The following is a 279,971-nucleotide window of genomic DNA, read 5'->3' as shown; positions in this document are numbered from 1 at the left end:
GAGAAACCTGGGAATGGCACTGGATCCACGTGGAGAGCTCAGGGAATGAGAAACCTGGGAATGGCACTGGATCCACGTGGAGAACTCAGGGAATGAGAAACCTGGGAATGGCACTGGATCCACGTGGAGAACTCAGGGAATGAGAAACCTGGGAATGGCACTGGATCCACGTGGAGAGCTCAGGGAATGAGAAACCTGGGAATGGCACTGGATCCACGTGGAGAACTCAGGGAATGAGAAATCTGGGAATGGCACTGGATCCACGTGGAGAACTCAGGGAATGAGAAACCTGGGAATGGCACTGGATCCATGTGGAGAGCTCAGGGAATGAGAAACCTGGGAATGGCACTGGATCCACGTGGAGAGCTCAGGGAATGAGAAATCTGGGAATGGCACTGGATCCATGTGGAGAGCTCAGGGAATGAGAAACCTGGGAATGGCACTGGATCCACGTGGAGAACTCAGGGAATGAGAAACCTGGGAATGGCACTGGATCCACGTGGAGAACTCAGGGAATGAGAAACCTGGGAATGGCACTGGATCCACGTGGAGAACTCAGGGAATGAGAAACCTGGGAATGGCACTGGATCCACGTGGAGAGCTCAGGGAATGAGAAACCTGGGAATGGCACTGGATCCACGTGGAGAGCTCAGGGAATGAGAAACCTGGGAATGGCACTGGATCCACGTGGAGAGCTCAGGGAATGAGAAATCTGGGAATGGCACTGGATCCATGTGGAGAACTCAGGGCACGGGATCAGACAGCATGGATGGCATGGGGCTGATGGCTGGAGATGGGGATTATCCCTGCCCTGACATCCTTGGGAATTCACAGCTTGTCCTGGTGAATTCCCTCCCTTTCAGCATGGAATTCAATCCCGGCACCTCTGCAGCTCCCAACATCCGTTCCCAATCCAGGGAAAGCTCAGCTTTCCCTCCTGCTGGGCAGAAATCATCCTCCAAGGGTTTGTATTCCTTGGAATTCTGCTGATCTGCTGCTTGCTCCTCCTTTCCCAGATTTGAAGCGGCTCCTTTGACCTTTCCTCCCACAGATATCCCGGCCTGCTAAATCCAGCCCGAGGGAATGTGCTCCATGAGCAGATATCCATGGATCAGCCATCTCCTGGGAGCTCCAGTCCCCAGTTCAGGCCTCCTGTCAGGAGGGGTAGCTGAGGCCATGGACTTCCCAAACCCGGGATTTTCCTTTGGCTCATCCCTTTCCCTGTGACCTCTGGATGGCCTCACCACTCTGCAAGTTCCAAGGAAGTTTGCTCAGCCCTCCCCCTCTCCAACCAGATTTTCCTGGCTTGATCCCAGCGTTAGAATGAGCTGGAATTCTGGACATGAGCAGCAGGATCGGCTCTGGCACCACCACGTATTTGGGGTCAATCCGGGAACTTTATGTCCTGATTTGAGTATCTCCAAAAATTCATGTTCCTCCAGAGGTTCCTTAGGATCATCTTCCCAAATCCTTCTGAAATCCACTTCCCCTCTACTTTTTACAACCTCCCGTCCCGTTTTCCTTCTTTCCCTGTAGGAGATCTCCCAGAAAAAAAAGAGTTTCCCCCTGGCTGATCCTGGATTTTCCCTTGTCCAGCTGAGATCCAGAGACTTTTCCTTCTCCAACTGATCCCCCTCTTGGGAGCTGTTTGCTGAGTGTCCTACTGGGAACACCTCCCATAACAGGAGGTTTTAGGAAAAATTGGATATTAGGAAAAATCTCTCCCTCAGAAGCATTGGAAGGGGTTGCCCTGGGCAGATTTAAAAGCCGGATGTGGCACCTGGGGACACGGATCAGTGGTGGCCTTGGCAGGGTTGGGAATGGTGGGATTGGATCTTTGAGGGTTTTTCCAACATCAACAACTCCAGGATTCCACTTTCCCAACTCTTCCTTCCTGTTTTTCCCAGCCCAGGACATGGAGAATCATTTTAACCCTGGATTTGTTGGTGGCTGAACCACAGGATAACGGATCCGACCTAACCCTGCCCCAAAACTGGTGGGATTCTCCATGTTGGGAATGGGATGGATTGGCATCAGAGCAGGCTCATCCTTCCTCAACAAAACCTCTGGAATAAACTGGGCTGATGGAAGCACCCATGTGGTTCCTGGAGGTTTTGCCCCAGGATGCTGCAGATGAGGAATAGAAAATAACCCAAAACTGCAAAGATTCCACCTTTTCCTCTGGAAGCCACAAATGGAGGTTCCATGAGTTTGCAGGATGCAGCTCCACGCTCCTAAATTAATCCTCCTTGGCCTTAAACCTGGGAATTACATCCTGGTTTGGGGTGGGATCATTTCTTTCACTGTATCTAAAACACCTCAGTGAGCCAAGCTGGCTGCTACTGAGCAAACCCAGGTGCTGGATTGGATTTTAAATTCCCTTTGGGATCAAAGAACCTGGGAATGAGGATACAGAGGCTGCAGGATGCTCTCTAGGGCCTGATGGGATTTATTCAGATGGTTTTTAGGTGATGCAGGGAACTTCTGGCATCTTTTCAGGGCAGCAACTGCTCTGCAACCTCCAAAGAGCTGCACTCGAGCTCTGCCAAGTCGGATTTGATCTCCCAGCAATATCCAAAGGCATCCCATTGGATGGGCAGGGAATATTATCAGTTTCCTCACAGGAAGGGAAGTTTATGTTCCTGCATTATGTTAAAAGAAACCCCACCTCTTTGTGTCATCAAAAATTGCAGCAAAACTCGGAGTGTTTCAATCTCTGCCCCAAATTCCCACCCGCAGGTGGCTCCGGCAAAGGAATTGCAAAGGGAATGTTTAATCCCAGGAGGGAACAGCTGGAAAGATCCAGAGTCACAGAGATGGTGGAGCCTCTTTTCTGGCACTAGCAGATGGAAAAATTAAGGGAGAAAACCTCAAGTTGCACCTTGGGAGGTTCAGGCTGGATAAGAAGTTGGAATTTTCCCTCTGGAAAAGGACAGGTCCCCATCCCTGGCTGGACAAAGCTGCCCCACTCTGAAGCTGCTGAAAAATCTCCTCAGGGTAGGAATCCTCCACCTAAAATCCTTCCAAGTGCCATTTCTTGGATTTTCAGGGCTCCCTCCTGCTCCTTTCAGCTGCTCACAAAGCTGAGAATGTGGTTTTGACACATTTTCCTCATTAATTCATAAAGAGCAGCTCTGGCTGCCTTTTATCTCTGCAGTTTTTATCCCCCAAACCCCAATTCTGTCACCTCACGCAGGGCTAGCCCGTGCTGTGGGTTCACTCAGTGACACCTGACTCTGCCCAAGCCATCAGAACAGGAATTTTGGCACTTGGACAACCAAAAAGCAACATTTTTGTTTGCAAAATCACCCAATTCAGTGATTTTCCATGGAGCTGCAATGACCTGAGAGAGGCAGCCTTGGGAGAGCACCAGTGCTAGGAACAAGCTCCCTGAGGCAGAGCGATTCCCTTTGGGAAAAGGGGAAAAACCCAAACAAACCCCTGCCCCCACACACATTCCCTAGGAACCCTTCAGCTGTGGAAATCACACCCTTGAAATCCCCAATAAAAACAACCAAAGCACTCAAATCCAAACATTCCCTCAGAATTAGTGGGGGCTCGCCATCAAAAAAAAAACCCCTCCCAGATTAGGCAAAAGTAGAACTGGTCCCCAAAAAAATCAACATTTCACTTTCTGGTCTCTAAGGGATTCTAACTAAGAACAAGGAATTGGTCACTTTGGGAAGTGCCAGAGTGACCAACAGATATTTTACATAATAAAATCGTCCCATTTCATTTGGATCCCCCAAAAAGGTGGTGGCTACACAAATCCTCATCCCAAAACTCCTCCTCCTCCCCTCCTGGCACAGCCTGGGGCTGTAAGGAAGAAAATCAGCAAACTGCAGCAGAAAATAAAGGCAAAGAGGTTATTTTTAATCCAGGTAGGTTCAGCAATTCTTGCATGGGTTTGCAAGAGTTGTGCCAACACAGCTCCAAGGTGGGGTGTGGATTCTAGGGAGTACTGGGGGTGAAGATCTGAGTTCAGGGAATATTCAAACTGGCTCTGCTGCTGCCAAAAACTGCAGGTTTAAGAGGTACACTAAAAATAAATAAACCAAATTGGAACATAAAACCAGTTTCAGAGCCACGTAACAGCCTCTGGCCCAAGACAAGTTCTTACGATTCTTATCAGGGAAGAAAAGAGTTTCTGAAATTCTCTGACAACGATTTTTTGGCTGGAAAACAACAATTTCTGTGAAATCAGACATTTCCTTAACAACAGAACTCATATAAAAAACTCCTTCTAGAGCAGACCAGTGATTTCCAGATTCAACCACAGCAGAGCCTTTTCAGTACCTGTCACTTATGAACACCAAAACAAGTGTGGAGCTGCACTAAGAAATACCCATTTTTATCAAAGACTTGGGGTAAATCCATGAGCTTTATGTCCTGACTTTGAGCATCCCAAAAAAGCAGAGCTTCACCCAGCACCTCCTACATCCATGATGAGCACCAAACCATGGATCATTCTGGATCACCACAGGCTTTCTGGTATATTTATTAAAATTAACTTTGTTCCCATGGAGCAAGGACCATATTTTATAACTATTTTTGTGCCATCCAACCTCCTGCTTGTTTCATCTATCCCAGATTATCTCCCCTTAAAGAGTGCAGACCTAGAGCTGGGCAAGCTCTGCCCCAACCCAAATCTTTATGAGATAATCTAAGGACAATGTGGGATTAGAATTGTGCAAGACCAGAGCAGAAATGTATTTTTCTCCCCTTATAAGGCCAAACTTCAGCCGTGCAGCTGCTCCAAGTGGGGAGCAAAGAGGCCTCCAGCCCCTCCAGGAAGGGATCAGCACTGATCCATGCTGCTCGTATTCCCAAATCCCACTCCTGAAGGGCACCTACATCACCCAGCACGGCTCCCCAAGGTGTGTCCAAACAGCACCGTGGCTTTTCCCAGCTGCTCAGGCCTTGGGATCAGGCACCGGCGCGTGCGGGAGCTCGGAAAAGCCAACGTGTCCCTGGTGAGCCACAAAATTTCAAAACCAGCTGGTTCCTACGTGTCCCAGGCTTCCAGGAGCTCGCGGTCGAGGCCTCATCGACCTCCCCCTGGGAGTAATGGGCACAGGAGAGGGGCAAAGGCGGCGTGGCCTCTCCTCTCCTTCCCCAGGGAAAGGCGGGATGGAGCCGGGAACCCTTTGCTCCCCAGGGAAGGGCGGGATGAAGCCGGTAAATCGTCTTCTCCCCAGGGAAAGGTGGGAGGGAGCAGTAACCCTCTGCTTCCCAGGGAAGGGGGGGATGGGGCCAGTAAAGCACCCCCCCACACACATCTCCCAGGGCAGGGCGGGATGGAGCCGGGAACCCTCTTCTCCTTAAGGAAGGGCGGGATGGAGCCGGTCGCCTTCCCCTCTCCCAGGCAAGAGCGAGATGGAGCCAGTAATCCCCCCTCTCCCAGAGAAGGGCTGGATGGAGCCGGTCGCCTTCCCCTCTCCCAAGGAAAGGCGGGATGCAGCCGATAACCCCCTCCTCCCAAGAAAGGGCTGGATGAAGCCGGTCGCCTTCCCCCCTCCCAAGGAAGAGCGGCATGGAGCCGGTTACCACCTCCCCACTCCCAGCGAAGAGCACGATGGAGCCGCCCGCCCTCTCCCCCCGGCCCCCGCTCACCCGTGCCCGGCTCGCTGCTCTCCCGGCGCCGCCGCTCGCCCATGGCCGGGGCTCGCTCGGGGCCGTCCCTCAGGCCGCCCTCATGGCCGCCCCGCCCGGCCCCCGGCGCGGCCCCGCTACCGGGCCGGCGGCATGAGGCGGTGCGGGGCGGCCGCCGCCATCCGCCGGCCTCAGGAAGTGGAAGGACGGGGCGGGCGGGGGAGGGGAGAGGGAAGGAGGGGACGAGGGGCGGGAGCGGCGGGGAAAAAAACAGAAAGTGAAAACTGAACCGGAAAGAGAGCGAGGGGACGCCCGCGGGTTTTCCTCTTCCCGCGGTCACCGGCCTTGCTTGGTCATGGCCGGCTTTTCCTCTTCCCGCGGTCACCGGTCCTGGCTGCCCGTGCCCGGCTTTTCCTCTTCCGTGCCGTCCCTCAGACTGCTCGTTGTGAACTCCTGGCTCGGCCATCAGTGTTTGCTCTTGGTGTGGATCTTGCCCCAGTCCTGTCTCGACCTCCTCCTCGATCACCTCAGCCCTTCCATGCCTGACTTGAGCTCTTCCCACTGCCCCTTCCCTCATCCCCTCACATCATGGCGAGAGACCCTTTCTGACCTCAGTTCTTCCCTTTCAGCGTTTTCCCTCTTTTGGATCTTCCCTCAATCTCCCCCAATTCCCTCCCTGACCAACTCACCCTTGTTTTGGATCTTCCCTCAGTCCCACAAACCCATTTCCTCATTCCCTTCGTCCCTCACATCATTCCTTGAGGTCATTCCCTCACCTCAGTCCTTCCCCCTCAGTATTTTCCCTCAGCTCCTTGCTTTGGTCCTTCCCTCAGTCCCAAAATTCCTTTCCTTATCCCCTCACAGTTCCCACCATGGCCAGAGCCCCTTCCCTCACCTCAGTCCTTCCTCCTCAATCCTTTCCCTGATCCCCTCAGCCCTGCCATACCTGACTTCAGCTCTTCCCACAACTCCTCAAGGACAAACTGTCTCCTTGCTGGGCTGATCTGGGCAGATTCCAGGTGCTACAGAAAAACGGGATTATTTATATTCTTTTTGTGCTTAAACATCCATTTCCCTGTGGGTGTGTGGCCTGGAGCCACCCCGTGAGGGACTGCGGGGGTATCCCAACCCATGTCCATGGGGGACAAGGGGGTATGGGGAGCAGGGATGGGGCTGAGGGTTGAAGGGAAGCTCTGAGGTGAGTGACACAAAAATGGGGTGAGGAGATGAGGGAAGGGGCCAGAATGGATAAAGAAATCTGGGGAAAGGCCCTGAGGGAAGGGGCTGAGGGGGTCAGGGAAGGGGTTTTGGGGGGATTGAGGGAAGGCACTGAGGGGGAAGGACTGAGGTGAGGGAAGGGACTCGGGGAATGATGTGAGGGGTGAGAGAAGGAATGAGGGGAAAGGGACTGAGGGAAGGTGCAAAATGAGGAGCTAAGGAAAAATACTGGGCCAGAACAGATAAATGATGGGGAAAGGCCCTGGGGGAAGGGGCTGAATGAAGAGCCAAAGAAAGTGGCTGAGAAGGTCAGGGAAGGGGTTTTTGGGGAGACTGAGGGAAGGCACTGAGGGGGAAGGACTGAGGTGAGGGAAGGGACTCAGACGATGATGTGAGGGGGTGAGGAAAAGAAGGAATGAGGGAACAGGGACTGAGGGAAGATCCAAAATGAGGAGCTGAGGAAATACACTGAGGGGGAAGGACTGAGGTGAAGGAAGGGGTTTAAGGAATGATGTGAGGGAATGAGAAAAGATCCAAAACAGAGCTCTGGGGAAGGCCCTGAGGTGAGGGACAGGCTCAGCAGGAGAAGACTTGAGGGAATGAGGGTGAGTGCCACAGAAATGGGGTGAGGAGAGGAGGGAAGGGGCCAGAATGGATAAAGAAGTCTGGGGAGAGGCCCTGAGGGAAGGGACTGAGGGGATCAGGGAAGGGGCTTTGGGGGGGATTGAGGGAAGGCACTGAGGGGAGGGAAGGGACTCAGGGAATGATGTGAGGGATGAGGAAAAGAAGAAATGAGGGGAGAAGAACTGAGGGAAGATCCAAAATGAGGAGCTGAGGAAAAGCACTGGGCCAGAACAGATAAAAATGATGAGGAAAAGCCCCGAGGGGAGGGGCTGAGGGAAGAGCCAAAGGAAGCAGCTGAGGGGATCAGGGAAGGGGGTTTGGGGGGACTGAGGGGGAAGGCGTTTAAGGAATGATGTGAGGGGGTGAGGGAATGAGGAAAGATCCAAAACAAAGCTCTGGGGAAGGCACTGAAGTGAGGGATGTGTTTGGAACAGGAAGAGACTGAGGGAGTGAGGGTGAGGGACACAAAAATGGGGTGAGGAGATGAGGGAAGGGGCCAGAATGGATGAGGAAAAGATGGGGAGAGGCCCTGTGGGAAGGGGCTGAGGGGATCAGGGAAGGGGTTTTGGGGAGACTGAGGGACGGCACTGAGGGGGAAGGACTGAGGTGAGGGAAGGGACTCAGGGAATGATGTGAGGGGTGAGAGAAGGAATGAGGGAACAGGGACTGAGGGAAGATCCAAAATGAGGAGCTGAGGAAATACACTGAGGGGGAAGGACTGAGGTGAAGGAAGGGGTTTAAGGAATGATGTGAGGGAATGAGAAAAGATCCAAAACAGAGCTCTGGGGAAGGCCCTGAGGTGAGGGACAGGCTCAGCAGGAGAAGACTTGAGGGAATGAGGGTGAGTGCCACAGAAATGGGGTGAGGAGAGGAGGGAAGGGGCCAGAATGGATAAAGAAATCTGGGGGAAGGCCATGAGGGTCGGAGCCAAAGGAAGGGGCTGAGGGGATCATGAAAGTCCCTTTTGATGGTTCTGAGTTACCTCATCCCAGTATCAGTGAACCCTCCATGGAACAGCAGGAGCAGATGATCATTTTTAGGGTTCACCAGGCTGGGCTCAGAAACACCAAAAATGCATCAAATGGCGAATGTTGCAATCGACTTTGGAGCGGGGAACAGGGAGATCTGGACTTGCCCAACCTCTTACACAAGAGGCTGTAGGAACACCCCGTGCCGAACGCTGGGGCAAAGGTTGTGGTTGGCTGAGCAGTGAGTCTTGGAGGGGATTCCACTTGGGATTCCAGGTGCTTTTGGCAACGAGATCCACGGTGCTGCATCCGTAATAAATTTATGGAGAAGCTGCTTCCCGATCCTTGCCGGGATTTGAGGGTCTCAGTGCTCAGTGCCCAGGATCTGGTTTAGCTCTGCTGAGCCTTGCAGGAAAGATTGGCAAACGAGCTAAAAAAGGAGAAGGAACAACGATGGGACAACTCATTTATGAGTCACTTATTACCCAAATAAGTCAGGAACGTGCCCTCACGGATATTTCACCCATCCTAAGAATTTGCTACAGCAGCAATGGAAAGTGCAAAGTGCTGCTGCCTGGTGAAAAATGAAGGTGGGGGGAAGAAAAAGTGGCTTTTTTTGGGGCAGGGCACCATTTATGGCAAAAAATTTCCCAGCAGTGTGTCTCCAATTTGCCAGATCCATGGATTCTTCTAGCTCCTGCTGGCAGATAAAAACCTGGAATTCTCACTGAGACAGAAATATGTTCCCAGATGCCCTTTGAAGGGGGAAAATCAACAGCCCTGTGCCTTGACCTAAGAGATGTGAGGAGGTCTCTGAGGTTCTGGAGCAGATCCACAGTCAGAACATCCAAATTCTCACCTCCAGTGGGATCATTCAATCACTGTCCCAATGAAATCCAAGTATTTTAGTGTTGGGAATTACTTGTGGTGAGGAAACGTAGAATTCCACGTTTCCTTTTTCAGTGCTTAGAAAAGCAAAGAATTCGAAGGGATTTTGTCCTCATTGATCCCGATGTTTGGACTGGATCATCCTAAAGGTCTTTTCCACAATCCATGATTCTGTTAACTTTGCTGGGGAGGGGAACTGGAGCCTCTGGAGGTCGAAGCCCATTTCTAAGCGGAGTTTCTCTGCCCCTCTTTGGTGCCTCATGACTTTTTTGGGTGGTGACAAGGCAAGCCCATGATGTCACCGTGGTGGGCACCCGCTTCCTGGCAAGGCTCTATTTTGGCTTCTTTGAAACCTTGACTCACAAGGCTCTAGCCTACTTAAGTCGGAATTAAAGAAGTCATTTGGAGTTTTATTTCCTCTTTTATTCAGAAAACCAACAGAAAGAAAACGAGTGATCCCTGCAGATTCTGTCCGTGAAAGAAAAAAGAGTGGAGTGGGAGGCGGCAGCAGCGTTTCCTGAGGACAGCTGTCCTGCTGGATGATGTCAGGGTAAAGCAAATCGTGAAATCTGAGCTCGTTTTTGGCTGTGTGGGGCAGTGCCAGGAGCCCAGTGTGAAAACACAAACACCGCAGAGGATCCTTTTCCCTGCCCTGGGTGAATCCCAGGAATTCCTGGGAATGCTGAGTTTCTCTGCTTTTCTCCTATTTCCTTATGATCATGGAACGGTTTGGGTGGGAAGAGACCTTCAACATCTCCCAGTTCCGTGTTCCAGGAGTCCTTCCGTGGGCAGGGACACCTTCCACTATCCCAGGTTGCTCCAACCTGGCCTTGGACGCTTCCAGGGATGGAGCAGCCACAGCTTCTCTGGGAATCCTATCCCAAGGCCTCACCATCCTCACACATCATTTGTGACGTGAGAGGTTGGGTTGGTTTTTTTCCTTGATTTCCACAGGTTTGTGATCATATGATTTCGGTCTCTTCCATGAATTTTTGAAGCCATTATTCCAGTTTGGCAGCAAGGCTTTCCCAGACTGGCTTCTCCAACTTTCTCCAAAATCAGTGGTTTCCTGGAGGATCCTCTTCCTCTCCTGCTCATGAGCTCGAGTTTAGAGCCCCTTGGCTGGGAAAACTCTGCCTGAGGACCTTGGCTGAAAGGGAAAGTGAGCCCAGAGAACTTGGGGCTTCCTCTGATCTCCTTATCTTTGGCTGCTGCTGCTCCTGAGCCTGGAAAAGCTGTGGAGTTCTTGGCGGAATTGTCGCCTTCCCACTGTGAAAAAAATGGATGCAAAGATTTCTGGGTGCTCAAGAAGGGCTTTGGACCCTCCTGCTTTAACCCAGGTGGACAGAGAGAGGTTTGCTCCCCCCATTTATGCTCTGCTTGTCAAACCAAACTGCAGGAAAAAAAGCCTAAAATGCAAAATCTGGACTTTTGGACCCAAATTTCAGCTTCATTCCACACCACTCTCAAGGTGGGTGTCACCCCCTAAAGGTGTCTCACCCCATTTTTCCCTCAGCTCAAGAAAAACTCCCTTAATCTCTGAAATCTTGCAGCAAGACAAGCAAATTTTGATTGATTTTATTTTATTTCCCCTTGAATTTTGTCACATCTGTCAAAAAAAAAGTGAAAATCTTCCAAAAAAGAAGCAAAAATCTTTAAAAAAGGTGAAAATCTTCGAGAAAAAGGGAAAATCTTCCCAAAAAAGCGTGAAAACCTTTAAAAAAATTGAAAATCTTAAAAAAAATCAGAATCTTCCCAAAAAAAGTGAAAATCTTTTTTTTTAAAGTGAAAACCTTAAAATAAAATGAAAATCTTTTAAAAAATGTGAAAATCTTCCCCAAAAAAGGGAAAATCTTCCCCAAAAAGGGGAAAATATTCCAGAAAAAGTGAAACACCTTTAAAAAAATTGAATATCATAAAAAAAACCTAAAATCTTAAAAAAAAAGTGAAAATCTTCAATAAAAGTGTGAAAATCTTGGAAAAAAGTGACAACCTTAAAAAAAATCAACATCTTCCAAAAAGTGTGAAAATCTTCCCAAAAAGAGAAAATCTTTTTTAAAAAATTGAAAATCTTAAAAACCCTGAAAATCTTAAGAAAACTGAATTTTTTTTAAAAATGTGAAAATCTTCCAAAAAAAATGGAAAGCTTCAATAAAAGTGTGAAAATCTTTTTAAAAAGTGAACATCTTAAAAAAAATTAATATCTTTAAAAAAATATGAAAATCTTCCCCAAAAAGTGAAAAACCTTTAAAAAAATGGAAAATCTTTTAAAAATTAAGATCTTCTAAAAAAAAAAAAAGTGAAAACCTCTTTAAAAAAAAGGAAAATCTTCCCCCAAAAAGTGAAAAATCTTTAAAAAAATGCAAAAATCTTCAGTGGAGTGTGAAAATCTTCCCCAAAAAGTGAAAAATCTTCCCGAAAAAGTGAAAATCTTCAATAAAACTGTGAAAATCTTCAATGAAAGTGTGAAAATCTTAAAAAAAATGTGAAAATCTACCCACAAAAGCGAAATTCATTTTTTTAAAAGCCAAAATCTTCCCCCTAAAAAGTGAAAATCTTCCCAAAAAAGGGTGAAACTCCTCCAAAATGCCCCATGGAGGAGCATCTTTGGTGTTTCTCCCGCTGCCTTCCGGCACCGCTCTCATCCCAGTCAAACCCAGTTAAGATTTTTCCCTTCTGCTTCCATTTATTTTTGGGTTGGCTTTTCCTTTTTGGCCGTTTTGGCACCTTGCAGCTTCCTCGTGCTGCTCTGTGCCAGTGCCACACATCTTGAAACAGTTCTGGTGGCTTTTGAGTCAGGCCTAAAGTTCAACCACCCCCGCCCAAAGGCTCGGACTAAACCCAGCTTAGAGGAATGGTGTTTTCACAACGGGGAAAACCCCACCGAATCCTCAGGAAATGCCTCAAAGGTGACAAGAAAGTGAGGAAATGTCTGGATGTTTTCAGCAGGGGGCAGATTATTAATTTTTTCCCATTATTTTTGCCGTTTTCCCTCCCCCGTTTTTTTTACTAAATCGTTCTTCAAAATAATTTTCATTATTTTGTTATTTCGCGACGTGGATCTCCAAATATTGAGTGGAAATATGAATTCTTGCCAGGAATTCTTGCTCTTTACCAGGAACAGCTGGAGCCAGGAGATACGAGCTCTTTCCAAAAGGTTTGATCCCGGCAAAAATCCTGGAATCATGGAATGGTTTGGGCGGGAAGGGACCTTAAAGCTCATCCAGTTCCAAGGGCACGGACACCTTCCGCTATCCCAGGTTGCTCCAACCTCACCTTGGACAATTCCAGGCATGGAGCAGCCCCAATTCCTCTAGAAAATCTCCCTTGCTGAGAGATTTCATCCTGGAAAAATCCTCCAACTGTCTCACTTGACAGGGTGGGACAATTCGAAGTTTTTATGGAATGATTTCCACTGATTTTCCTATCCTGTCCATCCTTGTGCTGAGCTGGAGTTTCCTGCTGGATTTGGGTCATTTCATCCTCCTGCAGTGGGAAAAATTGGGTTGCTCCAAACTGGATATTTTTTTCCAAAATGGATATTTTTTTCCAGAATGGGTATTTTTCTCCAAAATGGGTATTTTCAGGAGAAAAATGCCCACTGCTGGAAAACATGGATTTTTCCATCCAAGCAGGGAACAAGGACAGGGTGGATTTCTGTGTTAGGAGTGAAGTCACTGCAGAATAGAAGCAACAGAATTTGACTTCTTATTTTCTCCCTAAAAACTGGAATTTCCTAAAAAATGTAAAAATGCAGGAATCCTGCAGGATCTCTTCTTGGAGGAGCAGCTCTCCTTGAAGAGAGAGGACCCCTGCACCCCATACCAGTACCCCCAGTACCCCCTGCACCCCATACCAGTACTCCCAGTGCCCTTATGGACACACACCAGTGTCCCCAGTACCTCCTCCCCACACCCACCAGTACCCCCTGCACCCCATACCAGTGTCCCCACTCCTCCTTCCCTGCATCCACCAGCGTCCCCATTACCCCCTAACCCTAACCCGCACCAACCAGTACCCCCAGTACCCCCTTCCTCCACATACCAGTGCCCCCAGTATCCCCTCCCCACACGCACCAGTACCTGCAGTACCCCCTGTACCTGAACAGCCCCCAGTACGGCCGTTCCCCATCCCAGTACCCCCAGTACCCCCTCCCCGTTCCCCCATCCCGGTGTCCCCGGCCCCGCACTACAACTCCCGGCGTGCCCCGCGGCGGGGGGGCCCTGGGAGGAGCTCCGTGAGGGCCCGCGCGCGGGAGGCGGAGCGGCACCAGGCCGGAGGCGGCGGCTGCGCGGGGCCGGGCCATGGAGAGCGCCGGCGGCGGCGGCTCCTGGCGGGGCGACATCGGTGTGTGGGGCCGGCCTGGGGCTGTGGGGTCGGGATGAGCCGGGGACACCTCGGGGGGAAATCCGGGAAAGGAGCTGGGCAGCGGAGCCGCGCCGGGAAGAGACGGGGGCTGTTCCTAGCGTCGGGTTCGGGGGGTTGCGGGGTGGGCTTGGGCGGCTTGCGGGATGGGTTTGGGGCTTGCAAGGTGGTCTTGGGGCTTTCAGGATGGTTTTGGGGGTTGCAAGGTGGTCTTGGAGATTTCAGGATGGGTTTGGGCGTTGCAAGGTGGGTTTGGGGCTTTCAGGATGTGTTTGGGGGTTGCGGGGTGGTTTTGGGGCTTGCAGGAGGGATTTGGGGGTTGCAGAGTAGGTTTGGGGCTTTCAGGGTGGTTCTGGGTGTTGCAGAGTGGCTTTGGGTGTTGCGGAATGGTTTTGGGGGTTGCGGGGTCGTTTTGGGGGTTGCAGAGTAGGTTTGGGGCTTTCAGGATGGTTCTGGGTGTTGCAGAGTGGTTTTGGGGCTTGCAGGAGGGATTTCGGGCTTGCAGAGGAGGTTTGGGGCTTTCAGGACGGGTTCGGGCGTTGCAGGGTGGATTTGGGGGTTGAAAGGTGGTTTTGGAGCTTTCAGGATGGTTTTAGCGCTTGCCGGAATGCTTTTGGGGGTTAGAGGGTGGGTTTTGGGGCTTTGCGGACGGTTTGGGGGCTTGCAGGGCGATTTAGGGGGCGAACGGGCTCTCGCAAGGACAGGAATAAGAGGATGCTCTTGGGACCGCCTCAGGGCGCGGGGAACGATCCCCGTTCCTCCCGCAATTCCCGCGGGCGCTGGTGTGGGGCTGGGGGAGAGGGGATGTGCCCACCTTGGGTGTCCCGATCCCGCCCGGGTGACCCCGGCAGGGCCGGAGCCGCTGCGGGCTCGTGTCCCCGAGCTGCGGCCGCTTCCCGGGGCGGGGCGGGGCCGGTCCCTGCCGGCGGCCGGAGCCATCCCTGATTCCCTGCCTGTCCTTCAGCGGAGCCGGAGCGGTGTCGCAGGATTAGGAATTCTGGCCCCGGCTGCAGCTTCCCTCCTCCTCCAAAAGCCCGGGATGTGGATGTCATTCCAAATCCCTGCCGTGTACAGGGACACCTCCCACTGTCCCAGCTTGCTCCAGCCTGGCCTTGGATACTCTCAGGGATGGAGCAGCCACAGCTACTCTGGCAATTCCAGCCCCTGCGCACCCTCCCAGCCAGCAATTCCCAATTCCCAATCTCCCATCCAGCCCTGCCGTCTGGCACTGGGAAGCCATTCCCTGGCTCCTGTCCCTCCATGCCTTGGCCCCAGTCCCTCTGCAGCTCTCCTGGAGCCCCTTTAGGCCCTGCAAGGGGCTCGGAGCTCTCCATCCTCAGTTGGATTTGCTTCTCCTGACATAAGCCCCGAGGAGCCCTTCCCATCCTTGGCCTGGACGTCAGCGCCGAGGGCCAGCAGGGTCTGGATGGTGTGTCCGTGTCCTTCCTGCAGAACAGGGAATTTGGGATCAGCTCTGCCCTCGGAGCCATCCCTGACCTGGACCTGCCCAGATTTGCTCTGTCCTGGTCACATCTGGGGGTGCCAGGAGCTCCAGAGGATCTTGGAGCAGATGGAAGTCAGGGGCAGCTGCCCGTGGCAGGGAAGTTCGGATCCGTGAGGCAGGGATTGCTCCAGCTGCTGTTATCCCATGGGAATGGGCCAGAAAGGTGCCACGAGGCAGCTTCCTGAAATCCCAGAATGGGTTGGGTTGGAAAAGACCTCAAATCCCATCCCAATCCCATCCAATTCCACGGGCAGGGAATCTTCCATTATCCCAGGGTGTTCCCAGCCCCAATGTCCAGCCTGGCCTTGGACATTCCAGGGATCCAGGGGCAGCCCCAGCTGCTCTGGGAATTCCATTCCAGCCCCTGCCCACCCTCCCAGCCAGCAATTCCCAATTGCCAATCTCCCATCCAGCCCTGCCCTCTGGCACTGGGAAGCCATTCCCTGTGTCCTGTTCCTCCATGCCTTGTTCCCAGTCCCTCTGCAGCTCTCCTGGAGCCCTTTCGGGTCCTGGAGGGGGCTCTGAACTCTCCATCCTTGTTTGGATTTGCTTCTCCTGCCATAAACCACGAGGAAATCCAGGCAAGGAGAACCCTCCTGCCCAGGAGATTGGCCAAGGAACGAGGATCCAACAAGCCAAGGAAAAACCCTGCACAGCCCGTGCTGTGAAAACGCTGGGACCCAGAATTCCCTTTATTTTTATGGAGAGGATTCCTGAACCCTCGGAGCTGGTTTTGCTCACCGCTGCCTCAGCAGCAAAACTCCCCTGAAGGGAGGTGACGTTGGCACCTAATGGTGACCAACCGGCCTCGGCCTGTGCCAGGTGTCCAGCAGAGGTGGGAACTCATTTTTCCAAGCTCCATGGACTTTTTGGGAAGGTGTTTTTGAGGTGGGATGCTCCTCAGTTCCCTCTCCCAGCCATTCCATGCTTCTCCATGAATCCAGAATTTGGGAAGGTATTTTTGAGGTGGGCTGGGATGATCCTTGATCCCAGTTCCCTCTCATTCCAGCTGTCCCATGCTGCTCCATGAACCCGGAATTTGGGAAGGTATTTTTGAGGTGGGATGCTCCTCAATCCCATCTCCCTCTCCTTCTATCCATCCCATGCTCTTCCAGGAATCCGGAGTTTGGGAAGGTATTTTTGGGGTGGGCTGGGATGATCCTTGATCCCAGTTCCCTCTCCTTCCAGCCATCCCACGCTCCTGCAGGAATCCAGAGCTCCACAGATTCATGGAATAATTTGGGTTGAAAGGGTTGGAAACCCATCTCATTCCAACACCTTCCCACTATCCCAGACTGCTCCAAGCCCCACCCAACCTGTCCTGCAACAATTCCAGGCATGGAGCAACCACATCTCCAGGAATTCCATTCCAACCCCTCCCAGCCAGAAATTCCTTCGCGTTACCCAACCCGCAGGATACCAAATCCCCATTTATCCATATCCTTGATTTTCTTTGTGAACTCCTGGATGTTTTTTTCCCCCCTCTTTTCCAGCTTTCTGGGCCGACCGCACGCCGGTGCACGAGGCCGCCCGCAGAGGGGAGCTCCTGCAGCTGCAGCAGCTCATCGAGAGCGGCGCCTGTGTCAACGCCGTCACCTACGACTCCATCACCCCCCTGCACGAGGCCAGCCTCAGGGGCCAGGCCCAGTGCGTCAAGCTGCTGCTGGATGCGGGGGCCCAGGTGTGCATCCGCCTCTGATCCAGCCGGGAATTCCTCTGGATTGGTGTTTGGAAGCTGTTGGTGGGGTCGGGGTTACGCCGCCAGCTGCAGAGCTAAAATCGGGGGGAGGCTCTGGGTAGATTTGCCCTGATGGCCAAGTTGTGGGTTGTCACTCCAGGAAATATCTGGAGGGGCTGGAGCACGTCCAGGGAAGGGAGAAAGGAGCTGGAGAATTCCTGAGGGAGCTGGGAAAGGGCTGGAGTGGCTGAGGGAGCTGGAAAGAGGCTCAGGCTGGAGCAAAGGAGGCTCAGGGGGGCCCTTGTGGCTCTGCACAAGTCCCTGACAGGAGGGGGCAGCCGGGGGGGTCGGGCTCTGCTGCCAGGGAACAGGGACAGGAGAGAGGGAACGGCCTCAGGCTGGGCCAGGGGAGAGGCAGGCTGGATTTTTGGGAAAATTCCTCCATGGAAAAGGTTGGAAAGCATTGAAATGGGCTGCCCAGGGCAGGGGTGGAGTCCCCATCCACGAAGGAATTCCAAATCCCTGTGCATGTGGCACCTGGCGACACGGGCCAATGCTGACTTCACCCGAACTCCACGATGACGTGCAGAAATCCCTTCCCGACCGTAACATTCCCACCATTCCACGATGCCGTGAATCCCAGGCGAGGTTTTCCCGGCCTTTCCCGCAGGTGGATGCCCGGAACATCGACGGCAGCACGCCGCTGTGCGACGCCTGCTCCTCGGGCAGCGCCGAGTGCGTGCGGGTGCTGCTGTCGCACGGCGCCCGCGTGAACCCCCCGCTGTTCACGGCCTCGCCCCTGCACGAGGCCTGCATGAACGGTAAATCCCAAATCCCAGCTTTTCCATGGATAGCCGCGCCTCGGAGCTCGGGGAGAAAGCCCCACGTGGCTTCCTTTGGGTGGGAATCGTGCGGGCGCTGCCGGCGTTCCCGGGGGGGTGGTAGGGAAAGAGGTGGAGGGGGGTTTGTGGGTATGTCAGAGGGTTTTGGGGAATTTCCAGAGGTTTTGTGGGAAATGGCAGAGGTTTTTTTCCCCTGGGTGAACTCAGATTTCCCCAGTTGAACTCGGATTTCCCAGTTTGAACTCAGATTTCCCAGTTTGAACTCAGATTTTCCTGTTTGAACTCAGATTTCCCAGTTTGAACTCAGATTTTCCTGTTTGAACTCAGATTTTCCTGTTTGAACTCAGATTTCCCAGTTTGAACTCAGATTTTCCTGTTTGAACTCAGATTTCCCAGTTTGAACTCAGATTTTCCTGTTTGAACTCAGATTTTCCCAGTTTGAACTCAGATTTTCCTGTTTGAACTTGGATTTTCCCGGTTTCAACTTGGAATTCCCTGTTTTAACTCGGATTTTCCCATTTTAACTCGGATTTCCCCCATTTCAACTTGGATTTTCCCTGTTTTAACTCAGATTTCCCATTTTAACTGGGATTTTCCCCATTTTAACTCCAATTTTCCCCATTTCCACCGGGATTCTCCTGCTCTAACCAGGATTTCCCTGCTCTAACTGGGATTTCCCCCATTTTAACTCCGATTTCCCCTGTTTCCACTGGGATTTTGCCCATTTTAACTGGAATTTCCCCCATTTTAATTGGGATTTTCCCCATTTCAACTCCGATTCCCCCGCTTTAACTGGGATTTTCCCCATTTTAATTCCGATTTCCCCCATTTTAACTCCCATTTTTCCCGTTTCCACTGAGATTCCCCCGCTCTAACCAGGATTTCCCTGCTCTAACTGGGATTTCCCCCATTTCCACTGGGATTTCCCCCATTTCAACTCCGATTTTCCCCATTTCAACTCCCGATTCTCCCGCTCCAACCAGGATTCCCCCTCTAACTCCGATTCCCCCACTTTAATTGGGATTTTCCCCATTTTAATTCTGATTTCCCCGGTTTCCACTGGGATTTCCCCCATTTCCACTGGGATTTTCCCCATTTTAACTCCGATTTTCCCGTTTCCACCGGGATTCCCCCGCTCTAACCAGGATTTCCCTGCTCTAACTGGGATTTTCCCCATTTTAATTCCGATTTCCCCCGTTTCCACTGGGATTTCTCCCATTTTAACTGGGATTTCGCCCATTTTAACTGGGATTTCCCCCATTTATCAGGGATTTCCCCCATTTCAACTCCGATTTTCCCCATTTCAACTCCCAATTCTCCCGCTCCAACCAGGATTCCCCCGCTTTAATTGGGATTTTCCCCATTTTAACTGGGTTTTTCCTGCTTTCAACTCCGATTTTCCCCATTTTAACTCTGATTTTCCCATTTCCACTGGGATTTCCCTGCTCTAACTGGGATTTTCCCCATTTTAACTCCAATTTTCCCGTTTTTAACTCGGATTTCCCCTGTTTCCGCTGGGATTTCCCCCATTTTAACTGGGATTTTCCCTGTTTTAACTCGGATTTTTCTGGTTTTAACTTGGATTTTCCCGCTTTAACCGGGATTTTCTCCGTTTTAACTGGGATTTTCCTGTTTTAACTCCGATTTTCCCCATTTCACCTCCAGTTTTCCTGTTTCCACTGGGATTTCCCATTTTAACTCTGATTTTCCCGTTTCCACCAGGATTTCCCCGCCCTAACCAGGATTTCCCTGCTCTAACTGGGATTTTCCCCATTTTAACTCCGATTTCCCCTGTTTCCACTGGGATTTTGCCCATTTCCACTGGGATTTCGCCCATTTTAACTGGGATTTTCCCCATTTCAACTCCGATTCCCCTGCTCTAATTGGGATTTTCCCCATTTTAATTCCGATTTCCCCCATTTTAACTCCGATTTTCCTGTTTCCACCGAGATTCCCCCGCTCTAACCAGGATTTCCCTGCTCTAACTGGGATTTCCCCCATTTTAATTCCGATTTCCCCCGTTTCCACTGGGATTTCTCCCGTTTTAACTGGGATTTCCCCCCATTTCAACTCCCGATTCTCCCGCTCCAACCAGGATTCCCCCTCTAACTCCGATTCCCCCGCTTTAACTGGGATTTCCCCCATTTCCACTGGGATTTCCCCCATTTTAACTCCGATTTTCCCGTTTCCACCGAGATTCCCCCGCTCTAACCAGGATTTCCCTGCTCTAACTGGGATTTTCCCCATTTTAATTCCGATTTCCCCCGTTTCCACTGGGATTTCCCCCGTTCCAACTCCGGTTTTCCCCGTTTTACCTCCGATCCCCCCTTTTCCACCGCGATTCCCGCTCCTCTCCGTGCCGCAGGCAGCTCCGAGTGCGTGCAGCTCCTCATCGACGTCGGTGCCAACCTGGAGGCTCACGACTGCCACTTTGGGACGCCGCTGCACGTGGCCTGTGCCCGGCAGCACCTGCACTGCGCCAAGCTGCTGCTCCAGGCGGGTACGGCCATCCCGCCGGGAATCCCTCGGGAATCACCCCGGGAATCCCTCGGGAATCACCCTGGGAAGCACCTCCCCCCTCCCCCTCCCTCCCACCCTGCAGAATTCCCTCGAAGCTGAAGGGGTGGGGGGGGGAAAAAAACCGGGTTTTCCAGCGAGGGGATTCCATGCTTGGATCTTGTCCTGGGGTTGTGGAATTCCAGCCTTGGAAGTGGCCTCAGAGCCAGCTGGGATAGCGGGAATTGTCCCTGCCCGTGGAGCTGGAAAACCGTGAAGGTCCCGGTCCAACCATTCCATGATTCCCATTCCCTTTCACAGACCAAAATCTGTGGAAATCCCCCCATTTCCTGCTGCGCTCGGTCGGATCCGGGTCTCACATCCCACTTTTCCTCTGGTTTTCCTGGGAATTTCACTTGTCCTTCCCTTGCCCTGGAGGAGACTCAGCCCAGGGCTGAGGATGGATTAATTGATTCATTATGGGAACATTAATTATGGAGAAATTCCATGTGAATTCCTGGCTCCACCTGCTGGGATTCCCAATCTGGGGCACCCAGGAATTGCCTAAAAATTCCACTTTCTCCTTCATTCCAATTAATTCATGGATCTAATTAAGCTCGGCTTGGCCACGCATCCCTAAAAAAATTTGAGTTCCGCCTCTCCCAGCTCTGCTGGAAAAGGCGGGTGATCAAATTTCAGCTTTTTTTTGGGAGCAGGGAAGGAGTTTTTTCCTTAAAACTTACAAAAAACTTGGAAAAATATCTGGAACTGAAACAGATCCCAGCTCTGGCTGAGCCGGAATATCCCACGGGAATTGCTGTGGGAATAATTCACCGTTCTCCCTGCCTGGAGTGGGAATATCCCATGGAGAGGGCTGGGAATGGCTTTGCAGGAAGCGATTCCCACCCAAAAACCGGGATTGAAATCCCTCCAGAAATGTCCAATCGGCCAAACAAATCCAGGAGTGCTCAGATCCCAGCCTTTTCCTGGGATTTTTGGGAGACTCCCTCGCATTTTCCCACTGTTTTCCCCTCCCATCAAACCATTCCTTAATTTCAAGATGAGCCGGCTTTTCCCAGATGGATTTTTCCCGGTGTTCCCATCAAACCATTCCTTCATTTTGGGCGAGCCGGCATTTTCCAGGATGGAATTTTCCTTTTCCCTGTTTTCCCATCAAACCATTCCTCAATTCCGGGCCGAGCCCAGCTGTTCCCGGATGGATTTTTCCCGGTGTTCCCATCAAAGCATTCCTTAATTTTAGGCCGAGCCCAGCTTTTTCCGGATGGATTTTTCCCTGTTTTCCCATCAAACCATTCCTTGATTCCAGGGCGAGCCAGGCTCTTCCCAGATGGATTTTTCCCTGTTTTCCCATCCAACCATCCCTCAATCCCAGGCTGAGCCCAGCTCTTCCCAGACAGATTTTTCCCTGTTTTCCCATCCAGCCATCCCTCAATCCCAGGCCAAGCCCGGCTCTTCCCGGATGGATTTTTCCCTGTTTTCCCATCCAACCATCCCTCAATCCCAGGCTGAGCCAGGCTCTTCCCAGACGGATTTTTCCCTGTTTTCCAGGTGCCAACGTGAACGCGGCCAAGCTCCACGAGACCGCTCTGCACCACGCGGCCAAGGTGAGGAACGCGGATCTGGTGGAGCTGCTGGTGGAATTTGGTGGGAATATCTACGCCCGGGATAACCGCGGGAAGAAGCCGTTGGATTACACCTGGAGCAGCAGCCCTGCCGCCAAGTGCTTGGAATATTACGAGCGTAAGTGGGATAAACCCCAAATCCCGGGAATTCCGGCGCCTCCCGCTGCGGGTGGGTTCTCCAATCTGTGTGATTGGAAGGATTTTAAGGATTAGCCCGGCCTTGGATATTCCAAGGTTTGTCCTTGTATTTTCCGGAGTTTCCTGCTCCCTCCACGCAGCTGCCGGGAATTCCCCTGGAGCTGCTTCCCGACACAAATTCCAGTTGGATTTTTAGTTTCCCTTTGGATCTGTATCCTTAAATTCCAGCAGCTCCAGGGCAGGTGTGGATTTGGGAAGCTGGGGATTAATCCGGCAGAAATCGGGAAGTTTGGGATAATCCTGGTGGATCCGAGTGGGTGATCTGGGGGTGCTGTTGGATTTTTGGGAATGGAGCGGCTGAGGGAGTTGGGAAAGGACCTGGAATGGAGAAAAGTGGGATCAGGGGGAACTTCTGGATCCCCAGAATTCCCTGAGAGGAGGGGGCAGCTGGGGGGATTTGGGATGTGATCCCAGGGAACGGGGACAGGAGGAGAGGGAACGGCCTCAGGCTGGGCCAGGGATTGGATTTTAGGGAAAATTTCTCCGTGGAAAAGGCGGTCAGGCCTTGGAAGTGCCCAGGGCAGGGGGGAGTCCCCATTCCCAGAGGGATTTCCCTCTGGATGTGGCACTCGGGGACGGCCGGGAATGCTCGGATTCCATCCCAGGGGATCTTTTCCAACCAAAACGATTCCCTGGCTCCAGTAATCCCATCCAGGCAGGGGAGGGAGCCGGGATGAACCCGTTCCCAGTGGGAATTGCATCCCACCCGGGCCTGGGGAGGTAGAACCAGGCTCGTTCCCATGGCTGGGGAGATGGCGGCTGGGAATTCCGTGCTCTGGCGCAGCTCCTCCCCCTCTGATCCCGTTCCTGATCCCATTTTCCCTGCACAGACCCCTCTGAGCCTGTCCCAGCTGGGAATTCTGTGCTCTGGAGCAGCCCAGCTGTTCAGGGATCCCTCTGATCCCATCTGATCCCATCCAATCCCATCTGATCCCGTCCAATCCCATTCCCATCCCATTTTATCCCATTTCTGATCCCATTCCAATCCCATCCGATCCCTTTCCCATTCTGATCCCATTCCCATCCCCTTTTTCCTCAGGAACGCTGCTCTGTGTGTCCCAGCTGGGGATTCCCTGCTCTGGAGCAGCTCAGCCCTCTCTGATCCCATTTCTGATCCCATTCCCATCCCACTCCCGATCCCATTTTCCCTCAGGGATGCTGCTGTGCCCATCCCAGCTGGGAATTCCCTGCTCTGGAGCAGCCCATCCCATCCCAATCCCATTCCCATCCCGTTTTCCCACAAGGACACCCCCAGCTGGGAATTCCCTGCTCTGGAGCAGCCCATCCCCTCCGATCCCATTCCCGTCCCGTTTTCCCACAAGGACACCCCCAGCTGGGAATTCCCTGCTCTGGAGCAGCCCATCCCATCCCAATCCCATTCCCATCCCGTTTCCCCACAAGGACACCCCCAGCTGGGAATTCCCTGCTCTGGAGCAGCCCGTCCCATCCGATCCCATTCCCATCCCGTTTCCCCACAAGGACACCCCCAGCTGGGAATTCCCTGCTCTGGAGCAGCCCGTCCCATCCGATCCCATTCCCATCCCGTTTTCCCACAAGGACGCCTCCAGCTGGGAATTCCTGCTCTGGAGCAGCCCATCCCATCCGATCCCATTCCCATCCCGTTTTCCCACAAGGACACCCCCAGCTGGGAATTCCCTGCTCTGGAGCAGCCCGTCCCATCCGATCCCATTCTGATCCCATTCCTGATCCCATTCCCATCCCGTTTTCCCACAAGGACGCCTCCAGCTGGGAATTCCCTGCTCTGGAGCAGCCCGTCCCATCCGATCCCATTCTGATCCCATCTGATCCCATTCCCATCCCGTTTTCCCACAAGGACACCCCCAGCTGGGAATTCCCTGCTCTGGAGCAGCCCATCCCCTCCGATCCCATTCTGATCCCATTCCTGATCCCATTCCCGTCCCGTTTTCCCACAAGGACGCCTCCAGCTGGGAATTCCCTGCTCTGGAGCAGCCCATCCCCTCCGATCCCATTCTGATCCCATTCCTGATCCCATTCCCGTCCTGTTTTCCCACAAGGACGCCCCCAGCTGGGAATTCCCTGCTCTGGAGCAGCCCATCCCCTCCGATCCCATTCTGATCCCATTCCTGATCCCATTCCCGTCCCGTTTCCCGCAGGAACGCCGCTGCGCCTGTCCCAGCTGTGCCGCCTCAGCGTGCGTCGCGCCGCGGGGCCGCGGGCGCTGGACAAGATTTCCCGGCTGGAAATTCCCGCGCGGCTCATCCGCTTCCTGTGCTACGAGTGACGGGAAGGAGCGGCCCCGGAACGTGCCGGGAATCCGGACGGATCCCTGCTCCCGCCCCACCTCCCACCCCGCCGATCCCTGGCCATCCCATCCCGCTGTCAACGGGATTTGGGGGGCAGCAATTCCGCTTTTCCGCACCTTGCTGGGAATCTCCTGGAATTTTTCGGCTCTCCCAGTGCTCCTTGGGATTCGCCTTCCTGAGTTTTCCCTGATTTGCTCGGTGGGATCCAGCCAGCGGGTGGGAACGGGATCGTTCTGGGGCGTGGATCATCCATCTCTTTTTGGAGGATCCAGTCTGGAATGGTCTGGGTTGGAATGAGATGGATGGGAATGATCCAACCTGGAATTATCCAGCCTAGAATGAACCAGCTGGGAATAATCCGGCCTGGAATGGTCTGGGTTGGAATGAGCCGGCCTGGAATGAGCTGGGTTGGAATGGTCTGGGTTGGAATGATGTGGGTTGGGAATGATCCAGCCTGAAAAGATCCGGCCTGGAATGATCCGGCTTGGAATGGCCCAGCTTGGAATGATCTGGCCTGGAATGAGCTGGCCTGGGATGAGCCAGGACAGCCAGTGTGGAATGATGCGGGTTGGAATGTGCGGCCTGGAATGGTCTGGCTTGGAATGATCCAGCCTGGAGTTGTCCAGCCTGGAATGACCCATCCCGGCAGGATCCGGGACATCCGGCCATGCCGGCTGGGATTGGGCTGGGAAATCCTTGGATCCAGTGACTCCGCGCCTCCCGAGGGATCCCGCTCCGGGCTGGCTCCGGCGGCTCCAGGGCCAATTAACTCCCCGCGTTAACGAGCTCGGGGCGCGCTGGCGGCGCTGCTTTCCCGGGAGCGGCCGGAGCCTTTGGCGTGAGGAGGAGCCGGGCATCCCCGTCCCATTCCCGCATCCCGGCGCTCTCCCGATCCCGGAGTTCCTCTCCCGCTGCCCTGGGATCCCCTGGGACGCCGGGAAGCCGCAGGAGCGGGCTCTGCCTCGGGATCTGGGAATTTCGGGCTGGGTTTTTCCCCTTTGGAGCCTCTCCCGAGGCCGGGATCGGGAGCCAGCCCCGAATCCCGGCTGGAATTCCGGGGGCGCCGCCAGAGCTTCGTCCTCGGATGTTCCGAGCCCGGCAGCGGAGCTGGAATTTCCCGCATTCCGGAGCTGGAATTCCCCACATTCCGGAGCTCGAATTTCCCGCATTCCGGAGCTGGAATTCCCCGCGTTCCAGAGCTGGAATTCCCCGCGTTCCGGAGCTGGAATTTCCCGCATTCCGGAGCTGGAATTCCCCGCGTTCCAGAGCTGGAATTCCCCGCATTCCGGAGCTGGAATTTCCCACGTTCCGGAGCTGGAATTCCCCGCGTTCCGGAGCTGGAATTCCCCGCGTTCCGGAGCTGGAATTTCCCGCATTCCGGAGCTGGAATTTCCCGCGTTCCAGAGCTGGAATTCCCCGCATTCCGGAGCTGGAATTTCCCACGTTCCGGAGCTGGAATTCCCCGCGTTCCAGAGCTGGAATTCCCCGCGTTCCGGAGCTGGAATTTCCCGCATTCCGGAGCTGGAATTCCCCGCGTTCCGGAGCTGGAATTTCCCACATTCCGGAGCTGGAATCCCCCACATTCCGGAGCTGGAATTCCCCGCGTTCCAGAGCTGGAATTCCCCGCATTCCGGAGCTGGAATTCCCCGCGTTCCGGAGCTGGAATTTCCCACATTCCGGAGCTGGAATTCCCCACGTTCCAGAGGAGCCGTTCCCGGGAATCCCGGGAATCCTGGAATTCCCCAATGGCCCCGGGGAGTGCGGAGAGGAGAAATTCCCCCAAAATCATGGAATGAAGGGAATCCAGGCTGGGAATGCTGAGCTGCTGCTGAAGGCGCACGGTGGGGCTTCCAGTCTGAGTCTGTAATTGATTTTTAATTGATTTTTTGTAATTAATTTTAATTGATTTTTCATTTATTTTAAATTGATTTTTAATTGATTTTTCATTGATTTTAAATTGATAATTGAGTTTGAATTGATTTTGAATTGATTTTTAATTACGTTTGAATTAATTTGAATGAATTTTTAATTAATTTAAAATTTTTAATTAATTTTAATTAATATTTAATTGATTTTGAATTGATTTTTAATTGATTTTGAATTAATTTTGAATTTTAAAATAATTGTGAATTAATTTTGAATTAAGTTTGAATTAAGTTTGAATTAATTTCTATTTATTTTGAATTCATTTTGAAATTTGGATTAATTTTTAATTGATTTTAATTGACTTAATTTTAAATTAATTTAAAATTAATTTTTAAGTTTGAATGAATTTTGAATTGATTTTAAATGGTTTTTAATTAATATTAAATTTTGAATTCGTTTTGAATTAATTTAAAATTAATTTTTAACTCATTTTTAATTTTGAATCAATTTTGAATTAATTTGGAATTGACTTTTAATAATTTAAATTTTTAAATGAATTTTAATTGATTTAAAATTATTTAAATTTTTGAATTAATTTGGAATTATTTTTTTATTTTAAATTAATTTTGAATTAATTTGGAATTAAATTTGAATTAATTTATATTTTTAAATTAATTTTGAATTAAATTTGAATTAATTTATAATTAATTTTTAAAATTAATTTTGAATTAATTTTGAATTGATTTTTAATCGATTTTTAATCGATTTTTAATTTTGACTTTAGAATTGATTTTTAATGAATTTTAATTCATTTCACTTTTAATTGCATCCCCCCCCCCCTTTATTGGGGTTTTTTGGTGCCCACTTTGGAGCTGGATGGAAAACCAAATTCCCGAACGCTGCTCCCGGAATTCCGGCGGCGTCCCGGGAATGCGGGAGGGCCCCGGAGCCGGGGCAGCCCCAGGGCTGGATTTTTATGGGATTTTTGGCCGGGAAAAAGCTGCAGCGGAGCCCTTTGGGGTCGGGAGGGACCTTTTGGGGTCATCCCAGGGCTCGGATCCGGCGGGAAGAGATTCCCAAAGGTCTGCTCCTTCCTGGTGAGGAGAGGCTGGGAAAAGTCTTGGGATCGTCTGGGAAACCTCCTGGTTTTAGGGATCCCAAATCCCCTTTTAAGGATCCCAAATCCCTTTTAGAGATCCCAAATTCCCTTTTTATGGATCCCAAATCCCTTTTAGGGATCCCAAATCCCCTTTTAAGGATCAAATTCCCTTTTCAGCAATCAAAATCCCTTTTCATGATCCAGATTCCCTTTTAAGGATCCCAAATCCCTTTTAGAGATCCCAAATTCCCTTTTTAGGGAACCAAATCTGGTTTTAGGGATCCCAGATCCCTTCTTAGACATCCCAAATCCCTTCTTAGACATCCCAAATCCCTTTTAGGGCTCCCAGGTACCCTTTTTAGGGATCCAAATTCTCTTCTTAGAGATCCCAAATCCCTTTTAGGGATCCCGAATTCCCTTTTAGGGATTCAAATTCCCTTTTTAAGGATCCCAAATCCCCCTTTAAGGATCACATTCCCCTTTAGGGCTCCCAGATCCCTCCTTAGAGATCCCAAATCCCTTTTTAAGGATCCCAATTTGCCTTTTTAGGGATCAAAATTCCCTTTACTAGGAATCCCAAATCCCATTTTTAGGGATCCCAGATTCCCTTTTAAATGATCCTGAATCCCTTCTTAGAGGTCCCAAATCCCTTTTTAGGGATCCAAATTCCATTTAATGATCCCAAATCCCTTTGAGGGATCCCAAATCCTTTCTGGAGATCCCAAATCCCTTTTTAAGGATCAAAATCCCTTTTTAGGGATCCCAAATCCTTTTCAGGGATCCAAATTCGGTTTTAGGGATCCCAAATCCCTTTTTAATGATCCCAAATTCCCTCTTTAGGGATCCCAAATCCCTTTTAGTGATCCCAAATCCTTTTTTAAGGATCCAGATTCCTTTTAGGAATCTCAAATCCCTTCGTAGAGATCCCAAATTCCCTTTTTAGGGGTCCCAAATCTGTTTTTAATGATCCCAAATCCCCTTTTAAGGATCAAATTCCCTTTTTAGGGATCCCAAATCACATTTTCAGGTTGTTTTTCCAACCCTGCCTATCCTGGTAAAAGTTGGGAATTCTGGAATCCAGGTTTCCGGTGGAGAAGCCCAGAGATTCCTTGGACAATCCATAACAAAATCCCCCAATTCCACGGGGGGCTCCTTTATTTTCCCTGGGTTTTGGGGGATTTCTGGGAGATCCCAAAGTTTGGGAATTTATTTCCCATCCATTCCGGGAATTCCGGCTCAATCCAGGCATCCAGAGGGATCCGGGCACCGTCCCTGCTGGAATTCCAGCTCGGCAAACTGGGAATAACGTTTCATTCACATCTGGCTTGTGGCCCCTCCTGATCCATGAATTTCCGGGAATAATTCCGGTCGTTCCATCCCGGAGGCCGCCTTGGAGCTGCTCCGTGTCCCGTCACCGTTCCCAGTTCATTCGATCCCCGCTGGAATTCTTAGGGATCTTCCCTGGATTTTCAGGATCATCTGGATCCAAGTTTTGGGATAAAAACCTTGGAGGATCCCAAATCACTCTGGGATCACAGGGATGGGGGTCGTTCCTGGCTGGAGCCGTAAAGGGTTTTGGGATTTCTGGGAATGCCGGAAGCAGCTGGAATAATGGGAATAATAAACTGGATTGGGCCGCGCCCATTTTTTGGGACAATTCCTTCGCTCGTTATTCCCAAATCCAGGTACGGATCCATCCCAGATCCCACGGGGCCATTCCTGCTTTTATCCCTCCCCTTCCCGAGCTTCCCGGAACTCCAAACCCAGCTGGAAAAACGGGACAATCCCTCTCTTCCTAAGGAATGCTCTCCAATCCTCTCCAACTCCTCCCCGAGTCCTTATCCCAGAAGCGCTTCCCGTGGCTTTTTTGGGTGGAATTGTGGAAAAAATTCCTCAGGAATCCGCAGGATTGGGATGCGGGAGCCTCTTTCTGCCGCGGCGCCGCTTGGCGGAGCTGCTTCCCCCGGGAAAAGCATCCAAAGCTCCCGGGGGAGCGGGAATTCTTCATCCTGCGGGGTCGGCAGCAGCGCCGCTCATCCCGGAGAAACAGAAATCCTGGAAAAGCTTGGAAAACTCTGCTCCCCAAAAGAAGCCCGGGCGGTTTCCCGCGGGCGGGAATCGCGAATCCCTGGGAGCCAAAATTCCCTTTGATCCCAGCAAAGCTCCTCAGTCCGCAAACTCCGGCCCCGCCAAACCTGGATTCGGGAATTCGGGAATTTTTTTTTCTTTGGGAACAACAAATCAATTCCAGAGGGTTCAATTCCCGCCTCCAGCCTTCAATCCTCCCCCGCGAAGAGACTTGGAATTGCCAGATCTCTCTGGGATAATGAAATTCCCTCTGATCTCGGCTCAGGGGAGGCGCATTTTTAAGGAGAAAAGCGGGAATTGCGGGAAAGGAGCGGGATAGCGGGAAGGGGAGCACAGGGCAGGCTGTGCTTCCATGGATGGGCTGAAAACTGGGAAAAACGGGGATGGACGGGATGCAGAATTGTTGTTTCCTCTTTTCAGCTCTGCCTGGGCTCTTTTTTTGGGGGGGATTTCTCCTTTCTGGAGCTGATTTGGGATCAGTTTGGACCAAAGCGGGAATTTCAGGAATCGAGAAAAAGCGGAAAGCGCCGGGATCCCAAACGGCGGAGCTGGGAATGCAGGGGAATTTTTCATTCTTTATCCCCGGGGGTGTCTCACGGAGCAGCAGCCGCATCCTCCCGCCCATCCCGGCGGAGAAAAGAGGGAAAACATTCCCAAATTCCCACCGGGATGCGGCTGGCAGCACGCGGATGCGCCGGGGCTGAGCTCGCGATCCCGTTAATTTCCCATTTGTCCCAATTCCTGACAGCTCCAGCTCCGGGAAAGCCGAGCGGCTCCGGTTGCACTTAACCCCTGCGGGGAATTCCCGACTTTTTGGGTTGGGGGAATTTTGGGATGGAGAGGCTTTTAGGGGGAATTCATTCCCTGCGGGCCCGTGCTCACCGCCCTATGGAAGCTGCGGGGTTCGGGATCCTTCCAGGTGTCCCCAAACCTCTCCCGGCATCTCCAAACTCCTTTTCCAGTTCAATCCCCTTCCGGCCGGGCTGGAGCCACCTCTGCCCATCCCGGGATGTTGGAAATCCCTGCTTGGATTGGAAATCCAGTCCCAGGTTGGATTTCACGCTCCGAATTCCCTCGGGATTGATCTCCTCGGGATTGATCCCCTCGGGATTGATTCCCTCGGGATTGATTCCCTCGGGATTGTGGTGAGCCGAGTTTGGGAAGGCCCTGGGCGGTGGAAGGGGAGAGGAGCCTTTTGGAATGTGGAGGCAGCTGGGGGTTCCCGGGAGGAGCCTCCGCCAAATCCCTTGGGATTCACCCTGAGCCTCGGGAATGCCGGGAAAAAGGGGATGGAGGGGCTGGGGAGGAGCCCCCTCCTCGCAGGGGCTCTGGGATCGTTTCAGCTCAAAGCCTTGTCCGTGTCCCCCGCTCCCTTCTCCTGCTCCCGCTTTTCCTTGTCCCACTGCTCCCTCCTCCCGATGCAGCTTTTCTCCATCTCCTGCTCCCGCTTTTCCTTGTCCTCCGCTCCCGCTGATCCCTGCTCCTGCTCACACTTGTTCCCATCTCTTGCTTTTTTCAGGTCCTCTTTTTTAGTCCCGTTTTTCTCCTGTTCCCATTTCGCCCCAGCTCGAAGTCTCGTCCTTATCCCTTTCTCCTGCTCCCCCTTTTCCTTGTCCCACTGCTCCATTCTCCCGATCCAGCTTTTTTCCCATCTCCTGCTCCCGTTTATTCCATGTTTTTCCCCCTCTCCCGGTTCTTCCTGTGCCCAATTCCTGCTCCCTCTTGTCCCTCCCTTGTCTCCATCTCCTGCTCTCCTTTATTGCCCTCTCCTTCTCCCGCCCACCCCCCTCTCCCTGTCCTGCTGTTCCCTCTCCTCATCCCCAGAATTCCATGTGGAACAGAGGGATTAAAGCCAAAACCAAATGAATTTGGGGACAAACCCAACCCCTCCAGTCCCAAAATCAGGGATTTTCCCCCACCGCTCTTCCCCATCAGCCTCAGCCTCGATGTTGGAGTTGAATTTTTCCGTTCTCCATCATTTTGGCCATCCCTGGACAGCGCTTCCCACATTTCCCCGTGCCCGGTTTTGGGGTGATTTGTGTGGGGTTTTAAATTTCTCCCGCGGGCAGGAATTCCTCCTTTCACAAAGAACCCGAAAGTGGAAAACCGGGGAGAAAAATCCCTTTAAAACAGGATCACACCCCCCCCACCACCCCCGGGAAACGGAACCTTTCTTTTTCCGAAGTAAACATTGGAAAAATGAGTTCGGGAATGAATTTTTGGGCTTTGTTTTTATTCCCCCCCCGTGCAGAACCTGCCTGGATTTCCCAACCCAGCTCCCCTCCACAGCCTCCCCAAGCCCTCCCGCCACCAACCTGGATCAATCCCGCTTCCAGAGCCGTTTTTCCAGACTTTTTTCTGGCAGCTGGATGTGGAGGGGCCTCCTCTTCCCGGAGACATTTCCCAGGCACGACGTCATGTTTGCTTAAGGGCAGAGGTATTGCCGGGAGGGGGCAGGGAGCCACGGATCCAGAGGGCCTGGAAGGGGGAAAAATGGGGAAACCGGGAAAAAATCCTTTGGGAAAACCTCGGGAGGTCTCGGCGTTGTTTCCCCCACGTTTAATTCGAGTGTTTGCAAAGCCTCGTTGTTGAAACAGGATGGAAACATCCCGGGCTGCTAAAATTAAAGGGAATGAGGAGAATTTGGGATGGATTCCACAGGACTGGAGCTGAAACATCTCCGATGGGGGCTGCTGGGGGGCTCCTGAGCTGCTTTTCTCCTTAAAAATTCCATTTTAGGGGAAAAACGGTGTCCAGGTGAGCAGGGAAAGGGGAGCAATGGGGGCAGAGTTGGACCCCTGGGTTTGGGTGGCGCTGGAGCCCTCGGTGGATTTGTTGTTGGAAAATCCATGGGAAAGCGGTGGGAGATTGGCAGGGGTGGAGGTGGGATCAGCTGCCACAGGCTGGATCCAGGAGATTTCCCCTCGAGTTGCATTCCAAGAGATCCCCCAGCTCACATCCCAATCCAGGTGATCCACACGTCCCACCCTACACCCACTCCAGGTCCCACCCCAGCTGATTCCCCATGCTCCATTCCAGGGGATCCCTCGTCTGCCATTCCACGTGGTCCCCTCCCAGATCCCATCCTGGATGATGTTCCAGATCCCATCCCAGGTGCTCCCTACCCCAGATCCCACACGGGGATGATCCCCCAGGACATCCCCACCCCTTTTCCACACCAGATGATCCATTCCAGGATCCATCCCAGGTGATTCCTATCCCAGTTCCCACATCGGATGATCCCAAGGTCCCATTCCAGGGGATCCCTATCCCAGATTCCACATCAGCCTCCCCCAGGACCCTTCCCAGGGGATCCCTATCCCACATCCCACCCTTCAATCCCCATCCCCAGGCGCAGGGAACATCCTGACCAGGTTTTAGGGTGGGAAATCGGGACACGGAGGGATAAGGGAGAGACCAGGGATTCTCTGAACTTCCCGGGCTCCGAGTGCATCCCCTGGGCCTCAATTAATCCAATTATTATCCAACACCAGATGGAAATCCATTGGTCATGGATCTGCTGGCCTGGATCCTGCAATTCCATCAGCTCCTTCCCCTCTAGAGGCACAATTTGGGCCCGAAAACCTGGATTTGGGAAACAAAATCCCAAACCACGTCCATCCATGTGTCCATCCCAACTTGTGCTGGTGGGAACCTTCCCACTGCTCTCCCGAGCACCAAATTCAGGGAAAAGTGGGAAAACATGGATAAACTTCCTGCTTTGTTGATGGAGCTGCCGGGCCAGGATCCAGCCTCCCGTTCGGGATCATCATTAGGAAAAACCATCCTGGGATAAGCAGAGCGGAAAAAACGCTCTGGAAATTAAACAACCCAAAAATAGAAGGAGAAAAAAAGGTCAGGCCTAAAAATACCAGGATTGGTTTGGAGCTGGAACCTGGCATTAAATAAATAAATAATCCTGGTTTTGGGAAGGACTAATTTTAGCCGCCCCATTACAACAGCCCAGCGTGACCCGCTCACTCTGGAATTTTTTCTGGCTGGATTTTGCTGGATTTGGGGATTGGACTTTGCAGAGCTCTCATCCTGGGAGCGTGAGGGAGAGGGAAGGTGCTGGGAGGGAGCGTGGGCGTGCTCGGCTCTGCCAGCACCTGCCCGGTTTTCCCGGGAAAACAAGTGGGACTGCCAAAGTTCCCAGCCCCAGGGATGGGCTGGAAGTGGGGGTGAAGTCGTGGCGGATCCGAAGTTCCTCACGGAGCAGCTCGGCCTCGTTTGCTCGTTAGTGACGGAGCATTGATTAATCCTTCAAATTCTGTTGTGGAGGGAACGATCCCATCCCAGGATTGCCCCTGTTTGTGGGGAAACTGAGTCCCGGGAGTTTGGGAGGGCCAGGAAAGGTGAATCCTGCTCTGCTCAGCTTTGGGATGGATTAGGGATAAATCCGGCTGCCAACTCTTAGCTTGGAGGAGGGAAAAGGGCCCTGAGACCCTGGGGGTGGAGACAGATCCCAAAATGATGGGATTTGGGATGGGGACAGCCACATCCTGGTGTCCAGCACCCACTGGGGCATCTTTCCAGCTTGTCAGGAAAAGGGGTGGAATGGGAAGAGGATGGAGATGAGGAAGGGCTTGAGCCTGACCGGGATGATTTGAGGGAATATTTTTCAGCAGGGATCCCAAGGAGAAGCCAAATGAGGCACTGGCAGCCACCAGGATGTGGGGGGACGTTTTTTATTGGACTCAGGGATGTCAGGGAATATTCACTGGAATCTCTATGGACACAAGACGTGCATCCCATGGGGACCCCAAATCCATCTGCAGCCCAGGCGGGATGCCCGCATCCAATGCAGGCGCTGCTTGGTGATGCTCCAACTGGGATAAAAGAGGATTTTTCCAGCTTGGAGAAGGTGGGAGGGGATGGAGGGGATGGGGGAGGACCACCACAACCTCTGTTGCCTACGGGAAAAAAAATGAAGGAAAAATTAAAAAAAAAAGCACCGCAAACATTGATTTTTCCAACCTCCAACACGAGGTGGCCGGGATGGGGGACACCCAAGATCTGGGGATTTTCCGTGGATACGACATCCCAGGGAGTTACCTGTGGAACAGAGCTGGAGGTGGGTGATGGAGGGCGTCACTTCTCCGTCATCATCCTCACGAACTCCTCGTAGTTGACCTGCCCGTCGTTGTTGCAGTCGGCCTCCTTGATCATCTCGTCCACCTCCTCGTCCGTCAGCTTCTCCCCCAGGTTGGTCATGACGTGCCGCAGCTCGGCCGCGCTGATGTAGCCGTTCCCATCCTTATCAAAAACCCGGAAAGCCTCCCGGATCTCCTCCTCGCTGTCCGTGTCCCTCATCTTCCTGGCCATCAGCGACAGGAACTCCGGGAAGTCGATGGTGCCGCTGCCGTCGGCGTCCACCTCGCCCACCATGTCCTGCAGCTCGGCCTCGGTGGGGTTCTGGCCCAGCGAGCGCATGACGGTGCCCAGCTCCTTGGTGGTGATGCAGCCGTCCCCGTCGCGGTCGAAGAGGGAAAACGCTTCCTTGAATTCCGCGATTTTCTCCTCCGACAGCCGCTCGGCCATGGCGCTTCCCGCGAGCACGCGGCTCTGTCCCGGCACGCCGAGGTGCCAGCGGGGAGGAGGAGACGGGGCCTCCTCCCTCCGGATGAGCAGCAGCAGCAGCAGCAGCAGCAGCAGGAGGAGGAGGAGGCAGGAGCTGGGAGATGTGGGAGAGGCTCAGCAGGAATGGGAATGGATCAGGAAGTTTTGGGAGCCAGCGGAGTGACCCAACCCCCGTGGCCACGCTGGCTCTCGTCCCGCTGCTCCCACGGTGCCGTTTCACGGGGCCAGCTCCCAACAGAGCCCTAATTAAGGGATTTGGGCTGTGGCTCCGTGGTTTCGGGGGGAGGCAGCAGTGGGGGTGACACCCGGGATTTCTCCCTGTTTTAGGGATATTTTGGAGGGGGTTGGAGCTGTGCAAAGGAGTTGGAGGGGTCCCCGCCAGCCTCCCCAGCCCCAGGTGGTGCTGGCGGCGCATCAAAGCCGCCGAGGGAGGATCCCCCGGTGCAGGTCCCGGCAGATCCCGGTTACTCAGAGCTGCCGGGACCCTGAGTCAGCTCTGGGGCCGCCTCCGGGGTCGGGCCCGGGGCAGGGCGGTGGGGCTGGATCGGGGAGGGGTGTGGGGTCCTGCCCTGTTAGTCAGGGGTGAGCTGAGAGTGCTCCCCATTGTAAGGCTGGTTTTACTCATCTCTTACTCAGGGAGTAAAAGGAGAGGACAGTGACAAATGAGGGGGAGTTTGTCCATCCATCCATCCATCCATCCATCCATCCATCCATCCATCCATCCATCCATCCCCCACATGGGATCTGGGGGATCATCTGGTGTGGAAAAGGGGTGGGGATGTCCTGGGGGATCATCCCCGTGTGGGATCTGGGGTAGGGAGCACCTGGGATGGGATCTGGAACATCATCCAGGATGGGATCTGGGAGGGGACCACGTGGAATGGCAGACGAGGGATCCCCTGGAATGGAGCATGGGGAATCAGCTGGGGTGGGACCTGGGGTGGGTGTAGGGTGGGACGTGTGGATCACCTGGAATGGGATGTGAGCTGGGGGATCTCTTGGAATGCAACTCGAGGGGAAATCTCCTGGATCCAGCCTGTGGCAGCTGATCCCACCTCCACCCCTGCCAATCTCCCACCGCTTTCCCATGGATTTTCCAACAACAAATCCACCGAGGGCTCCAGCGCCACCCAAACCCAGGGGTCCAACTCTGCCCCCATTGCTCCCCTTTCCCTGCTCACCTGGACACCGTTTTTCCCCTAAAATGGAATTTTTAAGGAGAAAAGCAGCTCAGGAGCCCCCCAGCAGCCCCCATCGGAGATGTTTCAGCTCCAGTCCTGTGGAATCCATCCCAAATTCTCCTCATTCCCTTTAATTTTAGCAGCCTGGGATGTTTCCATCCTGTTTCAACAACGAGGCTTTGCAAACACTCAAATTAAACGTGGGGGAAACATCCATCCATCCATTCATCCGTCACCCATCCATCCATCCCTCTCTCCGTCCATCCCTCATCCATCCATCCATCCCTCCATCCCTCCACCCATCCATCCCCACAACAGTCCAGTGACCTTCACCACCCAGATTAACGAGTCACTGGAGCAGGAAGTTCCACAGCAGAAGACAATTTGACTTTCTCATGCAAGGAAAATCGGCACCAGTTTATCCCAGTTTAACCCAGTGAGGAATTTGAGCTGTGGGATTTGGAGGGAAGGCCACAACCCAAAGCCCAGCCCATGGGACAACTGAGGGACACACGAGGAATGGGACCAGTCTGGGAGGGAATCACCTTCCTGGGGAAAGCCTCCCAGGGAAAAAGCTCTGGGTGTGTGGAATGCTGCAATTCCCGGGAGGAATTGTGGGAGCCGTGCTGGGAACCTGTCTGGTGAGAGGTTTCAGGGAGGGGAGGCCCTGGCAGCTCCTCTTGTGCAAGAGCTGCTCCCTAATTGTCTGATTGCCCACACTGCTGTTCTGCTCCAGCTTTAATTAGATTCAATCAAAACTGCCGTGGAAGAGCCAAGGGGAGGCAGAGCTGGCTTGGATCTGGCTGGGAAAAGCGAATCCTGACAGATCATCGGGGGTTTGGAGGCCTGGGAGGATTCAGGTGTTGGTTCAAACTATGGGGGAGGGGTTTGAGCTCGAATGAGGGGGGGATTTGGGGTCCCTGGGTCATCTGGCTGAGGGGGGAGGGGCTGGGACGTCCGGGGTGGCCCTTGGTGCTGAGCAAAGCTGGAATTGCTGCTTCCTTCTCCATGAAATTCCTGGGACCAGCACCCACTGCTGGCACCCATCATCTCCCATTTCATCCCATCCCCATGACCAGCACCCATCATCTGCCATCCCATTCCATCCCACAGATCCCATCCCATCCCATTCTATTCCATCCCCGTGACCGGCACCCATTGCTGACACCATCATCTCCCATTCCATGGATCCCATCCCACCCCATTACATCCCCGTGACCAGCACCCATGACCTCTCATCCCATTCCATCCCAATGACCAGCACCCATCATTTCCCCATGACCTCTCCATGACCACAACCCATTGCCAGCACCCATCCCATCCCATCCCATCCCATCCCATCCCATCCCATCCCATCCCATCCCATCCCATCCCCATGACCAGCACCCACTGTCATCACACGTCACCTCTGCATCACCTCTCCATCACCAGCACCCATCCTATTCCCACAACCAGCACCGTCCCATCCCATCCCATCCATCTTTGGGAGAAGGTCAGAGCCTGCCCTTGATTTTAGTTCTGTTTAACTGTGCCTCATTTATCAGGATAAATATCCCAACAAAACTTCCTGCTGGCCCATAAAATCCCGTAATTTATGGCCTAATCCTATTTACAGCATCTGAGGTGGGCTGTGGGGTAGGACAGGGAAAAGGAGACCACCCTGGTGGGATCAGGAGCACGCAGCCGCCGCTCCCGGCTTTTTGGCAGCTCGATTTCCCGGGATGTCTCCACCTGGAGCTGGAAAAGTTGGTGCTTTGATGAAGGAGGGCCCCGTTAAAGCCTCACACGGAGTTTTCCAGGCGCGGTGTCTGGCTTTGAGGGGCCTAATCCAGGAATGGGGGAAAAACTCTCCCAGTCCAGAAGGTGAAATCTTCCAGCTGGATTCTCCCGAGGCGGCGCGGCTGTGAAGGCCAGCCCAGATGTGCACAGATGTGTCTGGGGTTGCAGCTGCAGACAGGGCAGGGGGGTGTGGGAGGGGGATGAATTCATGGAAAAAGGGAAAGTTGGAGGCGGGGAAGGAAACGGCTCCGACAGGGAAAGCTCCGTGGGGCCCCCCGTCCCTGCACGAGCCCAGATTGATCCCAGGAGCGTCTGTGGGGATGGGCAGGAATCTCCACAAATCCCGGCATAAACTACGCTGAGGTTTAGCGTGGAAAATGGGATTTTGGAGAGGATGAGCTCAGGGTTGATCCCAGAACGGCTGCAAGGGGCTCCGGGGGCTGTTGGGAGTGAAATTTGGGAGTTGGTGGCTTGTGGTTTGCTTCACACTTTGCTTCCTTGGAGGTTCCCAAATCCAAGGGCAAACTGAAGGGCAGCTCCTAAAGCTGGAGCAAAGGGACCCTGATCCCAGATGTCCCCATGCTGGAGAAGAGGCTGGGACTGGGATGCTGGGAATTCTTGGAGAGGAATCTGCCCCACAGTGACCCTGCCTCTGATCCCGGCTCCGGGAAGGTGCCACCTGGAAACCCGGGAGGCGTCGGCTCCCAGGAGCTGGGTGGATCCCCGAAGGCAAACACGGATCCGGGGAGCTGCTTACCCAGGGCAGAGCTGCCACACATCCATGGGCACGGACACAGGGATGGCACCACGCAGGATGCAGGAGCTCCTCGGGGCTCAGGTTCCCCCTCTGCCCTTGGGAATTTTATCCTGCTGTATCCCAGGGTTCCACACCCACGGGATAGGGGGGTCTTGGCTTGGCAGAGCGATGGAGAGAGCCGGATGGGATCCCATGGAATTCAGCATGGGAGGAATCCAGGGGAAGCCTGGATTGTTTAGTCTGGAGAAGCGAGGGCTGAGACGGCTGCACATTCCTGCCGGAGGGATGGAGCAGGGACAGGAACCACCAGGAGTCAGGGAATTACTTCTAAGGGAAATTAAAGATTTTTGGCTGATTTGCCATTGGCTGCAGGATGAGGAGACAAAGATTCAGCCCAGCCTCACTCGGGGAGGGCAAGCAGACGATCCATGGGATTTCTTCTCCCTGTCACTGACACGTTTTTTGCAGGAGGAGCCGTTTTTCCAGCTTCCCCCTGCTCGGGAAGCGCTGAATTCCCTCTGGATCAAATCAGCTTCACAGGTCAGAGCTCAGCTGTAGATCCTATCCCTAAAAACCCGAGCTGCTCCTTCCCTCCCGGGGGCGCAGCGACAGCCTGGAGCCGGGATCGCTCTCCCCGGGAGCTGTGGTGCCTGGACACCCTTGGACCAGGTGAAGCCACAGGTTTTTGGGAAAGCTGGGAAGACTGGATGGGTTTATCCTGGTACAACAACCAGGTGCTCCCTGGAAACTTCCCGGGAATCAGCCCAGCAGGATCCCCCTTCCCAAGGATCCTCAAGGATTTAACATTTCCTAAATGAGGACCCTTCCACTGCTGGGGGCGGATCATTTTCCGTGGGGGAGGAGAATCCCACTGCTCCCTTTTCCCAAGAAACTGAGGAGAATCCATAAACTGTCAGCTGCTGGCTCGTGTCCTGCCTGGATACAGTGGAATAACGACAGGACACGGAACTGGACAATGCTGGCTTGTCCTGCCTGGACATGCAGGAATCACGGCAGGACAGGGGTTCCTCGGAGCAGATCCGCATTGATCCGGAGCCGACGGCAGCTCCCGAGCACGGACACGTCCCTCCCTCCCAGGCAGGACTCGGATGAGGAAGGAGAGAGGCCGTCAGGAATTTAATGGAACTTGGCACTGGAAACTGTACAACATTTACAGAGAACCACACGCTGCGTCTATGTACACCCTCTGCCCGTTCCCAAAGCTCCTCGCCGGACACGGGACAGGCACTGACAACCCCTGATGCGGAGTCATCGCTCCCCAGTCCTGGATGTCAGCTCACAGGGATTGCAGGATGCCACTCCCCAGTCCTGGATCTTAGGGATGGAAGGATCGCTGGCCAAGGATGGGGCCACCCCGTTGTGCTCAGAGCTGTCACCACTTTGTTTCCCAAGCTGGATCTTTCCCTGGATTTTTCCCTGGATCTTTGGACCACTAGGAGATGGCAGTGCTGCCCCTCTGAGTATTTACAACCACTCCCTCTCCCTCTCCTCTCCAACAATTCCTCTCCTCTACCTTTCTACCACATGCAAGAACCCCTTGGTTGCCTCCAAGTCCTGCTTCCCGTTGGGAAGCTTTTCATTTCCAAAAGGCAACAAAACCACGGAATCTACCTTCACTCCCTGCTATCCCCTCTACTCACTGCTCCCCAAACCCTTTTACAACGTGCCTACAACCTTCCTACACCCTGGAGTAAAGCAGTTCTCTTTCAGTAGTGTCTCCTTCCAGCCCATGGATTGCTCCAGGGTGACGTGAGGGACGGTTGGGATGTCACCCCTCGGAGCATGAAGGATCAAGTACTTGAAAGGAAATGCCAAGTCTGAGCAACAAAAATACAAAAATAAAAAACCAACCAACCGAAGGAAACAAAAAATAACCCCAAAAGCCCAATCCCAAACTCAAAACAAAACTAATAAAAAAATTAAATAGTTGGCAGGATAGAAGAGCGAGACTGAGGAATGTACAAAGGACACGCGGAGATCAAAGATTCCAGTAGGTGAATTGAGAACCTGTTGAACTTGGGGTCTGCTTTTTTTAGGATTTTTTCCTCTTTAATCATGCAAATTTGCAGGAATTCCCAGAACCACACACCAGTGTGACTTCAGGTGTTGAGTCCTTTAAAGGACTTTTGCAGTGTTGATCAAAACTGCCTGCTGCTGCCCAAAATTCCACTTTATTTTTTTTCCAGCCTCCACCACGGCTGTGTGAAACTTTCAGGACCCCCGACTTGCTCTTCAGATCTGGCACAAGGGTTTTGGAAATCCCTCATGGATTTGAAGTGTAAAAACAGACCCCAGTTCAACAGTAATCGAACACCAGTAGCTGCCATTCCAATATAAACCCAGGATCTGATCCGCGGAGCGGCTCCGAAGGCGCTCCCGGTACAAAAATGTACACGGAATTATTTATAAATTAACAGTTTTCCCCCAGGGTGCCACTGGGGCTCCTCTTTTTCCTTACACCAGTGTTTCTTTCCGCTTCCCACTGAGCTGCTTCTCCCTGGATTTTCTGTGCCCGGATGAGGTTCTGTGGGATTTCACCCCTTTGGCTTCCTCCGAGTCCAGGACGGAGCCGCACTCGGCCGCGCTCTCATCCAGCTCCATCTCAGATACTCCCGACCGGCGCTTCTGGGCTGGGATGTTGGGCACGGAGGGGTTGTTCTCCTCCGACTCCTCGCTCAGCTCCGGCAGCTCCTTGAGCTCGGAGGCGGGAATGTTCCTCTGGAATGGGGCGATGGCGGTGCGGATGCAGTTCACCCACTGCTGCTTGTGGAAGACGTCGTTGGCCTGCAGCGTGTGGGACTGGCCCAGGCTGGGATCTTGGAAACGGACTCGGAAAATGTTTTTGGCTGGAGATAAATGGAGGGAAGAGCAGATCAGACCCGAGCTGATATTTACAGATTCCATTGGTAGGTTTGAAATCCCAACAAACCCCCCCCCTAATCCCAAAATCCAGCAGAGACACAAAGATGTCTCCTTATCCAAGCCCCAGCTGGAAGTTCATGGCCACCATGGATGAGATGGTTGGATCAATACCTTTATCAGAATTTCCAAAAGCTCCTCGGAAGGAGCCTCCCATTTTGACATCTCCATCCTGGAGGTCTTCAAGGAGCAGCTCCTGGACAGGGATGGGCTGGCGGTACACCTGGAATGCCTGGCGCTCGTTCCGGCTCACCGGCCGTGTCAGCACCAGGATGTCTTGGAAGAGGAAGACGTAGAGCTTCTGGAAGGGAAAACATTCCAATATGCACTCTGAATTCCATGAGGTCACACGTCCTGTGGGATTCAAGGCCACCTTATCTGCAGTTTCACCCACAGTAACTTCTGGAGTCTCCTGTGACAATGCCAAGGTCTGGCGCACACCAGGGATTACATCAGCAGCTTTATTGTTTTATGGATCCCTAGAAAGGGAATTATCATTCCCAGATGCAAGGGATAGGACTAGGAGCGATATCTTTCCTGAGAGCATGGAATGCCTCGTGCAGGAGTAAAACAGCCAAATGAAACAACAACAAAAAAACCCCAATCAACAAAGAAAACATGAAAAGATAGGAGGTTTAAATCAGGACAAAAGGCAGCAAAGCCTGGATCCAGTGGGTGGGAGAGAAACTCCAGGCAGCCCAGCCCAAAGCCAAACAGGCTTTTGCAGGAACCCTTTTGTTTGGAAAAGCCAGGGCTCCTAATGGGGAATGTCAGAGCACCTGGAAGTAAACAGAGGCAGAAAATCCCTCGGGATGGAGAGCACTTTCTATGGGCACTCCGTGCTAATTATTTTCCAGCTTCCCAAAGCCGACTGTGAAGCTGTCAGCAGGAAACTCTCCCTTACACCCCGAAATGAGGCTGCCACCAAGGGATTTCTACTCTGCTTTTTTATCCAATGTCTAAACTATCCCTAAGGATGGAAGCTCCCAGTCCTGCTCCAAGAGTTTAAACCAGCTCTGAGGGAAGGTTTGGGAATTAATGAGTAGAAAATGAGGGGCTTACATGTCCATTTTTATTCTTCAGCTCCCCGTGGCACAGCAAAGCTTTGCTGCCTTCAATCCTTGGATCCTTCTGCTTCTCATCCAGGTATTCCAGCTTGTCAATGTAATACTGGCACTCGGACTCGCCCTTCTTCAGGTTGATATCAGAGAGGACTCCTTGGATTATGGATATCTAAAAACCCAAACAAATGATTCAGAGTGATTAATTGCTTTCCTGCGTGACCTCTCCTCGTGCTCCTTCACAACTCCAAAGGATGCAATCCATACGGATTGATCCCTCACTTTCCCTCTCACAGATCTGTGCCCCCAAGAAAAACCCCCAGGGAAGTGCTGAGGGCTTAAGGAACATTTCTGGAGCTCCCAAATAAAATCCTTAGTCTGAACAAGCAGAAGGAAATCAGGAGTACTCACGGCTTCTTCCAGAATGTGGATATCGGGATGGTCTTTGGGAGTGTGCCTCAGGATCTCCTTGAGGAGCAGGGGGTATTTGACCAGGCGGCTCCGAGGGATGTCCAGGAAGCTCCAGAGGTCCAGCTTGCGGCTGAAGGGAGACTCCAGGCAGCGCTGCAGGAAATCCTGGACTCTCCTGTCCTGCTTCTTCTGATCCAGGAGTGCTTTGGCTGCCAGCTGATTACTGCAGTAGCCTTTGTAGGCGTGGAGTCTTGGTAGCTGCAGGGAACAGAGGAGATTTAGGAGTCAGATTCCCTGTGGGAAAAGCAGATGTCACTACCAAGTCAAACTCACGGAATTCTACAGCCCTCACCGGGATGTTCTGCCCAATATAAAAAGCTAAGGAAGGATCTTGTGAGGAGAACAAGCACATGGAGCCTTTGAAGCTCCCAATGGTTTGGATTTGCAGGGATAACTCTCCTGGAATCACACTGGGACAAAGAGCCCAGGAGACACAGACATTTCAACCATAAATCAGCGCATCATTCCACGTCTCCGGGATGAAATCAGGGCCCATTCCAGCCACCAGAATCCCATTGTTCCCAGCATTGCCAGAATTTCCCTTCCAATCTTGAACTGAGTGCCACAAAAACCCCAGAGCTTTGCAAATTCCGGCTTTAAAGGTTCTCTAAGCTCAGATTCCAAGTTCTGAACTCACCCACTTCACAAGGATGGGCCCAATCTGCTCCACTGTTCCATCTGGTTTCGTTGCTTCTCCCAAACTTGCCAGTAAGTCTGGAATGGAAACAGAGAAAGAGGAATTGCAGCAATGCCCCAGCGAGTAACAGGAGAAAGCAGAAGGGTTAAATCCTAGTGAGCACAAACCAGCCAGCTGCTCTTACCTTCGTGCAGAGGAATGTAGGAATCCAAGTCCCCAAAGATGTGGGTGAGCTCCTCCTCAGACATGATGGAGAGTTTCAGCATGGGATCGTGGTAGGCCTGTCAAATCAAATATATCCAAATCTATTCAAATCTCCCAGGCCCCAAAGCTGATGATTTACATCTGAGGGGATCTATCAGGTGCAGGAAGTGAAGCCAACACAAAGGGTAAAACTGATTTGATGCTACAAGATTCCCCTCCATGTGGTATGGAAGACTTAAACGAAAAGGATTTTCCTGCCTGAACTATTCCCAGCCGGGAGAGGGAGTCCCCAGGCAGTTCTGCACAATCCTTTTATGGCTGGGTTTGGTGCAATCACACCAGTGCTGTCCCAGTGCTCACGTCAGCTCTCTGGGCCAGCTTTCAAACTGGGGATTCTGGGGCTGATAAAGCTCCCACGTAATGCCTGCAGGTGCAAAGAAACCTCATTGTTCTCTGGAATGTCGTCACTGACTGCAGGAAAAATCCCACTCACCTTTCTGGCCAGCTTCAGGTCTTCAATGAGGTCCTGTTCTCCCCTGGACATTTCATATATGGCCTGGGAAGAAGGGGATAAAAGCATCCTGAGTTACTTTTAATCCCAGTCTTTCTCAGGAAGAGCCTTCCAGCTCCCATAATGTACAGCCTGCCCTGAATAGGGCTTTGGCCACCCCAATCACTCGGTGGCACCTGGGCATGACAACCCTGAGTAAATCTGCTTTCCTAGCCCTGAGAAAGCAGCTTTGCTTCCAACTGTGTGAAAGCCCTGACACCCCTGCACAAGCCAAATTAAATATTAGAGCCTTTTAAATCACTGCTTTTACCCAGGCAAGGCTGAAAACACAAAACCCCGAAACCGCAGAGGTCAAATCCCAGGCAGCTTCCGGCGGCTTCTGTGCCGTCTCCAGAAGATTTGTCCAAGAACTCCAGGAAAAAGGCAAGCCAAGGCCTTGCTGTTTGGCTTCCAACCAATTGTCAGGAGCTTTAGGAAAAAGACAGCTGGCTCTGTGAGGAACCTGCCGTTGGGGCGGCTGCGGAGCAGCCAGCGGGGCTGGGGTTGGGATTTCAGGAATGCCGAGCACCCCCATGGAAAGTTTGGCATCTCTGAAGGGTCAGAGTGGGGAGATAAATTCCCCAGTGACGCCAGAGAGGAATCCACCTTTTCCCATGTCTGCTGCAGACATAAATCTTAGCTTTAGGTGCATGGGAAGATGCAGCCCCCCCAAAGGTTGTTACTCCTTTCCCAGCCAGGGCAGACACAAAGCCAAGGCTGCCTTTCCCGACCCCGTTTTTTCATGGACAGCTACCTCCTGGCGCTTGATTTCTTTGGTGCTCAGGGATTCTTTCATGTTGACATCCAACATTTCAGACCAAAGGACACTGTTCCTTCTCTTGGGGGGAGTAGGAGCAGCAGATCTGCTGCAAGACTTCTGGGCACAGCCAGGGGATTTGCTGTCACTGCGAAGGGCAAACGACTGCAGGGATTTTAAAAAGAAAAATAAAAATATAAAAAACAAATGTGGAGAGCCAACATTTCAGAAGTATTACAGAATTATCCATCCCCCTCCCAATCCTTCATCCTCCTGGCTTGTCCACGCAGGAAAACACACCCAGACACTTTTCCTCAGATAAAGGAACACTTTAATCAAGCTGCTGAGAAAGGCCAGAGCTTGGCAAAGTTTTCCATGCCCCTCTCCCTGCTCTGATCCACTGGGCAGGAAGATGGGAAGGCAAAGCTTGGGTTTATTTCCAAGGTATGAGGAAGTAAATAAATGAGGATCATAATTCTCCCTATGAAGAGCTTAATCAGGAGCCACTTGAACTTTGCTCTGGTGTTCCGCAGAGTTCCTAAAAGCCAGATGTGGTCTTATCTGCAGGTGTGAGCACAGAGCTCCTTGGAAAACACTCCTGTGACAGTGCTGGGCAGCAAGGTCAGCTCGCATCATGCTGCAGCACACGTGTGCTGGGGCCTGGGACATTTTATCAGCTCTTTCTGTCTGTCTGAAGCAGTTTATTTTATTTACTGCTTAGCCTTGTTTTTCCACAGCAGTTTATACCTGTGAACTCCTGAGGCAGCACTTCTCATTCCCAAGGCCCAAGAAAGTTCACAGAGATTTTCAAGAGACGCCTCAAAATCCCATGGGGTGCCCCTTTTACCCCATCCAACCAATCCCTTCCCCAAATCTCCAGATCCGAGGAGCCAAAGGCTCTGTTTTTACCTGGATTGTCTGCCCAAAGCGCCGAACTGCCCCATTTCTGACAGGAGAGATCAGGTTTGCCAGGGAGGTGACTCGTGCTAAAGGCCGGACCCGTTTAGTGCTTGGCTCCTGCAAAGCAAAGCAGAGAACAAATTGTCCTGGCTCTGAAATTTCTCAGGCAGGTTTCAAAAGCACAAATCCACTTAAGGAGTGGCAAACGCAGCAAGGAGAGCGTTTGGAAGCAGCCATTCATCTTTAAAGGCTATAAATATTTGTCTGAACTTTAAGGCTGCAATTAAACCGCAGAGGTTTTGCCCAGTGTTAAAAGAGGTGAGAGAACATCAGCGAGAATTCAAAATAGGGCTCCAGCAGGGACTGTTATGCTTTGAACAGAAATAGATTAAAGTGTTCTCTGACACTCTGTGACAGCTAAAGATGGAGCTGGGATCTGCTTCTCCATTTTCTCATCTTTTCCTCTGGAGAAAGAATGTGTTTTTCCACTTTATTTTGGAGAGCAGAGCAGCAGTGGGAGCCCAGCACGGCCTCAGCAGCTCCTCTAACAAGCAGCAACCAACCACAAGCTGAACATTCCTGTGAGGGACACGCACACACGGAGCAGATAAAGCTTAAAACCTTCGGTTTACAAAGTTTCCTCCTCCTGCTGCACTTCCCCACCTCCTGCAATCGCTCTAATTTTTCTTACACCTTGTTTAGATTCGAAAGTTGGAGCTTCTGCTTTTCTCCACCACTAATCCCTGCCGGGAGCTCAAGTCTGTCCCGACCCAAACGCTGCCAAGAAAGAGGAAACGCCCCTGGAAGGCTCCTGCTGCTTCAGTTTTGAAAGTTCTGTTGGCAACTCGACGTGTTTGACATCAAAAATATTGTGTGGCGAGGGCTGGGCAGGAAAGGTGTGCACAGGGCTGGGAAGAGATGGCCTCGGAGTTAAGGCCTGGAAAAGGCTGGAGGATTGCCCTGGTGCTCCCAAACATCTGGCAGAGGGTTAGACATGACTCATCCTCATGAGACTGCTCAGCACGAAGCTCAGATCAGGAGGGGGAAGCAGCCTCCTTTTGGGTTCATCTCAGTTAAAATTGGTTAATTATTGAATTCCTACTCTTTCAAAAGGCAGAGACTGTGAAGGCTGCTGAGGACGAGCTCTGCGCTGTCTCCACCCCCAGCCCAGCTTGGTGGGCAAACCCTTTGCTCAAAAGTGACAAATGTTGAAAACAAAACCAGAAAAAAAAGGGGAACAGGAACACACGGAGCTGGATTCCAGTCATGAGGCTGAGGCAGCATAAAAGCTACGTATGTGTGAGATCCGATTTCAGCAACTCGACCCGAGGAGCGGCCCTGCCCACACGCGGCGTTGAGCAATAGAGGAGGAGGTGAGCTCACCCTGAGTTCAGCCTTCAAACTTGCAGGGGGGAACATGAAAAGAAACAATTTATGAGCCGTGCAGGAAGAAAAAAAACCTCTTGGCACAGCACAAAGCTGTGCTTGAAACGTTTGGGGAGTGTCAGAATTAGGAGGGTACCATAAAAATGGGGGAAAGCTGTACAAACGTCCTCGAATCACGGGATCCTCAGCTGGGTTTAAGTGGGACAGCAGGAACTTTTTCACTGAGCTCAAGACAGGGACAGTCAGGAAAAGGTTGGAAAGTTAGGCCAGGCTCAAAGACAACAAGGAAGCTTTAATTTATTGCAGATGTTTCTGAGTGGAAGAAAAGGGAGGTATTGACTTCTAGAAAGTCACGTATCAGTGCAGTAGGATAAAGGGACATGGGCCAAGAGGAGCTTAACAAAGTGCAGGACTGAGGCAGGGAAGATCCAGACACAAAGCCACCCACGGCTCTGGCAAGGCCAGGGATATAAATAGCCTGGAAAAGCAAAACGTGACACTGAAAATGAATAGCGAGAAACCTCAGGCCACGGCGAGGCTCGAACAGGTCACTGGTGAAGGGTCAGCGCTGCAGCTCTGCAGAGATCCAGTGTCAGGGCCGGAGCCCAGGGCCATGAGGGAATGTGGGAATGCCTTCCCTGCACATCTGTGCCCGCTTGAAGTGACACATGCACGTGCCCAAGGGCTGGCAGGAGGAATTCCTGAACTCAGCTTAGCAAAAGGCCGTTTTTCCTCTCTTAAAGGAGAAAAAAAAAATTCCCACTTTGTGTCTGGGTGCTCCTCAGACATGGCTCGACTGCCAAAAAAAAAAAACCCATCTGGTTCTTCTCCTGAGTGCTGTCGTTTGAAGCAGAGCAGGGAGGAGGAAAATAAAATCCCTGTGCTTGGAAGCTCCCCCTTTGCTGAGCTCTGTGTTCCAGCCCGGGGTCATGTACTCCCCTTCCAGCCCGGTGTAAGCCGAGACTCCGGGCAGTTCATACTGCGGATAACTCGGGCTCAGGAGGGTTTTTTTTTAGCTCTGGACTTGCAAACAATGACTCTCCTGTCTCCACGCCGTCTTCCTTACAGGAGCCAGATTACAATAAAGTCTGGGAGGTTTCTGTAACAAGCCAGGGGTGTTACAGCACCCCCAGATAATTAAAACCCCAGCGGGGTCAACAGTTCCATCAGGAATTATTTTTTTTCCAGAGGACTCTTTATTAAAAGTGAATTAATACATCACGAGCACAGCCACTAAAGCTGATTTTGTGCCAGGCGAGATTTCACACTCCTGGAATTCCTTCAAGTGTTTCTAAGTGCAGGTTAACTCATGAAAAGATTGCACCTTGCTCGAAAGAAAACCGGGCTTTACTTTTGAGCAAGCTTTTCTTGCAGCAGCAGCAGCAGCAGCACGCCCACAACCTTTCTCCCGTGCTGGGTAATAATTAGTGGTTTTTACAAGGATCCCTCCTCACTCGAGTGCAATGTCCTCCACCGGCCCCACACCAGCACGCACGAACTCGGTGACCAATGGCAAAACCACGCGCGGCCAAACTTTTCCTACTGAGCCAATTCAGCAAAAAGGCGATTTTAGTCACCAGCCTGAATAATTCCTGCCAGAAATCACCACCACCTGACCACCTCGATGGAAGATTCACACACAAGGGGGCTTGCTGAGTTTCAAGATGAACAATCAGACTTCGGCTCCACACTTCTCCCAAATCCAACAGCCCATTCCCGACTAAGGGACACCCACTGACAACTCCAGTGCCTCTTGAAGCGGCTCCGAGTGAGAAGTGTTGGCTCAGGCGATTAAGAATTAAGAGGCCATTTACTCCCCTCCCAGAGATCTGGTTTATGTTATTTCTCCCCCCAACATCTGGTTTCCCTTTTGCACAATGAGATTGCCCAAGTTTGGCTGTTGCAAAGCCAGGATTTGCAGGGGGGTTGGTGACTCGGCGCTGAGCCCTCAAACCCCAGCGACGTCTGGAGACGCCTTGTTTTTTTTTTTAACTTTTCCACCTCATCTCGCCACTAATCTCGGCAATAAACCCAGCCCAAGGCAGCCGGGCCCTACCTGGCTGCTGAACTTTTGCTCCTGTCGCAGCAGGAGGCTTGGGAACACCTACCAGGAGCGCAATTATTGCCATCTGCATAACAACACGCGATAAAAATAACAATACTTCAATAAAACAAACCAGCCCTCAAAAGCCCGACAAACCCCACGAGGGGTTTTTTTTTCGGTTCAAGCAGCAAACAAGCATCTAATTAGGAGAAATCCTGTCAGTGGAAAGAGCTGAGAGACATAGGCGATTTTTTAATGAAAACAGGAGAAGTTTTAATGAAAAACCACCTGGGAGAAGCGGGGTCAGGTAAAGCACCGAGACTGGTTTTGGCTCACTTTTTGGGGGCCATGAATATATATATACACACATATATAAATAAATACACACCCATATATATATAATGGATATATATGTATATAAAGAAGATATATACATATACATGAACTCATATATATAGTTTTTTTAATAGCTGGGTGAGGCGCCGAGATTGTTTCTGGCTGCCTGGTCCCACTCTTCGGGGGCTATGAACTTAAATATATTGCATATATTAAAAAAAAAAAAAAGCATATAAAATATATGTATACATATATATGGACTTAAATATATATATATATATATATATATATATATAAAATTTATTTTAAATCGCTGGCTGCCCCGCGCTCTGCCCGGCTCGCCGCCTCCCCTCAGACGCGGAGAGCGGGAAGCTGAGGGGGCTGAGGGGATTCCCCCTCCCCACTCTCCCCTCAAATAAATCCCGGTTTTCCCCCTCTCCCGCTCACCTCCTGCTCCCTGAAGTGCTGGTTCTGCGCGTCGATGACCCGGATAGTCCTTTTGATGGGCAGCAGCCCGCCGAGCTCGTCGTGCGCCACCATGGCCGCAGGCGCCCCCGACCCTCCCTCAGCCCGCGCTCATCGCGCTCTGCGCCCGCCGCGCGCCGCACGCCCAACCTCACCGCAGGGGCGGGCCCAGCGCACAGACCCCGCCCCCTCTGTGCCAAGCCACGCCCCCGCGGGTGCCCGGGGCACTCCCGACCGTCCCGGAACCCGAAATTCTTCCACACTTCTCCCAAAAAACCCTCTCCCAAAAAACCTTCCTGCGCCTGTGCTCAGATCTGGCAGGCACATCTGGGCTCCTCAGGACAGGAGGGAGCTGGAGCTGCTGGAGCGGGGCCAGAGGAGGGGTGTGAGGATGGTTTAGGGCTGGAGCAGCTCCGTGCCCAGGAGAGGCTGAGGGAGCTGGGGCTGTTCGGCCCCGGGAGGGGACACGGCTGAGGGGGCCTCGCCCACGGTCCCGATGTCCAAAGGGAGGCTGCCAAAGGACGGAGCGGGCTCTGCTCCGGGGGTGGCACCAGAGGGACGGGCAGGGAACGATCCCAGGGAGCTCCCCCTGGACATGGGGCAGAACTTCTGCCCTGGGCAGTGCCCGAGCCCTGAGCAGAGACCAGAGAGGGGTGCAGTGTCCTCGCTGGGGATATTCCAAAGCCACCGGGACACTTCCCTGTGCCCTGTGCTCTGGGATGGCCCCGCTGGAGCAGGGAGTGGGACCAGGGGATTCCCCGGGATCCCTTCCAACCTCTCCCATCCTGGGATCCTGTGAAAAACGGGACCTCCAAGAGACTCTGCTGCAAGGGAGGCAAGGGGGCTGTTCCATCATACAAAGCAAATGTGTTTCTTTGGGGTTTTTTCCCCATTTTTAGTGTTTTTTCCTGGCACTTACAGCGTGGTGGGACAAGCTCCTCCTCACGGCGGCTCTCACTGCCAACGCTGGAGCATATAACCTTTGCTGCTGCAAAATGTTTAAAAAAATAATAATTCTTGTCTAGACCTGTGCTTTTAAGTCTGCTCTGAGCTTTAAAGTTGTGCTGGCACAGCTCTGGTAGCCAGGGGCTGGGCTGAGCCTCTCCCCCTCTTCTCCCAGCAGAGCCTGTCCCGGCAGGCCCGGCTGGAGATGCAAAGGGTTTGGATTTTCTGTTTGTTTGTTCAAGTCCTTTTATTCCTGGCACTGCTACAGATCTCTGAAATAAAAGCTTTCCTGTGCTGGTAAAAATAAACGGAGTTGATTTGGCTGCTTACCTGTTCTAACCAAGCTGCTGCTTCGAGGAGATAAATTTGGGGTGGATTCCAGCTGTGGGACAGCGGAAGGTTTGCAAACAGCATTTTTTGGAATCATGAGGAGGAGGGGGAGAAGGAGGAAAGTCCTGCTGTCCCCTCCCCTGAATTTTTAATTTTTGGCTTTGTTTGCTTCTCTCAGCAAATCTGCACCCACTTAACCTCTGCCATGCAAGAGCAGGACATTGAGGATTCTCAGAAATTCAGGATACACCGAGTTTCTATCCGTTTGCTGAAAGGACATACTGTGACTCTTTCAGACACAAAAATCCTTTCCTGGATTACTGAAATCCACTATTTTTAACACCAAAGTGACGCTGACTCTGGGGAGGAGCAGCCAAACCCTCCCCTGAGTCTGATTATTTTTTTTTAGGGAGCATCAAACCCATTTCTCCTAAAATCCAAACTCTGAGCCTTGTTAAACTTGGCCTAAAGATTCAGGAGCACTGGAAGCTCATCTCTTCCCAAGGGGATGGAAAAAAGGCCAACTAAAAATAGGGGATGAACACCCAGGAGCTGTGAGGGGAGGCGTGAACAGTCACGCACACCAAGGTGCCACTGAAACGCTTCTGGCAGCACCAGGACGTGATGTCCCATGTCCCAGAGCTCCTCATGCTCCCGTCTGAGCTGTTTGGTGACGTGGGTGTTAAATTGTCCTCCTTCCCCAGCCCTCGGGGAAGGGCCCACGTGGTTCAGCCACAGGTGATCCCTGACTTTCTGGTGACACTTTGGGAGGTGACGAATTCGTGGTGATGCAAGGTCCAGGTGAGGTCATGGTGAGGAAACATCCCTGGCCTGATGGAACAGAGCTCCAGGGCTGCTGGCTCTGGGCCAGGCAAAGGGATTTGTGTCCTGGAAAATGCCCTTCCTTTGGAGAAAGGGGTGGGCAAGGCCTTAGAGCCACAAATTCCCTAAGGGCAGCAGTTCCCAGCTGGCCCAGTTTGGAATGGGATGGCTTCTATGTGGCAGCTGTATCTGTACAGGTCATCAACGGCATTTGGGGAAAAATCCATTCTGAGCGCTGGAGATGAGCACCATAAACTCATCCCAAAGGATGGACATGAGCACCATAAATCCATCCCAAGGGATGGAGATGATCACCATGAACCCATCCCAGAGGATGGAGATGAGCACCGTAAATCCATCCTGAGTGGTGGAGATGATCACCATAAACCCATCCCAAGGGATGGGAATGATTGCCAAAAATCCATTCCAAGTGATGAAGATAAACACCAAAAATCCATCCTAAGTCGTGGAGATGATGGCCACAAATCCATCCTGAGTGATGGACATGAGCACCACAAATCCATCCTGAGTGATGGAGATAATGACCATAAACCCATCCCAAGGGATGGAATTATTGCAAAAACCCATCCCCAATGATGAAGATAAACACCACAAATCCATCCTGAGTGGTGGACATGATCATCATAAATCCACCCTGAGTAAAGGAGATGATCACTATAAATGCATCCCGAGTGGTAGAGACGATCACCATAAACCCATCCCAAGGGATGGACATGAGCACCATAAATCCATCCCAAGGGCTGGAGATGAACTCACAGGGATGGCAATAAACCTGGAGAAGCCTGTAGCCAGCCAGGTTGGAATGTGACCATGGACAGGCACAGTGACCCTTTCCCAGGATCACATTCTCGGGATGCCCTGTGTGGCCACGAAGCAGCTCCAGGCACGCTCCGATACCTCCACGTTCCTCACCTGCTCCACTTCTGCCATGGAAGAGGGAATATCTTTAAGTTACTCAAGGTCATTGGGATGCAAACCCATCCCGAACAAGGCTGTGGAACGTGGGAACCCTCTGACAGAAGCCAAAATACGGGAAAAGGAAGGAGAATTGTGCCTTGGGCAGCAGGAGCAACACACCAGATTGAAGGATTTCCCTAGAAACCCTGCGCTGCAATTCCAGCTTCCCTCCAACTCAGCACACATCCTTCTATCCAAGACATCTCCCTGTGCCTTCCCAGTGCTCCCTTCCCCCTCTGCCCTGCCTCCAACCTCTTCCCTGCCTTCCCTGCCCCTCCAGCCTCTCTGGAGCCTCAGGAACGAAGCTGGGCAGGCCATGGATACCAGACCAGTTCTTCTGCTCTCCTGCCAGGGGGCATCCATAGCATTCCTGCCCTGGATTCACATGGAGATTTTCACTTCCAGGAGCAAAATCCCTCAGTGGCTCCTATCCTGTTATCAAATCAGGGAGCAGGGAAGAGTTGGAGTGACAGGGAACCACCCAATCCTCGCTGTTTTCCTCTTATTTTTAGGCTGGGATTTCATTCCCACAGAGCTGTTTTCCTTGAATCCTGGGCAGCCTCGTACCTGTGACATTCCTTGCTCCTGGAAATTATTCCTGGAAGGGCTGCCACCAAATAAAACTCCTCCCTGGGGTATTGCCGTGCCATTTGGTTATTTCAGCCCCAACGCATCATCCAGTTAATTTTAGATTAACGAGAGATGAATCCCGAAGAAAACGCGCACCCAAATTCCGGTGTGCGATTCCAGGCTGATGGAAGTTTTCTGGGATAAAAACACTCACTTGTTGAGGTGACACCTGGCATCTGGCTCGTGCCAGGGGCTGCCAAGTGTGGTCGTGCAGGAATGTTGTCCCCAACAGCTGAAAATGTCCCCAGCACCTGTGTCCAGGGTGGACACACACGAGCTGATCCTGCCTTTTCTCTTGGAAAAACTCAAGGAAATGATGTGATGGAGCCACAGCAGCCATAAAAATCCCAGCAGGATTGGGATTTTCAGCCCATCATCAAATGGAGAATCCTTATGGCACCCTGGTCTGGCCATGCTACCAATGCCAACCATTCCCAGGAAACCCTGGGGTTGCTCCATTTGATCCCTAACCCTGCAGAGGGACAGGAACCGGGAATCAAAGAGCTCAGTTGTAGCCCTGGCTGGGGAGGAGGAGATTTGAGCTGGGGCACTACAGAGCCTGCAGGCAGGAGGGTATTCCTCAGTGGGCAGCTTTCCCAGTTTTCCCAGATCCTGGGATGTGCCTGACATCTGGATTCAATTCCCTCAAAGCAAGGACCTGCAACGTTTTAATCCCGTCGGCGGCTGCAAGTCTCGGGGAGAACGAAAGCATCCAGTGCATCCCCATATTCCTTTCCATGCCCAGTTTGAAATCCCATTTCCTGGGCACTGCCATGCACCTAAAGCCGCACTTTCCCGCTATTTTTACTGGGATATATTTAGTGGAAGACGCAGAAGACTCGAGGATGGGATAAATAGGATTTTCCACTCTAGGCTTTTCCCATACATGTTCAGTGGGACCCCTACACGAGGTTGTTTACTGGCCATGAGCTGTGTTTAACATTCCACTCCTGGATATTTATATTCCGAGCCAAATTCAGAGCAGGATTCTGGAAAATGAGCAAAAGTAGGCGATGACCCAACCAGAGACCATTGGGGTCATCCCAAAACTTTAGGAGCCGCTCCGGAATCCAGCGTTTATTTGGGATGGTGACTATAATTAGCTGCCACTCAACTCCTTTAAACAGCCACAAAAAAATCAACTCTGATTTTCCTGAAATCCATCCTCGAACGTTTTGGAACTCTCTGGAGGAAAGGTAAAATCCACCTTTGAACATTTTGCAATGAGTTGCCTCGACCTTCCCTGCTCGGGGCAGAAAAGCAATTTCCATCTTATGAATATGAATGAGAGAGCAGCAAACATGGATCAGCCAATCCAGGGATATCATTAAACACAACATCTCTTTTTTTTTTTCCAGGGATTAATGGAGCAAGAAGCTCCAGTCGAGTCCAGCTCCCGTGCCAAGGGTTGTTTGTTGGAGCTGATGCTGTTGGGATCAAAGTCTATTTTCAAACACAGATTTGTAACTTATGCACAGGCACGTTCCTGCAGGAATCAGACACGCCAAGAAAATTCCCATAAAAGTCCTTCGGGAAGAGGGAGGGAGGAGGGAAGGACTGGTTTGGTTGTTTCTTTAGAGCTTGGGGGGATGTTTGAGTAAGAGGAGATCTCTTCTTGCATTGTTTGGGAAGGATTTTTAGGCTGGGTTATCCCTGCCTGAAGCCAAGGTTTTTTGGGAGGAATGAGAAGGTTTTGGGGAGGAATGAGAAGGTTTTTGGGGGAATGAGAAGGTTTTTGGGAGGAATGAGAAGGTTTTTGGGGAATGAGAAGGTTTTTGGGGGAAGGAGGAGGTTTTTGGGAGGAATGAGAAGGTTTTTGGGGGAAGGAGGAGGTTTTTGGGAGGAATGAGAAGGTTTTTGGGGGAAGGAGGAGGTTTTTGGGGGAATGAAAAGGTTTTTGGGAGGAATGAGAAGGTTTTGGGGGAAAGAGAAGGTTTTGGGGGAAGGAGAAGGTTTTGGGGAGGAATGAGAAGGTTTTGGGGAGGAATGAGAAGGTTTTTGGGGGAAGGAGGAGGTTTTTGGGAGGAATGAGAAGGTTTTTGGGAGAATGTGAAGGTTTTTGGGGGGAATGACAAGGTTTTGGAGGAATTAATAAGTTTTGGGGAGGAATGACAAGGTTTTGGGAGGAATGACAAGATTTTTGGGAGGATTCTGTCCATGGAATGACACTTCAAGTGGTCTGGAGTGGCAAGAATCCACACACAAGGATTTTCTCCCCCTCTCCTCTCCTTTTTCAAGCAATTTTTCACATGATAAATAAAATTAAATCAGTGTTTTCTGCCTTGCCTGCAGCTGTTGTCCCCATCAGCTTGATCCTCACATCCTTTTCCTTTTTCCCTGCTAGGGCATTGGGATGAGATGGATTTAAGGTCCCTTCCAACCCAAACCATTCCATGATTCTGCTGCCCAAACTTGGCCAACTCCAGGGCTGGTTTGGGCTGAAATCCCCCTCCCAAATGTGAGGGACACTTGGAGAAGACACAGCTTGGGGAGGGGGGGGTCAGAAAAAGGATCCTCGCTAAGACCTTGCAGGAATCCCTAAAGCCTTACAAGGACAACCCTGCAAGAGAAAACCTCATCCAGACGGATTTTTGCTCATTACTCAGCCTGGCTTCGTTTTGCCTCGGGTGAAATTGAGTCTCTCCCCTGTCAGACACTGCCTGGTATTTATTTAGTTGCTAACAACCATCAGGATCCACACACACCCCTTCAAAAACACCCTCCTGCTTCCTCCCTGACTCAGCCACACCTCACACCGCCCTGGGGGCGATTTGGAATCGCCAACAGTCCCAAACTTACCTGAAATGCAGAAATAATTCAGCTTTAAAGTAGGAAAACCTGAGATTCCTGTCCTGCATTCCCATGTTTCTGTCTATAGTCAACTATCAATTACATCCTAGTACAGCTCCAGGCTTGATCCCAAGAGAAAATTCCTTATTTTCTCCCCAAAGAAGGCACAAGAGAAGAGGCTGAGGGGAAGGTTGGAACTTCCCACTCAGATTTTGGGAATGTTTGGAAGGTTTTAGGTTGCACCTCAAAGCAGAAGCCTCCAAGATCTGCTGGATCTGGTTGGGTTTTGAGTAAAAAAGCAAATAAATCAATCAAAATAAAGGCATGGATGATTTCCCTGGCCACTCCACATCCCACATTCCCAGCGTATGGAATAATCTGGGTATGGCAGCTCTAAAAAGCATTAAAGGATTGCTGAAGCTTTTCAGAAGAACAGATCCCAATTAACTGAAAATCCAACGATCCCTTCCCCTCACCTTCATTTTAAAAGCATTTTGGGTAGGGTGGCAAATTTGGGATGAGTTTTATCAGCACAATTATGGCTGGGAAGGCTGTGAATGAATTCTTTTGGCAAAACTCTTCCACCATCACAAGTGGGAGGACAAAACATCAGCTCGTCAGCTGAGCTAAATCTGCTGGGGGAGACTGCGGAGCTGAAATCCCATTTTTTGCTGCAGAGTTAGAGAGAAAAACCCCGAAAAATCAGTTTATCTGGGGCTAAAAAAATCTATGGTCTGCTCAGAATATTATTGAATTATTGGGATTTTCTCCTGGGACTTTATTTCAGCTGGGATGAAGCCAAACTTTAGGTTTTGGGTTCATCCTGATTAAGCACAGACAGAGGAAAGAACAATTTGGACACAGCTCAATGAGGCTCACAAGTGCTGCTGATGGATTGGGAAGGCTGACAGGAATATTTGACCGCGGTGCTTTTGAAAGTTTAAAAAAACCTGGAGAGTTGGGATGAGAAAGCCTGGAAATCACAATTCCATCAGCACCATTCATGTATTTTAATAAAAAATTGGAGGCTGTTTGCTGGGTGTGCCTCAAAATCCCACGAGTCCAGCAGAACCTGACCCCTTTTAAGGAACAAGTTGAAAAGTCGGGTGAAAGAAAAGCTGAACTTTAAGCCCAGGGATTTCCCTTTTTCCCTTGGAAGATTTCTGTTAGAATGACTGTTGATATTTTAGTTTCACGACTGCTTTGTGGGAGAAACCATAACTCAGGGAATTTTTTTCTCCACATGAAAAGGTTGTCCAATTAAAAAAAAATAAAGAAAATAAGAAAATCCTCTTCCCCGAGGGCAGATTTTCTTGTCTGAACATTCCCATCTGAACCCAGAATTCCCTCAGGAACAAAACAATCCTAGAAAAAAAACCAGGTTCAGAGGGTTTTTGGGAGGAATGAGAAGGTTTTGGGGAGGAATGAGAAGGTTTTTGGGGGAATGAGAAGGTTTTTGGGAGGAATGAGAAGGTTTTTGGGGGAATGAGAAGGTTTTTGAGGGAATGAGAAGGTTTTGGGGAGGAATGAGAAGGTTTTTGGGGGAATGAGAAGGTTTTGGGGAGGAATGAGAAGGTTTTTGGGGGAATGAGAAGGTTTTTGGGGGAAGGAGAAGGTTTTTGGGAGGAAAAAAACCAGGTTCAGAGGGTCACTGCCTGTTTTTTGCTCTCCTCCCATCCTGGAATTTCAGGGATGGTCCGACCTGGAACAGATCCAGGCTGGAGAGGTCAAATTCCAGTTTTGGCCTGGGCACCCATGGAAAGCATCCAGCAATGTCAGGTGAAGGGGAGGCTGATGAATAATTCATAAATGCAAATGAGGTGACATCAAGCAGGATGCTCTGGTCATGAGGTCACACAGGAAATGCCCCACTAGCAAATTGCTTTTAATCTCAGTCTAATAAACCTTAAACCCCACTTAGTTAAGCCTCAACTAAAGAGGTGTTACACAGGAAAACTCCTTTTTCTCTTCCTTCCCCTCTCCAGAGAAGGGAGCTCAGGCCAGGCGAACAGCAGGAAGGAGTTTCTCCTTCAGAAAAGCAGGAAAAGCTTCACCTCAGCTCTGTAAATCCCTTTAATCCCCAGCTTTAAGGACAGTTTCCCACCCAGCCAGTCCAGCTCGTTCTCACCCCCACCCAGGGCACTGAAATCAAACAAAAACAACATTTGAAGAGGCTTTGCACACTTTGGCTTCCTGGCCCTTGGAAATGCTGGTTTTGGGGGGTAAAGCACATTTATTTCACACACCATCCAGGAATTGCAATTGCGAGGATTGAGGCAGGAGCAGCAGCGGTGTCAGAGCAGGGCTCAGCCCACCCCAGAGGTGTTTGTGAGAGCAAACACAGCTGGGCACGGCCCCGAGCAGCTGCTGCAACGCAAACACAGCCAAACAAATCCAGCGTTTGCCAGCCGCCGGCAGAAATTGCCAAAGGAGGGGATTACACAACGCAGGGGATGCTGTAAAGTGATTTTCAGTACCTTAAAGTCGAGGCTGTTCAGGCTGACAACGTCATCGTCCTTCTCTCGGCGCTTCCTCTTCTGCGAGAAATGAAACACAAGGATGGGTTTGGGCTCAGAAATTCAACTTTGAAAGGAAGCAATGTGGAGATATTTCCTTTCTTTACAGCCCCGGCTAAGGGCGAGAACTCAAAAGTGAAAAGTTCAAGGCAAATGCAAAGTGGGTTTTGTTATTTAAGGAAGTTTTTCACCTGATGGATACCTGGCAATTAAATTATTTGTCTGGAAGTTTCTTTCCCTGCACTCCCGTAATTGTGGTTGGGAATTAAATCTTAGGGAGGAAGTGGCAGCAGGGACCACTGGGAAACGATTTGGGATTCATTTAAGGTCATAAAAATCACGGGATAATTTGGATTGAAAGGGATTTTCAAGGTCATCCAGTTCCAACCTCAGCACCTCCCACTATTCCAGGCTGCTCCAAGCCCTGTCCAGCCTGGCCTTGGACACTTCCAGGGATCCAGAAATTCCTGGATTTTGTTTTTAATTTTTTTTTTTTGATTTAGGAGGTCCCTGCCTGTGTGTGAGGGCTTTGGGATCACCCATTCCTTTGGGCATGGCCGTAGCCGCAGAATTCCTGCTGGGAATTCAAGGGGCTAAAAAAACGAGGCTTTTTGTGGGAGAAAGATGAAGTTTTTGGCTTGGGAATTCTCAGCTCTTTTCCCTTCCCAAGGAGAGCACGAGTGGAATCATGATCAAAGATCTTTCCCACTATTTCTGCAATATCTGGAATATTCTTTTATTATCATTCCGATGATGGAAAACCAGTTGTGGCCTCATCCTGGCCAGCCTGAAGCTGGAAAATGCACGGCTCACGAGTCACTCGTGGAACAAGGAGCGGATTTTTATCTCGAGTTGGACCCTTTTCCCTTTCCCAACGAGTCAACTTCATCCCCTCCATAAGGAACAAAGAAATCATTTTGGATTTTTATCTCGGTCCCCACGTTATCAATTCGAGTCCAGACACGGATGGAGGTGAGAGGAGGAGCAGCCTCCCCCTGCAGCTGCAGACTCTGAAGTTCAAGTTTCAATTCTGGTGCCCTCCCACTGCAGCACTTGGGCCTCTTGGCAGGAGCAAAGGTGCAATTCCTGTTTTCTGAGCATTTAAAAAAGTGTTCAAGCACTGAAAGAGGCTTTCAGTGATGACAGAGCTCTGTTGGAGCTGCAATTTGGAAGTTATTCGAATAAAAATATTCATTAAAATTCGTTTTAAATGTTTTAAACCAGCCCAGTTTCCACATTCCTTTGAGAGTTTGCTGCTGCTGAGCTGCTTTGGAGGACCCTCAAACCCCCTTTTTGTGTTTATTTCTCCTTTTTTAGGGGGTTTTTAGGCTTTAACTCTTTTATTTTGCCTGTTCACACCATGCTATTAGTTAATATTAAATACTAAAATTTTGTGTTTATTTCTCCTTTTTTAGAGGGTTTTTAGGCTATAATTTTTTTTTGCCTGTCCACACCATGCTCTTAGTTAATATTAAATATTAAATAAGATTTAATTCTTGAAATGGTGCTGTTTAACAGAAGTTCATTTACTAATCCCTGATATTTTGGGGTTTTTTTTTTCAGTTTGGGTGCTGTGTTTTTTTCCTCAGCTCCAAGTGGATCCAGGGATAAAGTTCACTCACTAATCCCTGATATTTTGGAGGGTTTTTTTTGCAGTTTGGGTGCTGTGGTTTTTTCCTAAGTGGATTCAAGCAGAAAATTCCTCAACGATTTCAGTTTCTCTGGGTTTTTTTCTGAGTTTGCAAGGATGAGATCCCAGCTCTGGCACGTGAATCCCTTCCCTGCCGGATTTGCTAAAGCAGAGAGGAAAAAATTCCCACATCAGACCCTTATTTCCCATATTTCTGACTCTGTCCTTTTCCAACAGAACCTCTGGGAGCCTGGAGGACAAAAGCAATCGCAGCCCTTTGTTTTTCCTTAGCATCAGTGAAATATCCAGGCTTGGCTTTTTATGCTCTGGCCACACCTTTCCAGGTGATTTTTCCCAGATGGAAAACGAGGATTTCAGGAATTCTTTAAGAGAAGAAAAGCTGCAATAGAGACACTCCCACCCCTTTTTGGGATTTATTGGTTCCTTATGGGGTGGAGGATTTGAGGTCTTTACCATAAAGCTCCAGCCCAAACCCAGACACAAAGGGGAGGCCAAACCCGTTGTTTTCCAGCTGGCGAGACTCGGAATTCCATTGGCTGCATCCCCATTTCCTTCGCCCAATTTAGTTCTGGACAAAATCTTAGACATTGCACTCCAGAGCCAGCTGGGTCATTCCTGGGCTGTGCCAGATTCCAGGGAAAACGCCTCAAATCCAGAGGTTTGGAGCCACGGGATGGAAAAGCAACTGAAAAGTGCTGCTTGCTCCCATTGCTGTAATGATCCCGCTCATTCCCCTTCTCCCAGCCTCCAAATCGTGGGGAAAAAATTCCTTTTCCCAAAGTTATTCAAGTGGGAAAACCTTCAGGTCCAATTTAAGGGTTTTGTGGAGCAGAATTTTAAATAAAAATGTTGCTCAGGAGGGGAAATGTAAAATATTTTGGGATTTTATTTTGAGCAGGGCTGCTCATGGCATTTAAGGATTCCAAGGGAAGCTCCAGGAATGCTTTTGGAAGGATGGATTTGGGTTTTAATTGGAAAACAAGTCCAGTGTTTTTCTCTCCTCCTTTTTTTTTTTGCCTCAATCCAGGATATTTTGATTTTGAGGGATCAGCCTGGTTTTTGGTGCTTTTTTGCCCACCTGGAATCAGAAACCCCAATGTGGTTTTAGGATCATTAAATCCACCAAAGCTCCAGTGCCTGTTTCCCAGAAATAAATCCTCAAAAATGAAAGGGAATGAAGGAAAACATTCCATGAGGAATTTTGCTTCCAGTCAGAGCAAGTTTAAACCCAAACTGAATTAGATTTTTCTCAGAATTATGTAGAACAAGCACTGGTCATTCCCTTAAATTCCATCCCACTTTGGAGGGCATGGAAAAGCCTGGCTTAGTCTGACTTTTCCCAAGGCCAGGATTTTTTTTTCCAACCTTTTGGCCAAACAGCTGCACAAACTCTGGCATGAAAAGAGGATTTTTGGGACTGGCAGAGGAATATTTGGTGGTTTTAGGGCAAAAAAAACCCCCCTTTTAATTTGTGTTGTTGGAGCACAGAATTTTCAGATTTGAAGAAATCTCATTTTTAAGGCTTTGTAATATTTCCAAAGCTGGGTTTAAAGGAGTTAAAAGTTTCCAAAATTCAGCAAAACTCAAATTTACAAGGGACTGTGCTTTTGGTTGTGCTGGCAGCTGGATCAGCTCCTCCCAAAATTCCAGGGGTTGGGTTTGGGAAGGGAAATCTTCCAGGTTTGCTGACTGAGGATGGGATCACCACATCCAAGGGCAGCAACGAGCTTTAGGATGGGACAGGATCTGGAATTCCTTAAAACCCTCAGTGCTTCAAGGACAGACTTCCTAAAGCACCAATTCCAAAGGGAAACCTTTCCCTACCTGCTCTAGGGCTTGGGATAACAAAGGATGGAAAAACCAGAGTACAAGGCCTACAGCAAGAAACCCAAAAATTTGCTCTGAGGAGCTTCTCCACACCAATAAAATACAGATTTTTTTTTTTTTTTCCCCCATTTAAGGAATTTAAAAAAACCCCCCCTCATTTTATTTCCACACCTTGCCAGGGCTAAAACATGTCAGAAAATAGGGAATTTAGCAAGGAAAACACAGTGTCCAGAACCTCCTGCCTTCCTTAATCCCTGGGTGCAAGAAGCAGCCTCTGGATGAGCTCAGGAGCCTGGGAAGCTCAGGAATTCCACAGAGGAATGTGTTGATTTTCCCAGGAACCTTCACCTGGGAATTCCTGCTTTTCCAGCTGTTTCACTCACCAGGGTGAAATCCCAGTGTGGGCCTGGAGTCAGGAATGTGAAGGAGCTGCCCCGTCTCAGAGGGTACCTGTGAGCAGAAAAAAAAAATTAATAGCATTAATTAATTAATTAAATAGTTCCTAGGCTGCTGCAGCATTGAGAAATTCCATGTTTTCCACTGGATCAAACACCAGCAGCTCCCAGCACAGCAAAAACAAGGAATGGGGGAGTTTTTGGGAAGGAGGAAGCCAAAGGATTGCCAGCGTTCCCCAGCAAAATTTGGTATTTTGGATTCAAAATCCTGATTTTCTGCAATATAAAGAGGCTCTGAGCAAAAACTTCCCACTGGGAATTGCAGGCTGCTCTTTTTGATGATCCCAAAAGCTCCAAGAAAGAAGGAAAGAACAGCAATAATACAAAGTAATCATAATTTACAGCCAGGTTAACGAAGGTGGAGTGAAAGGAGGCAACAACAGCACCTTTGACAAGGCAGCCTTGGAGCTTCCCATGAAATTCCAGCCAGGAATTGAGCTGGGGGCTTTCCTGGAGTCATTCCCTACCCAAGGAAGTTGAAGGACGCACAAAGGGCCGTTTGTAATCCCAGCTTTGAACAGGGCTGAGCCCGAGTGGAGCCGTTCTTTGAACCAGCCCCACTTGAGCAAACAAATTCCACTTCCAACTTTCACTGTCTGCTGGCTTTCAGGAATTTTTCCAGCCATAATTTTTTTTTTACAGCTTATTCCAGCTGTAAAATGGAGGAGTTTTTGTCTCTTGTTGAGTTTCTGGATGTGGATTTTTCATCCCAAATGGGCCAAATAATATTTTCCACTGTTTTTTTTTTTTTTGGGGGGGGGGGGGGGGTGGGGGGAGATTCCCTCTTTGCTGTCTGGGATCTCCTTCATCCTGAGATCCCACAGGATTATCAAGAATTTGGGAATAACAGAGGGCTGCAAATCCTTTGGATTTCAGGGATTTGCTCAGGCATTCCTGCAAATTCACCTCACGGGGTGTTCAGTGTCAGCTTCTCCCTGTGGGAAGAGAAATCCCATTTGTCTGGAAAAGGCTTGGGCAGGGTGGGGAAGTCTGGATTGGGATTTGGCAAATCTAAATCCAGCACCCAGAAAATCCTTTCTGTACAACACAGAACGAGAGAAATATCGTGTGAAGGAATAAAAAAATGCTCTTGGTGACGAGGTGAACGTTCAACGTGGCAGCTGAGGCCTGTCCCAGTGAGTTTGGCAGCACTTTTCCTCCAGAATTCCATGGTTTTGCTGCTCCTTTGCTTTTCATCCGCCTGATAACACCCAGGATGCGATTTTGCTTCAAATTCAACGTTGAGAAGAAATCTAAAGAAGCTGAGCTGGTTCTGTGCTCATCCCTCTGGGAAGGATCAGTGTCCAGGCAGGTTTTTTGGGATGAATCGAAACTCCTGTGGCACCTGGAACCAAAATGCCAAGATTTCTACTCGCTTCATTCCCAAATTATGGGGAAGGAATGTGTCTGATCCATGTAAAAAACTGAAGCAAAAGGACCATAAGCACAAATTCCAGCTTATTTAAAACCAGAGGAAGCTTTTCCTTGGATCACACAACCTCCAGGTACTTTGGGATCAGCCTTTGGACACCATCCCTGCGGCTGTGACGCTGCTCCAGGAAGGGAAGTGGCATTTCCAAGAGCTGCATTCCACAGAAACTTCTGGAAGGGAACATTCTGCGGGATTTAGAAGAGTACATTCTGCTCAGGAAGAAAATCTGGGAATAGGATTTCTTTGGAATTTAAAATAGAGCCATTTTTTTTCCTCAGGAGAACGAAAAATCCCAACGTTTCACCTGAGGAAATTTAGGCGTTTGATTAAATCTTCCTTGATTAGAGATGGAAAGATAAAGAGAATTAATGGTCTGCCAGCTGTGCCATGCACAGCTCCAAAGGCAGAAGGGATGGAGCCTCAGACTCTCAGGAAGGAAGGAATTTGAATTCTGGGATGAAGAATATCCCAGGAATCTTCATTTCCAACCCCAGCAGCAACCAAATCGTGGCCTGGAAGCCCCAGGAGGCTGGAAAACCATTCAAAGAAGCTCCCAATCATCAATATCAGGATGATACAGCCACTGTTCTTCCATGAAGAAAAAATGACCATGAGAGGAATTAATCTGGGAACTTCATCATTTTTAGTTGGAGGGAGGAGGTGTCTGATGGGATTAAGGTTCAAAAATCCCCACAGTTCTTCCAGTCGTCCACATGAGCTGGAGAGAAATTCCTCCATCTCAAACTCCAGCACCTGAACGTTGTCCCTTGGTCACTCAGCTGAGGAGGAAATGCAGTTAATCCTTCCCAGAAAAGGTGTGGAATATTGGAATACTGGAATTTAAAAGTTCCCTTCAGTCCTCAAACCCCAAACCCCGATTTTCTGATACACCTGAGCCTATCCAGGCAGAGGATTCTGTTCCAGAGCAGCTGCTCCTTCCTCCTCCTCATTTAGGAGGCGCTGGAGTGATCAGAGGGATGGGGCAGCTCTGCTGGGAGGAAAGGCTGGAGAATTGGGAATGTTCAGCCTGGAGAAGCTTTAGGGTGACCTAACTGTGGCCTTCCAGGGGGAGGGGAGCTAAAAAAAGATGGAGAGGGACTTTGGACAAGGCATGGAGGGACAGACTGGAGCCCCTCTGCTCTGGAGCCAGGCTGGGAGAGCTGGGAATGTTCCCCTGGAGAAAGGGAGGATCCAGGGAGAGCTGCGAGCCCCTTGCAGGGCCTGAAGGGGCTCCAGGAGAGCTGCAGAGGGACTGGGGCCAAGGCATGGAGGGCCAGGAGCCAGGGAATGGCTTCCCAGTGCCAGAGGGCAGGGCTGGATGGGAGATTGGGAATTGGGAATTGCTGGCTGGGAGGGTGGGCAGGGGCTGGAATGGAATTCCCAGAGCAGCTGGGGCTGCCCCTGGATCCCTGGCAGTGTCCAAGGCCAGGCTGGACATTGGGGCTGGAGCAGCCTGGGACAGTGGGAGGTGTCCCTGCCATGGCAGGAACTGGATGATCCTTAGGGTCCCTTCCCACCCAACCATTGCATGATTCCATGATTTTCTCTTCAATAGTTTAATTAGAGAAGTCAAATGAGAAGAGAGCGAAGCAGAAATGATGATGATGATGATGATGATGATGATGCTGCTGAAGCCCCATTCCAGCGCTGAGCACCAGGTGAGTGGCACCAGGCCTGAGTTGGTTTTTTCTCTGGCCCTTCCGAAGCCCAACTGAGTCACCTGCCCGATCCCACGTGGATTCTGTGCTCAGGGGTGACTCAGGATTGCTCAGGGGGCATCCCTTGCACAGATCTGAAGCCAGTCCAGGTGAGTTAAAGGTCATGGAGGACCTGGAACGATCCTGGAAGTTTTCCCTGCACAAATCAACGTGAGGAGAAGCAGAGCTGAGCAGTGCTCAAAACACTCTGTGATGGATTGGAACCCAGAGTGGCCTGGCTGAAATATTTTAGGATCTGAAGGGAGCAAAATAAAATGTCCAGCTGGTGCCAGCAGCTGGCTGGAGTTAATGGCTCTGTTTACTGGGAAGCTGTTCCAGGAGCCCTGCTGTCGCTGTCACCTGAACAGGCTCAGGTTGTCGGGTCGCTTCCTTGGAAAAGCTCCGTGAAGAGTCTGCAGCCGAATTTCTGTGTTTGAGGCGGGATGAGCAGACAGAGACTCTCTCCTTCTCTCAGCAGGCTCAGGAGGAGCAGAAAGTGTTAATTAGGGCAGGCTGATTCATATCCCAGAGGGATTCAGAAGTTCAGGGTTACGAAGGGCAATGATGGGAAGGCACAAAAATAAGTTTGGAGATGTAAAACACTGCGGCAAAAACAAATCCCTCCGAACTCGGGGCAGGGAAGGGCAACCTTGGTGAGCCTGGACAGAAAAGAACAAACATTTCTGTTTTGGTGCCCTCTGTTTGCTTCAAGAAATGAATGTTCCAGGCTTTTTACCAGCAAATAATGTCACTGCCAAGAGTAAATCTTTCCAGAGGTTGCCACGCTGATGATCTGTAGGGAATATTTTTAACCTCAAAATAGAGAATTCCAGTTGGATTTTCAAGTTCCAGGCTTAGAAAAGCAGCTCCTAATGCTGAGAGAGAAGCCCTGAACACAAAACCTGTTTGGCAACATAGCAAAGGAGGAGATGTGGCCCCAATAATCTTAATAGAGGAAGTTTGGGTAATTAATAGATAAGGAATCGATAAAGGCGAGTGGGCAGCTCGATTGTTTCGCTTTGAAAGCAGAGTAGGAAACGGTCATTGTTCCCCACCTTCCTTGAATAAACAGCAGGATCCTCTTGCCAGGATCCTATGGAAGCACTCACAGCACTCAGCACTTGGCCAAATTTGTCCTGGGAATTTCGCTCCGAGAGGTTGATGATTTACCTCGGAGCTGCACACGCTGTGGAGTTCAACAGTGCTGCAAAAACACCCCTAAATCTCAAAGCTATTTGTCAAAAAAACAGCAAATCTTTCTGTCAAGGATGACATTGCTCTTTATCTTCTCATCGCTTGTCTTCACCAGATAAAGGTGGGGGTTTTGTACGTTGATTTTTGCTGTTTTGTTTTAAAAAAGGAGGGGGGAAAAAAAGCCATAAATGAGATTTTGGGGACAGCAAGAATCCTAAAGAACCCACAAAGGACGTGCTAGAGGAGCTCCCATTAGTCAGAGGGTGAAGCACAGCAGAGCTTCACTCAGCAGCTCTGAGCAAATTCCCACTAATGTCGTTTTTCTCCCTTTTTCCTGTAAATCAGCACTGCCCAGTCAGCATCATTCGACAGCCTGCCCCCTTTTTTTTTTCTTCCTTATTTTTGATGATTTCTCCAGGAAACTGCAGAAACGCTTTGATCTGGCAGGACTCTGAGCTTTTTGAAAGTTCCAAAATACATTCTTCAGGCTGGGCAGCAATTTTGTGTTTCCGTCCCCTCTGACTTCCAACCTCCTTTTATTTTTTAAAATCTTTTTTGGTGATTTCAGAGCAAACTGTTCTTAAATATCAACCAGTTTTAGGATGGTGAACAGAGCAGGAATAGATTAAAATTTGGGGTTATTTCCCCAAACAATCAGGCTACATGGGTGAATCCTGCTTGGAATGACAAGAACAGGAAAGCTCCACAAAGAGTCTTTTGAATTTTAATTTAAAACTTTTCTGCAGGGGGAGCTTAAAAAAAAAAAAAAAAAAGGATTTTCAACTTGTTAGAGTTGATATTTCCACTCCACCAATATCCAGAGGCTTTGGAAGAGGCCTCCCAAGCACTGTGCAAACAAAGCCTGACTCAGGGCACTTAGGCTGGGCTTGTCACGGTTCCTTATCTTGAAAAGCTCCAGGGGAAAAGTTTTGCTTGAAGAAATCTCTATTGACAGACATTTGAAATATAGAAAAGCAAGAGAGAAGAACTCAATATTTCAATGGCTCCCAGGAAAGTGGTGTTGGTGAACCCAGGCTGGAGTTCAAGCTCCCAAAAGGAAGCGGGATCCTTCCAGCCTTAATTCTATTGGGAGCACAGGAATGCCGGGTGGCTCCCTGGAAAACTGGTTTGAAAACTGCAATAATAACTTGCAGGGTAATTCCAATCTAGGAATTCCAGCAGGCTCAGCTTTCCAACAGCCAAGCCATGGAAAACCAGGGAGTTAAAGAGGGAAACGCTTCCAAGCAGGAATGGGATTGAGCAGCGCTCCCAGGGAGCTGAGAACTGCCTGTACCTTTCTGGAATTGCCATTATTTTGTTCTTTTCTCTTGGAACAAGCTCTGCCTCTCAAAGGAAGTGCCTTCAGACACTCTGGGCAGGTTGGAATTCAAGAGAGAACATTGGATTTGTGTTTAGTTTTATGGGATTCAGCACAGACTGGCCAGGAAGAGCGATTTTCCATGGCAGGAGTGTTTGCTCTTGGCAGCGATTGGAATATCCCAGCTCTTGGCCTGAAGCAGCAATCACTGAGCTCGAGATAAGCCCCGAGGAGATTAACCAGGCACTGATATCCCTGAATAATCACCCTCCTGACCTCCCCACTAACGGGCTCTCCACTGCCAGCACAGCAGCGCTTCCAGCTGAGGATTCAGGGATATCTTCCCACCACACACTTCCCTTCTGATCCCAATGTTTTCCTCCCAGTTTGCCTTCACACTTCCCTCCCCGCTGTGCTCCAAGTAAATCCAAAGCTCCCTGTTAAGCTTGACAGGCAGAGCTTTCCAAAGGGGAAAAAGATCTTTTCAGTAGGACACTCAAGGCTCCTCTTTCCCCTCGTCTCAATCCCTTTCCACCTGCTCAGATTATTCCAATGTTTGTGCTTCAGCTGATGCAGAGCAGCTCAGCAGTGACATGAACCAGGTAACAAAGGTCCTTTGTGGGATTATTTGTCCAAGGGCTATTCCAGGGAACTAATTTATGGCCCAGCTCTGCAAACATTGGCACTAGCAGCATGATGTGAACCTGAGCTGGGGAATCTGGGATAGGTCTGCAGCTGCACAGCCCATCTGTAACTGCCATTGTGCACCAGAAATATCCCAGAAATCTCGGGCTCCTGAGAAAAGCCAGAAATCCTGGAGGCCTGGAGCAGTCCATGAATCCATGGCCAAGCTGAAGGATGGAAGCATCACTGGGCAGGAGATGTTGGAAGGACCTTAAAGATCACCCAGTGCCACTCCCTGCCATGGGCAGGGACATTTTCACTATCCCAGCTTGCTCCAAGCTCTGTCCAACCTGGCCTTGGACACTTTCCAGGGATTCTGGGGCAGCCACAACCTCTGTTCCAGGGTCTCACCACCCTCACGATAAAGAATTCCTTCCTAATACTTAACCTAAATTTCCCCTTTAATTAGCACCCCTCACTCCTTGTCCCATCACTACAGCCCTGAACCTCCTTGTGTCTCAGAGCATCCCCAGCTCTTCCCTCAGCAAACATCTGCCTCCATCCATGCTTTGCTTTGGAATATGGCAGGAATAAACTCTCCTCTCCACACAGGCAGGGCTGTACAAAGACAACTGCATCCCCAAGCAGGTAAGAGAGGCTGATGGCAAGAATCCACCACTGGAAAGATGAAAACTTTCTCCTTGAATAAGAGAAAAATGAAAGCTGCTGACAGGAGGAGACATCATCTGCTCCATGAGTAAGCACATTCCGTGGATCTGCCCACTCCCAGGAGCTATTTGTGCTCTCCTTTCCAGGGCTGTGATGCAAACACTGAGGAGGAGGAGGAGGAGGAGGAGGAGGAGGAGGAGAGGGCTGAGGAAGAAGCACTGCAGCTGCTGACAAAATATTTTGCTGCTCAGCAGCCACGCGAGGGCCGGCCCTGCTGCAGGAGCAGCCCTGGCACAGGAGATGCTGAGCCCAGGATGCCCCCCCAGCTCCCAAAGCACAAATTTGGGTGCACCAGGCCCTTGTCAGTCAGCCCTGAACAAGGAGCGTGGGGATAATCCCCATCATTAAACCCCAGCACCAGAAATAAAACCCCACGGACATCACCACATGCCAAACCTCAGCTCCCCTTTTCCAGCGTGTGGCCAGGCAGGGGCTCATCTCATCTGTCACCCCCGGTTGGGAGCAGCTGTCCAGGCTCCCCTGTCACTCCTGCAGGGACGGTGACACCTCCAGCCAAGCATTTGGAGCTGCCCTGAGGCGCCTCTCTTGCTGCAGGGGCTATAAAGGAACCCTGGGTGAGGCTCAGATCTAAGCAATCGGCTTTTAGGTGAAATTAATCTTGCTTTAGGAGACAGCAGCTCCTGAAATTTCTAGACATAAGGTTCATAAATACATGTTTGCCTCACTTGCTCGTGTCATCCTAGCTGGACATTGATAGCAGGTACTTGTAAAGGCTTAGAATAAAGCCTGACTAAAGATTGCTCGAAATAGTTCCCAAGCTCTTCAGCAATTTTGGTCCCAAGGTCAGGAGGGAGTTCTGTGGTCCAGAAAAGCCACCAGCAGCACAAATCAAATCAAATCAAATCAAAATCAAAGCAGATTTATCAATGCAGAGATGTTAGAAAATGCCATGAAGGAAGGTTTAGGAATCTGGAGGGTATCCAAGGAGGAAAGAGAAAGGAAGCAAATGTCGTCAACAGAAATCCCTGCAGGAAAGCGCTGTCCCATAGAGACTGGATTTGGAGATAAAGAATCTTCATGGGGTTTTTATGGAGCAAAGTGAAGCTCTCTGGATGCTTTAATGAACCACTGACTCTTTCAGATTAACTTTACCTGACTTTTTTCATTCCCACAAAATCAGGCTCTCCAGGGCTCCATGTGAACGTTTGAATTTCCGAACGTTTCCAGCCAGGGAGCAAAAGGCTCCGAGTTCAGCTGGAATCAGTGGGATTTAAACATCCCTGAGTGTCACCCCCGTAAGCCCCTTCCCCTGTAATCCCTATTTTGAGCATTCCCTGGGGAGAGTGATCTGGCCAGAGGAATTCCAAGTGCCCAGAAGCCCTGGGAGCGAGCTCCATAGCCCTGCCAGCCGAGGAAGACCACGCTGCTTCAAATCCAGACAACTATTTTGAGTTCTTGTGGGAACCAAGCTCGATCCAATAAATATCAGGAGTTATCACAAGAGAACCCACAGGAAAATACACACTGAGTGCTGACAGACACAAACTTTCCCCTTTTTTCGCTCGGATTTGAAATAATCCGAGGCAGCATTTTTCCTACTGCTCTGCAGAAGCCATAAAATTCTGTGGGACTGAGGTGGGGGAGGTCAAATCCTTTTCTCCTGCCCATTTCAGTGGTGGGAACACCCTGAAGAAACAACTGAGCTGCAGGACTCCTGCCAAAAGCTGTCCTGGTGCAAGGTCTGTGTGGGATCAGGATGAGACTGGACAAAGATTGGAAAAGGGGATACAGTTGATAAAGGTGTCAGATAAAGCTGAAAACTCCAGAAGTGGTGGAGACTGGGACAGTGCCGGAAAAAGGAGCCTCGTAAACGTCAGCCTTGTCCTGTTTAGCACCCAAATCAATGCTGGGAACGGCACCTGGAGCAGAGGGAGCCTTGTTCTTAGGGAATTTCACCTCCCTGGCTTCAGCAGGGCTATAAAAAGCTGCCCTGCATTGCAGGCTGAGGGGATTAGCACTTATCCCACTGGAGAAAAAAGAAACGGGGCCAGGGGTAGATTTGGGCAGGAGAAGCAGTCTGGGAATGACGGATGAGAAAATGGAGCTGTAAGGAAAGGAGAAAAGGAGAAAAAGAATAATCAGAAAAGAGCAGGGAGGCAGGAAATGGCTGCAGGGTGGAGCTGGGGAATGTAATGTCTGCACAATTTAAGGGGAAAATGGAAGAGAAACAGGCCTGGGTGGGTGGTAAAGCAGCACTGAGTGACTTCATATTTTAAATATTTAAACATTACAAGGAGCTGAAGGTGTACTTTGCTCTCACAAAAGAGTTTGTTTAATGCTTTTACTTTTTGAGGCACGCTCCCTTTCATTCTTGCCTTGCTGAATGCAAAAAAAGTAAACACATTTTGAGCTGATAGGCCAGGCAGTGCTGGCAGCAGCACCAAAGTGACCTGGGCTCAGGTGACACAGGCCAGGGGCCACCCCAGGAGAGCTCATTTGCCCCAGCAGGGTTTGCTTTGTTTGATTTATTCATTTAAAGCACTTGAATTGTGCACCTTGTGCTAAGGCAAGATAACTGCTCCCTCTCTCCAGGCTGTTTTAACCTTGAACCACCTCCCTTCTCCAGGAGTTTGGAGACTGCAGATTCCTGGATCCTCTTCTCCTGCAGCACTTCAGCTTTGAACTTCGTGAGAGCTTCAGCCAAAGGTGTTGGGATCTGTGTCTGAGCTAAAGCTGCAGTCACAGAACCCCAAAATAAAGCCCCATCAGTGTTTTATGGCCCTCCCTGCCCCTGTGTGTGTGTTTGGATACCTCCTGATGGTCCTGTTGAGAGCCTCCTCTCCTTCCTGATGGGAAAGCAAGAGAGGAAAACCAGCTCTCCAAGATTTGGTTCAAGTCCTGGATGACATTTTCCAGTCTGAGATCCTTTCTTTTCCCCCAATCTGGCCAATTTGCACATGGATGGTGGTAGGGATCAGCTTTGACTCAGGCTAGAAGCCAAATTCTCCTTGTGGGGATGAAAATCTTGGATATTATTTGGTTATCTGCCCACGGAGGTTTTGGAGGCAGGAGCACATAAGGGACAAAGAAAAGAAAGGCCTGCAAAGAGGAAAAAAAAGAGCTTGAAACTCAGACAAAACAAGAGCAAAGGATTAAGAAATCCCGGAAAATGCAGCAGACGAGGAACTGCTGCCTCCAGGGAGAATTTTATGGAGCCTGGCAGGGAAAAGCAGTTCAGGGGCCAAGGCAGACAGATGAGAAAACACGAGGAAAAAAGGAGGAGAGTTCAGAGCCTCTCATCTCTTTCCATGGGAGAAGTATAAATACACCTGAAGTTTGTTTACAGAGAGCAATAAAAAAGTTTTAATAAAAGCCTTCTAGTAATTTGCAGTTCTTACAACAAACAAACCACCCCCCCCACAAAATAAATCCCCCAGTGCAGGGGGAAACAGCAGCTTTTTTTTATTTAGAGAGGAGAAAGTCTGCTAGATACGGCCACAGGAAAAGCATCATTAAATCTGCCTCAGCTCAAGCAGTGGTTACTCACGTTCAGGAGAACATTCCTGGCCAGTTAGTAGGAAAATTAATTTGTCTGTTCTAAAGATTATTCACAGAACAATTCCTGACACGAACAAAATGGATTTAAGTTGCAGAACAACCTCAAAGCTGCCCCCTGATGTGGATGAGTGACAGTGCAACAGCCCCACTGCGTGTGACTGCAGCGTGCAAGGAGATTATCAGCACCAAATCCAAAGGAACGATCTAAAAAGCCGAGGGGGAGACCCAGGAATCAGCTGGAACAACAACAGCAACACAAAACCTTACACATGTAAAGCCAGTTGGGAAAACAGAGCTTGATTCAGAGATAAAACCATTGCACTGTCAACATTGGCGATCTCAGCACTGCACTGCAGCCAGCAGCACCTTCCCCAAGCGCTGATAACAACACCGACTCCTTTTCCCCGATCCAACTCCCCCAGGGAACGGGAGGTGACACCAACGGCAGCTGCAGCCTCGGAGGGGTGGCCAGAGGTTGGGCTGGGCTGTGGTTTCGGGGATTGTGCTGGAAGTCAGCACTTGGCCTTGGTTTCGAGCTGGTGTTGAGCTGAGTTTCCAGCTCTGGAATCAGCAATGTCCAAGGAATACAGCAATATCCAAGGTCGCTGCTGCCAGGATCACTGGGCAACGTGCAAAGTTCCATGGAACAAAGAGCAAGGTCATTTGTGAAGGAATTGGGAGTGCAGGTCATTAATTAATTAATGCTTTCTAGTGCTGTGGGTAAAGTTTTTCAACCAGTTCAGAATAAAATGGTTTGGGTTGGAAGGGATCTTAAAAAATTCCTCCAGTGCCACCCCCTGCCATGGGCAGGGACACCTCCCACTATCCCAGGTTGCTCCAAGCCCCAATGTCCAGCCTGGCCTTGGACATTCCAGGGATCCAGGGGCAGCCCCAGCTGCTCTGGGCAAAGGGAAGAGGAGTTTAAGGGAGTCATGAACACAACTGGCATTAAAAACATCCCCCCCCCCCAGGAATGAAATCATTCAGACTCACTGGAAAACCTCTTGTGCAGAGGTTTAAACTGAGCCAAGCTCTGTAACTGATCCTTCTCCCTGAGCCAGACATGGAGCAGTTCCAAAGTCTGAAGACCTTTCTGGGTGTGTGGGAGGGAAATCAGATTAATTGCACCTTTATGTAATCAACTTTTGTGGTCTCTCTGATGCTGAGGATTCACAGATTCGAGGCTCTCAGAAACCACCCAGACAACTTTGCACAAGAGCTTTTAAGTGAAGACACAGGTGATGAACACTCCCAGCCCACCCACGTGCTGAGAGCCCGGAGCATCCTGGACACCTTCACCTGCTTTGCTTCCCTGCTCCCTCGTTTTGGTTTTTTTTTCCCTCCCCAGGTGACCTTGGAGTTGAAAAGGTTCAGGAAAGGGACACGGCAGCAGCCAGTGTGGTATGGAAGGAGATTTAGACCAGATTGGACAGGGCTTGGAGCAACCTGGGATTGTGGAAGGTGTCCCATGGTAGGAGGTGGAATGAGATGAGCTTTAGGGTCCTTTCCAACCCAAATCCTTCTGTGATTCCATAAATATTACTTAAAAGGAAAAACAGTCACCTTGAAGTACTGAAGGAATTATTTCCTTTCAACCTTGCTGCATTTGACTCAGTAAAACGAAATTAATCCCAACTGATCAATTATTGTAAATATGAAGCTCAAAGCAGGAGTGGAATTCCAACTCTGACGTTGCGTCCTGGGCTGGAACTGAAAGGAAAAGCTCTGATTCCCAATCCAGTGGTGACACCTAGAGGGAAAGGAAGGATTTCACTGCCTGCGTGGCAGCTCCCGAAGGGAATGAAAGGGGAATTGTAAAGCTGTGCCTGAGCCAGAAGTGGCTCTGGAGTCCTTTAGTTCATCCTCTGGAGTTCCCTCACGAGGACACAGCAAGGAGAAAGTGCTCCAGGAAAAAACAGAGGGGAAAAGGGAGAAGCCTGAGCCTCTTCCCAAGGGTGCTGGGAGGCCTCTGCCTTCCCGTGAACTCCTGTGGGATGAGTGGGACGCAAACCTTGGAACCTCTGGAATAACGCCCAGGAAGGGGAATCTTGTTTAAACCTTTCCCATTAAACCTCCCCTGCATTCCCCACACTCAAGGATGGATCTCCACGTGGCTTTTTGGGGTTTTTAAGCTCTTCTCTCCCAGCTTTGCACAGCGTGGAGGAACTGTTCCACCTCAGCCACGGAGACATCAGAGAGAGACTCCAAGCCCATCCCAGCTCCACAGGAATCCAGCCTGGTGCTGTTTATCCTTGGAATCACCTGCTAAAACCTGCAGGAAAACTTTGGCTGGAGTTGTTCCTACACCTCCACACAAGGTGGGGCCCAGCTGGATTTGCAATTCCAACAACATTTTTGGCTCGATGCCTTTTTATTTTGTTGTTGTTTGTTGTTCAGTCTGGGTTTTCTTTGGCTTCACCAAAATAAAGGCTGAGAATAAAGGGGAGCAGAGAAACCACCCAAATGGGGCAGGGGTGGTGCTTGGAGGACTTCTAAATGTGTTTTATTCCCATTTTCAGAGCCTAAATCCTTCTTTTCAGAACTCCTTGACAAGCACAGGGTGCTGCTGAAGGAGAAAGAAATCTCCTTGTTCACCTGGGATCCATCCAAAGTCTGAGAGTCTGGCCTGGAATAATCTGGGTTGGTTTTTTTTTCCCCCTCACTCTTAAAATTACTGGGAGAGCCTCACCTCACTTTAATTTCTGGGCACACTTCAAAGTAACCCAAAATAAAACTGCTGTGATCAAACCTTGCCTTCCTGTCCAGTTGCAGCTAAAGCTGAAGCTTTGGGCAGATAATTAATCCCAATTATGGCAGCACCTTTAATGAGCTGCTTCCCTCCTCACCAGGATGTGGGAAGTGTGGGACCACCGCAGTTAAAGAGATTTCCTGGCATTCCAGGTGTGGAGAAACCTCGGAATTATTTCTATTTCTCACAGCAAAGGGCTGAAGTTCCCCAGCTTAACCAACCAAGCTGCGAATTTGAAGTTAAAAGAAGAAGGAATGGATTTAGACATGTAAATATTCCATGGAACTGCAGCTGCTTTCCAGGAAATTTGTATAAAAATATGGGAATAGAAAAGCTGGGAAGAAGGGGGATGGGCAGTTAAGAGGACAAACTCGATGACCTTTTAAAAACTGACCCTTCCTTCCCAGTCCTGTTATCCCAATAATTTCTGGGAATAATTCTTCCTTCCATATATTGTTGCCTTATCTATGTTTTCCTTTCTCGGGCATTTGGAAATTTTCCTTCAGTTTTTGTGGTTTGGTGCTCCCCAGATCCCAAATTTCCTGCTGTTCTTCTCAGGTGAGAGCAGCGAGGCAGAAATGAAAGTGTGAAATACTCTGACAGGAAAGGAAAAGGAAGGGAAAAGGGAAAAAAAGCCCCAGAAAATGCAAAAAGTGATGGAAGTCAAATAGGGGTGAAGTTTTTCCAGTATCCAGAGGGGAAATCCTTGCAAATCAGCCAAGAAGGGAACATCCCATGGCAGTCAAATTGCCTGGCACTGGAAATTAATCCAGTTTACGGTAAATAGTGGAATATTCTGGTAAAATCAGGGAATTTACTGGGAATTTTGCCATCAGTGCCAGTGAGTTTCACCTACACTTTGCTTTTATATCTCAGTTCTGTTTTAAAAGATTTTTTTTTTGGTGAAAAACCCACCAAGAAAAGAAATGCAAATCAGAAATGAAACAGTAACAGCAACTTCTGAGTACCAAATTGAGAAATTGGGTGGTTCCAGATTTATAAATGTAAGATTTCAACTCTGGTTTTTTACCAAGATTCCTCTCTCATTCCTGAATTTCCAGTCACTGACTCCCAAATTTATTCCCACAGACAGCACCATCCACTAGAACTGCCAAGAGATACCACTGCCATCATTATCATCTCACAAAATATATAATTAAATATATATTTTAAATTAATTACTCCCAACTCTTTCTCCAAGTCTCCAGCAAAGATGAGCCCTTATTGAGGGGCTTATTAATTTAGTTATTATTACTTATTAAATATTTATTTAATTTAGAAATCGAATTTTTATTTATAAAAATCAATAAATAATAAAAATAAATAATAAAACCAATTACATTTATTTTATAAAAATTATTTACATTAAAAAATTTATTTATAAAAATGTATTTGAAAATGTATAAAAATGTATTAAAAATTTTAAAATTTATTTATAAAAATGTATATGAAAAATGTTAAAATTATTAATAAAAATGTATTTGAAATTAAAAAATTATTAATAAAAATTTATTTTAAAATTTTAAAATTATTTATAAAAATTTATTTAAAATTTAAAAAATTATTTTAAATTTTAATATTTATTTATAAAAAATTATTTAATTTATAAAATTAAGTCAGGCAAGGACTGAGGAAATCTTTCAGGCAATAAAAATTCTCCTCCTTATCCCAAATATTTTAAAAGAAGATATTGGTGAAGCAACCCCCTCTAATATTAAAAAAAAAGCAAAATTGAAGTAAAACATCACCCTCCTGAAGACACGAGGAAGATCAAGAGGAATTTTGCATTTCTCTTGTCCTTGTGTTAAAGAAACTGCCCCTGGGAAGTGGAAGGGAAGCTTGGCACATCTATTATTTCATAGGAGCTGCAGGGAATTTTAGAGCTGGGAATCCACTTTGGATTTCTGGAAAATGGTCATTTGCTCACATCCTGTTCCCAAAAATTAAATCTGGAGGAAGAAGGAATATTTTGAAATCCTATAGGCTGGGTTTTACTTGGCATAACTTTGGGGGGACAAAGAAAAATGAAACCTGAAGAAATTAAGGAAAAATTTGCTAATCCAAGCCCAAGTGAAGCCTTGAGGTCAGGGGTGATGTCGGGTGGGAACGGAGCATTCCTCAGGGAGAAGTTCTGCCCTGCCCAGAGCAGCAGGATTTTAGGGATTGGGTGTTTTTCCTTGGCTTTTCCCTGCAAAAGCAGCAAGGCCCATTCCATAAAGCTCGTGTGCACACATTCCATAGGAACAGGAATAATGGGAATATTGAAGGTATAAAGCTCTGACATGGGAAAAGCGTGACCCAGCAGCAGAAGCTGAAGTTGTCCCACAAGTTTTCCACCGGTGCAACAGCAGCACAATCTCGTGCTTTTCCCATCGTGCTGAACAAAGTGCGGAATTCCTCCTCCTCTCTTCCCACCCTTTATTTCTCCCCAGTGTTCCCTTCACAAAGTCATCGGTGCCACGCTGCGGTGACTCTGCTGTCTCCAAAATAACCCCAATTCCACCCCCCTGTGCAGGAGGTCACCCACTGCAGCCTCTCCCTGACAGGTAATTCCACAGGTTAACAGCAATCCTGCCCCTTCCTGCCAAATCCGGGGCTCCATAAATCATCTCCAGGGAGAGCAGAAGGGTTGGAGGCTGGCACTTCTCAACCCTTCAGAAATTTGCTCAGCTGTGTTTACCAGAATTGGTTTTCCCTCCTTATGTGTTGATCCAGGGGGAGTTAAGACCCCTTCAAAGAGGGCAAATGACAGGAATTGATGGAATATTTAAAATTCCAAGCAGTTCCAAGGCTTTTGTGAAGTTAGGGAAGCAGTCACACCTTCAGGCTAGACCAGAGCAGGATCCTGACGATGTGAAACACTCTCTCCACATTCCCAGATGGTTAAAAGTCAATTTTTACAATTCCTTTTTATCCACTAGGGAGATGAGTGCAGGGCTGTCATTTCTGGAGTAGAGGAAAGGATTAAATAAAAAAACCCCAGGTATTTGGCAGGAAAAGACGGAGCCTTGAAACTCAGCTCATGGTTTGGTTAAGCCAGGCCTGTCTCTCTGGTTTATTCCTGATTTAAAGTCAGGAAAACTCCTGCACACTTCCTTGGCAAACCATATACAAAATAATTCCTAGTCCTCCCTAGAACAGATATTTTCTGCACCCTCCAGACAACGTGGGAGGATCCCTGGATATTCTCTCACTTTCCTGATTGCAGGGAAATGATTCCCATCATTTGGAATCAGCCAGTTCTCCTGGATTATGAGGATGAGTTGCTTTTCCTTAACTTTTCCCTGCAAAAGCAGCAAGGCCCAGGCCATAAAGCTCCTGTGCACATGGGAATCTTTTTATGAGACCATTGATTTTCATCTCTTTCCACAGCAAATTCCAGGAGATTTGAGATCAGAACCAGCAGCTGTCAGACTTGTTCAGGGGCTCTGGGAATGTGTTTAGGCTGGGAGAGCATGAGGAAAACCTTTGGTAGGCTCTGTTTTGGGAACACCTCTGAGCTCCGTTCCTGTCCAAGCATAAGTTTTCATATCATTTGTTGGTTTGGAAAGAATATTTAACAATCTGCCCCAGACACCAGGAGAGCAATACCCAGCTCTGCTGCGAGTACTTTTGATGAAGGAATTTTTTATTAATAACTATTGCAGCTCCTCACAAGAAAAATGAGGAAAAATCTTCTCTGGGTTTTTATTTCACTGGATTAAAAAAGCACTGAAGGGCTCATTCTTATCATCAAGGGACCATTTTTACAGGAGAGATGCTCTCCTTATTTTTTGACATCCCAAATTCATCCCCTTTTTGAGGTTTTATCTGAAGGACCCATTCTGCAAAGCAACTGTGACTGAAAATATTAATTAAAGCAGCACAAACTGGGCTTAAGATACTGGATGTTGAGGGTAATGATTTGTGAGGGAAGATAATTATTTGCTAAGTGTAGCTTGACTTCTGTTTTACAAGACAATAATGAGCAGTCTATCATCAGCATGAAGTAATTAAAAGCCTGGTGTTAAGACAATCAACATTCACACCCAGGGATGTCAAGTGCTGAAAGGTTTTAATCGCTGGCTGCTGGCACTTGCCGTGGAGGTTGGGGAAAGCTGCAGCACGAATTAAAAACAACGAGATTTTACAGGTATTTTCTTCCTCCCACCCTCATCTTATCTTTCCTATGAGAAAATTCATTGTTTTCCAGCATCTCCAAGCACTGAGAATAGAAGAGATTCCATAGGCACTACCAGCTTTTCCTAGAGATCCTTGTTCAGAGGCCACCAGAAGGACATGAAATTATACTTCAGCTTGGTTTGCTAATTCTGCCTGTGTTTTAACACATTTCACACACCTAACAAAACCCAGGAATTATTTCCAGAGCAGCTGACACCTTCTTTGTCCTTTGGAGAAAAATACCAGGTATGAGACAGTTCTGCACTAAGAATTGTGAAAAGGTGCTCTGGAGTTCAGTAAAATCAGGATTTCATTCCAGTTAATAGGATTTTAATAAACCCTGGCACTCAAAACGTAGGGAAAGAGACAGGTGACCTTAAAATGTTTCATTGAACATCTATTCTATAGCACTAGAAAATGTCACAAGATCACAGCCAAATCCACTCAGTTTTAGGGATAATTTCTTCCCAGCCCTCTTCCAGCTGCTGGAACATTGTGGAACTCCTGTGCCAAGGACAGCTGAGGAGAAGCCCAAGGAACAAAGGACACAAGTGGGGTTTTAACCCCTAAAAAACCAAACACTTATTTGATTTTTTTAAAAAATATTCCTAAAGTATCAATAGTCTTTTCCAGTAATTTCAGGCCAAAATATGGATTTATAATTTGGGATACTCTCATCTCCCAGGAATTGTTTGAGGCCTCTGGAAGGACAACTGCCTGCAGTGCTTGTGTATAAACCTCACACTCAGAGCCAGACACTCACAAGCTGCTTTTGGAAAAAAACCACCCCACTGGTAATTGGAGTCTCTGGACATTTCCTGCAAGCTTGGAGCTTCCAATTATGCTCAAATGATGCATTTTAATAACCACCTTCTTCAGGGGAGGAAAAGTTTCCATTTGGGTGAACTTTGAAGTGATAATGGCAAGGAAAAGTGAGTGTTTGTACTCTTCATTAGGCTCTCAGCAGCCCTAGAAAGTCTGCTGGAACAGAGCTTTAATCCCAGCCAAGATCAAGAGCAAACAAACATTCACTGCAGAAAAGCCGTAATTAAGGAGAAGAAAGGCAAGAGAAGCATCAGCATCAAAAGCACTTGGCCCTCACAGCAGTGTTGGGTCAGCGGCCAACAAACAACTGCCTTTAATGGGATAAATGTGGAAAGGGAATAAATCAAAGCCAATTGAGTTTATTGCAGATTGTGCAGGTGATCAGGGAAGATTTTAAAATATATTTAATTATATAATTCAGGAAGGACTCTTTCTCTTGAGATGCCTCTTTAAAGCCAATCCTGCTCCTGAATGGACAACCAATTCCTTGCTGCTGCTCCAGAAACAAAGCTCTCCCTGACAAAGCTCCTGCACGGGCTGGGAAGGGTTTTGTTTCACATTAAACCTCTCAGCGTCTGCAGGCTGCCACCAAAAAATTCCAGCTTTCTCCCTTCCTCATCCCTGCAAGCCTTATCCAGCAATCCCACAGCCACAGGGAAAGGTGGAAGAGTAAAATTTGACTTTTTTATAGGTTCAAAAGCAAGGAAACTCCCCAGTTCCCCCTGCAGCCACAGTGGGGCTGGAGGGTTTGGGGACCCCACGGCCCACTCTGGGCAACAGTTCAAGGTTGAGAACCTGGGAGAAAAATCCATCCCCTCTTTTCTCCTGCTCCTTCGGCAGCCTCGTGGTTGATCCCACCAGGAGGAGCTGCCTGGCCTGGCTCTCTCAGCTCCCCCCATTTATAACTGAGCACCTTTTCCACCTCCCACCCTACTGTGCCTACGTAAAACCACTTTTAATCCTTCTATCCAAAGCCAGACAGTTAATTGGGATTAATCTCATCGGAGTAACTACTGAGTTGATGTTTGCAGGTGTCAGAGAGAGCAGTCGGCTCTGGAGAGAGATAAAAAACAACTTCATGAGCTCTGGGTCTGCCTGGGGTTGGAGTGTTCCTTTTCCCAGCTGGAAGGAGCTATTCTCCAGGCAAAATGCAAGTGGGGGTCAGACAAAGTGTCTGGAGAGAGAGAGGCCTCAGCTTTATTTCCACGTTTTACTCCAGAAGGGAGCCCTGGGCTCTGGCTTCACCTGGATTCACCTCCAGATTAGATAAACCGGGAAGTTGGGATCGAGATTAGAGAGCAAACAAACAAATCCCAAAACAAAGGGTCTTTTATCTGTCCCAGATAAAGTTTTTTGTCATTTTTTTGGTCATATCCTTGCAGCCAGAGATGGAGGGGGGACAAGGTTGAGAGAAAAACACTCATCCACTCGTTGTGCTGCCAGATTCTGGGAAAAATTCTGGAAAAAGAGGGAATGTCTCCTTGGGAAAGCCATTCCTTATTTTCCCTTCAGCACTGCCGACTCTGCAGGTTCCTCTCCTTCACCAGAGCAATTACCTCTCACTTTTCTACCTGAAACCCGATGCAAGAGCTGCAGGTGCATTGCCGGGGGGGGAAAGGGATAAATAGAAAATTAGAAGATGTGCAAACCATCCCCAGCTGAGGGCAAACATGCCCTGTTCAGAACTGGGTGAAGTCACCGTCTCCAGCACGCTCTCAACCATCTCCTCCCTTTTTAGACACCACAGACAAGAGGCTGCCTACAAATACCCTGCCCCAAGCACAGCCCTTCCCACCTCCCTCTCTCTTGGGGAAGCGTCAGGAATCCTCCAGCAGCATCACAGGAGTGAAACTTGATGCTTTGTGTGCAAGTCAAAGTAACACTTAAAAATACCCCACTGAAGCAGCAGATTCGAGACGCTCAGGAATGCTGTAGCCCTGAGAATGCAAGGGAACAACAGCAAGAGGACAAGGCTAATAAAGGGGATTACCTCGCCCTCCAACACTGCTGGATGGATTTGGGGAATCCAGAGGCTCCCAGGGCTCTGGTTGTGCCTCGGCTGAGACTTGACCAAACTCGGGCTGCCCAAATCTAGTGTCAGGTTACAGGGCTGGGGACAAAAGCTCCTTCATGGATGTGTGCACACACACTCACAGCGCTGAGGCAAGTGAAGAGGGGACTGAGGTCATTTGTTGTGCATATATTGAATATATTTATGGCTTAGCAGGGAGCGGAGGCCTTTGCTTAAATCCCAGTCAGACCCTTGAACATAAGGCACAGATCTTGCACATTTGGCTAAAGTTTAAAATCCAACTGCTTCCAGGTTTTGGTCTATTTTTTTTTAATTTAAAAAACCAAACAAAAAACCAAACCCAACAAAAACCACACCCTCTGTCTCAGTTTGCCACTTCCCCAACAGCTGCAAGGATTAAACAGTTTCAGTTCTGTTATTGGTGGTTTGCAGCAGGAAGGTTGGGGAAGCAAGCAGCTCAAATGATGCCAGTTGGGATTTGTGAGATCCCATCTGGATATTGGGAGCAGCTCTGGGCTTCCCAGCAGGAGGAAAAGCAACTGGAACAAAAAGATGCCCAGGATTAATAAAGGGACTGAGAGCAGAGGTCTCAGCCTGGGTGAGGTAAAAAGGGATTTAAGTAAGGTAAAAACAGATTTTAGTGCTGTCTACACGATCTAAAAAGGAGCTAAAACCAGAAACAGACCCTTCCACATGCACAAGCTGCAGCATGGAAATTTTCCAGTAAATACAAGGACAGACTTTCCCCCTCCAGTGAGGGTGGTCAAGCTGTGAGAGGTAAGAAAATCCCTGTCCTTGGAGGTTTTTAGAGCTCACCCCGCCAATGCCAACCTGACCTATATTTGAAGTTGGGCTGGAGACCTCCCAGAGTTGCTGCCAGTTAAACTTTTTTATTATTTTAAACAAGCTTCAAGCAGCAGCATCTCAAGCCTCTGCATCACCAGACCACAGAGGTGCTGAGCTGGCATCACCTTGCTGGTGAGTGTCCAGATGAAGGGCTAAAACCTGTAATTCTTATCTGCATAAATTCCTGCCTGAGCTTCATCCCAAATTTCCTTGGCCTCTCCCACACAAACAAGCCTCACACAGCAATGCTCCACCATCTCAAACCACCAAGGCCTTCAATTAGGCTCTGCTTTTCAAGTGTGCTAATTAGGGAGCTACAGTTTGATTTTCAGGAGCACATTTCTATTAAAACATGTATTTTTCAAAGCCTGTTAAACCCTTCTGCCACCCAGAACTCACACAATGCTTGCAAGAACCCAAACGCATCAATGTTTACTTTGCTTTCATTGCCTAATTAAGAACATCCACTGCAGCCCCTGGGGAATTTCTCCGGCGTTTCAAAACAAGGGACTGCTCCACTCACCTTCCTCTCGCTCATTTCCACGGAAAAATGAGGCTGGAGGAAGAGCAGGAGCATCTCTCACCCCTCCAAGCCAAGCTGGGACGCAAAGGCTGATTCCTGACCACACCCAGGAGTAAATTTCTGTCCAAACACAGCATCTGGAGGTAGAAACTCTGTGCTGAGGTAACTAAAGCCACTTTTGTCTGATATAAGCAGTTTCTACATCACCTGCACGCATGGAGAAGTCATTTCTTAACCCTAAGTGCAGCAGAAAACCCAAACTTCTGCTGATCTGGCTTTGCCACATCTGAGTCAGCAGGGGATGGGTCACTCAGGGGTCAGCTGCTGATAAATTCTAAACACACCCAGGTAACATTTTGGGGTCAACATAGATAAGCTGAACTTCAGGGTAAATTATTTCCTGAGTTTCTTTCAGGGTGTGACCTTGGGAAAAGTCTCTCAAGTTCAATACATCAGAATAACAGTAGCAGACATCTCACACAGGTGTTTAAAAATCAGAATAGAGGCAGGGCTGATGCTGAGGCGGACCTTATGCCCAGGAGAGGGAGGTGATCCAGTGCCCTGGCACAGGGTGCCCAGAGAAGCTGTGGCTGCCCTGGATCCCTGGAAGTGCCCAAGGCCAGTTTGGAGCTCTCCGGGATAGTGGAAGGTGTCCCTGCCCATGGCAGGGGTGACACTGGATGATCCTTAAGGTCCATTCCAACCCTTTAAAATTCCGTGATAGGAGCAGCTACAACCCCTCTTCATCAGGGGACAGGCAGGGAAAGCTGTTATAGCTTGAGGAAAGACGCGTCCATCTCATGAGGCAGAAAGGCAAAGGATTCTCCCACAGCCCCCAGGAGAGGAATTCCCCTTAGGAGATGGGATGAGGGTCGGACGGGAGGGAATTTCCCTGGAAAACCCCCTCACAACCGGCCGGGCGTCCCTTCACAAGGCAGTAAGGAAGCTGAAGGGACCCTCCTTACACAGGAGGCCGGCGGGGTCTCCTCTGAGGGCACACACGCCCCGCGGGTCACCCTCAGCCCCTCACGGGAGGACGCGGGGGGATCACGACTCCTACCGGCTGCAGGAGGCGGCCACACCGGGGGTTCCGCCCGCCGGGGGCGAGATGCTGGCCCTGCTCCGTCTCCGCCCAGGGGGTTTCTGGCCCAGGGGCTCTGCCTCCATGGGGATGGGGACTGAGAACGGGACTGACAGCGGCGGCGGCGGCGGCGCCTCAGCTCGGGGAGAAATGGCGGCGGCGGCGGTTTGAAAATGGCGGCGGTGGCGGCGTTGGCCAATCAGGAGCCGCGGGGGCGTGGCCAGAGGGCGGCGAGGGCTGTGAGGGAGGCGGGGGGCGCAGCGCCCCCTGGCGGAGCGCGCAGTGGGAGCGCCCCCGCTGTGGGGAAACTGAGGCACAGGGAGAGCAGCGCCCTCCGCATCCCGGTATTCCAGGGAATCGCAGGGTTATTGAGGCTGGAAGAGACCTCTGAGACCATCGAGTCCCAGCTGTGGCCGAGCACCACCTTGTCAACCAGACCTGAGCACTGAGTGCCATGTCCTGTCGTTCCTTAAACATCTCCGGGGATGGTGAGTCCACCACTGCCCTGGGCAGCCGCTTCCAATGTTTAATCCATGGAGGAATTTTCCCAGTATCCACCCTGCCCCTCCCCTGGCCCAGCCTGAGGCCGTTCCCTCTCTCCTGTCCCTGTTCCCTGCGAGCAGAGCCCGACCCCCCCGGCTGCCCCCTCCTGTCAGGGACTTGTGCAGAGCCACAAGGTCCCCCCGGAGCCTCCTTTGCTCCAGGCTGAGCCCCTTTCCAGCTCCCTCAGCTGCTCCAGCCCCTTCCCAGCTCCGTTCCCTGCCCTGGACACGCTCCAGCCCCTCCATGTCCTTCCTGAGCTGAGGAGCCCAGAACCGGACACAGCACTCGAGGTGTGGCCTCAGCACTGCCCAGCACAGGGGCAGAATCACTTCCCTAATCCTGCTGGCCACTCTATTCCTGGTAAAATCCAGGTGCCATCGGCCTCTTGCCCATCTGAGCACACCTGGATTCAGGTCCTTTCCCAGCTTTGCAGCCCCTCCGCCCCCAGCCTGGAGCATTCCATGGGGTTGTTGTGGTCAAAGTGTAGAACCCAGCACTTGGTCTTGTTGAACCTCCAATCCATCCATTCCCGCCTCCATCTGTGATCATCACCTGAGGGAACGGCTGGAGCTGTGCCAGGCAAGGTTTAGGCTGGATTTTAGGAAAAGTTTCTTCCCACAGAGGCTGCTGGGGCACTGAGCAGGCTCCCCAGGGAATGGGTGCATTCCCAAGGCTGCTCCGGGAGCGTTTGGACAGCACTCCCAGACACAGGGTGGGATTTTGGGGTGTCTGTGCAGGAATTGGACTGGATGATCCTTGTGGGCCCTTCCAGCTCAGGATATTCTGTGATCCTTCCCTGTTCCATCCTTCCCTTCAGCTTTTTCTCCTTCCTGAGCACGAGTCCAGCACCCCACAGCCCCGGGAAGAGGAGCAACAGACTCACCCTGTCAGAAAGAGGCAAAAAATCAGCAAAATTTTGGAGGAGAAACAGTTACTTTGTAAAAAAATGAAAAATTACACCTCAGAAATCAGCTTAAATCCCAAAAACTTACCTCAGACACCCATCTCAAAACACACCCCAGGGATTTAATGGCGTGTGGGTGTCCCCTGGATGCAGCCATGGGACTGAGGCAGTGGCTTCCCTCACGGAGCATCCTGCCTGGAATCTGTCATCCTGATCCATGTCCTGGCACAAAAACACTGCCTAAACTGTTTGTAGCGAGGTTTTTGATTCTGATAGAGCTGGAAAGAAGCAGCTGCTTTGGCCAGACAGACCAGCAAATCCCCAAATCCTGCCTGGAAAAGCCATCAGGAGCCCCCACTGTTCCATCCCACATCAGGGCCAAGTGGTGCTTCCAGTGGGTGAATTTTTGGATACTGTCAGGTGAGGGGATCAGCTGGAAATCTGTCCCACTTGGCTGAGATTTGGATTTTCCTCCATTTCAGCCTTTTCCCTCTGAAAAGTGGCAGGGATGAGGAGGGGATGGAGTCTCCCCCCCCATGGGTTGACACCCCCAACCATCCCTATAACGGAGGGTGGCTTTTCACTGCTTATAAATTGGGGATATCTCCTCTGGAGTGCAGATCTGCCTTTGGGCCAGATAGATTTGGCAAAAAAATCTCCTTTTAGCAACTCTCGACACCCCAGACAGCAGTGTGCTGGAACAGCCTTTTGCACTTGATCAGGTTCATTGGGTTGAGCTCAGCTTCTGGGCAGCCCTTGGATGAAATTCTTTGAAACCCATTAAATTCTGCTTGAAACCCATTAAAAACCCCCACAGATGCACAAAGCATTTCGCTTTCTTGGCTGTATTTAAGCAGAGAATCACAAATGGATTCTTCAGAGATGCTAAACCCACACGCTCGGCTCTTGAAGTGGGACCTTGATTCAGACGAGGAGGTGCCCCCCTCTTTAAGCTGCCAAAAGGTTTCACATAACCAGATGTGAGAGCAAGGATTTAAAGGTTTTTGAAGGAATTCGTGCTGCTTTTTTTTGGGAAAAGACACCATTGGGATGGCAGAGGGAGCATTCCTGGGGCACCAGGCTTTCCCTCAGCAGCGTGTGCCAGAGGACTCGGACTCAGCACGGAAATGATGCCAAAGAAAAGGGAATTAATTTTGCTTCTTTTATTCCAGTGCAGACTTAACGTGCCCAAACTGTGAAGTTTCCACTCGGGTTCAAACCTAAACACTTCAGCAAAGCTGTGTTGCCTCGCTCAGCATTTCATACTCATAAATATTCACCCATTTCATCTCCACCAGCCAAATTCCTTCCCTCCTTCCCAGTCCCTTTGCACAGCTGAGACCTGCCTTAAACTGGATTAAGCTTAAGTTGGTTTCTGCATCAACCATCCCCAAACTGCTGTGTCCTCCTGCTTTGGAAACGGGAAAATTTTCCAAACCTCCTGTTCTTTGCATTCAGCTGCACCCCCGAGTTCTGAATCCCCCCCTGTGCAGCAGGCAGCGAGCCATGGAATTCGGGAATGGCTTTTCCATCAGCTTGGAGAACTCACGGACTTCGAGAGGGGTGTGGGAGAGGCCTTCTCTGCTGAAATCATCATTTGGGAGGTCAGGAGGGCGAAGCAGATCCGAGGATGGCATCGCCAGGGATTTTTTCTTGGAGAAGTCGATGCCAAAGGCTCTGTTAAACCAAGGATGAGATGGGAGAGGACAACATCCTCAGCAGGTCCAGTCATGGAATCATGGAGTGGCTGGGTTGGGAGGGACCTTTAGGATCATCCAGTGCCACCCCTGCCGTGGGCAGGGACACCTTTCACCATCCCACATTCTCCAACCTGGCCTTGGACACTTCCAGGGATCCAGGGGCAGCCACAGCTTCTCTGGGAATTCCAGCCCAGCCCCTCCCCACCCTCCCAGCCAGGAATCCCTTCCCAATCTCCCATCCAGCCCTGCCCTCTGGCACTGGGAAGCCATTCCCTGTGTCCTGTCCCTCCAGCCTTTGTCCCCAGTCCCTCTCCATCTTTCTCAGCTCCCTTCAGGTCCTGGAAGGCCACAATGAGGTCACCCCAAAGCTTCTCCTCTCCAGGCTGAATCCCAGCTCTCCCAGCCTGGCTCCCAGCAGAGTCCTGGGACCTCCTCTGGACTCTCTCCAACATCTCCAGCTCCTTCCTGTGCTGGGACCAGAGCTGGAGGCAGCTCTGCAGGTGGGGCCTCACCTGAGTCAAGCAGAGAGGCTGGTGGGATGCTGGGAATCCAGGATGATTCCTTTTCCATCCTCAAGCTGTTTTCCAGAGCCACAGCTTGGACGTGAATGACCAGGAACCCTTCCATGACCCACGAGTCAACAATAGAAGGGTTTCAATCCAAACATCTCTTAGATTTCCACCACTTTTTGGTGTCTCCAGCGGTTGTGTGTTTAGATTGGATATTAGGAAAAGTTTTTTCATGGAAAGCATTGGAACAGTGGATTCCCCATCCTTGCAAGTGTCCAAAAAATGTCTGGATGTGGCACTTGAGGATGTGGATTAATGGTGGACATGGTGGAGGTGGAGGAAAAGTTGAACTTTCCCAACCTTAACGATTCTATCCCGTGATTTTTTTGTCTCTCCAAGCTTTTCTCGGTTTCCATTCCCTGTGGAGAGGAGCAGGTATCATTCCCAAGGGGATCCCCGGCTTTCCTCCATCCTTCATCCTCAAGGGCAGCAAAGGTTTTATTCCTTTTGCCCTCTGGGCTTTCTCCTCCCCTCTCTGTTGACCTCAATGTTTGCCTGGTTAGGATTATTCCCTTTGGGAAAGACCATTTGGATTAGGCAGGGATTAGTAACACGTGCACTAAGGACTTGTGGTTAGTTCATCAGGCTTAATTAGGCCAAGCTTAAAGCACGCCCCATTGACACTGATCTCTTCCAGGGCTCAAAGCATGAAGTTATTTGGTAGAATTTGGCCACGTTGCTCATTTAAGCTTGACTTCCATCATCTGGAGCGTCTCGGAATTTCCAGGGCCATAAAACCTCAGGCCAGAAACTCCACATGATTCGGGGGAGGTGTCACCATGAGGATTTTAAAAACCCCGAACCACCTCCAACTTGCTTTGTGTTTTCATCTAGAAAAAAAACAAAACCCCAAACAACCCAAAAGTAATGCCCTAAACCCCGAATGGGAGTGGCAACCTGCATTCCAAGGAATCAGCAAGTGTTCGGGAAGGTCACAACGTGCCAGGTGAGCAACTCAGGGAATGTTCCAGAGCTCTTCCGTGGGATTCAGAGATACCCGAGCTGCTGCTCTGAGCCTCAAGTGATGAATTTCTAAACGGCCCAGAATTGATTTTTTTTATGGATTAAAAAAATTTAAGGAAATTAATTTGGACAATCCAGGTCATTCGGTTCCTCCCTCCTCATTCCTTGAATCTTCCGTAGCTGGGAATTGCTTGAGTTCTGTCATAGCCACAGAGCTTCAAACCACTTTGGATGATCCCGAACTAGAGAAGAGGAAGGAAAATGTGTTTTGCTTTTAAATCTTCCAAATGAGGCTGAGTGACAGCTTTCATCATTGTCCAGAACTTGGGATCATTGGAAAAGCAGGACTGGGAGTGATTGGAATTGTCAGCTCTGTCCGTGGCAATGGGAAAAGCTCCTGCTCCCAAATCCAGCTCCAAATAATTGGAATTGTCAGGCAGCTCCTGGGTTTGTCCATGGAAATGGGAAAAGCTCCTGCTCCCAAATCCAGCTGCTTGGAATTGGAATTGTCAGGCAGCTCCTGGGTTTGTCCATGGAAATGGGAAAAGCTCCTGCTCCCAAATTCTCCTTGGCTAAGCAGAAACAGGTCCCTGGCTACACCATCCCGATGCCCTTTTGACCCTGCTGGGAATTTCCTCCAGCAGCTTCCAAACATCCCCTTTCCATTAGGGAGTGGGAGAACGTGCAGGAATGAGATCCCTGGACACTGAAATGCCTTTCTGCCTTTCCAGCCACGCAGCAGAACTCAGAACACCGCGCTTCTTAATTAATAAAATAATTCCAATTAAGCTGAAATTGAGTTACTGTAAAACTCTTGGATGCAAACTTCCCTCAAAGCAGCTTTGGTAGCTCTGACATTAAACACGGAGCAATCGTGGAATATCCCAAGTTGGAATGGACTCACCGGGATCATCCAGTCCAACCCCTGGCCTTGCACAGACACCCCAAAATCCCACCCTGTGCACCCCTGGGAGCGGTGTCCAAACGCTCCTGGAGCAGCCTTGGGAATGTGCCCATTCCCTGGGAGCCTGTTCAGTGCCCCAGCACCCTCTGTGGGATGAACCTTTCCCTAAAATCCAGCCTCAGCCTTCCCTGGCACAGCTGCATTCCCTGGAGTTCTTAAGGCTGAGTTAAACTGCTCGTAATTTGCCCAGAGATTTTCCCAATCCCGTTTTTACATGGATATTTCCACATCCGGACAGGTGGGAAGGAAAAGTCTCTCTCTGTCAAGGGTCCAAAAACAGCAGGAATTTGATGATTTGGGGTCCTGCTGGACAAATTCAACCCCAAATTCCCTGAGAGCTGATGCTGATGGCTGGGAAGTGCACTGAGGTTCATGGAATCGTGGAATTCCAGGATGGTTTGTCTTGGGAAGGACCTTAAAGCCCATCCACTATCCCAGGTTGCTCCAAGCCTTATCCAACCCAGCCTGGGACATTCCAGGGATGGGATATGGAGCACGTGGAAACCACAGGCAGTTCTCCAGGTCCCTGAGCAGAATAAAAACCAGGAAAGAGATTCCAAGGAATGTTTTCTACATTTTCCCAACATTTTACACTTCTCCAAGCAGCTCTGACTGGGAGACAAATCTTTACCTGACTCCCTAAAACTCATTAAGGAATTTTAATCCATCTTTTTCCGAATTATTTTAAAAGGAATCTTTTCTTTAAAGCGTTTCCCTGATTCCTTTGAAATTAAAGGGAGAAGAATTAGGAATAAATAAAAATACATCCTCGTGCCCTCGCTGTTGCTACAGCTGGTTCCCATTTATTTTTTTTGGGAATGCAGAGGGAAAGCACAGCTGTGGAGATGCAAACAAAGGGGTGGCTCTGAGGCAGAGCTGTTTGGGGGGAATTCTGCTGGAATTGTGTCCCGCAATTCCAGTCCAGTCGAGCGGGACAGGATGGATCCGCCAGGGGTTTTATTTGGGATGAGAAATGAGCGGGAAATTGGATTGGCCGAACCTCCCGCCCTGATGGAAATTTTCATGATTTTTTGCAAGACAATAAAGAACATCCAGATTCCAGCTGATGCCCAAATGGTTTCTTTTAAAACATGTTTTAATTATTTAATAATGATTATTAGATCAATGATATGGATTTCTTTTTGTGGTGAGGTTAATGGTTTTTCTTTCAGGAGCGCAGCCAGATCACCCCACTGCTTCAGCCTGGGAGGATGTGTTTGCAGGTGAAGTTTGGCTGAAGGAAAATGTGCAAAAATTGGCAAAAATCGGCAAAAAATGGGCAAAAGCAAAGAGCAAAAATGAGCAAAAAAGAGGGAAAAAAATTAGAAAAAAGTCAGAAAAAATGAGCAAAAAATCAGGAAAAACTCAGCAGAAAATCAGCAAAAATTAGCAAAAAAAAGGAGCAATAACTGAGAAAAAACCAGCAAAAATGAGCAAAAAATCAGCAAAAAAAGAGCAAGAAAGGGAGCAAAAATCATCAAAAAAATCAGCAAAAATGAGCAAAAATCAGAAAAAACCCCAGCAAAAATGAGCAAAACATCAGCAAAATGGGCAAAAAACCAGCAAAAAATCAGCAAAACCAAGAAAAAAATCAGCAAAAACTCAGCAGAAAAGTCAGCAAAAATTAGCAAAAAAATCAGCAAAAATTGAGAAGAAACCAGAAAAAATGAGCAAAAATCAGCAAAAAATGAGCAAAAAAGGAGCAAAAATCAGAAAAAAAAAATCAGCAAAAATGAGCAAAAAAAAAAAAAAAGAGCAAGAAAAGAGAAAAAATCAGCAAAAAATGAGGAAAAAAAGGGAGCAAAAATGAGCAAAAATCGTCAAAAAAATCAGCAAAAATGAGCAAAAAACAGCAAAAAAATCAGCAAAAATGAGTAAAAAAAGAGAAAAAAAGGAGAAAAAATCAGCAAAAAATGAGCAAAAATGAGCAAAAAACCAGCAAAAAACCAGCAAAAAACCCAGCAAAAATGAGCAAAAAAGGGTCCAAAAACCAGCACAAAATCAGGAAAAATGAGCAAAAATCAGGAAAAAAAAAAAAAAAGAGTGAAAAACGAGAAAAAAATCAAGAAAAATGAGAAAAAAACCAGCCAAAAATCAGCAAAATACATGGATTTTTCCCTTCTTGGATCCTTCGTGTGGAGCAGGACGGGATGACACCACGGCCAAGCACGGAGGGGCAGAAAACCAACCTGTGCCTGGCCAGAAACAGGGAAACCCTGGAGATCCTTGGGAATTCTTGGAGAAATCATCCCTGCTTATCAGGAACAGATGCCTGGGCCGAGCTTGGGGCCTCACTGGGTGGGACCTAAGGGACAAACTCTCCGGAGCATTTCCCTGCGATCCTAAATTAGGGAAGCAGCCCAAAGGATTGGTTGGATCCACAAGTGGGATCAGCCTGGAGATCCCTGGGATTGTTGTTCCAGCAGGGAATTCACTTGAAAAGACACCAAAGGCCTTTAGGGGGATGAGGGTGTGGGAAGCTGGCAGATTTCCTTCCCAGGGAAAACAAAAAGGGATCATGAGAGGCAGCGGCTGGAAGCTGATTTCAGGGAAATTTGCCTCTGAAATGGAGCAGATTTAAGCAGGTGAACAATTAAAGATGGGAACAAATCATTGCTGGAATTGCAGTTTGGAAATGCCTGAATCCCCGTTTTTTCAGCTCGGCCAACACGTGGAAAAATCCCACGTTTGGCTGAGCCTGAAGCAAAGGGAATTTTTTCCCCCCAACTTTTTTTTTTCCCGGCCCCCAAAAATTTTCCGTCTACCCCAAAAATGAACATTAAATCCAATATTTTCTCTTCCCAGGGCCAAAATCTTTGGATTTTGAATTCCTCAGCAGCTTGGTGAGTCCAGCATTCATCTCCAGACCCTAATCCAGAATGTTTTGGGACATCCTCTGGGATAAGGATTTATCCCAGGGAATAGAACAGAAGCCGGTGCCCGACCACACGGAGGGGACAGCAACACGAAGAGCCAGCAGGGAATATTTAGGATTTGGGAGTGGGAAGGAGGCAGCAGCTGTGAGGTCTGGCTATAAAAAGCTCCTCTGGGGGGGTGGTCTCTGGTTGATCCCGTTCTAAATCCGGCCTGGAGCTGAAATCCCAGGAAAGTTCTCTCTGCCACCACCAGCTCCAGCAATTCCCTCTTTTGCTTCCCATTTCCCAAGGAAAAAAAAAAAAACCAACCCAAAATTTTGGACTCAGAGTTGCCCAACAGGACATAATTTAGTGAATAAAGCACTCGAATTCCTCGTTTTCTCTTTTCTCCAGATTCTTTTTGGGAAGAAAAGATCTTGTTTGGGGCACTTTTTTTTTTTGGTTTAGGGCAGGAAAAGGAAAAGCTGCTCTCCCAATCCACCTTTATTCCCAGCAGGAATTTGGGTGCTGCCAGCAGTGTTTGCATGGAGCTGGAGCTGCCAACAGAACCTGCCTGAGCCGATTTTGGCTGAACTCCCTCAACTTCCCAAGCTGTGTGCCCAACCTTCTCAGCTTGAATTCCCAAAATCCCAGGGGAATGCTCTCAGGGATGCTTTGGAGAGCTCTTCCATAGCTTTGTCCATCCAGGAGAAACAGATAAATAGCCACCACGCTCCAGGCTCTGCTGAGCTGGCAATCCAAAAGGAAACAAAAATTCCCCAAGGAAATTCTCCCTTTGGAAATGTAGGAGATATTCCTGAAGTCGGGAAATCCAGGTCCTTTTTGAGAGGGTTCATCTTGCCCCTAAAATCCCTTGATGTCTCCTTGGGTTACTGGAGGGGCTTCCACAGGTTTGGGATGCATCCAAGGATGAAAATTCCCCCAAATCTTTATGCTCCTGCTCCAAATTCTCTCCAAATTTCTGGTGAGTTGAAAGCTCTTCCTCTTCTCAAGGATCAAATCCCATCCTGCTGCATTCCCCACTCCAAATCCCAGCTCCAGAGATTTGCTCCAGTTTCCGTGTGTGTGTTTTATACTGGGAAGCCCAAACTGGATCCAGTAAGAAAAGAGGATCCCAAACAATGCTGAACAGAGGGAAAACTTCCTGCACTGCACTTCCCAGTGCTCCTGATCCCATTTGGGACATCCTTGAATCCCCCTATCCCAGAGCTGTTGAGGTGTTGGAATTGTGGATGGACCAAAGAAAAGTTCGGGAATTTTTAATGGGAGATGAAGAGATAAATAAGGGAATTAGGAAAGAAGTTACCACAGCCACCCAGGCACTGCTGGGATCCAGAAAATCCCGCAGAAATGGGGCCAAAACTGACTTCCAATCCTTGGCAGGAGGGAAAAATGAATCCTTAAGGAAAACAGAAGGGGCTGAGCCTACACCTGAATATCCCAGAGCTGCAAAACCCAGCAGATTCCCATGAAAGTCATGGATAATATAGGAAGAAAAAAGGACCAAAAATGGCAGGGTTGTGTCTAAAAATTGACAAAATAAAGAATATCCGTGGCAGCACTGGGAATAACGATAAAGGGAGATTATTCCCTCTGGATAAAACGAATTATGTGGGAACATACAAAGTTTTCCAGCCTCGCCTTATTTAAAACCAACTCGAGCTAAACCCAAACTTTAAAATCAACTTTTTTTCCCCCCTCCGCTCAGTTAAAACCAAAAAAAAGCAAAAAAATCACATTACACCGCCCTTAATCAGAGAAATCCCACGAGCTGGGCAGGATTTGATCCCGATTTTTTTTCGGGATGGAAGGAAAAGGAGCTCTGCTCCTTTAAGCTTGCAGAAAGCTTCTTTATATTCAGGTGGAGTCAAAGCTTCCTGGGCTATAAAGTTGCAGGGAGAGGCAGGGGCAGCAGCTGTTTTGCTTAGATCTAAGCCAGGCTCCAGCCTCACCATGGTAAGAGCATGTCTCGTCTCTCAATTCCCAATATTTCCCACTTTCCCGAGGGCTCTGAGCTCCGAATTCCCTTCTTTGCCCTCTCCTTTCTCCCGGGGGATGCTCCTTCGGAGCAGCTTTGTGGAATCGCTCGGTACCTTCTGGGTTATTGATTCAGGCTTTGCTCCTTATAAGGGAAAAATGAGGGATGTGCTTGGAGCGGCCTCTCGGTGCTTTTCCCTCGGAGTTTGCAGCTCCTGAGGTGGGGTCTGGAAAGTTGGGAAGCTCTTTTCAAAGTTGGGGTTTCTTTATTTTTTTTTTTTTTGGGGGGGGGGGGGGATCAGCATATCTCGACTCAACTCCATTACGGATTAAAATTTAAATTTTTGATCCTGCTGCCCCTTTCCCCCCAAATTTAACATTCCCAATGTGCTGCAACAAGCACAACCTTTAGGATTTTTTTTTTTTTTTTTTTTTTGGTTTTTCCTTAGGAATGAGCTGCCATGTTGCCTTTGTCTGCTCTAAACTTTTAGAATTAGATATTAAATGGATAAAATCCACCTTTCCTTGTAGTTTTTTGCATGGAATCCCCGCTCCAAAGAGTTTGCAGCTGGGAAGCTGAAGTGGGTTGAGCTGGAGAACTAAAAAACAAAATAATCTGCAATCCTGAGCATTCCTGGCTGATCCAGCTGAAACTTTTTGGGAAAGAGGATCCCAACTGGCAGCTTTTGGTGGATGCAAAGGAGCAACTCGGTGGAAAAATCTGCTGGTTGCAAATGGGAGAAAACTTCAAAGTGGCTCCCAGGGATCCAGCTTTGAACTTTTCCTTTAATCTGTGGAATTCTGGTCTGGCCTGGCTGTAAAAGAGTTAAATATTTACATGGTGTTCCCGATGGGAAAATCAGCTGGACAACAATAGGCTGCCTATAGCCAGAGTCTGTAAAAGGCAGTTGAGCTGGATGCAAATGTTGGAAAGCTGGGAGCTCCAAAAAACCCCCTCTGGAATATATGAGAAGTGAGGGAAAACTTCCAATAAACCGCTGCACTTTTTTCCCTTGCGGCAGCTCCCGCTTTTTATTTCTCATTTCTGCTTCCCTTTGTTCCCAGTCGCTGAGCTCTGGGCTGCGAATTCCAGTGCTCCCTGTGCAGCAGGTGCTGGGAATGGGGTTTTGGGAGCGGAGCAGCTGTCCCAGGGAAGAGCTGGGAAGCGGCTGCGGCGCTGAGCACAGAAAACTGGGATGGAGAACTATTGCAACCACGCTGCTGGGAGGGCTGCGCCCGGGGCAGCCAGCATTGCCCACATAGTGCAAATATCAGCGGGAGAGCAGGAATGGGATCCCCGATCCCGGCAGCCCCCGATCCCGGCAGCCCCCGATCCCGAGAGCTCCCGATCCCGAGAGCTCCCGATCCCTGCAGCCCGTGATCCCGGCAGCCTCCACACCCCGCAGAACTCGGGGGCTCAGCCCACACTGGGATTTGGGCGGATTTAGGCAGCTCTGGATAAAGGGTTGGTGTCTCTGTGTCCCAGGAATGGTCCAGCCTTGCCTTGCCTTATCCTGGATGTGTGGTGGCCTTTGGAGTTGCTTGAGGGATGGGAAAATCTTGGCACATCCGTGCTTGGAGGACGAGATGGAGAAGTTGTGTTGAGTCATTTTCTTGCCACAAGTGGTTGGTGCCCAGGGATGTCCAGCTGGAGTCTTCTGGAGACTCCCTGGATGGTCGTGCATTCTCTGGAGATTTGGGATCAGCTGTTCCCACCATCCCAGGATGTTCCCACCACCCCCCTCTAAGCTTGGCTTACCTGTGGAGACCCCAGCTCTGGGTGAGATAAGACCTGAGCCAATGGATGCCACAAATAATGGGATCAGCGGCACTCCTTGTCATTCCCAGGTGGGATCAGCTCCCTTTCCCGGTGATCCCTTGGGAAGCAGCACTGCCCCATGCCGGGCACGGCAATAATTGGGATTCTCGGCTTGGGAGCTGGGACGGGAGGCTCTGTCCTGGCTTTGATCTCGGGGTGCTGGAAGCAGCAGATGCCAATTACCCAGGGAAGCACATCCAGCAGAAGTGCCCAGGGAGTGTCCGGGAGACGCCGGCCCCTGCGGCGCTTCCCTGGAGTCCCAGGCTGCTGGAGATGACCTGGATAAATCAGGACTCGGAGCCGCTCCCGGGAGTCAGCCGGGCCTCGTTCTGCCCCGGGGCAATCCCTGTTTTCTCCAGCCTCTTTCCTGCTGTGACTCCAGCTTGGCTTAGGGTTTTCCAAGCTTGGCTTCTCCTTGAGTTTTTTTCGGGGTCAAGAGCCTGGAGCTGCTGTTCCTGATATCCCATCGGGATGTGGGGGATTGACGGCGGCTCCGAGGAGCCGGCGCTGCTCAGCTGCTTCCTGCCCCAGCATGGAGCCATCAGCTCCTTCCTTCCTCCTTCCCTGGGCTGGGAGAGCCTTTCCCAGGAATGCCGCCCCGCAGATCCCGGTTTGATCCCGGCTCCAGCTGCCAGCGGTGGGCGGAAGCCGCCTGTTTCCCTCATCATCCCCAGCCTGGCTCCAAGGAGAGCTGTGGGGGCTGGAATCCCCGATCCGCAGGATGTCTAAAACTGCCCGTTTCCCTTTTCCAGAGGGAGTGCATTTCCATCCACATCGGGCAGGCCGGAGTGCAGATGGGCAATGCCTGCTGGGAGCTCTACTGCCTGGAGCACGGCATCCAGGCCGATGGGACCATTCCTGGCTCCAAGCAGGTGAAATCCATGGATCCCAACTCCGAGCAAGTGGATTCCTCGTTCGAGACCTTCTTCTGTGAGACAGCATCTGGCAAACACGTGCCCCGGGCGGTGTTCATAGACTTGGAGCCCACTGTCATTGGTAAAACCAGGATTCTGGGTGTGGTGCCATCATTATCCATGGTTCCCAAGCCTTCTTCCATGGGGTCCTGTTGCTCCCACTCCTCTGCTCTGGTCCAGCCTTTGGAAGCTGATGGAATTTACACTTCCAAAGGGACCGGGAGGGACAAATCCGTGGTTGTCACTGAGTTGGCTTTGTTGTTCCCCCCCCTTTTGGGACCTTCAGCAGGTGGAAAGGGACCTGGATTTATCAGCCTTGGTGGTCCTGGCCTGAATTCCACCATCCCACGGCCAGATGTGGCACAGCTGGTCCTGATGCCACCCCCAAAGCACCTTGGGGCAGAGGGGCACCACACATTCCGTGGTTTTGTGGGAGCTGGCTCTCCTCTTTGGCCAACTTGATCCCGGAGATCTTTTCCAACCTGATTGATTCTAAAAGATTTCCCCTTCTCCTTCCAGCTCCCTCGGGGATCTCTGGGTGTTTGACCAAATTATGGCACCTCAGTTTGAGGTGTCTTCCCAGAAAATCAATTTTTCTTTGGAAATGACTCCCAATCCAACCACCTCCTTCTGCCTTCCAGGCTTCTCCTCCTGTCTTTCCATCTGGGATGTGACTCAGTGGCTCTAATGAAAGGACTGCAGACCTTTGTTTGGGTGCTGCTTAATTTTTAGACACCTCATTAAGGTCTTAAATGGAGAACTTAATGAGTGAGCCAGGAGATGATGAAACGTGTCTGATACTGGGATGGAGAGGATTTCAAAACCCTCTGGAGCTGGGTCAGGCAGAAATGTCAACACTGGAGGCTTTGTCTGTCTCCGTTCCGTGCTGGAGAGCAGAGGATGGAGGTGGAGCTTCCAGACTCCTCCAGGTGCTTTGGAACGAGCTGCCCGTGGTAACCAATCCCACAAAAACACTGGAATTGCGGTGTCCTCGCTCGTTAAACCAGATTAATTTAGGATTTCAGGGTAGCTGTGCGGTGAAGATGGAGTTATGGTAGGACAAGTTAATTCCTACCCCTTCCATTATTCCCACAATGCTTCCCAAACCACGCCATGACCTCCTGGTGGGCATTCCATGGATTTTGCTCTCGTCATGCTTCACCCAGAACCTTCCTCTGTGTTCTGCTCTCCCTGATTTCTCCTCCTCCATGCAGATGAGATCCGGACCGGGACCTACCACGGGCTCTTCCACCCGGAGCAGCTCATCAGTGGCAAGGAAGACGCCGCCAACAACTACGCCCGCGGCCACTACACCATTGGCAAGGAGATCATCGACACCGTGCTCAGCAGGATTCGCAAAATGGTGAGGGGAAAGCACCAGATTTGGGTTTAAAAGAACACATTTTGGACCATACAATTAAAGTTGGAGTTTGGGGTAGAAGTGTTAAAATAAAAAAGTCTTAAATGAAAAAAATATCTTTAGGCGAGGTCTGAGGGTTGTTGCTGCTGTTGGGATTTGGTTTGGGGCTCGGGAAAGGCCCTGGATTTGTGTGTTTGCCCTAAACCCAGATAATTATCGTTAAAACTGGGCTTAAGATGCTCAGTGAGTGCTCTGAGCAGAATTTCGTGCTGTATTACTTGGGATGGTTATCCCAGTCCTTACAGGGATAAATGTCCAATATTCTTGGGATGGTTATCCCAGTCCTTACAGGGATAAATGTCCAGTATTGGGATGGTTATCCCAGTCCTTACAGGGATAAATGTCCATTTTCCTGGGCTAGTTTTCCAGTCCTTGGGATAAATATCCAATGTTCTGCTGCAGGCTGACCAGTGCAGTGGACTCCAAGGCTTCCTGGTCTTCCACAGCTTTGGAGGAGGCACCGGCTCTGGCTTCACCTCGCTCCTCATGGAGCGCCTCTCCGTGGAGTACAGCAAGAAATCCAAGCTGGAATTCTCAGTGTACCCGGCCCCGCAGGTGTCCACAGCTGTGGTGGAGCCCTACAACTCCATCCTCACCACCCACACCACACTGGAGCACTCGGACTGCTCCTTCATGGTGGACAACGAGGCCATCTATGACATCTGCCACCGCAACCTGGACATCGAGCGCCCCACCTACACCAACCTCAACCGCCTCATCGGGCAGATCGTGTCCTCCGTCACCGCCTCGCTGAGGTTCAACGGGGCCCTCAACGTCGACCTGATCGAATTCCAGACCAACCTGGTGCCGTATCCGCGCATCCACTTCCCGCTCACCACCTACGCCCCCATCATCTCGGCGGAGAAGGCCTACCACGAGCAGCTCTCCGTGCCGGAGATCACCAACGCCTGCTTCGAGTTCTCCAACCAGATGGTCAAGTGCGACCCTCGCCGGGGCAAGTACATGGCGTGCTGCCTGCTGTACCGCGGCGACGTCGTCCCCAAGGACGTCAACGCCGCCATCGCCGCCATCAAGACGCGCCGCTCCATCCAGTTCGTGGACTGGTGCCCCACCGGTTTCAAGGTGGGCATCAACTACCAGCCGCCCACCGTGGTGCCCGGGGGAGACCTGGCCAAGGTGCAGCGCGCCGTGTGCATGCTGAGCAACACCACGGCCATCGCCGAGGCCTGGGCCCGCCTGGACCACAAGTTTGACCTGATGTACGCCAAGAGGGCCTTCGTGCACTGGTACGTGGGGGAGGGCATGGAGGAGGGGGAGTTCTCCGAGGCCAGGGAGGACCTGGCGGCCCTGGAGAAGGATTATGAGGAGGTCGGAAGGGACTCGGCAGATGGAGAGGAGGATGAGGGTGATGAGGATGAGTATTGACAAACTGCGGCCTGGTCTTGACCTCAGCTGGAATCCAAACCTTCTGTGCCAAGGTCCCGAGGGCCTGGAGGTGCCGAAGGATCGGCCTGGACCTCGATGCCACTGTTTGTTGTATTAAACCTTCCCTGCTTGCATAGTTTGGGCTCCCAGAGCTCCTCTGTAGCCTGGGTGCCTTGAGCTTTATCCCACTGCTGTTTATTGATGAGTGAAGCTGAATAGGGCCTGACTTAAGCCTGACATCCTGCCTAGCCAGGAGATCCCGGTTCCTAATCCAGGGAACGTTGCAAGCTGCCCGCTTTGGCTGGAATGGCAAACTCTCGCTCTGGCTTTTCCTTGTAAAAGCACTTCTGGATTAGAAACGTGCCTGTAACCTTCTGTGCACATGGCTTTTTGTATATGAATAAAGACCTTTTTTTCCTTAGCTCTGAATTCCTTGGATTCAGCCGGCGTGGTTGTGTGGGGAGGTTCCTGCTCCCAGGTGTCCTGAGGAGAAGAGCGAATGCTGATAAGGGTGTGCTGTGGGAGCCATCAGCCCTGATTGTTGTTGTGAGGGAAGTGTCCTATATCCTGTGGGAATTCCTGCCTGGAGCTGGATGCTGCTCTGCTCCCCTCCCAGAGCAGGCAGGGAATTCCCTGGCTGGGATCAGGGAATCACTTGGAGTAGTGGGGAGCACTTTGTGGTGGGGTTTGGCCTCCTCACCATCTTTGGTGAGGCTCAGGCATTGCCTGGTGGTTGGGGATTTGGGAAATATTCCCCAAATGCTGAGGATTTGGGAAATATTCCCCAAATGCTGCGTGGGGAGGGCCAGCCAGGAATGGGGAGAGGGTCCTGTGTCAGATACTTTGGAGGAGGAGGTGGAAGGATCCCAGAAGCTCTTTGGTGGCCCTACAAGGCCAGGGTTGGTGACAGCAGGACCAGGTTGGAGGTGGCCCCCCAGGAAGGTCCAGGTCCCTTGAGCCACCCCAAAGCTCCTGTTCTTGATTGTCCCCTGAGGAGTTTCCAGGTCCAGCCAGGAATGGGGAGAGGGAAAGGGAGGTTGCTGTGTCTGATATTTTGGAGCAGGAGGTGGAAGGATCCCAGAAGTTCTTTGGTGGCCCTGAAATTCCAGGGTTGGTGACAGCAGGACCAGGTTGGAGGTGGCCCCCCAGGAAGGTCCAGGTCCCTTGAGCCACCCCAAAGGTTGTCACCCCAAAGCCCCCATGCCTGATTGTCCCCTGAGGCGACTCCAGGCGTGGCTTTCACCTTTCCCTGGTGGCTCCGTTCCCACAAACAGCTGGGGCTGGAAGCCACTGCTTCGATCCCACCTGGAAAAGGGAGGGACAGCGATGGGAGAAGCAGCATTCCCACTCGGAGCCATCCCAGAGCCAGGGCAGGAGTGCAGCCAGGTGCTGCTGCAGCTTGGAAAACCATCAGCTGCGATCTGGGGCTGATGTCATCGTCCGGGACTGAAATCCATCCCTCTGGAATGTCAGCACGGAGCTGCTCCTGCCGTCCCACAGCCAGTCACCGTGGAAAGGGAAGGAGAGGGATTCTGGGGAAAATCCCAGGGTTTTTGGGGAGCTGGAACCTCCAATTCTCTCCACGAGAAGTGAATCCGCATGGAACGACTCCGGCTTTATTTTCCCAAGCTGGGAATAGCAAAGCTGCTCCTAAAAAATTCCAGCCTGCGGGAATGTCCCCATCCCTGTTCCAGCCCATCCACTGTTCTTAATTCCATGATATTCCTAATTAAGACACTGAGTTACTGTTGCGCTGATAGTGAGTCCTACAGGACCTCTTGTGAAATTGTTCTAATTAGGCCCTTAATTAAGTGCTATTAAGGGGTTTAATTTTAATTTAATTTTTTAATTGAAAGGTTCCAGCCCTTAAACCCAAACTCTTGATGAAGGGGCTCAGTTTGATTAAGGGGGACCTCAGGATTCCATGGGAAGATCTCCCTTATTCCTTTTATCCCTTTCCCAGTCCCAACCTCCCCACTGCTCCTTTTTGTTTGGTTTTACTCTTCGATTGCTCAAATTTGGGTTTTATTTTGCCTTTTCCTTGTGCTTTATCCAGCCGGTGAAAGCTGCCGAGTGAACTTTGCCAAGGAGCTTTGTCACGCTTTTGCTTCTAGATGAAATCCACTTCTTCCATGCTTTCGCCAGCGATTCCTTAAGGAATCCTTCAGCCACTCATTCCTGCTAAAGCAATCCCTGTCCTGCTGCCAGGGCTGGCCCCGCCTGGAAGTTTAATTGGAATTGAGGTGGGAATTCAAGCACTTTGGCTCCGTCTGCCTCCCGTAAAACCGTGCCTGAGCTCCCCGTCTCCCTAAAAACATTCCTTCCCTCTCCTGCTGCTGGATGGCTGCTCCCCAGACGTGATGCAAGAATCCCTGGAAGCTGCAAAGGAGCTGGAAAAGGGGATTGAACCTGACCTCGGCCTTCCCCTGGATTGCAGCGGGGTTATCCCTCCTCCGGGGACTCCCCTCGCTGTGATCGATCCAAGAAAAGCAGCTGGCAGGGATATCCAAGGAAAAAAAGCTGGCTCAGGCCGTAACTGAAGGGCTGGCTCGGGAATGTCTAAGCAACCTGAGGGAAGGGTGGTGGATTTAAATCCCAATCTCCTCTTGCCGCTCCTCACCAGAGCTCCTGGAGGTGGGAGGTCACCGAGGTGGCAGCTCCCGGGAGCTGCCTCGCCTCCAGCTGCCCTTTTCCTTGGAGCTGGCCCTGGGATGAGGGCAGGAGAGGGAATGAGGTTTTTCCGTGTGTGTTGGGTTGACCCTGAGTTGATGGACAGTCTTTAAGACCAATTACGCTTCTCACAATTTACATATTTAAACTGCACGGAAAGGCGGGACTTCCCCTTTTTGGTCGGAGCTCGCCTGCTGGAAGGTGGGGGGGCTCCGAGCCTCCAGGCCCCACCGGGCCGGGCCGGGGCCACTGCCCCTTTCCCCCTTTCCCATCGCTGCGGCACGGACCCTGGGTCACTGAGGGGGACTGTCCCAGAGCCGCAGGCAGCTAAAACCAGCCATGGACTGCTCACAGCTAAACCCATCCAGCGCGGCTTCTGGGGACAGGCGGGTCCCTCTCCTCTCCATGCGGAGCCGGCGGAGCCAGCGGGAGCCGGCAGAGCCTCCTGTCTGCAGCCAGCACACTCCGTGCTGAACTGAAGAGGACACCACGCAGCCAGCAGCACAGAGGGAGCGAGGCTTTCCCCACCGTAAAGCCCGAACAAGAACACCCTTCAACGTGGCGGCTTCAGAGTCAGAGAGAAAGAGAAGTGAGTCCTGTGGGACGGAGCTGAGCATGGCGACAGGAGAAAAGAGGGCGGTGCCGCGATTCTGGCGCGCAGCTTAAAAGAAACCTTCTTGCATGCCGTGGTAAGAAACTGTAATACCACAAACTGTTTGTCTCTTTAATCCATTTGAAGAACATGGGGGGGGGGGGGGTGGAGAATCAACGTGTGCCTATGAAGTTTGTGAAGAGTGCCTATGCCAGGCTATATAGAAGTAGTAAGAGGCTGTTAGAGACTTGTGGCGAAGAAAAGCCTCTGTGTGCAGGCCAAAATAACTTATCCTTAAAAAGATGAATAACCCCATGTGATGGCCCATGTTCTGTAGTATGAAAGAACTGTGAAATTCTTCATGGGAGAGATGTTCTACACACAGCAGACTGTTTGTTTCTGGGCGGGTCTGCTATTGGTGGCAGTTTGGGAACCACGTGCAACTGAAGGAAAACCCTTTTTTTTCCTTAAGCATAAGAGAGAGACTTTTCAGGAACTGCAACACTGACTAACATCCCATGTTCTGTTATCCCTTGTGTGAGCTGGATAAAAGGAGAGAAGTGCTGGAAAGGGGGGGGGGGGGGGGGGGAATTTACTTTAATTTTGTTTTGTTGTTTTCTCTTTACCTTTAATTCTGTTAGTAATAAAGCTCTTTCATTGTACTGCAACTGTTTAAGGTTTGTGGCCTGCTTTGCTTTTCTCCTAATTCTTATCTCACAGAAGGAAAATAAGTAAATAATGAATATTTTGAATCAAAACCACTACATTTAATTGGTGTTTCTGCCCGGTTTCAAACTCAACCCGCTACACCGTGCCTCTTTCCAGCCCCACTGGCTGCAGGATTAGGAGCTGGGAAAAGCCTCCTTAATTAAAAGTGATGCTCCAACCTCCTTCTGGCAGAGGAGGGGACAGAGCGGAGCTCCAGGAGCTTGGGAAGGGACAATTCCAACCTCCCTCTCCTGGGAGCTCGGCTGGGAGCTGGATCCTCAGGAGCTGTGGATATCGTGGCCGTAGGATCCAGCCAGGATGATGGAATATTCTTGGGACACCCTCAAATCTGCTGCCCTTGTCCCTCGGGGAGACTTCACCCGGCTGGAAGTGGGAACACCGAACCTGAACCTGTCCAGAAGATCCCTAAAACCCCTGGATCATGGCACAGGAACGACGGGAATGATGCTCTCCTGGAACTGTTTGAGGCTCTCGTGGGTGAGGTGGTGCCTGAGGGCACAGGGACTGCAAAAATGTGTCCTCTGCTGCTGGCAAAGGCTCCGGGAATTCTGGCTCCAGGAGGGAATGCCACGGTGGGAAATGGAGGTGCTGCGAAGGATTTGCTCCTGCAAATCCATGGAATTCCGAGGTTTTTTGGCTTTTAAACCCTCACCCAGCACTGGCTGCCCTATAACGCCCATCAGGACTTTCCGTGGATTCAAGAAAATTATTTTCATTGGGGTTTTTTTTGGGAGGGAGGGGGAATCCATTTTTTAGTCTTTATTTGTTTAAAGGATAAAGCTCATTTTCCAAACTTCCCTTGCAACCTTCAGGGCTGGGAATGGGATTTCTGCTTTCCACCCTCATTTTCCAAAGGCTGAAACTCCTGGGATGGACAGGAATTGCAGGATGGGGCTCCTGGGGTTGGGATGGTTCTTCCAGCATTGGAGCCATGAAAATTTGGGATGTGCCAGCTCCAGGGCAGCTCCAGTTCCCCGAACCCAAATAATCCCGAAATTTGGATCCTCTTCCTCCCCGACCCCAGGCCGTGGAGAGTGAAGAGCCAAAGCCACATGGAGCTGGATCCCACTTCCAAAGGGAATGTCCATTCCCTGAAATAGGGATAAAAAATCCATTGGAGATGCAGGATTAGGAATGTCCTGGAAGACCTGGAACAGCTGTGGGAGAAGGGATAAAGCCAGGACTGAAGTCACCAGTGAGACCAATCCCATGGCAGGTGGACGATGGTTTTATTTTCCATGCAGCACAGATGAAATCAAGGAATTCCTGGACACGAGGCTGGAAAAAGGGATTTTAAAACCTTATCCAGACTTAAAATGTGGGAACAGCCCCATGGGAACGATTAAACCTCGTGGTCTGGTTCCCCTGGATATTCCTGGTCTGTCCCAAGCCTTGCTTGGCTTCAGCGGAAGGGTTGGGATCATCTGAGGAGAGCAGGAAATGAGGCTGTTCCTGGGGAAAATCCTTAAAAACAGGTCAGGAATGGAATGGAGGGAGAGCCAAAGGAAAAGCACGGGAATGACATGGAGCAGTTCCTATCCAGCAGCCAATGGAGCTGGGGCTGGGATCTGGGGAATGTTCTCACCATCCTCGGGACTTTCCATCTCCAAGCCATGTGCTGAGGGGGATCCATGAGGAGCTCCTGGCTGGTGGGAATGGCTCAAATCCCGGGATAAGTGGTCCCAGCTCCACCTGGGCCGGCCCAGAGCAGGCAGGAATCCCGGGAACATCCCAGCTGTGGGACAGGACATTCCAGGAGTGGGGCAGCCATCCCGGGAAGGGGCTTTCATTCCACCAGGGATGGCTCCGAGTGCATCTCACCCCCTGCTCCAGGACTCCTGATGTAATTCCCTGCAAATCCATCCTATTCCTTGTCCTGGCCACTGCTGGGAATTTCCTTGGTTTTTCCAGCCAAAACCCCATGGATGTGAACGTGGGCACCTCTTCCCACGTATTCCCCAAATAATGGGAATGTATTTTTGGCTCAGTCCCTAAATCCTTCCCTCACCACGTGGAGCTGGATCCTCCTTGATCCCAGGATGGCATCCAGGATCCTGCAGTCCTTGGGAATGTCTGAACCCCTTCAGCACCCATGGTTTGCTGTGATGGGAGTGGAAAATGTGGAAAAAAACCTTGGAATGGTGGCACATGGAGAAGGAAAAGGAGGATGAGGGGATTCCTGGAGGCCAGGGAAGAGCTGGATGCCTGGGGAAGGATTGGGAATTGGCTGGATGGGATCCGGGGAGGGGAAGGATTGGGAATTGGCTGGGTGGGATCCATGGAGGGGAAGGATTGGGAATTGGCTGGATGGGATCCAGGAGGGAGAAGGATTGAGAATTGGCCAGGTGGGATCCAGGAGGGAGAAGGATTGGGAATTGGCTGGATGGGATCCAGTAGGGGGGAGGATTGGGAATTGGCCGGGTGGGATCCAGGAGGGAGAAGGATTGGGAATTGGCCGGGTGGGATCCAGCAGGGGGAAAGATTGGGAATTGGCCGGGTGGGATCCAGCAGGGGGGAGGATTGGGAATTGGCCGGATGGGATCCAGGAGAGGGGAGGATTGGGAATTGGCTGGGTGGGATCCGGGGAGGGGAAGGATTGGGAATTGGCCGGGTGGGATCCAGGAGAGGGGAGGATTGGGAATTGGCCGGGTGGGGTCCATGGGGGGGAAGGATTGGGAATTGGCCGGGTGGGATCCAGCAGGGGGAAGGATTGGGAATTGGCCGGGTGGGATCCAGCAGGGGGAAGGATTGGGAATTGGCCGGGTGGGATCCAGGAGAGGGGAGGATTGGGAATTGGCTGGGTGGGATCCGGGGAGGGGAAGGATTGGGAATTGGCTGGGTGGGATCCAGGAGAGGGGAGGATTGGGAATTGGCTGGGTGGGATCCGGGGAGGGGAAGGATTGGGAATTGGCCGGGTGGGATCCAGCAGGGGGAAGGATTGGGAATTGGCTGGGTGGGATCCAGGAGAGGGGAGGATTGGGAATTGGCCGGGTGGGGTCCATGGAGGGGAAGGATTGGGAATTGGCTGGGTGGGATCCATGGGGGGGAAGGATTGGGAATTGGCTGGGTGGGATCCAGCAGAGGGGAGGATTGGGAATTGGCTGGGTGGGATCCGGAGAGGGGAAGGATTGGGAATTGGCCGGGTGGGATCCAGCAGTGGGAGCAGAAGGATGCGTTGGTCTCGGCGAGCAACAGCTCCGAGTGCAAGACCAAGAGTTTGGGTTTCATCCCTGTGGGAAAAGGCAGGAAAGGCTGAATCCTGGCCGGAATTTTCCCTTGGACCCTACAGAATTCCATAAATCCCCCCAAACATCAACGCTGCCCTTCCCAAGTGCTCCAGCCTTGGCTCTGGATGCTCCCAGCCCCACGTGGGTGTTGGTGGAGATTCCAGTGCTCCTATTCCCATCCCGTTTCCTTGGGAAATCTGCTGGTGGTTCAGCCCCTCCAAGCACCCCCGGTCCCTGGGAAGGATTAATTTGGGAAGGGTTTGTCCAGGGGTGGGTGGGACTCTCCCACTGGGATGCAGCTGGGAAGGGAGGATCCACCCCTGCCTTCCCTATCACTCCTTATCAGCTGATAAGAGCTGTCCCTGCCTCAGCTCAGCTCGGCCTGGCTCCAGCAAATCCCTCGACTCATCCCTTCCCACTTCCCTGGGAATTACCTTCCTTGAAGGGGAGAAGAGGGAAGATCCAGTGGGATTTCCCAGGATGGGCCATGTTTTGATTTCCAGGCTCTCCCACAGGGCTGGGACGTTCTCCTTGTCCCACCAGGAGCTGGGAAAGGATTCCAAGCAGGGCTGGTGGTGGGGAAAATCCTGTTCCCAACCCGGCCCAGTGCTTCCCCGGAGCTCCCAGTGGAAAATCTCTCCCAATTTTCTGCTCAAAGCAGGGATTTCTCCCTCAGCTCTGAGCAAATCCCTCTCCCTCCTTCCAAGGATTCTCTGCACATCCCTGAGCATCCCAATGGCTGGGCCTGGAAAACCTGGGGACACCTGGACAACCCCCAACCGGACATGGACCTTGTTCTTCCCGTGCCTCAGTTTCCCTGGATGGAAAATGGGGACGATGCCCATGTCCTGCTGGATGAGAACACCAGGAATTTGTTGGGATAAAAATCCATGTAATCCAAGATTCCAGCGGATTGCAATGGGAGAAGAATCCCCCCCCCCGCACCCGTGCACCCTCGGAGCTGAGGTAGGAGGTCGTTGTCCCTCTGATGACCCTCCAGGCCGTCACTGCTTCCATGGAGCTTCCATGGAGGGCAGAATTTGTCCTGGTTGTCCCTTGATGTCCCACCTGGAATATTCCCCATGGCCATGTCCCAGATGGGGCTGGTGGGACCTCATTTGCTGCTCTTGGTGAGCATCTCCTGGGGAAAAAGGGCCAAATTTCTCTCCCAAATTTCTCTCCATCTCCCACACCTGCTGCGTGCAGGGATGAGGGAAGAGGTGGAATTTCAGCTGGGCTGAGAGGTGGAGAGAAAGGTTTAGAAGATGGGATAAATATTCCAAGGTGAAGGGTGGGAACGTGGGGAGCTGGGGCTCAGGGGAGGCTGGGAAAGAGCGGGATGAGCATGGACGGTCTGTGGATGAGGAGCTGAAGCTGGACTGGCTGGAAAACTGGAGCAGTGGAAAAGTAGGGACAGCTTTGGGATTTGTGGGCAGACCCAGGGTGGCACCTGCGGCTCCTGGGGTCCAAAGCCACCTGGGGCCATGGGGTGGTCCTGGCCAGGGCCAGTCTGAGGACACCGGGGCTGTGTGGGTGGGGAGGTGCTGGTGACAAACTCTGGGAAAACCCAGGAGGAGGAGCTGGGAAATCCCTGCTGAGGTTGTCCCTGTCCTTTTCCCTTCCCAATGGAGTGGTGGCTGCGTGCAGGGACAGCTCGTGGTGGGATTTGGGAGGGCCGTGGTGGGGACAGCGCCATGAGGATGAGCTGGGGGAGGTTTTGGAATCCCTACGGACCCAACGGAGAACCCAGAGCAGGAGATGGGACAACAAAACATTGGAAACTCCAGAGATCGCAGCTTTAATCAGGAACCTTCCCGGGTGACGCGTCCCCTCTGCCCTGCTGGGGACAGGAACCTCTTCCCTGCGCATGGAAATGTCCGGAAGGAAAGACAGGGGAGATCGGGGAGGAGGGAAGGGGGAGAAGGGAGATGAACGTGAGGTCGCTCGATGGGTCAAAAATAGACAACACTGATGTCACACGCGGCCATCAGTCCCCGCCGGCGGTGGCCCGGGGTGGCCCAGTCACTTCCTCCGCCCGATCTGGGCCATGAGGTGGGCGTTGGCCGCCGCCTTGGCCCGCAAGTTCTTGGCCTTGGCGATGTTGAAGAGGATGTTCATGATGTTGGTGGGGACGTCGAGGGACAGGGTGACCTTGGTGCGCCGGTCGCTCTTGGCCTGGTTCTGGTAGGTCTTGCCCTTCACCTGCGCCTGGGACACGTATTTGTAGTGGCCTTCCCCCGGGAACGTCCTTTTCCCCAGATCTTCCTCCGCCGCCTCCTCCCTGTCCTCCTCGGACGCCTCCTCCAGGGACGGCGACTCGGAGCCGCGCTTCTCCAGGACGGCGTTTTCCTCGGGATGGATCTTCTGCGCTTCCGAGAGGGCGGCGTTGAGGCAGCTGAAGATGGAGGCGGCGTTGGAGAGGCTCAGGGCCCGGCCGGTCCCGGCAGCTCCGAGCAGGATGAGGAGGAGCAGCAGCCTGGGGTGGGACATTGCGGTGGCCTGGCCGTGGAGACACCGAGGGGAGGGCAGAGAGGGCTGTGAGCTTCCCGTGGGACCTGGGGAGATCCAGCCTCTCCTCATCCCTTCCCAATCCCTAAAATCCCCGCCCTACACTCTTGAATTCACCTCACGGGTTCTATTCCAGGTGGGAATGAGTTGCCTTGGGGTGCAACCCCCAGCCCTTGGTTTTGGGGTGCTGGTGGGAGGTGGGATGTCCACGGAGCTTCGCTTCCATGGAGCTTCCATGGAGAAGGAGATTTGGCCTTTGCTTCCATGGAGCGTCCATGGAGCTTCCATGGAGGGGAGGATTTGGCCTTTCCTTCACGGAACACCCGTGGCTGCTGCAGGAGAGCCGGTTTGGACCATGGGGATCCCCGTGGATCCCTCTCCACCTCCTCGGAGCGCCCATGGCTGCCACCAGCTGCTGCAAAGGCGGCGTCTCCAGTCACCTGCTCACCCTGAAGCCACCAGAGATGTTCCTCAAGCCCATCCCAACCCACTCGGTCCCAAAAAGATGTCCCCATGGGATGGACCCGTGGGATGGACCCCGTGGGATGGACCCATGGGATGGACCCCGTGGGATGGACCCGTAGGATAGACCTGTGGGATGACCCCGTGGGATGACCCCGTGGGATGGACCCATGGGATGGACCCATGGGATGGACCCATGGGATGGACCCGTAGGATGGACCCGTGGGATGGACCCCGTGGGATGGACCCATGGGATGGACCCGTAGGATGGACCCGTAGGATGGACCCGTGGGATGGACCCATGGGATGGACCCGTGGGATGGACCCCGTAGGATGGACCCGTGGGATGGACCCGTGGGATGGACCCCGTAGGATGGACCCGTGGGATGGACCCGTGGGATGGACCCCGTGGGATGGACCCGTGGGATGGACCCGTGGGATGGACCCGTGGCATGGACCCCGTGGGATGGACCCGTGGGATGGACCCGTGGGATGGACCCCGTGGCATGGACCCGTGGGATGGACCCGTGGGATGGACCCATGGGATGGACCCCGTAGGATGGACCCGTGGGATGGACCCGTGGGATGGACCCGTAGGATGGACCCGTGGGATGGACCCGTGGGATGGACCCATGGGATGGACCCGTAGGATGGACCCGTAGGATGGACCCCGTGGGATGGACCCCGTGGCATGGACCCGTGGCATGGACCCGTGGGATGGACCCGTGGGATGGACCCGTGTCCCCTCTCCAGCCCCGGCCTTGGCTGCTCCGGGATTGCTCCAGCCCCAGGATCCTCGTCCCCCTTGGATCCAGGACAGGCCCCATCTGTGACCCTCTTCCTTTGGACCTGGGGGCACCTCCAAGGTCAAACCACAGCAGCTTCACTTCCTACCTGAAACAGGGTCATTTTTGGGGTTTTTTGGGGTCTTTTGGCCCATTTTTGGGGCTGTAAATCCCTGGATCCCGTCCTGCTCCACCAACCCTCCCCATCTCCCTTTATCTCCACCTGACCTCTCAAAGGATCTCCCGTGGGACTTTTTGCCCATTCCCAGGATGGAAAAGGGTCCCCAAGAAGCCCCGAGGCCACGCGGGCTCTCCAAGCGCCTGGAATCCTGCCCGTATTCCCAATCTTCGGGCCCCATCTTGTGGCCAGCGGTTCGCACGGCAATTCCTGGCTGGGGCCAGTCCCCAGGGATGCGAGGACCTCACCTGGGGCTGGAATTCCGTCCTTGATTTTGGGGTTGGGAGCTGCTAATTTCATTCCCATGGGATGTTGTGGAGCGGGATGGCTCCAGGGTGTCTTCGGGATGCCCCTGGGAATGGGGGATGTGACCCCAACTCAATCCATGCCCCGGGATCTGTCACCCTGGAGCTGCTGGGATCCCTGAAAATGCCCTTCCCTACCCATGGAGGGGGAGATTTGGGAAGTTTTATCCCCTGAATTCTGCCTTTTCCATCCCTTGGAGTGGGAATTGGGGCAGGGTTATTCCCCTAACTCTGCTATCCATGGAAAAGGGGAGAGATTTGGGAAGTTTTATCCTCTTAATTCCACCTTTTCCATCCCTTGGAGGGTGGAATCAGGGCAGGGTTGTTCCCTTAATTCTGCTCTTTGCTACCCATGGAAAAGGGGAGAGATTTGGGAGGTTTATCCCTTTAACTCTTTCCTTTGCCTTCCCTTGGAGGATAAATTCTGGGAAGGTTTATCCCTTTAACTCTGCCCTTTATTGTCCATGGAAAAAGGGAGAGATTTGGGAAGTTTTATCCTCTAAATTCCGCCTTTTCCATCCCTTGGAGGGTGGAATTGGGACAGGGTTATTCCCTTTATTCTGTTTATTGCTGCTCCTTGGAGTGGGGATTTTGGGCAGGGTTATTCCCTTATCTCTGCTTTTTGCTATCCATGGAAAAGGGGAGAGATTTGGGAGGTTTATTCCCTTAATTCTGCCCTTTTCCCTCTTCCCGAGGGAAAATTTGGCCATGTCAATCCTCCCTCAGGATTTGAGGGAGCCGCTCCGCTTCTTTGCCTCCTGTTTCACCCCTTCCCAAAATCCCACAGCGCTCCCCAGGCAAAATCCTCAACCCTTCCCTGGATCCGGATTGGAGAGGAAGGTGAGGAGCAGCAGCCGTGGAATGATCCAGGGAAAGCTGTAGGATCAAGGAAGGAAAACCTTTCCCAGGCACTCAACTCCACATGGGGATAATTCCAGACCCCAAACTCTCTTTTCCTCCTGCCCCAAATCGCACATTCGGGGATTTGAACAGCAAGGACATCCCGGGATTTAATTTTTCTTGGAAAAGCTTAATAGGATGAAGATTCCTCCCACCCCAAAATTCCCCTTTCCCCCCTTTTTCACCTCCTTCCACCCTCAGCAAATTCCCAGTGCTCCTGCAGGATGGGATGCTCGGGGTGTGGATTCAGGAATCGGGGCTTTTCCCACCCCCGGGGGACACTCTGTGATTCCCAACTGCCGCATGGAGAATGGGAATGTTGCCAAAAGCCCTTCCAGAGCTGGAAAAGCTCCGGGAAGAGCCCTGGGATGTTCCTGCCCTCTCTGGAATCTCGGAGCAGCATCTCCCCCCTCTCCTCTCCCCCACAGCTCCTTCACTGGCTGAATCGAGCGCCTTTTCCTGCGATTGTTCCAGCTTTTCCCACTTAAAACTCTGGGAATCTCAGCTGAGCAAAGGGAAGACGCGGTTGAAGCCATCCACACCCATTCCTGGTCCTCGCCGGGATGGATATCCCGGCAGAAGGAACAGAAAGCAAGGGAAGAAAAAGCCAGGAAAAGCTGATTTTTGGGATCGGGTTTATTTTTGCCCGGGGGGATTGTGCCTCAACATTCCAGGAAGTTTTTATTGGAGCAGGAAAAAAGCTGGAATTGGGGTTTGCTCCGTGCTAAAAAAAGCAGGGAAAGGAGGAAAAACCACCCGCGGTGGATCTGAGGAAATGGGAATTAAATCCGCCGCTGCCGGAAGGCGACCAGCGGGAGCCGGGAATTGCTGGGATGCCCGGGAGCGTTTTGCAGGAATTTTATCGGGATGCTGCCGAGCCGCCGGGAGCGTTTGTGTCTCCTGCAAAATCTCCCGCTTGGCTTGCAAGGAGAAAAATGACCCATTCCAGCTCTGGAAAACCGGGATCAAAAGCTTTGCCGGCTCTCCTCGGCGGCGGAGCACCGGGATGGAGCTGATTTTTCCCTGTTCCAAAGTAAGTCTGGGATCAAACTGTGGATGAGACCCGGAGACTTTTAAAACTCCCGTGCTGCCTCCGCTTCCCTGATGAGTTTTTCCCGGTGCTGATTCCCAGGGCTCCAAAATCCAGGTGGGCTCGAGGCAGGGGGGTGGATTTGCCTCGCTCTCCTTCCCATCCCTTCAGTGCCAGCAGGGATTTGTATCCCTAATTTCCCAAGACTTCCCGACCCTTCCCATGCTGCCTGTTCCGATCTGCTTCCCAAAATTGGTGGAATAATCCCAAAAAATTTGTTTTTATTAGGATGGAGGGGGGGGGGGGGGATTAAGGGGAATTTTTAATCCCTCGGTATCAAAAAATCTTGGAGTGCTTTTCCTACCCTGCTTTTTTTCTCCCTTAAAAGAAAAACATGGAATCTGATTTCCCAAGAAAACACTGGAATATTTAAAGTTTGTGCAGGTGAAGCTGGGGAATAAAAGAAATCCAGGCACTCACCTGCTTTTCCTGGATGGGATGGGAAGGAATCTGTGGAATCACTCCCAGGAAAGAGGCATCGGAGCCTTTCCCGAACTTCTCCCTGGCTGTTCCCTGATTTTTGGAAGAGGGGCTGGGATATTTTTCCCTCTCTCTGGAAACCTTTTCCCCCTCCCTCGTGTATTTATAAAAATCAGGGATCACGGGGTTGGAGTCGTAATTCCAGACGTGGAGCCTTCGTTTGGGAATGATTTCATTAAAATGAGCTCAGAGCGAGCTGGCGACGTCACGGAGCCTCTCCCCATCCGCAGGGAAAAAACCAGGAAAGGGGGGGGGCGGAAAGACGTCGGATCCCACAATCTGGGAAGAGTCACCCCAAATTGGGGCTGGCGTCAGTGCCGGGATTTTTTGGGATCACGCGGAGCTTCTCCCCCAGGGAGCAGGGCCGGGGGTTTTGGGGGCAGGGATGTTTGAAAGCCGAAGGTTTCTCTGGCTCTGAGGGTGCCTGGTGAGGTTCCAGCATGGATTGATGTTATCCCAATGGATGTGGTTTTATTCCAAGAGTGGGGATTTGGAAGGGTTTTCCCTGTTTTCCCATCTCTAGGGAATTTTCTCTTCCTATTCAGGCAGGGGAAACAGCTGGAAGGTGGAAATTTTGGGAAACTTCTTCCAGGATTTATTGGCACAATCCCAGGTGTGGCAATGGAAAGGGATGGGAAGGACGAGGTGTGGGATGAGGGGAAAAAAGCTCCAGTTCCCTAAAAATCCAGCAGGATTAACTGGGATCATCCCAAAACAGCAGCCAGGTGGGAAAAATACCCAGTCCGGGCTCCCAGGACTGGTCTGGTCCCAGTTTGGTTGGAGAGGAACTTCCTGAAATCCCCCATGGTTTGGAGATTTGGGAACAGGGATGGAGAATTGGGAATGGGGATCAGGATTTGGGAGCAGGGATGGAGATGGAGGTTTGGGAACAGGGAACGGGGATGGAGATTTGGGAACGGGGATGGAGATTTGAGAACAGGGATGGAGAACTGGGAACAGGGATGGAGAACTGGGAACAGGGATGGGGATTTGGGAGCAGGGATGGAGATGGAGGTTTGGGAACAGGGAATGTGGATGGAGATTTGGGAACGGGGATGGAGAACTGGGAACGGGGATGGAGAACTGGGAACAGGGATGGGGATTTGGGAGCAGGGATGGGGACGGAGATTCGGGAATGGGGATGGAGAACTGGGAACGAGGATGGAGAATTGGGAACGGGGATGGGGATGGAGAATTGGGAAGAAGGAATGGGGATTTGGGACCAGGGATGGGGATGGAGATTTGGGAATGGGGATGGAGGTTTGGGAACAGGGATTTTTTCCATGTCATCCCAGGAAGAACTCGGGTCTCCGGGGTCCCTCCAAAGGGTCCCAGCCCGGATTTGTGGCTGGGCCGGATTCTCCTGAAGGCTCCAAGACCAAATTATCCAAAGCTCCTCTGAAACTTCCTTGGAAAAGCTGTTGCCACACTGGAGGGGAGCACTTATCCCTGGGAATGGGGCAAATCCTGCTAAAAGTGGGGAAAAACCATGGAGAAACCCCTTGAGGCGGGATGGGCTCTGACTTAGGGTGGGACGTGTTCCCACTCCTGGCCTGGAGAAAAGGAGCCAAAATTGTGGGAATTCCTGGATGAGGATCCAGCCCCTGAGGATCCAGTCTGAGCTGGGAATGGTGGGAGCTTCCCTTTGCTCCAAACCTTGGGAATTCTGCCTTTATCCAGATGAGCCCCATCGGGATCCACCTCTCCAGGAATTCCCTCTTTTCCCACCTCCATCTGGAGCTTCCATCTCCTGGAATGAGGTTTTGGTTTCCCTCCTTCCCCAAGGCCTGGAAGGGAATTTGGTTCTCCAAATCCTTGGAATTTTGGAGGAATTTTTGGGAAACCCCCCCCCCCCAGGGCGACTTCAATGCAAGGAGCTGGGTGGGAAAAATCTGTGTGAGGGATTTTTTCCTGGGAAAAGGATCAGGGCACGGACTGGGAGACTTTTCCAGCTCCAGATCAGATCCTGGGCTGTTTTCCAGAGTTTTATTTCCCAACAAATCTCTTTCCCCACAATTGGATTTATTGGGAAGGGAAAATGTCCTTGGAGGATGCAAATCCATGCTCCTGACATGGAATTTTCATGGTGGTTTTTTTAAGGAAAAATAGGAAAGAGAAGGCAGAAAAAAGAAGGAATTTCCTGGTTCATCCCTTTAAAAGCAAATCCCACTTTTTTTAGCTGCCTCGGGATAAGCAGAGAGGAGATTTTCCTGCATGGAAATTTTATTTCCAAGGGAAATTTCCATGAAAATATCCATGGGGAAGGAGGGAGCTGAGCCAGGAACATCCCGGGGCATCCACAGGACCTGGAGGCCTCGAACTCCCAAAAGTTTCCCTGGAAACTCCCAAATTTATAAAAAATGCAGCTTGTGAGGAGGCTCCGTCATCCCTGGGATTCCGGAGGATCGGGACCTCTTCCCACCTTTCCCCTCCTTTCCCAGGAGCTGAATTTCTGGGAGTGAATCATTGTTTGGAGCTCATTAAAGTTTCATCTCCAGCAGCTGGGGAAAACCTGGGATTTGGGGCCGTTTCATCCCAGGAACCTTGAAAACAAAAAAAATCCTGAATCCCAGAAGTTTTCCCGGCTCAGGAGATTCCGTTCGCTGCTTCCAGCCCCAGAATTCCATGGAGGAGTTGGACACGGATGCGCTGAGGAGCAAAAGGGGCTTTTCCACTTGGCTTCGTTCCTTTCCCCCCCAATTTTTAGGGCTTGATTTGCGTTTTCCAGGCTGTGGAAGGAGGAGAATCTCCCAGGGAAATTCCCAATCTCCCTAAAATCTGACAGCAGATCCTTCCTCTGCCACTAGGCTGATTTGGGTGGATTTTATGGGAATTCTCTTCCCATAACCCCATTCGGGGGGGATTTTCACTCCTTCCAGCAGCTCAAATCCAGGAATTCTTTCCAATATGGCCAAATATTGGAAAACTCCATCCAACGGGAAGAGAAGAGCCGAGAACATGGAATTTGGAATGATTACTTTGCCTTTTTTGCCCTTTTCCCACCTTTTCTGAGGGGATTTGCATCCCTGGATTTATGCAAAGCTCTCCGTGTTGCGTCTTCCTGGGAATGAACGAGATCCGCCCGGAGCTTTGGATGCCAATGGAATGTCAGGAAAACTCCTCGGGATGAACCGGATTGGGGCTACTTTGGAAATTCCCAAAAATCCCATGGGCCAAACCCAAAGATCCAATTCCACTGGCAGTCTCCAGGCATGGAATTAAACCTGGATTTCGCTGCTTTCCCTCCAAAGGAAAAGGGGGGAAAAAAGTGGTGGAAGAGGAAAAATAATCCCAAATCCTCCAAATTTTCCTGGAATGTTTTTATTTCTTTCCCTCTGTTGCATCTCCTGCCTCTTTTCCAAAGGGATTTTTGCACCTACCTGGACACGTGGGCAGCACATTCCTGGTTGGAAGGACACACCTAAAATCCGGGAAAAATGGGAAGGGAGCCTGGATCCACACACAAGCTCCGGGAATTTTCCCTGATGTTGTGTCCCAACATGAAATCCACTGTTATCCCAAGGATCTGAGTAGAAAAGGAGCTGCTCCCGCTTTTTCCTGCATCCAGAGCCCGGATCCGATCCCACTGCAGCAGCTGGAAAAGGCTGGAAAAGGCTCCAGGAAAGGTTCATTCCCTCCAGGTGGGTTTTGTTGCTTTTCCAGGATTCCACGGCTCTGGAGCGGCTCCTTGGCTTCCTGATTCCTGGGGAGGTTTCTGGGATGGTTTTGGAGAGGCTGGGGAGGTCTGGGAATTGCAGGGGGGGTGGGCTAAGGGATGCCCAGGAGCTCTCCAGAGGAATTCTGTGGGATCAGCCGGGATTTTCCAGGTGGTTTCAGGTGCAAAACGGAGCCGGACAAACAGCCCAAGGTGGCACCTTTTCCTTGGTTTTCCAGAGGCAAACTCATCCCGATTTTCACCCCCTTGCAGAGCTGGAAGGCACTGAAGGTTTTCCAGGCTTTTCCAACATTTTTTCTCCTTCCCAGAGATGTTGGGATGCAATTCCACCCTTGCAGCGGGCAGGGGATGGGGATTCCCTGTGGATACCGGGATTCACTGCTTGTTCCTGCTCCAAAAACGGATGGATTTCATCCCAAAGGGCTGTGGATGGAGGGAAACGTGGAGGTTTTTCCAGGATTTAGACCGGCTTGGATGAGGCTTGGAGCAACCTGGGATAGCGGAAGGTGTCCCTGCCCATGGGATGAGCTTTAAAATCCTTTCCAACCAAACCATTCCCTGATTCCAGGATTCCATCCATTGATGGCATCTCCAATTCCTCCCGCTGTAAAAATCCATAATTAATGAACCTGAGCCTAATTCCAGCTGGGAACACCACGGAGGGATTTTCCGTGCTGCTTTTCCAGAGGATTTTGTCGGCTCCTTCCCGACTTGTCCGATCCAAGCTCCCGGCACATCCAGAGGGCGCTGGATGAGGCTCAGCCATGGCCATTTCAGGGCTGGATCATTATCCAATTACCAAATTATCCCGATCCAGCTTTTTCTCTCTCTCCATCCCTTTTCCTTTGTCGGGGTTGCTTAGGAACGGCCGTGGACATCGGAGGCTGCGGCCGGGAGAGTTTCAAGATTCCCTGGCTGGATGCACCTGGAATTCCCTCCTGGAAAAGGGCTGGGGGTGCTCTCTAGGTGCTCCTAAATCCTTGGATTCGCATCCCTGAGCCACAAATCCCCAGGGAACACAATCCAACATCCCTCTTCATTTCCACGTTCCATGAGGATTTGTGAACTGGCTTTATGTGCTTTAAACCCCAGATTTTTTCCTGGTCAGCTTTGCTTTCCAAGGCCTTTTTCCAGAGGATGTTCAGGAATTTTCTGGTTCGGAGCCTGGAACGTCGCCAGCAAAATCCTTCAGCCCTAAAACCTCTCCCCCCACTCCTGCACTGGAATAATTTCAAGGAATTCAATTAAGCTGACCTGACATTTCCAAGGAAACGCCGGGGCTCCGTTCCCGGAATGTTTTGGCCCTGGCAAAGCCTCCGGGATGGAAAATCAATAGCGAACATTTGATTAATCCAGGGGGGATTGAAAAAAATTCCAGTTCCCAATTTTCCTGAGCCCTGATGGGAATTTGAGCTGCTTTTAATCCACTGAGCTCGATCTTAGGCTGGCTTAAATATTGGATTTCACTTCCCAGCTCTTCCAAACCTGGATTGAGGCACTTGGATCCCCCAGGAGCTGCTGCCTTGGGTCGGGAACGTGGATTCTGGTGGAGGGTTTGGAGCCAAATCATTCCTTTGGGAGACTCTTCCCAAATCCTTTGGATGCACCTGGAGCAGGAGCCAGGAGGCCAAATCCTTACCCAGCCTTGGCTTTGGGATTTGGAGGAAAAGCTGACGAGAAATTCCAAAGCCAGGGAAGTGAGGTCTGATTTTAAGGGATGGCACTGGGCTGGAAAGGGAAAATGAAGGGGTTGTCCCAAATTTCTGGGAATAATGACACAGGAAGGGAATTTCCTCCTGCTGCCTCCAGCCCCTGTGGATTCCCAGGTCTAGAAAGGATTTTCATGGAATTTCTGCTGCTTGGCGTCTCCTCACACGCGGTGACAACTTCCCGTGCCGGCCAAAGGATCCGCAGGGGGGATGAGGGATTTCTTCCTCTTGGCTTTGGGAAAAAATTCCACTTGGAGTTCTTAATGAGCACTTTATTACAGAATAGGTTGTTATCCTTCAGGGAATGAAAGGAAGAGGATTTTAATAAGGATATGTAGGAATAGGACACAAGGAATGGCTTCCCACTGCCAGAGGGCAGGGATGGATGGGATAAACAGGATTTTGGGAAGGAATTCCTGGCTGGGAGGGTGGGGAGGGGCTGGAATGGAATTCCCAGAGCAGCTGTGGCTGCCCCTGGATCCCTGGAAGTGTCCAAGGCCAGGCTGGAGCAGCCTGGGATAGTGGGAGGTGTCCTTGCCCATGGCAGGGGTGGAATTTGATGATCCTTAAGGTCTTTTCCAACCCAAACCATTCCATGCTTTTATTTTCCAACCAGGGAACCTGTGGCTCCTCCAAGTCTGTTTCCTTGATTATTTTTTCCAGTTTAATTTGGGAATGATGGCTTTTCCTGATTATTGCAAATCCTTTACTCCCCTTGATGGTCTCAATGCCGCGGGGCTGGAATTCCACTCATTTCAAATATTTCCTGGGATGTTGAAAGCCGGAGGCTGCAGCACCCCAAGATCCGCATCCTCCCGCCTTCCTGGGAAAATGCTCGCTGGGAAATCAGGATAATGCGAACATTTTGGGATAGTTCTCAGAAATCCGCTTGTTCCAAGCCCTGTGGAAAAGCCCAATCCCTCCTTTCCGGGTGACGCTGCTTTTCCCACCGGGAATATTTTGTTGCTTCTCCCAGGGAATTATTTTCCTGCCAGGAGCCAATACCGGAATGTTTTTCCTGCCCAGGGACATCCTGGGACCAACCAGGATTTCGGGAGGAGAGGCTGGAAATGTCCCTCTGGAAATGGCACTTGGCCCCTTGCCCACATTTACAAAATTCCATGGTTTTCAGGGTTTTTTGGGGATTAAAAGGAGGAAAAGTCCCCAAATTTCTGCTCCTCCCTCCTCAGTGCCTGGGGTTTGTGGGTGAGGAAAATCCTGGGATATGCTGGGTGAGGAGAATCCTTTTCCTACCTGTGCTTCCAGGAGCAAAGAGCCAACCCCAAATCCAGGGAAATCTGAAATCTGGGAAATCTGAGCTCCATTTTATCAAAATACCTGGAAAACTTGGAATAAATCCCTGTTTTTCCATTGGAAGTGCTGTAACCTTTCCCAGGGGTTATCCCATGGAACAGATTCTATTGGATAGGACCCCTCTCAGCTGTGTCCGTGTCTCCATGGGACCAAAATCCAGGGATTTAGAATCCCTCTTACTGGATTTCCACAAGCAGCTCCAAACTCCTCAAGGAATTGGAAGTGACAGTTTTTTAGGGAGAAGCCTGGCTTGGATCCCTGTTTTCTTCGTGGACATTTTAACTCCTCTTAACCTGCCTAGGGAATTCCCAAGTGGAGGAGAAGGTGGGAATTCCTAAAGGCCCCAGGGAATTCCCAAGTGGAGGAGAAGGCAGGAATTCCTAAAGACCACAAGGAATTTAGGGCCAGGCTGGAAGAGATGGGGCTCATCCTGCCCCCCTGATCCAGCTGGGAAAATAGATATTCCCACCTTTCTCTGCCATTCCCAAGGTTTTCTTCTTCCAGGCGAATGATCCGGAATTCCACAGAATTGAGACAATTTTATTTTACAAAAATAAACTCGGGAATTTTTGCCACCTGGTTTGGCTCAGGAATTCTGCCCTTGCCATCCTCCTTTTCCTGAGCATCCGGAGGTTTCCCTCTCCTCATCCCATAATGTCCATAATTCCAGTTTTCCAACGTCTTTTATTCCCAACATCTCCCGCCTCTCTCCATGTTTGTCTCGTCCAATCTTGGAGGTGTCGGAGTCGCTCCTCGAAATCCACTTGGATTTAAAGGAAGCACTTGGAACGGATCATCTTCCTCTGCCTGGTTTTGGGAAAAGAGGGAAGAGGAAACAATGAGAATGTCAGAAGTTGGCTGCAATTCCCAAGCTCGGGAGGTCCCTGACGCCACGGGATTGTCACATCCAACATCCATAAAAAGCAAAATTCCCAATCCAGGCTGAATCCTGGCTCTGTTCAGGATGGACCAGGAAAAACGGGCACATGGAGGATGCAGGAATCTGGCTTGGATTGGGATGAATCCCATTCCTGGTGGTTCCTTCTCCCCACAAACAGTGCTGGAGGTACCTGCAGCTGCTTCGGGAAGCTCCCAGTGGCTCCTAAAGCAAATTCCCTGGAAAAAAAGTTGGGCAGGAGGAGGCTCACTCAATTCCCGGTGCTGCTGGGCCTGGATTGAAAGCCCTGGGAATGATCCCAAAATGGTGGGATCTCTGCCTTTAATTCCTCTCTTTTTTAAGGTGCCCTCCAACCCAGAGCAGATGAACCTCACCAGAGATTTTTTAATGGATTGTGGAGAATTTATGGATTTTTTCTCCTCGGTGCCCAGAGGTCTTCAGGCAGAGGGAATTCTGAGAGAGGAATATTGTCCCTGGAAGGTTGGGATCAGCTCATGTCCTGCTTGGAGCAGGATGTTTGCATCCCTGCCAGGGCCCATGTTTCCTGGGATGAGCTGGAGATGAGGAAAATCTGCATGGACCGATCCCAAAATGCCTGGATCTGGCAGTGGAAGCCAAGCTGTGCTTCCAGAAGTGAGTTTTTCCCATTGAACCCCTGGATGAGGTGGGACCTCGATCCCAGGGTTTTAATCTAGACCTAAACTGGTCTAGATTAGACTTTAGGCTCTGCCTGGGGGCTGGAGATTCCAGAGGGTGCTTGGACGGAGCAATGCAGGGTTTAGAGGGCACAAATTCCCAAATTCCTGCAAATTTCACCCTCAGAAAGCACAAGAGACGTGCAAAAGATCAGGATGGGGTGTCCAAGCAAATCCATCCACACATCCGTGCCCAATCCCACCCATGGAATTGTCCCAGGGGAGATGTCCCGGAGCTCCTTTGGGCTGGATCAGGATGATCTGGGAATGGGAAGGGAACAAAACCCTCCTAATTCCTGGCACTTCCCAGTGGGGCACCTTAAGGAAAAGGGAGCGGGCAAATCATGGATGGGTTTTCCTGCTCTGGGCTCATTCCTGGCTGGAGGAGGAGGGAATGTGAAGGGCTCAGCCTCACCTGCAGAGCTCCTGCAGTGCCGCTCGCATTCCCGCTTGGATGGGAAGCGGTTGCTGTTCCCTCGGCAGCCCCCGAACAGGAAGGGCCGGCAGGAGTTTGTGGGGCCGTGGAAGTACCAGAGCAGGGAATGGCGCTGGCAGGAGCCCTCATCCATGGGCTGCAGGCACAGGGCTGCGGGAAAACACCCCACATTCCCCACGGATCGGATCCAGGTGGGAAAGCACCCCCACATCCCCCAGGGATTGGATCCACTCTGGAAAACATCCCACACCCACCCATGAGTCAGACCCGCTCTGGAAAACACACCCCACATTCCCCATGGGTTGGATCCAGGTGAGAAAACACCCCACACCCACCCACGGGTAGGATCCATTCTGGAAAACACCCCCAACCTCTCCCCACGGGTTGGATCCAGGTGGGAAAAGGCCCCGCTCTGCCAGCCCTGTCCCTCCCTCCCCACATGTGGGGCTGGTTTAGGGACCCACAGCAGCAGCTGACCCCAAAGCCACAGGGCTGGCAGGGCAAGGGGAGCGAGGATAAAGGGGGACATCCAGGAGTGGATTCCCAGCGTGGACAAAGGAGGGAATTCCCATAGGATTGGATTTCCCATATGGATTCCCAGAGTGGACAAAGGGGAACATCCAGCAGGGAATTCCCACGGTGGGATGAGCTCCTTGCTGCTCCATCATCCACCCCTGTGGTTCCCACCGTGGTGGTGCCTGACCTTTCCAAAGGGATGGTTAAAGCCTGGATTCTGGGTGGGATATTTGCATTCAGGGAATTCCTGGAGGATCCTCCCTGTGTGTTTTTCTGGATCAAAACCCCCTCCAGTTCCTTCACCATCAGCTCAACACCCGTGGGGCAAACCCAGCTGCTTTAAGCCAAGCCCAGACTGAGTTTTAACCTTGTGTTACTCCTTCAGTGCCACATCCCTTGATCCCAGGGCCAGACAGCCCTTCCCACCTTGGAAGTGACTTCCCTAAATGTCACTTAATTCCCAGCTTTTCACCTGGTAATTGGCTGTTGGCTTCTCCGTGAGAGGGCCCCGTCGTCTGCTGTGCCCAGGCTGGGGGGGAAAAAAACCAAGCAAATCACACGGACTAAGGGCGTGCAAACAAATTATCCCTCATTTCAATAAAGATCCTTGGAGCCTTCCATGGATAACAAGTTCTCCTCATAAATGTCACGGAGCAACCGGCCACGGGGAGCGAGGGACCGGCGGCAATAAAACCCTTAATGGTGTTAAACAACTCCGTGGGAAAGGTTGGGTGTTCGTCACAGAAAGTGGAAGTGGTTGTGGTTGTTTGCTGGAGATAAATGTCAGGCTGGAGTTCGGGAGCCTCGAGAAAGCCGGGAGCGATTGGAATCTGGCGGCAATAACGCTCCGACTGCAGAATCCTGTTAACATTTGGAGCCGCTCGGCGCTCGTCACTTAGCAGAGGGATTTATGAGCCCTCCTGCCTCAGCCCCGGCTTTTAATGGGATTGTTGGCTGCTGCCGTGATTCAATAACACCTGGAATGTCCCATCCATCTGATCCCGAGTGCTGCCGTGATATAAATTGGGTTTAGATCCCAATGGGAGACTTTGACGTCCGGCACAGACGTCGGGAGAGCGCCTGGAGCGGGCCGGGAGGGGAGGGAGGATTGTCGGGGTTTGGTTCTAGGCTCAGCTGGGTTTTTTGGGATGTGTTCATTCCTTACATGGGGCCATCATCACTTAAAACCCTTCCCAAAGCTCTCCATCCTGGGGAATCATGGAATCATAGAACATGAGCTTGGAATTGGATGATCCTTAAGGCCCCTTCCAACCCAAACCATTCCGTATCTCAAATTGGAAAGAGCCTGTAAAACCCCTCGAATCCAAACCTCTTTTGGAATCCCTGGCTTGGAATGGGATGATCCTTAAGGCCCCTTCCATCCCAAACCATTCCATGTCCCAAACTGGAAGAGACCAATAATGACCATCAAGTCCAGCTCTCTGTTGGACTCCCTGGCTTGGAATTGGATGATCTTTAGGGTCCCTTCCATCCCAAACCATTCCATGTCTCAAGCTGGAAGGTGTTGGAAGGATCACGGAGTCTGACTCGCTCTCAGAGTGGAATTTGGAGCATTGAGACCTCCCCTACAGGATATTTTTTGGGGTGACAACGAGGATTTAATGACAGCTCTTCATCGAGCTTAATCGAGCCCCCAGAAATTCCACTGCCCCCAGAAATTCCGCTGCTCCATCCCCCTGGTTTGGAAGGAACTCTCAAAGAACATCAAACTTGCATCCCATAATAAAACCCCACACCTGTAAAGTGAGGGGCAACACCATAACCACGATTTTGGGGTGTAAAAGTGACAACATTGGGGTGTCTTGCTCAGTGCAATGGGATTTTAAATTTGTTTTTAATTACTTTTGCTGGCTGTGTCATCCATGGTACCCAAGCCTCCCCTCCTGGTACCAACATCTGAGCATCCTCACTTGCTAAATTCTGCGAAATGATCCCGAACTCTCCCTTCTTTTTAATCTTGCCCTGTCCTGAAGTTTGGACTTTGAGCTCCAAGTGCAGAAATCCTTCTGTAAATTAGTCCATAATGATTTCCCCCATCCTCTTTTCCCTCTCTCCCACAAATCTGGATGGAAATCCAAGCCCCGATGAGGAGATCAGGAGCTCCATGGGTGGTTCATTCCCTGCTGTAGGAGCAGGTCTGTGTCTCCCAGGGCCCTTCCCTCTTGGAAAACACGAATGGGAACGGATCCATGAGTTTTTCCATGAGTTTTCATCTGTGGCTTTACCCTTTATTAAAATGTTCACGAGGCCCTGGACGGAAATAGTCTGGGATGAGTGTTTGGTCTCAGAGATGCCATTTCTGCCTGGTTGGAAGTTGTGCTGGAAGTTGCCAAGGATGTGGTGGGAAAAATGGGACAAAATCAGCCTGGAAATGGCTGCCTCCTTCCAGCCTTTTCAAAGGAACCCTTTGGAAGGTTGGGATCACCCCTGATCCCACAAATATTTAGGTTTTCCTCACCTTCCAGGGGCATCAGCTCGTGTCGTCTCCAAGAGCGTGGGAGCCCTCACTGGGAATCCCATCCCTGCCTCATTCCTGCCCAATTCCAGGGAAGAGGATTTAGCACTGGGTTCGTGGGATGCTCCGGAGGATTCCATGGTTGGAAAGATGGGAAGGAGGCAGCTGAACTCACCTGCAATGAGTGGAGGTGGCTCCACGAAGGGCTTCACTGGAGTCTCCAACGTGGTCCTGCCCTGCGTTGTGCCAAGCTTTTCTTCCCAATTTCCACCATTCCCGGTGTATTCCCAAAGCTGGGAATACCCTTGGAGCTGCCTGTGGACTTCAGCTGCCTCCAGACCTGTGGATTGAGGGTCAGTGAGGATGAATCCAATGCTTTGGGGTTGGCAGATGAGCCCTCCAGGCTCCATGAACCATCGGATTTGAGGATTCCATGAGGCCCGGAGCTCATCCTGGGGATGGTCTGGGGTGGGGGAGCAATCCCAGAAATTTGTGGGCAAGGATTGGGATTTCTGTGGGTTCAGTGTTAAAAACTGGGAGTCAGGAAGGGATTTGATCGTGTCTTGGAGGAGAGGGTGAAAACAGGAAACTTCCAGGTGTCCCTCTGATCCCTCAGATTCCTCTCAGGAAAAACCACCCCCCTCAAACCAGGATTCAACAGCTGTTGGTGATCCAACATTTTCTGCACTGAATCCCAGAAAAAAACCCCATTTGTTCCTAAAAGCAACTTTTCATTTGCAGTTTTGGGGCAAGGAGAGGATCTTTTCCTGCATGAATTTCCAGCCTTACCCTTTTCCATGGACATCTTTCCCAACTCACCTCCACAACCTGCAGACGGAAGAGAGAGGGCAGAGTTTGTTTGCTACTTTTTCCCCCCCATATAAACAAGATTTTTCAACAAAATAATGATTTTTTTATGGATTATTTTTCATCCCTTGCCCCATCTTTTCAAGGATTCCAGTGCCTCCTAACAACTCCAGTGGTGGTGAACCTAAAAATCCTCCATATCCATAGGGAAAGCCCAGGGAATGGGCCAGGAGCATTCTGATGGATCACAAATAAATGGATTTCTGCAGGGCAAGGAAAACAAGACCCCAAAAACTTGAAATATTTGGATTCTGGGATAAAAGCATCCCCAAATTCGGGGGTTTTTTTGTGGTGCTGGTGGCAGTTATTCCCTGTGGCAGAGGAGAATTCTGTGTGCCAAGGAATGCCACCAAAGAACGGGAAGGAAAAGGTTCCAACTTCCCTCCGTGACCCAGCACATTCCCAATCCACATGGAAATGGGGGAAAAGATTTGCTGCCAAAACCAAACGGGAAGAGAGAGGGGGGTTAAGGGATAAAAATGACGAGTTCCAGGAGGTCAGGAATCTTCAGGACCTGGAATTCCACACTCCTGGAGAGGGGCCCCAGCTCCACTCGCTGCTAATGGGTGACATTTGGACGTGTGCTGGCATGGAAACGGCTCCAATTTAGCTGCTGGCAGGGTCGCAGCGGGGCCAACTCACCACAAATCCCTCTCATTTCGCTCCGGAGCACTTCCTTCACCTCTTCCTCCTGTGCCAGAGTGGGAAAATGGAGGTCAGGGATGAATTCCAAGCCTGGCACCACCTCCCTGCTCCTCTGGTGGAGCCGCCTTGTTTTGGGTGTGATGAGATCAGAGGTTTGGGGAGCTGGATTCGAGGGTTGTGGCTCATTCCCTTTGGAAATTCCTGGTTTTCCTCTGGCCACGAGGAGTGGGATCCCAGCCCATGTCACACCTCAAACCTGGGCTGGCTTTCCAAGGAGTGTCCCCACCCTCCTGGCATTGTCCCCGAAGCCACGATGCCCAAGCATCCCTGAGCTCTGAAAAGCCATGGAGCCACCTGCATCCATGAAAAAAGTCCACTCAAATTATCCTCCAGGATTGCCCCTTGGAATGAGCTGTGGGACCACATTCAATGACTTGGAGCTGCACCTCCTTCTGCTTTCTGTCTCTTTCCCAGCCAACCCCATTCCCCATGGAATGAGACATCCAATCCCATGGATTTGGAGCCCATCCTTCATCCCTGGGGCAGCCAACAGCCACTGGTTCCATTGGGAATCTTCCCTGTGGGATGCTCGATGTCCTGCCGCACTTCATGGGGTCACCACCTCTTCTCCTTCTTGGGATTCCAAATTTTGGGGCATTTTCCAGGTAGGGACCTGGAATTTTCAGCAGCCCAAATACAGGCGGTTCCCACAACCCCCCTCCACCCCCCCCCCGGTAAAATTAATCCTGCCTGGAAAACTAATCCTGGAAAAACTGGAAATTTTGCCTTGTGTCAGTCAAGTGGCACAAAATCTGTGATGAAGGGATGTGGAGGGAGGCGCAGCAGGAATTTTCTCCTGATCCAAGTGGGTCAACCCCTCCTTCTCCTCCGGGATTTAGAAGCCCAGCGCAGCAGCTTTTCCCTGAAAACGGGGCCCATTTCCCTCTCCTGCTCTTTCTTTGGGTTGGATCACTGGGTTGGGTTGGAGCACTGATCCTGCTGGACAAGCAGGAATTGGGAGTCATGGGAAAGGTGGGAGAAGGAAAATCTGCCTGAGGCTTTAGGCTTGGTTTTGTAGAGCCCAGCTCTGCTCGCAGCCCGCCCTGTCCTCCCTGGGTAACAGCCACCAGCCTCATTTCCCAGATATTCTCGGAACGAATCCGTTTCTCAGCATTTCCCTCCCCCCTTTGGCCTCTTAGGGCCGGATTGTCCAATTTTCTCCATTTTCCCCCGTAATGGGAGGTGATCTTGGGAAAAAGCACTCACGGAAAGGCCCGGATGTCCCTTGGCTCCTTTCTGTCCGGCGGGACCATTTTCCCCCTGTTAAAAACACTTCAATCATTCCCAAATCTCAGGAGATTGCCCATTAAATTCTCCGGGAATAAGTGCTCCTTAGGGATGACACCTCGGAAGGGAGATGGGTAAAAAAAGCCCCATGTGTTTTCCTATAAATTTTAGGAATATCTTTGTGGGCAGACAAGAACAGCCTCATCCACATGTCCATCAGGTCCCAGGTTTTTTGGGAGCTCTCCTCCATCCCAACAATATGGATTTTAACAGCTTAAGTCAGGTTTATTTTCCAGTTGGAAAAGGGAATGGAGGCACGGAGAGGGTCTGGCCTGCACAGAATCTTTGGGAATCAGCTTGGGCAGAAGATTTGAAATTGGAGCTGCAATTCCAGTGCTGGAAAGATGGAAAAACCAGGAGATGCTGAGCTTTGTCAACAGGGATAAAACACCCCGACAAATTTTCCACTCAGAACTGCTGGAAACTGGATTTGTGGATTAAGGGATACTTAAAAATATTAAAGGACAAGGAGCACAAGAAGGATGATCCCAATTAAAGCCGGGAGGCTCATTTTTCTCAATCCATGCTCACTTCCAGGAGCTGGAGTGCCAGGAAAAATCACATTATCCACCAGCAGCACATGGAGCTAAAGCAGTGGCGCTCCTGATCCTAAAATCCCTTGGGACAGGGACCGACCCCAAACACGTTGGGATTGGGATCTTTGGAACCCTCTGCTGAGCATTAATTGTGCATTAATTGCCCTGCCCTGATGATTGGTTCATTCCCGCTCTGCCTTGAGGATGTGCTGATCCCAAGTTTGATGTTTCCCCAAAGGAATTTTCCCCAGCTGGAGACACCTCCGGGCAGAAGTTTGGGCAGCGCTGCCCGTGTCCAATGCCTGGAATTTGGGATTCAAATGTCTCTGCTCTTAAGAAATGAAACCTGGATGATCCAAGTTTATCCAGGCCCAGTGCAGAATTTTGGGAATGCTGAGAAACCCCACTGGATCATTCCCATACTGACCACTTCTCCTTTTGGCCCATCCATGCCCGGGGGCCCCTGGAGGCAGAGCTGGGATCTCCCTCTTTTCCCTGGTGGACCCTGGAGAGGAAAAGGACAGTTCAGTCAGCACTTTCCCAAGATATCCCACTTTTCTTCAGGATTTTCCCCCTAAAACCCAACCTGGGCATCAGTAGAAGCCATCAGAGCCCCCCAGGTGCTCTCTGGATGGGATGGAATCCATGCCCTGGGAATTTTTCCCTCTGTCCCAACCCCACATGGTCCCAGGCCATCCCGTTTGTCCCTTGAAGCCTCCCATGCCATTCCCTGAGTTTCTCCTTTAATTCCAGGAGAAGCCAAGGAGCAGCGTGGGTGGGAAAAGCGGCACCTCACGGCCTCTCTTTAATCAGTGTCCAAAAAAAAATCCATTTATTATCCCAGCCAGGCTTTTCCAGGCTCGCTAATAACATAAAAAATTCCAGCCTTTTTAAATATCCATGAGGGAATCTTGTACTTTCGGCTCCCTCCTCCCTCCTGCGATTCCTTTGATTTATTTTTCATGGCAAGGCACAGCCTGGGGAGCAAGGGGAAGAATAATCCTGTTTCCATGGGCTGGAGCTGGATTGAATCCCTATTTTATTGCTCTGGAAGGACCTTTTTCCACCTCCTTCCTATAACCACCCTTCAAAATTCCTTTTGGAGATTCCTGTCACGCTTCCAGCATCTTTATTCCGTGATTTCAAGCTCTTATCTGTAAGGAAAATGCCGATTTCCTGAGGGATTTTCCAGGTAAAATCCAGCTTCCATGAGGCCGATTAGCAGGCAGAAAATCCAAGTCTCTTTGGGGGGAAAAAAAGAAATATTTGGGAATTGTTTAAAAGTCGATTTTGTGATAAATGAGTGGATTAAGGAGATCAGGTGCCACAAAAAAAAAATCTGGGAATTGCTGGATTTGAGTTGTTCAGAGCAGCTGAATTGATCCTTTTTCCTCTGCCTCCATCTGTTCTTGCCTTAAATCCCATGTTTTTGGTGAATTCCATGGAATCACACTTTTTTTTTGGCGTTCTGAAGAGCAGCCTCACGTTCTGATCAACATCTCCCCTCCCAGACATTGATCCTGCAGATTTTAATTAATTGATTCGTTTAATTAAGCATTATTTCTCATGGAATATTTGCCAAAATCCCGTCGGTATTTGATCCTGATGGAGCTGATGTGGTGTAAAAGTTGCCAAAGGATATCGGCTGGGAAAAAAAAGCAGGAAAATTCCACTGGAATGAGGTGGAATAGAGATTTTTTTTTTTTAGTGACCCATCCATGTCAGAATTCCTGCAAGGATCTGTAGGACAAGGAGACCTCGGAGATCCAGGAGAGTGGATTTGATGAGATCCAGCCTCCTTCAGATTTTCCCACAAAATTTGGGGTTGTAATTATCCCAAATTCCATCCTCCAAAATCCAAATTACCGCAATCATCGGCAGGATGAAATAGTGTGGATAAAATTTGGTTTTTCAGCTTCTTTTATTCCAACTTTCCTTTTACTCTTGGACTTTCCAGCTAATTTCTATATTCTTTAATCCAAGCCTGAAACTCTCCCAGCAAAACCACGGAGGAAATTTTCATTTCCAGCCCTTTTTCCCTCGGAAAGTTCTTCATTTCTCCAAGCTGTCTCAAGAAAACTTCCAGGGCAGGGTGATCCTGCTCATCGATGGAATTAACATCTCATTTCCAAGCTTCTTTCCCTACGTTTCTGAAGGTGCCCAGCGTGGCTGGAATGCAAAAATATTCATTAAAAACGGGAGCTGAGAGCCAGCGGCTCCTTCCCGAGCCTTGGCATCCTGATCCCGGGATAATTAACAACTGGATGTCCTGAGCACTTGGAATTATCTCTTCACGGAGAGGTCACGTCTTCCCCTGAAGAGATGGGAAAGGAGGGGAGGAAAGGGGATGGAAAATCTCCGGGGGGAAACGAAGCGGGAGATGGAATACGTGGATCAAGATCCCACAGAAAGCGGGAATGTGGGAGAGCTCGGGAGGCAGCGAGGAAGGGGTGGGAGAGATGGAGCCATGGGGACACTTCGGGGGTGTTTGGTCACACGAGGGTGACCAGGTGTGGGATTTCTGTGGGATTCAGGATCTGTGGGATTCGGGACCTGCTGGGATTTGGGACCTGCTGGGATTCAGAATGTGTGGGATTTCTGTGGGATTCAGGGTCTGCTGGGATTCAGGACCTGTGGGATTCAGGACCGGTAGGATTTGGGATCCATGGGATTCAGGACCTGTGAGATTCGGGATCTGTGGGATTCAGGACCGGTAGGATTCAGGATCTGTGGGATTTGGGATCTGTGGGATTCAGGACCTGCTGGGATTCGGGACCTGCTGGGATTCGGGACCTGTGGGATTCAGGACCTGTGGGATTCAGGACCTGTGGGAATCGGGATCTGTGGGATTCGGGATCTGTGGGATTCAAGACCTGCTGGGATTCCTGTGGGATTCAGGACCTGTGGGAATCAGGACCTGCTGGGATCAGGACCTGTGGGATTCAGGATCTGTGGAATTCAAGACCTGTGGGATTTGGGATCTCTGTGGGATTCAGGACCTGCTGGGATTCGGGATCTGTGGGATTCTTGTGGGATTCAGAACCTGCTGGGATTCCTGTGGGATTCAGAACCTGTGGGATTCAGGACCTGCTGGGATTTGGGATCTGTGGGATTCAGGACCTGCTGGGATTCAGGACCTGCTGGGATCCCTGTTGGACTCAGGGCCTGTGGGATTCAGGATCTGTGGGATTCAGGACCTGTGGGATTCAGGACCTGTGGGATTCAGGATCTGTGGGATTCAGGACCTGTGGGATTCGGGATCTGTGGGATTCAGGACCTGCTGCTCACCTGTGGTCCTGGCTCACCCTGTGGCCCTCGAGGTCCAGGTGCTCCGGCCCCTCCAGGCTTCCCAGGCCATCCCGTTTGTCCCTTGAAGCCTCCCAATCCAGGAACTCCCTTGGCTCCCTGGGAATCACAGGGATGGGGCAGTCAAACACCATCCAAACACTTCCATGGCTTTGGGAATATGGGAACATCTTCCACATTCCTTTGGTGTGGGAGCCTTGCTCTCCACCCTTCCTTGTCCAGAAGGTGCTTGGTGACATGGACTCTCCATCCAACGATTCCCAAGAATTCCTAAATTCCCAACTCTCCCAGTTCACCTAAACAGAATCCTTTAGCCCGCAACCATGGGAAAAACAACGAGGAAGGAGGAAGATCCCAAACCTATAAATTTCCCACTCATCTGCACCACTGATTTTCTCCTGGAGCTGCTGGAACAGAGAATATTCCCATTAAAATATTCCCACTAAATAAGGGAAGATCCACGTGCAGCAGTGCTGGAAAACAAATCTGTGGGAGAAGAGAAGAACAGGAGAGGAAGGGAATGAGAATTCCCTGGGAATGATCTCCCTGCTTCCAACCAGAGACTTCAGGAGGTGTTTGACCTCATCTGGGAATGAGGAATGGATTTGTTATCAAAAAAATCCTTTAAGATCCCAAATCAGCTGGAGACTGGAATGCGGGAAGGGCCTGAGGGACTGGAAAATGCCAAGAGATTTGATGGAGGCTGCTGGGATTGTGGGATTTCATTTTTTTTCCTTAAGAATTTACCGTTTTAACAGAAATCCTGGACTTTTTCTCCCTATGGAGAAGTACAAATTTCGGTGTGGGTTTTTTTTTAAGGAATAAAGCAGGAAATTAAGGAACGCAGAGAAGGAAGATTGGTGGGGAGTGATCCAGGTGGGAATTCCTCAAGGAGATGAGACCACAACTCGGGATCAGCTCAGAGACCTTTCCCATTTCCCATGCCAAGGAGGCCACAGCCTGATCCACTTCTCCTGCCCCAGAGCATCCCAGGGATTTACCCTGGGAGTGGTGGTGGAAAAAACTCTGACAGTGAATCCCAGTCCCTCCGGATGGCTTTTCCTCACGCTAAGCCGGCTCCTCCTGGGATTTTATCCATGGACAGAGGTGAATTTAAGGAGACCTCTCTCCCTGCCCTTTTCCAACTGCATTCCCAAGCCTAACGTTCCAACCCGTTGACATTTCCCCGCTGGAAAGGGCACCTATGATGTGGAAAATGTTGAATTTTGTTAACTCCACCTGATGGATGTGGGATTTATTCCTCAGAAATGGCAGTGGGGTCAGTACCAACCTTTTCTCCTTTCTCCCCAGGAATTCCTGAGGCGCCGTCTTTCCCTGAGGCTCCCGGTTCACCCTGGAAGGAGCCAAGATAAAATCATGGCTAATGCGGGCTTGGCAAGGCTGGGATTTTGGGAATGATCTGGTTTTTCCTTGGATTAGAGTTATTGACTGAGTGTCACCTCTGGTGGTATTCCAGGAGAGGGAAAAATCCCGGTAAAATGGAAAGGAGCTGGTGGAATGTCAGGATTGGGATGGATGAACTCGGCTGAGGAGATGAGTAAAGATCCCAATCCCAGTGTCCAAGAATCTTCACCCAATCCATGCTGGGTGATGGGAACAGATCCAGGATAACCCAATTTATGCCCTTTGGAAGAACTCAATCCATGCTGGTTTATGGGAATAGATCCAGGATAACCCAATTTATGCCCTTTGGAAGAACTCAATCCATGCTGGTTTATGGGAATAGATCCAGGATAACCCAATTTATGCCCTTTGGAAGAACTCAATCCATGCTGGTTTATGGGAATAGATCCAGGATAACCCAATTCTTTCCCTTTGGAAGAAATGAGCCCTTTCCAGAGGTGGATTTGGGAAACTTTTGGGAAAACTCTTGTTTTCCCAAATGTCCCTTCCCAAACCATTCCATGATTCTGTGACAATTCGGATGCTCACCTTTGCTCCGGGTCGTCCATTTGATCCCGGAATTCCCGGTTTTCCAGGACTGCCAATTTCTCCCTGTGGATGGAAAAGCAGCGGAGGGGCTGTGAGGACAAAGAACCCCAAAAACATTGGGAAAATTGGCTCTGGAAAGGCAAGGAAAGGGATAATCCAGGGATGACACTCAGAGATAAAGTCTCACTTCAGCCTGGAAATTTTGGATCACTAAAACTTAACTAATAATGAATTAAACAAATTAACTAATTAACACTAATTTAACTCAGAACCAAGATAATTGGAGATCCTTAAAATTGGAGATTGTCCAAGCTCCAAGCTCACCTACAGGAAAGTAGGTGGGAAATTCCCAGGATAAAAATTCCATTACGAAATGGAGCGGGGCCGATGAAAACAACAGAATATTAACAACAATAATGATAATAAATAATAATTAAAATTTAATAATAATAATAATAATAATAACCACAACAATAACAACAACATTGGCTCTGTCACCAACTGCTCCCCATTCTCTTATCAAGCTTTCCAAACCCTCCATAAAAAGCCCATTAAGGCTCATTATCGTTGTTTACTGATAAGGCACTAATGGTGCTGATAAGAGCTGGGCACGAACTTAGAACTGAGCCCAGGCCGTTGCTAAGCCACGGATCAGGAGGGATTTGGGCAGGGCTTGGTTTAGTTTTTAACCCCAACTTATCACAAAGTTCCCTGCAAGCCTTTAAGCTTCCCAATTTGTGATTCCCTGCTCTTCATGGGCCTTCCAAGGGGGACTTTCCCACAGAAATGGGGTGGATTCCTCATGATTCCGTGCATGATGTTGTCCTGGGGATGAGTGGGAAACAATTCTGGGAATGGGGCAGCTGGAGCAGGGTGGAAAGCTGGGCTTGGCTCACCTTGGTGCCTTTGGCTCCGGGAGCGCCGATCCGGCCTGGAAGCCCTCGCAATCCCTGGGAATAAAGGAGAACACAGGGAATGAGGGCAAAGTAGGAATTCTGAGGGGCCTGCAAGCTCTTCCCTTGGATCCTTCCCTATCTCTGCTTGTCCCAAGCTTTATTTCCCAGGATCACCGAGTGGTTGAGGTTGGAAGGAGCTCCGGAGAACATTTCTCTGAGTCCCAATCCAAGCGGTGCCATCCAAAGCTGGTTCACCGCATTCCCATGGATTTTGGGCATTTCCAAGGATGGAGATTCCACAGGATCTCATCCACGTCTTACCTTGGTCCCTTTCTGCCCGGCGTCACCAGCGGTCCCAGGGTCACCTTTCCCTCCCTACACGGAAGAAAAAAGGACAAAGGAGATGAATTTTCAGGAATCACGCGCCCAAATCCCATCCATGTGCAGGAAGTTTTTTAGGAGCCTCCCTGAGGGAGAACCTGCTGATCCCAGGAAAGTGAGATTTGGTGAAGGATTCTTTGGTTCCCTGCTCTCCCTCAGGCAGAGCTGGACTTGGAACTTGAAATTTGGGCCTTGGTAAGAAGCAAAGGAAAACTCAGGCTGGGAAACATGGGATAGCTAAGAAATTTTGGGATATGGACATGCTGGGAACTGGAGGAGGACAACTCCTAAAAACCAGCTCAGGATGTGCATTGGAGACTTTTCCAGGTTTTAGGGAAGAGCCTGAGAAAGGCCCTGAGGCCTTTAGGGAGTGGGAAGAGACAGGAGTGTGGGATCCAGGAAGGCATGGAAGGGAATGTGGGACCCAGGAAGGCCCAGAGAGGAATGAGGGATCCAGGAAAGCACAGAAAGGAATGTGGGATCCAGGAAGGCTCAGAAGGGAATGTGGGATCCAGGAAAGCTCAGAGAGGAATGTGGGATCCAGGAAGGCAGAGAGAGGGGAATGTGGGATCCAGGAAGGCTCAGAGAGGAATGTGGGATCCAGGAAGGCTCAGAAGGGAATGTGGGATCCAGGAAGGCTCAGAAGGGAATGTGGGATCCAGGAAGGCCCAGAGAGGAAAGCGGGATCCAGGAGGGCACAGAGAGGAATGTGGGATCCAGGAGGGCACAGACAGGAATGTGGGATCCAGGAAGGCTCAGAGAGGAATGTGGGAACCAGGAAGGCACAGAGAGGAATGTGGGATCCAGGAAGGCTCAGAAGGGAATGTGGGATCCAGGAAGGCCCAGAGAGGAAAGCGGGATCCAGGAGGGCACAGAGAGGAATGTGGGATCCAGGAGGGCACAGACAGGAATGTGGGATCCAGGAAGGCTCAGAGAGGAATGTGGGAACCAGGAAGGCACAGAGAGGAATGTGGGATCCAGGAAGGCCTGGAAAGGAATGTGGGATCCAGGAGGGCACAGACAGGAATGTGGGATCCAGGAAGGCCTGGGAAGGAATGTGGGATCCAGGAAGCAGCAGAGCCTTTTCCAAACAATCCATGTCCTTTTCCGCCACTCACCGGCTTCCCCTTCTGCCCCTGCAGTCCTCTGTCACCTTTGGCTCCCTTGATCCCGTTCTTCCCATCCAGCCCTGCTGCACCCTGCCAGAAAATCAGGAAAATTTCATCCCAGAGCCCACTTTTTCCAGGGAAGAGGGATGAGGACAGTCCAGGATGGAAAGCCAACCGGAGGACCCCTCAACCCGAGGTCAGAAGCTCCCCCAGGAACAGCCCCAAGACCCGAGGCTGGGATTCAGCTCCCATTCCTCACCCCAATTCCATGGGATTGTAAATCCTTGGCAAATGAAACCTGGGAGGGGATTAATTTGTAATTCCAGCCTGGGAAATTGTGGCAGCAAAAGGGTCATTGCAGGCCCAGAGCATTTGGGTGGGATTGGGAATGGGAACAGGGATTTAAGGAATGTGTGACCCAGGGAGCTGCAGCTCTTTTGTCCCATTTTGGAATTTTTTGGCTTCTGGAGTCACATCTCGCACTGGGACCTCTTTTCATGGAGTCTCCCACTGTTCTGAGAGCAGATAAAGCTGCTCAAAAATCCTAATTTACTTCTAATTTTTAATTCTTAATTTTTTTTCCCTAAGCCTGTCACAGCCTCCTCATCCAGCCTGACCAATTGGGATGGCATTTTCCAGCACCTGGATGTGAAGGAGAAATTGGATTGATCCCACTTGAGCCTCTCAGCTCTCTCAGGGGAGAATGAATTGAGCAAATCAGGAGCTGAACAAGCGGAATTCTCTGCCTGGAATTTGTTTGCTGTGGTCATGGGAATGAAATAAATTCATTAACAATGGAATTTAGATTAAAAAATCAGCAGATTTGTGTGTCTGGATCAGGGAAAATCCATGTTCCTTCATACTCCTGGCACTATCAGGCACAAATAATCTCTTTATGGGTAACTATTTATTGACACAATCGATATAAAATTCCGTCTGGGGACGTAAATAAACCATAAAACCCATGGAAAATGGGAATATCTCTCTTTGCTGAGACAGATTGGAGGGTAATAAACCATTCATGTGATGGTTAAATCCCACAAATCCGGGATACCTTCAAGTGCCTGGAGTTTGGAAGGAGCTGGGAGCTGGGATCAGAGCAAGAATGAGCTAAAAAGCTTCTTTTTGAGCACTAAAAAACCTGACATTAATTAGAGTTCTCCTAATTAACTTTAATATTTCCCTGAATTGTCCCAAATGTCTCCTGTGCCAGGTTTTCCTTGTTTTCCTGTCTGTGTCCAACTCATTTTCCTGCTTTCCATGAGATCCTTCTCATCCTGAGAGAATCCCAAATGCTTTTAGGAAAAGTTAAACTCACTTAAGGACGTGCTGGAAAGCTGCGTCTAAGCCTGGCCTACTTAGTCCAGGCAACATCAATAAGATTTAGACCTGGGTTTTATCTCTCCATAGGTGGTTTCCTGCTTATCATGGGCTGGAGAGCCTTTGGAATATGGATAAGAAGGTTCAAAATTGGGATTGGACATGGCCTGAAGGGGAAGGAGGTCATGGAGGTGATGTCTTCCAAGGCCATGGGAAAGATGGGATAGGAGGAATTAAGAAACAAAAAAAATGGGGGGAAAAAAAAGAGAAAAGGCCAAGAAGCCAAATGGAAATTTGTCCCCTCAGATTTCCATCGCGGTGTTGTGCCAGGGAAACAGAGGCTGGACAATAAACGGGAGCAAATGGCAATTGAATGGCAATTACTGCGGGAATTAACTGGAAATGGCTCCGGCTCTTTGGATTTGGGATTAAAGCGTGGCTGGAATTTCACTGCGAACACCCCGGGAAGGCAACGCAGAGAGGCTGAGTCACCAACCCTGTGACGCACAGAAACCTCGGATCCTCTGCTTCCAGGCGCAAATTCCCGTGGAGCTCCGGGCTGGAGCCAGGGAGCAGCCAGGGAGAAGCTGGGAATGAGCTGGGACACCTCGGGAAAGGCTGGAATCCATCAGGATGCCCCCAGGGTGCTCCCTCCCCCCACCAAAAGGACGGAGCCGTTTGAAGCCACACATCAAAAGGAGGATGAATTTCCAAACTTCTCCTAAAAGGTTTTCCACCTCCTGGGCTTCTGCTCCTCAATATTTGATGGGATGATGCAAATGGAGTCTCCACCTCGGAGTTTCAGCCGTGTTTTTATCCCTTCCCTGCTGGGTTTTGTCGGAATGGGTCTGGCCACGATTATTTGCTGCAGTTTTGAGGATCTTTCCCAAAAAAAACCTATTGGTGTTTGGGATTGGAATTGCCTGAGCAGCCTGGTTTAGTGGAAGATCCCCCATGGCAGGGGTTTGGAATGAGAGGATCTGGAAGGGAATGATCCAAGCCTCAGCATTTCGGGATTCTGTGTGATCCCAGCTTCCCTGGGAAACTTAATATCCATAATAAAGTCAAATTCCTGCTTATAAACCATCCCCACTCCTGCTGAGCTCTGAGTCTGGTGCACTCCAGACTCTGGGCATTCACAATTCCTGGAAAACCAAAATAGGGAGCAAGAAATGGAGGAAAAGAGTATTAAAAATCAGAGTTTGGGGGAGAATAATGGGTTAATCCATTGTCATTTTAAGGCAGAATCACAGGGAATAAGGAAGAGGAGCTGGAAGCTTTAATCCATGATCCAAAGGAGCAGTTAATGGGAATAACAGACAGCAATTGGAACATAAAAGAGGGAGGCGAGGCAGGAATAGCAAAATAAAAAGGGAGCAGAGCTTTTAGAAAAGGGGCACGAGGAGGAGGAGGAGGAGGAGACGTGTGGAATACCAAAACCGAACCCCTTTGTGAAGTCAAGCGGATCCATTGAAATTTCCCGAGGAACAATTGCAGGGAGAAGACACAAATGCTGTCAGCTCGGCTGGGGACTGCCATGGATCAGAAAATCGGGAGAGTAAAGGGATGAGGGTGCTGAAATCACTGCCAGGGAATTCAGCAGGAGTGGCAGTTGTTGAAAATTTGTGGGAATAAAAGATGGGATTGGAGGGAAATGAAGGAAAATGAGGAGCACGAAGCTTTACCTTAAAGATTTGGCATTGGATACATTCTGTCCTCAGGAAAAGGGGAAAAGAGGATTTGGGGAATGATGGACAGCTCTGGAATAACTCAGGGAAGGAATAACCAAAGTGGGAGCACTTAGGAGACAAAATTCCCATCAGGATCCTCCCTCAGGTGCCTGAATGGATGGGAATAATGGGAATTCCCTAAATCTTCCAATAAAACCAGTGGGAAGTGAACCTGCCTGGGGTAACCTGTGGTGGGATGAATTCCAGCCGGGATGTCGTTTATCCTGGATCTTCCAGCAGCGTCCCAGCTCGGATCTGGCTTTTGAAATTTTGGGAATGGGATGGGAAACCAAACCCCAGCTCCGTTATCCTAGTCTGGCACAGGCAGCATTGCCCTGCACCAGCAGAATCCCGGGATATTTCCAGAAGGAAATTCCTTTGTTTTGCTCAGATATGGATGGCAGGACACCACTTTGTGGGAGTTATTATCCCTAAAAACCAGGGGAAAACAGGATGCTGGAATCCAGCTGGGCTCCCTTTCCACTTGGCAAACTTTGCTCTATTCCTGGATGGATTCACCTCATGGATTCAGGTGTTCCCTACAAAACAATTCCATAAATATCCTCAATCCAATGCCTACGAGTGCTGATCCCAGCTCTCGCAGCACGTTCCGGCCTCGAGGCGTTGGCAAAGTACTCAGAAGGTTGTTTATTATTATTATTATTAATAATAATAATAATAAATAAAATAATTAAGAAAATAATAAATAAAATAATTAATGGGACGAGGGCCTTTTCCTCAGTGAGCAATTCCCGGGCTGGATTCCAGGCCTGTCAGTAATTCCACAGCCGTGACCGGGAATCAACGGGGACTTATTTCACTTTGGACAACCTTGGAAATTTGGAGTTTGCGCCCTTTATTTAAGAGCTGGACTCGATGATCCTGGTGGGTCTTTTCCAACTCCAAATATTCCACGATTCCATGATTCTGGGAGTCTTTGGAGCTTGGAGACATTTCCACTTGGGGCGAATACACCAAAGGCATCCAAAACATCAACTAAATGTATTTTGCTTGTGTTCCTTAATGGAAAATCCTGGAATCCTGGAATGGTTTAGGTGGGAAGGGACCTTAAATCCCATCCAGTTCCCATGGGCAGGGACACCTCCCACTGTCCCAGGTTGCTCCACACCCCATTCAACCTGGCCTTGGACACTTCCAAGGACGGGGCATCCATGATTTTTCTGGGAATTCTATGCCAGGGCCTCCCCACCCTCACAGAACTTCCTCCACAAGCCATAAACCCGAACTTCTGGTTGTGATCCCAGATATCCACACTGGTTTTCCGGCAAAACCTCTTGGAACACGGACTTTGTGGAGCAGCTCCGAGTTCCCATGGACTCTTCCCACCCCTTCCCACATTCCTGGCTGTGGGAGGACCTCCTCCACACGCAGGATTTGGAAGAAAGGGAAACATTTTCCGACTCACGGCAGATCCCGGCGAGCTCGGTTCTCCTGGCTCCCCCTGCAAGGAAAATGGGGATGAATTACCATGGGAAAGACCCCTCTGGAAACAGGGAATGTTGTAGGAGCTCTGGAAAAGGGACAAGGAAGGCTTTGAGGGGCTCCCTACAGCAGCAGCTGGAAGGGCAGTGGGATATCCCAACTATCCCAGCTGGAAAATGATGGATTCCACCGGCTCTAAATAGAGCCTGGAGAACATCTGTCACTTCCCTCCTGGAATACTGACATTCCAGGAGCTCCTTACTGGCCATTCCAGCCTGGAAAAGCTCCCAGAGCGCTCTGCTCCTTTAAAATCTTTAGGACTCTCCTGGAAAAGCACAGCTTCTCCTGCTTTTCCAGAGCCTCAATCATTCCAATCAGCAGTTTTGGGGAGGGAATGAGGAATTATATTCCATGGGAAAACCGTGATGGGATTTTCCACCTCAGTTCTGGGAGGAGATGCCTCAAGTTGGGAGCTCACCTTCTGTCCCACGGGTCCTCTGCTCCCGAAAAGTCCCATCATTCCCTTGGAACCAGCTTCTCCTTTGATTCCCTAAAATGTTAAAAATCCTGTTAAATACATTTTGAGCACCTCCTCTCGGGAAGTTATCCATGGAAAAACCCATGGAGATGACAGAGAAGGTGACCAAAAGCACCTTTTCCATATCAAAATTCCATCCCAGGGCTCGGGAAGAAAGCCACCAGTGGCAGAAGGACTTGGGAGGAACCTCTGGGAATTGTTATGGAAAAGATTCCTCGCCCAGTGGTGGGGATTGAAGGAAAAAAGGCAGGAAGGGAAGGGGGTTTGGACCCTTGGGATGAGCTGTATCCATGCCAAAAATCAAGGAGAACACCGTGCTGGGCCCACTGGGGGTGGAGATTCCACTCTGTCCGAAGTCATCCAGATATTTGTCCGAGAGGAGACGCTTGTGTGTTATTTTAGGGAATAGTTTTAATGGATTCTTTTTAATGGAATATTTTTTATGGATTCTTTTTTATGGATTCTTTTTTATCAGAATCCAACCGGACAGATGAAATCTATGGAATTTTATCCGACTTAAAACCACAGGAGCCCCCCCATCCCCATAGGAGCATCTCCAAGAGTTTCCTTCACTTTGGGCACCTGAGCAGCGGGATCAGAAAAGGGCAGGCTCTGCCTCTTCCCAAGGGAGATGCCCACCTTGGATCAAGCAATTCCCACCTGGACTACACCGGGATCCAGCTTCCCATGGGAAATAACAGGAGCTGGATGTGTCACTGCTGTTGCAGGAGCTTCAATTTATTCAGCCCTGGGTCAGGCTTGTGAAGCCAAAGCCATTTCCATAATACGGAAATAGGGATGAGTAGGACACGGAGACGGGAGCTGTGACTCAGCTGGGAGTGGGAGAATTCCGTGATTCCTCCCAGGAAAGCGGGGCCAGCTTGGGACCTGGGATGAGCTCTTGGGGAGCAGAGGGAGAAGGAGGAGCTCTGCCACCACCCAGGGAACACAGCAGGGACACAGGAGCCATCCAAGCCTTACCAAGAGCATTCCAAAGGCTCCAGGAGCAGGGATGGCTCCCGGAGGGAGAGGGGGATGTGGGAATTCAGTGGTGACTTTTCTCACTGGGACACCTGATATATGGGATGTGTTTGGTGTTCCCAAGCCCAGCTCAGCCCCCTCCTCTCCCTGTTGGTGCCAGAGTTGGGTGTGTCCATGTTTTCCAGCAGGGAAGGGAGGATGCAGAGACTGGAGAATCCTGGAATGGTTTGGGTTGGAAGGGACCTTAAAGACCATCCAGTTCCAATCCCATCCATGGGCACGGACACCTTCCACTATCCCAAGCTACTCCAAGCCCCAATGTCCAGCCTGGCCTTGGACACTTCCAGGGATGGAATCCATAATTGGATGGCAAAAAATTGTGGCATCCATAATTTTTCTGGGAATTCTGTTCACCATCCTCCATCCCTTCCCCACAGGCTTTGGGAAATTCCCACCTTTTCTCCTACGGGTCCGTCCTCTCCCTTCTCGCCTTTGTCTCCATCGAAACCTGGCAGTCCCTGCTCGCCCTGAAAGGAAAACCAGGAATTAGCAGATTCCAATTCTTCCATCTCTCCTGGGAGGATCCAGCTGGATCCAAGTGCTGCTTCCCAGTGCTGATCCCAAGCGGGGAAGGGACAGCTTGGAAAGTCAAACTTACGGGATCTCCTTTGGTGCCTTTGTAGCCCTGGGGTCCGAAAACGGTCACGGACTCACCCTGGAGAAGGGAGAGACAAGGAATGGGATCCACCGGGAGCTCACGGATCCCACTGGGAATGCAGTGATTAACAACAACGTTAATTGGTAGGGATAATCACCCTTAATTAGCTGGATCATGAATGCGCCCAGAAACCTCCAAATCCTGAGGTTTCCCAGCGACCTCCTGTCCCCAAAAACATTGGAGCCCACTGGAATTATCCCAGTGATCTTCTCCTGACTGGAAATGGACAACAGGACAAATCCCTGATCCCAGGCTGCCCGTGCTGGGACAGATTCCATGAGTGCCACGTGGCTTTGTCAGGGCATCGGGATTTCCCGCTCTTCCCAGCCTTGGGAAGTGGCCATGGGCAGGACAGGGAATGGATCTGTCCTGGTTTCTGGAGCTGAGGAACGGGAGTGGCACTGAGGTCACCCCTGGACTTTGGGATGCCCCCAAAGTGTCACCCCCAAGAGCCACAGGGACACAGGGGCCCCATGGACACATCCCTGCCAAGCTCCTCAGGGAGCAGAATCCAGGCTATTCCAAGGAATGCCTCGGCTCTGGAAAAGGGATGGCTGTGTCTCCAAAGGGATGAGGCACCTTCTGAGGGGCAGCTGTGTCCCCTTGGGAAAAGATTCCCTTCACTCAAGTCCCTCCAGTGGAAATTTCCCTGATCCAGGAATTCTGCCTTGCCGGGGTTTTACCAACCACACATCCATCAATATTCCCAAAAATCCCGCATTTTTTGCACTTCATCCAGCCCTCACCTGGTTTAATCCACATGCCTGCTTCCCAGCTCTCTAACAGAGGCAGGATGGGGCTCAACAAATTTTGGGAATAAAAAGGAGACTAAAAATCCTGCAGTTGAATCCAACCCAGGACACAAACCCTGGGATTCACAGAGCTATTCCCACATTGATCCAGGGGGAATGAGAAGGAAAATGAAGCTGCAATCAGGTGGAACAAACCCAAGCCAATTTTTCCCTCCTGCTCCTGTTTTATCTCCGATTCCACCTTATCTTAAGGCATCCTTTGGAAAATGCATCCCACATTCCTTCAGCTTGGGAAGAGTTTGGAGGCCTCCTCACGAAGAAAATTAAGAACTGATTGGTCTCCAGAGCGAGTTCCTTTCCCGAGGAGCTTCCTCGGAGACAAATGGGCCTTAATCACGGAATATTGCGTGACTCAAAGGCGGCATCATCATCCCGGAGCTTTTCCAAACCTCATTTTCCAACGAGCCATTCCAGCCAGGAAGGAACTTAACAAAACACTGGGCACGAGTTCAGCAGTTTTGGAGCATTTTCCAGGAGCACTTGAGGAGTTATTTTCCCATTACCTGCCAGGAGCCGGCTCGGGCTGTTGGAAATTGAGGTTGGCTTTGGGGTCAGCTGCTTATTCCAAAAATCAGGGGGAATTTTCTTCCTGCCTTAATTCAGGATTTTTGTGCCCCAGCAAATCGTTCCCAAAATTACGTTGTTTTTTTTTTTTTTAAGCTGCTGCTTTGGAGGATCCCATCAAATCCATCCCAAAAACTCCGCTCCGAGAGATGTTTCCAGTGCAGGGATGGAATCCAAAACTGGGATTTAAACTGGTGGAGACCCCCCCAAAAAGGAGGGGGAGAATCCATGAGTTGTCTCCTCTTCATTTCATAGGCACAGCAAGGAGAGGATGGATCCAGGCTTTCCTTGGAGCCACACAGTGAAAGGAAACCCCCAAAACATCGGGAATGTCCTTACTCGTTCTCCCTTTGGTCCCGGAAGTCCCCGATCACCCTAAACCAAGGAAAAGAAAAAATAAGAGAGATGGATTATTCCCTTTCATTCCCTCCTGTGTTCCTCAGGCCACTGATTCCCACTCCAAGGCGCTAAAATCTCCTGGAGCTGGAAGTCAGATCTTCTGGACAATCTGGAAAACCCTCGGCTCCCCCCGAAATGTTGTGGCCATCCCAACGTTTGGAATGGAGCAGGTGGAATTCCCTGTCTCCCTGTGTCCAAAGGAGTTGTCCAACCTCTTCATCCCTCCATCAGGATTAGGGGCCCTGCGCTCTTATGGATTGGGATGAAAGAGCTGCGCTGGAGGATCCACGGAGACCTTTCCTGGCCTTCCCGCAAGACTCGCCTGCCTTTGAACCTCAGGAATTGTCCAAATTCCAAATTAATTGAGGCCAGATTTATGGCATTGACAATGAACGAAACCCCAAAGGACTGAGGGGGTTTTCCTGACTCCATCCATGGCTCAGCACATCCGTAATGTGGAATTACTGCTGGATTTCCCATCCCAACGGGATTCAGCATCTCCATCCCGCAGGGGGGGAGATGGCACCCGAAAAATGAAGGATTTCCCAAATTTCTCCCTCAAATCTTTTTATGGAATGTGTGTGGAATAGGAGCTGGAGTGCAGAGCACGTGAGGCTCACCCAGGGGCTCTCCCAGCCCATTCCCAGGAGATCCTGGGATTATTCCCAAAGGCTGATCCAGGGGCTCTCCCAGCCCATTCCCAGGAGATCCTGGGATTATTCCCAAAGGCTGATCCAGGGGCTCTCCCAGCCCATTCCCAGGAGATCCTGGGATTATTCCCAAAGGCTGATCCAGGGGCTCTCCCAGCCCATTCCCAGGAGATCCTGGGATTATTCCCAAAGGCTGATCCAGGGGCTCTCCCAGCCCATTCCCAGGAGATCCTGGGGTTATTCCCAAAGGCTGATCCAGGGGCTCTCCCAGCCCATTCCCAGGAGATCCTGGGGTTATTCCCAAAGGCTGATCCAGGGGCTCTCCCAGCCCATTCCCAGGAGATCCTGGGGTTATTCCCAAAGGCTGATCCTGGGATTATTCGCACTGGTTTTACAGGGGCAGCTGCTCCCCCCAACAGCAGGGCACCGTGTGGATAAGAGATGTAGATAAGATAAGGGTTGTAGATAAGAGTGGGAGATAAGATATCAGCTCTTACTCTTTGGCCTTTCACTCCTGGGAAGCCTTTTGGACCCTGGAAAATGCCATAAAAAAAAAAAAAAGTGAGGATCCACAATAACAGGAGGAAAATGGGAAGGTGGGAAAGTTTGGGAAGAGCAGCCTCCACCCAAAGGCAGAGCTGCTTCCAGGGATGGGCTCCAGCATGGAAAAACAGCTGGAAGAAGCAGCACAGGAGCTCCTGCTTCAATCCTCTGCCCACCACCAGGATCTCCTGGCAGATGGATCAATTCAGCCGGATTCCCTCATTTCGAGAATCCCACTGGGATTTCTGGACCCTCGGCATCAAGGAAAAGCTCCAGGAGATTCCTCCAAGGTGGAGGTGGATCCTTGATGAGGATCTCCAGAGCCCCTGGAGGCCAAGCGAGGATGGGAAGCGCATTTGGAGAGGGGAAAATCCATCGTGGTCATCGCTGTTTGCAAAATTCCCAGGAATATGCAGGAAGATGGGAATTTCCATCTGCATGGACACCTTCCACTACCCCAGGGTGCTCCAGGCCTCACCCAACCTGGCCTTGGACACTTCCAGGGATGGGGCATTTTTCTGGGAATTCTATGCCAGGGCCTCCCCACCCTCACAGGGAAGAATTTCTTCCCAATATCCCATCTATCCCTGCCCTATTCCGGTTTAAAGCCATTCCCCCTTTTCCTATTGCTCCGCATCCTTATAAAAAAATCCTCTTTCTTGTCATTCCATGAAAAATAACAGCTGAATAAATAATAATTAATTACTATCTAATAAGGAGTTCATCCAAATTCCTGCTGCGCTTTGTGTCTCCCCTGACTCAGCCCCCTCCAGCAGAACAAGAGCCTGAAATTCCTGCCCTGGAATTCCCAAATTTCCCACAGAACTGACAACAGCAGGGAGGGATTGATATTCCAGGAGGGCCTCCAAACCTTGGGATGAGTCACCCAAATGGCCAAGGACATGAAGGAATTCACAGGATTTCCACTCCCTCATCCCATCGGAATTCAGGTTCCCAAATCTCTATTTCCCACTGGAAGAATCCCATTGTATTCCTCTCATGGCTCGTGGGGATTTTGGGAGCCGTGGAGCCGCGGTTTTCCGGGATAGCGGAACACTCACCATCATTCCAGGGGGACCCCGCATTCCCACGATGCCCTCGTCACCCTGGGGGATGGAGAGGGGCAGGGATGGCCGCTGGCACACAGGGAATCCCAAATCCACAAAGCATCCCAACGTTTGGAATGGAGCAGGCGGAATTCCCTGTCTCCCTGTGTCCAAAGGAGTTGTCCAACCTCTTCATCCCTCCATCAGGATTAGGGGCCCTGCGCTCTTATGGATTGGGATGAAAGAGCTGCGCTGGAGGATCCACGGAGACCTTTCCTGGCCTTCCCGCAAGACTCGCCTGCCTTTGAACCTCAGGAATTGTCCAAATTCCAAATTAATTGAGGCCAAATTTAGATCTTCCATAGAAATCCAAGGCAACCTGAGATCCCGGGATTTAGATTTATGCCGGAGTCAGAAGAGCAGAAACATTATTCCATCATTTCCTTTGGCTAATGAAGCTCCAGCAGGATTTACCCACAGCTGTTGACATTCTCAGGGAATGTTTTGCCTCCTGGGCCTCATCCAACAGCAGGTGGGGAATTTGTCCCAATGGATTGGGCCATAAATTCCCAATTTATTTGTGGAACAGCCACAGGAGCAGCAAATTGAAACACAGCCTCCGATTCCGACTCCGTCTTTGCCGGAAGGAGACCAAAACTTCTGAGGAGCACAAGGAAAAGGGAATTTTGCTGCGTGAAACCCTTCAGGAATTTCTGGGATGGGTGGGTGGGAGGTGAGGGATAAAGCTGCTTCCAGAGGGGGCTGGAAGCTGCAGGAATCCAAGCCTGGAATATTTATGGATGGACCTACCCTAGAGCCAGGGAATCCACGGGGACCTCTCGGGCCAGCGGCTCCAACGCCAACTTCTCCCTGGAAAGCAGAGAATTCCGGAGGTGTCACTCGGAGCAGGGACACCACACCACCCAATTCCTGATTAGTTTGGCCAGGATTGAAGTCCAAGGAAGACTCAAGAGACTCAATTCCATGGATTTTCTGCTGTTCTCTCTGGAGGGGGCTCCAGCAACCATGGGAAGAAGGGAGTGAGGGTGGAATGGGATGAAGAAGGACGGGGTCAGGCATGAGGAGCCAGAGGAAAGCAGGGATTTGTCCCATTCCCATCTCAGGATCTCAGCTTGGGACCTTCCTGGGAGCGTGGCACTGACCTTGTTCCCTTTGGGTCCAGGTGTCCCGGGAATTCCCTGGAAAAGGAGAACAAAATAAAAGGGAGGATTTCCTTTGGAAGTGCTCAGTGCTCTCCTATCCCAACATTCCAGAGCAGGAAAGCCCATCCAGCCCAGATCCCTCATCCATCCCTCCCAAAAGGCACAGGGAATATGTCAAATCCACCTCTTTTCCTGGGGATCCCGATGGTCCCACAGGCCCAGGAAATCCATTCCGGCCTCTCCTCCCATGTTCCCCCTGGAAAACAAAAACCCTTTGAGAGGAGAACACACGGATGGGAAAGCTCCTGATTTCCCTGATCCAGACAAAAAGCAGGAGATGGTGATCCAGGTGTTCCCTGCAGTGGCAGGAATTTCCTCATGGAAAGGGTTACCAGGCATTGGCAGGGGCTGCCCAGGGAAGTCTGGAGTCCCCATGGAGGTGTCCAAGGAATTCCTGGAGGTTGCACTCACTGGGGATTGGTCACGGGTTGGGCTCGGTGACCTTGGAAGGCTTTCCCAACTTCAGTGATCCTGAGATTCTGGGATTCCTCCCTCTTTTCCCAGGGATCAATGACCCCAAAAATTCCGTGCTGCCATCCCCGTGCTACGGCCACTCCTTTCCTTTCCAGTCACCTCATCAAATTCCCAGGAAGAACAACTTTCTGGGAGCTCCACTCCTTTCTTTTGGAACCTGAGGACCATCCCACTGTTCTAATCATTCCCGCTACCTTCCCTTTTCCAACCGGGATTTGTTCCCACTTCCCTGACAATCTCCAGGCTCAGGAAGACCTGGAATTGTGGGAGCTTGACCCACAGGATCCACCTGGCATAGACAGTTGGCTCACTGTGGTCACCCTGAGGTGACAAACACCCCATGGTGTCCCCTCACCTTCTGTCCTGGAATTCCGGGCACACCCGGAGCCCCTCTGTCCCCCTGGGATCCGGGAGTGCCGGCGTTGCCGCGAATTCCTTGGATGCCCTGAGCTCCTGGAGGTCCCGGGGCCCCTGGCTCACCCTGGTGAGGGAATCACAAGGAATTGGGATATTGGGTGGGATCTCCTGTCCTTCTAAAGGTCCTGGAGAAAAGCTGGGATGTCTCCTTGAATTCTCATGACCACGGAATTTGGGACAGCGCTTCCAGCCCTGATCCATGAGGAGATCCAAGGGCTGGAGGAATTGTCACTGAACTTTGGGATGTCTTTTCTTCCCGAGTTTTGGTGATGAAAGGGCTTTTCCATGGCTAAACAAGGAGAGAGCCTTTAGCTCCTGACCTGAGGTGAATTCCAACATCCCAGGGATCCCTGGAACTCATTCCTGCTGAGCCCACAATTCCCTGGATTTTTTTTTTCCCAGCCTGAGGATGTCCCTGCTGATTGCAGAGAGCTCAGCCCAAACCATTCCATGATTCCATGATATTTATCCTCAGGATCTCCCTCTGAAATGGCCCTTTGGAGGACACAGAGCATTCCCTCTCTCCCAAATCCTTCTCCTGCTTTTCCAGGATGATTTCAGTGCTTTCTCTTTCCAGGCACTTCCATGCTCCACATCCAGCAGTGGAAAACCAGAATGACAAAGAGGAAAATCCACGGAAAAAAATCCAAGCGAGATTCAACCATACCTTAAATCCTGGTGGCCCAGCCTGGCCGATGGGACCTCTGAACCCAATTCCTGGTTCTCCCTGGGAAAGGAAAGTCAGGAAAAATCAGGAATTCTCCTTCCAGTGTGAACCCAGGACAGGGAGAATTTGTTCATGCTGTTTCATGGAGATCCAGCTGAAATCCCACAGAGCTGATCCCATTCCAAGGGTTCCTACAGAACTCTCATCTCCTCTGGATGATCTGAGCTGGAGACACAAAGCTGCTGGGAATCAGCTTTGGAAAAGAGGGAGCAGGAATACGGCCGGGAATGGTATCCCAGGACTCTGGGTCAGACCCATTCCCTGGCGTTACTCATCCCCGAGGTGGCCTGTCCATGTGATCCTCCTGGAATCTCCTCCTGGAGTCTCCCCCTGGAATCTCCTCCTGGAACCTCCTCCTGGTCCCCAGCCAGCTCTGGCCACTCCTCAGGAGTGACCTGGACACTGATCCCGAGGTGGGAATGTGGGATATGGGAAAAGGAGGAAAACGCCCCCCTGGCTGGTGCCAACTTTACCTTTTGACCTTCTTCCCCTCGGTCTCCCTTGGTGCCCTGTGGAACGAAGAGAGGGATCCGAGGTCATGGAATTGTCACCCCTGAGACAGAGATTTCCAGGGATTCTCTGCCTGGAATGTGGGGAAAAATCCTGGGAAAACGCCCTAATTCCAAGGAAATCAGTGATGGGATGAGAGGGGACATCAGGTCATTGTCTGGGTGAGTGACATCAACCTCTACTTCCATTATTTGGGTTTTGGGGCTAATTTTGATATAATTGCTTTTAAATAATTAATTATTAATTCATTAAATTAATTAATTAATGGTGGTATCATGCACTGTTCTGTCTTATCCTGGGAATTTCAGCTTCTCTATAATGAATAATCCTGATTAAGAAAGATATTTTTGTCTAATTATTTATTAATAATTTCTTCTTAATAATTACCCATTAATAATATTTATTCATAAATAACCAGACAATAATTATCTAGTAATTATCATTAATGAATATTTAGCAATTAATCATTAGTAAATTGTTTTTCTATTAATAATTAATTATGATTAATTTATTGTTAATACTTATTAAGAATCTGTTTAGTTATTGTATTATTTATTAATGAAGTATGAATTATTAATAAAGAATTAATTTTTATATCCATCTTTTTGGTTTGCCCTCATTAATCCTGTTGGACAAAGGTTCAACCCCAGCTCTGTAATTCCTTCGACTTCATCCACTGATATTCCAGGGTTGGGATTGGATCCAACCCCACCCAGGCTCCTCTTGGAGAAGATTCCTTAAAAACCCTTGGAGCTGATTCCAGCACTCACCTTCTCTCCAGGTTCTCCCACGTCCCCAGGCTGTCCCTGCAAGACAAAATTCCCCTCCCAGCCACTTTTCTTCCCTCTTTTCCTCCCTTTTCCCAGGATTGCATCCAAAATTCCCCATGGGATTCTGCCTTTTCCCAACCCTCCCTTTCTCCCGAAATTCCATGCCCCATCCCGCTGGATCTGCCATCTGCTCCCTAGAAATTTTCCCGGCCCAAAGTGGCCATGAAATGAGGTTTTTGGTGGCCTTTTTTTCATCCCTATCCTCGTGCCAGGGCTGGATTTTCCTTGTCCATCCCCTCTTTTAATTCCCAAAATATTTAGTCCCCAAATATTTGGGGAATATTTGGATCTGAAAGCAAAAATTGAATTTATTTGCCTTAGAAGTCCTGAAATCTTTCGGGAGCACGAGAAGGAGAAGGAAAAATCGGGATGTGGTGGAGTTATTTAGGGATATTCCCACTTTTTTTTTTGGTAGGAACGAAGATCTGGATTCATCTCCATTCATTTCACGGGCTGGGATTTTGAGATGGTTTAAGCAGGGAAAGTAAATCTTAGCTTATTTTATTTTATCTTATCATCTTATCTTAGCTTATCTAGCAGAAAATGAACATTGGGAATTCCCGTGAATTTCTGGAATTGTAGAATACAATAATTCCATCATTTGGGTCGGAAAAGTCCTCAAAAATCACGAAATCCAACCTTTAATCCTTTGTATGGGAAAACTGCCGGAAGTGGGGAACAAAACCCCCAGGAAGGTTCAGGGATAAAGGTGGGAATGTGCCAATCCCAGTTTCCATTGGATCGGAATGTCCTCTCCATAAGCATATTCCCAACTGCCTTCCCCTTTCCAGACCCTTTCAGCACAGGGAATTCTGGTTTCAAAGGATCAGCTTGGAAAACCCCATCCCTACCTTTTCTCCTTTGTCTCCACGGGCTCCAGGAGCTCCCATTTCTCCCTGGAAAACAACCGGCAATCCCTTTAATCCCAAACATTCATGATTCCAAGGAATTTTCCCTTCCCTCTTTGGAGCAGGGGGGTGCTGCTCTGGTTCCTGCTTCAGCTTTTGGCAAATATCCGTGGGGGAATCCCTGATTTCCAGCACTTGCATTCCCAGAATAGATTGGGAATGTCCTATCCTGAGCAGTGGGAGTGCAGAGGGAAAAGCACAAATCCCTGGAGCGAAAGGCAGGGAGAAGCGACAAATTGAGGGTTTCCTTATCCCAGGATACTGCAGATGTTAAAGAATTCCATGGATTTGAAGGAGACTGGAGGAATCTGCAGAGGCTGAACTGACTGAGGATTCCCAAAACACAAATTCCATGTTTGCATCAGCCGTGAAAGATTCCATCCTGGAATTTCCGCTCATGCCAATGGCAAAACTGTTGATTCCATCCTGAATTTCCTGATTTTTTCCTGTGATTCCTCAGTTTCCAAAAAGTGAGACAGCTCTGGGAAAATGGATCATTATCCCGGGAATGTGCATGAAAAAGGGGGAAAAGCACTGACCTTTGGGCTGTGGGAGAAGGGATCAGCTGGGCCACTTCTGTCCTTCTGCAAGGGAAAAATGGGATGGGATGGGATGGGATGGGATGGGATGGGATGGGATGGGATGGATGGGATCCATGGGGTGGGATGGGCTGGGATCCATGGGATGGGATGGGACGGGACGGGACGGGATGGGATCTGTGGGATGGGATGGGCTGGGATCCGTGGGATGGGATGGGATCTGTGGGATGGGATGAGACCCATGGGATGGGATGGGATGGGATGGGAGAAAGGAGCAGCTGCCTCCTCCCTGGGATAAGAGCAGGACAGGAGGAATTCCACACCTTAATTCTCCTCGGATGATGAGGGCCTGGATGTGCCTTGGATTCAAAAAGAGGAGAGGGAAGTGTGGGAGCAGCTGGAAAAACTTTTCCCTGAGCCATGGAAAAGACAGCCCTGAGGAACGGGATGTGAGGAAGCAAGGGGGGAATCCCAGAGGGAAGCTGGGGGTTTCCAGGGATCACCAGGATCCTTGGGGTGACCTCCAGGCTCCTGATCTGCTCCAGCCTGGATGGGACATCTGGGAGCTGCCAGGACCAAGGAATTCCTGAGAAATTCCTGAGGCATTCCAGACTTCTGGCAACAGCCCATTTTAACCCCGGAATTCCTGGAGGGCTTTGGAAAAGGTGTGGATGAGCTCCTCTCATTCCTATTCCTTTTGGGAATGCAGGGTGAGGGTCACTCCCTGCTTTCAAAGAAATCCATTTGTGGGAAAACCATCCCAAATTTTCCATCCTTAACTCCTGGGAATGGGAATTTTTGCTCTTAAATTTTATAAAAATCCACTTTTTTTCCTATTTCTGGGATCTTGTGTCAAAGATCCCTGGAATTGTCCAGGTGTGTCAGGAATGGGCAGGTTTATAACCACCCCCACATGGGAATATCTTCGACATTCCAAGGGGAATTCCAGTTGTTCTGTTTTCCCCCAAAACCAGGTTCTTCCCTTCCCTCACTTCCCTGCATAAATACATGGAGAAGGAGCTGTTTGTCCATGAAAAACGCTCCTGCAGCAGCTCTTTCCTGCTTTATTTATGGATATTTACCCCTAAATTTCCACATTCATTGTGTCCTTGCCCGGGTGGGAAAAGAGGGATGCACTTCCATCGCTCACCGTGGATCCAGATGGGAATTTCCGAGCTCCCGGAGCACCGGGGGGATGAGCCGGTGCTGGAGCCACCAGGGAAGGGTCACTGCTTCCTCCTGCATCACAGGGATGGCTTTGGAATGGGATCTTTATGGAGTGTCTCTCATGCCTGGGAGATCTCCTGGATCTGTGCCTTGGGATTGCGGAGCCATTGCTGGAATTCCCGTTTTCCTGTGGGAAGGGAAGCAGAGCACCCAATCCATGGACAAGGACTGGTTTCAAACCAACAGGGGAGACAATTGGATTGGATGGGAGGAAAAAATTCCATACCCAGGGAATGAGGAGGCCCTGGGAAAGGTTTCCCAGTGGATTCCCCATCCCTGGAAGTGTCCAAGGTGATGTTGGATGGGGCTTGGAGCAACCTGGGATAGCGGGAGGTGTCCCTGCCCATGGAATTGGATGGGATTGAGGATCTCTCCCAACCCCTTCCGTGATTCCATGAAATCCCAATTATAAAAATCAATATCAATACCAATAAACCAAAATGATCTTTTCCAACCTTAAGAATTCCATGATTCCTTTTTCCAGCTTATCACCAGGCCACGAATCCACGGCCATTCCAAAGCAATAAAACCCCACCGAAAAAATTCCAGCTTGGAACTCGAAATCCCTCCCTACTCCAGCCATTCCCAGGCAACTCCGTGTTTATTGCACCTGGAATATCCAATTGGAATAAGCCAGGAATATTTAAGGCACACAAAGTAAAGGAAATAATTCCTGAGCTGGCGCCTAAATTGTTCCTTCTTTTCCATATCAGCAGTGGGAAATGATCCACTGGAAAAATGAGAATATTCCTATCAAGAATATTCCCAGCAATTATTCCCTGTGCCAGATATTTGGGGAATATTTGGATCTGAAAGCAAAAATTGATTTTTTTTGCCTTAAAAGTCCTGAAATCTTCTGGGAGCATGAGAAGGAGAAGGAAAAATCAGGATGTGGTGGAGTTATTTAGGGATATTCCCACTTTTTTTTGGTAGGAACGAAGATCTGGATTCATCTCCATTCATTTCACAGGCTGGGATTTTGAGATGGTTTAAGCAGGGAAAGTAAATCCTCAACTTCCAGGGAATGTTGGTGAGTGCAGCTCTGTGAGGTTTCCAGGGATGATAATTCCTGTTTTCCTGGATTTTAACAAACCACGGGATAATTCTGCCTCATGGATAACGAACCCAGCAAATTCCTGGCTCACAAGGAAAAAAAAAAACCCAACAATTTGGAGCCAATTAAAACTGGAATTCTTTCCTGGAAGAAGATGAGGGAAAAAGGGATAAAAGAGGGATGGGTGATGTGGGGATGACCAATCCAGGGTGGTTTTTTTGGGATAAGGGAGGGAAAATCTCCCAGGGATGGCACCATGGGATGGATTTTCCCATCCCTCCTTCCTGGGCTCATTTCCTTGGGAATGGCTCTAAAATGCTTCTCATTCACATAAATCCTCATGGAGGTGATTCCAGAGATTCCAGAGGCTGCCTGGCTGAGGTTTGGAATGTGCCCTGGGATCCCATTTACAGGGAATTGCTGGGGGTAATGAGGCTCCTTTAATTCCATAATTTTGGCCGTTTCCTGCTCCCGGAATGAGGCGCCTCCAAGAAAAATTGGGAAGCTGCTGCTTGCTCAAGGAATGATTTGCTGCTGGCAGGGGAAAAAAAAAAAAGGAAGGAAAAGAGGGAAGGGAGAAAAGGAGAGAAGGAGGAAAGGATCGGAGGAAACGAGGAGAGGAAAGAGAAAAACGTAAATAAAAGGGAGAGGAAAAACCAAAATATTCCTGCAAAAAAAAGGAAAGGGAGAAATAGGGAAAAGCCAAGATTCCAGGGAGGAAAATGAAGCAATTGTGGGTTTATCCACATGGAGATGAGGGGGGTTTATCCTAATTAACTCTGGAAAGGGATAAGTTTAAATCCAGGGGAGCTGGGGGGTGGAGGAGCAGGAATTTTTTGGGATGATCCCATAATCCCAAAGCAGCGGCTCAGCCATGGATGAGTATCCAGCCCTGCTCCGGACACGTGGATCAGGGCTCATCCTGCTCTTCCCAGTGCTTCCTTTGCTTCCAATTAACTCCTGCCAGGAATTGCTCCTGGGGGAGGAGCTCCTGGGCTATTCCAGGCTCCATGAACCTTGGAACAGGTGGAAATTTCGTGATTCCTGCTGCTGCTGCCTGGAAAACCGGCACGAAAAAAGGCAGGAAAACCAGCAGGAAAACCGGCTCCATTCCCTCCTTGGCATCTCCAGGATGTGGGAGCACAGGGAAAGAGGGGCTGCAGCTCTTTCCCTGCCTTTGGAATCTGCTGTTCCCTCCTCCTAAGGGATTTTGCTCCAAATGCAAGCAAGGAAAACATCCTTGGGATGCAGATCCCATCCTGCTAAGGCGGTTTGGAGTGTCCTAAAAAATCTGTGGGACTTGTTCTATGTTTATAAAGCTCCTGAGAAAATTGGGATTATTGGAGACACCAGTGGAGCTGCTGGAGAGATTCCAGAGGAATCCATGGAGCAGTTCCCAGGGCTGCAGCCCCCCTGCTCTGGAGCCAGGCTGGGAGAGCTGGGAATGTTCCCCTGGAGAAGGGAAGGATCCAGGGAGAGCTGAGAGCCCCTTGCAGGGCCTGAAGGGGCTCCAGGAGAGCTGCAGAGGGACTGGGGCCAAGGCATGGAGGGACAGGAGCCAGGGAATGGCTTCCCAGTGCCAGAGGGCAGGGCTGGATGGGAGATTGGGAATTGGGAATTGCTGGCTGGGAGGGTGGGCAGGGGCTGGAATGGAATTCCCAGAGCAGCTGGGGCTGGGTGGATCCCTGGATCCCTGGCAGTGTCCAAGGCCAGGCTGGACATTGGGGCTGGAGCAGCCTGGGACAGTGGGAGGGGATGGAATGAGATGATTTTCCAGATCCCCTCCATCCCAAACCATTCCATGATCCTAAAACCCAAGGGATTTGGGCTCCATCCTCGGTGCTTCTCCAGCTTCACCATTCCCAGCAAATGGCATTGGGGCATCCAGGAGGAAAAGCAGAGCCCATGGATGCTCCTGGCACATCCCAGAGTCTCCAGAGCTGCAATTCCCACTCCAGGTTTTTGTGTTTGAGCCGGGAGCCCTCTCGTGGCTGCTGAGCCACCGTTAATTCCAGCTCCGTGATTAATCCTGGAATTCATTCCCGAGCCAGGGCATGGATAAAGGGATGGGAAGTGTTCGGCAAACTGGATAAACCAGAGCGGGATTTCCTGGAGCAGGGTCTTCCCACCTGGAGTTATTCCCTTCCTTACTGCCATCCCTAAAAATCTCCTTGCTGATGCTGTTCCTGCAGCTCCAAGGAAATATCCAAGGGATTTTCCCCTTCACGTTTTAAAGCTGTTGCTGTCCTGCCTCTGGGTATTCCCAAGAATTCCATAGGGATACAAAGATGTCCAAACTGGAGGGTGCTGGGTTTGGTGCTTGGCTCTGGAGCAGGACTTGGGATGGGAATCTCTGCCCAGGAGAGCAGGAAAACAGAGGGAAATGGGATTTTAGGGATCAGAGAAAATCCCCAAATTCCTCCTTAAACCCTAAAATCCTCCCCTTTAAATGAGTTGGATGCTCCAGAGCACAGCAGGAATAGCCTGGAATATCTGTGGAATATCCTGAGACATCCATGGAAAGTGGGAAGGAAAAGGAAATCTCTTGTAGGGAGCATATTTTGGATTCCCTGTTTGGAGTGTGCATTATCCCTGTTTTAAAAGTCTTGGGAATCATCAACTCTTCAGTCAGCCAATCCCAAATAATGGACGGATGGCGTGGCCAGATGGGATCAGATAAAAAGGGATCATCCTGGGTTTTTACCCCCCTGTCCCCCCAAAAATGCGGAATTAACCACCAAAACATTTCCCAAGGGCTTTTCCTCACTCCCATCCTGCCCTTTCCAGGAGCTCTGGCATTTTCCAGGGATTTGGAGAAGCTGTCCCAGCACTCAGATCTGCATCCCAGTCCCTTCCAGTCCATCACTGGTCTGAAATCCTTGGAAAAACATACCTGGCTGGTGTCCTGCTGAGGTTGTCCCTCCAGCCTCTCCTCCAAGGGCTGGAGGAGCTCCAGGGAATGGTTTCCCTGCGGATCATCTGGATGTGGTGGGGGCACAGCCAAGCTCTGCAGAGGGGAATGGATAAATGCCGACAAAATTCCATTAATTCCCAGAAAAAGCGGAAAAGATGGACAGCAGGAGCCTTTCCCAAACCCTGACACTGATCCATGCATCCCCATCCTTTCTCCAGCTCAGCTTCCCATTAAAACAGGGGCAAACCTCAAAATTCCAGTGATCAAGCTCTGGGAATTGTAACTCCTTTGCATCCATCCAGTTGGCACCAATGGAAAAGGAAGGATTCCCTGGGGGATGGAGGGATGCTCCAGTGGTCCCAAATCCTATTTTCCAGTTTGGGTTGGGCTCCCAAAGCTCAACAGAGATAGTTTTGGGGCCTCTGTATCCCAAATCCCAACTTTTGCTGGCTTCAGGATTGGGTCTTTTGGTGCAAACCTCCCCTCTTAAGCCCCTAAAATGCCCTAATCCAGTTTGGAAAAATCTGGGAAAAACCTGAGGACATGGGAGGAGCCTGGGGCTGAGGGGGGGCATCCTGTCCCACCTTGTCCAAGTCTCTGAGGAATTGGATCATCCTGATCCAGCCACTGAGGGAGAAAAAAGCCCAGGAGATGCCTCCAACAGGAAGTCCAGCATGGAGAGACACCTTAAAATTGTGGATAAATTCTGAATTCCCATAAACAGGAGCTGTTAATCAGGATGCAGGTGGCTGGAATTAGTCTGGATACTCCAAATGAGGCCTCTGGAGTCACAGAATCATGGAATGTCCTGAGTGGGAAGGGACCCACCAGGATCATCCAGTCCAGCTCCTGGCCCTGCTCAGGACATCCCAATAATCCCAACCTGGGAGTGTTGTCCAAACGCTCCTGGAGCTCTGGCAGTCCCAGCATGGACAATCCCAATCAATCCTGAGAGCAGGATTGGATACATCCCTGCCAGGGCAGGAGACAATCCACAGAATCCCAGGATGGACAGGAATTCCAGGACCATCGAGTCCCAGCTGTGCCCGATGCCCACCTTGTCCCCAGCCCAGAGCCCTCAGTGCCACATCCAGGAATTCCTTGGACACCTGCAGGGATGGGCACTCCAAACCTCCCTGGGCAGCCCCTGCCAAGGCCTGAGCTCCCTTTCCATGAGGAAATTCCTGCTGATGCCCACCCTGAGCCTCCCCTGGCCCAGCCTGAGGCCGTTCCCTCTCTCCTGTCCCTGTTCCCTGGGAGCAGAGCCCGACCCCCCCGGCTGCCCCCTCCTGTCAGGGACTTGTGCAGAGCCACAAGGTCCCCCCGGAGCCTCCTTTGCTCCAGCCTGAGCCCCTTTCCCAGCTCCCTCAGCTGCTCCAGCCCCTTCCCAGCTCCGTTCCCTTCCCTGGACACGCTCCGTGTCCGTCCTGACTGGAAGAGCCCAGAGCTGGACACAGTAAAAATCCCAATTTCATCTTTCCTGCTGTTTCTTTTCACCTCAGGGAATGCTCCAGACTGTGACACCTCCGGAACCTCCAGCTCCAGGCTCTGTCCTCCTGTCACCTCGGTGCCGGCCGGGACACGGTGGGAAGTGTCGGACACCAGTGGATCCTGTGACACCAAAACAAGGGATTGGTGTGACAGGGACAGCCCTGAGCTCCCAGGATCCACACCCGTGAGGAGCTGGATCCTGGTGGCTTCATTCCGACTTTCTCCAGCACCCTCTGTCCCACTTGGTGACATTTCTGACCCAGGATGGGGTGACTGGGCAGCAATTCCTTGCCAGCCACATCCAAACTTCCCTTCCAAAGAATCCTCCTCCCTCCCTGGGATCCCTTTTGCCGTTGAGATCCCACTCAGGACCCCTTTTGGTGCTTCCAGCCCCACTCCCACCACTCCAAAAGCCCCCAGAGGGCACAAGGACACTTTGGTGGCTTTGGGAATGGCCTCTATGGACAACAAAGCTTGACTGATTCCTTTACTCCAATTAAAAAAATCAATCATTTCCATCCCTTTGTCCCGAAGACCCCAGTGCCAGCCATAGCCTCTCTGAAGCCACCGTGACCTGCTCGATGACAGAGGTGACCCTGACGCCTTTGGTGGCTCATTCCCACCTCCCTCGTTCCCTGGAGGTCCGTCACCCCTGGCAGGTGGCACTACTCACGGTGACAGGCACGGCTGCCTGGTTTTCCCCGGAAGTTTCGCTTGTCCCAGAGCCACCCCGGTGCCACAGGAGCCCATCCAGCCCATCCCGCAGCATCGCGTTGGAGAGGTCCCTCAGCAGCGCCAGCTGGAACCAGTGCACACCAGTAAGGCAGCCCAGTGCCACCCTCCTGTCCCCAACACGTGACAATCCAAGAGCAGCCACCCCAAAACCAAGGAATGATGGATTCCCAAGGACTCACAGGGCAGGGACAGCTGAGGGATGGTTTAAATACAGGTTTGGGATCAAGGAGTTGATCCGTGGAGCTTTTGTGGGGTCTCTCCCCATCCTAAATAAAAACCCCACATTTGTGGCTTTTTTAGGACTTCAAGGGGACTTTAAAAAGAGGGAGAGTGGTTTTTTCCATGGGAAGATGGGGATAGGACATGGGGAAAAAGGTTTTAAACTGGAAGAAGATTGAGGTTGGATATTGGGAAGGAATTTTTGGCTGGGAGGGTGGGGAGGTGCTGGAATGGAATTCCCAGAGCAGCTGTGGCTGCCCCTGGATCCCTGGAAGTGTCCAAGGCCAGGCTGGATGGGGTTTAGAGCAACCTGGGATGGTGGAAGGTGTTGAGGTTGGAATTAGAGGAGCTTTAAGGCCCAAGTGTTGCTGTCATGGGGGCCTCAAAGCCACCACCCACCCCATAAAACGGCAGCAGAAAAACTGTCCCAGAAATATTTAAATAAAACCTGGAGAAGGAAATGGAATGAACCTTCCTGGGAGTTCTGGGGCAGCAAATGTCACCTCCAGAATTCCAGAGAGAAGAGATGGAAAAGCCGTGGTCAGGAGGAAGGGCAAAGGATCTCCTACCTTGATCCCATACACTTCAAAAAGCCTCTCCAGGTCCTGCAAGGGGAAAGAAGGGTCCCAACTTCTCCCCCTCTGCTCTCCAGGAAGTTTCTCCTGGAGGTGGCTGATGGCCAAAGGGACACAGATTGGGTCCCCTCGGCCATCCCAATCCCCGACAGAGAGGGAGGTGCTTCCAACATTTATATGGAATTAAATTTTGATTTATTTACCTTCATTTCCACTCCTTTTCCTGGTGGGCCGGGTTCTCCCTTGGAATAAACGAGATCAACTCATTAATTCCGTCATTATCTCCAGGACGAGCAAGAAGAGGAAGGGGAATAATCCCACATGTGACCCTTCCTCTGCCACCAGCCTGCTTCGTAATCCCTGATAAATCCCATTTAGGGGTTTGAATCCCACCCTGCTCCATGGGCTCCTTCCCTCCTCCAGAGGACACAGGCACAGCTGCATTTTGTAGGGAAAGTTTGGCCCACGAGCAGCATCCAAGTGAGGTTTGGGCCAGAGCTTTGCTCCATCCCCTTCTCCACCTCTTGCCCATGGACAAAGTGTGGAAAAGGAAAGGTTTTTGAGGTCCCTCGGTGCCACCAGTGCAGAGGACACCAAGGAGGACAACAGCCAAGGTGTCCCCTTGGTTGGTGGTCCCTTCTGGAGGTGGCCATGGTGCTGGTGGCCCCACACGTGGCTGGGTCCAACATCTCCAGCGGGATGGGCTCCCACAGGAGGTCACAGTGATGGAATTCCATCTCCAGGTGGGAGATTTTGGATCGTGCACAGATGGAATCGTGGATGAGCCGCAGGGGTTTGGGAGGTCCAGCCTGGAGGCTCCTGGGGTGAGGAACATCTGCTGAGGTGGGGCTGAGCTGCCTCTCTGAGGGGCTTCATTTCACTGAAATCCGGCTTCGGCATCGACAGATTCCGGTGGAATGAAGGGCACCAGGAAGGCCCCAGTGGCATCTCCAGCCAAGGTGTGCCAGGGAGAACTTGGGATGCCCATGCCCTGGATAAATCCTTGCTTTTCCAAAGGTCTGGATCTCGTGGCAGCCAGGAGATCTCCCTGTCCTGGTGCTGCTTCCTGCAGCATTTTCCTCTCCATTAAGGAAGGAGTTGTTCCCACCTTTAAAGATCTTGGACGTGTGGGATCTGAAGGCATTCCTCCTTCCACCCCTTTCCATGTGCTCTTCAACTTGCAGGAGGAGGAAAGGAAGGAACCATCTGTGAACATCCTGGAAATTTATCCTGTTTGACTCCTGAAGAAGCTCCTTCCTAAAGAAGTTCCATGGAGATGTGGGACCATGGCCCCAGTGTGACCACGAGTTCCTGAGCCCACCCCAGGAGCTCTGCTTCAAAATCCTGAACTTTTGGGGATTCAGAGGAGACCTGATCTGCGTTTTCCTCCTCTCTGACCTGCTCGAGGTGGTGGCACCACCACAAAAATGTCCCCATGGACTCAGGACCTACCTTTGGGCCTGGGGGGCCCCTTTCACCTCTCAGGCCGTCCTTCCCAGGATCTCCCTGAAAAGCAGCAGGAATGTGTTAGCTCCCCTGTAAAATTCCCATTTCCTGTGCGCTGATCCCACACTAACTCCACCTTTTCCTGAGGGACCAACCAACCCCTTCTTGTGTCTCCCTAATTCCCATTTTTAAGGTAAATTTGGAGCAATTCTGCTCTTCACTTGAAGCTTGACCTCCAGAAGGGCTCTTGTTCCTGGGAGTTCTCCTGCTTTTCCTTTTTCCATTGCTATCCCATCTGGAATAACGGAACTACCTCTTTTGCAACCCTAATTTTGCCTTTATTTCCCTGCCACCACATCTTGGCTGAGGAAGCAACATCATTTCTTTGGGAAAGCCTGGGATTGGATCTGTTTTGGGCTGACGGATTCATGGGGATATTCCCTGCTTTTCTCCCAATCCCACTTTTCCTGTGACTCAGGACATGAGTCCTGCAGGTAAATCAGGAATTTGGCAGGACTGGCTGCAAAGGATCCATCCAAAGACACCCTTTGGAAGTCTGGGAATGAGTTTTTCCTCCCAGCACAAAGAAATATCCCAGGAATTGCTGCTCTGCCTTGTGTTCTCCTCTGTCCCCACCAAATAAACAGCAGCAATAAATAAAATTAAAAACAAATCAAATAATTAAATCAAATAAATGGAATAATTAAATAGAATAAATTCAATAATGAAAGAAAATAAATCATTAAAGAAAGTAAATGAAATAATTAAATGACAAATTTAAATTCCCAATTCTTGTTAAGATGGCCACAGGGAGAAGGGTGGGAGAAGGGTGAGGAGCTGCTTTGATATTTTTGGGAATCTCCCAAATAGGATTTAGGTAAAGCCATGAGAAACTTGGTAATATTTTCCCTGATTTTTTTTCCCACGGGGATGAAAAAAGGATGGAGCGAATCCATCTCTGCTGGATTTATCCATCTGTGCTGGATCCATCCAACCCCGATCTGAATAAATAAATATTATTTATTTATAATGCTGGGAATAAATAAAAGCTCTCCCCAAATCCACCCTCCCCCAGCTGCTCCTTCAGGGATTCCTTACGTCCTTCCCGGGTTCTCCTGGATCTCCTTTCATTCCCTGCTCTCCAGGTCGCCCTGGGAGTCCAGGAGGACCCTGCAAGAAGAGATCGACAGGAAAAACAACAAATAGAGCACAAGAAGCTCAGAAAAGGAAAATAGCGAGGAAAATGTTATTTTTCCCACAGGAAAGGAATCTTTGGAAGTGGATGTTTCCAAGTGAGGGCTCCCATTGGGATGGGGAAGGGAATCAGAGCAGCCCCAACACTCTCCAGGGCACGAAATGATAATAATAGTGAGAAAAATGGAATTATTACCCTGATTCCTCTCACTCCTGGCTCTCCAGGGACTCCAGCTTCTCCCTAAAAGAGAGGAGCAGCTTTCCAAGTCCATCAAGCAACGGGAATTTTATTGCACTTACACCTGGAGGAAATGGTTTCAAGGGAGACAAGCGAGTCCATCACCCATTCCAGGGGCTCTAATGGAGGTGAAATCTCTTTGGCACTGCTTAATGCTTGGAAAACTGGGATAGAGGCAGGTTTTGGGATATCTGGGATGTCTTAAATTAGGGATGGTGTTTTACAGCATTCCCATAAACGAGGAGAAAAGGGCACAAGGTGTGGGGTGGCTGGAATATTTAAATGTAGGGGTAGGATGAGGGGATTGCCACCAAATCCCACTGTTCTGAGCTCCAGGAATGTTTGGATAACGCTCTCAGGGGCAGGGTGGGATTGCTGGAGTGTCCTGTGCAGGGCCAGGAGATGATCCTCGTGGGTCCCTTCCAACGCAGGATATTCTGGGATTCCATTAGAGGCACTTTGTCTTCTGCATCTCCCAGAAAAAAAAGTTAGACTTGAGTTCTTTCACAGCCTTTCTGTTCCAGCCTTTTGGAATGGGAAATCCAAGATAAAATAAGGATGAAGAGGATTCTCCACAGTCTCGTTTAAGGGAACAAATAAACAGGAAATAAAATGAGCAGGGATCAACTCCAGGACAAATCCAAGGGTTTCATTTTCCAGCTGCTGTTTTCCTGGTGCCTCGGGAAGGGGCGGGATTACCTAGGTCCCAGAGGAGCCTTTCTTCCCTGGTTCTCCCTACAATGCAAAAGTTTTTCACCATCATTTCCTGCTGAAATTCAAAGTTCTTGTCCTGGAATCACGACTCCGAAGTCAGGGCTGTTGGAATGCAGCCGCTTCCTTTTTTTCCAAGATTTCCCTGGGTGATCCTATCCCACCTGATGTCCAGGGATCAAGCCAGCCCTTGGAGCTGCAGAAAGCTCTTCACTGACTGTGGTCAGGTGAGGTTTTCCAGGAGCCAAGTTGGGAATTCATGGGAGGCTGGGAGGAGACAGAGCCAGGACAGGTGACCCAAACTGACCACAGGGATATTCCAAACTGACCACAGGGATATTCCAGACCAGGCGCCATCAAGCTCAGTGTACAAAAATCCAGTTTTCCAGAAGCCATCAGGATGATTTTGTGAGGGCCCACCTTGTTTGATCCCAAGAGGAGGGAACTATTAATAGGGATCCTATTCCATGTGCAGGGATCAACCCAGGCCTTGGAGCTGAGGAAGCTCTTCACTGGGGTCAGGAGAGATTTCCAGAACCCAGTCAGGATGTTTTTGTGAGGGGCCAGCTTGTTTTTGTGAGGGGCCACCTTGGTTTTGTGAGGGGCCACCTTGGTTTTTGTGAGGGGCCACCTTGGTTTTTGTGAGGGGCCACCTTGGTTTTGTGAGGGCCCACCTCGTTTGGCCATAAGAGGGAATTATTCGGGCTGTCCTGTGAGTAGTAGGGATTTGAACTCCATGATTTTTATGGATCCTTTCCAAGTTGAGATCATCTGAGGCTCAGAACCAGAAGTGAGCCCCTCAGGGCTGGTGTGGGTGTACCTCGTGCTAAATCCATGTCAAGCAGATGTGACTCAGTGACAAAAATCCTGATCAAAGAATCCCAGAATGGTTTGGCTTGTAAAGGACTTTAGGGATCATCTCATCCCACCCCCTGCCATGGCAGGGACACCTTTCACTATCCCTGGTTGCTCCATGCCCCAGCCTGGGACACTGCCAGGGATCCAGGGGCAGCCACAGCTGCTCTGGGCACTGATGCTGAATAACAAGGAATGTTGTCCCTTTGTCCTGCTTGTCACTGCAGGGCAGAACTGGGATTGTTGGTTATTCCCAAGGCAGCAGCAGCTCCATCCCCCTGGATCCTGCCTTTACTTACATCTTTTCCTCTCAGCCCGGCCTCTCCTGGTTTTCCAGGGAATCCCGGTTCACCTCTCTCCCCCTAAAGGAAACAAGACTTGTCACACTCCTATTTTGCATTCCCATTTCAGACATTGAGGGGCAGGTTCCAGCAGCACATCCATGGTCATGGAGTTGCTTCCACACTCCTGGATGAGGTTTGGGCTCAGAGCATTTACCCTGTGCTACGAAGGGCTGGGATTGTAGGATTTCTATTATTGATATTTATTTGACTGTGATTTATTTAATAATCTATATTTATAGTGTTTCAATTTATTTACTTATAGTATTATTATTTTTATGGGATTATTGGGCTGGAAAGCATCCAGCTCTAACCTCATCCATCCTGACTCCACCGTCATCCCTGGAATTCACTCAGGCCAGAATCTGTTGAGGTTCTCCACCTCTAAATTAGCAGAGACTCGAGATGGATCCAGGCTTGGACACAGGATCAGTTCCCATTCCATATTCTAGTTTTTATTCCCAGTTAAATCAGCTGAGCTCTCATGGATGGGTCCTCATGTGCTCTGTTTGATGTTTGTCCCACAAGGTCGTGGGTTTGATCCCATTTCCTTAAGAGTTGGGTTGGATGACCCTTGTGGGTCTCTCCCAGCTCAGAATATTCCATGAAATCTGGGAAGTTTGTGACACGGCCTCCCCAGGCCTTCTCCCAACCCCAAACACCTTTTGCTGCCTGCACTTTGCAACCTCATTAGCACATCTCGTTAACACCTCCTGGCTTGGATGCATCCCATTTTTCTCTTGTGCCATCCCATTTCTCCCTGCCCAGGAAGCTGATCCAGCCGAAATATTCCATTCACTGATCTGTGGAACAATTCCCAAATCCAAAACCTCCTCCAGCCAAGCCTGGGGAGATCCCTGTTTGAGGAATGCCCACAGTGAGACTGAAGTGAACAAATGCCACAGCTGGGATCTTTTCCAGAAATTTCTTGACTGGTTTTGAACTTTTCCTGGGAAAAATCCTGCTAGTGAGGATTAGCAGGAATTTTTTTAAGGCCTGATAAAAGATGTTGGAAGAAACCTCCAAGACCACTTGGTTCCACCCCCTGCCTGGGCAGGGACACCTTCCACTGTCCCAGGCTGCTCCAAGCCCCAATGTCCAGCCTGGCTTTGGACACTGCCAGGGATCCAGGGGCAGCCACAGCTGCTCTGGGAATTCCATTCCAGGGCCTCCCCACCCTCACAGGGAACAAAGCTTTCCATGGACTCACCTTCTGACCTGGCTTCCCAGACAATCCCACATTTCCCTGCAGAAACAGAAGGAATGACACAGGTAAGATAATTCCCGGTGTCAGCAGCTAAAATCAGAGAAGGGGAAAACCGGGAATGTCCCAGAAGGGGCTGCTCCAAGCACACCCTGTCTGGAACTTCCCGTCTCCCCCACTTTGAAACCATCACTATTTTGGGCTTCCCACCCCTCTCCCAAGGATACTCATCCATAATATTGGGATTTGCCAATTTTTGCTGGTTTAAAATGAATGGGACTGTGAATGTCCCTGGAGAAGGGATTAACCCAATCCTTCCTGGGCATCAGCCAACTCCCATGGGAGCCACCAGAACCTCCTTAGACACAAAAGTCAGGAAGATAAAGCCTAAGGTGACTTTCAGGACAGGAAATCATTGGAAATGGGACTTCCTTGGATTCTGTTCACCAAGATTGGATTCTGTCCACCGAATCACCAGTTGAGCATTGACCGTCCGTGTTTTCCTCCAGTCCTGAGGAATTCTCTACATTTTGGGGCAGTCCTGCCTTTGCACCCAACTGTGGAGGACAGAGCTCATGACCCCACCGCCCCAGACCTCCCCAGGGTCACCAACCCTGCTCCTTGTCACCTCCCCAGCGCTCATCTCCTCAGAGGTGAAGGCCAACAAATCCATGGAGGTGATGGAGAGATTTTGTCCCTAAACCTCCCGGTTTGTCCCCTGAGCCCTTCCCATTCCACACCCACGCCACTGTCCCACTCACCCTGTCACCAATGTCTCCCTTTAGCCCAGGCTGGCCAGGAATTCCAAATCCTGGACTTCCCTGAAAAAACAAAGGCATACAGGGTCTTGCCAGGGCAGCTTTTCCGAGCTCATCTGAGAAATCTCCACAGAGCAGGAAAAGCCAGAGCAGATCCAAGGTATTTCCATCCGCAGGGACAACCAGGGAGCGGAGCATTGAGTCCCTCCCTGATTTCCTTTCCAGGAGCTTTGGATTTCTCTACATGGAAGGCTCCCCCTGGATTCCTGGATGGATGACTTGGGGAGAAATCCCATCTTCCCCAGAGTTTCCTTGGTCGCCACAACAAAAGAAATCCTTTTATCCCTACAGGAAGTGCAAGGTCATCACCTTCTCCCCTTTTTCTCCTGGGATTCCTTTGTCTCCTTGTGGTCCAGCTGGTCCGGGATCTCCCTGGGAAGAAAAGACACACCTGGAACCAAGAATATCCCGCAGGAAGCCAAGCCCTGTTCCCATGACTCCTTAGGGCTGCGTTTTGCACTTCTAATGCACCCTGGAAAAAATTCCCTTGCCAAATCCACCCATCCATCCATCCTGGATTTAGAAGGAAGTTTTTTCTCAGGGCACTTGATCTTCTGCCATGCCAAAGTCATCACAGCTGCTGCCACACTACAAAGCACCATAAATGCATTTTTACTGGTTTAAACAGAATAAAATGAGCACCTTCCATTTCTCTGCGGGTTGACAGTGAAGTATCGGGAAGAAATGAAAAAAAATTTGGATATTCCAGGCCACATTCCATCACCAGGCCACAGCAAAATTCCTAGGACACTACTTAAGCTCAGCCTAAAAGAAAAGAGGGATTTTTGCCAGCCAAGGCTAAGCAGTCTGGGCAATAGGACCAATAAAAGGAGGTGATTCCAACATCCAATCCCAGGAAAAAAGTCAAAATCCATTGTGTCTATGGAATGAGGGAGGTCTGAAGCACTGTAGGGAATTTCCATGGAAAAGCCAAGGGGAATCAGTCCTGCAGTAAATCCTTCTCACAGAGAGAAGGTTCTTTCTTGGCAGGATGGCAGCAAGAGAGCAAGACTGAAAAAAATAATTTAAAAATTCCATTGAAAATATTCCAGGTCATGTTCCACCTCAAAGCCACTGAGAACGTGAATGGAATCCTCTAAAGCCGCTGGAAAACATGGACAATAAAGCCAGGGAATAGCTCTGTCCCAGAGATCTCCTTGGTTTGGGAAATTCAGTTTGCTCTCAATGAGGCCAAACTCTGGATCAGGACCCAAAGATGTGGGAAATCTCCATCCATGGGAATTCTCAGCACAGGAGACCTGACCCAGCTTTGGAGTGGGCTCTGCTTTGAGCAGGACGTGGGATTGGAGACCTCCAAAAATCCCTTCCAGCCTCTGCTATCCCTGATCTTCACCTCCCTTGGCTGGAAATATCTTCTGGGATTGGGCTGGATCTGCCTTTGAGTGATGTCTCCCTTCTGAAATCCCAAATTTCCCTCCAGCACCAGGTAAAAATGTCAATAAAATAAAGAAATATCCCCAGGAGAAGACTTTTCCAAGCTCTCCTCTCCTGTCAATCACAACAGAGATGGGATTCAGGAAACATGGAACAACCTCCCCCTTTCCAGGAGGAGATCTTGCCTTTTCAAGCAGTGCTAATTAATGAATGAATTAATTAACAGTCTTACCCTGACACCTTTCTTGCCTGGAGGTCCCAAAACCTGAGGAGGAGAAGAAATCACAGAAATCCTCAGTTATTTGTGGAAAAAAAAAATTAAAAAATCTCCTTTTCATGGTACCTTTTCCAAAGCAAGGAATGTTATGGAATAAGAATTGCTATGGGACAAGAATTTTTATGGGATAAGAAATCTTATGGCACACAGAGGTGGCCACCACTGAGGTTTCTCCTTAAAGCTGGAATCTGGAAGGACATGGAGAGCTGTGGGTGGTCCTGCAGGGCTCATCCCTGTGGATGAGGAGCTTGAGCAGGGACAGGCCTGGAGCACCCGGATTCAGTGGTGGGAATTTTTATCCTGATGTTTCCTGGACAGCAGTGAAGCTCCTTTGAGGGGACAATGGGAATACTGGGAATACAAGAAGTGGAGCAAAGGAGAAGAGGACAAAGTTGGCTGGAGGGTCAGGGAAAAGGTTTGGGTGTTCTTCCCGCAGTTCTGTGGGACACAGCTCTTGGATTCCCAGCATTTTGGGATTGGAGCTGCACAGCTGAAGGACATGAAAGGCTCTAATCCACTCCAAGTTACCTCCAAGGCTGGAGCACCTGGAAATCCTGGGTTTCCCTTCAAGGCAAGAGGATGGAATGGTGGCCATTGAAATGAAAAATGGGAGGCAGGGAAAACTTTCTGCTCATCCCTTTCCCACCATTTATTCCTTAAAAGTGCCCAAAACTCATCTCAGAAGCACAAGAGCCAAGGAGAGGGGACACACTGAGCTCAAGGATATCCCTGCTGGATCTCACAGGGAACAAACTGGGAAAAATCAGGATCGTTTCACCTGAGCTGGTCAAACGTTCTCTTACTGTTTCACTCACTTGGTCTCCCTTCTGCCCTGGAGGTCCTGGGATTCCCTGGAAGAAATCAGAAGGGAGTTTCTGCCACAAGGAAAGATCCAGCACTTTCGATTCCTGCTGTGGTGGGACATTCCCAGACAGAGGGAGGGAGGGAAGGATGGAGCTCTTCAACCCAATTTTCCGTTAATTACAGGACAGCTCTTCCAGCCTGGAACTCTGGAGTCTCCCTGGCCACAAAAGCACCGTTTATTATTTAAAATATCCCACCCTGCTGCCATTCCAGATCTCTCCTGGCAGCAAGGAATTCCAGAGTCCAGGAAGTGTGAAATGATTCCCATTCTTTGCTTTTGACCTGAAGGTTCCGGGTCAGGCTGGTTTGGTTGAAGATTTCCCTGCTCAGAGGCCTTGGAAGGTCACTTCCAACCCAAACTATTCTGTGATCCAATGATTCCCACAGGAATCATGATGATGCCGGTTAGGGACAGAAAATTTCCTTGGAACCTGAATTCCAGGCCCAGGAACTCGGGGTCAGGATTTCAGCACCCACCTTTGGTCCTGGTGCTCCTGGAGGTCCCATCATTCCCTGAAAACAACAGAGGAAGCAGTGAAAGCTCTGATTTTAAACCCCAAATCTTCCCTTCTCTCGCCCTTTCCATTTGGAACCATGGGATTCCAAGGAAAATCTAAATATTGGAGGAGACTTTGGAGACTCTGAACATTCCGAGAGGATTTTAATGCAAACCTCACTGCGAAATTCCCAACCCACCTGCTCTCCTTCTTCTCCCTTCACACCAGCAGTGCCGGGAATGCCAATTCCTGCCATTCCCTGCAAGGAAAGCACAGCATCCTCAGGAATGCTGATCCCAGAGCACCCATCCTTCCCAGACTGCTGCTCCAGAGTCTTTCTTAGCCAAGCAGGAGGGGAGAAATTTCCTCTGGAAGTGTTTGGCTCTGAGCAGAGCCAGTAAACTCCAGGAACGTTGGGAGATCCCAAAATGCCTTCCCACAAGTCTACCCTGATATTCCTTTCACTTTCCTCCTGGGCTGAGGGATTCAGGAAATATCTGACCTTTTCTCCTCTTGGTCCAGGAAGTCCAGGAACCCCATGGGGCCCTACAGGGCCCGGCAAACCAGGTTTTCCCTGGAAAGGAAGGAACATCATCAGATCCCTTTTTTTATCCAATCTGGAAATTTTTAATTCTGCAGGGAAATATTGATCCTGACATCTGAACAGTTCCTTGAAAACTGAGGAATTACAGAGCTGTCTGTGTATTCCCAAATTTCCTCCACAAAGAAGTTATGAATCCCTGGTTTTACTCGGGAAGGGGAAACAATGGAAGACAGAGACCGGGAACCCACGTTGGTCTGGAATGGGGAATCCAGACACATGGAAAGGGCTGATTTATGGGATATGGCTCTCCAACATGGCAAAGACAACCAAAACCAGATCCAAGGAGGTCAGAAAGAGGCACCTTGGGAAGGATGGAAAAACAGCACATGGATGTTATCCTTCAAGTCTGAGCCATTTGTAAGGCGGGGAATTCCCAAACCAATCCTGGTGTCTTTATTCCCAGTAATCCTCTGTGGACTTTCTTCCTTCTCTTAGCTCCCCTTGAACTCAAACTTCCCCCACCCCAAACCTCCCTGCGGGATGATTTCTGGGAAGAAGCACCCCTTTTCCTTTGTTTTGGATCAGCTGTCAGCTCGGGCCGTTTGCTGTCCCGTGCTCCTGATCCACATTTTTCCCTCCTCTGGATCTGTCCCAGTTTTTCCCTGACTTCCTGGGGCCACTCACCGGCTCTCCTGCGTCTCCTCTGTCACCTTTGAGGCCACTCCTCCCACGGGGACCCTGCATGAAGCACAGGATAGTCTCACTTCATGATCCCTTTATGGCTCTCCATGGAATTTTGGGAAGTTTGGAAGCCAGAACTTCTTGGGCAGCTTGGAAATAATTACAGAAAAAGGATTTTCATCCCAAAGTGAAAGCCACCCTCAGGTACTCACCCTGATTCCTGAATCCCCTGGTTCACCCTGAAACACAAAGGACAAGGAGAATTCCCATGGGATGGGCATTTTGGGACTCCTCGCCAAACTTCATCCCAGCAAAAAATCCTGCAGGCTGACAATCCAAGAGAGCAAAATTCCCACTCCCGAGGGAAGGAGAGCTTTGGGAGAGGTCTCCAGACACCTCCACCTGCAACTTTTGGAGTCAGATCTCCTTTTGCTGTGGCACATCCCAGAACTGTGCTCCAAACTCACCTTGATAGAGATCCCTGGTGGCCCTGGAGAACCTGGAGAACCCGGAACCCCAGGAACCCCCGGCTGCCCCTTCTGCCCCTGCAACAAGGAAAAGTGGGAGAGGGAGGGATGTGGGATCTCCGCCAGGCTTTGGGAAGCTGAAGGCTCCCCCACACTTGGGGTTTGATACTCACAGGGGGGCCAGGCTGCCCATTCCGGCCAGGAATCACCTCCACTCCTCCCAGGACATAGCCCGGCTCTCCCTGTGGATAAAGGCACGTTGGGAGATCCAGGAGCAGACTGGGAATTTGGTGATTTAGGGGCAATTCCATCAACTCAAAGCACCTGGTACCCAAAGCCACATGGCCATGACCTGAGTTTTGCTTGCTGGCATGGAAAATAATGAATCCCGGGGAAAAAAAGGACGTTGGCTTTCAGCAGGATCCATTCCCGATCTTCATCTGTACGGATGGCTCAGGGGGATGTGAGGAAAGAGGAGGAATGGGGACTGGGAGAAGGACAGGATCCTGGGATCTGCCCTTGGTTGGTATTGAAATATTTTAGTGTCCATGAAGGCATGAAATTCCTGAGGGAAACTCCCCCAGCTGGACTGGCAGTGTAGGATTAGTTAGACACAGCTTAAAAGTTCACAGTCACCAAAGATCCTGGTGAAAATGTTTGGGAAAGAGAGGTCACAACAACGGAATGGATTTTTCCCAGTGAAATCCAGGAATGGAACTCACTCTGTCTCCTTTTGGCCCTGCTGGTCCTGGGTAGCCTGGAGATCCCTGGAATTAAAAATAAATTCTGCAGCATTAAATAGAAAATCACCCACAAGACCATGGATTCTGATGCCTGGAGGTGTCCAGGGCCAGGTAGGACAGGGCTTGGAGCAACCTGGGATGGTGGGAGGTGTCCCTGCCCATGGAATGGGATGAGTTTTAAGGTTCCTTCCAACCCAAACCAACCTGGGATTGCCAATACTCACAGTGTCACCTTGGCTGCCAGGGAGCCCCTGCAAAACAGGACAGATGGATGCTGGTCATATTCTCTGGAATGACCCTTTGGAAAAGCTCGTTAAACCAATCCATACCATGATTCCAGGGGGACCTGGAGGCCCTGGCCGGCCCGGCCTACCCGGCAGCCCAGGAATGCCGTCCTTCCCAGGGAGACCCTAAAAACATGGAAAATAGCAGTGATGGCCTTGGAACTGCAAACCCAAGGAGCTCCATGCAGCACTTGAGAGCATTCCCAAATGCCAGAGCAGTTCCCTTTTCCTGGATTTTCAAAGCCAGCATGGAGCAGGAATAGCAAAACACCAACAGAAGAGATCTGAGGGTGATTCTTTGCTCGAGCTCTTCCTCGGTCATAATTTGGTTGTATTTACTGCCAGAGGGCAGGGCTGGATGGGATATGGGGAAGGAATTCCTGGCTGGAGGGTGGGGAAGCCAGGGAATGGAATTCCCAGAGCAGCTGTGGCTGCCCCTGGATCCCTGGAATGTCCAAGGCCAGGCTGGACATTGGGGCTTGGAGCAGCCTGGGACAGTGGGAGGTGTCAAGGTTGGAATTTGATGATCTTGAAGTTCCCTTCCCACCCAAACCATTCCGTGATTCCACGATATTAATTATCCAAGTGGATCATGCTGGTGGGGCCATTCCCTTAAGAGCTGGACTCGATGACCCATGTGGGCCCCTTCCAGCTGGGAATATTCTGTGACTCACCCGCTCCCCTTTCTCTCCCTTCACGGTGAAGCCGTGGGGGTCAGAACCCCTGTGAGGTGCTGAGCCCCTGGAGCCCTTCCATGGAAAAGAGAAAAAAAAATTATCAGGGAATTCATATCCACCAAAGGATGGCAAATAAACCGGAGCGGCCAGGAAACACGGACTAAAAACATTCCTTGGCTTAGCCAAAAAAAGGGAAAAGCAAAGTTGACCATCCAGGAGAATTCTCAGATGTTTCAATTCTATTCCTATGAATTTATAATATGAATTTTTATTATCTCCAAGTGCTCTGCAGTGGCTTTATCCACCAAAACATTCCCAGCTCTATCCTGGATTTCCCAATTCCACTCCCTGGATTTCTTTGCTCTTTAGGGCTGGACAGTGAGGTCAGGATGGGACACAGTGTCCTAAATCCGCTGGGATTTCACTTTGAAACTTCTCTCAGGGAAGAAGATTTTCCTTGTGCCTGACCCACCCCAAGCTGGATTTACTCCCAGGTGTAAGAACTCACCTTTCCCAGTGGGATTTGGATCCCTGGAAGCTGAGGGTCAGAACAAATGGCTTCTATCAGCTCTTGGAGGATTTGGGGGAAGTCGTCGAAGGTGCTGACATAGAAAACGTCCTGGGGGTTCTGCTGCAGCAAGATCCGGTGGAGCTCCGTGGGGTCAGCTCCCGACACACCCACAGCAATGACACGGAGCCCTGGAATGACACGGATCCCATCGCTCCCAACCCTTGGGATCAGAGCTTCCAACCCCCTTCCTGGCAGAAACCTCTGGTGGGATCAGGTATAACCCCCGGAGAAGTCATCTGGAGCTGGGTGGGAGTTACAGCAAAGCAGGTTGGGAAGAGAAAAAAGAAAGGATAAAGAAAGGAAGGAGCCAACAGTGCCCTCAGAGGGACTCCTCACACAATGCACCATCCTCAGCAGCCTGGAAATTCATGGAGAACCATGGAAACACAATGGGGCAACCTCAACCTCCTGGAAATTCATGGAGAACCATGGAAACACAACAGGGCAACCTCAAACCCCTGGAAATTCATGGAGAACCATGGAAACACAACAGGGCAACCTCAAACCCCTGGAAATTCATGGAGAACCCAGGGAAACACAACAGGGCAACCTCAAATCCCTGGAAATTCATGGAGAACCATGGAAACACAACAGGGCAACCTCAAACCCCTGGAAATTCATGGAGAACCCAGGGAAACACAACAGGGCAACCTCAAATCCCTGGAAATTCATGGAGAACCCAGGGAAACACAACAGGGCAACCTCAAACCCCTGGAAATTCATGGAGAACCATGGAAACACAATGGGGCAACCTCAAACCCCTGGAAATTCATGGAGAACCCAGGGAAACACAACAGGGCAACCTCAAACCCCTGGAAATTCATGGAGAACTGAAGGAAAAAACAACAGGGCAGCCTCAACCACCTGGAAATTCATGGAGAACCCAGGGAAACACAACAGGGCAACCTCAACCTCCTGGAAATTCATGGAGAACCCATGGAAACACAACAGGGCAACCTCAACCTCCTGGAAATTCATGGAGAACCCATGGAAACACAACAGGGCAACCTCAACCTCCTGGAAATTCATGGAGAACCCATGGAAACACAACAGGGCAACCTCAACCACCTGGAAATTCATGGAGAACCCAGGGAAACACAACAGGGCAACCTCAAACCCCTGGAAATTCATGGAGAACCCAGGGAAACACAACAGGGCAACCTCAACCTCCTGGAAATTCATGGAGAACCCATGGAAACACAACAGGGCAGCCTCAACCTCCTGGAAATTCATGGAGAACCCAGGGAAACACAACAGGGCAACCTCAACCTCCTGGAAATTCATGGAGAACCATGGAAACACAACAGGGCAACCTCAACCTCCTTGAAATTCATGGAGAACCCATGGAAACACAACAGGGCAGCCTCAACCTCCTGGAAATTCATGGAGAACTGAAGGAAAAAACAACAGGGCAGCCTCAACCACCTGGAAATTCATGGATAACCGAGGGAAACACAACAGGGAATTCTCACCCAAAGCATGGGCTGCTCTGGCTGGGGGTAACACGTCATCCTGGGATTGTCCATCGGTCACGAGCACCAGGATGTGAGGAAAACCCGGCCTCATCCCTCTGGAAGGCTGGAATAATTCCCTTAGCACGTAGGATAGGGCATGGCCTGAGCAGACAGGGAGAGACAGGGTGGGAGTCTGGATTAATTCCGTGGGTCTGGACTCTGGATCTCCTTCCACAGGTGGAGCATGAAGGGAATTCCTCACAAATGGAAAGCCCTGAGCATGGGAAAACGTCTTTTGAAGGATAACAGCAGGAAATCAGCTTGGCCAGAATGGTTCTGGTAGAATTAGCAGACAGTTTTGGAAAGGGAAAACAAATTCAGGAGATTTGAAGCATTTTTCTTACGCTTCAGGAAAAAAATCCACCAAATTCCCATTTCCAAATGTCTTTGGAAAGACCAAGAAAATTTCGCAAAGAAATATCCCACTGATTGAAACGGTCAAGAAGCTCCAAAACACTATGGAAAGATTCCTACAGGGAGTAAAATGTCTTTATTGACACAAACTCCATAAAAAGAAGGATTAGAGACAAGGTTAGCCGGGAATTTCCAGCCTGACTAATTCCATGCTTTCTTTCCTTGAGCAATCCCATAAAAATTCCTGTATTTTGACCATCCCCCTTTTTTTGTGCTCTTATCCAATACCACTGAGGCAGGATGAGGGATTTGGGTGCCTCAAAGCTTTCCTGATGTGAAGAATTCATTGAAAAATCCCAAAACTAGAGAATATTCCAAGTTGGAAAGCATCCACAAGGATCATTGAATCCAGATCCTGAATGCTCCATAGTGGGATTAAATCTTGGAGTTACTGGCACCAGGCTCCAACCAACTGGGCTAAATGATTAAATGCAAATTAACCTTTTTTAATTTTCCATTCCTGGTTGTGTTCCTCCAGGGAACCAGGTACTCCCCATGTCCTGCTGGGAATGAGCACATGGAAAGTGTTGTCCCGCTCTGAGCTTTTTAAATGACACAAAAGTATCTGGATTTCTGGGATGCAAGAATGCTTCAAATCAGCCATCCTCATGTTTATGGTGTAAAAACCTTCCTCAAGTGCAGGCAAAATCATAAAATAATGAGGAAAACCCAGGGGGAAAACCAGGACACGGATAAAGCACAAAGTGGTTGGAAAAACCGCTCCCGAAAATTAAATTTAATCTGTTCTCAAATTTAGAACAACTTTGAGCACAACGTTCCCACCAAGGAAATGGCTCCAAACCACTCAGAAAAATGTTTTCCTTGGCTTCCAGGTTCTGACTTGATCCAGAAGGATCATCCCAGGTGTCCAAGTCCCCTCCCAGACCTGTTTTGGTGTTGCCTCCGGTGTAGCTCAGCCCTTTGATGGCTCCGAGGGCTCCGTTGCGGTCGCGGTGTTGGTTGAAGTGAAAAGCTGCCCTGGGCTCCTCGTTGTACTGAGCAACAGCAACCTGCCAAAACCAGGGATTGAAATCCCCAAATCCACAGGAAATGGGACAGACTGCCTCGAGTCAGAGTGTGGTGCACCGGGAATGGGACTCTGGGAAAAAGGAGTCAGATCGGCACCTAAACCAACATTTTTTTATGTCCCCAGAGTTATTTGTTGGCCCAGGGTAACTCCATCATTCACCTAAAACCTCCAAGCAAGAGTCCAAGAAATTCCCATTTCCTGCTCAACTTAAAGGGGGCTCTGTAATTCTCCCTTCTTAATTTAAATGTGACATTAATTAAGCACAAATGACCCCAAATAAATGAGGAACAGAATCTTCCAATTGGCTTTGCTGTCATTAAATCCTTCAGGCTTCGTTTGCCCTTGAGGAGTTTCCCACCATGACCTGGGGCTTTGGTTCTCTGTTTGTTGGAGGAGGGAGCTGGCACATCCTGCATTTCCCACTTGGATCCACACCTGGATTTCCAACTGTCCTCACTTTGGATTCCCAACCATTCCCACTCTGGATTTCCAACTGTCCTCACTTTGGATTCCCAACTGTCCTCACTTTGGGTTCCCAACCGTCCTCAGTCTGGATTTCCAACCATTCCCCCTCTGGATTTCTAATCATTCTCACTCTGGAATCCCAATCATCCCCACTCTGGATTTCCAACCGTCCCCACTCTGGATTTCCAACCGTCCCCACTCTGGATTCCCAACCATTCCCACTCTGGATTTCCAACCGTCCCCACTCTGGATTTCCAACCGTCCTCACTCTGGATTTCCAACCGTCCTCACTCTGGATTTCCAACCATTCCCCCTCTGGATTTCTAATCATTCCCACTCTGGATTTCCAACCATCCCCACTCTGGATTTCCAACCATCCCCACTCTGGATTTCCAACCATTCCCACTCTGGATTTCCAACCGTCCCCACTCTGGATTTCCAACCGTCCCCACTCTGGATTTCCAACTGTCCCCACTTTGGATTTCCAACCATTCCTACTTTGGATTCCCAACCATCCTCACTCTGGATTTCCAACCATTCCTACTTTGGATTCCCAACCATCCTCACTCTGGATTTCCAACCATTCCCCCTCTGGATTTCTAATCATTCCCACTCTGGAATCCCAATCATCCCCACTCTGGATTTCCAACCGTCCCCACTCTGGATTCCCAACTGTCCTCACTCTGGATTTCTAACCATTCCCACTTTGGATTTCCAACTATTCCTACTTTGGATTCCCAACCATCCTCACTCTGGATTTCCAACTGTCCTCACTTTGGGTTCCCAACCATTCCCCCTCCAGATTTCTAATCATTCCCACTCTGGATTCCCAACCATTCCCACTTTGGATGGGGTTGGAAATGGGATCCTAGACGGGAATATGCACCCAGCAGATCTCTGAGCTAACCTAGACAGTATTTCAGGTGTGGAATTTGCTTTATTCCCAATGATTCAGTCTTGGAAAAATAACCAAGAAATGGAAATCTATCCAAATGGGAAGGCTGACATTGAGGAGACTTTAATTCCTGTCTGTTTTGTTCCACACATGTTTTTCCCTGGCCTTTCTGTTCCACAGTTCCTGGGTGAGCAGAATCTGCTCCTGGCAGGGCTGAGGAGAAGGCGAAAAGAGAAGGAAAACAACTTCAGGAAATGGAATAACAAAATCTTACCTGTATCCCCTCAGGCCCAATCTTGGGGAAATAGGAAACGATCCGGAAGAGGAGATCCTTCACTTTATTGAAGTTGCTCTGGCCGATACTCGAGGATTCATCCACCAGGAACCCAACGTCTGCCTTGAGCTTCCCACAAACTGCAGAGGGAAGAGAGGAATTCCGTAAGCTGAGGGGTCCTGAAGCAGAATCGTGGGGTTTTGTGTGTTCAGAGCAACAAAACAAACCCCAAACCTCTTGTGATGCCAAGTTCTGGGTGAGCAGCAGCACCTTCCCCCCTCAGGGTAGTGCCGAGGCCTTCACCACATTTATGGGGTTTGGGCCTTCCCTGACCCTGTCCACTCATTATTCAAGGAATTAAGACCACATTTAGCTCCTGGGATCAGAGAAGATCTTGGCCTCTGGAAGTTTTGACTCTTTCTACATCATCATCATAGTCATCATCATCATTCCCACACTCACTTGGCCCAGGCAGGGTTGTCAGCGGGGCCGACACCGCACTGGTCCATACTGGAGCCTCTGGGAGCTTTGTGCTGGTGGACACTGGGCGAGGAGTGGTCCCCACACTGCTGGGAGATCCAGATGGAGATTTCCTTGTATCCAGTGGTGTAGGAGCCACTGGAGCGCTTGGCGGCTCTCTGGGAGGTCCTGCTGTAGGAGCCAAACAGAAAAGGTGGATTTTAAACCTCTTTTAGCCACGACATCGCTGTCCAGCAAAGAGGAAAAGGGTAGAAAACCCAAAAATCAGCCTCAAGAGCAGTTTTCCAGGGAAAACCGCAAGCCAGAACTCCAGCCTCCACACCTGTTTGTCCAAGGAGCGCTGTCTCCGGTCCCTCCACGTCTCCAAACACTGGTTTTATGGAAAACAAATACGTTTCCTTGGAGCTCAGCCCTGTCACTCGATACGATCGGGAAGCTGCTGGTAACAATTCCTGGGAAAGAGCGGGAGCTGTGGAAAACAGGAGGAAACATGACTGGGAGCCAGAAAAACTCAGAATAATTCCCATTTCTGTGGCATCACTGTTGGCAAACAGGAATTTGGGGATGAGATGATGCCTGGGATTTGGAGCAGAGACACAAGTAAAGCATATCCAAAGTGCAATGGTCAGGTCCTAAACCAGATGAAACGAGGTTGATTTTGTGCATTAAAAAGGCAAGAAAATTGGAATTTATCCAAGAATTTAGGGAATTTGGTACAGGTGATGCCTAAGGCTGAGAGACCAATTTCTATCCAGTGGATCCTATGGATAGAAATAAGTTCCTTTTTTTTTGGGAACGAATGGAAAGTTTGATGAAAAATAAAATCCAACTTGATTGAGAAATTCGGTTGCACAGAATTCATAGTTTTGATTTAAAATCATGATAGGGAAAAGATGTCAAAATAATGATTGACATTTCCAAAGCATTTCAGAAAAAATAAATGATGAGTTTGACAATGTTCAAAGTGAAACTTGCACTTTTTTAGTCTGAAAGAACGTTTTACTTAAAAAAAAATCACGGAAAAAGCTGAACTTCTGTGGAAAGAAATAAAATCAGTGCAAATAATCTGCTCCGTTGTCATCGACTCATAGAATTAAGGTTGGAAAAGATCTCCAAAGGTCAAATCCAGTTTGTTGTTCTCAATTCTCCACAAAAAAATTTGGGAGATAAAAAAACCCAGTAAAATCCCCCTTGAAATTTGACTCAAACTCTTCTGCTCCCAGTTTTTGAGAGGCTGAGTCAAAATAGCCATAATTGGTTTATTTTGTCTGATCCAAAAGTGAAATGATCCCAAGCGGAGTAGAAAGGGATTCCATTTTTTATGGGACAGGCTGGATGGAATCAGCAGGGAAAAGGGCATTAAAAGAGCTCAAAAAGAGCAAGGGAAATGTGTCCTAAAATAACTTTCATTTAGGACAAAAATCAAGTTGTGTGGAGGAAAATTAATCAAGACAAAAACAAAAAGGACCAAATTTTTAATTGCTTTTCTACACCAGTGTTGGCAGCCGGGATAATTAACTAGGAAAAACTGGAATTACTTGCTTAGGAGCATAAATCCGATCCTATGGAGAAGGGGGATCAGGATTCGTCTGCTGGTGATGGGAAATCAAGATTTATAAGCCCATTCCAGCGGGATCGATGGAGGGAGGGCACCGAGGGGACTGTCAGACATGGGATTATCCATTCCTGCTTCCCAGACACCTCTGAAATCAGGGATTTCTGAGCCCTTCTGGATCAATATTTGCACAGGAAAGGAACAGTTGCTTTAGCTCAGTAAAATCACCCCAGAGATCCAAATTTTCCATTCCCAAATCACTTTTCCATAGTATTTAGCCCCCCAAAAATGCTGCTGGCACAGGACACTTCATCCCAAGGACACAGCCTGCAAGTGTGGAGCTGCAAATCCTAAAATATCCTTGGAATTAAAAAAATTAAAGTTCCTGGTAGCTCCAAAAGCACTGCAGGGAGCACAGGGAGTTCTGTCGGATTTGGTTTCTTTATTGACTCGTGGACATGAACTGATCCCAGGAAAAAGTTTGTGGTTGAAGCCACAGGGACAGGAAAATTCAAATTCAAGGAGGATTTTAGTCCAACCCAGGGAAAAAAAAGTCATGGAATCGGTGCTTTAAAAAGGCAAATCCTGAAAAGCCAAATCAGTCAGGAGAAGTAATGGTGAGGAGTGATTAAGGAATTTTTGGAAGCTCTTCACAGCAGAGCAGAAATTTTAAACAGCTAAGAAGGAGGTTTTATGGATGACAAAAATCCACCTTTTTTGGTGGATTTGGTGGACAGGAAGGGACACTGATAATGCCAAAATTCCTTTTTCCTGTGCTATTCCCACACCTCCTTTTTTTCTTCCCTCAGGGATTTTGCAATGGCCAAATGGGACATTTTGGGAGCTTCCTCCAGCTCCCATTTTTCCTTTTTTTGCCCCCAAATGGAGAAGCTGAGATGAAGGAACCCATGGAAACCCTCAGGGTTCTCCTGCTAAACAGGATCCAGAGAAGTTCAGGAGGTGGATCAGGGTTTCCTTCCCACACCGAACGTTACCTGAGGACAATCCCCACGTCAGTAAATACAGGGATGCTCCAGGAACAGCCCCCCAGGACAACAAAATGCTGGAATCCGCAGCCTCCTGCACGGTGAATCCCATCACTTTGGGCAAATCCACTGTTGGAAAAACAAAGAACAAAGTTTAGGGGCTGAAAACAGCTCTGGAGACCCTTCTGCCTCCAAAATTCCATGATTCTAGTGAGAGGAAGGAGTTCCTCCAGCACTCCAGGTGTTTTCTCCAGGAAGGTGAATCAGGCCAGGTCCTCAGTTGGTGGGAATTGGTGGGAATTTTTTAGTCTGGCCTCTAAACTGGCTGAAATTGGAAGTTTTGGGATGGGCAATGAAGTTTTTCCTGTCATTTTTTCCAGATGCTCCCTGAAATCCCAGCATCGGCTCCATACCCCTGACTTTTCCCACCGTTTGATCTCCAAACAACTCATGAGGGATGTTGGTCTTTACCTGCTGGAAACGGTCAAGCTATTGCAACTAAAGAGGGAATTCCAAGATAATGTGCCCCAAAAATGGGGATTATTGGCTGGGGAAGACAGGGAAGGTCCCAAAATTCCTCAACAGCAAGAAAAAAGGACCGCTGGCTGGTTTTGGTGGGATCTGAGAAGAAACAAGGCTGAATTGGATGGGGCTTGGAGCAACCTGGTCCAGGAAAGGTGTTGGAATCGGATGATCTTCAAGGTCCCTTCCAACTCAAAACATCCTGGAATTCCAGGAATAAGGTGTCAATCAGCCAAAATTGCTCTTTTTCTTTCACTCCCCTACGGAGATGTTCTTATCCCAATCCATGAATCCCACACTCACAGGTTTTGGCTGTGAGGACCGTGGGGTTTCCCTCCTGTCCCCTTCCCACTGCAGACACGGAGATGGTGTAGGTGGTGTTGTCCTTCAGTTTGGGAATGGTGAAGGCAACGGCCTCTGCCGGGACCAGCTGGGAGGATTCCGAGTCACCTGAGAGGGGACATCCCGAAAAAGCCGCAGTGTCCATGGAAAGGGAAGTGTAACAGTCGTTGTTACAGCAGCTTCACACTCATCTGACAGGACCTGGCCAGGGAGGAGAGTTAGGAACTCATTTTGCCTGTGGGGAAACTGAGGCACAGGGAGCGGACAGATCTAGTCACAAAGGTGGAAGGGAACGAATTCCTGGATATCCCAAATCCCAGCTATGTTTATATCCTTGGTTAGAGCCTAAAGCTTGGCTCAGGGCTCATTTAGAGGGGTTCAACCTGTCCCTGTAGACATTAAAGTCCCCACCCACCTGATCATCCATGGAAAAAGCAATTTCCTGAACCAAATTCCCTATTTTTGTGCTCCCTGACCAAAGGATCGGGATCCTTACTGTTGGATGGCACCCAGGATATCTTGTAGTTACTTATCCCAGGAAGCTTTTTCCAAGCCAGCTTCAAAGTGTTTACACCAGTGTCAGTAACCCTCAGGTCCTGGATGGTCGGGATGGGGTGGGAATCTCCAGGAGGAGCTGGAAAATGAACCAGGATAAGATTTCAGCTCAGTCCCAGAGCAGCAGGTTCACAACTCTAAGTTAGGGTGGAGAAGAAAAATTTGGGCATTCATTCAATATTTACTTTCCAGGCATTATCCAGGGATGCCAGGCTGAAATTCCTAATGGATCCATGGATTCCAAGCTGAGGAATCTCATCCCCACCTCTTCCTACCCACACCAAACTGGTGACACACATGAGGGACATGAGAAGGGCTCCAAGAGAGGATGGATCATCCACACACATCTTCAAATTCCATGAAAAACTCATTGAGATGAACTCAGGTGGAAAAGACACTGAAAGGAGCCAGAACTCCACGTTGGAAGAGGCAAAGCCACAATCCAAGGAATTCCCAAAACCCCAGTGCTGGTGAGTGACCCTGGGTGGTGCCTGCGGAGAGGCTCCTGCATTCCCGAGGTGGCTGTGGATAAATAATTCCAGGAAGTGATCCAGGACTGTCCAACGTGCCAGAAGGACGTGTCCCCTCCCTCCCACAGGAACAGCCATGGATTATTGCCAGCAGCAGTGAGGGCTGCTCGTGCCTCCACCATCCACAGGATACCCTGAGTTGGATCCACCAGGATCACGGAGTCCAACTCTTAAATGGATGAACATAGGGATTGAACCCAAAACTTTGGTGTTTTTAGCACCAGGCTCTGACCCAACTGAGCCAATCCCAACACCATCAATCCAAGCTTTGCATCCCAACTCAAGGAGGGTTTTTCCAGCGGGATTTACCTGTGTGGTGAGTCAGGGTCACCTCCGGCCCCTCGGTCCTGCTGAACACAGCCCGGACACTGACCCTGTACAGGGTGTTGGGCATCAGGTGGTCAATCCGGTGAGCCAACACTCGGCTGCCCAGGTACTGAGTCCTGGCAACCTGTTTTCCTGTAAAAACAGGGATATTTCAGAGCCTGGAGCTCACTTCCTTCCTCCAAAGGAAATTGCTGCCCCGCTGTCCCAGAGTTTTGAGGATTATCTCCATAAATAAAACCATGGAAACAAGGAGAGAAGGAGCCGTCACCAAGAGCGGGATCTCTTTCCTACCCCCAGGAGCAGGTCAGGAATTTGGGAAGGTGCTTGGAATGCCCTTTCCCTGCTCACCTTTACCTGCTCCCACGGGGCTCCAGGTGAGTTTGAATTTGGTGGCAGCAGCTGTTGCACTCCAGGCTACGGACAGGCTGGTGCTGGTGTGGGACATCACCTTGAAGTTGGAGACGGATCCCAGAGGATCTGCAGGATGGAGACAACATCAGGAGTGTCCTGATTCCCGTCCAAAGGCTCATCATTGACACTTTAATGGGTCAAAATTGTATCAAAGGGTTCAAAATGGCGGCTTTGCTTATCCTTGGTGTCTCCTCATCCTCACCTGGAGAGACACCACTTTCTACTGCTTGAGGTCATCAAGGAGCACGTTCTGCTCTAGATCCAGTGGGAGCAAGGCCAGGACAGGCAGCTCAGGGATCCATGGAGTCAGGAGATCCATATCCCAGTGCCCCAGGTGGAACACCCACCCAGAGCTCCCGCAGCTGCTGAATAGTCCCCGTTCTCTTCCTCACAAGGGTCAGGCCATTATCCCCTTATGGTATTCCAGGGTTTCCAATCACCTGCTGCCGCTTTGGAACCTCTTCCAACGATCCCACCTCTGCTTTTGGATCAACATTCCTGCCTCTCCTCCGCTCCCAGGGCAGCAGCCCAGAAGTTTGAGAGAGAGGGACAAGATTTACCCGTCAACTTTCCCTATTTTACACAAAGGATTTGCCTTTTGTCCAGGGAATCTGATCTTCCAGGAGGATTCCTTTGGAATTGTGGAATTCTTTGAGGCAGGGGACAGCCCTTATCACCAAGCAGAAAGGACCACATTAGGATGTTCCATGGTCCTTATCTTCCTATGGTTTCCTACAGCAGAATTTACCCAGATTTCCTATTTTTCATATTTTTTTTCAGATGGATTCTAACATTGTTGAGGAATTAACCATTGGTCTGGATTTTGGGATACCTGGAAGCTCAGTGAGTGCAGATTGAGCACTTCACCATTGGAGAGGGACTTTGGACAAGGGCCTGGAGGGACAAGACAAGGGGAGTGGCTTTAAACTGAAAGAGAGCAGGGATAGATGGGATATCGGGAAGGAATTCCTGGCTGGGAGGATGGGAGGCCCTGGCACAGGGTGCCCAGAGAAGCTGTGGCTGCCCCTGGATCCCTGGCAGTGCCCAAGGCCAGGCTGGATGGAGCCTGGAGCAGCCTGGGACAGTGGAAGGTGTTGGAACAAGATGGGCTTCCAACCCTTCCAACCCTTCCAGCCCCAACCAATCTGGGATTCAATGACATCTGAAGCTCTGCCCAAGCCCAGAGCACGGGAAAAGACCCAGTCACGGATACACAAGGTCGAACCGGATACACAGAGCTTATGTTCTGTAGCAGCTACTCCACCACCCCACCCACACTCACCTGTCCTGGCCGAGGTGGTGATCCCGGGGCCCTCCCCGGAGCCAAAGAGCACGGACAGGGAAATCACGTACTCGGTGTCGGGGGCCAGGCTGCGGAGCTGGTGGGACGTCACCGACTTGTTGAGGGCCAGGTGATGAGGACGGTCCTTGCCAAAGAATTCTTTGGAAGAGAAAATAAAGCACAAGAGGAGGAAGAGTCCGGTGAGCAGCTCTGTTGCATCCTGAGATATCCACCATGCTCCCAGCAGAACCTCTGCTGGAGGACACCTGTTCCAGGACAATTCAGGAGGAATTTCTGCATGGAAAGGGTGGTCAGGCATTGGAAGGGGCTGCCCAGGGAGGTTTGGAGTCCGCAGTCCTGGAGGTGTCCAAGGAAGAACTGGATGTGGCATCACAAGCTGGGGATTGGGCACAGCTTGGACTTGGAGGTCTTTTCCAACCTCAGTGATCCGGGGATTCCATGCGTTCATTGGGGCAAGGGAGAGTTTTCCTATTGTTATTTATTTTGGAATTTTAATACCTAAAGGATCCAAACCAGTTGAGAGGAACTGAGTCCAAACCAGCTCTCACTTCCAGGGCCCACAGGAATGTGGGAATGTTCCCTGTCCCCTTCCTGGGGATTCCTGGCATTCACTCTGTGTTGGGCTGGGGCCAGGTTGGTGCCTCAGGGCCAGGAATAATCCCTGGCTTCAGTTTAAATTCTGGAATTGTGGGAGAGGCTGCTCAGAGCAGTTCACGACCTGGAAGCCAGATTCCTGAGGTTCTCCCATTCCAGCGAGAGCAGAGACAGATCTCACCTGGTGTTGGACCCCAGGCCACTCTGTAGCCGGTGGCCCCCGCGACCGAATCCCAGGACACCAGGAGGCTGTTGATGGAAATCTCGCTCACTTTCAGCATCTGGACAGTGCTGGATGCCACTGCAGGAGGGAAGAGTTGCCCAGTTCCATCGAGGTCCCAACAGCTTCAAAGAGGTCCCCAAACCCAACAATGCAGGGGAGTGACAGAAGTGACACCAGCTCCGTGCCACCACCCCTGAGTCTGCATGGGCTGAATGCCACCCCTGCTGCAGGACACTCACCCGTGGTGGCTTTGCCGCTCACCACTGGCCCCTCGATGTCCCCAAAGATGGGGTTGATGGTCACCGTGTGCTCTGTGCCTGGTTCCAGCCCCTGGATCATGTAGAAGCTGTAGGAGCTGCCGAGGGTCACGTCCTGGATGCTGCCCTCTGCGAAAGGGAACGGTGTCTCCTGGCTCAGCCCACCCCACCCTGGACACACCGGGACCATCCTGGGTGGGTGAAGGTGGAAAAAACCCACATCCACCCGGGAAGAGCTCAGGGATCACCGAGGTAACTCAGGGATTTGCAAAGCAAAGGAAATACATCAGGAAAACCCCAAAACGGGCACGCTGGGGCCTGTGAGTGATCCCATAAAAGGGTCCACACCCTCCACCCTGGCTGACTCCGTGCTGGAGTCACCCTGCCTTCCCTACAGGAATTAGAGCCAACGATGCCCCAAACCCCAGTTTTAGTCTCCTTGTTGAGGACCCAGCTCAGCTAAACCTGCCCAGCAGGAGAAGAGTTAAAACCGAATTCCTGTGGATCCACCCCTGCTTCCCAGGGGCAGGGAGGTGCAGGCAGCAGGATGTTGAGGAAAACCTCTAAAAGAAGGAAAATGCCTTTTCCAGTTTGGTCACTGGATGGTGCCACGTCCCCATTTTCTGTCCCAGCAGCACCCGGAGCCCCATCCCCCTTTTCCCATCTGCTCTCCACATCCCCCATCTCCAGTTTGTGTTTATCTAATCCCGGTTTTAAAAGTCAGACGAGGAAAACCAGTCCCCTCCTGGGTTTGGGATGGGCACCAGGGTCTGGATCCCATCACTGCATCCCTAATCCCGGGATGGGATGGAGTGTGGGAAGAAGATCCAGAGGCCAGGGGGGGCTGCCCTTGGGATATTGCCACTCCTGGAATTGGGGTGAGCTGGTACCAGGTGAAAAAGCAGCTGGAAAATCGGAGGGTGGAGGTGATGTGTTCTTCCTGTTCCACCTGAGAAGGTTGTCCCACTGTCCCCTCAGTGTCCCCATTCCCAGACCGAGCTCCATTCCTGGCTGGGATATTGGGCACAGGCTGGGAAAACTGCTGAGTTTTGGGGTGTGCTGTGAGAAAAGTTGATTACAAAGCAATAAAAGCCATTTTATGTCTTCCCTGTAAAGATTTTTCCCTCCTGGTGACCTTTGGAGCTGTTCTCCCGCTAATCCCCCCTGTTCCTGGTGGGAGATGTCTCCTTCCATCATAACCAGGGGAGATGAGGGAGAGGAAAATGTGGTTTTTATTCACAGCCTGGGATAGAGCCTAGGTGTCCTGACATCCCTGAGCCCAAGAAAAATCCACCTCCCAAGGCCAAAATCTGCCACCAAACCAGAATTTCTCATTCCTGCTCCCCTCCCAGCACCACAGAAAATATGTTTGGGTTCAGGGTAGGGGAAAAGCTCCAGCTGGAAAGGTGGATTTGTCTTGAAACTCCCAAATTTGCCTAAAAATGAGGATTTTAGGGGATGCAGCCAGGTTTTAGTGCTGCAGAGAGAAATGCAATGAGCACAGGCACTTCCAGGCTGTCCCCCCAAAATCCCTGTACTCAGCTGTCCCCCAAGAAAGGGGTGACCCCAAATACTCAGGGGCTGTGCAGCTACACAGGGAGGGTTTTCCCAGCTCCTCTCAGCTATTCCAAGGCTCCTCAGGTCCAGCAAATCCAGCACGAATCCTGTGTAACCAGCCTGGATCCACCAACCAGCTTTATGCAGAGCCAGGGCAGGAATTTTTGCTTCCACAGCAGAGAAAACTCCATTGGTCACAGACCCCCCAAAAAAACCCCCAATTCCCTCTGGACAAAGATGGAATCCAATCCAATCCAAAGTGCATCCAACGCCTTGGGAACCTCACAGCTCCCATCTTTCCATGCCCTGGGAACTGGTACAGCCTCCACCCCTGTCCGTACCTGCTGATGCCCAGGTGAGCCTGTATCCCGTTGCTCCCCGGACAGGGCTCCACCGGGCCTGCAGCGTGTCCGTGGTCTCGTTCTGCAGCAGGAGGTTTTCCACAGGCAGGAGCTTCACTGGAAAGAGGACAGGGAAGAAACTTTTCAGAGCATTGGGAGTGGAGGACTTTGTTGGCTCTCCATGAATGTTCCTCCAGCTCAGCTGGCTGAAGGGAATGCCTGGAAGGAGGTGGCCACGTGGAGGTTGGGTTCTGCTCCCAGGGAACAGGGACAGGATGAGAGGGAACAGCCTCAGGCTGGGCCAGGGGAGGGGCAGGGTGGATATTGGGAAAAATCCCTTCATGGAAAGGGTGGTCAGGCACTGGCACAGCTGCCCAGGGCAGTGGTGGAGTCCCCATCCCTGAAGGGATTAAAAAGCCCTGTGCATGTGGCATTTGGGGACACGGCAGTGCTGGGAATGGTTGGATGTGGGGATCCTAGAGGGTTTTTCCAGCCTTAATGATTCTGTGAGAGAGATTTCCAGGACCTCCTGCCTGGCGGCTGAAGGCATCTCATGAACCACAGGTAGAACAGCCCAACCTGTGACTGTCCAGGACCAAACATCTCTGAGCACCAACCTTGTGCAGTGTGGGTGCAAAACAGGAGGGAAAATGATCTCCCACCCTTCCCCCAGGCTGCAGGATGATGGTGTTGAGGACGTCCACGTCCATGAAGCAAGAGTTAGGATGGAGTTGGGAAGGTCCTGGTGCATGAGGGCACCAACTCTGAGGTGGGGACACAACACCTGGGAACAAAAGGGACCAACCACGGGGTCGCAGCTCTTACGTGTCCTTCCCAGAGCAGCCACGGGCTGGCTCGGGCCCTCAGCATACACGGCATAGATGCTGATGCTGTATTCCCGGTCCTCCTGCAGGTTTTCCAGCACGTGGGAAGAGACGTCGCCCCGCAGGATCTGCTCGAAGGTCGTCCCGGGCTTGTTGGCTGCAAAATCAAGGAGAAAAGGGATGGTGAAGCCTTCCCATGAAGGAATCCCATGGGAATGTCTTCACACTGTGGAGATGGCTCAGGGGCACGGTTGGAGTTTCCCAATCCATGTGGTGTTGCTGGGAATTTTGGCTGTGCTGTCCCAGCCCTCAGAGCCCACAGAGGAGAGCGGGAGCCATCCCGAAGGTTTGAACTCATCCCAAATCCCCACCAGAGCAGGCACTTGAGTGGGAAAAACATCTGGATGTGGCAGGGCAAACAACGAATTCACGGCATCACCCTCAGCTTGTTCTTCCAAGAGAAGTCCTTCCAAGGACTCTCCTCTGTCCTGGAGGAACCACAGTGTTTGGCAAAGTCTATCCTGGACTCATTCCAGAGTCACGCCAGGAATTAACAGCACCTTCCCTGTCCTTGGGTCACTCCTCCTTTTAAAGCAAACACCACGATAAAATAAGAAAAATCAATAAAAATGGGTTAAAATTAATACAATTAATAAAAAATTAATAAAAACTCACCCCTGGGGATGTAGATCTTGTAGCCCTCCAGTTTGCCAAGGGGAGGTGTCCAAGCCACCTTCAGGCTGAAAAGTCCTTCTTCTATCACACGGAAATTGGTGACCGGAGGCACTGGAGCTGTGGGGACACAAAAATAAGGCAGAAATGGAGGTGGCAGTGCCGGAATAATGGAAAAGATCCTTCAAAATTCTTTTGTCTTCAGGCACAGAGAGACACAGAGAGGAGAAGCACCAACTCTCCCTCAGCTGATGCCTTAAAATCAACAATCCCCCTCCTACCAACCCTTTGTCCCCCAAAAATAGGGATGGACCATCCCAAGGCAGAAAGTTTGGGAGTTTTCTCTGGGAATGGTGTTGGGATCTGAAATATCCACCCCCCAGGCAGAGAACATCTACCCCGGGCAGGGGAAACTCCGCAGTTCTTGCAGACTGAGCAGGAATCAAAGCCATGAATCAAACCCTGCTTTGCTCCCACAGCCACAATTCCAAGGGAGAGGAGCCCATTTGGATCCAGCCAGCCACGGCAGACGGATTTATAGCTCCTGCCTCTGGCTTCATGTTGGGGATAATAAGAAGAGAGATCAAATGGCTTCATTTCCACCCATAAAGACATTCCATCTTCTCCCTGGCAAGTACAGATGAGTCAACCTCATTGAGGAGCTTTATTTATTCATCCTGTCAGAGACCTTCCCTCAAGGAGACAAACAATCCCAGACATCGCAGGGGCTGCGGGGAGGAACAAAAGGCAGGGAAGAAAGGAATAATTCTTTAAAAAAACCCTCGGGCAAAGCAGGGTTGGTGCTTCATCCAGGGAGGGGAGTGGGATTAGTGAACCCCCTAAATTCTGAAAATCCCTAAAAGCAGAGACCATAAAAGTCCAGTCCAACTTTCAAATGGTCTCCTGACGTATCCCTATAGCCTTTCTTGGGAACTGAGATTCCTCCTTTGGGTGGGGACACCCCTCAAAGTCACCCCTTGAGGGTCAGCAGAAGAGATTTCCCCCTTGGTCTGGGTGAATGACATCAATCTCTACTTTAAAAATTGGGGTTTTTTGCTGATTTTATTACAATTACTTTAATAGTTATCATACTAAATCATTAATTTTAATACAAACATCCCTGTTTGCCATCTTTAATCCTTGGACCTAAGGTTCAACCACACCTCTATAAATGCTTAGATTTAATCCGTTGACAATACGGGGCTGGGACTGGATCCAGCCCCATCCAGTCTCCTCTTGGAGAAGTTTGGAAAGCAAAGAGGTTCTTCCTGCACCTCAGGACTCAATAGAAGCTTCTCTAATAAACTTTGAAGCTCCACCTCCACCCATGCCACCATCCATGCATCCATCCATCCATCCATTCCTCCATCCATCAATCATTCATCCTCCATCCATCCATCCATCCATCCATCCCTCATCCATCCATCCATCATCCATCCACCCATCCATCTGCCCATCCACCCATCATCATCCATCCATCCCTCATCCATCCATCCGTCCCACCATCATCCATCCATCCATCCATCCCTCATCCACCCATCCATCCATCCATCCATCCATCCCTCATCCATCCATCCCTCATCCATCCATCCATCCGTCCCACCATCATCCACCCATCCATCATCCATCCATCCCTCATCCATCCATCCATCCATCATCCATCCATCCATCCATCCCTCATCCACCCATCCATCCATCCATCCATCATCCATCCATCCATCCGTCCCACCATCATCCACCCATGCATCCATCCATCCATCCATCATCCATCCATCCCTCATCCATCCATCCATCCATCATCCATCCATCCATCCCTCATCCACCCATCCATCCATCCATCCATCATCCATCCATCCATCTGTCCCACCATCATCCACCCATGCATCCATCCATCCATCCACCCATCGTCATCCATCCATCCATCATCCATCCATCCATCCATCCATCCCTCATCTATCCATCATCATCATCCCTCATCCATCCATCCCTCATCCATCCATCCATCCGTCCCACCATCATCCACCCATCCATCATCCATCCATCCCTCATCCATCCATCCATCCATCATCCACCCATCCACCCATCCATCCATCCACCCATCCATCCATCCCTCATCCATCCATCCGTCCCACCATCATCCACCCATCCATCCATCCCTCCATCCATCCCTCATCCATCCATCCATCCATCCACCTATCCATCCATCCACCCATCCACCCATCCCTCATCCATCCATCCATCTGTCCATCCACCCATCATCATCCAGCCTCCATCCATTCGTCCATCCATCCATCCATCCATCCCTCATCCATCCATCTACCCATCCACTCATCATCATCCATCCATCCATCCATCCATCCATCCATCCATCCATCCATCCATCCCTCCCTCCCTCCCTCCCTCCATCCCTCCACCCATCCATCCACGCCTCTCTCCTCTCCAGCTTTGGGGTGGGTGTTTTCCTCAGGGGTGGCCCAGGGGACACTCACTTGTTTTCCCTTTGACGGCTGCCGGCTCCCCGAGGGTCCCTCCATAGCTGGCCCTCACCGTGAGCACGTATTTGGTGCTGGGCTTCAGATCTGTCACCAGCACCGTGGTTGTGTCCCCATCCACCTCCATCTGTCACACAGGGGGACAAGGGACACCGTTACACCACCACAGCAGAACATCAGGTCAGCAGCACCTCCCACACCTGCTCAAGGTGACTTCCATGAGCAGGAGCCTCTTAAAACCCTGACTCATATGTTGTGATCCTTAAATTGTGGAATAGCCCATGGAATAAAACATGGAGAACACGTTAAGGCTAAAGGTGATCTCAAAGTCCTTTGAAGAAAAGGAAGGAAATAAAGTTCCTTTTAAGCTCAGAGAAGGAAATGTTGATGTAACCCGAGGGCAAGAGACGGAAACAGAACTTCTGGGTTTTCCCTGTTATTATGAGATCTTGAAGCTGTCAAGGATCATCATCCCAGTTAAATACAACCTTAATAATTAATACAATTAATAATCTTCACCTTAATAATTTAAACTTTCATAGCTTTGTTCTATTATTAGGAATCAAAGCTTTTAGGGCAAATATTGTCTACCCTTCAGCTTTGATCCCAAACTTCGTGCAGTGTGGGATGAGCTGGAGAACACTGCAGCATCCCTCACACAAGGACATGGAAAATCCTGAAACCTATGGAGATCTTACCAAAATGAACAACCTTGGCAGCAGGAAGATGGGATTGAGTGGTGATATCATAAAGGTAAGGAGAGAAAGGATTGGATATTGGGAAGATTGGGTGTCACCACCTAACCCAGCATGACCCCCCAACATTGGGAACTGAACCCCAACACTGGGAATTGAAACTGGTGGATCCCATGGTGGATCTACACCTTCACTTTAACCCTCAGGAATTCCTGCCAATCCCATTGTGCCAGGATGGCTGAGGGATGTGGTGCCACCTCCTAATCCGGCTGTGCCATCAACATGGGATGAATCCCCAACTTTGGGAACTGAACCCCAACACTGGGAACTGAAACTGGTGCCCTGGAAAACGGGAACACAACCCTACCTGTCGCTGGTGCTCGGGGTCCGGCTGTCCCGGGGGCAGCGAGGGGTGGACATGGACATGGTACCCTGTCACCCTGCCCGTGGCTGCCACCCACGAGAGCCTCAGGGAGCTGTGGCTGTGCTCGCTGACACGCAGCTCCCGGGGGCCCAGGATCTGCTCAGCTGCAAAAACACAAAGGAAAGAGCTTGGATTGGATTCAAACATGTGGAAGTTCATGGAGTCAACATATTCCACACAGAGAAATTGCTTAGGCTGGGAGCACAGGGACACTTGGGATCTGTTTCCAGACAGGAGATGCTCCAGCAGAATTTTTTTGGCCAATTTTTTGACAGCACAAAGGGGGAAATCAGAACTGGTTCTGGTTACACTTCCCCAGTGAACACCTGGTGAATGCACAAGGCAGCAGCTCCTCCCTGCCCTTCTCTTTCCTGACACTGGACGAACCTGCCAGGAAGCTTGGACTCTCCATGGAATGTCACAGGAAGCCCTGAAGTACTGCAGTACTGCAGAAGAAGCCAAAAAAAGAGACCCTTTAAAGTCTCAGGTGATGTTCTCCCCATTTCTGCCCCAAGCTTTTAACTCAGCTCCTCAGGAGCTCATGAGCCAAGAAGGGGCAGGAATTCAGTGCCATCACCTCTGGATTCACTGCAGCATCAGGATCTCTTTGAGGAGACATCTGGATCTCTTTGGAAATCTCTTTGGAGATCCCTTTGGAAATCCCTTTGGTTGCTCTTTGCATTTTCTGCAAGGAATGAAGTTCCTGCTGAGACCTCGAGCTGGGCTGCCAGAATTCCCTGTGACAATCCCACGACGAAAATACCCCAAGGAGCAGAAATACTGCCCCATCCCATTGCTGCTCCTTTTGTTTGATCCAGCATCAAAATTCCCAGGAATCTGGTATCCCTAAACAAACCATGGAGAGGCAGCCACAAGAAGAACACCCAGGAGCACTGTCCCAAAGCAGGAGCTGCTCCATGAGCTGGTCGCTCCTCTAGGATAACCCAACCCCTCAAGCTCCCTCAGAGGGATGTGGGAGGTTCATCCCCATGGAAGAACATCCAGAGGGTGGTCTGAGCAGACGGAAAGCAGGATCAGGGGAGAACCTGGACACACCTTGCACCCTCTGCTTGACAGGACGTGGTGGCTCTGAGGCGGTGAAGCAGAGCCTCCGAGAGAGTTTGGGAGCCACGTTTGGGAGCAGCTGGAAATCTTCCACGTAAAGCACGTGCTCCGCAGCGGGATCTGAAGCAATCCTGCCCAGCTCGTTCTTGTCAGCATCCTTAATCCCTAGGGGAAGGAAAGAGCAGGAAAAGAGGACATCAAACACCATCCATGGGGCAGGGCAGGCTTTGGAAAGGGGGAGCAACGTCCTGGACTTTGAGACCAATTTTGGGTTGTGCTGCCAAGGAAAAGAAGGGAACAAGGAATGGAGTCTCAAGCTGGATGGGAGAAGCAGAGGAAGCCTCTTCCACCAGGGAAAAGAGGTCAGGATTTCTCCAGAGGTGTCACAGAGATTGTCCCAGGGCTGCTCATGGGCTGAGAGGTGGGGAAATAAAGGAACAGGGCAGGATCCAGCCTCGTCCTTCCCATTGGACACAGAGACATTCCTGTGCTGAGCAGACAATTCCAGCGTGTTCCTGTGGCTGAACTAAAAAAAAGGGGGGAACAACAACCCACCCAAGAAACCAATCCTTCCCCAGTTTTCACCTCACATGGCTTCAAATTGACCTGGTTGCTCTTGGTAACGAAATCCCACCACCATTCCTGTCATTCCCTGAAATACTTGGGGAAGGATTTGACTGGTGGGATCTCACTCTTGGGGGTGGGGAGAGCAATGGAACCTTTCCTTGCTCATGGAATTATTCTGAGGGACATTTCTGAGTCAGTCTCTGAACCCTGTTAAGAGAAACCTTCAGAAGCAAAAGCGTTTTGAGGCTGGTTTTTTTTTTTTTGATGTCACATTGAAACATTTTGAAATTTATGGAACCTTTTATTGAACACCTTCTGAATTCCCAAGTGGCTTTGACAGATGCAAAATCCCAGATTCCCACTGAATAAATCAGTTATTGACAACAACAACAATACCCAAGAAAACAACAACAAAATGTTGATTTTCCTGGACTTGCAGTGTTTCCAAAGGCGGAGCCTGGGGGTGGGGGCAGTTTTTAGGGAAGAAGGTGTTGTGAGTCAGGAATATTCTCCAGGGAGAAGAATCAGGGTTGGTCACACAGAGGTTTTGATGGCCTCACGTACCCACAGCAAACGCTGTCACCCCCCCATCCTGCAGGACCTGGGCTCCCTCTTCCACGGAATCGCTGGATTTCCCATCCGTGAGCACAACCAGCACCTGCAAGAGTTGGGATAAGAGCCAGGGAAGGAACAACACAACATCAGGAGGTCACAGTGACAGCTGTGGGCTTTCACACTGATGAAATCCCTCAAAATGAAATCCTTCAAAACCCAACACCTCTGGGGAAACTCCCACGGAATCACTTCCACGAGCTGGGAAGGAGCAGAGCTGCTCCCAACAGCATCTTCTCTGCATGTCCCTCCTGCCCTTGTGCCTCACCTCTGCTTGGGCAGCAATTCCAGGAGGAAATTCCTGCCAGCACAGGAGAGGATTCATCCCTACAAATCCTCATGAGCAGCTCCTAAGGGAGCTCTAGGTTTGGATTAGATATTAGGAAGGAATCTTCCCTGTGGAGAGGGACAACTTGCAAGATCATGGGGTGACAGGACAAAGTGGGAATGGCTTCCCACTGCCAGAGGCCAGGGATGGATGGGAAACAGGGAAGGAAATCCTGGCTGGGAGGGTGGGGAGGGGCTGGAATGGAATTCCCAGAGCAGCTGTGGCTGCCCCTGGATCCCTGGAAGTGTCCAAGGCCAGGCTGGACATTGGGGCTTGGAGCAGCCTGGGACAGTGGGAGGTGTCCCTGTCTATGGCAGGGGGGTGGTATTGGATGGGCTTTGGGATTCTCTTCCAACCCAAAACATTCCAGGATTCTGGGATGACTCCACTGCTCCCTGGACAGCACCTCAGGAGCTCACCCACCTTTGCCGCCTCCTCTCTCAGGATGTCCTGGTGGGACAAAGCCTGAGCTGCAAACGCCAGGGCTGAGCCTGTTTGGAGGCTGCTGCCTTTGGAGGAGAGATCCCGAATTGCATCCAGCATTTCTTTGATGGTCCCGTAATCCGTGAGCTCAATGCTCATCCTGGGAATGAGAAATGGGGGAATAAAGAGCAAGGGATGCACTGAAAATGGCAATAACCAGTGATAATGTTGACATTTAGTTTCCAGTTGCCCAGAGCAGCTGTGGCTGCCCCTGGATCCCTGGCAGTGTCCAAGGCCAGGCTGGACATTGGGGCTTGGAGCAGCCTGGGATAGGGGGAGGTGTCCCTGCCCATGGCAGCTGGAATGAAATGGTCTTGAAGGGCCCTTCCCACCCAAACCATTCCATGGATTTAACTCATGACAAGAAGTTCTCTTTACAGTGGTCAGGGCAGTGCAGGGAACGAGCCCCAGACCGTGGTACCACAACCCAGGACCTAAACTTAATGGAATTTAATGGAATTTCAATGTCAAACCCTTCCTTCCCGCCCTGGAAGGATTCCCTGTGGCCGAGCACCTCTGGATGACTCCGCTGAGGGTTCCACTCTTGCTCAGTGGCTCCCCAGAGCTGCAGGAGCTCTTTATCCATGGCCATGAGCTGGATTCCAGGAATCCAGCAGTGGCTGGAGGAGGATGGACAGACCCACCTTGGTGTCTCCCCGTACAGAGCCAGGCCCAGCCGGACGCCTCCTCTTCCCATCTCCGTGTTCTCGAAGGATCTGGCCACGCTCCCGATGAAATCCCGGAGCAGCCGGGAGCTCTCTGTCCCTGCGCCCTCCGACAGCCCAACGAGGAACAGAACATCGGCCACCTCTGATGTCCTGCAGGCTGGGGGACAAGAGGGACAGGGAGGTTCATCCCACACCATGGAATGAGGAAACCCCCCCCGGAGCCACCTGAATTCCCAGGATACCGAAGGGAAGGGAGAGAGATGGAGGGACCGTGTTTAGGTGCTTCCCAGAGCAACAAGTGCTGTGTTTTCCTGAATTTCCTCTGAATTCCTCCTTTGGATGTTCTGACCCAGGAGAAGTTTCTCATCCAGAGATGCCCCATCCCGGGAAGCATCGGGCAGGGTGGGACTAAATCACCTTTAAAAGGCGCCTTCCAACTCCAACTATTCCATGATTTAAACAACGAATCCCAAATTCCAGCTCCATCGAAGCTTGCAGGTCTGTAGGACCCTCTGGAAGCCTGGGGATTCCGTCTTCCCAGAGGCACACACAGAGCCCTGAGCCACCCCCAACCGAAATTCGGGAATGTGGCAGCTCTGCCATCCCATCAACCATCCCGGGATTCATATCAGGGCCACCTCTGGAGATGTGGCACCACCCCACCCTGGGCATGAGCAGCACCTTGTGCAAAGAACGAACAATTGGAGCGGTTTTCCAAGCTATCTCATGACAGCTCCGACGGCAGGGAAGGGACAGGAGTACAGGGAAATTTCCTTAAGCACCATCAAGGCATTTTTCCCTTCCCAGTGTTCCCTCCTTACTGAATTCCCTATTTTTTAGGCGTTCCATAAATCCATTTCAGCGACAGGAATCTGATGACTTTTCGGGACGCTTCAACTCACGAAGGCTCTGCGAAGGATATGGAAAATTTGCATTTTTCCTTGGAATTTCTCTCCCTTGCAGGCAGTTATTCCAGACCCTGCTGGAGGAGGGAGTTAGATCTTCCTCACCGAGATCGGGCTCAACCTTGTCCCATTTTTTTCCCTGTTTTTTGTCATTTCGGATTTTATCCAGCCTTGACTTTCACCTGCAGGTCTGGACTTGCCCCAGCCGGGCTGGAGAATCTGTCCCAGTTTCCAGGGAGAGGAGCTGGCTGTGTTTCCCAGGATTCTGCTGCACATGGGAAACCTGTTTTAACCTGACCTCTTCAATTCCCTGGACTTTTATCCCATTCCTACCAGCAGGATCCCCAAAGGGCTCGGAAATATTCAGGTTTTGTGCTGTCCCTCATTGCTGCACCCCTGATCAATCCCCTTTGGCCACCAGCAGGAGAAGGGATCATTTTCCAGCTGTGGATGGATGTTATCCAAGGATTTGGTGGTTTTCATTCTTCTTTGTGCCTCCTGAGTTCTTCCCAACTTTGTTTACTGCAGAAAAATAGGGATTGGCTCTTTTGGGGTTAAAATAGGGAATACAAAGCACTTTTCCTTGAGGAAAAACAGGAGACAATTATTTCAGTTTTTCTTTCCACAGATTTTCCTTGTCCAGGGAGTCTTGGAAGCAGCTCAGCTGCTCATGGATCACCACGAGCTCCTTTCCCAGCTGCTGTTTCTATCTTGGATCTATTCCTTTTCCTCAGCTTTGGGATTTTGATATCCTTGTTCCCCCAGAAAGACTTGGAGGGAAGCAAATCCCAGTCCTGATCTCCATCCTCGGGCCTGGTGGAAATCCTTCAGCAGCTTCCCAAGGTAACCACACCCTGTACTCCCACAAGAAATTCCCAAGAAAATCCAGAACCACCCACCTCTCGGAGCCACTCCGGAAAGCGCCGATTTTCCTGCTTTTTTGGCCCCAGTTTGGGAAATATCCTCAAAATCGGTATCAGAGGGGGTCTTTGCTGCCTCATCCACATCCCAAATTCCCAGAGAGCCACCTCCATCCATCCCGATTCCTGAGAGTCTTCCTCACCCCACCCTCATTTGCATCCAGGGAAAATGAGGAGGACAACAACAAATTTGGGATTCCAAAGGGCAGGATGGTGCCCTTTTCCCTATAAAGGGGCAATCCCAGCACGTTGTGGGCGCTTTCCAGCTTGGCAAAAAATTCCCAAAAACCAGGAACCGCTGCTTGGATCAAACACCTGGAGCTGTCATGGGAAATGTGGGATGTTCAAGATCTTTGGATTGGTACCTTCTGGAGAAAATCCCACCCGGACAGCTCTATTAATCACAGGGGGATAGGATTGGATCTGGAATTTTCCATGCACCTCCAAACCGATCCAGTTCCATCCATCACAGCTTTCCCCGAGACATCTCCGAACGTTGATTTATTGCCCTGCTCCCAGCTCAGAATTAAACAGCATTAGAGTCGAGTTTATTGGTTAATTGATGGACAGCAGCTTAATCAAGTTAATTCCGGAGCCAATGCCAAAGATTCCATTAACTCCTTGTGGAATTTAACGGATTTAGATGGATTTGCACCTCCAAACCTGGGAGTTGTTGGAAAAAGAAGGATCCCACCCAGCCTGGGACAATCCTGGGAACTCTGGATTAGCTCTGGAGGATGGATCTCCCCTCCTGAGACCAAAACCACACCCTGGGTCATCCATGAGGCTTTTCCTTGGAATTCTTTTGCCTCCTGCTTTTTGGATCCAGCCCCTCATCCCCAAAAACTCTTTGTGGGCTTGCATGGAGCTGGGGACAGGTGAATCCTTGAGCTATCCCAGCTCCCTGGAAAGTAGGAGAAGGATTCAAGGCTTCCTTGAGGATTTTCCTCTCCCATTTCCTGTGTGGAGGCTGGAAGCAGGTCCTGGAATTCAGAGGAGGAATCAGGATGGGATTTGTTTTCCCTTTCTCCCCACTTTCCTCTGGAGCAGGAGGCAGGACAGAGGCAGGACACTGATCCCTGATTTCTCCATAAATCCCAGAGCAGGAATTCAGGCCCTGAATTCCTTTGGAGGCGCTCTGTTATCCTGGTGATCCCAGTCCTAAATGGGAATTAACGGCATCACAGCTCCACCCCAACACATCCACGTGCGGATCCATGCCAGGAGCAGGAAAAGCTGCTTGGAAAAGGCATTGGAAGTGTCCCAGGTGCTGCCCCCGAGGTGACCCAGGCATCCCTTGTCACTTTGTCACTCACCTTCATGAGCAGCCCCAGCTCCGAAGGGCCCCGCGGCCACTGCCAGGACAAGGATCTGGGCACACAACATTCCCCTCGGGAAGCAGCTCCCGGAAATCCCTGGAGTCAGCACAGGGCCTGGAGAGTCCCTCACCTGCAGAGGGAAAGAGGTTGGAGCTGGGGCCACCCGTGGGCGATGCTCCCACCCACCCTCAGTGCCAGGAAAAGCTTTTCTCCCGCTAAAAAGGCTCCTCTTGGCTTGGAAACTTGGGATTAAAATCCAGAAATCTTTGAATTCCTTCATTTCTTTGCTAATGCCAAGAGCTCAGCTTTGTTCCTGCCTTTCCCAACACCCACCCAAGGCAACGAAGCCCAAATGTGGTGGGATAAAAGCAGGAGGCGCTTCCTGCCTCAAATAATCCGGGAGAAAAGGCCAGGAAAATCAGGAATCACCTGATCCAACCCTGTTCCCCAGGCTCCTAAATCCAGGATGAACTTCCCAAGGATCCAGCCAGAGGGGTCTGGAATTCTGGTTATTGCTGGTGGTTTAATGACTCCCTAAAATTGCTGCAGAATTCCCCCTCTGGAAAACAGGGAATTCTCTCTATGGAGCAGAAGTGCCGCTGCCAAAAGGAATTTTATTCTTTCTTTTAATGGCAAATCAAAACTTCTTCTCCTGCTCTGAGCCTCACCTGCTCCCAGGGAGGCACGGAAAACTTCCAGGATGGAAATTATGGATTCGGGGGGCGGGGAAAAAAATCCCAATGGCTTCATCCCAGCTTTGCTCTTTTCCAGGGATTCCGTTCCAATTAACACCATGGATTAATGAGAATAAAGACCCCCTCTAAGATTCCTGTGACAAGGAATGTTCTGGGAGTTTGGGATGGAGGATTTCAGCTTGGAAGCATCCAGGGGAAAAGCAGGAAAACACCTGGAGAGTCCTGGAAATGACATCCAGACCCTCCTCTCCTTTTTCCCACTCCGTGGTGGCTCCCATGAATCCGATTTTCCCATTAAAAACACCTGTTTTGCTAAATTTAGCGGCTTTTCCAAGCAGAAAATTCCAGTCAGGTGTTTCTCAGGAATTTAATCTCCAAGCAGGATCTTTCTCCCTTTCCAAGAGGCAGAATCCGAGGGAAAAAAATCTTGGATTTGCCTGTGCAGCTGCTGCAAACAGCAAAGGAGGGTTCGGTGCTCCAATTCCCGCAAGGAATTCCAGGAGAGCAGTGAAGGTTTGGGATGTATGACTCCAAAGGGGAATTTTGTCGGGAATCGCCGCTCATCAGACGGATTCACGGGACAAAGAACGAGATGTTGGCAGTTTTGTCACCCCACTGCCACGTGGGGCATGCAGGGAATGTTCATCCAGGTTTGCTAATCTTTCTTCCCTTAAAAAAAGGTGGAATGGGATTAAATATCCTCAAGAAGGGAACATCTCCGGGGGAGGGGGGGCAGGATTCATGGATAAGGAGAGGTGGGGATGTGTGGGAAAAGCGTTGAATTTGAAGGAAGTGGGGGTTAAAAAAAGGGGGAAAAGGGGTTGGGAAGCGCTGGATGAAGGGATGGAGTGCTTGGCTGGCAGCCAGGGCTGCACCACTCCGGTTATTCCAGCTGGAGCTTTCCCAGGTTATTCCCATTCCCAAGTGCTCCTGAGGGGAACAGGAGCCGGGACAAAGGAAACAAAGATCCCAAAGATCCTGCATCCCCTGGGAGCCTCCTGGGTTCAGGGCAGCAGGGATTCTCTGAGCAGGAATCTGTTGTCCTTTCCCGGCCTCTGGATTTGCTTTTGCTGGAATAAGGGCATGGAAGGAGCCAGCAAAGAGAGCTTGGGCATGGAATTTCCACATTCCCATCTCCTCACCCAACCCCATCCGACCCCCCACGGCCAGGTGAGGAACCAGATGGGATTTAAAGTCCCTTCCAACACAAACCACTCCGTGATTCCCTGATTTAGGGGCTGGGAATGGGAAATGCTGATCCAGAGGCACCCCTGCCCGGCCAGGAAAAGATCCCGGAGTCCCTGAGCTGGAGCCAAGGATCTGAGTCCAAATCTCTGACTTTCCCTATGAATTTCATTCTTAATTCCACAGGAGGTGGAATTAAAGCCTGAGGTGAGCACAATCCAGTGGCACCCAAAAAGGACCAAATGACACCCAAAATTCCAGTGATCCCAAAACCCCAGTGATCCCAAAAATCCAGTGAGCCCAAAAAGGACCAAATGACACCCAAAACCCCAGTGATCCCAAAAATCCAGTGACACTCAAAGACCAAAAATCCAGTGATCCCAAAAAGGACCAAATGACTCCCAAAATTCCAGTGATCCCAAAAACCCAGTGACACTCAAAGACCAAAATTCCAGTGATCCCAAAAAGGACCAAATGACACCCAAAACCACAGTGATCCCAAAACCCCAGTGATCCCAAAATTCCAGTGATCCTAAAATTCCAGTGACACTCAAAAAGGACCAAAAACCCAGTGATCCCAAAAAGGACCAAATGACTCCCAAAATTCCAGTGATCCCAAAAACCCAGTGATCCCAAAAAGGACCAACTGACTCCCAAAATTCCAGTGATCCCAAAATTCCAGTGACACTCAAAAAAGACCAAAATTCCAGTGATCCCAAAATTCCAGTGACACCCAAAAAGGAGCAAATGACACCCAAAAATCCAGGACCAGATTCTGCCCATTCCATGCTCAAACCCCCTGGATGCATTGAACAGGAATTGGATTGTTCCCAAAAAACCCCAAAAAACCCCAAACCAAAGCTGTGGGAACTCTGGCGATGCCGAGAGAGCTCCCGAAATGTTTGGGTGCCACCCTGAGGCACACGGTGGCATTTTGGGATTGTCCTGGGCAGGACCAGGAGTGGGACTTTAGTGATCCTTGTGGGGCCCTTCCAACCCTGGATATTCCGTGATGCTCTGGAATCTCCTTCCCAACCTCTCTGTGATGCCCCTGAGCCACATCCCACCAGGGGAGGTGCAAAGTCATCCCAAAATTCCCATTCCAGACGGGTTTGAGGCATCTCAGCCCCTTCAGTCATCCCAAAATTCCCATTCCAGACGGGTTTGAGGCACCTTGGGCCCTTCAGTCATCCCAAAATTCCCACTCCAGATGGGTTTTTGGGCGTCTTCCTCCTCATCCTCCTGATCCTCCTCTTCCTCCCCATCAGAGCCTGCTGCCTCCTCATCGTCCCCCCTGGGAGCTGCTGCTCCTCATCCTCCTCATCTTCATCCTCCCCATCAGGGGCTGCTGCCTCCTCATCCTCATCTTCCTCCTCATTTTCCTCCTCTGGAGTTGCTGCTCCTCATCCTCCTCTTCCTCCCTATCCTCCCCCTTAGGAGCTGCTGCCTCCTCATCTTCATCCTCCCCATCAGGGCCTGCTGCTCCTCTTCCTCCTCATCCTCCTCTTCCTCCTCATCCTCCTCTTCCTCCTCATCCTCCTCATCCGGAACTGCTGCCTCCTCATCCTCCCCCTTGGGGGCTGCTGCTTCTCACCCTCCTCTTCCTCCCCATCAGGGAGCTGCTGCCTCCTCACCCTCTTCATCCTCCCCTTTGGGAGCAGCTGCCTCTTCATCTTCCTCCTCATCCTCCCCATCCTGAGCTGCTGCTCCTCACCCTCCCCTTTGGAAGCTGCTGCTGCTTCCTCCTCCTCCTCCTCCTCCTCCCCCGGCCCCTCTCCCTCCTTTCCCCCCGCAACCTGAGAGCGGCAAGAGCGGAGAAACCCCCAAGGCAGCCCAACCCCGGACGGACAAACAGCCAGCGACAGCCGGACCCCGCTGCTCACCCGGCCCCACGCCGGCTTCTCCCGCCGGGCCGGAGCGTCCCAGGATCCCTCCACCGGGAATCCGCGGCCGACAAACTTCCACAGGCTCGGGAGAAGAAGTTCTGAGGCAGGAGGAGGGGCTGCTCCAGGCGTATCCCCCCTTCCAGCTCCGATTCCCTCCCGGCAGCTGGGATGGAGCGGGAGAACGGGGATGCCACCCCCCAGCTCCGGGCAGGAATGTGGGAATGGAGAGGGGGGAGAAAGGGAGGGAAGGGGAAAAAATGGTAAGATTTTTACCTTGTGGGCATAAAAGAATAGTAATAAAATAACTGGGATGTTTGCAAGGGAAGGGGCCGGCGCAGGGAGAGGGGAAAAGTTTGTTCCCAAGGGAGTAAAAAATTCCAGGTGTCAGCACCTGGAGCGGATGGAAAACACCAGGCACGGGGTGAAAAACTGATTTATGGTTCAAATACGGGATTCTGACACGGCTGGGGGGGCTGCAGGGGCACGAGCGAGGACACCACCAATGAAATCCTGATTTGCCTCATCTCCCGACAGCAGAGATTCCTAAGGAATTGTCTCCCAGATGGGAGACTGGGAGGCAGAGAGAAACTGAGGCAGGGAAGGGAACGTTTGAGGTTCAAACATTCAGGAAACGACCCCAAAAAGGACACAAGCACCGCACTTGGCTCCTTGGGGTGGGGACAGTGGGGCGGCCCCAAAGCTCTGGGTGAGGTGGGCAGAGTCTTGTGCAGGGCTGGGAATGTGTGGGACACGTTCCATGGGGATTCCTGGAGAAGGAGATCAGCTCCAAACCGGACCCCAGGAATAAATCGGAATTCTCACCCTCCTGGGACCCTCAGCTCCAAACAGGATCCCAGGAATAAATCGGAATTCTCACCCTCCTGGGATGCTCGGCTCCAAACAGGATCCCAGGAATAAATTGGAATTCTCACCCTCCTGGGATCCCCAGCTCCAACCCCCACCTCCTGCAACCAAATCCGGAGCTGCATTCCCAAGGACTGGGAAAATCTCAATCCAGCCACCCCTGGAGCTCCCACCACACAAACAGAGGAGATTTCAGCTCAGGGAAGAACAAAAATAAGGAAGATTTAGAGATCCCATATCCCAAAAAAGCAGCAGTTTTCCTGCTCGGAGTAGGGGATCCCACCGAGGATTTCCGTGCCCGGGGTCCTGGGAATTCCAGAGCTAGTGAAGAGCAGCTCTCACCCTGGTAGGTCCCATCCATCCCTAAAGATCCTCTGGCCAGGAGCTAAACAGGCCAAAAAGGTCAAGGACAGAGGAAAAGGGAAAACCAGGAACCTCCAGGGTGAACAGGAGCACATTGGCTTGGGATGGGAAAAAGCATTCCAGGGAATCCCAGCCCCACGTGGCCCCAGGTGAAGCCCAAGGCTCGGCTCAGCCCCGTTAATAAACGAGAGTCTCAAAGAGCTGCTAAAGGAGATTTAAATCATTCAGCAGCTTCCAGGTGTTCAAATATCCACGGGTTTCAAAGTCGGGAGAGGTGGAATTTTGCTCTTCCCAACCCGAGCCTGCAGGGAAATCACCGATGTTCCCCCACTCCAGCAGAATATCCCAGGAATTAACTGCTTCCTGCCCATGAATATCCACAATTTTTCCTCCCCTTCAGATCGTTTCTGCCTGAATCACCCCCAAACTCTCCAGGATGACTTCAGTTTTAGGGATTGATGCCGATCCCAGGCTTAGGAGGAGCACTCCATAAACTCAGGCTTAACAACTGAGCCTAATTGAACCCTGCAAACCTCCCAAAGCCCTGAATGCCTCGTTAGGGAGCTGAATGGGCTTAATTGCAATTGGATCTGCATTCAGCAACTGAATCCATTCCCAATCCCAGAGCGGGGCAATCAGGAGGGGTTTGTGCAGCTCCAATGCAATTCCCGACAGGATCAGGGGCTCCAGCTGCCATTTGGAGGTGCCCAAAATGAGGCAGGACACGGAGTTCTGCTTTTAACCCGGCTCCAGCAGGGTTTAACCCTGGAGGGGTTGGGAAGAGGGGGAGATGTGGCACTTGGGGATCCTCAACATCCAAAGCATGTGGAGCTGCTGGAGCAAATCCAGAGGAATCCACGGAGCTGTTCCCAGAGCTGGAGCCAGGCTGGGAGAGCTGGGAATGTTCCCCTGGAGAAGGGAAGGCTCCAGGGAGAGCTGAGAGCCCCTTGCAGGGCCTGAAGGGGCTCCAGGAGAGCTGCAGAGGGACTGGGGCCAAGGCATGGAGGGACAGGAGCCAGGGAATGGCTTCCCAGTGCCAGAGGGCAGGGCTGGATGGGAGATTGGGAATTCCTGGCTGGGAGGGATGGAATTCCCAGAGCAGCTGGGGCTGCCCCTGGATCCCTGGCAGTGCCCAAGGCCAGGCTGGACACTGGGGCTTGGAGCAGCCTGGGACAGTGGGAGGTGTCCCAGCCCATAAATGTTGGGATGGGCCACCTTTCCCCATGGATCTGGGCTCAGGCCACTTGGAATTTTCACGCTGGGCTCTTGACAGCTGTGATGGGAACACCTGGAGCTGAACAATTCTGTGCTTTTATTCCCAAACCCTGGAGCCAAACAGGCTCAATCAAAGGCTCAGGGCAGGGGTGAAGAACAAAACGAGTTCTTTAATCATCAAAAAAAAAAAAACCCACCCGGAGAGGGGAACATCAAGCTCAGGCCAAGTGGAAATCACAAAAATAAACTGTGCTGAAGGAAATTTGGGAAGTTTCCAAGCCAGGCTCCTCAGCTCCTGGAGCAATCAGGAATATTTGGGAGCAATGAATGGGAGTGAGGCAAGGCAAACAAAGAGGAGCATTCACGTGCAGCCGGCACTTCCCTGAATTCCAACCCCTCTGGAGGAGGGATCTGCTGGAATTCAGGCCTGATATTGAGCAAAGTGTCCTGGCAGCCACATGTCATCCATCAGATAAAAGCTGGGAAAGGTCATCCAGCAGCGTTTGCTGATCCCAAACCACCTCTGGAAAAACACCAGAAAGGCGCCCAGCTCCTGTTCCCATTTCCTTGTCCTTCCCGAGGCCTCGAAAGCAGCAGGACAGACCCAAAAATGACTTTTCAGGATGAGAGATGGGACAGAGAGGCCAGGAAGAGCTGGAGTGAGGATGCTCCATGAGGTCTCACTCAGCCCAGTGGAGCTTTTGGGATTTCCAGCTCCGGGGATGGTTCTTATCAGCCTCCCTTCGAGATAAAGGCTCTCACTTGATAAATTCAGCCCCCAGATTCCAGAGTGGCTTTTGCTCTGGTCCAAAATGATGTTTCCAGGTGTTTTCCTTGCTGGACTCTCCCGCTTTGCTCCATGGAAAACGCAACAGAGATGGTTTAGAATCCCAGAATCCCAGAATGGGAGGGAAGGGACCTTAAATCCCATCCAGTGCCACCCCATTCCACAGGCAGGGACACCTCCCACTATCTTAGGCTGCTCCCAGCCCCAGTGTCCAACCTGGCCTTGGACACTTCCAGGGATCCAGGGGCAGCCACAGCTGCTCTGGGAATTCCAGCCCAGCCAGGAATTTCTGTTGCAGTGGGGATCCTGCAACACGCATATATCAAACCAGGAGTCCCGTGGAAAGGAAATATATACGGACAGACAGATTCTTGATAGCTGTTTCAGAGAGATGTTTATTTCTCCAGCCGCATGGCCGGAGCTCTGCCCAGGAACTGTTCCAGTCACGGGACCAAGGGTCCTTCTGCCCGCGCAGGGAACACAAACCAACCAATGGGAACGAGGCTGAGCAGGGACAGGGAAGCCCCGTGTCTGTGCCCTCAGGGCCCCTCTCCCAGGGCTACACGGCGGGGGAGGGACCCCAACAAATTTCCAAGTTTCCAAGCCAGGCTTGGGAATTCCAGCCCAGCCAGGAATTCCCAATTCCCAATCTCCCATCCATCCCTGCCCTCTGGCACTGGGAAGCCATTCCCTGTGTCCTGTCCCTGTATCCACACAAAAAAATCCCTCTCCCTCCTTTTTTTATGGAAAACACGGAGATGAAACATTGCTTGGAACGACCAACCCACAAGAGGGCTGTAACTGGGATTATGGGAAGCGTCCTCCTCCCCATTACTGGTTTAACTGGTTCTCCCCACGGACACCTTTCACCCATTTATGGCCATGCCAAAATTTGCTCCTTTTCCAGCCAAAAATACCCAGAGCAACCCAAGAATCGATCCAGGGAGACAAGAGCAGCTCCCCTTGGAGCAGCGACATGGTTTGGGAGAAGCGGATTGCTCCAATTCTTTGGGAATGTAATCAAGGAAGGAGGAGATGGGACCAGTCCTGGACCAGTGCGGAGCCACACTGGATCTCCAGAGTGAATCCAAGCATAGCTGGATTCCAGGGAATGCCCAGCTGGATGAGTTCCATGGCAAACAACTCCAAACATTCCCACCCTTTCATCCATTTCAATTAAAAAAGAATGGAAAAGAAAAAAATCCCTTCAGGATCTCCTTTGGAGCACAGAGCGCCTTTTTGGGGTTTCTAAATCCCGCTGGGAAAGGGGTTTTTCATTGGGAAGGTGCAGGAATTCACTGGGAATGTTTCAACGTGGAAAATAAAAGCAGGTTTAGACCAGAAATGGAAGGGAAATCTGGGAATCTGAACCAGGGAAAACATCCCCGTGGAGAATCCAGAGGGAACGACTCCAGGAACGGGAATTTCCTCATGAAAAGGGTTGATGGGAATTGGAAGGAACTGCCCAGGGAGGTTTGGAGTTCCCATCCCTGGAGGTGTCCAAGGAATTCCTGGATGTGGCACTCAGGGCTGGGGACAAGGTGGGGATGGGGCACAGCTGGGACTCGATGATCTTGGAGGGCTTTTCCAATCTCAGTGATCCCGGGATCCTGGGATTTCCAGGCTGGATGTGCTGCTGCCATTCCCAGAGCTCCCTGGGGACACCGGTCCAGAGCTGGTGGCAATTCCACGGTGGGCAGGTGACAAAACCACTGCCAGGGATGAAAAAGTCACCTCAGTTTGGTCACTGAGCACAGGAGCAGCCTGAGATCCAAATTTCCCAATTTTCCAGCTTCCCAACCCAATCATGGCCTCTCCCCTCAATGCTTTTGAGACCTAAAGGTCCTGGCCTCAGCCCTGGAGCACATTCCCAGTGGTGTCCTCCTGGGATGATCCCTGTGGGAAGCAAAATGGCAAAAAAAAAAAAAAAAAAAGAGAATTTCAAGAGAATTTGTGATTTTGAGACCTCGTGGTCACAGAAAGCAACGAGGTCGGGATTCATCCCATTCCCACAGGTCGGGAGCTCCGGGATTGCTCTGCAGGTTGGATCTCTCCAAACTGGGGATCGGGACAAACCTGGTCAAAATTCTGCTGTTAGAAATCCCATAATTCAGCTGAAGAGAAAATCAGAAGAGTTGAAACAGCTGAAGTTTTATCCACGGGATTCATTCCCACTTTTTGGAGTCCAGCATGGGGAAATCCATCATGTGTCCATGTTCCCATCCCAAAGTTAATGGGATTCCAGCTCCTAAAAGCATCCTAAAAACATCTCCTGCAGCCCAGCAGAGGAGCTGCTGATCCAGAACCATTTCCAAGTGACACCTCTGCCCCTCGCTGTTATCCAAAGGTTCCCTCACTGCTGAACCTAAGGAATTAAGACCATTTTTCCACCTCTTCCCAAGCTTTTTCCTCAGGCTGCTCTGCCCCGTGAGCTCCAGGAAGGGATGAGATTTGCAATTCCATGTGTTGGGAATTTCTGGTCACAATTTTGGTCACGACCCAGCAGCGATTTTGCCCATTCTGTTTTTTGGGATGGCCTTTATTCCCAGCCTGACCATTCCCAGATCTCAGAGCCTCCTCTCATTCCAGGATATTTGGATGGAAGTTCTGGGAGGTGTCAGCCCTCCCACAGAGATCCCAGAGAAAGGCTGGGAAGCGATGTGGGATGGGGAGGGAAGCCCTCAGATCTGAGCCATGGATCATCCCCCACAGCTGGCGCATCCCAATTCCACCCACGGACGTTCGGGATGCACCAGCTGAGGGAATGATCCCTGCTGGAAGCATCCGAGCAACTCCCAGCAGGTTCAGCTGCTCAGGTCCCACTTTGCTCACCATGAACACCAAAAATCTCCCATTCCTTTGCCAAGTTTCCCAGAGCTCTGGAGGGATCCCATCCCACAGAATTCCAGAGTTATTTCAGTTGGAAAAGCCCTCCAAGACCATCGAGTCCAAGCTGTGCCCACCTTGGCACCAGCCCAGAGCTCTGAGTGCCACCTCCAGGCTTTCCTCAAAGAAGTAAAATTAATATTTTCAAGGTATTCATGTTAATATTTCCAGGGTATTAACAATATTAATATTCCCAGGATTAAAAGAATCGGAGAGGGAGAAGGAAAATAGGAATAAAAGAATTAATTCTGCATTTCTTGGACAGAGAAGGGGTGGCTTCTGTCACCAGCCCTTCCTGAGGTCCCCGAGTGCCTCCTGATTTTGCTTTTCCATGGGAAGAAATCTGTGGCTGCTCCGTGGGGAATCAGATGGAAAACAGAGGGGGAAAAGAGGGGAAAAATCCCATTTCTCCCATGGAATGCCATCAGCTGAGCTGCTGCTTTAGAGGAGAAATGAGGGGAGAAGGAAAAATCTGAGGGACACAAAATTGTGCCCTCACGGTGATGGTCACCCACCACAGCCCATCATGGAATGCTGATTTATTCCAAGGGAAAGAACAGCCAGTGATCCCTAAAAATGACCAGAGCCACTCCTCTGGATGAGGTTTTAAGCCTCCACTTCAGATTTTCTCTTCCCTGTAAATAAGAGGCTGCAGGATTTGATTTAAGGCAAGGAGGCAAATTATCCCTAAATTTCCATCATTCTCCTGAATCTGAGTGTTCCAAAGAATATTTAAGGTACCTGACAGATCTCCTCTTTTTTTCGTTTTTTGGTGGGGTTTTTTTTTTTTTTTTTTTGGTCCCTTTTCCAGATATTTTTTGCTCCAAGTGGGATTTACCAGCTGGAAAATTCACGAGAAGGTCACAGCATAAAAACCCCAGCCCAGAGACAGCAACAAGATCAAGAATAAATCTCATTTTCCCTCCTTGGCAGTATTTTTTTTTTTTTTTTGGCAGAATTCCAATCAGGCTCAGGATTCCAACCTTCTCTCGTGTCCTCACTTTGGAGGGCAGGGAGTTTTCCCCATTTTTCCAGACATTTCTCCCATTTTTCACTCACCTGGTCCACAGGAGACAAAAGGAAAGGGGAGCATCCAAAATCCAGCGGTTTTGGAGGTGTTTCATCCTCTGAAGCCTCACCAGAGATGGGAAAGGAGCTGAGCACTCCAGGACACACGGAAAATCCTGCAGATCCTGGGAAAAATCGAGGAGCTGGGAGTCAACCCTGCTGCTTCTCATGCTGCCAGGGAGCTGCAGCTGGTGCCAGGGAAATATTCCTGCAGAGGCAGCAGATGTTGGGAGCGAGGGATGAGGGAACGACGCGGGAGCCGCAGGCAGAGGTCGGGGGGTGTTTCCTCCAGGGATAAGGGGAGTGGGAGAGCAGGAAAAGCACATGGAGACAGCTCCATCCTTCCACAATCCAGGGATCCAGAGCTCAGTGACTTCCTGGAGCTCCTTGGAATGTGCTTCTATTCACCACCACCCTGCAGGAACTTCTGGGAATCTTCAAGTTTTGAACCATTTCCTTTGTTTTTCCCACGTTCTCCACGTCCTGTGCTGATGAGTTCCACGGATTTTTATCCCACTTTTTATCTCCTCTCCTTGGCTTCTCACCTCAATCCTCGGCTTCGTTTGTTGCCGCTCCATTCTTGCACGAGGAAAAATCCTCAAATTCCCTGGAAGGAGGTTTTGGGTTGGGCCTGTTCTCCCAGGAATCTTGCGATGGGATGAGGGGAAACGGCCTCAAGCTGTGCCAGGGGAGGTTCAGGTTGGATTTTAGGAAAAATTCCTTCACTGATAGAGAGTGGACAGGCATGGAATGGGTTTTCCAGGGAAGTGGTGGAGTCTCCATCCTTGGAAGTGTCCAAAAAACGAGTGGATGTGACACTTGGTGACGTGGTTTGGGACAGTCCTGGTTGGACTTGATGATCCTGGAGATCTTTTCCAACCAAAATGACTCCACAATTCCATGATTTCAGTTCTTGAAAGCTGGGAGAACTGCTTGGGAATATTGGGAATTTGCCGGATCCGAAATGACATTAAAGCACCAACAGTGCAAGCTGGAAAGCTCTGGAGTGCCTGTGGAAAAAACCTGGAAAATCCACAGGAAAATAGGATTCCCTTGAGACTGAGCTGCAGGGAAACCCTGGGAGCCAAGGGGAGAAATGGAATTTATAGACAAGTGGAGTAATTGATGGAAAAAATGGAGTAACTTATGGAAAACTGGAGTAATATATGGAAAAAATGGAGTAATTCATGGAAAGATGGAGTAATTTATGGAAAACTGGAGTAATTGATGAAAAAATGGAGTAATTGATGAAAAAATGGAGTAACTTATGGAAAAAATTGGAGTAATTTATGGAAAAATGGAGAAATTTATGAAAAAATGGAGTAACTGATGGAAAGATGGAGTATTTGATGGAAAACTGGAGTAATTTATGAAAAAATGGAGTAATTGATGAAAAAATGGAGTAACTTATGGAAAAAATTGGAGTAATTTATGGAAAAATGGAGTAATTTATGAAAAATTGGAGTAACTGATGGAAAAATGAGCAATTTATGGAAAAATTGAGTAATTTATGGAAAAATAGGAGTAACTTATGGAAAGATGGAGTATTTGATGGAAAACTGGAGTAATTTATGGAAAAAAATGGAGTAATTGATGGAAAAAATTGGAGTAATTGATGGAAAAAATGGAGTGATTTATGGAAAAAATGGAGTGATTTATGGAAAAAGATGGGAGTAATTTATTGAAAGATGGAGTAATTTATGGAAAACTGGAGTGATTTATGAAAAAATGGAGTAATTTATGAAAAAATGGAGTAATTGATGGAAAAAATGGAGTAACTGATGGAAAAATGGAGTAATTGATGGACAGCTGGAATAATTCATGGACAAACTGAGATGGGAATAAATGACCTGCGCCAGGAGCAAGCTGAGAAATCCCTTCCCATTCTCCACCCCTCATCCCGAGGCAAACAGGGATCATCCACACCCCACCCAAACCCCCTCCCACAATCAGAAATAAATCCCAAATTGCTCGTTTTAGGGAAACAAAGAGAGGAGCGAGGGGCTGTGCTGGCAGCTGAGGGGTTAAACGTGGAGCTCCATTCCCAGCTCCTTTCCCAAGATTTCTCACCTTCAGGAGGCCACCTGGATGTGGCACTCAGGGCTGGGGACAAGGTGGGGATCAGGCACAGCTTGGATGACCCTGGAAGGCTTTTCCAACCTCAAGGATTCTGTTAAAAAGAGAAAATTGTAATTCATAGCTAAAAACTTCTCTTTATACCCAAAAAGGGGTCGTGTCCTCACTGCCTGCTCCTCGCTCCACGCTGGATCTGGGCATTTTTTGGGAATGTGACAGTTTTTGGGACGTTTTGATGCCAGGAATGGTGCTAATCATGGAATAAATTGTCCATCCATGGATGTAGGAGCCCAAATCCCATGGAATGAACTCTCCTAGAGCCCCACAATGGGAGGGGACGAGAGTGGAGCAATAAATCAGGAAGATTTTAACGCCGGGTCCGTTCTCGGAGCTGCCTCCTGGAGTCAAAGGAAAGTGGGACCAAGCAAGGCAGGAAAAGATGGATAAGAACCACGGGAAAAGGATGGGGTGGGAGGAGCTTTCCAGCCCTCTCAGAAGGGATCTTGGAGCAACTTCCGACCAAAACGGGACAGCTGGAAGTGTCCCTGCCCATGGCAGGGGGTGGAATGAGAGGATCTTTAAGGTCCCTTCCAAAACCATTCCACGATTCCACAAACTCCTCAAAGGCTTTTTGGAGGCCCCATGGCCACGTCCGGTTCCTCAGGGAATGCTGCGATTCCAAAAGTCTTTGTCAGACCATGGAACTTCTTCCAACAAGACAGGGAAGTCCAATTTTCCAAACCCTCCACGGTCCTGCAATGAAAGTTTGGCTCCATGAGGTCAGGAAGAGCTCGAATTCCCAAGTGTGGGAGCCAAAAGCAGCAAAAGTTGGGAGAAAAATTTACAAAAAGGACACAAAGCCCCCCCCAAAAAAACATTTTAGGGATGGTTTCCCTGGATCCCACCGAAGGCAAAAATTCCAAATCCAAATACGGTTGGATACGGACGACTCTGATTCTGGAAAAGGAAAATAATATATAAATATATGAAAATAATAAAAATAATATAAAAAGGAAAAAAAAATATATAAAAATCTCTTTTCCTCCTCTTTGCACGTTCTGAGGAATTTTAATGGAAAAGATGCCCATCAATCACCTCTGGAAAGTTGCTTTGCCTAAAGCATGGAGAGAAAAATCCAATGCAGGGAGGATTTCCAGAGGGAAAAGCACCTCAGGTTGGAGTTCTTCCAGCTCGTTTGCAGGGATGTCGAGTTTAACAACCTTGGAATGAGGGGGAGGAAGGGGGAAAGGGCTTAAAAGTAATTAAAAAATGAAGTTCTTTCAAATTTTCCCCCCAAAATATGCCCGGAGTTGTTCTTATTTTTAACAAGTTCCAACTCGCACAGGCAGTTGGAGCAGCAACACTGCTTGATCCAGAGAAATTTGGAATTTATGCCCCAAAAAAACCCCCCATGGCAGAGGAAATAAAAGGAATAAAAAATGGGGGGAATTTAAGAATTGATGAGGAGAAAGGAGTCACAGAGTCCTGGAGCTTTGGACCAAGGGAAAAACTCTGGGAAACACCCAGGAGTGGTAAAAACCCTGGTAAAAAACCACCCAGGAGTGGTAAAAAACCACCCAGGAGTGGTAAAAACCCCTGGTAAAAAACCACCCAGGAGTGGTAAAAAACCACCCAGGAGTGGTAAAAACCCCTGGTAAAAAACCACCCAGGAGTGGTAAAAAACCACCCAGGAGTGGTAAAAAACCCCTCCTGGATCTCCTGGAAAATGGAATGTTTGGGACAGCAGGAATGTTTCCTCTCCATCCAGAGATTCCAGAGTTTCTGGAATGCTGAGCTGAGGAAAGCTGCAAAAATTCGAGGTGTGTTTGCAAATAACTGGAATTCCTGGGAAAATCTCTGCTGAGGAGGGAGCAGGAGAAGATCTGGGGGAGCTGGAAGGTTCTGATGGAATAAATAATCCCAGAAATGTGAGAATTTAAGGAGAGGAGAGAGACTCAGCCCTTCAAAAGCACCTAAAAATAACCTCTGGGGGTTATTTTTATTTTTAAGTGACGCGATAGAACCCAAAAAAAAAAAGGGAATTTAACGCCAACAACCACAAAAAGCTTCCCAAGAGAGGAGGGAAAGACTCCAGCTGCAAAATTCCAGGCCTTGGGGTGTTTCCAATGGAAGTGGAGTTGCACTTCTGGAACTTCTGTTGTGCACATTCCCAAAAAAAAAAAAGGTGAAGGAGCTGAGACGGGAAGTTTTGGGGCTGAGGGATTTAAGGCAGGAGTTGTCTCTCCCACCAGCGCTCTGGGTTGGATCAGTTTGGGATCCAGGCACCAAAAAGGATTTAATTCTTCCCATAAATACTCAGCCCTGCCATGGAAATACAAGTAACGGGGAGAAATCCAAATCCCAGGATCTGTTCCCTGTGTTTTCCCCTCCTGATGTGGCTGAGTCTCTGTTTGTGTCCTCAGCTTGGCTGTCGTGGAATCCTGGCACGGTTTGGGTGGGAAGGGACCTTAAAGCTCATCCAGTTCCACCCTCTGGACACTTCCCACTATCCCAGGCTGCTCCAAGCCCCATCCAGCCTGACCTTGGACATTTCCAGGGATCCAGGGGCAGCCACAGCTGCTCTGGGAATTTTGTGTGAGAGTCTCCCCACTTCAATCCACCAAAAAAATGAAATTAATGACAGGGTGCTGACGAGGTGAGGGGAAAAATCCCTACAAAAAAATCGAACTTGGCACTCCCAAATCCCACAGCTGGGCTGTTATCCCACTAAAATCCAGGATGCTCTTCCCTCCTTTGCCCAGAGCAACAGCTGGGGATGAAAACCAGGAAATAAATCCCCAAATTCACCCCCCGAGCATCATTTCCCAACTTGTTCCAAACCTCTCTTTTATCCTGCAGGGAATTCAGGAACAGGGAACACTTGCCTGGAAGAGAGGACAAGTCCAGCCTTGTCTGCACAGCCAAATCCCACAGGAATTCTTCATCTTTCTCCGGGAAAAGCAGCAGGATGGGGCTCAGGCACAGGAGTGGGAAGGAGAGGAGCCAGGTGAGGGATCTCACCTTGCTGGGTTTTGAGGGAAAACCATTTAGAGATGTTTAAATGTCTTTTTCTGCAAGCTGTTTATTGAGTTATTAAATCCCACTAAAACCTGGGATCAGCCTCCCACACTGGGAATCTTCAAGGTGCTCCAAACCCAGAAATCATCGGGAGTCATCTTCTCCCAGCTCCAAAAACCACAGAGAGATGAAACAGAAAGTCCAGGTCATTCCAGGTGCCCCATCCAACCTTAAACACCTCCAGCCACAGAATAGCCACAACCTCTCTGTGTCACAAAGTCCAATTTCCTGGTGTTTTGTCACATTTTGCCCCATTTAAGAGGCTTAAAAAAATGATTTCCTGGAGCTAAAATGAGAATTTTCCATGCAGGACAAACCGGCTCTGCCTGGTTTCCCTCATCACTGGGTTTGTACCCAAAGGAAAGACCAAAAAACCACATTTCTCTGTGGAATCAAGGCTGGGAAAAGCAGCAAACTACTAAAAAAATCTGGGATTCTCAATTCCCTGCTCCCATTTTCTCACTGATCCACTCAAAACGTGGTTCTTGGGCACAGCTGAAGGATTTCTGATCCCTCACCCAACATCCTAAGAGGCCAAAATTCTGGTTTTTTCCTTAATTCCAGAAGTCAGGAACTCCAAACTGCTGCCAGGGCTTATCCCAACCTTGGAGTGCCACAGATTTGTACCAGAGAAGGTGAACTGATTCTTAAATTACTTATGAATACTTTCAAAAACTATATAAATTAATTATTTTCTTTTTTTAAAAATGCTAATTATTTTTTCTTCGACTTTCTGACATTATTTCATCATTTATTTGCATGTCACAAAATCGATGGGCACTGAATCGTGAACAAATTTGATTTTTATTTCAATGGGGAGTGAATTTTATGATTAAATCTCTCTCCACACCTCCCTGACAGGAGGATGGAACCAGGTGGGAGTCAGGCTCTTTTCCCAAGGAATAAAGGACAGGATGGGAGGAAATGGCCAAAACAGCTCCAAAATCTTCCTGAGCTGGCATTTTGGGGTTATTTTCACCCTGCAGCCCCTCAAAAAAACCCAATTTGTTGTGTGCCTTTATTGCAGTTTAGATCCAAGGTGCTGCATGATTGTGGCAGCAAAACCACCTCAATTCCCCCCAAACCCCCTCCTTTTGAAGCTCCAAGAAAGCAAAATTAGAAGGCCAAAAGTAGCAAAAAAAGCCCATTAGGGAATGGAACAGAAAAACAATCCATCATCCTGACCTGTGCAGAGCTGGGGAGGTGGAAGCAGGAAAGCCTGGAAATGTTAAAAAGGTGGTAGGAGATCCCAGCAGTCGGCTTTGTTTGCTGCTAATGAGCCATGGTGCTTCTTAATTAAATAGAAACCATTTAAAAGGGCTTGCTGGAAGACCAAGGAAATCACCCGGAGGGTTTCTACCTAGAGAGAGGTCAGAAAACACCGAAATATTTTGTGAGGTGAGGGCACAGCAAACTTCAGCTCAGCAACAACTTTGGGTTTCCAGGGTCTCACAGGAGCCCCAAAGATTTATTTTCTGGCAGAACATCCACGCCAAAATACCTGGAAACGTCACACAGGAGGCCCCAAACCCCCTGATTTGGTGATGATTTTATCAAGAGACTGCTGGGTTTTTATCTGCAGGCAAAACCCATGAGATATTCAAACATTGCTGGCTCTCGTTGCTTCAGTTTCCAGGTTTTGAGGTCCTGAGGACAAAAACTCCAAGCAATCTCCATTTGCAGCCCTCAGGTAAGGATTGGAAACCTTGGGATCTCCAGTTTGGAGTCAGAGAGCCCAAAAAAAAAGGGTAAACCTGGCAGTTTCACCCTGTCTTTAACAACTTTTAGCAGCAGAGGAGCTGCCAAGGCTTTGTTCACATTCTTGGAGGTGCTGGAAGTCATAAAAAAGCAGCGCTTCATTCTTGGACTGATTGTAGCTTGTTTTGAATTTTTTCATGGGATTTTACACCTGTGGTATTCAAAGATTTAAAAGAGATTAGGGCCTGATTCAGATCAAAAATGGGTTGAAAACGAAATACCTGCAGGATGGAATTCTTACTTTTCAGTTGATGTGGTTCCTATTGCTCACAGAGGGTTTGACAGATGATTCTGTGGGGATTCCACAAAACCTTAGAACAGGACATTCCTGATGGAATCATGGAATGTTTTGGGTGGGAATGGATCTTAAAGCCCATCCAATTCCACCCCTGCCATGGGCAGGGACACCTCCCACTGTCCCAGGCTGCTCCAAGCCCCAATGTCCAGCCTTGATTTGGACATTCCAGGGATCCAGGGGCAGCCCCAGCTGCTCTGGGAATTCCATTCCAGCCCCTGCCCACCCTCCCAGCCAGCAATTCCCAATTCCCAATCTCCCATCCAGCCCTGCCCTCTGGCACTGGGAAGCCATTCCCTGGCTCCTGGCCCTCCATGCCTTGGCCCCAGTCCCTCTGCAGCTCTCCTGGAGCCCCTTCAGGCCCTGCAAGGGGCTCGCAGCTCTCCCTGGAGCCTTCTCCAGGTGAGCACACCTAGCTCTCCCAGTGTTTCAATAATACTCATTATTTTGAACAGCGAAGGAATTACTTGGCACTGAATCCTTAGGAACTGCTTCTATCTGGCGTTTTGGGGTCACTCAATAACCCCAAAAAGTCAATTACGGGCTGCTCCTCACCACAAGCAACGCTTGAGCCGCGCCTTCTCCTGACGCCACCTCAGCGCCGCCATTACCGCTCTCCTACAGAACTACAGCTCCCATCGTGCCCCGCGGCGGGGCGCCCATAGGGAGCCGCGCTGAGGCGGCACGGAGCCTCCCGGGCGTTGTAGTCCCGGCGGCGGCGGCGGCGGCGCGGCGGGCGGGGAGCGAACTACCGGCGGCTGGAGGAAGCGGGGGCGGCGGGGCCGGGGCCGGGAGCGGGGCAGAATCCCGGGATCGGGATGCGGGGGCGGCCCGGGACGCCGCCTCGCTGCCCGGAGCGACACCATGCACCCGGCCGTGGCGGTGGGGCTGGTGTTCGGCGGCTGCTGCAGCAACGTCGTGTTCCTGGAGCTGCTGGCCAGGTGCGGGGCCGCGGAGAGGATTTGGGGGGGGGGGGGGGGGATAAAGGGTCAGGGAGCCCATTCCAATGGGATCAGGGTCAGGGCTCTCCCACCGACCTCAGGGTTTGTGAGGGGAGGCGGCAGCAGCGATGGCAGAGTGGGTTTTGGGGGGATTTGGGGAGTGGGGGTACCCGGGGCTGGCACTGAGGGAGGGTTTTACCCTCCAGGCCTTGGGGCTCTTCATTGAAGTGCCAGGATGAGCCCAGAGCTGGATCATCGCCTCGTGTCCCCGCTGGATGGGGGTTTTGGGGTGTTTTGGGGTTGTCCCTCGGTGTGGGCCGTGTCGGTGACCTGCCCGGGCACGGGGGATGTCCCCTCTCCACCGGCACAGGGACCGTGGCACCGGCGTGTCCCCAGCGCATCCCAGCCCGATCCCAGCTCCCGGAGCGGGCACCGCTGAAATCCCAAGGAGAAGACGTGCAGGAGCTGTCCCTGGGGACAGCAGGGAATGTTTTCCATCTGGAAATGCGATCTTGGGAATCGTCACTCGCTGCAAAGTCACCGAGTCCCCTTGGCGCTGGAGCAGAGTTGAATTCCTAGATCGGAGGCTGATGTTTTTGGGGATCTCGCCTTCCTCATCCTGATGGAGGCAGGCTGGAAGGGCTTGGGAAAGGACTGCTCAGAAAGCTGGCAAGGCCAAAGGGCCTGACTGGAAAAAAAGTGATGCCTGAACTGGTTCTGTGTCTAAAATCCCAGTGAGTCAGCGTGGAGCTGCATCCCCTGAGCCCTCAGTGCGCTTCAGCCGTGCCCGGCGTTCAAAACCAGCCCTTACTCCCTCCCTGCTCGTCGATATCCCACATTATGAAGGGAAAAAGGAACTGCAAAATCCAGCAGTTGGGATATTTGCTCCAACACGGGATTCAGGTGCCTTAACACAAGGTTGCATAATTGCTGGATAAATCAAGAAGCAATTCCTGGAAGAAGAGACCTGGCGTGGGGAGTTGTCTTTCCTTGCAGGGATTGCTCCAACCTCTGCCTCTCCTGCCTGGCTCGTGTTGCAGCATCAGTGACAGAGGAGGGATGAACCCTTTGGAAGCCAAAAAACCCTTTGCATTTGGCTTCTTGCCACTTGTGTCTCCTCCAAGCAAACCTTAAACCAAAACTTTTGGCCCTGTTCAAAAACTGAATTATTCAAAGGTGACTAAACCCTGGAGCAGCAAATTCCAAAAATCCAGTTGCAGACGTCAAGGAAAAGCTGCTTTTCACACAAAACCTTCTCTTAAGCAGTACCTCTCATCCACTTTAGGAATTCCTCTGTTCCTAACAGCTCAATTCCTATGCCTTTTACCAGCCCTGCTCACCTTTAGTCCCAAAATTGGGACAACACCAATTATTTCTTTGGGTCTTGGTGTGTCTGGAAGGAAGAGTTCCTCCTGCAGATGAATGTTCCCATAACGAGCAAAATCCTGGAGCAGGATCACGGGAAAAGGCAGTGAGGAGTAGTAAAGGTGACTGGGAAGAAATTGGCTCAGGATTTTTAAGGAAAGTAAAGGAATGAGAAATGTTCAGTCTGGAGATCCCTGAGGGCAGACAAAAGACTTTAAACGCAGAGAAGAGGAGAGGAATATTTCTGCTGGCCTGTGGAGGCAGAACAAGAAATCTTGGGCTTGAATTGTTGTGGAAGGGAGATAAATTAGGGCCCAAAAATCAGATTTTCTCCTTTTCCACGTGGTGAAGTGGGATTGTAGGAGAGAGAGCAGGGAAATTTCATGTTGGGAGGACTCTTATCAGTTGTCTACAGCTGAAGCAGATCTTGGGTTGATAGATCTGGATTTATCTCTTTTTTTAGGTGGATCTGGGTGAGGACTGTGAGCCAAAGAAGGAGCAGATAAAGCCCTTTCTTATCTCTCTCTTATCAGCCAGCGCATAACTCTGAGTGCCAACATTGCTGATACCGTGGGGTCATGTCCAGGGATCTGGGAACTGGGAGGAGGCAAAGTCCAGTGCATGGAACCAGCCTTGGATTATCCCAGGTTTACAGCTCCCTTGGAGATAAGGTTGGAGATAAGGTTTGCAATCTTGGAGCTTCTTGCTCTGCTTCAGGGTCTCTTCTCTTCCCCCCACCCATCCCCTGCAAGGAACTTTTGGACCTTTTAACCTGAGGATTGAAGTTTTATGGATAATTATGCTGAGATGAATGTGGGAATTGGCACAGAGGGGAGTGGCTCAGGGTGGTGCCTATCCCTGGAAAAAGCAGGAGAAGGGGATTTTTCCAGGTGCTGTTTGGTGCCAGATGGGCCAGCCCTGCACTCACCAGGTTGCTGCTGCTTCTGAGAGCTCTGTGGGGGGACAGAGGAGAATTTGGAGGAGACAGCTTGGATATTCCTCGTTTTCCAGGGCATCTCCCAGCTTGAATCCTGCAAAACTGCATCCTGAACTGTCAGGGACAGCGCGTTCCATGAGGAAGCCGTGTCCTCGTGCAGCAGGGTGGGGAGCAGGATTCTCCCAGGAGTCCTTGGCTTCGGTTTCTGGGAAGGATTCCCTCAAATCCCTCTGTTTCCCACGAGCTTTCCCGTGATCTGCCCTGTCACGGCCTCCTCTGAGCTTCTGCTTCCCGGGAAATCCTTCCCTGCTCCCTGGAAGCTCCTTAGGGAGGATCAGGCTGCAGGGAGGGTTTGTTTGGTGTGGAAATTCCCGTTCCCACGGGATAAACACCAAGCTTGGGTTGCTGGGAGCTGGTGGCAATTCTGCATTCCTGGGTCCCTCTGAGGGGACAAAAAGGGACTTAGAGGGTCTCTCTTGAGCTCAGACAAAATTTTGTGGCTTTTTTGAAACCTTGTGGAGTTGGTGTCACATTAACAGGATCCACGGATGTCACGTGGGATTTCCTGCCAGGACTTTTTGGGGTTCCTGTGAGGACTTTTAGTCCCTTCTTGAACCCACAACCAAAGGGGGTTTTTTGGCATCCAAAAAACACAGGGGAGCTGAAGCTTTTTTAGAGGAAATGGAGCAAATCTGAACCAGGGGCACTCTGCCAGCACGGACCTGACCTTGGCACTTCCCTCCTGCAGTGGGAATGAGGAATATTGGGATTTCCAGCTGCCTTTTCCTCCTGGATGGACTCAACCATTGATCACCTCCAACGAACACAGCAGCTTTTAGGAAGGGACAGAGTCCTCCTAAAGCCACTTCCCATGGGAAAGAGGGAGATCCAGCAGTTTTCTCTTTCACTTCCTGACCTGACTGACCAGTTTCTCCTTGGAAATGTTTGAGGAAACGCCTTGCAGGTGTTTGTACAAGTTCAGGTGAATAAACGCTGAGTAAATCTTCTCCAGGGTGATTCTCCTCTGGAAATACAGAGCTGTTGCCTCCTTTTATTGGATCCCGATGTTTGTTCTCCACGGAATGGCTCTGATCCTTGTCTTTCCATGCCTGCAGGCAATTCCCAGGATGTGGGAACATCGTGACATTCTCCCAGTTCCTGTTTATTGCAGTGGAAGGTTTTATCTTCGAGGCCAACTTCGGGAGGAAGCGCCCGGCCATCCCCATCAGGTACAATCCCAAGGTTTTTCCAAGCAGGAATTGCCTGGCTCTCTCTAACCTCCAAAAAGCATTCCGTAAAATTGCTTTTCCACTTTTCCTGGCTAAATCCCATCCATCCTGCAGCATCTGCAGAGCCACATTGGGAAGCTGTGAGGTCCGATAAAATACGCACTCGTTTATCGGGAATTTTTAATGGGAAACTGCCATCAGATCCTTCCCTGGCAAGGAACAGGGCAGAGTTTTGCACAGGGAAGAGTTTTCCGTGCTTAAAGAGCTTTTTATCTCTGGGATTTGGGATGGTGGGAGTGGGAAGGGAGAGTTTTCCTGGGAAATCACCCAAATTCCTTTTGCGTTTCTCCACTGGGGATGATCCTGGTGACAGAGCCGGGAGCTCTGCTGTGCTCCAGACCTTTCCATGCATGCCATGAGCATTCCTAAGGGGTCTCCCAGCATCTCAGGGAGGTTCCTGCACAGCTCCCAGATATTTTTCCATGTTTCAGGAACTATTTCATCATGGTGGCCATGTTCTTCACCGTCAGTGTGGTCAATAACTACGCCCTGAACCTGAACATTGCGATGCCGCTGCACATGATCTTCCGCTCGGTGAGCCCCGTCCTCCTCCTCCTCCTTTTCCATCATTTCTGCTGGAATTATCCCTGCTCCATGTGTCCTGCCTCCTGAGAGCACCAAACCCCTATGGAAGTCCTGAATTCCAGCTTGTGGCAGAGCAGCCTCGCTCCAAAGCTCAGCTCCAGGTCTCACTTCATGGTGTTGATCATTAAATTCCAGTTAAATGAACAGACAGGGAACAGGCTCAGACAGGCTTTGGAATTCCAAAGGTGAGGGGGAAGTGACAGTGACAAAACCAATCCCAGACTCTTGCTGGCCAAAGGGATCCAGCTTTCCCCTGCCACTGAGTGGTTCATGTTTTAGTCTGGAACATCCCAAGTCAGAGAGCTTCGATTTGGGATTTGGCCTGATTCCACCTGGACAGGTCTTTGCTTTGGAAAAAAAACATTAAACTGCATCTTCACTGAAGTGTAGGTAGTTAAAACCCAAGGAAATGGAGCCCCAGCTGTTGGGAATAACAAAATCTCCTGGCTGGGGCTGTTTTCCCACAGCACATCCTGGGGGTGGAATATCTGGAGTCAGGAGAGGTGAAAAAGGATAAAACCAGCCCACACTGGAGGAGCCCTGTCCCACATGAACTCTCAGGGGTGGCTCTGGCCCTGCAGTCAATCCCTGGAGCTGAGCTCCCATTCCCAGTTAAACCAGTGGGATTTGGCCACGTTCTGGTCACTGAGTGTCACCAGTGGGCAGACAAAAAATGGGGAGGTTTCCTGGCTAGGAGATCCAACCCAGTATCCTCATTCCCACCACCCAGCTCACCATCTTTCCCTGCGTGAAGGGACTCAGAATCATGGAATCATTGAGGCTGGAAAAGAACTTTAAACTTATGGAGTCCAACCATTCCCAGCACTGCCCAGGGCACCACTGCCCCGTGTCCCCAAGTGCCACATCCACAGGGCTTTAAATCCCTCCAGAGATGGGGACTCCAGCACTCCACCTTCCACCCAACCCTTTCAGGGAAGGAATTTTCCCAATATCCAACCCAAAGGAAGCTGTTCCTTCTCCCTGTCAGTTTTCCTGCTTCAAAGCTGGCATTTCTCGTGGTGTTTTGGCATCCATCCCACTGAGTTTGTGGCGTCCCTTTGGGATGAGCATCCTGATCTGGGGAATTCTGGCCTGCTGACCTCCTGGTTTGTTTTTCCCTTTCTTTTTTTTCCCAGGGTTCTCTCATAGCAAGCATGGCTCTAGGGATCATCATCTTGAAGAAAAGGTAAATCACAAACCTCAAACCTCTTCCCATATCATCGAGGAATGCTCTGCCAAGGCCTTAATCCTGGTGGGTGTTTTGTGCCATCACTTCTCCTGTTAAATACTCTGATTTTAATGATGGGAAACTGGGACACACAGCGTGGAGTAGAGGCTGCAGTAGCTCCTTCTGCATTTCCACCTCTCCCTCATTTTTTTTTTTTGAGGGAATCATGGGCTGGGAAGAGATTTTACACAGCTGCAGCTGTTCGTTCCTGGCTTTTCTGGAAGTGCTCCTGGGGGGATGCTGTGGCTGGCGTGGAGCTCAGTGCCTCCCTAGCAGCCCTTCTGCTGGGGGATTGTGGCTCCAGCAGTGCTGATAACACGTCAATAAGACACTGATAACGCTGCTGTTGTGGCTGGCACTGAGCTGTGCAGACCCAAGGCTGGAAGTACTGGGACAAATTCTTGGGAGAAAAGCTTCTTTAGGTGCTGAGCTGGAGTCAGCCGGCCCTCCCAGCAATTCCCAGGGTTAGGAAGTGGGAATGTGCAATTGGTTATCCCAGATTTGCGGGGGTGCAGTGGGGCAGGAATGAAGGGAAGCAGGGGATGGCCAGGAGCCAGGCGGGCTCGGTGACGTGTCCCTTGTCCCCTGCGCAGGTACAGCGTGTCCAAGTACGCCTCCATAGCCCTGGTGTCCCTGGGCATCTTCACCTGCACTTTCATGTCTGCAAAGCAAGTGGTAAGGACTGGGAAGGGTCGTGGCTGTGCACCCCAGCAGCTTCCTCAGGAATTCCCTTTGCCTGGTTATTCATGGGGACACGAGGTGTCTGCTACCTCTGCATCTGCTCCCCGAAAAGCTTTTCCTGCTGGTTTTGTTTTCCTGGGGTTTGGGTGCACACGCACGTGGGATTTCATTTAATTCCAGGTGGCTCTTACCCTGTTCATGCTGCTTTTTGCTGGGAATAAACCTCTTTTTTTTGGCCTCAGAGATAATAAAGAAGCTGCTTTTTCTTGCCTTATGGTGCGGGCAGGAGCGGGTGAATCCTAAACAAAACTCAGCTTAAATCTTCCCGCTTTTCATCCCATTGTTGCCTTTCGGGCTGGATTTTTCCAGGCCTGCTGTCATCCAGCCTGACCCTTAAATAAAGTGCCTGTGCTTGGAGAACAGGAGGGAGGGAAGCAAATCCATGTGGAACGTGGAGCTTTTCCTGGGTCAGCAGCCACGGCCTGGCCCCATCAGCTGATGGCAAAGAAATGGCACAGAGTGGTGGCCAGGTGAAAATTGGCTGCACTAATCCAGCTCTGAGAGATTGGGAATGAAAGGGAGCTGTCAAAGCTCCAAATTCCCTATCATCTCAGAGCTTTTTGTCCTCAGAGTGGCTGAGGAAGGGCTGGGCTCTGCAGCCTGGGCTCTGTGTTAATCCAGATCAATTCCCAGCAGGGCTGGAATTTTGGGATAGAGCTGACAGTGGTGGCAAAGGTGAATAATCTCATTTTCCCTGATCCACAGGGAAAGAGCTGAGGCAAGTCAGGCTGCTGGGGTTGTACCCTCAGCCTGATTTCCTCAATTTCTTGACCACAAGCTCCTGGGGGGAGCTTGGCCAGAGCTCGCATTCCTTTCTACACACTCATCCCTGGGCTGGGGACACAGGAACCCGGGAATGGGGTGGGGACACAGGAACCCGGGAATGGGGTGGGGACACAGGAACCTGGGAATGGGTTGGGGACACAGGAACCTGGGAATGGGCTGGCTTTGAGAGCTTTAAAAGTGCCACTGATTATTTTTGGGGTTAAAAGAGTTCAGTCTCTCTCTCAAGCCCAGGCATTCCTTTCAGGAAAAATCCTGCTATGATCCGACACTGCCGCTTTTTTGCTGGAATCTCTGCGTTCCCTGGAGCAGAGTGGGAAGTCAGTGGCTGCTCCCAGCTCTGCTCAGGTGGGAGGGAGGTCTGGGGCAGCTGCAGGGACCTGGTGGCTCGTGGTGACTCTTGTGTCTCCTCCCTCCAGGCATCTGACTCCAGCTTAAATCAAGAGGACGGACCCCAGGTTTTCCTCTGGTGGCTGCTGGGTACGTGAGGGCCACATTTCTGGGATACTGGCAGGACCCTTGGAATTCTCTTGGCAAAGAGAACACCTCCTTGGTGCAGAGAGGGAGAGGGGCTGGCCCTCATCCAGGTGTTCCTTCAGCACAAGATTTCATGGAGGAGGCTTTAAAGTCTGGCACTGGAGTTTGGTCTGGCTGCTTTGGTTGGTTTTTTTTTTCCCCCAAAAGCCAAATTTGGTGAGTTGCAGCTGCTTCCCTGGAGCTGTGCTGCAGGGCTGTGCTTCCCTTCCAGGCATTGCTGCCCTCACCTTCGCCCTGCTGATGTCTGCCAGGATGGGGATTTTCCAGGAGACGCTGTACCAGCGGTTTGGGAAGCACTCCAAGGAGGCCCTGTTCTACAATGTGAGTCCCTTCTGCTTCTCCTGCTTTTCCTGTACCTTTCCACTCCTGAACTGGCACAAAAAGGATCCCATGCTGGCAGGTTCACAGAATCACAGAATCACATGGAATCACCAGGTTGGAAGAGACCTCTGAGACCGCTGAGTCCAACCCATGCCCTAACATCACCTCAACTAAACCATGGCCCCGAGTGCCACATCCAATCTTTTTTTAAACACTTCCAGGGATGGTGATTCCACCACCTCCCCGGGCAGACAATTCCAGTGGTTCACCACTCTTTCTGTGAAAAATTTATTTCCTAACATCCAGCCTGTATTTCCCTTGGCACAGCTTAAGGCTGTGTCCTCTCGTTCTGTCAGTGGCTGCCTGGAGAAAGAGACCGAGCCCCACCCGGCCCTTCAGGGAGTTGTAGAGAGTGATGAGGTCTCCCTTGAGCCTCTTTTGCTCCAGACTGAACAGCCCCAGCTCCCTCAGTTGTTCCTCACAGGGCTTGTGCTCCAGGCCCCTCACCAGCCTTGTTGCCCTCCTCTGGATGAGTTCGAGCGTCTCCACGTCCTTCCTGAGCTGGGGGGTCCAGAACTGGACACAGCACTCGAGGTGTGGCCTCACCAGTGCCCAGTACAGGGGAAGAATCTCTGCCCTGCCCCTGCTGGCCACACCATTCCTGATCCAGGCCAGGTGCCATTGGCCTTCTGGGCCACCTGGGCACACAGCTGGCTCATGTCCAGCCTGCTGTTGACCAGCACCCCCAGGTCCCTCTCTGCCTGGCCACTGTCCAACCACTCTGTCCCCAGCCTGTAGCACTGCAGGGGTTGTTGTGGCCAAAGTGCAGGACCTGGCACTTGGCCTTGTTAAACCTCATCCTGTTGGACTCTGCCCATCCATCCCACCGTTCCAGGTCTCTCTGCAGAGCCCTCCTACCTTCCAGCAGGTCGACACACGCTCCCAGCTTGGTGTCGTCCGCAGATTTACTGATGGAAGACTCAGCACCCTCATCCTCAGGAAAGCACTGCACAGAACTGGCCCAGCACAGAGCCCTGAGGGATGCTCAGCCTGCCCCCCAATTGGTTGGAGCCTGCTCTCATCCAGCTGCTTTCCAGCAGGGAATTGGGGTGGATTCCCATCCCCTGATTCCCACCATGGGTTTGGTTCTCCCCCCAGCACGCGTTGCCGCTCCCTGGATTCCTGCTTCTGGCTCCCAACATTTACCACCATGCCGTGCTCTTCAACCAGTCTGGTGAGTGCTGTGCAGGGAATTCCGTGCTCCTGGACCTTCTTATCCTCTGGAAAGTCCTCTGGGAAGTTTCCTTCCTGCAGTTGTGCATGCTGGCATCTTGGGGTGCTCCAAGCCTTTTGAATTTTGAGGAATTTTCAGGAAGGAATTCCTGGCCGGGAGGGTGGGGAGGGGCTGGGCTGGAATTCCCAGAGAAGCTGTGGCTGCCCCTGGATCCCTGGAAGTGTCCAAGGCCAGGCTGGACATTGGGGCTTGGAGCAGCCTGGGATGGTGGGAAGTGGCAGGGGGTGGAATGGGATGAGTTTTAAGGAACCATTTCATGGTTAAAGCCCACGTTTCTCACCGATGCCCACACACACATCCAAGAGTGATCCCTGGGAAAAGGAATGTGGGGAGCTCAAAACTGGGAGTAACAGGACCAGATCCTCAATGAGGGATGTAAATATGGGTCTTTTGGGATTTTTTCTGCTGGTGCTCCAGAGGATTTGCCATGGGAGCACCATGGATTCATCCAGCACGACAGTCCTGACACCAGAGCTTTTCTCCTGATCTCTTTTTCCTAATTTTTCCTTATTTTCCATTCTTCCCTCTGGAATTCCAAGCAGAAGGGCTGCCTAAGGCTGCAGGGAGTCCTGGATCGTGGTAAATCCTGGGAAGGAGAGAGATTCCTCTCCTTGCATCCTCCTCCAGCAGTGACCTGATCCCATCCTTTTTCCCTGCAGAGCCGTTCCAGGTGCCAGTGATCGGCCTGACCCTGCCAATCATGTGGTTCTACCTCCTCATGAACGTCATCACCCAGTATCCTTTGTCCTTATTCCACTGGGGTGGCACAGCAGGAATGGGGCTGGGTTCCTAAATCCTTGGAGTCTTCCCTGCCCTTGGGAGCTGCTGTTGGTGTAACCCCAAAAATACAGGGAAAGGGGAACGTTTTTGGCTGGTTTTTTGAGGTTGGACTCGATGACGTCAAAGGTTTTTCCCAACCTGGTTCATTGTGGGATTCTGGGATTTCTGCTCCATGGAAATGGAGGAGTCTGGAGCTTCTCTTGTCCACCCTTTGCCAACTCAGCCCCAGCTGCTCCAGTGGGGGAATCCGGGATTTGGGGTTTCCCTGAGTTAGTAGCATCCTGTTCCAACCCAGCTGTGGAGATGCTGATCCCAGGAGGGAATTTCACCCACCCACACCAGGCTGCCCATCTCCCTGACCCTTCCCATTCCCAGAGGGAATCCCCAACCTCCATCCCTGCTATCCCTTACCTCCTGCTCCCAGGTACGTCTGCATCCGCGGCGTCTTCATCCTGACCACGGAGTGCACGTCCCTCACGGTCACCCTGGTGGTGACGCTCCGCAAGTTCGTCAGCCTCATCTTCTCCATCCTCTACTTCCAGAATCCCTTCACAGGCTGGCACTGGCTGGGCACTGCCTTCGTCTTCGTGGGCACCCTGATGTACACCGAGGTGTGGAACAGCCTGGGGCCCTTCCTGAGGAGGAGGAGGAGGCCGAAGGAGGAGTGAATCCAGGGATTCTCCGCAGGGACCTTTTTATTGTTTTCCAGAGCAGAGCAGCAGGGAGCCCCCCCAGGGGGTGTTTTTATAACAGGGGAGGTGTTGGCTGTGCCAAGCTCCTGGGAGAATGGGGAGCCTCCGCTGGGAACTTCGGGAGTGGATCATGGAGAAACAATCCGGTTCTTTTTCGCTGGTTGGCGTTTTTTTATGCGACCCCTTTTGCTTCCAATTTGTCCTCTTGTTTTTTGGTTTTTTCCCCACTGGAAGAATCCTTTTTAAGGAAAAGCTGACCCAGAGCTTTGTTAGGAGCCCGGCTTGGTGCTGTTGGCTTGGATCAGCTGCACCCTGAGCCAGTCTGGTGCCGTCCTTTAATTGTCCCAGTGTCTGGAGCCCCATTCCAGTGGGAATTCCAGGCCTGGCTGTTCACCTGCATCCCTGGTCCCTGTGCTGCGAGGATGTGGCATACACACCCCCAGCTGGAGCTTCCAGTCTGGAGCTTCCAGTCTGCCCAGTGGCTCCTGAGAGGGCTGGGTTTACCCTGCTTTTCCCAGTTCTCCTCCCATCCCTTGGGATCAGCTTCCTCATGGCTCCCTGCCCCTCAGTGTCACCCCTGGTTGGTTTTCCTGGAGTTTCCCGGCAGTTTTCCTGGAGCAGCACCTTGTTGCTGTGCTGCTGCTCCTGTCCCTGCTCAGCTGGGACAGTTGAGGCACCCAGGATGTCACCCCAGTTCACATCCAGCGTGGCTGAGGAAGGATTTTACTCCTTTGTTCTGAGAAAATTGGTGAGGAGGGATAAAGGGGGTTTCATGGCAAAGGAAAAAAGATGGAAAAAAAAATCCCAAAGTGATGGGAAAGGCACCACATCCCACCCAGGCATTCCCTGAGCCAAGGTCACCTTTCCAAAACTTCTTCCCTCTGTTTTGCCCGCTGATTTTTATCAGCTGTCTGGGATAATCCTCTTCCCAACTTCCCATGGCCTCATCCCTGCTGGGAGGCAGAGTGGGAAAAGGGGAAGGCTCCCGGCTGTGCTGGGAGCACTGATTTAGCCACAACCCCAAATCCCAGTGTGGGAAAAGGGAACTCCATCCCAGGCAGAGCCAGCATGGTGCTGCCGGGACCTGCAGCTCCATCCCGAGGTCCTGAAGGATTTTCTTCCCCAGTTTCAGTTTTTCCTGAGCCTGAAAAAGCTGAATTTCAAGTGCTGTGGGATATTTCCAGGGATTTTTTGGATGGGGAGGCTGGCTTGGTGTAGGTCAGGTGTTGCTTCCAGCCGTTTGTGGTGGCTCCAGGGAGGGCCTGGAGAGAGGCAAAACCCCTGATTTTCATCTTCCAAGCTCTTCACACGGAGCTTCAGCTGGGATGGGGAGGTGGGGAAGCCAACAGAAGTTTGGGATGAAAGATTTTAGGGATAGGGAGTGACCAGTGAGGTTCTTCGGGGATCAGACATGGCGGGGAAACACCAGAGCTGTGACTCCAGGTCTGTGGGCGTTGTAGGGATTGTTTTATCCAGGGGTTGTTGCATCCAGGGATTGCTGGATCCAGGGATTGAGCAGAGCCGAGCCTGAGGGAGAGTAACACTGCCCGTAGCTACTCCCAGGTGTAACATCCTGTGCATACTCTGGGTCGCTCTTCCTCTCCAGGACCTTGCATGTTGTCCCCAGTTCCCATGGGAATATTGGGGGATTGGGGCATTCCCGTTTTTTTTTTAACCACGTGCTTTTCACTCCCAGCACATCAACCGTGGGTGGTTTGTTGCTGTCGGGGGGATTTTTTTTAACTTCCCAGTGTGATCAGTGTGTTTGGAATATTTATGACTGCTTGGAGTCACAGGAGTGGCAGCAATTCCCTTCCTGCTGGAGGAGAGAGGAGGAAAGGTCCGGGCAGAAGGGCCTCGTTAGCCAAAATCAATTAAACCCAGGCTCCCCCCTCCAGGCTGGGGCTGCTGATTAGTTGGGTTTTAATGTTTGTGTAGAGATCAGAGCACCTATTTTTTAGCAGAGGCTGGAAAAGGGAAGGAGCCCGACGGCTTCTGGGGTGGCTTTGGTTTAGGGTGAGATTTGGGTTGGTTTTTTAAAAGCAAAATAAATCTGTATCCTCTTCGAAAGGTGTGGGGTTTGCTTCTCATTTCATGCTTTGCTGGTGGCTGGAAAATGAATGGAGGCATGGAATTGTTTAGGTTGGAAAAGCCCTCTGAGATCATCCAACCATTCCCAGCACTGCCAAGGCCACCGCTGAGCCATGTCCCCAGGTGCCACATGGATTTTAAATCCCCCAGGGATGACGACTCCACCCGCTGTTCCAACCCTTTCCATAAAGAAATTTTCCATGGATTTCCAATCTAAATAACAATTCACCATTTCTCCTTAATATGAGAGAAAATAGGAAAGACTCAGCCTGGCTGGGTGGGGTTTAAGAGAAGACCCCACCATCACATCCAAGTTTCCCTAAATCCAGCACCAATGGGAGCCTGGAGCAGTTGGGACTGTGGGAATTCAGGATTTGAGATCCCCAGGCAAGACTCAGACCCTCGGGATTTGAGGGCTCCCAGCAAGACTCAAACCCTCACACCATCCAGATTTGAGATCCCAGGTAAGACTCAAATCTTCAGAATTTGATGTTCTCCAAAAAACTTTAAATCCTCAAGACATCAGAATGTGAGGTTCTCTGAAAGGACTAAAATACTTAAATCAGAATTTGAGGTTCACCAAAAACATTCAAATCCTCAAAACATCAACATGTGAGGTTCTGCCAAAAGACTCAAATCCTCCAGTCAGAATTTGAGGTTCTCCAAAAAACTTCAAATCCTCAAAACAGCAGAATGTGAGGTTCTGCCAAAAGACTCAAATTCTTGGATCAGAATTTGACATTTTCCAAAAAGACTGAAGTCCTTAAATCATCAGAATTTGAGGTTCTCCAAAAAGACTCAAATCCTCCAGTCAGAATCTGAGGTTCTCCAAAAAAACATTCAAATCCTCAAACAGCAGAATTTGAGGTTCTTCAAAAAACTTTAAATCCTCTGTAAAATTCCAGGCTCAGTTTGAGCATGACCAACTTAAGGTGATCCAAACACCCTTCCCTGCCCATAAAAACAGAATTCCCTGAAAAAATCTGGGAAATGGAATGTAAATATTCCCTGTCTACAATCCAGCAGCAATTCTGCCTTCAACCTCAGCCAGATGTTCCACGCTTCAGGATGCAGGAAAGGGCAGCGTAATCCAGATGTTTTGGGAAGGAATTTGGGTTTGGAATTGGATCCGGAGTCTGGGAAGGAAGCACTGGAGAGGGAACAGCGGAGAAGCTGAGGGAGGGAAGGCAAAAAACCCATAATTTGTTGAGTTGACTTGAGGAAGTTCAGCCTCTCCCTGGTGCTTCTAAAATCCCATTTCCTATTTCCATGCAAGGCCTGGATTCCCTGGCCCACGTGTGGGATCTCACACGTGGAAGTTTGGGAAGCTCAGGGCTCAAGAACTGATTGTAAAATAGGAGATTCTTTTCCACCATCGTTACCTGAGACAAATGCAAGTGAGCCCCGGCTCACAGAAAACAAATCATTTCTTTTTCCAGCTGGGAAATAGGAGGAATATTTATCCTTCTCCTGTATCCTCAGCTCTGTAAAATCCGAATGAAGATACAATTCCTGCACTGGAAAGTTGAAAATTTAAGGCTTTTCCTGTAAATAGGAGAAGATTGAATTGCTGACGTCGCTCAAGAGGCTCAAGGGTCTTGCAGGATTCTGGACTCCAAGCTGAGGAAATTCGGGGAATAAACTTGGGTTGGTTTGTTTTCTGCAAGAGGGAGTAAATATTCCAAGAGGGGATGAATGGGGAAGTGGTCTTGGCTGGGAGAACTGGACAGGGATGGAAGCAAAAGGAAAAAGAGATTGACATGGCTGGAATGCTGCATCCAGGGCTGCATCCAACAGCAGCAGGACGTGGAGCAAATCCAGAGGAGGCCCTGGAGCTGCTCCCAGGGCTGGAGCCCCTCTGCTCTGTACCAGGCTGGGAGAGCTGGGGGTGCTCACCTGGAGAGGAGAAGGATGCAGGGAGAGCTGAGAGCCCCTTGCAGGGCCTAAAGGGGCTCCAGGAGAGCTGCAGAGGGACTGGGGCCAAGGCCTGGAGGGCCAGGAGCCAGGGAATGGCTTCCCAGTGCCAGAGGGCAGGGCTGGATGGGAGATTGGGAATTGGGAATTGCTGGCTGGGAGGGTGGGCAGGGGCTGGAATGGAATTCTCAGAGCAGCTGGGGCTGCCCCTGGATCCCTGGCAGTGCCCAAGGCCAGGCTGGACATTGGGGCTTGGAGCAGCCTGGGACAGTGGGAGGTGTCCCTGGACGCTGGATGATCTTTAAGGTCCCTTCTAACCCAAACCGTTCCAGGATTCCATGGTTTGCTGCAGGATTTTGGGTGGGTTTTCAGTCCAGTCCAACCCCCACCTCACTGAACTGGATCCTTGGAAGAGCTGCTGATCTTCAGCTTGAGGATCCAGCCAGCTGCTCCATGGGAAGTGCTTCCTAAAAAGCTTTGGAATGTAAGGCTCCCTGAATCTCAATTAACTCACCCTGAGCTGCTTCATTCAGTCCATCCTATTCAATCAACAAATCCCTTGGCCACAAGGGACACTTTGGGCTCTTCCGTGGCTCCAAACTGGGACAAAATCCCATTTTCTGTGCAGGCAAAGGGCTCTGAGGAGGAACCTGCTCAGGGAAAAGGGCTCTGGAAGTAGAAGGCAATGAAAATTAATCAGGAGAAACATTAATTTGAGAGTTTTATTGTCTTGTCAAAACCCAAATCTTCACTCACTTCTTACCCCTTCAGCTGGTTCTCAATAATTATTCTCATTTTTGCTGATGACTCCTCGCTAGGTTGTTTAAATCCACTTTCAAATCAAATAATTGTGACTCAGCCACATTTTATTTCAAAAAAACCACCCCCAACTCTGAGCTGGTTTTCACTCCCAATTTCCCTCTGAACATTTCACAAAATCCCTTTTCTAAATAATTCACCAGTCCCACAACACAGACAATATTATCAGAAGCCCTGGTGCTTCCACACCTCAATTAAATCCATAATATAGGAGGGGAAGGAAGTGAGAAATTAATGGAAGATACAATCCTGTGGTTGGCAGGAAAAAAATCTCCACCATTTCCCAGCTGAGAGTGCCCAGGGAAATAACTTCTGCCTTTGGGAAATAGAGAAATTCCTTTTTAATAAAGTTATAAATAAATAACTTTTTTTTTTTTCTTTTTTGGTCCTTTTGGAGAGTTAATCAGAAATGGATTCAGCAATAATATTTGATAGATTTTGCTTTGTTGAAGAGAAAGAGATGAAAAGCAGGGTGAGAAAGAGTCAGCATGACAAAAATCGGGATACAAGTGACCATCAGGAGTTGGTGCTTTTCCGTCCAGCTGGGATCGGAGGCAGGACAGCTTTGGAGTGGGAGCCTGGCTGGGTTTGGAGCTGAGGCTCAGCAGAAGAACCCAACTTGGCCTTGCTGGATTTCCTCTGGAGGTTCTCACCAGGTGCTTCAGCGCCTGCAGGAATCATGGAGAAGGGAAGAGGGTTTAGTCCGATAAAAAGTCAAAATTTACCACAGATTTCCAGAGGTTTTGGGGGAATATCTCGACCTCATCCATGTGGGTGAGGAACTTTTTGCCTCAGCAGTCACTGGGGTTTTTTGATATTAATTTGGAATGCTGGAGTGGGAATTAATTAATTAATTTGGAATGCTAGATGGGGCTTGGAGCAACCTGGGATGGTGGAAATTGTCCCTACCCATGGCAGGAGGTGGCACTGGATGATTTTTAAGGTCCCTCCCAACCCAAACCATCCTGGTTCTGTAATACCATGAAAATCACTCCAACCTTTCGATGTGTCCACTCCTTTTCCAGCTCCTCCTGGCTCCTGGTGCTCAGCTTTGGCGTCTCTGGGGAGGTGAATTGGAGAAAGGGGAACCTGAGTCCACAGACTTTCAGTAAGAACTGCATCAGCTGGGACAAAAAGGTGGCCCTTGTAAGTCCCAAATTCCCTGGAGCAGAGGGGGGAAAAGATTCCTGGTTGAGAACAGGAATAAAAAAGGAGATGGATCACGTCTGACAGAGTTATTGGTGGTGCAGGCACACAGCTCAGCTGAGAGAGTGGGAAATAAATCCCCATCCCACAGAGCCTGTTCCCAATCCTCCAAGAACTTCTGGAGTTTGCAAAGACAACAACCACACCTCTCAATTTTCATTTGATTCATTTGATTTCATTTGGTTTAATTTGATTTCATTTGATTACTGATTTCATGAAGCAGGAGCAATGAAGAGGTTCAGCAGCTCCAGGTGGGAGATGAGGATTGGAGCTCCCCTGTTTCCAAACCTGTGGAGCAGCACTGCAGGAAAGGATTCCGAGTAAATAAAAGAGGAATTGCTGGAATTGTGTTTCCGGTGTTCCCAGGGCCAACATAAACCTGGAGTAGCCAGTGAGTAGTGCCCTGGGTGCTACTCTGAGCAGTTGTATCTTGAAAATCCAAAGCCAAAACCTGAGTGCTCGGAGGCCCTGCCAGGGATAACGACCACGCCAGAGCTTGCTCTGATAAAAGCTTCCCATTTCCATCCAGATATCATCAATTTATTCCAAGAAAAAGCAAGGAAAAGGCCTGGATTGATATTGGATTTCTCTGGCAACGCTTCTGACACTCCAGAATGTCTCTGGTCTAGGTGAGAGAGGCCAGCTCAGAGATTTAGGAGTTACAAATGTATAGATTTATCAGTCTGGGAGGGAGTTCAGTGATTATCCGCCCTGACCCTATCCATGGTGCAGAAATCCAAGCGAATTCCATCCCTGTCCTTCTTGCAAGGAGCATTTTAGCTCGTGGGAACGAATTACAGAGGGAAGAAGTGTTTCAGTGGTGGCTGAATAAATCCATACCCCAGGAAGAAGGGATCAGGAACAGTGGGATAAAAGTCTGGTACTTCCAGGAGAAACAGGGAATTTTTTGTTGCCAGAGGTAGTGTGGAAGTCTTTGAGAATTTTGTCACTGGGAGAGGAATATTTTATCAAGGGAAAGGAATATTTCATCCCACAGGACTTCACGGTGTCAAAATCCAGCATCCAGCAGTGTTCAGCCCAAGTATTCCCTGCCCTTCTCCTGGGCTGTCCCTTCTCTGAGGGCAGAAGGTCAGGAAAACTGTGGGAGATCATTTCCAGAGGGAAGGTTTTCCTGGTCCGAGTGGCACCAGAAATGTGCAATTTAATGAAGGTTTCTGGTCAAACTACTCCATGACTTGTAAAAGTCGTAAAAACCTTCTAGAATTATGCCAGAATGTCAAAAACATGGGGGAAAACTGGAGCTTAGGGGGTCTGTGCCATGGGGGTGTCCAAGGTGTTTAGAAAGGAATGAGAGGCTCCCTCTCCTTCCTGCTTTTTTCCCTGGAAATGAGTTTGGATAATGTGTGTTCAGTCCTGCCCTGAAAATCTCAGCACAGAGAATTATTAGAGGTGAAGCAGCCAAAATTTGAAGTTTTCCCTTTAGTAAAATTTCCCCATCAGAAACGTGGGAAAGAAATGAAAAATGGGAAGAAGAAAAAAAAAAGAAAAAAAAAGGGAAAGGAAAAGGGGAGGGGAAAAGGAAAAAGATAAGAAAGAGAAAAGAAAGGAAAGGAAGAGAAAGGAAGAGAAAGGAAGGGAAGAGAAAAATAAAAAGAAAAAACAGAAATGAAATAAAAAGAAATAAAAAAAAGAAAAAGGGAAAAGAAGAGAGAAAAGAAGAGAGAAAAGAAGAGAGAAAAGAAGAGAGAAAAGAAGAGAGAAAGGAAAGGAAAAGGAGTAATAAAAAACCCCTTTACAGACAAAAGTGAGCAGTGAAATAGAGCAGACAGGGCCCTAAAGAATTTATCACTTACTTTGAAGGACAGTTGTAGGATATTTTGCCCTGCAGGGATAAATTGGTTAAACCTGGGAGTGAAAACGAATGGAAGCTCAGGCCAAAAAAATCCGCATTTCCATCTGTGGGAGAGCTCAAAAATCTCTGGAAACTGGTGTGGAATCAGGAAAAAACAAATTACCATGGGTTACTTCCAAGGAGAAGACCAGAGCTGTGGTCTTAGCAGTGAAATTAGAAACTGTCCTGCTGAAAGCTGCAGGTCAGAGGGGAGATGTCCAACCAAAACCTTGAATTTTTACTTGATTAAATTTAATTAGGTTTCTTTTAATTGCAGAGCAGAAGCAACAGAACAACGGCAGGACCCGATTCCAAGAAGTGGGAATGACCTGAGCAATGGTGATGCTGTTCCCACACAGCTGAAGGTGTCTATTTTTTTACATAAAAATTGCCAGATTGGACAAGCAATGCAAAAAATTTGGGGTTGGATTTGGTAATCTTGGAGGTGTTTTCCAGCCTTAATGATTTTATGGTTGGATTAATCGCTGATGTTGGAAAATGTCATTTCCTTCATTGGCTATACCTGGAGCTCAACATGTTCGGCTTGATGGCTTTTTTAAATTTACACTTTCTTCCATCCCAAGTGTTGGAAGCATAAAATTGGAGAGAAAGAAGAAGAAAAGATTAAACCACTTCAATATTTTTTAAAAAAATCCTTACAGGCTGGACCGGAATATTTCAGAAATGGGGGATTTTTCTCCCCAACATTTCAGCTGCTTCTCTACAAGAGCATTTCCATCAATCACACCTTTAATCCAATTTTTTCCCTGAATTTTCCGTATTTCCTTTATGAATTTGCTGCAAGGCCCAGGAAATGACTCAGATGAGCAGTTTGCTTTTCTTTCTCCCCTCATGGTTGTTTCTCCTCTCTGTTATTAAGGGTGCTAAATGCAAACACTGCTCGAGTCACAACACCCAAATGTGCTGCGGTGGAAATCCAGATTTCATCCCATCTGCCACGGGGGAGACCTTCCCAACTTCACACTTCCAGGTCCTGCCTCTCGCTGAGGGCAGATGATGCAGAATCCCTCAGCAGCTCATTCCACACCCAGTTCCACTCAGGAGCTGCCTCTGCTCCCCCCTCAGCACAAATTCTCGGGATAAATGGATCTGCAGAGGCCTCCAGCTCCAGCCTTTTTCCAGGGTGTTAATTAAGCACTTGGAATTACAGTGGCAGGTTGTACATCCCATCCAGGGAAGTGGCTGGGATTTAAAGGGAATTCTGAGGGGTTTTCTCAGCAAGGTGAGCTAAAGAGTTCTGCTTCGAGATGAAGGGAATGAGTTGAGATCTTATAAAGATGTTGAGCCTCTCTCATGTGGCTTAATGTGGAAAGCACCTCATTATTTCATGGGATTATTATTCCATGGTGGTTTTTAAAGGATGTGAGAATATGTCGGTGCAAATCCATGGGATGGTGTGTTTAGATAGAGCAGGAATGGTGCCTTGGTTTGGATGGAATGAGAACAAGGAATCAGGCCTGGGATTGAGCCCCTAATCCAATTCTTCCCTGTGAGGGTGAGGAGGGGCTGGGCTGGAATTCCCAGAGCAGCTGTGGCTGCCCCTGGATCCCTGGAAGTGTCCAAGGCCAGGCTGGACACTGGGGCTTGGAGCAGCCTGGGACAGTGGAAGTGTCAATGCCCATGGAACTGGATGGGCTTTAAGGCCTTTCCAACCCAAACCGTTCTAGAATTCCATGGAATTCCACTTTACCAACAGCCACAGGGCACAGAGTGTGGCTGATTCTGAGATGAAGCTTTCAGATGAGCTTTGTGGTCATTCCAAAGAGCCTGGCTGAAGACACAGCCCTAATTCCTGCTGTGGGAGTGGGATCTGGCCTGCTCTGCTTCCCTAGGCCGTGCCATCAGAGCATGAGGTGACAGCAGATGGCCAAGAGAGGGGGGAAAATGGGATTATCCAGGAAAAAAGGCCAAAGTGTCCCTGGTCACAGCCAGAGCTCAGATCTCCTCCTGGAACAGGAGCAGCAGAGGAAGCCATGGACTCCTTGTGAGGGGCGATGACAGAGCCACAGACTCACTTGGGAGCTGAAGGCCTAAAACCAGCGAAGATCTCTCTTCAGATCTTCTCCTCTCTACAAGGAGAGAGGATTTGAGGAGGAAACATCTTCAAATGTTGAAACGACACAGGAGGTGTCCCCTGTTTGGCTGTGGAGCAAATAACTGAGGGTGGTCGTCACCCAGGGGCAGAGAGGCTGCACGAGACACGAGGCTGAGGGGGTGAGGAAGGTAAAGGCAACACAGAGCTCAGCACCTGGTGGAATTTAAAGACAGGGATTTCCAGATCATGATAACACCCAAATGCCACTCAGCAGGAACTGTGGTAAATTCATTTTAAAACTAATTTATCACTCAAATTAATCACTCAAAACCAATTTTATCACTCAAATTCTGGTTTTCTATGCCTGGACCAAGTTTCTTTCAGCATCTTTTTCCCTTCAAATATCCCCTGGAAAGAAAGCTCTTGAAAATCCCTTCCTGTGGGTGTGAATTATGGCAAAAAGAAACCATTCCTATCCATAACTTTAGTTTTATGCTGCAGCACCACGTGTTTCATCAGGCTGCTGATGGTTTAGGATTAACCTTCATCCCACCCTGAACTGAGCTCACCTGGTCTCTGGCATAGTCAGGTGAAAGTTCTGGTTCCTGGCATCTGAGGACAGAGGTGGCCTTGGTTTCAGGAGCTGCTGATGGGAACTCTTGGATTCAGCATCCAAATCCCTGAAATGATCCAAAAACGAAAGTTCTGGTCACACATAGAAAACAAAGCAACTTGCTCAGAGAGAGAGATATTTTTATTTAACACACCCCAAATAATGTGAGATTAATCCCACCCCTTGTGGATAACGCCCAAGATGAGGAGTTTGTTTTAGGACAACTAAAAACCAAAATTCTGGCAAATTTGCGTGGAGACCGCCTCATTCCCAGACTCAAACCAGAGTTAAACCCAAGAGAAGCACCACTGAGGGTGTCAAAATGAGAGAAGCCCTTAATGAAATGCTGAGCCAAAAGAGATCTTCGAGGTCTTTTCCCCACCTTAATGATGCCCTATATCTGTGATTCTGAAAAATTAAATTAATTAAAACCACGGAGGCAGTCCACTGAAATCAGTCAGAGCAAACCAGCGAACACTGCCCGGCAATGAGACATCAAAATGACTTTAATTACACCTGCACACAGCCAGAAGCAAAGAATAAAGAAGCCAAGCTTGCAGCTTCAATTTGGATTTAAGGATCTAAATGTATGCAGATAACCCTGCAGGGTTGCCATAAATAAAAGAAGTTGGATTCTTGTGTGACACAGCCTCAGATTTTCTGCCAGACTCAGGGAAACTGAGCAATCCATTCCTGTTCGGATTCAAATGTGTAATGAGGAGATTCATCTTTTAATATGTCCTGATGCACGAGAAAGGCAAAGTTTTAAGTACTTTAGGAACTTACTGGCTATTTTTGGCAGCAGTTTTAGATATTTCATAGGATTTTGATTTATTTTTAATTGGAATAGGGTTTTATGGCCTCTACCAGTTCTGGTCACAGCCAGGTATGTCCCAGCATGATTCCAGCACAAATGGGTTTTCAGGGAGGGAGGAAATTTGATTTGGGTGAAGAAAATCCTCTGTTTATTTGGGAAAACCTGACCTGCAGCTCCATCCATTCATCCCAAGGCTGCTGGCACTGGAGCCAAGGAAGGGCAGGGGTGGGTGAGCCAGCACTGCCACTGATGAAATACTAAAATTACTGAATTCTTTCTCATTTCATGACCAAAGAATGCCTGGATTTAAAAAAAAAAAAAAAAAAATAAAAAAAAAAATCTGCTTTGCACTGATAGCTCTTTTCAAGCAGAGGAATCAGGATCCAAATCCTCAAATAAAACACTGCTCAGAACACTGATACCGATAAAATCTGGCCTAACACCTAAAAGAATCTTCCATTGTGGAAACTTTTAGCTGACCAAAATGGTATTTCTGTGTGCTAAAAATACACAGACTCCTTGACCTGTAGAATTCATGAGTTTGGTCTTTTGAAATGATAATCTCCTTTTTAACAGTACTTGGTTTGTGTTGCTTCAGGTCTCCTGCAAAGCCCTCGGAGTGAAGTTTTCTGGTATTTCCCCCAAATAATTTGAAATTAATCAGCTTTAATCAACTTTATTCTCTTCATCTGCCCCACGGAATGGTTTGGGTGGGAAGGGACCTTAAAAAGCATCTTGTCCCATGGGCAGGGACACCTTCCCCCATCCCAGGGTGCTCCAAACCCTGTCCAACCTGGCCTTGGACACTGCCAGGGATGGTTCCATAATTCCATATCCAGAGAAAGATCCAGCAAATCCTAGGGGAGTTTTCCAAGGTGAAACCTCTCTCTGAAACTTGACTTAAATCTGATTTAATTCTACTTAATTCTTGATTTGATTTAAACAAAAACACTCCAAAGCATAGCCAGGCACCAACGATGGATGTGGCTCCCTGATTTTCTGCTAATTCCTGCTGCATTCCAGGATTCAGATTCTCCCTCAGAATTCCAAGTATTTTATAACATTTCTGTTCATGGTGCCTCTGGACACAATTCCTGGAGGGAATGAGAGTTGTCTGCTCTTGCCTCCCATTCCCACCTGTCCCTCAGGGCCGGATTTCCTCAGGAAATGCTGATTTGGGCTGACAGGATTTTCTCTCACCTGCCCCAGAGCTTAACTCCAAAATCAGCTTCCCAGGAATGAAAATTGTGGAATAAAGGGAGCAAAAAGCAATGACTTAAAGCAAACTGAGACGAGGAGTTCATGCTGCAAACCAAACCCCAAACCTCCAGCAAAAGAAAATACTGATTGCCATTTTTATTTTCTCATTTCAAAATGATCTAAAATGGATTTATCAACTACTTAAAAACCCATTTCTTTAAGTAAAGATTTGCAAAATGCATCTGCCTATAAGCTTGAACCACTGGTTTTCTAAAGACAGTTTAATTCTGGAGTGTTTTTAATTTTCTTTTGATTTTTAGACTGAATCTCCAGACTCTGCCATTGGAATAATTCTCACCAACACACCTGGCATGTGGAACTGGTGACTGCAATGAGCTGAACTTTTCTATTCCTTCTGCTGCTTTAAATTCCACCACTGCGAGTTTCTCCATGGCAGGCAGGAAAAGAGTTTGGATTAGGAAGGTTTACACCAGGGGAAGGCAGGAGAGCCACCAAAGATCAATGAAAGAAGATCTCTTGAGATTTATAGAGTTTTGACCCATTTTTGCAGGTCTCTGACCATGAGGAAGAAGAGAAAGAGAGGCAGTCAGGATAAAATATTTTTTAAAATTTTTAAAAATCTAAAAATATTTTTAAAAAAAATAATAAAAAAGAAATTAAGAAGTGGAATCAGCTTTAGAAATCCTCTTTAAACAGAGATATCCACTGCAGCAAAAAACCTCGTGTTGAGCACTGCTGTGGCCTTCCATCACTAATTATTAGTGCTAAAAAACCACAGCAGACACCGTGAGCTGCCAGAAAAATGCTCCTTTTTTCTTCTCTCAGAGAAACTTGCAATAATGTCATCATTTTAGACAAGTTACTACATTTTCAGTGTTCATTTGGGGATTGCTGCACTCCCAAAAGCCAAGGGGTTGTGATTTATTCGTTAGGACTCGATTGAAAAAGGAGAGTTCTCTGTGAGATTTGCAACCCCTGACAGTTTCTGATCACTCATCCCTCAGAGCAGTGGGGAAGACACCCTAAAGAGGCATTTTTGAGTGCATTCCAAAGGAATTTAGCTGGAATTATTCCAGGTTACCTGTGGAAAAGAGCCTGACGTGCTGCAGAACAACGTCTTTGGAGAGAGGCTTCTTCCTGGGGAAGAAAAATGACCAACTTTACACAGCAATTTAAAATTATTTGTGGGGATTGAAATAGCTGGGATCCTCCTTTCCCTTGCTAGGATTCCAGAGGGTTTGCATTTAGATATCCTGGGAAAACAGCAGAGCTGGATTAGAACGAACGAGGTGCTGGGTGGGGTTTGCTCATCTACATAAATCACAGAGTTTGGTCTGAAATATTTTTGGCTTGGAATGATGAAGATTTTCATCTCCAGTGAAGCTTTATTTCTTCATAGGAATCCAAAAATGTCCACAAGTCCCTGACAGGAGGGGGCAGCCGGGGGGGTCGGGCTCTGCTCCCAGGGAACAGGGACAGGAGAGAGGGAACGGCCTCAGGCTGGGCCAGGGGAGGGGCAGGGTGGATTTTAGGGAAAATTTCTTCATGGAAAAGTCTGTCAAGCATTGGAACAGCTTCCCATGGCGGTGGTGGAGCCACCAAACCTGGAAATGTTGGAAAAATGTGAGGATGTGGCACTTGGGGGCCATGGTTTAGTGGTGACCATGAACTCGATGATCTTGGAGGTCTTTCCAACCTTAATTTGGTGAAAGAAGGAATTACCTGGAGCAAGTTTGAGTGAGTTAAAATGACTTTGCACCATGAGATCTTGGCAGAGTGGGAAATGTGCAGTTTGAAGGGTGTGTTAATTACGGTGGGCTGTAGGACGATGCAATTTGTCAGGTCAGACAAACCCAGCACCACGGTGAGCTGAAAAAATGCAAATTACAAAGGAACCTTATTAAATCCTGCTTTGTTATCAGCTGATAGGCACTGATAGTTATCAGTTTAATGGCTACATCGTGGCTGTAGGAGAGGTATTTTGTCATGGTCTGAGACAGAGCCCAGTTAATCTGCTCAGTGTTCACGTCAGAATCGTGAATTCCTTCACTGTTTAGCCCAAGTTAGGCTCTGCTCGGATGCTCACTGAGCTTGGTTTGAATTTCATTTTCTTTTGTTAAATATAGCATTCTGACCTTTATTTATTCCCCCCCCCCCCCCCCGGGGTGGATTACAGGTGCAGAACCTTTCTGTCCTTACCTTTTATAATTAATTACAGCCAGAGAAAATTAGGGCAGGGCTGGGCTGCTCACAAGGGAGGAGGCTGCAAGGAATCAGATTCTTATTTTGCTCATGGATAATTCACACGAATTTCTTCTTCCTTTTTTAATTGCAGCTCTCCAGGAAGGGAGGGGAGTGTGGTTACTGCAGTGCCAGGACATTACTGAGGTGACAAAATCATTTACGGTCCCAAATGTAACAGCTGAGCCAAAATTTGGCTTTAAGGCTGCAGATTCTATTTTTCTCATTCAGTATGGTCTAAGAGGCATCTGGGTTTCCCCTGGAATGTTGACACTTCTGCTGACACTGGAAAGCTTTTGGAAAAAGAGAATGAAAACTCAGAGCAGTAAATAACACAAAGGTATTCCTGGGAAAGGAGAATAATAAGAAAAAGAGCTTTGTGGCCACAAAATGAGTGAAACCTGAGGTAAATGATGGCCTCCTCCACCCTAAACCACTTCTCCTCGCTTTCACAAAATGTAAACTTTGGAAATAAAAGTTAAAAATAATAGGAATTGCTGGGGTAGGAGTGATGGCAGAGTGTCACCAAGGCAGGAAATATTTCGGCTTCTCCCTCACCTTAAACTGACAAAGTTTGGATGAAAATGAACAATGCTGCTGGCAGTTTGTGAATTTTGCACTTGAAAAGAGGGATTTCATCTCAGAAAACCGAAAGGTGGGAGTCTCCCTGTTTGTATCACCCATTCCTCAGTCATAACTTTTCCCACACCATTTTTAAAGCCTGGCAAAGAGGGGGGCAGGGGTTGTTCCTCCATCCCCAGCACGGATTTGAAACATCAGAGGAGTTATAAATCCACAGGGAAAGAAGGGAATTGCCCAGCAAGTGGTGCCTGCCAAGCCATCCCTCATCGTAATGACATCATCACCCTGCAATGGAACACAGTTTACAGCTTTCATTTTTCTTTTCCTCTTTCTGCTGTTGTTGTCCTCAAAAAGGAGCATCAGCCACATCTGCCTGCAAGGAGAGGGGATGTCCTAGAGGAAAGGACTATTTAGGAGCAGAGGAAAAAAAAAGGAAGAGGGAGGAAGCTGGAGTTTCCAGAGATTATTTGAAATCCTTGTTGATTGAAACAGCAAAAGCAGGTGAAAAAATGTGCTTAAATTTGATCCCTGGCAGTTATTGCTGGAATAAAACTGGGAAGGCCTCGGTTGGATGAGTTTTCCACTGCCATGGGATGGCATTCATAGGGAATCCTCGTGCTCCTATGAACTGCATCCAGCTATTCCCATGGAATAGGACAACTCCATGTCATTGTGGAGAACTGAGAGATGAAATTCAGCTCCTTCCACCAGTACACGAGTGGATGAAATCCATTAGGATCCATGGATTTATTCTGGTGTAAAACTGAGCTGAAAATACAAGTGGTGTTCTTCTCTGAGTTTAGCTGCCTCAATCCCAGGGGAATGGAGTGATAGGACAAAGGGGGATGGCCTTAAGCTGAAAGAGGGAAGGCTTGGATGGGATATTGGGAAGGAATTCTTCCCTGTGAGGGTGGGGAGGCCCTGGTGAGGCCTGGTGTGGACTCTCCATCCTGGGAAGTGTCCAAGGCCAGGTTGGACAGGGCTTGGAGCAGCCTGGGATAGTGGAAGGTGTCCCTGCCATGGCAGGGGTGGCACTGGATGATCTTTAAGGTCCCTTCCCACCCAAACCATTCCATGATTCTGGGGACCTGGGAAATATTGCTGAAATCAAAGTGGGACGGAGAACAGGAGTCAAACAGGAGAAAGAAAGGTTTGGCTACAACTCCTCATTTCTAAGTTCCAGGAACTGCTCCTTACCATGGAGCCTGGGGGTGCATTCAGCACGTCCAGGAGGTCTCTGGGATAGCGTTTGGCAGAAGGCTCCAAGAAGTCACCGACTGATGGAGACCAAGTGGGTGCAGGAATTCTTCTGCCAGGGGACAACTTTTGCTCTGGGAAGAGCTTAGTTCTGGAACCTGGGGTGGAAAAGACAATCCTCAGTAAAAATATTCGGAACACAAGCAGGAAGGAACAGTCATTTTCCATCCCTGGAAGTGTCCAAGGCCAGCTTGGATGGGGCTTGGAGCAGCTTGGGATAAGTGGAAGGTGGCCCTGCCCATGGTGCTCCACACAACTTAGTTTTTAAAACCAAAATGATTTCGAGTTATTCAAATTATTTCAAATTTTGGGGGAAAAAAAAAATCCATAAACTGGGATATATCCTGTCTATAAAATCATATCTAAATATGAAATGAAGCCATAGAAATAATCTTATAAATAGTGCTACTTGTCCTTCTTCCCGCTGAGGCCTCTGGCACCAGTTTTCCAGGGAAATTGTGGATTCCCCATCCCTGGAAGTGCCCAAGGCCAGGTTGGAGCAACCTGGGATAGTGCAAGGTGTCGGGGTTGGAACTGAATGTGCTTTTAATTCCCTCCCAACCCAGATCATTCCATGATTTTAAGTGTCAAATCACTGAATCCCATGGATAAAAGCTGCCAATGCAAGTACAAAACATTATCAGCTCCAAAACCTGCTCTACTTCTGCTATTAAAAGTTTTTTTAAATAACTTCTATTTTCTAGAAAATCTATTTTCTTGCAGTATTTTTTTCACTCTGTACACCAGCAAAAGATCTTGCCCAGCAGTTCATTAAAAAAGAAAAAAAAGAATTATAAACCTCTCACAATCTCCCACAACCAGTCTTCCCCCTGCTCCAACCTCACTAAAAGTGTCCCTGTTAAAGACAACCTTGGGGCGAGTTTTGTAAAATAAATTATTTCCCACAGTCCACGAGAAGAAAGGATCTCTAGAAATAGGATAGTTAGACTTATTTAAACACCTATAAATGGGGCTCTAAATGAATTTAACGGTGTGCAGTAAATTTAAAAGTTACTTTATGAGCAGAATTACCAAAATCTTGCAGTGTTAATGACATTTCTGTAGGGAGAAGTCACTCACTGAAAGAACTCAGAGCAGCTGAGGAATAAAAAGTCCTTTAGAGGAGCTTCAGATACTTAAATCTATCTTCAAAAATACCAGGATTATATAAAAACCTTTTCTTTTTAATCTTCCTCCTTTTTTCTCTTTTCCTGGTCATCTCTGTAGGGTTTGGTGGGGTTTTGTTGCCTTCGAGACAAAACATCCCCAGAGTTTTTAAGGCAGGAAAATACAATATGATAGCAAATAAGGCAAGGAAATCATCTTTTTCACCTCAGATAAAACATGGGAGTTGTGGAAATTAAAATAAAATCTACCTAATTTAAGGCTAAATAAGATTTTTCAGAAAAGTCCTCACTGCTGAAGCTCTGAGAAGCCACAACGTGTGCAGGAGCTTTTCCTGTGTCCACTGGGAAATGAATATTATTAATTCTTCCAGGATACAAAATTACTTGAAATTATGAACTGATGAATATTGCAGCATCCTTTATTAAAATTTTCAGACATTTTGCCCTTTTTTCAGCTACTTTTATTTGCAGCCTTCCTGAGCCACACAGGCTGTGGATATTGGCTGTGTGGTCCTTAGGAGAATGATTCTCCACCCTGTTCCAATGGATCTGAAATGGAACCAACATCCATAAACCATGGGAATCCTGGAGTCAAAGGGAAGAGTTCATAGGAATGAGTTGCTTTTTAATTCATCTTGCACATCCTCTTTTTACCATAATGTCTTTTTGTTTGGTTTCTTTTGTTTTTTCCCAGTAAAGTTCTCCCTCCCTTTCCCTCCTGGAGCTGATTCTATGGCTCTAGGATCAGGGAATTGATCTGTCTGAAAGTTTTGGGGAGTTTTGGGGTTTATTTTTGCTGTGTTAATGTGGGAATCCATATGGGGAGGGTCTGAGGGCGCTTGGTGTGTTCAGCCTGGAGAGGAGGAGGCTGAGAGGAGACTCATCGGGGTCTCTCCAACCTCTGCTCCCTGGGACAGGGACAGGAACTGGCTGGAGCTGTGCCAGGGGAGGTTTAGGCTGGATTTTAGGACAGGTTCTTCCCTCAGAGGATGGTGGGGCACTGAATGGGCGCATTCCCAAGGCTGCTCCAGGAGTGTTTGGACACCGCTCCCAGAGATGCACAGGCTGGGATTGTTGGGGTGTCTGTGAAGGGACAGGAGTTGGACTGGATGATCCTTGTGGGTCCAACTCAGGAATTCCATGAAATTTTGGGTGGAACCATTCCCTGGCCCAAGTTACACACAACTGCACAAGCAGGAATGAGAACAAGCACTGGGATCAGCTGGAAGTGGCCACGAGGCTCCAGCCTCAGCCATTCCGGCGCTAAAAGGCTTCTTTTAAACACACCACAGATCGTTTGGGATCAGTGGCTCACCCCAAAAGCACTTGGAGTGGATTTTTAAGTTGTCTTCTCATCTTCCTATCCTGGTTTTCCTGCTTATCCTGGGGAAAAGAGTCAAGTGAAGTCCTGGTGCCATCCCAGTTTCTTGTTGCTCGAGTTTGGGAGGCACAAAGTTCAGCCATGGGCACCCCTCACTCAGGATTTATCTGGAATGGGGGATCCAGAACCTAAAATCATCCTCAGAGGAGTCAGGAACTCCATGCAGAGCCCAAATCCATCCTCAGAGGAGTCAGAAAACTCCATGCAGAGCCCAAATCCATCCTCAGGAGGGTCAGGAACTCCATCCAGAGCCCAAATCCATTCTCAGAAGGGTCAGGCACTCACTCTTTTCATATTATTGCCTCAGGGCACCCTCAGGGATGTAAAGCACTTGGGAAGATCTCCATGACAGATCCAGATTGCAGCGAGGAATCAGCCTGGGAGAGCCACTGCACAGAAGCTCGAGGAGGTTTCAGGTCTCCCAGGCTGCATCATTTACAGATTTCAACTCTTTTAACAACAAATAGGAATATTCTGCTGATAAAACCAGTAGTTGCCAGCCACAGTACCTGCCCTGCTGTTGATGTCCTGAGTGCTGTCAAAAATCCCAGGTGGCTTCAAGCCCAGGTTGACCTCCACAAGGAGGCTCAGCTCTGCGAATGCCTCATCCAGCTCATCTGCACAGAGGGAAATGCATTTCATGGCACAGAGAGAAAAGAAACGGAATAAAACCCAACTTTCCGTCAGCGCAAAGACACAAATCACACGAGTTTGACACAGCAATACATTTTTAACTTGTCCAGCTCGTCTCTTGGAGAGAAAAAACCTTCACCTTCATAACCAGCACATTCAAGAAAAGCTCAAGTTCAGGCTCTGCACTCACCTAAATCTTTTCCTATCGGCTTCTTTCGTTAGGGCCATATTTAAATTGTGAGCTCTGTATGCCACGTGGACAAACTTGCACTATCTCACACCACAGCGCTCTGTGAACCCCCAAAAATCACCTCTACACACTGTGATTTGTGAGAATGAACTAGAGAAGGATTCTTGTCTACCACCTGCCATCTTCAACTCCTAATTATCCCAAAGGAAATCCCATCCAGCAATTAACTCACCCGTGTTGATGACTGCATCGAAGTATCCAGGGAGATCCTGGTTTATCTGGAGGTACATGTCCACTCTGGACACTGCCTCTTCAATCTCTGGCCTGCTGAACAATCCTGTCCTCCTCAGATGTTGCTCATATTTTCCTTTGTCCTTTGGTACCAACAGGATGTACTTGGGTTTAAAGTAGGTTTTTTTCAAGCTACGAACACCCTTGAAAATGGAGCAGAAAACCAAGGAGTTCTCGTGAAACTGAGCGTTTGTTGAACTTGCAGCTGAGTTTTTTCTCTGTGTTTATCCCGAATTATTGGTTGGAAGTTGCTCTGCAGGCATTGGTGGCTCCAAGAGCCAAGGGGAAGCACTGCAAACGTTTAATCCAACACGGAAGTGAGGGTCAGACTCGTAGCAGCCTCTCTGACTCCAAGTGTAGGCTCAGCAAGATTTTAACTTTTAAAATTGGTGTCAGTCTCTTTTATGAGCCCGACATGCTCTAGATTAAAGGCAACGAACAGCTCTAAATTTTCAGTCTCAGCCCACGGCCCACAATTAAAATTCCTTTTAATAGTGCTAAATCACTTTTGTTACGAGCCCTGCAGCAGATAATGGACTCGGCACCTTCTACCCCCACCCATAACTCACCATTATTGTTTCTCAGAGCCCTCAGCGATACAAAACTCTGCATAATTCCTGTGTGATCTAAAAACTTCCGTGACAAAGGGGTTTTAGCTGCCTGTCCACGAGAGCAGCTTTGGTAATTCCCAGGAAAAGTTACGGTCGGTGCCTGTAGAGCTGGATTAAGCTCCTCATGAATAAACACCACGTTCCATTAAGTTCCTTCTCCTAAATTATTTGATAACACATCTGCTTGGGTGAGGAATTGACAGCTTGAAAAGGCACCCCAGTCCATCATATTTAATCTCCTATTTTTCTTGCCTTGTAAATTTAAGGGCTGCCTGGCAAGACAACGAACACACCCTGTGCCTATCAGTGGAGACCGAGGGTGATTCACAGTTCTGTCAAAACTGAGGGGAAAAAGGAGATGGAGCTACCCAGAGATGAAGTTATTAATTTGCTCTTTAATATCAGCTGAGCCACAGGCACTTAAAAGCTGCATTGCAGCACTAAATTGTTGCTCATTTGAGCAAGGAGCCGCTGTTGTGTGGTTTGTACATTTACGTGCAAGCCAGCGGATGTGCAGGGATTTATTTTGGGCCCAAACTCCTCGTGAGCGCCAAGGTACTCAGCTGAAAATTGGGGTTTTTTTGATCACTGGTTTCCCAAACAAAATTATCGTCCTGTCATTCATGACATTTAGTGTCAGGTTTTGATCAGGGTGCTCAGCTTAGGGATCCTGTGTTAGCACTGCAGTCTCCTGCATTTCTTTTTATCCCTGTTGTTTCAGTCAGTGCCACATTCCAGGCACTCTGTGGAGTCTCCCATTTTGGAATCTGCCCTGGCTAGAGCTCATTTTGAAGGAATAATTTGGATGGAAACGCAGCAAGTCTTTCCTTTTTGTCACCTCACCTCGCTAGTAAAGGTTTATCTAAGAGAATGAGGAGCATGATTAGAAAATTAGCTAAAAATGAGAAGTATAATTAGAAAATTAGCTAAAACCTTCAGCTTTTGGGGTTCCAAGAGATGGGTTTTGACACTTTGTAGCTCAGTTTCCTAGCATGGCCCAGATTCTGAGATTCTTCCACTGGTGCACGTGCACCTGAGAAATCTCAGCGAGGGAAAAGCACCCCCTCAAAAAAATTGCGTTTTTTAATAGTTCTGCCCCAAATATCGCCTCAGAGCTGCACAAACCCTCTGTGGCTTCATCAGCAAAGGTGAAACAGGTTTTTAGGGGTGGAACTGGTCCTGCTGTAGGGTGGAGATGGGTGGGAAGCTCATGGCTGGAAAGCTGAGGGTGCTGGAATGGGAAGTGCTGGGGGTGCTGTGGGGAGATGAGGCTGCTGAAGGTTGAAAAAATAGGCCAGAAATTTAAAACTGAGAAAAAAAATAAACCAACAGAGGGACCCTTCTGACTAAACCAAGGTTGGAAAAGCCCTCTAAGACCATTCCCCCAGCACTGCCAAGGCCACCACTGCCCCACATCCCCAAGTGCCACATCCTCGAGTTTCTTGAACACTTCCAGGGATGGGGACTCCACCACTGCCTGTTCCAATCCTTTACCACCCTTTCCAGGAAAAAATTTTCTCAATATCCAACCTGACCCTCCCCTGGAACAACCTGAGGCTGTTCCCTCTCACCCTGTCCCACATCCCATGAAGAAATGGTCACGCACAGGTGATCCTCACCTCTATTTCCAAGTGGATGCAGGTAGCCAGCCCCTCCCTGGCAATGGATTCCACGGTGTCTCTTCCCAGTCCATAGCAGTGGCCACTGTATTTGTAGGTTGCCAGGAACTTTCCCTGAAATTCAGAACAAGGATAATGCCAAAGGAAATGTTTCCAGGGAAACAACTTCCTTAAATGAGTGAATCACTCTGGATTTCTTTGTTTTCTCTCCCTACGAAGTTTCTTCCCATTTAAATCAGCATTACTGAGGGCAGCAAGAGCCCAAAATTAACAGAGAAGGGCACCCAGAGCTGGGCTTGTTCATGGATAATCAAATTCCAGGATCCTGAGAACCAAGTGCTGACAACATTCCTGGGTTATTCCTTCCCACTGCAAAGGAAAATCCAAAGCCAGGGGCATCCTTCTGGTGATTTTACATCAAACCATGTAAAAAATAGGAGATTCCAAGGGCCAGGCCATGGGAAACAGGAGATTCCATGGAAAAGGAAGGACTGCAACACATCTGGCAAGGAGAATGTGGAATTGGCTGAGGCATTTCGAAGTTCAAACCTGAAAACTGCAGCCCTGGAGAGATGGAAGCAGATTATTTTATAATAATTATAAAAATTATTATAAAGCTTTTAAAATGAAACCCCTTGATTATTGCTATCATTAAGGGCCAGATCAGTTGTTTCAGATTCTGCTGGCTCCCCCCTTTGTATAAATACAAATAATGGGCTCTGCTGTGGCTTTTCAAGGCAAGGTTTTATTGCAGGCAGCAAAAGGCATCAAAAAGAGCAGCTGGAGGCAGAAAACCTCCAGAGAAACTCCACTCCTTTAGGGGGGATTTGCTCAATTTCCAAGGAGTTCCCCACAAGGTTGCTGGAAAATGTTGAGAAAATAAAACCAAGAAATGCCCCACTATATTTGTGTCTGAAAATGAATTTGTTTCTACATGATACTATTATTTAAATATTCCCCCCTGACCATTTTTCCCATTTATTGGTTTCTAGAAACTCATTTATGGCAGAAAACACAGCACAAATACACAAAGAAATTTGTGCTTTCTGTCTGTGAACTTAAACAACACAACTGTGAGTGAATAAACATTCACACCCAGGCACAAACTTAATATAAAACCTAAAATAAATCAGGCCTGGACGGAGAAGTTGAGTTCATTGTGGGAGCAGGAAATAGCTACAAGGAGAGCAGTCAGGTACTTACTCCTTTCACCATTTTGTCAAATTCTTCTTGAGAAATGAAATAATAATCAAGTCTGTTTTCTTCCCCAAAGTAAGCTGTCCTGGTGGTGTGGCAGGGCCTGGGAGATTGATGGGATAATAAAGAAATAACCTGTTTTCAATCACAGCAGCAGCTATGGACTAGGAATGGGAAGGGAAAGCAGGGAAACTATAAATAATTGTGTTTTAAGGAGCAAAGAAATACGAGAAATATAAAAAGGTGCAAATCACACCCCTAAAATGCTGCAGATTTGAAAGATTAACCCAGAAATACACCAAAAAAAAAAAGTTAAATGTAAGGTGATATTTTGGCTATAAATCCCCCCCAGCCCGGGATGGCCTGAACTGAAGCTGTCACAGCAGCCTGGAACTGAGAAATGATGAATCCATTTTTTCCCCACTTCTGTCAGCTTGGGGATGATATAAAGTCCAATCCTAAATGTGGAAAAGGAGAGGGGGAGTTGGGCTGAACTGTGAGGTTAAGAAAGAGCTCTAAAGTCCAATTTTTAAACACACCCCCAACGGGAAGGGGAGAAACAATCCTGGAACCAAGGGGATGAGTGGGATAAAAGGCAGGAAAAGTAAATCCCTGCTATCCCATAAGGATAAACCTCAGCTACCTGAGCTCCCCACCAGGATAAAACACGAAAAACCCACCACAAAAAAAAACCCCAACCGACCCAAAAAACCAGGTGAGTTAATGCAGGCAGCAATTTGAGACTGAAGTATTCAGCGGCTGTTTGGAAATCCGATTTTTCTCCTTGTTTGGTGCCGTTTCTGCTCATTTATTCCAGGGAGCTGGGCTGGAAACCATTGAGGAATTCAGTGACAGCGTCAGAGGGTGGCACTTTTTCCTCAGCAAATGAGAGCAGCGAGTTGCACAGGGGCTCTGCGAAATTCCCCCTGGTTCTTTCCGAGGTAACACAAACACATCGAGCTTTAAAGGTCACTGCTGAGCACGAGCCAGATGGTTGGAGGGGCCAATTTCACTTCGTTTCTTGCAACACTTGCATACATTTCAACCCCCTTTTTAATTGCAAGGCCATGTTTACATTCAAACTGCCAGGGTACCTTGCATGAAATCCATTTTTAATGAGCAGAATGTTTGAAATTTCGAAGTGCGAGCCATAAAATCGCTGAAATCTCCCCCCCACCCCTCCGAACAATTAAAATACAACTTTGCTTTATGGTTGCAATTTTCTGCTCTGTTAAGATTCTGTCTCTCTTTTATTTATTTATTTTTTTCCTTCCCCTCATGCATGGAAGTTGTAGGAAATAAAACACCCAATACAAAAGCAGTGCTTTAAAAAAAAATCCCCTCACGGAGTGTTTGGAAAATTTCAATTGGTGCTGAATTTATTTTGTCATTTCCAAAGTAGCCTTTCAAAGCAGAGGGAAGAAAGGGATTTTTTTCCAAAGAAAGGGAAAAAAGGGATTTTTACAGACACATAACAGGTCTTTCCTTAAGAAAAGAAAATGAATGGGTGAATTCAATAAAAAAATGCAATAAAAAATAAAGTGCAATTAAAAAATGGAGAATTAAGGGAACACAGAGCAGTGCTGGCTCTATGGGACCTATGGAAATCAGGAACTGGGAAAAACGGGACGGATGGGTTGAAGGAACATCTTGCAAACCTAAAACCAGGTATCAGACGGTGGGGATTGAACTGAGCCAGCCAGAACTTCCTTTGGAAAGGAAGAGTTTCTCTCCCCTAAATCCCCAGGGAGCACCAAGGATCCTAATCCAGGCCTTTCCAACAGAGAGGATTTGTCCTCCCAGCACGTGGTGGGGTCTGAAAGGTGCTCAGATAGAAGAGCTCAATGAAAAGAGCACTAAATATCCCATTTTTGGTTTTTTGTGGGGTATTTTTTGTGGGGTTTTTTGGTGGTCTTTTTTGTTTGGTTTGGGTTTTTTTTTCAGGATTTTTGGGGTTTTTTGGTTTTTTGTTGGAATTTTTTGTTGTTTTTTTTTTGTTGTTGTTGTTGTTTTGGCTTTTTGGGGCTTTTAATGGTTTTTGTTTTTTGTTTCGTTGGGGTTTTTTTTTGTTTGTTTGTTGTTGGTTTGGTTTTTGTTTCTGTTTTTGTTTCTATTTTCTGTTCACCATTGAAAAGGATTTTATAATTTCAATAGCTTTTCTCTCACTGATGACTTCAGGCAGTCAAGCCTTGGGAAGAGAGAAAACGCAGCAAAATGAGCATTTATTGGTTGTTTTTACCTTCTTTTTTTAAAAAAAACCCACAAACCAAACCAGCAGCAATTCCAGCCTTTGTCCCCTGGTGTTTTTTTTTTTAATTTAGGGAGCAGAACTTACCCAAATCTGAAGAAATTCTTGAATTGTCTGCAGATCTTGAGAGAAAGTTCCCTCTTCCCACAGACCAGAGGGCCCAGCAACACCAGCATGGGGTAGGGATCATCATCAGCAGGCAAAGTGCTACAAGAAAGGAAAACCAGAGGGCATGAAATCACCTAAAAATCAAATTTCAGCGACTTTTTATAAACCTTTACAGAGATTTTATCACCACTTCAACTCATCTCCTGTTGTTCACAGTGTAGGCAAAACTCAGGGCTGGGTTTGAGGTGCTCTAAATATAAAAACAGCACGAAAATCTGCATTAAAGGCCTCTTTTGCAGAAGGAATAATGCCATTTTTACTCCAATCTCTCTGATCTCCAGCCTTTCCTAAAGGGCTGGGATTTGCTGAGGAGTTTTCCAGAGATGGGAATATTTGAATGAGCAGGATAACTGGAATAAACCTGGACTCAATCCTACAGATTTTGCCACTCTCCTGCACGACCTCGCTGACTTCCACGTCCCGTGCCAGGTGAAAGTGTAAAAATTCTTCAATCCAACACAAAAAAACCCCACTCAGATCCTTAAAACTCCACCAAACACAAATAAAACCCCAATGAAAGGACCCAAAGCGCTGCAAAAATACAAATCTCTCCATTTTCTCCATGCTGAGCTGAGGATTAGATCCTCGGATTTTCCACTTCCAGCTGTAAATAAGGAGAATGAAGAGGATTCCTGCACTTTTGAGTATCCAGCAATTTATTTAGGCAGCTAAAAATAGAATTGTGGGCGCTCAGGTCAATTTTAAGATTATGCCACTTGGAAATAGGTCATAAATAACTGAAATCATTCCAAACTCAGTGATTTTTAATTAATTAATAATTTTAACTAAATTTGAAGTGGAAGAAAACTGCCTCTTTGTCCATTTAATGGGATTTAAAACAGACACCTGAAAAGAGAATACATTTCTTTCACCATTCCTCTCACAAATAACTCATTCTGTAAGAAGTAAGGACAACATTCCCATACAAACAGAGAGGAAAAGAATTCCCAAGTCATGGCTTTCCTCCTATTTTAGGAGCAGCAAAGCAGCTCTGTTACCCAGCAGGCCACATGGACATAATTAGCACAAAAAGCTCATCAGCACAATGCCTTAAAATCCTGCAGAAGGTAAAAACACATTTTAAAAAAATCTAAGAAAATAAATGCATTTTAAAAATTAAAAAAAATATAAAAGAACCATTTCAGAGGTGGGAAGAAAGCTGAAGTGAGTAGGGTTCAAAATTGATCAGGATGTTGCAGAAAGGGTTTTTTTCCTGCTCAGGTTCATTCCCTTCGGGAATAATCATGGCAGGGCAGGGCTGGGAAGGCAGAACCTTTGTTCACCACATAAAATCATGGAATGGGTTGGGTTGGAAGGGAATTCAAAGCCCATCTCCTTCCGAACCTTCACAACACCTTCCGCCATCCCAGGTTGCTCCAAGCCCTGTCCAGCCTGGCCTTGGACACTTCCAGGGATGGGGAATTCTCTGGGAATCCTGTGCCAGGGCCTCCTCAGTCCTTATAATAAGGAATTTTCTCCTTCTCCCTGCACAGAAGCTGTTACAGGCTTGGAAAATGCAGAATTCCTCTGGCATCTTTCCTTCCACGAGGAAGTGTTCCACCCAATAATGTCCCAATAAATCATCATCCCTCGACAAGATCACGCTCAAAATTCAAATCCCCTTGAATAAATTCCCACTGCTCGAATTCCCCAGGTCCTCAAATTCCTGGGATTTACGATTTCATCAGGAGATCAGGGAGAACATTCCCATAATCCTGTCTTCCATGATATCATCACTTCTTGGTTCTCAAAACTAAAAGTTTGGGGGTTCCTAGAGCTTGAAAGAAGATTCTGGAAAAGAGTTTTGGGTTCGTTTTCAACTTTCTTTCTCTTTGTGGGCATTGCTGTGAGAAATTAATAAATTTTAAGGCCAAAAGGGACTATTCTGATGATCTAAATCATCCTCCCTTCATCCCGAGGCGACAGGAATTCCTCAAGTCAGTTCCTGTTTCCAGCCTCATACCTGGGGTTCCATTCAATCATATTTTAATTAAAGACCTTCCACTTGTGGAGAACTCTTGGCAAATTGTTCCAATGCTTAATTATTTTAATTGTCAAAAAGAATCACGCTCTGGTTCTTCTCTGAATGGATTCACCCTCGACAGGCTCCAAAAATCCTCCTGTCCTGGCCCAACAGCCTGGAGAAGCCTCTGCTATTAAATTGTAGCTGTTGTCACTCTGAGCAACATTTTCAAATGTCACCTGCATTTCTGGGAGGGGAAAATACCCATAATATTCACTGGTGTGTTACCACATAATTAAAGAGAAAATCACAAAGAGACAGAGAAGAAAAGAATTGGAAATTCAATGTTTTGTGCCTGCAGGCCAGGCAACAGTAGAACCTTTTGCTTTGTTTTTGGGTTTTGTTTGGGATAATAAAGATATCACTAAGCCAGAATTAATTATCACCTCATGGAGAAAGAGAGATGCAAATGAACTCCCCCAATCTGGTTCCAAAAAAAAAAAAAAAGCATTTTAGGGGTGGAAAAGGCACTAATGCATCATCATTAGGGAGATTTCATTAATGACTCTTGAGTGCTTTCCAGCTGAGCACGGGCCAGCGTTGGAGGCATCGTTAAGGATTTTTGGGGCAGTCCCACAAAGGCTGGGCTGATGTTTTTGTGTTTGTGTGCACAGCTCCTCTGGCACGAGGCAGAATTCCTCCTTTCCGGCAACGAGGACACACATCCAACATCCACTGAGCAAATATTTAAACACAGCCCTGGAAAGAATCCATGCCTTTAGGGTTTGTTTGGTTTTTGTTAAAGAAAAATAAGCCAATTTTGTGTTTTATTTTAAGGAATCTCCACCCTTGCAAAAATAAATAAATTAATCTTTGGGGTTTTGTTTTTAATAGGCTGTTAAGAATTCCCAGAGCTGTCGTCACTACTGGAAAGGCTCCTGGTTTTTTGTGGATGATCCCAGAAAATAGAGTCACAATAAAAAATACACATTTCTGAGTTACTAAATCCTGGATCTTCAATCAGGTTACTGAGTTCTGAATGCATTCAGCACCAAAGCGGGGTGTGGGGCACAAAGGTTGATCTCAGTGCCCACTGCAGCCAACACAATAATAATCCACATATATTTATAGTGTATTCCATCAAGGAATTTTCCAAGATTTCCTCAAATATCTCAACACAACTGCAGAGCAGCAAAAATCCCATTTTTCAGAGGAGAAACGAGACTGGGAGAAGTCACCTGGCACGGGAATGGTGACACTGGGAAAAGAGCATCCACCTGCCTCTCCCTTCCATGCTTTTAATGGAAGTTGGCATCATCTCCTCCTTCCAGTAAAACTCGGAAATTTCCCCTTATGAATATGAAATGTGCCCCAAAGCCCCCAAATAAAATCATTTTATCCCACCAGGATTCCAGCAAGGGGGAGAGGAGGCATCAGCAGAATGGGAAGGAGAAGTTTTCCAGCTCTCTGCTGCCTCCAGGGATTTTTCCGGTGCCTTTGGATAGGGAGAGGAATTTTGCATCTCTCATTTGTGGTGCAAATGACCATCTGCTCCAACAGATTGGGGAAAGGGAGTGGAGCCGTGGACAATCTGTCTCAGACTTTAGAGGTGAATGATGAGCTTCATTTCATAATCAATGTGAACCAAATCAGATTTGCCTCATTTCCAGGCTGCTGACAGAATCCTGCAGGAGTTCTCCTTGGAAAAAAAAAAAAAAAAAAGTCCCTCTGAATGGGACAATATTCTGCTTTACTTGAGTGCCACCGTCAGGAGCAGCTGTGAAATGAACTCACCTGTCCAGGACTCTCTGGGGCTGCAGAATGTTGGACAAAACATGAATCCTGTGATCTTCAGCAGCCACAACTTCTGGAGGAGGGTCCCATCTGTTCACGGCAGCGACCTGTTCCCACAGTTTAGGGGGGAAAAAAGGAAGGGGAGAAGTGATGGAATTGTCTCCAGCTGCAAAAGGCTTGGCAGATCACCAGCAATAACGATGGCTTTGTGTTTCTGAGGGTCAGGCTTTGTGCTGGGCTTGGCTGGGAGCAGAAATCTTTTGAAGGGATTGAAGGATGATTTGAGAGGTGGATGGAAGGCAGCCAGACACTGCTCACCATGTTTAATATATTCAACCTTTTCCCAGGAAGAAAACAGGATGCCACATAGGATGCGAAGCAATTTCGCTTAGGTTTTAATTATCCATTAATTTGCATCCTCTCAGCACTGGTGGAAGGTGCCAAACTCAAACCCTTGGGGACTGAAGCCACTCGTTTATTCATCGGAAAAGGAACAGAACGGGCATTAACAAAGTGAGCAAACTCCTGACAATGCCTTCCTGTCTTTCCTGGGAGGGAGAGCACTCAGACTCCAAGGATTCCCTCCATCCATTCTGTTGGAAGCTCTGCTGACCACTAATGAGTTGTGCATTTTGGGGGTTATTAACGCTACACACTCAGAAATAGGTTAAGAACGACCCAGACAATTCCAATGGGATATAAAGTTTTCACAGTGAGACCAATCAGCCGTTGGAATAATCAGGAATAGGTTGGATGGGACTTGGAACACCCTGGGACAGTGGAAGGTGTCCCTGTCCATGGCAGGGGTGGCACTGGATGGGCTTTAAGGCCCCTTCCAACCCAAATCATTCTGGATTCCATGATAATCTCCCCAGGGAAATGGTGGATTCCCTAATGTTGGTCACTTGTAGGATTTGGCTGGACCATCTTGTGCTTTTCCCAAAAAAAGGCTGGACCAGATAAACCATGAGGTCCTTTCCAGCCTAGAATTCTATGGTTGTGTGGCAGCCATGCCTGTATTAGCCAGCAGCACGGTGAAACAGGGAAACATTCCGTACTGAGAGCTCCATGTCCCCACTTTTCAGGGGGAAAGTAGGAGGAGGGAACTCGTTTTAGCTCTGATGTGGTCCTTTGCTCTGAATTAGTGGCTGGAAGCACGGTGGGTGCATCCTGGGGCACATCAGCTGCTCAAGGGTACCCTGGAGGAAGTTCAGTTCTTTTATTGCAAGACTATTCCACGGTGAGAATCAAACGTGGCGAGTTGGACAAGTAGGAATTCCACTTCCAAACTATACTCCTGATCCAACCCACATCCCTGCACATCCATTTGGTGTCAGTGAGACAGAAGAGCTGGTGCCTCCAAATTCCTGAGCCTAGAGGAGGCAGCCTAAAATCACATGAGGAGAGGACTTTGTGAAATAGATAGTTTCACTCAGAAGTGAAATGCTGGTCTAAACCAGTCACTCAGGTTTACTTTTACAGTCCATAGAGAAGGAAAAATTTCTTTAATATACTCAAAATTATATTGAGAGGAAAATAGGTTGGCACACAAGACAAAGAATAAGATCAACACCTTGGGTAGTTGGGGTAAATTACACTTTGGTATCGTTGTCTGTGTGTTCAGGATGGAAGAGAGCCTGGCACTAAAGAGCTCCAAAATTTATACAGATAAAGTTGGGAGTGATGGGTTTCCTGAAGGGATCATTTGGAAAGGATAATTCCCTGAAATACAGCAGTTCCAGCATGGCTTGGGCCCACACAGGACATGCAGCAACTAAATTCCACTTAAGGCACCACAACAGGGGAAGGTTTCTAATCCAACAGAACTTCTGTAAGGCAGGTTTTGGGGGAGGAGGTTTCCTACAATTGCAAACACAGATTTTATCTTCTTTATTTAGAAAAATTCCACGATGAAATGATGTTTTCTTACCTTTTCTTCCACTGAAACCTTCTTAAGATCCAGCTCTGTGATTTGGAGCAACGTGAAAATCGCCAAGAGCCAATACTCTCCTTGTTCCTGAGGGACAAAGTTTCCATTTTGACAAAAAATCCTTAATTTCACCCAGCCAGCATTTCATTCCAATCGGTTGAAATTAAATTGGCCTTAATACATTGCAATATAAAAGTTTTTTACCTTGAAGGGTGTCAAAACACTGCCCAAACTGACCCTTCAAAAGCTCAGTGGGAGCTGAGTTGTTCAAAAGTTTGTAACCACAATATTCACAAGGCCAAGATGGGAATTTAAAAAGGGACATGATCAGACTTTGCTTAGGAGAAGGACATCTGAGCAGGAGAAGCCTTTCAGATTATGGAAATCCAGGAGAAGTTTATTTCAGGTACTTTTCCCTGCTAATTTCATTGTGTGCCATGTCAGACCAGTCTCATAAAAACCAATAAAAACCCGGCAATTACAAGAAAAAATTAAAGTCTTAATATTTTTCTTCTTTCTGCCATCAGAAATGACTGTAAAATTCATACAAAATTTGGAAATCACATGAGTCGGGATAGAATTATCTTTGATCCCTCAGGACAAATGACCTGTCCACTTCTAGAGACAGAAACTGAGGCTGAAAGGATTCTGGTGTGCTCCAAACCATCACGTTTAGGTTCTCATTTTTGGTTCTTGCTTACCTGTAGAGGGTTTTTTAGAAGATTTAAAACTCTGAGGAGAGGCAGATCTCCAATCCATTTAAGCTCACTCAGCTCAGCCACCTGATCACGGACAGAAACAGAGCATAAAGAGAGTATTTTAATCCCTGCTCTTCAAATGTAGGCATTAAAAAAAAAATCATTACAAGTCACAAAAGGGGTTTACAAGTTAACTGCACTCAATGAGGCACTTCCAGGCACAAAAGAAGACAACTTGGCTGGGAGCTGGAGCAGCAGGATAATGCACACAGCAATTTCCAAGCACCTGCGTTTTTCCAGTTCTTTCAAATGTCAAGCCCTAACACATTTGGCTTTTATGTGCTGATGTGCTTAAGTGAGGCAATTCTGCAGTTAAATTCGTGCTCTGGCTGAGTAGTTACAAAAAAAAAAACCCCCTTCTATGAGTTTCTTTTCACTGAAGTTCAAGTTCATCCTACAGAACTTGCAGCACTTGGCTAAAAAGGACCCGGATTTTTGTCCTTGGATGTATCCAGAGGGATAAATCAGGGGGTCTGGAGGGTCCAGTCTATTTGTGTTGGAACCCTGGCTGCTGAGGGTTTCAGCCTTTCAGTGCTGAGAGGCAGTGATCCTCAGAAGCACACTGCATTCGATCCAAAACCCTGGGAAAAGTTTCCTAAATTGTGTGCTAACACTGAGGTAGTTGCTGTGGAATTAAAAGTTATGTCACAGGGTAAAAATACGTAGAAATGTAGAAAATTATGTTTAGGGGATATAGTAAGAATAGGTTACAAAATGGAGGGGTTTGGGTGTGGATTTGTGTCCTCTTTCTTCTCCTTCTTCTTCACAAATCTGAATGTTCTGTCATTGGGTCAAAAGTTCCACACTGCAGAACATGAAAAGTTAGTAACTGGGTTGTAAGTAAAAACATATCTCATTATTGGTTAGTTTAGACTTTAAAAAGCTTGGAAAAGTAAAACTCATGGCCATTTCCCACCCTTCTAACAAAGAGGCACACTCTGTGCAGCTGTGCTACTGATATCATCAGCAACTAAGTCCCAACAAGAATCATCGATCTCCTGCGTCTCAATTCAAACTCTGAGTAAAAGAACTTGGGATGTAGAGAAAAAAAGAAGAAAAAGGGGTACATTTGTGGTCTCATCTGTGCACAAAGGAAAGCTGGGCACTCAGTTTTTGGGTTTACTCAAGGTTTTTGTGCCCCAAACAAGCCTGGTTTTCTTTCACTGCTGAAAGATGGAATCCGAGAATCATCCTGGAATGGGTTGGGTTGGAAGGACCTTCAAACCCATCCAGTGCCACCTCCACTGTCCCAGGCTGCTCCAAGCCCCAGTGTCCAGCCTGGCCTTGGGCACTGCCAGGGATCCAGGGGCAGCCCCAGCTGCTCTGGGAATTCCATTCCAGCCCCTCCCCACCCTCCCAGCCAGCAATTCCTCCCTAATAAAATCTAAATCCCTCCTCTTTTAGTGTAAAACCCTTTTCTCCTGCCTGTGTTTTTCCATGTAAAAAGTCCCTCTCCATCTCCTTTATAGCCCCTTTTAAACACTGAAAGCCCAACTGAACCTAAACCACTTCGGATTCTCCCTAATTCGTACTCAACCCTTGTGTCTAAAGTGTCTAAAACCATAAACCTCAACCACAGCCAACCCACTACTCACTTTGAGATAACAAGAAGCCCACCCAGGACACGTTTGACCAAGTTAAATGTGATTTGAGTGGATTTCTTAAATAAATCCCAGAATTCCAGCCATCAACAGTTGAAAATCACGGAATGTTTACAAGAGGCTTGGTTTGCAGATAAACTTACTGTGCCCATTTTTGAAAAACCAAGAATTTAAGATCATTCTGAGAGGTTCTGAGCTGAAGTAACTCCATATTTTAATTAATTAAAACTCCCCTTTAAATTATTCTTCAGAAGGCAATGTTCAGAAAAGGGTGACTCAGTTGCAATAACGTCGTTCAAAGAGGCAAGTTTTGATGAGGTAAAATTAAGAGGTTTTTATGTGCTGTTAAAGAACAGTGGAAAATAAATAAGGCAATGGAAGTGGTGTTATTAATGTTAATAATTAGAGAGTTTCCTGTCTGCTGCAATTGAGGTACCTTTAAATGTCAACCTAAACACAGGGAGAAAAAGAATCCCCAGTGACTTGAATTAAATCCTCTAAATCTGTCTTGTGAGTGGGGAAAAATGACAGAAAATGTTCCACTGCTGCTTTATATTTTTATTTTCCTGCATTTCTTTTTTTTTTTTCTCCTCACAGATCTGTCTTTGATGTCAAAGTGATTCATGAATTGATGGGTTGTTTTTTTTTTTTCAGTTAAGGACGCTGGAAGATCAATATCGAAATTATTGTGGATATTTGGCTTGGCATTCAAAATTCAAATGAGTTGGATGGTGCCATTGTACTTCCAGTACAGAAAATTGTGCTGCACGACAAAAGCCGCTTTTTAAGGGAGTTCTTGCAGTTCTGCCTTCCAGGGAGTTTCCAGCTGAGAGCTCAGAAGAATCTGTGGCCATAAAATTGGGCTGAGAGATATTAAGAACCCCCCCTGAGGGCTGGCAGCAGCAGAGCTGTGGTGTAAGTAAAGATCCTCTGGAATAATCAAGCTGGAAAAGCTGCAAACTCATCCCTGTCTGATCCAGCCAGGGGAGCACTGCGAGTTCTTGATGTGTGAGAGCACTAAAGGGACACCTGAGTGAAGATAAACCCACCCAAGGTATTAAATAAGGGCTGAGAGGACACCAGGAATCAACATGGGAAATACCAAAGGAAAAGATCTTTTCTAATATTCATTTCTTGCAGGGCTGGATGATTTTTTTGGGTCTCTTCAAGGAATTGAGTTTTAAAAAATTAAAATATTATGCGTTGTTAGGAGAAGCTGAGCTCAGCCTGGAGCGTGGTACCTGGTTATCCTCCAGGTTGATCACCTCTAGGAGATCATGTTCCTCCAAGCCTTGCAGACTGTTTATTTTATTGCAGGACAGATCTACCTTCTGCAGGGTTTTCAAGCTCTTCAGCCCAGTCACCTTCTCAATCTGGTTAAAGCTCTAAGGGAAAAAATGGAAGCAGAGAAACTGCAGGTAAAACTCAATGGAAAACAACATTCCTGAGGGGGGAAAAAAAAAGAGTCATTTGTTGGATTTGAGGATTCTTTGTCACGGAGAATCCTGTCACAAACAGGCCTTTATGCATTTAGCCTCATGCACATCCTGGTTCCAGCTCCTGGAAAAAGGAATCAGCTCTCTGCTGATCAGCTTATCTCCAACTCACTTGAAGAGACAACAGCAATAAAAAGAGCTCTAACATTTTTTAAAGGCTGATATTGGCCCCAAGAACACTCCTGTCACCATCCAACTCAAAATTTAGAACGCAGAGACGCACGGAAAATTATGGAATATATATACATAAATACATTGAATTTCCCTCTGCAATCATGGCTCTATTTACACTTGTGATTGCAGAATAAATAATGAAAAAAAATTAAGGTAGGATATAGAGGAGACAGGCTGAGAGTTGGGGTTGTTCACCTGGAGAAGAGAAGGATCCAGGGAGAGCTTCCAGCACATTCCAGGGCCTAAAAGGGCTCCAGGAGAGCTGCAGAGGGACTGGGGCCAAGGCATGGAGGGCCAGGAGCCAGGGAATGGCTTCCCAGTGCCAGAGGGCAGGGCTGGATGGGAGATTGGGAATTGGGAATTGCTGGCTGGGAGGGTGGGCAGGGGCTGGGATGGAATTCCCAGAGCAGCTGTGGCTGCCCCTGGATCCCTGGAAGTGTCCAAAGTCAGGCTGGATGGGGCTTGGAGCAGCCTGGGACAGTGGGAGGTGTTGAAGTTTTAACTGGGTGATTTTAAGGTCCCTTCCAACCCAAACCTTTCATGATTCAATGATTCCCTGATAAGATACAAAAATCTCTCTGGAATACATAAGTTCCTATTAATGCACATTAAGTGAAGGCTTTATTCACCGTCAGTGACGGCACAGAAATGATTAAAAAATAATAATTAAAAAAACCCCTTCTTTCCTGTAAGTTCTTGCAGACTTTCACACGTGAGATGACCCAAACTTTTGAGAACCCATAACCAGCTCTCAGGGCTCTTTCAAATGAGGCCCTGATTTCTCACTGGCCTCAGGATGGTTTCATTTCTCAGGGCCTCACCAATCAGAGCCTCATTTCTGCCACAAACTCCAAGCAGGGACAGCAATTCCCTGCTCCTCCCTGTCCCAGTGATTCCCACACGTTCCCAGATGGCCTCTCCACAGGATTCTTTCTCCATAACCTTGCAAAGTTTTATTTTGCCATCAGCCTCACCTTGTGCTGAAAGCTCGGAAGCCTCATCTCCTATTAATAAATATTTAGGAACTGTTGAAATAAACAAGCCAGCTGCCTCTAATGTTAATCCAGTTGTCTGTCCTTGACATTTTTCCTGACTTTTAAATGTTTAATTAGGTTATTAATAGCATGGAGGCTCCCTCTCTGCTCCTGAGCTTTGTTAGACCTCTGGTTAATCAGATACACTCGGAGCCGGAGTTGCAAAATGCTGGGCCAGAGGTGCCCAGAAAATTCTGGGAACAAAAGGGATTTGGGGATAGATCCTTTCTTTTTTTTTTTTTTCCAAGCAGAAAATTCCTAAGAGTCCAGTTCATTCTAGCTGTGCTTCTTATTTTATTTTTTTCCTTGCAAACCTGAGTGGAATAAAGGGTTTTTGGTAGAGCAAGGCAGAATTTACAGGTTTTGAAGTCCTCCTCCCAAACTTTCAACCTAAAAAGCTCAAGGGAAAATGGAAGAGAAAGCTGAATCACTGGGAAGAGAGAGGATAAAAATTAAAAAAAAAACAACCCCAAACCTGCCTTTTATTCTAATTAGCCAAAGAAAATGCTCCACTAAAATCTGCCTGTTTCCATAACTTCCACATGACTCTCTCCTTGGCTAATGAAAAGAGACAAGCAGTGTTATCAGTAATGATAGCAGCACCTAAAAACCAAACTGAGGGACATCCATAAGGTTTAGTTGTTAACACAACCTCCCAACACTGGACAGAGCAGATTCCCAAGGAAATTCCCATTAGGCCTTTCAACAAACCAGGAAATCTCGGCACACAATGCTTGAAGGAATTGCTGTGGCTCAAATTTTTTAGAGAAAAGAGCTTCAAAGTATTTAGAGAAAAGATCCTCACACTCCTAGAAGCTCCTTTCAGAACATTTAGATGGGATTTGGCCAATCTGAGTTAATCTTCTCCAGTAAAAATGAGACCAAATTCCATTTTATCACTGCTGAGGGAATCACTGCGAGCTCCTGGAGGTATTACAGATGTGAAACATAATTATATTAACACTCTTTGAATATATTATTCGAAACATGCGAAATGTCAACACCTTCCCTGAATATTGAAGCAGCCAAGGGCCAATCTGAGTCAGTATTTTCCACACCCATTCCTACAGAACAGAAGAAAAACCTTTAAATTTTTTTTAAAGGATTAGAAAAGAATATTTCTATTCCTGATAAGGGATTCATTCACTTCACTTCAAATATTTATGTGGGTGCTTAAAACTAATGCAGCCAAATAGAGCTATGAGGTTTTCTGGGACTTATTTTTAAAGTCCCATTAAATATTTTTAACTTCTTATTACAAAGTAAAAGCTGTTAAAAGCAGCCTGTTGTTTCTAGAGCAGCTGGATTGCATTAAAAACAGGTTTGAGTTGTGTTTCTGTGCAAAATTTTGTAGTATTAATTAGAAAAAAAGCACAGTATTGGAAATATCTCTGAAAAATTGTGTGATAATATTCATATTTATTAAGGTATTGATATATTGGTAAGAGACAGGCAGGAAAACCATCAGAATTCTTTCTTTCTTACCAGATTGAGGATTCTGATAGGCAAATTCTCCAGGCCCCTGATGGCAGTGAGTCTGTTGTGGGACAAACCCAGCTGGGTCAGGCTGTGACACTTCTCCAGCCCTCGGATCTCCTCAATCTCATTATCTATGCAGAGCTTTCAGGAAAAAAAAAGACCTGGACACAAAACCTGAGCAGTAATTAGGTGGTAAATTAGCAACTGGAGTCCAATTTTATGGTGTGGGCAGCAAAAGCTTCACCATCAGGAATTTTAAATCCCACTGCTCTGAGCATCCTGCCCAAATTATTCAAGTCATACCAACCAGTGATACTTTATGGGGTTATTTCACTCTAAATTATACCTTCTCTACCCTGGCCATCTGTCCTGAGAGGAAAAAGTGTCTTTTAAATTAACATTACAGTTAAAAGCAGCAGTACCAGTAGTTAGGATTCCTCTCAGCAAACTTCAGCATTAACAGAACTCCTCAAATTCCTTAAACAAAGCACCTTGGACAACAAATCCGTCTCAAATTTCTCCTTTAAATGGACGAAGTGAGAGGAACCTGACTCTGGATCTGCCCAAAATTAGATGAAACTCTGCTTCAGGGATAGGACTCTTTTGTGATTGGAATTAGGCAAGAATAGGTAAAAGTTTGAACAAGGAAAAATTACAGTTTAAGCCACAAGCATCGACATGAGGCAGCAAATTGCTCAGTGCTGAATAATAATACAATCAATTTTAGCCTCTTAATGATTCAATAGAAAGCTTTGTCACGTACTTTCATCTTACATTGTCACATATTTTTGTCCAAGTTGTGTCTCTTTCTGGTTTGGGCAGTTCCTCCCAGACAATTCCTTTATAAACCTTTACAAATCCTACATAAACCTGTCAGGTGTGCTCGTGTGTGCACACAAAAGGCGATAATGACTTTATCATCTGCATCATAATTCACTTAAAAATGGTAAGAAAAGCTTAATTACTGTCAGTGTGAATGCAAGCCAAACACTTCTGCTTCTGCAGGGTATCTCAGAGAGTATTTTTTTTCATCTAGGATTAAAAATGCGATTGTTCTGTCTGCCAGGTCTTTGGTGAGGAGTGTTTGACACGGATTGGTGCCACTTTGCTGTTCTGAATTCTGCATTTCCAATCCTGCCCTCATCCTCCTCTGTCTCAGGGGCTTCTTCTGTGGCCATGAAAACACTTTTGTCCCCATTTCAGCACCACCTTCCTTGACAAATGAAGAAATTCAAGGCAGCTGCACGAAACCAAATCAAACCCTACAGATCAGACCCACAATACAAATCTCTGATCTTTTCTTTTTTCCCCCCTCCTTTTTCATTTTGCTGGAGGGTTTTTGCTCTGTGATGGAAAATTAGAATTGCAAAAAGGAGAGCAGCTCGGTGCCATTTTGTGACAGGATTTGTGTCACCTGCACCCTTCGTAACTCGGGAATAATGTCACCTGAGTGCCCTGCAAATGCTTCTTCTGCTCCCCTGTGGAACAGGCATTGAATTAATATCAGCTGGTAATGGGCAAGAGACAGAAAATTACTCCTGTCTCCTCCTTTTCAGAGAGCAGAGAATCAGGATGCAATTCCTGAAGAAAAAAAGGAAAAGTTCGATAGCTCTCAGGATGCAATTTGAAGGCAGCAGGGCAACGTGAAGCTCCAGGAAGGAATCTTTAGGGAAAGCCTTGGGAAAACAGCTCTGAAAGGTCAATTTACAGGTTCCTGTTTAGCAGATTTCTGCCAGAAAAGCGCTTCTAATTCCAGAAATTGGGATGAGGGAGGAAGTGGGGAGCAGAACAACCTTTGCTCCGTGTGCTTCCCTCAAAAACTCCAGGAAGTTTTCCTTTACTTCAAAATTCTTTACAGTGAAACAGCCTTGTCCTGCATAATTAGCTGGGCCTAAGATGAAACAACAAATTCCTGTTTTATTTAAGTGTTCCAAGGTGATTCCGTGTTAAGTTCTGGTATTTAAAAATCATTTTTTAATGTAATTTCTTACCTCTGCCATGCAGAGACTGTGGGACATCTCCCCTTTTACTTTTCCATGACACAAAAAGGAGGTTTTTTTGTTCCTCTAGCAGGAAAATCTGCCCAAATGTGCCCACTTTGAATGCTTAAGTAAATTAAGATCAGTCTCAGAATTACAATTTAATCTCAGTTCTAAGGACAAAACTGACATGAAAGGGAAAATACAAACAAAACAGGTTTTCATGTGAAGAAACAGCAAAGAAAAAAAAGCAACTTTTCTCCCATTCAAGATTCCCCAAAGGATACAATCCAGCAGCAGTTTAGTGAGTGAGTGGTATGCTGCTAAATCTTGCATTTTTGGGATTCGATTGTGTGAAAAATCTACTTCCTAAAGGCAAAAAAAAAGAGAGGAGTTTGGGGTTATTTCTTCAGCACTTCCTGTGGCTGGGAGTTCGCTGTGTGTTGCACACAGGGGTTCAGTGTGGAAGAAAATAAAAGACATAAATAAAAGCCATATAAAGAAACATAAATCAAATACACAGAAATATCCACATAAATATAAATAAAAGGCATAAATAAAAGACAGAGCCGAACAGTGGGAAAAGCTGTTAAAATGTGAACTGAGGTAAGAAAGAAGAATAAGCAGGAATAAAAATTGACTTTTGCCTGTGCCCAAACACAACATCTAACTTAGATTCAGAAAATCTCTTTGAATTTAAACCTTAAATTTTTTTTTTTTTTTTTCAGACTTACCCTGAGGTTTTTAGGTGGTTTAAAATTGAAATATGTGGTCAGTTCATTCTTGGAAGCATTCAGCTCCATTAAGTAAGGCATGTGACTGATACAGGAAAGATCTAGAAATGAAACAAAATGTCAAATCCTGTGCCTGAATGCAGAGATCATCATGGCAAAATGGGATAATTACATCCTGGAGCAATTAAGAATCAATTTGTAGCTGCACATTCAGAAAGTGATGCCCAAAATGCAGAAATCAGATCTATTAACTCCTTCTCCTAGAGGAAAAAAAATGGTTTATACACCACAAAGAATAAATATCTCCAGGTTCTACATTTAATTTTCATCATGTCAATTGATTTGCCTATAAGCAAGAATATCTTTTTATATTCTATCCACCTCTAGAATGACAGATTCACTCTGTCCTGAGTTATCAATTAGTGGAGAAAAGTATTTAGGCCACAGCTGAAGAGTAAATGAGTGGTTGCTATGGAAAAGTGCCTGCTCTGTTCATATCTGGCCTCCACAGAAAAAAAACCTCTTATTAAAATGAGCAGGGAGAGGAGCTGCTTTACAAAAGTGCTGCTATTATTGGACTCCAGCACCTCAAGTGAAAGGAACTCGAAAGAAATGATGTGGCTGCCCCACTACAGCTTCTTCCACTTGATGTTAAATTAAAAAAAAAAAGACACAGAGAGAAGGAGCAGCTGATGGAGTTTATCCCAGTCTCCATTTGTCACCTTTCTAAAGGTAAACAATGTAATTTTTTTCCCTTTTGTCACCCTTGACGAGGGAAAACTTAAGGCTGGGAAAACCATACCAGGCATAACTTGAAATATTCTGTCAAATCTCTGCCTCAACCTTGACATATTTGCTGGGATTTTATCTCTGGGTAATAAACTGAGAGTTTAAGCTCCATGTTGCCACTGATAAACATATGCTGGTCTTAATGGGCCATGGATATTTCCGAGGAGATCAAGCCTGGTTCTGTGGAGCTGGAATATTTTACACCATTAAAATGTCAGCCAGGCTTTGTGACACTAAAGCTCCGTGCTCCAGTGCCTTTCTCATCTGAAATGATTTCACAACCCAAGAACTTGCAGTGTATTTACTCCATACCATTAATTTTATTGGAGGAAAGCTCCATTTTCTGTAGGTGAATGTATCCAGAGAGAATGCTGATGTCACTCAACTCACGACCCTGGAAAAAGGAAAAGGAAGGGGATTTTAATAATCATTTTAATAACTGGTTCTGTAAACTCAGCTTGCACAGGAGCAGGAGACATCGGAGAGGTGTCCCGAGGTCCCTCCAGACAGGGTGACATCTACAGAAAGTGATGTTAGAGCAGCCAGCAATGGAGAAAAGGTCAAAAGGAGGACTTGGAAACAACAAAAAGAGAGCTGCAGTCAGGAAAAACGCCAGGGAAACAAAGCTGCACAGAAAAGGGAGGGGCAGCAGAGATCTTTGAGAAGACACAACCATTTTAACTTCCTGAACGCAGCATTTTCAGGTGTTTCACACATTCCTCTGCTTTTTTCCTCCAGCTGACTGAAGCAGGAAGGAACATTTTCACACCTGGATAAGGAAAAACCTTCCTGCTGTTGCTACTACAGGAAAAAAAAACCCCAAAAAATCTCCTCCGCTCTGAGTCTGATCAAAAACCCTGTACATGAAACAGCATTGGCAGGCAGAGACAAAAATCTTTCTCGTGACTTTTTTTTTTATTTTTACTAGGCCAACTATTTGCTGTTAAGAAAAGGAAATATTTGTGCAGGGAAACACCTTGAACTGATGGGGTTTTTTTTTTGCTTGTACTTACTGGAAGCGTCAGATGAAGATAAACATATTCAGTCCCAGGGGCCGAGTAGCCCAAGGTGTGGAGTCCCTCAGCGGCGGTGTCTTCGTCCAACACTCCCTCCAACCGACCCTATACAACACCAGGAAAGGGGAGGAATGGATTAAGGGGAGATTTGTGAAGGGGAATTCCACGCTTGGTAGAATCCAGAGGCTGCTGGGGTTCAAGTGGGAACAGGGTTTAATAAAAGTCCTCGATCAAACGCTGCTTTCAACACTCCGCCACCCCACTGAGGCAGCAGGCATTAGGGGAAGTGACGGGTGCTGCCCTCAAAACAGCTAAACAGAAACATGCCACGTGCCAGCTCGATACGTTTAAGAAGGTTCATCATGTTTTTGCTGGGGTTTTAAATTTTCTCCCTCCTGGTCGAAGCACAGCACCCATTTGCCAAGACGTTGAGCCACGCAGCTCCCATCGATTACGGCCGCGGACTTATAAAAGTCAAAGTTACAAAGTGCTTATCTAGCTTGGGTTATAAATCTATGTAACCTAATATCACTATAACCTAAATCATGACTTTTTATCAAGATAACCTGAAGCACAGCCTTCTCTACTTATATAGCCTGAATCACAGCTTTTACTTATGTAGCCTGAATCATAACTTGTACACCTATAACCTGATGCTTATATAACCTGAATCATGACTGTTGATACCCATATAATCTAATATTAATAACTTTTTATGCAATGTAATGGCTGGTATATAGTTAACTAGCTGCTTAAATGTGGAATAGACAAAAAGAGAGAGGAAAACAAACCAAACCAACTTACCAGGTGTATAGTTTTAGAGGTAGATAAGTGTAGTACTAACGAGAAATTGGCAAGCCAAAGCCAATTAGCCAAAAAACAAAGAATTTAGGCCGGTTAAGACCAGATGGACCAAAGAGCACCATAACTGTGCATGGCCTGAAGATAAAGTGGAAAAGTTCAAGTGCGAAGAAGACTTTAGAAGCCTTCATCAAAGACCCCCAAGACCCCCGAACTGGGGAAATGCCTGCACAGTGCAAAGAATTATCTGATAACCCTGAGATCGTGCTATGTAAATTAGTTCCAGGTGTATGCGATGATGCTGTAACGACATAGCAACATTAAGCAAAATTTACTGTATAAACGTACCGCAGCACTGGACAAAAGTGGGTGAGTCAGGAGGAAAGATCCCCCTCACCACCTGCTCTACAGACATCGGTCTGTGGGGATTTATTCCCAGCCTCTCTTTTGGACATCGTTACGGATGCGAACATCTCAGCAAGTCAGCACTAACACCACTGCTGCACCCCAGTATGGACTCTATTGGAAGCCCTTTTACAGTTGTTCAGCATGAGCAGCCCGGCGCTGCTCTTCAGAGAAAACAAATCTTTGCTGAAGAGGCTGCTTGACAGATGGCACTAATGAACCAGTGCGTGGGTTTAACGAGAAAATCAGCCAGTGGCTTGTGAAATTCCTATAAGCTCGGAGGAGCCACACGACAATTGCTAATCTAGGGACCAAGATAAATAATGTAGTCATCGAAGTGATAGCACCTACATGTTAGAGCAAGGGAGAGCATTTCCACGAGGCAAAATATGAGGCGGTATTTTGTGGTATTGGGATTTAAAACGCAGCAGGGCAGGGAGAGAAAATTCACTTGTGTCCTGGGGCTTGTTGAAGCTAAGGGCTGGGAATTTGAACAGGAAAGGGGTTTCATTTGGCCACACATGTGCCAGTTTATCTGTAGTTTTATATGGCCAGGAAACTTGGCAGTCCTGGATGAATGGCTTGAATTGACTACCTTCACAGTTTTTTCCAATCTAATTGATTTTCTGGGAGAGAGGGACAACCCAGAAGTACCCTGGACAGCACGGGGATGGAAGGGACCCTAAACAAGGCAGAAATGAGAGGTTCCCCCATTCACTCCCCCTTCTTTCCCCCGCATCTACACTGAGGGGGAAAAGGGCAGTTCCCTCACAAGCACACACCCCTCCCCAAGTAGCTGGGGAGCCCTGAGCTGAACCTCTGAGCGCTCTGACTCCTCTTCCTCTTCGCCGTCCTGCTCCTGCTCGTCCTTGCGGTGAGGCGGGCCGAGCTGGGGCTGCTCCTCGGGGAGCCCCTGTGCGAGGGGCTGCGGCGGCTCATGAGAAGGAGGGAGCCGCTCCCCGAGGCTGCCCTCTCCGCCGTTCTCCTCGCCGCCCGCCATGAGCTGTGATAAGGAGGGAGGGGGAGGAGGGGACTCCGCTATCGGTCCCGTCCCCACTCAGGTCCGGCCGCCGCCATTTGTTTGCGCGTTGCCATGGAGACGGAAAGAGCTGCTCCCACCGAGGGCGGGGATCGCGCCAACTGCACCGCCAGCCAATAGGAGCGCAGAGCGTGCAGCGGTGCAGCATGGGAGGTGTAGTTCTCAGCGCAGCGCACCCTCGCCGCGTCCGCTGGGCCGCGGAGCATCTTGGGAGTTGTAGTCCGCCTCCCTCAGGCAGCCATTGGTCTCGCTCCCGCGTCGAGGAGCAGGACAAACTTATAAACGTTATAAATATGTCAATTTAAGGAGATAAAGAGGTGTCTTCTCTGGCGAAGACAGAGCCTTTACTGCCACCTCAGTGCGTGGAGGGAGACTAAAGTGTTTATTCTACGTCTTTGGTCAACCATCAATTAACCCAGACCCTCATTAAGCCCTATTTGCATATTAACATTGACACGTCTGAGGATGCAAATGGCTTCCATGTGTGCCATGGCTCATATGGAATCCCACCTATAAGATGCGATTGTTCCATTCCATTGGGGAGGGCCAAAAAGAGTATTAAAGGGGGATTTCAAGGTGAAAATATTGAAGGGGAAAACACTTCTTGTTAGGGATTAGTAAATTACTGTGTCTCTCCTCCTCCCCTGAAGGGATGACTTTAAGTGAGTTTTGTGCCTCCAGTTTCACTGGAGCAGACCTAGAAATGTCAATTTATATATATATATATATATATATATATATATATATATATATATATATATATATATATATATATGAGAAATAGAACTCTGTTACTATGCTTTTTGTCCCAGCACACATTAACGCTCCATAGTTGGTGGTGAAGCAGTGTTTTTCTGTAAGAAAAATGTACAATTTCAGAACCAGTGAGGAAAATAATCTATATCATTTAGCTGGAAATATTTGGGAAATAATGAGAGATGAGACTGTCTCAGCAGGGGAAAGCAAAATGGCAGCTTTTGAGACATCTTTGCGTGTCGTCCTGTTTTTCATATCACGTGTATCTTGCAGACACCAATCCGCTCCTAATACAAATTTGAAGTAGAGATGCTAAAGATTGTAAAAATGCTAAAGACATTCTAGTTTTTCAGTCTATCATCCACCTTTCTTCTTACATTGCAGAATGGGGTAAAATGAGGATGAAAAGGCAGAAAATAAAGGGAAAAAGGAGGAGAAGATGTGTCAGGATGTCTCCGAATACAAGTCCCTGCAAGATAAACACAGGGAGAGAACATCTCCATGTGGTGAAACAATTTAATATTGGGGATGGGGTTATTGCAGCGAATTTCCATTGTTGGTAAAGTGATGCCCGTCTTTGAATGAGGTGGTTATTGCTAAAAAAAATGAAGAGGAAGATATAAAAACTCCTTATGGACATTACCTGCTGACTTTTATCTCCGTGCTTCAGGGAAACATTATGATAAGTGCAATAAAGCTA

General features: G+C 49.3%; 9 protein-coding genes and 1 long non-coding RNA gene across 38 annotated transcripts in view; 3 read left to right on the top strand and 7 right to left on the bottom strand.

The window, feature by feature from the left end:
• Window positions 1-5,713, bottom strand: part of TASOR2 (transcription activation suppressor family member 2) — a 39,400-nt gene extending 33,687 nt beyond the window's left edge. For all 3 annotated transcript variants that reach the window (XM_048302632.1, XM_048302634.1, XM_048302635.1), the window contains exon 1: window positions 5,614-5,713. In XM_048302632.1, the coding sequence (XP_048158589.1) occupies window positions 5,614-5,656 (43 nt within the window). In that variant the 5' untranslated portion in view covers window positions 5,657-5,713. The remainder of the gene's footprint in view (window positions 1-5,613) is intronic.
• A 7,842-nt stretch (window positions 5,714-13,555) lies between these two features.
• ASB13 (ankyrin repeat and SOCS box containing 13) lies at window positions 13,556-24,670 on the top strand. Its single transcript, XM_048300120.1, has 6 exons — window positions 13,556-13,637; window positions 16,653-16,840; window positions 17,508-17,658; window positions 20,045-20,179; window positions 21,745-21,936; window positions 24,152-24,670. Exons 1-6 carry the CDS (start codon window positions 13,595-13,597, stop codon window positions 24,277-24,279), a joined length of 837 nt encoding a protein of 278 aa, XP_048156077.1. The 5' UTR covers window positions 13,556-13,594; the 3' UTR covers window positions 24,280-24,670.
• A 9,359-nt stretch (window positions 24,671-34,029) lies between these two features.
• LOC125324377 (calmodulin, striated muscle) lies at window positions 34,030-35,201 on the bottom strand. The gene is made up of 2 exons (XM_048300121.1): window positions 34,410-35,201; window positions 34,030-34,267 (listed from the first exon to the last, which is right to left on the bottom strand). The coding sequence occupies exon 1, from the start codon at window positions 34,893-34,895 to the stop codon at window positions 34,446-34,448; it is 450 nt and encodes a 149-aa protein (XP_048156078.1). The 5' UTR covers window positions 34,896-35,201; the 3' UTR covers window positions 34,030-34,267; window positions 34,410-34,445.
• Window positions 35,202-39,769: 4,568 nt separating this feature from the next.
• NET1 (neuroepithelial cell transforming 1) lies at window positions 39,770-86,234 on the bottom strand. Of its 2 annotated transcripts, XM_048300118.1 has the most exons (12): window positions 86,056-86,234; window positions 63,275-63,341; window positions 59,375-59,434; window positions 46,181-46,288; window positions 45,269-45,436; window positions 44,458-44,520; window positions 43,945-44,041; window positions 43,761-43,837; window positions 43,064-43,321; window positions 42,654-42,824; window positions 41,706-41,892; window positions 39,770-41,518 (listed from the first exon to the last, which is right to left on the bottom strand). In XM_048300118.1, the coding sequence occupies exons 1-12, from the start codon at window positions 86,160-86,162 to the stop codon at window positions 41,127-41,129; spliced, it is 1,755 nt and encodes a 584-aa protein (XP_048156075.1). In that variant the 5' UTR covers window positions 86,163-86,234; the 3' UTR covers window positions 39,770-41,126. The 2 variants fall into 2 exon arrangements, with proteins under 2 accessions (XP_048156075.1, XP_048156076.1); XM_048300119.1 differs by lacking the exons at window positions 59,375-59,434; window positions 63,275-63,341; window positions 86,056-86,234 and adding an exon at window positions 50,385-50,528.
• Window positions 86,235-96,503: 10,269 nt separating this feature from the next.
• On the top strand, window positions 96,504-102,532 carry TUBAL3 (tubulin alpha like 3). The gene is made up of 4 exons (XM_048302722.1): window positions 96,504-96,551; window positions 99,144-99,387; window positions 100,520-100,668; window positions 101,128-102,532. Exons 1-4 carry the CDS (start codon window positions 96,549-96,551, stop codon window positions 102,109-102,111), a joined length of 1,380 nt encoding a protein of 459 aa, XP_048158679.1. The 5' UTR covers window positions 96,504-96,548; the 3' UTR covers window positions 102,112-102,532.
• An 8,579-nt stretch (window positions 102,533-111,111) lies between these two features.
• On the bottom strand, window positions 111,112-116,095 carry UCN3 (urocortin 3). Its single transcript, XM_048302263.1, has 2 exons — window positions 115,978-116,095; window positions 111,112-111,828 (listed from the first exon to the last, which is right to left on the bottom strand). Exon 2 carries the CDS (start codon window positions 111,817-111,819, stop codon window positions 111,352-111,354), a length of 468 nt encoding a protein of 155 aa, XP_048158220.1. The 5' UTR covers window positions 111,820-111,828; window positions 115,978-116,095; the 3' UTR covers window positions 111,112-111,351.
• Window positions 116,096-123,255: 7,160 nt separating this feature from the next.
• Window positions 123,256-216,800, bottom strand: LOC125325203 (collagen alpha-1(VII) chain-like). 19 transcript variants are annotated; one of them, XM_048302028.1, is made up of 84 exons: window positions 216,760-216,800; window positions 214,681-215,712; window positions 207,504-207,707; window positions 203,738-203,870; window positions 200,573-200,753; window positions 199,869-200,028; window positions 199,070-199,163; window positions 197,930-198,103; window positions 196,817-196,977; window positions 195,752-195,881; window positions 193,266-193,382; window positions 192,592-192,747; window positions 191,767-191,883; window positions 189,851-189,997; window positions 189,570-189,689; window positions 188,774-188,932; window positions 187,429-187,557; window positions 187,063-187,212; window positions 186,165-186,302; window positions 185,630-185,776; window positions 184,814-184,933; window positions 182,586-182,732; window positions 182,246-182,434; window positions 181,784-181,923; window positions 180,006-180,129; window positions 178,664-178,807; window positions 177,129-177,319; window positions 176,618-176,692; window positions 175,989-176,069; window positions 175,884-175,910; window positions 175,639-175,683; window positions 175,090-175,158; window positions 174,917-174,994; window positions 174,662-174,688; window positions 174,453-174,506; window positions 173,727-173,798; window positions 173,424-173,483; window positions 173,205-173,240; window positions 172,679-172,714; window positions 171,819-171,851; window positions 170,501-170,563; window positions 170,135-170,194; window positions 169,380-169,415; window positions 168,128-168,190; window positions 166,221-166,265; window positions 165,929-166,000; window positions 164,837-164,890; window positions 163,588-163,626; window positions 163,379-163,414; window positions 162,529-162,654; window positions 161,862-161,975; window positions 160,344-160,457; window positions 156,320-156,523; window positions 155,493-155,528; window positions 155,170-155,214; window positions 154,574-154,618; window positions 153,663-153,698; window positions 152,856-152,891; window positions 152,323-152,382; window positions 151,594-151,719; window positions 150,889-150,960; window positions 150,705-150,740; window positions 150,352-150,411; window positions 149,557-149,601; window positions 148,450-148,485; window positions 147,243-147,278; window positions 145,468-145,524; window positions 145,265-145,336; window positions 143,769-143,840; window positions 143,274-143,309; window positions 138,807-138,887; window positions 137,629-137,682; window positions 137,308-137,361; window positions 136,412-136,474; window positions 135,750-135,812; window positions 134,441-134,557; window positions 131,580-131,657; window positions 130,536-130,589; window positions 129,267-129,315; window positions 128,547-128,585; window positions 127,933-128,097; window positions 125,754-125,810; window positions 124,745-124,915; window positions 123,256-123,543 (listed from the first exon to the last, which is right to left on the bottom strand). In XM_048302028.1, the coding sequence occupies exons 4-84, from the start codon at window positions 203,805-203,807 to the stop codon at window positions 123,530-123,532; spliced, it is 7,089 nt and encodes a 2,362-aa protein (XP_048157985.1). In that variant the 5' UTR covers window positions 203,808-203,870; window positions 207,504-207,707; window positions 214,681-215,712; window positions 216,760-216,800; the 3' UTR covers window positions 123,256-123,529. The 19 variants fall into 19 exon arrangements, 17 of the variants coding, with proteins under 17 accessions (XP_048157985.1, XP_048157984.1, XP_048157987.1 ...); XM_048302027.1 differs by lacking the exon at window positions 207,504-207,707; XM_048302030.1 differs by lacking the exon at window positions 207,504-207,707 and having other exon boundaries at window positions 128,577-128,585.
• Window positions 216,801-219,656: 2,856 nt separating this feature from the next.
• Window positions 219,657-222,523, bottom strand: LOC125325024. Of its 4 annotated transcripts, none has more exons than XR_007203176.1 (4): window positions 222,452-222,523; window positions 221,843-221,929; window positions 221,029-221,752; window positions 219,657-219,790 (listed from the first exon to the last, which is right to left on the bottom strand). It is a non-coding gene; the product is annotated as an uncharacterized LOC125325024 (long non-coding RNA). The 4 variants fall into 4 exon arrangements; XR_007203174.1 differs by having other exon boundaries at window positions 222,364-222,495; XR_007203175.1 differs by lacking the exon at window positions 221,843-221,929 and having other exon boundaries at window positions 222,452-222,509.
• Window positions 222,524-222,662: 139 nt separating this feature from the next.
• SLC35B4 (solute carrier family 35 member B4) lies at window positions 222,663-235,459 on the top strand. Of its 2 annotated transcripts, none has more exons than XM_048301870.1 (10): window positions 222,663-222,837; window positions 226,255-226,368; window positions 226,860-226,962; window positions 228,150-228,199; window positions 228,835-228,916; window positions 230,185-230,245; window positions 230,514-230,623; window positions 231,782-231,857; window positions 232,577-232,652; window positions 233,122-235,459. In XM_048301870.1, the coding sequence occupies exons 1-10, from the start codon at window positions 222,761-222,763 to the stop codon at window positions 233,363-233,365; spliced, it is 993 nt and encodes a 330-aa protein (XP_048157827.1). In that variant the 5' UTR covers window positions 222,663-222,760; the 3' UTR covers window positions 233,366-235,459. The 2 variants fall into 2 exon arrangements, with proteins under 2 accessions (XP_048157827.1, XP_048157828.1); XM_048301871.1 differs by lacking the exon at window positions 222,663-222,837 and adding an exon at window positions 225,312-226,121.
• A 2,643-nt stretch (window positions 235,460-238,102) lies between these two features.
• LRGUK (leucine rich repeats and guanylate kinase domain containing) lies at window positions 238,103-278,567 on the bottom strand. 4 transcript variants are annotated; one of them, XM_048302405.1, is made up of 21 exons: window positions 278,294-278,567; window positions 276,268-276,375; window positions 275,567-275,648; window positions 274,466-274,566; window positions 274,019-274,100; window positions 271,759-271,883; window positions 268,811-268,954; window positions 265,912-265,992; window positions 265,211-265,297; window positions 263,281-263,387; window positions 259,443-259,562; window positions 257,114-257,210; window positions 255,911-256,024; window positions 253,622-253,823; window positions 253,076-253,183; window positions 249,999-250,156; window positions 247,060-247,115; window positions 243,897-244,007; window positions 241,795-241,842; window positions 239,212-239,273; window positions 238,103-238,881 (listed from the first exon to the last, which is right to left on the bottom strand). In XM_048302405.1, the coding sequence occupies exons 1-21, from the start codon at window positions 278,474-278,476 to the stop codon at window positions 238,730-238,732; spliced, it is 2,328 nt and encodes a 775-aa protein (XP_048158362.1). In that variant the 5' UTR covers window positions 278,477-278,567; the 3' UTR covers window positions 238,103-238,729. The 4 variants fall into 4 exon arrangements, with proteins under 4 accessions (XP_048158362.1, XP_048158361.1, XP_048158363.1 ...); XM_048302404.1 differs by lacking the exon at window positions 241,795-241,842 and having other exon boundaries at window positions 239,212-239,375; XM_048302406.1 differs by lacking the exon at window positions 241,795-241,842.
• Window positions 278,568-279,971: the final 1,404 nt, after the last annotated feature.

This window comes from Corvus hawaiiensis, chromosome 4 (assembly GCF_020740725.1).
Source record: "Corvus hawaiiensis isolate bCorHaw1 chromosome 4, bCorHaw1.pri.cur, whole genome shotgun sequence".
NCBI classification, from domain to species: Eukaryota; Metazoa; Chordata; class Aves; order Passeriformes; family Corvidae; genus Corvus; species Corvus hawaiiensis.
The sequence above is the reverse complement of the archived record's forward strand: the minus strand, read 5'-3'. Positions and strand labels throughout refer to the sequence as shown.

Excerpts from the sequence above, each read along its gene's own strand:
- LOC125324377 (XM_048300121.1), bottom strand. The coding sequence starts at position 34,895 with ATGGCCGAGCGGCTGTCGGAGGAGAAAATCGCGGAATTCAAGGAAGCG.
- LOC125325203 (XM_048302028.1), bottom strand. The coding sequence starts at position 203,807 with ATGTTGTGTGCCCAGATCCTTGTCCTGGCAGTGGCCGCGGGGCCCTTC. Across the intron at positions 186,303-187,062 it reads GACCCTGACTCACCACACAG|CTCCTCCTGGAGATTCCCAC; the intron begins GTAAATCCCGCT and ends TTCATTTTCCAG. Across the intron at positions 150,412-150,704 it reads CTGGACCCAAAGGGAACAAG|GGAGAAGTTGGCGTTGGAGC; the intron begins GTCAGTGCCACG and ends TCTGCTTTCCAG.
- UCN3 (XM_048302263.1), bottom strand. The coding sequence starts at position 111,819 with ATGTCCCACCCCAGGCTGCTGCTCCTCCTCATCCTGCTCGGAGCTGCC.
- SLC35B4 (XM_048301870.1), top strand. The coding sequence starts at position 222,761 with ATGCACCCGGCCGTGGCGGTGGGGCTGGTGTTCGGCGGCTGCTGCAGC. Across the intron at positions 226,369-226,859 it reads CGCCCGGCCATCCCCATCAG|GAACTATTTCATCATGGTGG; the intron begins GTACAATCCCAA and ends TCCATGTTTCAG. Across the intron at positions 228,200-228,834 it reads ATCATCATCTTGAAGAAAAG|GTACAGCGTGTCCAAGTACG; the intron begins GTAAATCACAAA and ends TCCCCTGCGCAG.
- ASB13 (XM_048300120.1), top strand. The coding sequence starts at position 13,595 with ATGGAGAGCGCCGGCGGCGGCGGCTCCTGGCGGGGCGACATCG. Across the intron at positions 16,841-17,507 it reads TGCTGGATGCGGGGGCCCAG|GTGGATGCCCGGAACATCGA; the intron begins GTGTGCATCCGC and ends CCTTTCCCGCAG. Across the intron at positions 17,659-20,044 it reads GCACGAGGCCTGCATGAACG|GCAGCTCCGAGTGCGTGCAG; the intron begins GTAAATCCCAAA and ends TCCGTGCCGCAG.
- LRGUK (XM_048302404.1), bottom strand. The coding sequence starts at position 278,476 with ATGGCGGGCGGCGAGGAGAACGGCGGAGAGGGCAGCCTCGGGGAGCGG. Across the intron at positions 265,993-268,810 it reads TCAACCTGGAGGATAACCAG|GTGGCTGAGCTGAGTGAGCT; the intron begins GTACCACGCTCC and ends GTCCGTGATCAG. Across the intron at positions 239,376-243,896 it reads CTGACTATGCCAGAGACCAG|GGAATTTGGGACTTACAAGG; the intron begins GTGAGCTCAGTT and ends CCTCTGCTCCAG.
- NET1 (XM_048300118.1), bottom strand. The coding sequence starts at position 86,162 with ATGGAGGCAGAGCCCCTGGGCCAGAAACCCCCTGGGCGGAGACGGAGC. Across the intron at positions 63,342-86,055 it reads GTGGCCGCCTCCTGCAGCCG|GTACCCTCTGAGACGGGGCA; the intron begins GTAGGAGTCGTG and ends TTCTGCTCACAG. Across the intron at positions 43,322-43,760 it reads GGCCCATCCTTGTGAAGTGG|CTACCAAGACTCCACGCCTA; the intron begins GTGAGTTCAGAA and ends TGTTCCCTGCAG.
- TUBAL3 (XM_048302722.1), top strand. Across the intron at positions 99,388-100,519 it reads CTTGGAGCCCACTGTCATTG|ATGAGATCCGGACCGGGACC; the intron begins GTAAAACCAGGA and ends TCCTCCATGCAG. Across the intron at positions 100,669-101,127 it reads TCAGCAGGATTCGCAAAATG|GCTGACCAGTGCAGTGGACT; the intron begins GTGAGGGGAAAG and ends GTTCTGCTGCAG.